Source organism: Nyctereutes procyonoides, unplaced genomic scaffold (assembly GCF_905146905.1).
Source record: "Nyctereutes procyonoides isolate TBG_1078 unplaced genomic scaffold, NYPRO_anot_genome, whole genome shotgun sequence".
Classification (NCBI taxonomy): domain Eukaryota; kingdom Metazoa; phylum Chordata; class Mammalia; order Carnivora; family Canidae; genus Nyctereutes; species Nyctereutes procyonoides.
This window is the reverse complement of record NW_026575146.1, coordinates 73,351,072-73,571,425: the sequence shown is the minus strand read 5'-3', so window position 1 is coordinate 73,571,425 and position 220,354 is coordinate 73,351,072. Positions and strand designations below refer to the sequence as shown.

General features: G+C 50.1%; 14 protein-coding genes, 1 non-coding gene and 1 pseudogene across 30 annotated transcripts; 9 read left to right on the top strand and 7 right to left on the bottom strand.

Annotated features, from left to right (window-relative positions):
• Nucleotides 1-2,979: 2,979 nt before the first annotated feature.
• Nucleotides 2,980-13,151, top strand: DHDH (dihydrodiol dehydrogenase). Its single transcript, XM_055309460.1, has 7 exons — nt 2,980-3,099; nt 3,503-3,614; nt 4,913-5,076; nt 7,226-7,478; nt 11,770-11,894; nt 12,604-12,757; nt 13,004-13,151. The coding sequence occupies exons 1-7, from the start codon at nt 3,010-3,012 to the stop codon at nt 13,111-13,113; spliced, it is 1,008 nt and encodes a 335-aa protein (XP_055165435.1). The 5' UTR covers nt 2,980-3,009; the 3' UTR covers nt 13,114-13,151.
• A 7,301-nt stretch (nt 13,152-20,452) lies between these two features.
• On the top strand, nt 20,453-24,502 carry BAX (BCL2 associated X, apoptosis regulator). 3 transcript variants are annotated; one of them, XM_055312020.1, is made up of 6 exons: nt 20,453-20,899; nt 21,476-21,527; nt 21,618-21,764; nt 22,163-22,298; nt 23,766-23,870; nt 24,313-24,502. In XM_055312020.1, the coding sequence occupies exons 1-6, from the start codon at nt 20,866-20,868 to the stop codon at nt 24,415-24,417; spliced, it is 579 nt and encodes a 192-aa protein (XP_055167995.1). In that variant the 5' UTR covers nt 20,453-20,865; the 3' UTR covers nt 24,418-24,502. The 3 variants fall into 3 exon arrangements, with proteins under 3 accessions (XP_055167995.1, XP_055167996.1, XP_055167994.1); XM_055312021.1 differs by lacking the exon at nt 21,476-21,527 and having other exon boundaries at nt 20,879-20,899; nt 24,313-24,500; XM_055312019.1 differs by lacking the exon at nt 20,453-20,899 and having other exon boundaries at nt 20,932-21,527; nt 24,313-24,500.
• A 2,785-nt stretch (nt 24,503-27,287) lies between these two features.
• On the top strand, nt 27,288-28,775 carry FTL (ferritin light chain). Its single transcript, XM_055309745.1, has 4 exons — nt 27,288-27,608; nt 27,779-27,925; nt 28,208-28,333; nt 28,450-28,775. Exons 1-4 carry the CDS (start codon nt 27,507-27,509, stop codon nt 28,600-28,602), a joined length of 528 nt encoding a protein of 175 aa, XP_055165720.1. The 5' UTR covers nt 27,288-27,506; the 3' UTR covers nt 28,603-28,775.
• A 1,186-nt stretch (nt 28,776-29,961) lies between these two features.
• GYS1 (glycogen synthase 1) lies at nt 29,962-46,229 on the bottom strand. Its single transcript, XM_055309743.1, has 16 exons — nt 45,891-46,229; nt 44,261-44,442; nt 41,888-42,079; nt 40,838-41,023; nt 40,453-40,597; nt 39,489-39,606; nt 39,066-39,186; nt 38,500-38,606; nt 37,099-37,158; nt 36,931-37,009; nt 34,971-35,084; nt 34,366-34,492; nt 32,379-32,474; nt 32,063-32,226; nt 31,589-31,669; nt 29,962-31,438 (listed from the first exon to the last, which is right to left on the bottom strand). The coding sequence occupies exons 1-16, from the start codon at nt 46,006-46,008 to the stop codon at nt 31,115-31,117; spliced, it is 2,214 nt and encodes a 737-aa protein (XP_055165718.1). The 5' UTR covers nt 46,009-46,229; the 3' UTR covers nt 29,962-31,114.
• A 231-nt stretch (nt 46,230-46,460) lies between these two features.
• Nucleotides 46,461-63,408, top strand: RUVBL2 (RuvB like AAA ATPase 2). The gene is made up of 15 exons (XM_055309744.1): nt 46,461-46,804; nt 51,214-51,268; nt 52,919-52,974; nt 53,263-53,404; nt 54,960-55,089; nt 55,254-55,320; nt 58,207-58,313; nt 58,402-58,495; nt 58,882-59,005; nt 59,382-59,476; nt 59,579-59,697; nt 61,997-62,116; nt 62,546-62,675; nt 63,047-63,161; nt 63,294-63,408. The coding sequence occupies exons 1-15, from the start codon at nt 46,793-46,795 to the stop codon at nt 63,317-63,319; spliced, it is 1,392 nt and encodes a 463-aa protein (XP_055165719.1). The 5' UTR covers nt 46,461-46,792; the 3' UTR covers nt 63,320-63,408.
• Nucleotides 63,409-63,717: 309 nt separating this feature from the next.
• Nucleotides 63,718-64,861, bottom strand: LHB (luteinizing hormone subunit beta). The gene is made up of 3 exons (XM_055310236.1): nt 64,847-64,861; nt 64,326-64,532; nt 63,718-64,007 (listed from the first exon to the last, which is right to left on the bottom strand). Exons 1-3 carry the CDS (start codon nt 64,859-64,861, stop codon nt 63,765-63,767), a joined length of 465 nt encoding a protein of 154 aa, XP_055166211.1. The 3' UTR covers nt 63,718-63,764.
• A 748-nt stretch (nt 64,862-65,609) lies between these two features.
• LOC129500393 (uncharacterized) lies at nt 65,610-69,846 on the bottom strand. Its single transcript, XM_055310791.1, has 5 exons — nt 68,217-69,846; nt 67,732-67,932; nt 67,472-67,633; nt 66,591-66,718; nt 65,610-66,083 (listed from the first exon to the last, which is right to left on the bottom strand). The coding sequence occupies exons 1-5, from the start codon at nt 68,343-68,345 to the stop codon at nt 65,738-65,740; spliced, it is 966 nt and encodes a 321-aa protein (XP_055166766.1). The 5' UTR covers nt 68,346-69,846; the 3' UTR covers nt 65,610-65,737.
• An 804-nt stretch (nt 69,847-70,650) lies between these two features.
• NTF4 (neurotrophin 4) lies at nt 70,651-73,270 on the bottom strand. Of its 4 annotated transcripts, none has more exons than XM_055310921.1 (3): nt 73,163-73,270; nt 72,084-72,207; nt 70,651-71,417 (listed from the first exon to the last, which is right to left on the bottom strand). In XM_055310921.1, exon 3 carries the CDS (start codon nt 71,403-71,405, stop codon nt 70,773-70,775), a length of 633 nt encoding a protein of 210 aa, XP_055166896.1. In that variant the 5' UTR covers nt 71,406-71,417; nt 72,084-72,207; nt 73,163-73,270; the 3' UTR covers nt 70,651-70,772. The 4 variants fall into 4 exon arrangements, with proteins under 4 accessions (XP_055166896.1, XP_055166899.1, XP_055166897.1 ...); XM_055310924.1 differs by lacking the exon at nt 73,163-73,270 and adding an exon at nt 73,104-73,122; XM_055310922.1 differs by lacking the exon at nt 73,163-73,270 and adding an exon at nt 72,944-73,048.
• A 4,408-nt stretch (nt 73,271-77,678) lies between these two features.
• On the bottom strand, nt 77,679-80,215 carry KCNA7 (potassium voltage-gated channel subfamily A member 7). Its single transcript, XM_055309555.1, has 2 exons — nt 79,559-80,215; nt 77,679-78,566 (listed from the first exon to the last, which is right to left on the bottom strand). The coding sequence occupies exons 1-2, from the start codon at nt 80,111-80,113 to the stop codon at nt 77,751-77,753; spliced, it is 1,371 nt and encodes a 456-aa protein (XP_055165530.1). The 5' UTR covers nt 80,114-80,215; the 3' UTR covers nt 77,679-77,750.
• Nucleotides 80,216-90,868: 10,653 nt separating this feature from the next.
• On the top strand, nt 90,869-106,734 carry SNRNP70 (small nuclear ribonucleoprotein U1 subunit 70). 2 transcript variants are annotated; one of them, XM_055310566.1, is made up of 10 exons: nt 90,869-91,090; nt 91,780-91,936; nt 93,308-93,370; nt 93,479-93,533; nt 98,147-98,211; nt 98,377-98,439; nt 99,118-99,199; nt 102,451-102,552; nt 105,741-105,828; nt 105,937-106,734. In XM_055310566.1, the coding sequence occupies exons 2-10, from the start codon at nt 91,790-91,792 to the stop codon at nt 106,559-106,561; spliced, it is 1,290 nt and encodes a 429-aa protein (XP_055166541.1). In that variant the 5' UTR covers nt 90,869-91,090; nt 91,780-91,789; the 3' UTR covers nt 106,562-106,734. The 2 variants fall into 2 exon arrangements, with proteins under 2 accessions (XP_055166541.1, XP_055166539.1); XM_055310564.1 differs by having other exon boundaries at nt 105,910-106,734.
• A 4,100-nt stretch (nt 106,735-110,834) lies between these two features.
• On the top strand, nt 110,835-114,305 carry LIN7B (lin-7 homolog B, crumbs cell polarity complex component). 2 transcript variants are annotated; one of them, XM_055309948.1, is made up of 6 exons: nt 110,836-110,945; nt 111,350-111,468; nt 111,726-111,797; nt 112,421-112,630; nt 113,686-113,849; nt 114,196-114,305. In XM_055309948.1, the coding sequence occupies exons 1-6, from the start codon at nt 110,909-110,911 to the stop codon at nt 114,215-114,217; spliced, it is 624 nt and encodes a 207-aa protein (XP_055165923.1). In that variant the 5' UTR covers nt 110,836-110,908; the 3' UTR covers nt 114,218-114,305. The 2 variants fall into 2 exon arrangements, with proteins under 2 accessions (XP_055165922.1, XP_055165923.1); XM_055309947.1 differs by lacking the exon at nt 114,196-114,305 and having other exon boundaries at nt 110,835-110,945; nt 112,421-113,827.
• Nucleotides 114,306-115,359: 1,054 nt separating this feature from the next.
• On the top strand, nt 115,360-137,956 carry PPFIA3 (PTPRF interacting protein alpha 3). 5 transcript variants are annotated; one of them, XM_055309943.1, is made up of 30 exons: nt 115,360-115,538; nt 119,666-119,920; nt 120,191-120,292; nt 120,669-120,833; nt 121,195-121,269; nt 121,578-121,652; nt 121,966-122,187; nt 124,093-124,239; nt 124,331-124,465; nt 124,872-124,955; nt 125,096-125,227; nt 125,972-126,034; nt 126,186-126,265; nt 126,528-126,672; nt 127,237-127,424; nt 128,461-128,683; nt 129,340-129,503; nt 129,632-129,759; nt 130,867-130,960; nt 131,281-131,362; nt 131,977-132,177; nt 133,620-133,682; nt 133,846-133,872; nt 134,951-135,126; nt 135,542-135,639; nt 135,863-136,038; nt 136,123-136,191; nt 136,413-136,584; nt 137,005-137,076; nt 137,162-137,956. In XM_055309943.1, the coding sequence occupies exons 2-29, from the start codon at nt 119,681-119,683 to the stop codon at nt 137,061-137,063; spliced, it is 3,585 nt and encodes a 1,194-aa protein (XP_055165918.1). In that variant the 5' UTR covers nt 115,360-115,538; nt 119,666-119,680; the 3' UTR covers nt 137,064-137,076; nt 137,162-137,956. The 5 variants fall into 5 exon arrangements, with proteins under 5 accessions (XP_055165918.1, XP_055165920.1, XP_055165919.1 ...); XM_055309945.1 differs by having other exon boundaries at nt 115,360-115,542; XM_055309944.1 differs by lacking the exon at nt 115,360-115,538 and adding an exon at nt 115,557-119,063.
• Nucleotides 131,074-131,180, top strand: LOC129501076 (U6 spliceosomal RNA). The gene has a single exon (XR_008662646.1). It is a non-coding gene; the product is annotated as a U6 spliceosomal RNA (small nuclear RNA).
• A 168-nt stretch (nt 137,957-138,124) lies between the features above and the next one.
• HRC (histidine rich calcium binding protein) lies at nt 138,125-142,117 on the bottom strand. Its single transcript, XM_055309946.1, is given in 7 exon segments — nt 138,125-138,268; nt 138,432-138,468; nt 138,924-138,978; nt 139,230-139,298; nt 139,766-139,836; nt 139,911-141,380; nt 141,383-142,117. Coding segments are annotated over 7 exon segments (2,292 nt in total). The 5' UTR covers nt 141,936-142,117; the 3' UTR covers nt 138,125-138,231.
• A 1,231-nt stretch (nt 142,118-143,348) lies between these two features.
• On the top strand, nt 143,349-185,667 carry TRPM4 (transient receptor potential cation channel subfamily M member 4). 5 transcript variants are annotated; one of them, XM_055309994.1, is made up of 25 exons: nt 143,351-143,454; nt 143,775-143,842; nt 149,612-149,786; nt 150,122-150,302; nt 150,489-150,652; nt 150,887-151,070; nt 154,275-154,336; nt 154,477-154,668; nt 154,975-155,074; nt 160,129-160,241; nt 160,523-160,864; nt 161,069-161,203; nt 167,188-167,317; nt 167,526-167,671; nt 168,902-169,014; nt 169,391-169,468; nt 173,388-173,819; nt 178,785-178,917; nt 179,048-179,222; nt 179,500-179,677; nt 184,034-184,227; nt 184,461-184,593; nt 184,782-184,854; nt 184,938-185,043; nt 185,289-185,667. In XM_055309994.1, exons 1-25 carry the CDS (start codon nt 143,431-143,433, stop codon nt 185,291-185,293), a joined length of 3,636 nt encoding a protein of 1,211 aa, XP_055165969.1. In that variant the 5' UTR covers nt 143,351-143,430; the 3' UTR covers nt 185,294-185,667. The 5 variants fall into 5 exon arrangements, 4 of the variants coding, with proteins under 4 accessions (XP_055165973.1, XP_055165972.1, XP_055165969.1 ...); XM_055309995.1 differs by lacking the exons at nt 143,351-143,454; nt 143,775-143,842 and having other exon boundaries at nt 149,728-149,786; nt 150,003-150,302; XM_055309998.1 differs by lacking the exons at nt 184,034-184,227; nt 184,461-184,593; nt 184,782-184,854; nt 184,938-185,043; nt 185,289-185,667 and adding exons at nt 183,579-183,612; nt 183,760-184,027 and having other exon boundaries at nt 143,349-143,454.
• Nucleotides 185,668-204,712: 19,045 nt separating this feature from the next.
• LOC129501113 (small nucleolar RNA U13) lies at nt 204,713-204,803 on the bottom strand (annotated as a pseudogene).
• Nucleotides 204,804-220,354: the final 15,551 nt, after the last annotated feature.

Sequence of the window (220,354 nt, the reverse complement as noted above, 5' to 3'; positions counted from 1 at the left end):
TGCTGCGCCACCCAGGGATCCCAGTTTTTGAGATTCCATGTGTGTACAGTGTGGAGGTAGTTCATCCATTTTTCCTGCTGTGTGGTACCCTGTTAGAACTTGCCACCATTGGGGATCCCCGGATGCCTCAGCGGCTTGGTGCCTGCCTTTGGCACAGGGTGCAATCCTGGAGTCCTGGGTTCGAGTCCCGTGTCGGGCTCCCGGCATGGAGCCTCCTTCTCCCTCCTCCTGTGTCTCTGCCTCTCTCTCTCTCTCTCTCTCTCTCTCTCTCTGTCTATCATAAATAAATAAATATTTTAAATAAATAAATCTTAAAAAACAAAAGAACTTGCCACCATTTGGTCATGGGTTTTTCTACTGATGGCCCTTCCTAATTTTGAGCTATCACACCCAATGTTGCAATAAACGTTCTTACATATGTCCTCTCAGGCCCACATCTGAGAGTTTCTCAAGGCTATGCATCTTCCACCCACAATAAAAATCGCTGGACCACGAGACACTCCTTTTCTATTTTACCGGATATTGCAAAATGATTATTTTCTGGGTACACGAACTCCCTGTCAACAATTTTTTTTTTTCCTGTCAACAATTTTTGAAGTTGGAACATTTCATTCTGAAACTGTTTAAGAAAAAAAAAAAGAAAAGAAAAAAAAGAAACTGTTTAAGAATTTACGAAAATAATACAGAGTGCTCCTTTGTACCCTACAGTGAGCTTCCCCCTAGCCCAACCCCTGATGATATCTTAGGTAAATATACAGTGCTATTGTCAAAACCAGGAATTTACATTACTATGTTATTTAATCAGGTACAGATCTGCTTTGGATTTCACCAATATTTACTTGGATTTACGTTCACTTTAAAAATGTCTGGAGGCACCTGGGTGGCTCAGGGGTTGAGCATCTGCCTTCACCTCAGGTCATGATCCCGGGGTCCTAGGATCAAATCCTGCATCAGGGTCCCCACAGGGAGCCTGCTTCTCCCTCTGCCTATGTCTCTGCCTCTCTGTGTGTCTCTCATGAATAAATAAATAAAATCTTTAAAAAAATTTCTAGTATACAGTTCTATGAAACTTTATCCATTGTGAAGATTCAAGTATCTATTGCCACAAACAGGATACGGAACTGTTTCATCCCTCCACAGAAACTCTGTGTTACACCTTAATAAAAGCAGCTTTTCCCAAACTTTAACTCCTGGACACCGCTGGTCTGTTCTTTATCACTGCTGTTACCAGGCAGAGAACCCGTTCCAAACTCAGATTCTGTTGCTCGCTGCTAGAAAATCAATACTGGGTAGGCTAGCGATGGTGAGAAAGGAAAAGTTGCCTTTTTTTTTTAAAGATTTTATTTATTCAGATAGAGGCAGAGGGAGAAGCAGGTTCCCCAAGGAGGAGCAAGGAACCCAATGTAGGACTTGACCCCAGCACCCCAGGATCACAATCTGAGCTGAAGGCAGATGCTTAACTGACTAAGCCACCCAGATGCCCCAATCCATTAATATTTTTATTCATCAGTTTGTGTGAACTTGGAATCTCTCTGTCTGAGTGAAACTTAGATTTTTTAAAAAGATTTTATTTATTTATTTGAGAGCATGAGCAAGGGGCAGAGGGAGAGATACAAGCAGTCTCCCCCCTGAGCAGAGAGCCTCACACGGGGCTCCATCTGAAGACCTTGGATCATGACCTGAGCCAAAGGCAGATGCTTAACTGACTGAGCCACCCAGGTGCCCCTGACACTCAGATCTTAACAGAATGTCTACAAGGGAGGAGAAGTGGACAGGTTTGTTGTGGGTAAATTTGGCCAGCCCTTTGCCAACTGAGTTAGAGAATAATGATTTGCTATATTTTACATCGCAGACTCTAGAGCTCTCTTAATCCTCTTAAACAGTAGATGCCATTGTGAACTCAGTTTTCCAGAAGAGGTAGGCAAGGCTCTGACAGGGAAACCATGCGTGCAAAGCAGTAGAGCCAGGCAATGGCAAGGAGGGGCTGGGAACCAGTCAGCATGGCTTCAGGGTTTTTAAGAAGCAGAACAGTCGGGTTTCTAAAACTATGGTCTTGGGGGATCCTTGGGTGGTTCAGCAGTTTAGTGCCTGCCTTTGGCCCAGGGTGTAATCCTGGAGTCCCAGGATTGAGTCCTGCATCTGGCTCCCTGCGTGGAGCCTGCTTCTCCCTCTGCCGGTGTCTCTGCCTCTCTCTGTGTGTCTCTCATAAATAAATAAATAAAATATTTTTAAAAATTAAAAAAATAAAACTATGGTCTTTGGAAGGAGCCAATTTGCAGGTCTTCACATTCTGGCTGAGACTTTGAAAAAATGACCCCAGCTCTCTGGGATTATTTCTCCCTCTGTAAACAGGGAGCAATAGAACCTAGTTCCAGATCTGCAGTTAGAAATTAGAAATGAAGAAAGAAAAGCACAGAGCTGGGGGCCTGGCCACAGCAGGCGTTCTGGAAATATTAGTAATTAATGTTTGCTATTACTATGTTGTCCCTCCCTATGGACAATTAATTCCTAAGGGTGTGCGGCTTTCCGAACAAAATAAATGGGGGAAGGAGGCAGGGTGACAGCTCCTAAGGGTCGAAGGTGACAAGAAAGCAATCCTCCCCACCCCTCTTGGGGTGCCAGGATGGCTAAGTCGGTAGAGCTTGCAACTGTTGATCTTCGCTGGGGACTTCAACCTTTACGTTGGGCATAGAGTTTCAAAGAAAAAAAAAAAAACACCCCGCCCCTACGTCACGTGGTTAGACGTCGCCATTGGCAACGAGTGAAGGCTGTCTGGTCCCACCCCCTAGGAGGAGGGGCCAATGGTGCGCTCTTCCAATGGGGATGCTGGGTTAAATTCCCTCCCTCCTTTGCATGGAGACTGGAGGGGCGCGCTGGCCTCGTGACCAATGAGAAGCGGCGTAGGGGCAATGGGGGCGGAGAGGTGACCACGCCCCCTGGTGGGCGGGGCGTCAGGTCTTTAATTTGCAGCCCGAGGTGGCGAGACTTCGGGACCCTAGGTTTTTGGCGATGGCGCTTCGCTGGGGTATTGTGTCAGCCGGCCTTATCTCCAGCGACTTCACGACCGTGCTGGGAACGCTGCCTCGCTCCGAGCACCAGGTCCACCCTCCCCCCGGAATCCCGTGGAAGAGCAGGCCGGGGAGCCGGGACTCCTGGGTCTGCGGGAGGAGGGAGGGAGGGAGGGACCCCCTACTCCTTTCTCCACTTCAGTCCTGTGAACTCGGGTTTCGTCAAGTTTGGGAGGGTTTTGTTCTAAGCTACTGCGAAGAGAAGAAATGTAGTTATTAGGGGATTTAATAATCGCTTCCCCCCAGATCTCTCTTACAGGACCGATGTCCAGCCCCCATCACCTCCTCCCCCAAGACCCCATCCCCCCCGCCTCCGTCCTGGGGGACATAATTTTTCTTGACCTGGGGCCCTCTCCATCAACCTCCCTCCCATCCACCTGTCCCGGGCCAGCACCTGCTTCAGCCCCTCAAGTCTGACCCTAGCTCCCTTCCAGGTAGTGGCTGTAGCGGCCCGCGACCTGAGCCGGGCGAAGGAGTTTGCGAGGAAACATGACATCCCCAAAGCCTACGGGTCCTATGAGGAGTTGGCCAAAGACCCGAATGTGGGTGAGTGGCGAGGGCAGCCGAGGCCATGGCGACACTGTCTCTAAGGCTGCTCCGTAGGATAAGCAAGGCTCCATGGGATGGCCCAACCCTTGTGTGCTTCTAGAAGGCTCTGGGGCTGGGAGGCAGAACTGTAGGATAGGGTTTGGTCTGGGATTAGCAGTCTAGTTTAGGGACAAGGCTTCTGCGGGATGGGGGGGGCCTGAATTTTCGATCCCCTTCAGGTTGTAAGTAAGCTCTGTGGCCAGGGCGTCTGTGTTCTGGGGTGGCCTGGATGGAGGGACAGAACATTACAGGTGGACAACCACCTGATGGGAGTTAGGCTGCCTGAATTGACATTTTTTCTCTTCTGCTTACCCTTCTTAGTTTCCTCAATTGTAAATTGGCAAAATAGTAGTATCTACCTCTCTCTTTTTAAAATATTTTATTCATTCATGAGAGACACACAGAGAGAGGCAGAGACACAGGCAGAGGGAGAAGCAGGCTCCCTGTGGGGAGCCCAGTGTGGGACTAGATCCCAGGACCCCAGGATCACCACCTGAGCCAAAGGTAGATGCTCAACCACTGAGCCACCCAGGCGTCCCAATAGTATCTACTTCTTGATGTTGTTGTGACAAATGACTTAATGATAATTTGGGAAGGCTGGAAATAACCTGAAGAAAGGGGTGCCTGAGTGGCTCAGTTGGTTAAGCATCTGCCTTTGGCTCCAGTCCCGGTCCCAGCGTTCTGGGCTCGAGTCCCACATCTTTGGGCTCCCTGCTCAGGTGGGAGCCTGCTTCTCCTTCTCTCTCTGCTGTTCCTTCTGCTTGTGCTCTGGCTCTCTCTGTTAAACAAATGAAATGAAATGAAATGAAATGAAATGAAATGAAATGAAATGAAATGAAATGAAATAGGGACGCCTGGGTGGCTCAGCGGTTGGGGGTCTGTCTGCCTTTGGCTTAGGGCGTGATCCCAGAGTACGGGAATCGGACTCCCTGCGTGGAGCCTGCTTCTCCCTCTGCCTATGTCTCTGCCTCTTTCTCTGTGTGTCTCTCATGAATAAATAAATAAAATCTTTAACAAAAAAATTAAATAAATAAATAAAAATAATCTGAAGAAAATAAGAATTATAGTAAAGAATGGTTAGCTCCTTCCTAATGGCAGACTGCGGTTTGACCACTGCCCTAGGGCTGAGTCTGTCCTTGGTTGGCGGCCCCCAGTTGGGAGGATGCTGGGGGCGGGGCCTCTACATTGTGGGAGGGTTCCGGAGGCCTGGGGTGGGCGGGGCTTATAATCTCCTGACCTCCTCCCTTCCAATCTAGAGGTGGCCTACATCGGCACTCAGCACCCCCAGCACAAGGCCGCGGTGTTGCTGTTCCTGGCAGCGGGCAAGGCCGTCCTGTGCGAGAAGCCCATGGGTGTGAACGCTGCAGAAGTTCGCGAAATGGTTGCCGAAGCCCGATCCCGAGGCCTCTTTCTTATGGAGGTGAGGGTGGAGGGGACCTTCCAACCTCCGACGTGGTGCTTCTTGCCATTACTTAACATGGTTTCCAGGGGGCTTTTTTTTTTTTTTTTTTTTTTTTTTTGAGGAACACAATGAAAGGGATTGGCCAGAACCAAACCAAGATGGCCACAAAACGAACTGGCGTTGGTGTGTTTTCCAGGATGTAGTTGAGCTATGCCCATGAAATCTCCTAGCAACACTTAGGAGTGAGAGCCATGGCTTTTGGCCCTTAGCAAACGTGGCCGCCTGAAAGATACTTGGTCCGCTTTTCAGAGAAACATGCCAGCAGTAGAGGCGATAGAGAATAGCAATAGGCTGAGTTTGGGTAGATTTCCAAGGAAAGCTGTCAGAAGGACCAGGGCACCCCTACCCTACCAACTCTTAAGATCAGCCTGCCTTTGTTTTTGCCCTTATCAGACATGGCTACCTATAGGGGACCTTTGACAGTTTGCCCAGTGCCAGTAATTAGATGGCTGCCAAATGACCTCTAGAAGTTATTTTCACTTTAAGGGGTATGGTGGTTCTGAAATGCTACCTTGTTGTAGGTGCTGCCAGTAGTAGCAACAGCTGCCTCTTATTTCCCCATGTCCTATCTAGCTGTCTTCTGCCCAATATTGCTCCCAGTCTGCAAAGTTCCCTATGCCAAAGGAGTAGATAGCCAAGATTTAATACTCAGTGCTTCTGGTTCTCACTGTGCTCAGCAGTGCCCACATTCTGAATTTATTGTTTCCTCAGTTCTGTTGGCCCCAATTATGTTCCAGATCCAACCCCGGGAACTGGGGGATTCATAACGTGTAAGACACAGGCTCAGTTTGCAACGAGCCAAGGTACACTACGGTCACAGAAATGGTTGATCCCAATGCACAGTTGCACAGACTTTCATGGATATAGTACTGGGCAGCTGACAGAGCACCAAGGCACCTGCCCAGGGTGGGGGATAATCAAGGAAGTTTCCCTACAGGTAGGGACTGACTCAAGCCTTAAAGGGAAAATAAATTGCACAGGTAAATGGGCCTGAGTGGGGAAAGCAGAGCTAAGATTTAAAGAAAACAAGAATGGACAGATCTCATGTATCTAATGTGAAACTGACCTTGGACAGGCTTTAGAGTTAGAGGACTCTAGACTCCATCTCACCAGTTCCTAGCTCTGTGACCTTGGGCAAGTAATTTGAGACAGGGTGCACTCTAGGAGAAGGAAAGATGCCTCTGGAGCCACATGAAGGGTGGCCTAGAGTGGGGAGGCAGCACATATTAATTTGTTAGGGTTGCCATAACAAAGTACTACCACAGACTGGGTGGCTTAAACAAGAGAGATTTATTTTCTCATATTTCTGAAAGCTGGAAGTCTGAGATCAAGATGTCAGCAGCGCTAGTTTCTCCTAAGGCCTCCCCCTCCTTGGCTTGTAGATGGCGGTTTTCTCCTTCTGTCTTCACATGGTTTTTCTCTGTGTATGTCATTGTCCTCATCTCTTCCTGTTGGATTAGGGCCCACCATAATGACTTCGTTTTAACCTAATTACCTCTTTAAAAAACCCCATCTCCACAGTGGGAGGTACTGGGGGAGGGGGGCAGTTACCACCTCAACATGAATTTGGTGGAGACAAAATTGAGCCCATAACATTGAGAGACTGGGAGAATGGTCTAGATAAGAAAGGACAAGGTCAGAGTTGGGGCCATGGGAATGGAGAGGAGAGGAGAGGGCAGAGACTTAGGAGCAAGACACAACTTGGGGCCCTAGCCTGGCTATGGAAGGGAGGAGAAAGGTCCTTGTTTGGAGAGTCTGGAACAGTGGAGACTCCCTCAAGACTGGGTTCCCAGGGATCCCTGGGTGGTGCAGCGGTTTGGCGCCTGCCTTTGGCCCAGGGCGTGATCCTGGAGACCCGGGATCGAATCCCACATCGGGCTCCCGGTGCATGGAGCCTGCTTCTCCCTCTGCCTGTGTCTCTGCCTCTCTCTCTCTCTCTCTGTGACTATCATAAATAAATAAAAATTAAAAAAAAATCCTTTAAAAAAAAAAAAAAAAAAAAAGACTGGGTTCCCAGAAGGGAGAGGAATTGGTTGGTTAACTCCTGGGTCCTGACATCTTTCCTTCTTTTTCCATCGTCCTGCTTTCTCCCCTCTGTGGTGTGCAGGCCATCTGGACCCGCTTCTTTCCTGCTGTAGAGGCTCTGAGGGCTGCTCTGTCACAGGGAACTCTGGGGGAACTCCGGGTGGCTCGGGCAGAATTTGGGAAGAACTTCACCCACATTCCCCGGTCTGTAGACTGGGCCCAGGCTGGCGGTGGCCTGCTCGACCTTGGCATCTACTGCATCCAGTTCATCTCTATGGTCTTTGGTGGGCAGAAGCCGGAGAAGATTTCAGCCGTGGGAAGGCGCTATGAAACAGGTACAATCTATCCTGGACTATATGATGATGACAAGAGTGATCCTCCCTTACTGGGAGCCCTGACCTGGGGCTAAGTCTCCTAGCCCTTCAAGAATCAGGTAGGGGGATCCCTGGGTGGCGCAGCTGTTTGGCGCCTGCCTTTGGCCCAGGGCGCGATCCTGGAGACCCGGGATCGAATCCCACGTCGGGCTCCCGGTGCATGGAGCCTGCTTCTCCCTCTGCCTGTGTCTCTGCGACTATCATAAATAAAAACTAAAAAAAAAAAAAAAAAAAAAAAAAGAATCAGGTAGGAACTTACTGCCTGAAGCCAAAGAAGATCAGAGTTGAGAGTGTGGGCAGGCTCTGTACTGGGATTTGCTGTGTGATTTTAGCCAAGGGACTCAAATCTCTGAGTCTTGGTTACTGATAAGATGTCAATAATGGGGTCATCATAGGGGTGCCCTGCCAGCTCAGTCCACAGAGCATGTGACACTTTTTTTTTTTTTTTGGTTTGGTTTAGAGATTTTATTTATTTATTCATGAGAGATATATATAGAGAGGCAGAGACATAGGTAGAGGGAGAAGCAGGCTCTATGCAGGGAGCCCAATGTGGGACTCGATCCAGGCATTCCAGGATCACGCTCTGAGCTGAAGGCAGACACCCAACCGCTGAGCCACCCAGGCGTCCTGAGCATGTGATCCTTGATCTCGGTTGTGAGTTCAAGCCCCACATTGGGCGTAGAAAGAAAGAAAGGGGCAATGAGGTTGTCCTGAAGGGTTCATGACTCAACTTCTGAAACTAATACTACACTATATGTTAATGAATTTAATTTTAATTAAAACAAAGTTAATGGAATTAGCCTTTTTTTAAAAAAAAGTTTTTATTTATTCATGAGAGACAGAGAGAGAGAGAGAGAGAGAGAGAGAGAGAGGTAGAGGGAGAAGCAGGAGCCTGAAGCAGGACTTGATCCCAGGACCCCAGGATCACAACCCAAGCCAAAGGCAGACACTCAGCCACTGAGCCACCCAGGTGTCCCTGAAGTCAGTCTTTCTTATCATCTGGCTGGTTTGGCCTCATTCATACCATGGGCTCCGTGCCAGGTGCAACAAAATGCAGGCCCCAGGGTGCAAGGTTTTTCAAACCTTTGCTTCCACCTTGTTTGCTTCTGTTCCATGGCCCAAAGCCAGCTCAGATTTCAGAGGCAGGCAGATAGACTGTACCTCTCTCTCTCTCTCTCTCTCTTTTTTTTTTTTTTTTTAAGATTTTATTTATTTGGGCAGCCCCGGTGGCACAGCGGTTTAGCGCCGCCTGCAGCCCAGGGCGTGATCCTGGGGACCCTGGATTGAGTCCCACATCGGGCTCTCTGCATGGAGCTTGCTTCTCCCTCTGCCTGTGTCTCTGCCTCTCATTCTCTCTCTGTGTTTCTATGAATAAATAAATAACATCTTAAAAAAAAGATTTTATTTATTATAGGGGCCACAAGAATTCTCCTCATTCCCCTGTGAGTGCCCCTCGGTAATATGACTCTTAAAGTTCCTTCAGCCAAGAGGTATTGTCTAGGGACGGCTGAGTGGCTCAGTGGTTGAGCATCTGCCTTTGGCTCAGGGTGTGATCCCGGAGTCCTGGGATGGAGTCCCGCATCAGGCTCCCTGCAGGGAGCCTGCTTCTCCCTCTGCCTGTGTCTCCACCTCTCTGTGGTTTTGTTTTTTTTTTTTAAGATTTTATTTATTTAGGGATCACTGGGTGGCGCAGTGGTTTGGCGCCTGCCTTTGGCCCAGGGCGCGATCCTGGAGACCCGGGATCGAATCCCACGTCGGGCTCCCGGTGCATGGAGCCTGCTTCTCCCTCTGCCTGTGTCTCTGCCTCTCTCTCTCTCTCTCTGTGACTATCATAAATAAATTAAAAAAAAAAGATTTTATTTATTTAAAAAAAAAGATTTTATTTATTTATTCATGAGAGACCCAGAGAGAGAGAGAGAGAGAGAGAGAGAGAGAAAGAGAGACTTATCCAGGCTCACAGAGCAGATAAGAACTTGGCCTTATCTCGGGGCACCTGGGTGGCTCAGTCAGTTGAGCATCTGACTCTTGGTTTTGGCGCAGGTCGGGATATCAAGGTCAAGAGATCCAGCCCTACATTGGGCTCCACACTCAGTGGGGAGTCAGCATGAAGTTTTCTCTCTCTCTGCCTCTCCAGCTCATGCTTGCTCTCTCTTTATTTCTGAAATAAATAAATAAATCTTAAAAACAGAAAAAGAACTTGGGCTTCTCTGAAACCAAAGAGAATTAGGTCAGCAGGTTCTTCCATTGAGGGCATGTATGATGTGTTCCAGATCTAGGCTAGCACTTTACATGCTGTATTTAATTTAATGTTTAACTAATGCTTATATAGCTTATATAGCCCTTATTATAATCCAAATGGCCTTCGAAGTGCTTTGTGCATTTTACATAACTTAGTGTAATACTCTAACAGCTGTATGATACAGTTTCGATTCTCCTCATTTTGGAGCTGAGGAAATGGATTCTCACAAACCGATACAACAGTTTTTTTTTTTTTTAAGATTTTATTTATTCACTCATGAGAGACACACAGAGAGAGAGAGGCAGAGACACAGGCGGAGGGAGAAGCAGGCTCCATGCAGGGAGCCTGATGTGGGACTCGATCCCAGGACCCCAGGATAACACCCCAGGCCAAAGGCAGGCACCAAACCGCTGAGCCACCCAGGCATCCCACAACAGGTTATTTACAGAGGATGAAACAGGCTCTGAGAGGTTAAGTCTCTCTCTCTATTTTTATTTTTTTTAATATTTCTATTTATTTATTAGAGAGAGAGAGAAAGAGAACACGAGCAAGGGGAAGGGCAGAGGGAGAGGGAGAAGCAGTCTCCCAGCTGAGCAGGGCGCCAGACATGAGGCTCAATCCCAGGACCCTGAGACCATCACCTGAGCTGAAGGCAGATGCTTAGCTGGACTGAGCCACCCAGGTGCCCTTCTTTCTCTCTCTCTCTTTAAAGATTTATATACTGGGCAGCCCCAGTGGCTCAGCAGTTTAGCGCCACCTTCAGCCCAGGGCCTGATCCTGGAGACCCGGGATTGAGTCCCACTTCGGGCTCCCTGCATGGAGCTTGCTTCTCCCTTTGCCTGTGTCTCTGCCTCTCTCTGTGTGTGTCTCTCGTGAATAAATAATCTTTTTTTAAAAAAGATTTATATACTTATTTGAGAGAGTGTGTGCATGCATGTGCACGCGCGCGCGCGAGAGAGAGAGAGAGAGAGAGCGGAGCCCGATGCGGGTCTCAACTCCTCCACCCTGAGATCATGACCTGAGCCAAAACCAAGAGTGAGACACATGACTGACTGAGTCACGCAGGTGCCCTTCTTTTTTTTTTTTTTTTTTTTAGTATACATTGTTTATTATTTTGGTAACAGTTTTACTCAGATACAATTCAAATGCCATACAATTTACTCACTTAAAACATATAATTCCATGGCTTTACTGTATTCACAGAGTTGTATGTTTATTATCCTAATCAATTTTAGAATATTTTCATCATTCAAAATAAAACCCCTCAAAAAACCCATACCCACACCCAATTCTCCCATCCCCCTGACCCGGAAGGAAACACATTCATCTACTCTCTGGCTCTGGGGATTTGCCAAAGATGACACACTTCACACAAGTGGAATCCGCCAATATGCAACCTTTTATGTCCAGCTTCTTTCACTTAGCATATGTGTTTTGTTTTTTTCAATATTTTTTTTATTTATTTATTTATTTATTTATTTATTCATTCATTCATTCATTCATTCATGAGAGACATACAGAGAGAGGCAGAGACATAGGCAGAAGGAGAAGCAGACTTGCTGCAAGGAGCCTGATACAGGATTCAATCCCAGGACCCCAGGATCACTCCCTGAGCCAAAGGCAGATGCTCAACCACCCAGGCACCCCAGCATATGTGTTTTTAATTTTAATTTTTAAAAAGATTTATTTATTTATTTTAGAGAGAGAGGAGAGGAGAGAGGACATGCTGGGAGGGGGAAGGGCAGAGGGAGAGGAAGAGGGAGAGAAGTAGACTCCCTGCTGAATTGGGATCCCACTGAGGGCAACTCGGGGCTTGATTTCATGACCCTGAGATCACAACCTAGGCTGAAATCCAGCCAGACACTTAACCAACTGAGTCACCCAGGTACCCCAGCATACATAATTTTAGTGCTTCATTCTTTTTCACTGCTGTGTTAGAGACGAGGTTTCTTGCCCAAGGTTCCATAGGCAGGGTTTGCAATCAGGCCTTCTCCTGTCCTGTACCTTCCCCAGGTGTGGACGACACCGTCACTGTGCTCCTCCAGTACCCAGGAGGGATCCATGGCAGCTTTACCTGCAGCATCTCTGCTCAGCTCTCTAATATGGCCTTTGTGAGCGGTACCAAGGGCATAGGCCAGGTGAGGCATGACTGGCTATGCTGGGAACTGTGGCCCCTAGCAACAGCCAGTTGTGGTTGTTGGAGCTGGCTGTGGCCTGAATTAGTCTGTCCCCACAGCATTGCTAAGGAATCCATCCTTGATCACCAGGACATGGATGGGATGGGTTCAGACCTCCAGGATCCTTCCTGAGGGTGAACTTCCTGGTCTGTCAAAAATCCTTAGGCCTAAAGAGAAACTAGTTCTTATCAACCATGCTTGGAGGGCAGCTGTGGCCTTTAGAATTGCTTCGAGGATTGGATGTAGACATTACCAAAGAGTGGCTTCATTGGGCTTCATGGGTCCTGTTGCTAGAAGGAAATCCTGCTCCTAGCAGAAGAATTCGGACCTTGCCCCAGATTTGAACTGTAGACTTTGGACCTTGCTCCAGTCACATCTCTATTTCCAGTTTGGCTTAGGCTTGGGTATGGCTCTAGGGCCAAAAAAACCCAAGTCTCTTAGTAGATAAGAAGGATCTGGATTGTCTAAGTCTCTTCCTTGCGAAGGGGATTCACAAACATGTGAAGATAAACTGTCTTCATTAGGTCTAAGCACCAGATTAGAGAGGGGTTTGCCCCTGGGGAGACGAGCAGAGAGAGGCCTACCAGCCCCTAGTCACCAGGTGTGTGAGAGAGGCCCTCGAGTATCATTGGGCTGGAGCCCCCAGTAGCCACCTCTTATGTCCCCCCAGATCCTTGACCCTTGCTGGTGCCCAACAGAGCTGGTGTTGAAGGGAGAGCATAAGGAGTTCCCACTGCCCCCGGCCCCAAGCAAGGAGTTCAATTTTACAAATGGAGCAGGCATGGCTTATGAGGCCAAGCATGTCCGGGAGTGCCTGCGAAAGGGTAAGGATGTGGAGGATGGGTGAGAGGGTGGCAGGCGGAGGGGAAACCTGGTAGGGGACGTTGGCTGCTCCCCAACCCTCAGCCACTCTAAGCAGCGGTCTAGAACTATAATTCCCAGGATCCCTGGGGCATCCATCTGCCTGAACCATGTATTATTGTGCCTCACTGGATTCTAGGAATGGTAGTTCTTTTGATCTTTGGGGTCTGAGTAGGAGGAGCCAGTCCCTAACTGTACTCTCCCTGCAGGCCTGAAGGAAAGTCCTGTGATTCCCCTGGCAGAAAGTGAACTCCTGGCTGACATCCTTGAAGAAATAAGGAAGGCCATTGGAGTCACCTTCCCCCAAGACACACGCTAATGCATGCCCTGAGTCAATAAAGACATGGCTCCCACAGAGATCTTGGTGGTCATGGTTTGGTGGGAACTGGAACAAGTCCATTACCAAAGGGATCACTGGAGAATAAATGTGGTAGAAGGATGTGGGGAGGGGGAGGAAGGCAGGGTCAGGACCACATTTCTCACAAGCTCTAGGAGCAGACACCTATGAATAGATCCTTGGTTTGCCATATCCTGTATGACCTCATGCAAGGAATAGTGTGTGGGTAGGAGGTAAATCCCTAACTGCATTCTCCTGAAGCCTGTCTCTCTGTCCCTTTCTCCTCATCAGTAAAGGAGAGACATAGTACTAACTACCGTCTGGTGAGGGTTAAATGAGATAATGTATGTACAGCCTGTAAGGCATGGTAGGTTCTCAGCAAATGTTTACTGATGGCCCTTTGCTTTGAGGTCAGGCCTTTCTCAAACTGGTCTCTAGAAGCTTGAGGCCTCCATTATTAGACAAAAAAGTTATTTCAGCTGGGTTTTTTTTTTTTTTTAAGATTTTATTTATTTTTTCATGAAAGACACAGAGAGAGAGAGAGAGAGAGGCAGAGACACAGGCAGAGGGAGAAGCAGGCTCCATGCAGGGAGCCCGATGCGGGACTCGATCCCTGGTCTCCAGGATCAGGCCCTGAGCTGAAGGTGGCGCTAAACCCCTGAACCACCCGGGCTGCCCCCAACTGAGTTGTTTTTTTTGTTATTGTTATTGATTTTTGCCTTCTGTTTCAATGGCCTTATTGGCAAGGCCTGTAGCAGACTTAGGATGTTCATCCCACTAAAATATTCAAGCAGTTGAAGGGGGGCTATGTGTGGGTGGTTTGCCAGCCAAATAGGGTTAACTTTGGGCTCTAAGCAAGGTCTAACTTTCATATTTTTCTGTAATAGTTTGTGTAGGTTAGATTATGCTGCAGTAACAAACAATCCTCAAACCTCAGCCTAGCATAATAGGTTTATGTCTCACTGGTGCTATGTATTAGCCCAGGGTTCCAGTCTGTATATGTCTGGTAACTTGGCTGACAAAGCCACCATAATCTGGAGTCCTGCTGTTCACTGTGGCCAAGGAAAGAAAGCTCTGGAGGCTTTGATACCAAAATGCCCTAGCACATAAACAATATACACAAGCTCTTGTAATTTGTTGGTAAAAACTAGTCACACGACCTTGATGAGCCAAAGAGAGTCCAGGAAGTTAAATTCTACCAGGTTCTAGAAGATAGAGATGAATAAACCGGGTTGTTTTTTGTTTTTGTTTTGTTTTTAAGATTTTATTTATTTATTCATGAGCCACACAGAGACAGAGACAGAGGGAGAAGCAGGCTCCCTGCGGGGAGCCCCATGTGGGACCCAATCCCGGGACCCCAAGATCATACCCTGGGCTGAAGGCAAGGGCTAAACCGCCGAGCCACCCAGGCTGCCCAATAAACCGGGTTTATACTAATAATTCTTACTTTGACCAAATGAGACTAGACACCAATCAAATGAGTTTTCTATTATTTTCCATTCCAAGTCCTATTATACATCATTCAGCTATCACTACACTGGTTTCAGCCCTCTGCTTGCTTGCTTTCAGTCTTCTGTGTGGCATAGATGGCCACTTACATTGGGAAAGTTTTCACTGGACATGGGCTGCCCAGCAAAACTACATTTCCCAGGCTCCCTTGCAACTAGCTTTTGCCACGTGAACAGGTTCTGACCAATGGAATGTGTATAGCATCTGAGTTCTGGCCTTTTTTAGGCAAAAAGGAAGGTCTCCCTTTCAACCTCTCCCTTCCTGGTACTGGAGTAGAGATGTGATGTTGGACATTGGTGTGTCCATCTTTGTTTTTGTTTTTGTCTTTCATAATATTTTTAAAGATTTTATTTATTCATGAGAGACACACAGAGAGATAGAGACATAGGCAGAGAGAGAAGCAGTCTCCCTGTGGGGGGTCCAATGTGGGACTTGATCCCAGGACCCTGGGATCACGCCCTGAGCCAAAGGCAGATGCTCAACCACTGAGCTATCCAGGCATCCCTGGCATGCCTGTCTTACACCATGAGATGGAAACCATGTTTGCAGAATGTGGAGCCACAAGCTAGAAAGATGGAAGACAGACATGATTATGGAGATAGGCAGGCCCTGAGATCTGTAGGGTGAGTCTGCAAACTAGAGACCCAAAAGAGCCGATGTTTAGTTCCCGTCCCATGTCCAAAGGGCTGAGTACCAGGAGAGCTGATGGTATACTTCTCATCATAAGGCCTGCAGCTTGAGATGCAGGAAGAGCTGATGTTTTAGTGTGTCTGAAGACAGGAAGTAAGCTGACGTCCTATTTCAGAGGCCATCAGGCAGAAATAATTCTTTCTCTCAGGAGGGTCAGCCTTTTTGTTCTATTCGGGCATTTACCTGTGTGGAATGGGCTCACCTGCATGGGGGAACATAGTTTGCTTTACTAAGTCACCAATTTAAATGTTAATCTCACCTAAAACACCCTCACAGAAACATCCAGAAAGGGATGCCTGAGTGGCTCAGTGGTTGAGCGCCTGCTTTTGGCTCGGGGTGTGATCCTGGAGTACCACATGGGGTTCCCTGTGTGAAGGCTGCTTCTCTCTCTGCCTGTGTCTCTGCCTCTCTCTCTGTGTATCTCATGATTAAATAAATACAATATTAAAAAAAAACCACCCAGGAAATATAAGACCAGATTTCTGGACACTCTGGCCCAGCCAAGTTGACATAGAAAGTTAAAGACACAGCCTCTGACACTGGAACTCACTCCCTGTTCCTATCACTTGGGATTGCATATTCTTGGACTTTACATGAGAGGCCTGTAATAATAATAATATAATAAGCTTGACCTGATGTTTCAGCCACTGTTACGTTGGCCTTCACTAAAGCAGCTGAATTGGTGTGCCACTTTACATTTTCCAAAGATGTCTCCTGTCCCCACTCACTTCCCCCATTAAGAGTTGGAACCCCCCCCCCAAAAAAAAAAGAGTTGGAACCCTTCTAGTTCCTCTTCTCCTTAAAGCTGAGTGTGCTCGTGACTCACTCATAGCCACTGCAACATGGCAGAACGTCATGCCCCATGACTTGTGAGGCTGTCAGGAAAGGCAATGTACTTTCTTCCCTGTTCGCTGAAATACTCTTGAACCCTTCAGCCATAATGCCAGTAGTCCAGCTGTCCTGAAGCAGCCAGGCCACAAGGAAATTCGAACTAACCCACACGGAAACCACACAGATAGCCTTGAGACCCCATGAAGATGAATATGCTCAATCAGCAGGTCCTCACCACTATGGACTTGACTGTTCCCGCTCCAGCTGTTTGCCTGAAAACACTGAGTCACCCCAAGCTGGAACTGCCCAGCTAAGCCTTTCCTCAATTCCATTACCCTCAGGCCTATCCAAGATAATAAGATTATTACTGTGGTTTTAAGATGCTAAGCTCTGGGATGATTTGTCACACAGCAATAGCTAACCACAACAACTGCTATCACAGCTTTTACAACATGAGATGGATTCATTTTTAATACGTCTAAGCAAAACTGGAACCCCCCAATCCTACCTATTATTCTCCACCCCAGAGAGTTTCTTAGGTCAGCCAGCAGACCCCCCTGCCCCCCGAATAACTTAGCACCACAACATATGTTATTTCTCTCCTTCACTGCCTTTCCTTGGTGCATGAAGGGTTCCTCCTTTCCTGGCATGATAACTGGTTTCTACTAAAATGCTCCCAACGACCTCTACCATCCAATATTCACATCCTTGTGGCTCCCCTCTCCTGTGAGTGTGCTGGATCTAGTGATCTGCTAAAAGCGGAAGCCATGGGATGTCCATTCTGAGGCGGAATGATGATAGATTGACTTCAGTTCTGCTGGCACCCTTGCTTCCTCACTGTGATGCAGCCAGCTGCTGTGCTGGGAGCTGCCCTATGAAGAGGTCTCATGACAAGGAAGTGAGGATAACCTGCTGTCAACAGCCAGTAAGGAACTGAGGCCCTTGGTCCAACATCTCCCAAGGAACTGAGTCTTCCCAAGTTGAAGATGGGAAGTTGAAAGATGCAAGCTGAAATGGAGCCTTCCCTAGGTGAAACTTTAGATAAGACCAGAACTCCAACTGACACCATTTTTTTTATAGCCTTGGGAGAGAATGTGAGGCAGGAGATCCAGGCCACATCCAGATTCTACCTATAACTTACATCTTGTGATACAAATCTATGACTTTAAAATATCTATAAATCATATTTTTCCTTCTTAGAAGAGTCTTAAAATATCCATTTCTTTCTCTCCTCTTTGGAGGTACTCTAAATAGCAGATACTATTAGTTTCATTGCCTTTTTTTTTTTAAGATTTAATTTATTTATTTGAGAGAGAACAGGAGGGGAGGGGCAGAGGGATAGAGAGAAGCAGACTCCCAACTGAGCAGGGAGCCCTGACTGGGGCTCAACCTGGGATTGATCCCAGGACCCTGAGATCATGACCTGAGCCAAAGGCAGCTGCTGAACCGAGTCACCCAGGCGCCCCAGCTTTATTGTTTTATAATAATGTGTAAGAGAGGGGCGCCTGGGTGGCTCAGTCAGTTACATGGCAAACTAAGTTTTAGCTCAGATCATGATCTCAGGGTCCTGGGATTGAGTCTCTTGTCCAGCTCCCTGCTCAGCAGGGAGTCTGCGTGAAGAATCTCCCACTCCCTCTCCCACCTGTGCTATTTCTCTCTCTCTCAAATAAATAAATAAGTCTTTCAAAAAATATGTATAAGAGATTTTTTTTCATTACTAGTGAGCTACGGGAGGGCTATGAGCCGGGAAGGGCCACAGTCAGCTCTGGGTATAGTAAGACCCCTCAAAGTCCATGTAGGGAACGAGCTAGAGGGGAGGGACTGAAGGCTGGGAGGACATGGAAGAGCCTAGGACCCATGGATCTGAGTAAGAAAGCCCTTGTCCAAACGACACAGCTGTCCAGCTGGATACCTGCCAGCACCTGAGAGAACTCCTGTGTAACTTTGGAAAGTTCAGCTCCCTCTCTGGGCCTCAGTTTCCTCATCTGTAAATAGGCCATCATTATCCTAGATGTCTTAGTTATCTATCACTGTGAAACAAATTGCTCCCAAACTTAGCTTAAAACCGCAGTAAGGGATGCCTGGCTGGCTCAGTGCTTTGGCGCCTGCCTTTGGCCCAGGGCGTGATCCTGGAGTCCCGGGATGGAGTCCTACATTGGGCTCCCTGCAGGGAGCCTGCTTCTCCCTCTGCCTGTGTCTCTGCCTCTTTCTCTCTCTCTCTGTGTCTCTCATGAATAAATAAAATTAAAAAAAAACGCAATAAATATCATCTCACACAATTTCTGAAGATTGGAAATCCACAAGTAGCTGGGTAGTTCTAGCTAAGGGTCTCTCTCATGAGGCTGCAGTCAGGACGTTGGAAGAGGGTGCTGTCATCTGAAGGCTTCCCTAGAGCTGGAGGTCATGTTTACAAAGGTTTATTCACAAGGCTGAAGGACTTGGTTCTTCACCACATGTGTTTCTATGGAAGATGACTGCTTGAGTGTCCTTACAGCATGGTGCCTGGCTCCTGCTAAAGCAAATTTACCTCCCGGTGCATGGAGCCCGCTTTTCCCTCTGCCTATGTCTCTGCCTCTCTCTCTCTCTCTGTGTGACTATTATAAATAAATAAAAATTTTTAAAAAAAGCAAATTTACCCAAGAGAGAGCAAGACAGAAGCTGCAGTAACTCTTAGGACTTAATTTTGGAAGTCACACTCTGTCATTTCCACAGTATCCTATTTTTTAAACAAAGATTTTCTTTGTGTATTCATGAGAGATGCAGAGAAGAGGCTGAGACATAGGCAGAGGGAGAGGGAGAAGCAGGCCCCCCATGGGGAGCTGGATGCAGGACTTAATCCCATGACCCCGGGATCACCACCTGAGCCAAACGCAGATACTCAACCACTGAGCCACCCAGGTGCCCCTCCACAAAATCCTATTGATCACATTAGTCAGCCCTATTCACTGTGGGAGGGGACTACACAGGAGCATGAACACCTGGGGACTAAAATCACCAGGAACCATCTTGGAGGCGGACTTCACACTTTCATCGTGGCATCTTTGTTATTACAAACTGTTCTGACTTCGGAACTCTAAGAAGTCCGCCGTGTCGTGTGTTCCCCCGCGCACCCCCCCCCCCCCCCCCGCTACTGAAGGGCTGTACTGTTTAGAGGTCCATAGCGGCATTAAAAGCCCTTTCTTCTCTTCTCTGTAATTAAGACAAAGGGAGGGCTAATTCATCGGGCTGGAATAATAGACACAGACAAAGCTAGCTTCAAAGTTAATAGGAAACACTCTTTCCCCTAAGGATATGCTTTCTTACTCACAGAGAAACTTTGTTCCCTAAAATCGTGAAGTGTTGGAAATTCTATCAGTAAAAATGAAACATCCCACTCTTGCCTGTAGTCATTGGAAACAGAGTAGCAGCCTCAATTTCCAATCTAGGTGCAGAGATTCACATAAAGGGTTTCTGGACCCAAAACTCTACATCTAGATTATCTAGTAGTTGCCAAGGATACCAGACCCCCTGTTCCTCTTCACAGTCTGCACCTGATGTTGACTCTGCTTTGCTTTCAGTCTCTCATTTAGTTGTCACATAAATTCTTCCCTTTCTGGAAATCCTTTAATAACTCTACCTTTTCCTTTTCAAAATGCTCCATGTTTTCTCATGTGATCTCCATCATCACAATGAGTCAATAAACTTGACTTTGTCAGTCTACGTTCCTGGTGGCATTAGACTGATTTACGAGGACTCCTATGATCTTCTATTGCTATGGCTCCCAGCCACGCTTGGGACATTGATCCCATCTCTTATATGGCCCCACCCTTCCTTATCTAACCCCCGCCTATTTTATAATCTGAGTTTTTTCTTCCTCTTTTCCTTTTTTTTTTTCTTTAAGATTTAATTTATTCATGAGAGACACACAGAGAGGTAGAGAGATAGGCAGAGGGTGAAGCCAACTCCCTGTAAGGAGCCGGATGTGGGACCTGATCCTAGGACCCAGGGATTACGACCTGAGCCAAAGGCCTACGCTCAACCACTGAGCCACCCCGGCGTCCCCCTCTTTTCTTTCTAAAAAGAGATAATTTCCATGCAGTAAAGGGCACATTTCACATGTATAGCTGCATGAGTTTTTCCACATGTGCATACCCAAGTAATCATCACCTAGATGAAGACACGGATCGTTTCATGCACCCAGGGTGCCTGTCTTGGGGCCCCTCCTTGCTCATACCCTGCCAATCTATCACCACAGATTAGTTTTGCCACTTTTTGAACTTCATGTTCCCTTTATTTTCACAAAAACAACTCACAGACTTTCATCATCTGAAACGTCCTGCCTCAGTAAACGATATTTTTGGCCTTCGATGTTCCTTTTGCCCTGGGGAGGGCTCAAAGCCCACCAGAAACTTCCGAAAATACTGCACAAACGAATGAAAGTCACAGCCGCCATCCAACTAGTGGCCGGTAGAACGGCGCCACTACCCGGTTCCTACTAGGAAGGGCGGCTTGGACAGTCAAGTGATAGGGGCCAAGGCTTCCCCAGGCAGGTGAGGCAGGTGCGGTCACGTGACCGGACGGCTCTGCGGGGCGACAGCGCGCAGCCACCATTTTGCGGGGCGATCACGTGAGAGGACGCACGCTCAGCGGGGCGGTCACGTGACGAGGGGCGTGCTGCGGCCGCCCGGGCGGACCCGGCGAGAGGCGGCGGCGGGAGCGGCGGTGATGGACGGGTCCGGGGAGCAACCCAGAGGCGGGGGTGAGGCGGGAGGCAGACGGGCGGGAGGAGGGCGAGCCCCCTCGCCGGCCGGCCCCACGATCGCTCCTGCCGTTCTGGGGCCGTGCGATCTCCAAGCACTCCCGGGCAGAAACTCCCGGATCGGGCGCTGCCAGCTTCCAGCCCCCTCCCTCCCCGGGGGTTCCTGGCTCTCTGGCCTCCGTGCCCCGATTCCTTTTTGCCTGGTGTCCTCGGACCCCCGAGAACCTGGAGACCCCAGAGTCCAAGCCCCCGGGGCAGGCCCGGGCTTGTCGCCGGCACCACTTCCTGGTGGGAGGGGCGGGTCTCTCCTCTGCCCCCTCAGGCCAGGGGTCTGGGATGCATGAAGCGTTCCCTCAGCCTCCTCCGCCGGAAGAACGTAGGATACAGGCCTAGGCTCCCTGCCTTTTTCTCCATCAGGGACTCATGGTCCAGGCCCCTAGCCTCTGTATCTACTAGGAACCCAGAAATACAGGACCCTCTAGTGTTGTCCTCCCTCTGAGATCATGAGCCACCCTAGTTCACTGGGTCCCCTAGGACCCAAGAGTCCAGGCACCTCTTCCCTCCTTTCTCCTCTAGGGCCCACCAGCTCTGAGCAGATCATGAAGACAGGGGCCCTTTTGCTTCAGGGGTGAGTTTGAGGTGTGATTATTGCTGAGTGGATTTTAGGAGTGATGCCCCATTCTGATTCTGCACCCCTCCCACTCCATTCCCACTCTAGTTTCATCCAAGATCGAGCAGGGCGAATGGGGGGAGAGACACCTGAGCTGCCCTTGGAGCAGGTGCCCCAGGATGCATCCACCAAGAAGCTGAGCGAGTGTCTCAAGCGCATCGGAGATGAACTGGACAGTAACATGGAGTTGCAGAGGTGTGGCCCCCCGGGGCCCCAGGAGTCCAGCCATTGGTCCCCTTCTCCCTTAGAACCCTGGAGTTCTGACTCTCAGGCCCCTTTTCCCCTAGGAGCCTGGAGTTCAGACCCACACCCTCCTATTCCCGCAGACCCAATAGTCCAGGTCCCCATCACCTCTACTCAGCACCCTGGACTCAGCCCTTCTGTCTTTCAGAATATTGAAACCTTCCCTTAGGGACTCATTTTCTCCACTTTCCTAAATGTTCATCTTGTCCCTTTCCCCCATGTTGGTCCCTTCTTTTTCATGTCAGCCTGGCTTGGGCCTCAGTTTCCTTGTCTTTGGTACAAGGTGGATGCCAGAGTCTCCACACTGCTTGATCTTCCCTCTACAGCACTGTCTTTCCTCTTTCCTGCAGGATGATCGCAGCTGTGGACACAGACTCTCCCCGCGAGGTCTTCTTCCGAGTGGCAGCTGAGATGTTTTCTGATGGCAACTTCAACTGGGGCCGGGTTGTTGCCCTCTTCTACTTTGCCAGCAAACTGGTGCTCAAGGTGGGCGGCTGCAGGGCAGTGAGCCCAGGGATGCTCCAGTCAGACTTCTGAGGACCTGGGAGTTGTGAGGTCAACCCCTGTGGCAGCCCACTCACCAAAGGGAATGGAGAGAGCCATGGGCTGGTTGTTTGCTCCTTCACTTATTCATGCAGCATACATGGATTGGGCCTACTATGTGCACAACCTGTACTTGACACCCAGGATGCGGCACCAAACAAAGCAGGCTAGGTCCTTGCTCTCATATTGCTCACATTGTCTGATGGGTACTGAGAGAAGTAAACTAGGATGATGTAATTGTGCCAAGTGGCCAGGAATGACTTTTAAGATCAAGGGACATTTAAAGCCAAAGTTGTAGTGATCTGTGAAGATTAGGGGGAGGGGCATCTGGCAGTGGCCACAGAACAACTGCAAAGTACTTGAGGCAGGATCAAGGCTGATGTGTTGGGGGAAGATTGCAAGGGGTCTTGGGAGGGCCCCCTTCCCCACCACAAGTGATGTTAAAGATGTTAACTTTGCCATGAATGAGATGGGAGTGACTGGCTGGTTTTAAACAGGAGAGTGAGGTGACCTGATTTACAAATTTAAAAGATTGTTTGAGCGAGTGAAATGTTAATCGTACAATCTGGGCGGCAGGCATATGGTTGTTTACTATGAAATTCTTTCAGCTTTAAAATATCGGAGGAGCAGAAGCCCAACAATTTTTTCTGGCCATTGTGGGTAGGAAATAACAATTATAGGGCAACGATTGGGAACCTGGGAGGGGTGCACTTATAGTAGTCTTGGTGAATGATGACTGTGGAGGCAGGGAGATTTCTTAATGTGTTTGCTACATTGAGCTGATGGGGCTTGAAGGTTGGAGGTGAGGGGGACAGTGGTCAGAGTGATGGTGGGGGCTGGGGACAACAGGGAGGAAGCAGCCAGTTAAATATAGGGTGGGAAAGGGAAGGAAGTTCAGGGAGTTGGAGAGTCATGGACATGGAGCTATGTCTGGTCCTACCTAGTATGAAGATCAGAAAAGCCCCTTTTCAGAGAAGTGATATTAGATCTAATATGAGAGCTCTGAGGGAGGAGTAAAAATTTGCTTGGTTGCAGCCTGTTTAGGTAGAAGAATCAGCACGTACAAAGGTCCTGAGGCAGGGAAGAGTTGGTGGGAACGAAGATAAGGAAGAAGGTAAAGGAGACACAGAAGAGAAGTAGAAAATTGGAATGCAGTCAAGCAGAGACTTCATACAGGGCCTTATGGGCTGAGACATGCTTTTTGGTATTTACCACGTGGAGAGCCATGGAAGGTGTGTGAGCAGGGCAGTTGACAGTAACAAGATCCAGTTTAGAATTTATGAAGCTCATTCTGACTCAAGAGTGGAAAAAGACTGCAGTGGCGCAGGAGGGGAGGCAGAGTTGAGAAAGGAGGCTTGGCGCCATTGTCCCCAGGCGCTCAGTCCTTAAGGCCAACCCTGCTCTCTGTAGGCCCTGTGTACCAAGGTGCCCGAGCTGATCAGGACCATCATGGGCTGGACACTGGACTTCCTTCGAGAGCGGCTGCTGGGCTGGATCCAGGACCAGGGTGGTTGGGTGAGGCCTGTAACCCCCTCCCCCCAACTCCTCTGAGGTCCCTGGGTCTGAGGCCATCACAGTTTTGCCTTCTCTGATTCTGGATCATCAGTTGGGGGTCTATAATGCATTTCTTCATGTGTCTAATCAATTTCTGATGTGTTTGGGATCCATTGACCTCTGGGTGACCCCTGACCTCCTGGTGACCTCTGACCTCTCGGTGACCCCTGGACTAACTAGTACCTTCTGCCTTTCCTGATGCTTCTACTTCCTCTGGAATCCCTTAAGTTTTTTTGACAACCCTTTGACCCCAGGTCTTTGGTATCCATTAATCTTAGGCTCTTGCCTCCACTCATGCCCTTTGACTTCTCCGAGGCCCCTCTTCCTCTCTGATTCCTTATGTACTGGCCCAGGGGCTGCCCCTTGGCCCAGCTGCTGAAGTAACTGATGTCCCTATCCACAGGACGGCCTCCTCTCCTACTTTGGGACACCCACGTGGCAGACAGTGACCATCTTTGTGGCTGGAGTGCTTACTGCGTCACTCACCATCTGGAAAAAGATGGGCTGAGGCCACCGGCTGCCTTGGACTGTGTCTTTTCTGCATAAATTATGGCATTTTTCTGGGAGGGGTGGGGATTGGGGGTCATGGGCATTTTTCTTACTTTTGTAATTATTGGGGGGGGCACGGGAGGAGTGGTCGAGGGGGGGGGCAATAAACCTCTTTCAGGCCACACTTAAAGAGTCTGAATCACTGAGCCCCACTCCCTGGCTGTCACAGGAGACCAGGCTTTATGTGCTGAAAAATCTTTTTCAAAGGTGCCTGGTGCCCTCTGGGTTGGTGATGAGTTAGGGCTATACTCTGCCTTCTAGGAGCCTGCAGTCCCGAAGGAGCTGAAGACCGCTTGTTTGGAAGCCTACAGGGTTGTGTTGGAGGTAGTGCTGGGCAAGACCAAGCCAGGCAGTGTAGCCCTGGGGCTTTAAGAAAAGAGAACAGGGCAGCAGGCCCTGGAGAACTAGACCTTGGAAGCTTCCACCATATGGGACCAGAGGAAATTGCACACTTACTGAGTTGGAGAATGGGAGGGGGGAAAAGAGGGAGGGGGCCTTGGGAGGACCTTGTGGACCCTGAGAAGGCACTAGAGCCCTGTGGGTTAGCTACTGTAGGCCATATGGCTGGAACCTAGCAGTCCAGGGGAGAGGACAAGCCCTGAGCCTGTGCTGTGTGGTCCCAGAGGAGGGGACAGGGCTGGACACTGGCTTCAGGGGAAGGGGTTGGCCCAGTAGCTGGGTGGGCCCTGGAGGAGAGTAGGCCCTAGTGAAGATGCTGGAAAGCCACCTAATAGATTGGACACAGAAGAGGAAATTGGAGATTGAGATCACTTGGCCATAGGGTCTGTTGTACCTTCCCTCTGGGTCCTTCTGTCCTCTGCCTCTCTGGGTCTCTTGTCTTCTCCCCCATCCCATGATCTCCCCTGCCTCCAAGATCTCAGTCCTTCTTCAGATCATCTTTGTCTCCCCACTTCTCTCCCTCCACCTGCAGCACTCCCAAAACCACCTCTCTGCAGGTGGGCCCTGCTGGAGGCCAAAGGTCTTTGGGCTGAGGTTTGAAATTTGGTGAATGAGTAACTCAGGCCCCATTGTGACTGTATGCCTGGGGCAGTTGCCCCTCCCCCATAGGCTTTCCCCAGAGACACCAAGTCAGGGGAGAGGTGGCAGCTAAAATAGCAATGAGGGGAGACTGAGTTACCCCCCTAGAGAGCGGGGGGACAGTATGACCACAGGCAGAAGCCAGGGAAAACATCAAGGGAACTAAAAAGAGTGTAAGACTCGGAGACAGAGCACACTCACCTCCACATCTTGGGGGAGGGGGCCAGACGTGGTTCCCAGCCAGGCCTAGATCTCAGGGTCCCAGCAGTCTGCCTGCGGACATGAGGTCAGTCAGGGGCCCCACCCCCACCTCTGCCTGAGACCCTTCCTGCTGAGTTCAGCATGACTCAGCACATCTGCTCTCCGGCCACTGGCCCAGGCACCCCTTGAGAACCCCAGATACCAGCCTGATCTAGCATTCCTGTAGTCAGGGGATACCCCCCAGCCTGGGCTGTTTAGAGTGGGGGGGCCTCTGCAAAGCAGGCCTCAGCTCCAGCTCCCCTGTCCAACCCACTGGCTACCTCCAATAGGGCACTGAATATAGGGTCGATCCTGTCTTGGTCTCCTTTCCCTCTAGCCTGGAGACCTCCTTGAGGGCAGAGGTCTGCTTTGAGCCAGCTCTACTTCCCAGACACTAGCCTAGAACTGACATACTGTAAAAATGCACATTGGTTACGGACTCATCCCATGCACAAGTCCCCAGACCCTCCTTGTTTCCCCACGACCCAGGGCTGCTCTTTGTGACCTTCAAGAAAGAAGCAGGTGTCAGGCAAGACAGGGACAACTTCAGAAAGACTGTTTCAGAGCCAAAGAGAATTCCAAGTCTCTGGCTGCCCTCAAAATAGTCTCCAGGAAATGTGGCCTCAGAGGGACCGCTAAAACTTGAGGGTCATTTTACCCTTATGCATGTAAGCTTCCAGAAAAACAACAGACCCTTGAAATAGCCCCAAGGTATTCCAAGTGGCCCAATCTTTCAAAGGCTCCAAAGACATCCTACCTGTTAGAAAAGCCCCTACTAGGCTTCCAGAAACATCCTTGTCCCCCAGTGGGGAGAGGGAGCATGGGAGGACCCAAGGCTCTAAAACTGTCCGTTTAATTTTGAAGATCACTTCCTGAGCCTAAAGACACACACACCACCACCCCTCTCCCAGAGCAAGATTCCAGAAGATAAGGACTTCCATTGTGAGCTCTAGTGCTACATTAGTTCCCAATCTTTGAGTGAACCCCAGGGCTCCATGTCCCCCTTTCAACCCATCTATCAGAGATCCCCAAGATTCCAGAAATATCTCACCACACCGCCTTCCAAACTTCTTAATGATCCGGGGACCCCTTATCTTCCAGAGCAAACCCCAGTCATCTGGAGGTCTCCGCACCTCTGAGAAACCTCCAGGGTGCCACAAAGGTCCATATTCTAAGAGACAACCCCAGAATGCAACCTATTTTCCTGAAACACCCCCAAATCTCCAGTCATAATTTTCCAGGACTCCCAGTGTACCCATCAACCTTCCACCTACCAGAGAGATCTCACAATCCCCTGACTTCCCAGAATCAGCCCCAGGACCCTTGAACCCCGTAACCCCCTCCCCACCCCCACTTCCCCATTTCACAACAGCCTCGCGCTACTGGCGCGTGACTTCCCCCCCACTTCTGGGCGGGGGTCGGGGACGCCTGTCAGCTCGGATTGGTCAATAGCAGGCTCTAAGTCCCGCCTCCCGACACCGCAGATTGGCCGATCGCCCTCCCTGAACGCCCCACCTCCGAGGGCCCGCGCGCTATAAAAGAAGCCGCCCCGGCCATAGCCTCTCGCGGTGCTTTCGGCGGTCCTGCGGATCTGTCTCTTGCTTCAACAGTGTTTGGACGGAACAGACCCAGGGACGCCCCTTCTACCAGCCAACGGCCACCCTCCAACCTTTTTTCCAGTCGCAACCTTCGGAGCCATCTTCCTGGCCATCTTCTGCCACCGGCAGCGAACACCCAAGTTTGAATTTAATTCCTTGTCCAGGATCAACCATGAGCTCCCAGATTCGTCAGAATTATTCTACCGAGGTGGAGGCCGCCGTCAACCGCCTGGTCAACATGCACCTGCGGGCCTCCTACACCTACCTCTCTCTGGTGAGGGTCCCCAGGACGCCCCCAGCCTAAGTTCCCCCACTAGCGCGCACCTCCGGCCGTCTGCGCGTGCGCTGGCCGCCTTTGTCTTGTTGGGTAGTCGGAGGGTGGAGTCCGGCGCCTGGCCGGCCTTTCTTCCCGCTAACCGTTTTTTCGCGCCTGTCTTCCCACAGGGCTTCTATTTCGACCGTGACGATGTGGCTCTGGAGGGTGTGGGCCACTTCTTCCGCGAGTTGGCTGAGGAGAAGCGCGAGGGCGCCGAGCGTTTCTTGAAGATGCAAAACCAGCGCGGCGGCCGCGCCCTCTTCCAGGACGTGCAGGTAAACAGTGTGCGGGCACCGGACTACATGTCCCGGTAGGCCGTGCGCGCGAAGCGCCTTGCCTGCAGTGGCTCAGGCCCCACGTGGGCTTCTGGGTCATTGTGTTCGCTTTTGTGCGGCGCAAAATGGAGGCGCGCGCTTTTCCAACAAGACGTAGCTGTCCACACTGCAGCGCAGTCTCCCGGGCCGGGTGGTTGTAGGAGACTAGGGGTGATCGCTGCAAGCTCTTAGGCGCCTTTGCGGGCTGTGTAGCTAGTCCTGAGCACTCTGTCATCTGTACAGAAACCGTCCCAAGATGAGTGGGGGAAGACCCTGGACGCCATGGAGGCCGCCCTGCTTCTGGAGAAGAGCCTGAACCAGGCCCTTCTGGATCTGCATGCCCTGGGTTCTGCCCGCGCGGATCCCCATGTAAGTACCCCCTTCATCCGAATTTAATCGGGCAGGTTTCCCTTGTAGCCTCGTTTTCCCGTCTGTCACACTGTTAGTGGGAAAGTGGCAATATTTTCTTCTCTTTCATCACCCAGCTCTGTGACTTCCTGGAGAACCACTTCCTAGATGAGGAGGTAAAACTCATCAAGAAGATGGGCGACCACCTGACTAACCTCCGCAGGCTGGCCACCCCCCAGGCTGGGCTGGGCGAGTATCTTTTCGAAAGGCTCACTCTCAAGCACGACTAGGAGCCTCTGCAGACCAGCAGCCTTTGAGGGGCTCCTCTGGCAACCCCCCGGTGCCAGGGCTTGTGCCTGAACCTTTTCCCATGCAGCCACTAGGCAGCTTTTTAACCATTCTGGAGCCCTTTCCCAAAACGTGGACCAAATGGAGACAATAAAGCTTTTTGCAGCAGCTGGTGGTTTTGGGGCATGTTTGTGTTGTGCTTGTATGTATGGTGTGGAAAATGAGATCTATCTATTTTCACAAAGCTTATAGCTGGACTGCCTTGGCAGGGAGACAGGTGTTGGCCCCGCCTCGCATCTTTGTTGTTCTAGAAGGCCTAATCTTTTGGGGGGGGGGGGCAGAGGGTATGGAGTAGGTTAACTGTTCCTCCTACAGAGTAGAACCCAGACTCTCGAGGAGAATCTAGTAAGACCTAGGATTGGTAGCTGGAAGCAGGCACTGTTAGAAATAAACTAACCAGAAGCGGGTTCTGAGTAATGTCAAGCAGCAGGATCACATGATGCTCAAGAGGTGCTGAGCTAGGGGGTTTGGGGCACACAATACAGAAACAAGATGTGAAACAGGGACTCAATCCTCCATCCAAGTGGGAATTGAAGAAGGGTTAGCAGGCATCTGTTGGGTCCAAGCTACAAAACAGCTCTGATCCCTTGCCCCCTCTTGTTGGTAGAATTTAGGGAGGAAGTGGCTCCTGGATACGTGTTCTTTTGTGTACTCAGCACCTGCTGTTGTCCCCACATTTTGGTGGCCACTCCGGATTCTGGCCGGGGAGGGGGGCTTTTTGTCCACCACCACCAGTTAATGGGAAAGATGGTCAAACATGGAAATGCAGTTTCTACTCCCCTGCAACATAATTGGCTTGGAGATGGACTTTAGTGAAGACTAGAACTGAAAACATTTTTCTTCCCGGAAAACAGAGCCACTCGGGACAGTAGGGCTAAAGTCCAGAGGCCAGTGTCCTTGAAACATGTTTTAAGCTAGTGCTGTCCAATAGAATTTTTTGCAATGACGAAAATATCTTATTTGTGCTGCTCAATTGGGTAGCTACAAGCTTCATGTGGTCACAGTGCTTCTTGGCTATCTGTGGATTATTTTTTCCTTTTTCTTTTTTTTTTTTGGTGACACAGCCCCTTTCTGCCAAAGAGCTTGAGCCAAATTTTTGCCACTTGCAAGTCTCAACTAAACCAAGGTGTTTTCCCTTGAGATAAAACTAGAACTCTAGAACAGCAACCCAAGTCTCTCCAACACAGCAGAATGAGACCAGGTATCAGGGACTCAGGTCAGCAGGGGGAAGAATAGAGGAGTAAAGAGGGAGGGGCCAGGAGTGAGGCCCAGCAAGTCCTCACAGTGGACCAAACCCAAGATTCTTAAATATAGATGTATTTTTTTTCATCTCTGGACACAACAATCACACCCATTCTGCCCTCCCTCTCCCAACTGCAAACCAAGTGCATCAGACACAGCACAGCACACATGAAGGGCCCCTCCCTTTCACCAAAGCTGGGGGCAGGGCACAGCTTAAGGACAGAAGAGCCTTGAGGTAAATATGAAAGTTCTAGAACCTAGTGGGTTCAGTTCTAGACCAGGGGCAAAGGACCAGGAAGCAGCACAGTGATAAGGTTCTAGAGTCAGCAACCAGGACTTAGAACCCAGTGGTTTCATGGTGGGCCTAGGGGTTGGGGGTTGTGGCAGAGGAAGATAGCTAGTTCTGTCCCCAGTGAGAAAATACTCTAGAGACAACAGGAATCTCAAGATATGATGAGCTCAGACTCAGAGAAGGAGGAGTAGGGTCTGGTTTAGAAAAGGTCAGAAAGGTATCTAGACCAAGACGGGATGTTCTCTAATAGGAATGAGAAGCCAAGTGGTTCTGCACCACCACCATCACCCCATTGGCCAAAGCACAGAGAGAGGAGAGTAGGGGTGTGGAAAGACCCTCCAGGCAGAGACAGACACCCCAGGAAGCACCAGATCAGACTAAACACACGAGCGACCTGGTCTGGAGTTGAAATGGAGGACCTCTGCATTCAGCTAAGTCCCTGACAGTGCCCCAGCTTTGGACTTGATTGTCCCAATTGTAGGGACACCACATGGTTTCCAGAGCTTGTAACCCCCAGGCCAGGCCTGAGCATGACATATTCTGTGTGCTGCAAACTTAGCAAGCCACAAAGGATCCTAGGAGCCCCTGCCTGGAAGGCAACAGAGCAGGTTTCCTAAAACCTCTGGCACCTTAGCAGGGTAATAATGGCAGATTCCTGGCCCCTGGCACTTAAGCCAGGCCCGGAGGACTCCAGGGCACAGTATGCATTCTGGAACCCAGGAAAGGCACGGCGTTGTGGATTCTGGAGTGTTGGGGGTTCCAAGAGCGGGGCCAGAGGGGCTGGAGTGTATGGCGGAGGGGGTGGGGCTGTGGCCCCCCCAGGAGGGCTCGAGATCCGGAGTGGGGTTTAGGAACAGCGCCATCCTGCATCCACCCTCTGGAGGAGAGGCAGGATGGGTCGGGAGTGAGGGGCCCGGGACTCAGTTGCGCTCCTCGCCCAGGGAGCTGGCAGGGCTGAGGGGCTCACTGGGAGTGCTGAGCGAGCTGGAGGGCGCCGTGTCCACCGAGCTGCGCTTGCTCCCGCCGGTGGAAGAGGTACAGGAGGCGCGGCGCGGCCACTCCGGGGCGCGGATGTTGCGCCGGTCCTTGGCTGCCTCCTCGTCCTCGTCGTAGCGCTCCCCATCTACATCCAGCGGCCCGTCCCGCGGCTCCTCCTCGTCCTCACTCTGGTGCGGACTTGAGTGGCGCGACAGCGAGGGCGATGGTGGCACCGAGGCCGGCCGTGGGTAGCGGTAGCCCTGAGTCTGCGTTCGGGGGTGTGGGCACAAACCGCAGAGTGAGCAGAGACCTCTACGGTTCCCCCCACCGTCGGGGGCCCTCCCACTCCAAGAGGGACGCGCCCCCACCCCAGCCCTGTAGCTCCAGGCCCATCAGAGAGATATGGGTCCACTCACCGCGTCAGCCTCGTGGGGCTCATAGGTGAAGTGTTCTGGAAAGGCCTTGGCCAGCGCCATGTGGCGTGCAGACATATAGTACTTGGGGAAAAGGAAGGGAGGAGACGTCAGGGGACGGGAGCCAGGCCCCGCCCCCGGCAGAGGTGGAAGGGGGCGGGCCCTAGTCACACTCCAGCACCTTCCAGTTGGCCCCTATGCCAATTAACCGTCTCTCTGGACGTCTCTGAGCCACACCTCATTAACAGGGGGCCAGAATTCTTAAGTCGGTTACCCCTTCGGCCACACACTGAAGCAAGTACGGTAACCTCCACCAATGTGGTCTACCTGCAAAAGCTGCTTGATTTCTTAAAGGGAGAACAACTGGTACAGGTGGAAGGACACTGCCTCCTGCGCGAGCCTTGGAGGCAGAGCAATCAGAGACCCAGAGCCGGAAGCGGCCGTTTCACCAGAGGAGGACGTGGAAGGGAGTTATACCCGGCCTAGGTATTTCCAGTCCAGAAGGTCTGAGAGGCGCTCGGTGCGGTTTCGCTGGATGATGCGCTGCCGCCGGCTCTGCTGGCAGAAGCTGTAGAGGAAGGAGGTGAGCTGGGAGCAGGAATCATCCAGACTGCGGAACCGCCGGTCCAGGATGTAGATGCCTGTGGGGGCCAGGACGGGGGCTCAGAAATCAGACTAAGGAAACCATTCTCCCAGGGACTGTGGGGCGCCAGGACCCCTCCTTCCCAGGGACCCAGGAGCCCACCCTTTCCGCCCCAGGATCCAAGAGTCTCGGCTCTGTCTGGGAGCTGACCGTAAGCGGAGGGGTCTGCAATGTGTTCCTCCATGAAGCAGCCGAAGCCAGAGAGGTTGGTGGAGATACTGGGGATGCCCATAACCGTGCACTCAGCTGCAGGAAGGCGGCAGAAGGAAGGTCCACTTAGCTTTCGGATTCTTTGAGACTCAAACGCAAGCCCTAACAGCGCCCTCTACTGACACCTTGCACAATCACTGAGCCCACAAAATCAGACCGTTCCTTAGACTATCATAGTCTCTGTTTCTCGAAAGCTAAGAGGCTTAGAACAGGGAATCCACAAAAAAAAATAGGGGGAATTCACTTGTTTCCAGGCTTCAGGATGACGTGATGACGTAGAGTCTAGAGTTAGGCGATAGGATGCTCAATTATTAAGTTCATACTCTGTGCCAATGTCTACCATTTACTTAATCCTCACAGCCTGTAAGTTATTTTCTTCCTTTTTTTTTTTTTAAGATTTTCTTTTATTTTTTTCAGATTTATTTACTTGGGGGAATCCCTGGGTGGCTCGGCGGTTTGGCGCCTGCCTTCCGCCCAGGGCGTGATCCTGGAGTCCCGGGATCGAGTCCTGCATCGGGCTCCCTGCATGGAGCCTGCTTCTCCCTCTGCCTGTAGCCTGCTTCTCCGTCGGCCTGTGTCTCTGCCTCTCTCTCTCAGTCTGTCTCTCATGAATAATAAGTAAATAAATCTTTTTTTAAGATTTTATTTATTTATTCATGAGAAACACAGAGAGAGAGAGGCAGAGACACAGGCAGACGGAGAAGCAGGCTCCTCGCAGGGAGCCCCATGCTGGACTCGATCCCAGATCCTGGGATCACAACCTGAGGCGAACTAACCACTGAGCCTAACCACTGAGCCACCCAGGCGTCCTAAGATTTTATTTATTTATTTGACAGAGAGCACAAACAGGAAGCAGATTCCCTGCTAAGCAGGGAGCCCTGGTGGGGCTCAATCCCAGGACTCTGGGATCATGACCTGAGCTGAAGGCAGATGCTTAACGGACTGACCCACCCAGGCGCTCCGGTAGGATACTTTCTTGTGCCAGACATAGTGTAATGGTTAATCATAGCTTCAGTCTATTTTTTTTTTAAGATTTATTTGTTTATTTGAGAGAGAGAGAGAGAGAGAAGAGGGGAGGGGCAGAGGGAGACAGAGTCCTAAGCAGACTCTGTGCCAGGCACATAGCCTGATGTGGGGCTCAGTCTCATGACCCCGAGATCAGGGCCTGGGCTGAAGCCAAAGGTCAGTCATTTAACTGACTGAGCCACCTGGGTGCCCCAGCTTCAGTCTATTTTGACAGGAGGTCAGAGAGAGGGGCTCTTATTACTGCCTCCTTTAACACCCTAAACAAGCCTGAGAAATGCTTCAAGCAGTTTATTTATTTTTATTTCTTAAATTTTTAAAAAGTTTTATTGGGACACCTGGGTGGCTCAGCGATTGAGTGTCTGCCTTTGGCTCAGGACATGATCCTGGAATCCTGGGACTGAGTCCTGCATCAGGCTCCCTGCATGGAGCCTGCTTCTCTCTCTGCCTATGTCTCTGCCTCTCTCTGTGTGTCTCTCATGAATAAATAAATAAAATCTTTAAAAAAATCGTATTTATTTATTCATGAGAGACACAGACAGAGAGGCAGGTGCCTGTGGGGAGCCCAATGCGAGACTTGATCCCTGGACCCTGGGATCACAACCTGAGCCAAAGGCAGACACTCAACCACTGAGCCACCCAGGTGCCCCACATTCAGCTGCTGTTATCTCAGGGGCCAAACATCAGCAAACTGTGGGGAATGCCACATGACCTGTGACTGTGATATCAGCCCTCTAATTATGCTTCGTAAACTACTTACTGCGTCACAAAAACACATCCCGTAGCAAAACAGACTGTTGCCATTGTCCTTGTTTTGCCACGGAGAGCTTGGGGCACAGAACAGGCAATGCCTTGATGGATCATGCCTGATCTGACCAGAAGCCCACCAGCATGCTGCACTCACCTGGCGTGTAGCCCCAAGGTTCATAGTAGGAGGGAAAGACCCCAAGGTGGCAGCCACGGACAAATTCTTCATAATCCACGGGGAGTAGGGGGCTCGTGGAGGAGAGAAACTCTGGATGGAAAATAACCTAGCAGTGAAAAAGAAGAGCTCAGCCCAAGCAGCTTATTTAACTACTCCCTGGGACCCCAGAGTGGTCCAGAGAAGATGAAAAACTTGTCTAAAGTCACATAAGTCAGTGGTAGGAAAAAGATTTGAATCTAAGTCTGTCTGCTTGAAGAGCTAAGGTCCTTTCTAAAACACAGCAATCCTTTGATAAACTACGGGAAAGGGGGGGATGAGAGGCCCAGGCTCTCTGTATCCCACCCCACCCCATCATGCCTTTTTTTTTTTTTTAAGATTTTATTTATTTATTCATGAGAGACACAGAGAGAGAGGCAGAGACACAGGCAAAAGGAGAAGCAGCCTCCCCATGGGGAGTCTGATGTGGAACTTAATCCCAGGACCCCAGGATCACAACCTGAGCCAAAGGCAGATGTTCATCCACCGAGCCATCCGGGTGCCCCTCCACCCCATCATGCTTAACCCACCTTGACCATTGCCCTCACCTTGACCCTGTCAGCACTACTATTGAAGAGCCCAATTCGGCGGATGGTGGTCAGGATAGGGTCCGAGGAGTCATCCAGCATGTTGTGGGTGCACACAGGGGGGAAAGATTGTCGCTGTAGGGGCCACATGTAGGATGAGGATCAGAGAAATGGCACAGGGCTCTCTAGTTCCCCATGAGCCATGCTGACCCTGGGGAGACCACAATTCCCACCAGGTTGTAGGAACAAGAAGCCCAAGAGATGAGGAGTTGTGATTGTCTACTTGGCTCTATCTGTAAAGGTCCACTTTTCCCTTTAACTGCCATGAGCTGGGAAACTACAATTCCCAGCTGTCTTTGAGGCAAAGCCTGCCTCTCAGACTATGGGAGTTAGAACTATTCCATTTTGTACTCTTGGCTCTGTCATCAAAGAAACCCAAAGGCACTAAAACTACCCTAACTCAATGAGGCAGAGACTTTGCCAATATGGTAGCAAGCTTCAGGAGCTGCTGGAAGTTGCAGGGGCTTTTTTTGTTTTGGCTTTGTTGAGAGAGAGAGAGCATCTCAAGCAGGCTCCATGACCAGGACAGGGCCCAACGTGGGGCTCAATCCTCTGACCCTGAGATCATACCTGAGCCAAAATCAAGAGCTGGATGCTCAACCAACTGAGCCACCCAGGTGCCCCTTAGTTGTAGTTTTCTTATGAAAATCTTCGCTTGTTTTCTCTCCAAATCACCTTTACTCTCCATCCTGTAATTCCCTTCACCTCCACTCCCAACCGAGGCCCAAAGGAACCAGAATTCCCAAGAATCAGTGAAGTAGGCCAGAGCTAGGAACTCCCACAGGGTGCTGGGATAGATAATTACTTGTACCTCTTCCATCTCACGAAAAAGTTCTACTTTCCTTCAGTCAGCATCTGGGGGCTGCAAGAAACTACAACTCCCAGCAGCCTTAAGGACTATTGGAAATTGTAGTTTGGCCAAAAGCGCATCACATCTTATTTATGCTTCGGCTTATCTTATTTGTGCTTTGGTTTCCATTCCCCAGGGAGTGTTTATCAACCCTGACCACAGGTACCAAAGATTCTGGACACCAGAGAAGGAAAGAACTATACTTCCCAGAAGCCTCTGGGGCTGGGGAAGAATCTGTGGAGCAGGGGCTGCTGGGAGTTGTAGTTCTCATTCTGTTACTGACGTGTACCTCTAAGGTTTCCCATCCACCTAACTGCATTAATCTCAGGAATCTAAAGAAGCTACAATTCCCAGGAATGTTTGGGGACTAAGACACAGCCAGTGGGATAAGAAAAGCAGTGTGGCTGCTGAGAGTTTTCAATGTTCTTCAGGTAATGGCAAGTGTTTTAGCTGCCCTTCTGGCTCTAATGAGTATGCAGCTAGTTTGCATACAGCAAGACCCAGAGACCGCTGGAACTTGTAGTTATTTTGTGGCTGGTTTGGCTTCCTGAAGTTCCCTTTTACCTTTTGTCCATTGACTGCAGGGACTCAATGAAATTGGAACTCAGAAAAAAGAGGAGAGGAGAGGAGGGGAGGGGAGGGGAGGGGAGGAGAGAAAAAGAAAGAAAGGAAAGAAAGAAAGAAAGAAAGAAAGAAAGAAAGAAAGAAAGAAAGAAGAAAAGGAGGGAAGGAGGGGAGGGGAGGGGAGGAGGGAGGGAGGGAGGGAGGAAGGAAGGAAAGAAGGAAGGAAGGAAGGAAGGAAGGAAGGAAGGAAGGAAGGAAGGAAGGAAGGAATTTCAACTCCCAGCAGCCCCTATAGCAGAATAAGCCCTGGGAAAACAGGCTGCCCTCAAGGACCTGAAGTTCTACCAGTCAGCTCACATCCTTCTGTGGACTTGAGAATTGATTCCCTAAAAAGGGCTGCCTGCAAAGTAGAACTTCCAGCAATCTCTGGGGTCAGAGCTGACATGGCAGGCTGCCTATGGGGCTGTGGGGCATTTCCAGCTCTCTGTTCAGGGGTCCAGACCATACCTGCGTGGCAAAGATGGCTCTCTTCATCATAGTGAAGTCCTCCTTGTCCAGCATCTTGTTCATGTCCGGGAGGCTCCCCCTGCAAGGTGAGCAAGGTATGCATCTGGAAATGGGTGATGAGAGGAGTTAGGGCCTAGGAGGATGCAGGGCTGGGGGTGGGACACTCACACCAGCAAGGATTCGTAAAGCTTCCTTCCGAACTTCTCTTTCACTGTGTTGGCTGTATCCCTAGAAGGAACAGGGCCACAACATCACATACACACCGGCTGCCATATATTGTTAGGTTTCTGGGGCAGTTGGAAAACCGAGGTCTGAGCACAGGCCCTGGGGATTCTGGGCTGGAGGATGGGGACCTGGGAAACAGACCCTGGAAGGCTCGAATCCCTTGTGCCTGGCATCAGCTGTGTGGCCAGGAACAGGTGGCCTTCCCTCTCTGCCTTCAGTGACTCATCCATAGGAGAGGGATAAAAATAGAATCAACCTCATAGGTTTGCAGTGAAAACTTGATGAAGTCATGACAAAAAAAGTACACAGTGCCTGGCCCATGGCAAGCCTTCCAGAAATGTCAGCTATTTTTAGGGCTTGCACTAGTCCTGGCAGTGGCAGTGCTAAGCCCCATTTTGTAAAAAGGAAAAATTATGTTCTGAGAGGAAATGAAGTACACAAGTAAAGCTAGCAATTAGTGACATCCTATAGGCTCATTGACATTCCTCTGCTCATAATCCTCTCATAGCTCTGGCCTCATTCTCTACCCCATCTCCCTATAGCACACTGCTCTAGCCCCACTGGTCCCCTGTGGTTTCTTAAACACACCTCAGGGCCTTTGCACTTGCTGTTCTTCTGCCTGAAGTCCTATTCCCCAGATACATAGGGAGGGCTCACTCTCTTTTCTTCTATTGGTCTCTACCCAATGGCATTTTCTCATTGTGGCCTGTCCTGACAACTCCACATCCTGTCTCATATTCCACTTCCTTTTTTTTTTTTTTTTTTTTACTCCTCCACCTCCCTTTTTCCCTGAAAGATTTTATTTTTAAGTAATCTCTACACTCAACATGGGGCTTGAACTTACAACCCTGAGATCAAGAGTCACATGCTCTACTGCCTTAGCCAACCAGGCACCCCAGAACATTTTCTATAGAACTTTCTAGAATGTGAGCTTGGAGGGCAGGAATTTTATCTTTCTCATTCACAGCCTTGTCCCCAGGGCCTGGAGCAAAGTCTGGTACATGGTAGGTGCTCAAGGAATATCTGATGGCTGATGATTGAGTTTTGCATTTGAGGGAGCTGAGGCTTGGAGAGGCAGAATTATTTGCTTAAAGTCACAAAGCTAGGAGGGGGCAGTGGCACAAGTGGGACCTCGCCAGGTTAATGTCAGAGTCCTGGTTGTGCAGTCACACTTGTCCTGCTGGCAATTCCTTCCTGCCCCTGAACTGGGGGCCTCTTAAGCAGGTGACTTCACTAGGAATCTGTTGGGCCAAGTTGCTCATGTTCCAGAGAACAAAACCGAGCCTCCCAAAGAACACAGCTGGGAGTGGGAATGGCAGGGCTCCTGGGCTAGGGGCTGCTGACCAAAGCTGCTTGCGCACAGCTTGGCCCTTGAGGGTTTCCACGTTGAAATTGTTGGTCCGGGCTGGCATGATGAAGAAGGCAACCACCGTCTGCTCGCTGCCATTCACCTGGGCAGAGGAAGAGGCAGGGGGAGGGGGATGGTCAGGATCACCTGGGAGAAGGCTGAGGCCACCTACCCTTTTCTATCCATCAGGACCACTGTGGGGCGCCTGGGTGGCTCAGTGGTTGAGTATCTGCCTTTGGCTCAAGGCATGATCAGGGTTTGAGTCCCAAGTCCCCGCATCAGGCTCCCCACAGGGAGCCTGCTTCTCCCTCTGCCTATGTCCCTGCCTCTCTCTGTGTGTCTCTCATGAATAAATAAAAAAATTCTTAAAAAAAAAAAAAAAAAAGACCACTGTGATCCTGCCATGTCCCTTCCTGTCAAGGAGAATTAAAGTTACCATTCTCACAGCGACTCTGGTCTGCCCCTTCATACATGGATTTCCCTACTCGCACCCCCCCACCCCAATTTATGTCCCAATTCCTTTGTCCTCTTTTTGTGTCCTTCCCGACAGCCCAGGCCTTACTCTGAGCAGATAATTGAGCCGGGCCAAGGCCTCTAGGAAGACATCAGCCCCCTTGTTAGAGAACTCGTAGCGGCCAGCGATAAAGAAATACAGGGTCTTGTCCAAGTTGAAGTCCAGGTGTCTAGAAAAGGCACAAGGCAGGGGGAAGCCAAGGTGAGGACCCTGTAGCCCTGGCCTTGAAACTACAAATCCCAGCAGCTGAAGGGGGCAAAGAACTGCTTAGAGTAGAGGCATCGTGGAGGACTCCTGGGAATTGTAGTTCTTCTCTCCTTAGCTGGGGATCGATCCCTCAATACTCAGCCATTGTTCGGGAGCTCAGAAATTCAAGAGGCTGAGCTACCCCACCTGTCCTGTCTCTCACACTCGGGACGTGGGCTCCCAACCCCCTTCTCTTCTCAAGACCTAGGCATTTGGTCTACGTACCCATAAAAATGGCCCCGCACAAACTCCTGGATTCGAGCCTTGCTCTGAGCATGGAGGTTCTGGAACTCATGCATGGCGGAGAACTTCTTCACATTCAGCCCATTGGGGGTCACGATATCTAGGATTGGAGGAGAAGATCCATGTTTCAAGTCTTCATTTATTCATTCAGATCATTGTGGCTGAATGAATAAATAAAGGAAAGACTCCTTTCTTTTCACAATTTCTGTTTTAGTAGCTCCTCTGGGAGCTTCCTTGGTGACCTGGTTGCCCTGCCACTCAGATGCCTTCTTGCCCAAAGTTGCTTGCTTATGTTCACAAGCATGACTACAAATCCCAGCAGCCCCTGCAAATGGCTGACCACAGGGAAATGATCCACCTTGGGGCCTCTGGGAGTTGTAGTTATTTTCTTGCCCTTCTACCACCCTGCACTGGGAATGATTTAAACATCCCCATCCTGCTTCTCCTAGAATATACCCTCAACCTTCAAGCCTTTTTTTAGGGCCCCTGCCTTTCCTAGCCTCACAGAAATTAAAACATGTCAATGAAAAATTAAAACCTCCACCTGCTCCAGGAGTATAAGGAGCTGACCAGCCAAAGGCCTTCTGGGAATTGTAGTTCTCACAATACACCCACTGAGAATGGGTACCATAACCTGGAAAGAATAACTTGTTCCAACATCGCTCTTCTCACAATCAAAACCCAGTGAAACTCCATTCCCTTTCAGGAGATCAATGTCTACATTAGCCAATAAAATAACTTTACCATTTTGAAATTAACATCAAAGAAATGACATCTCCCATTAGTCTCTAGGGCATATAGACTGGCAGCTTCATATTCAGGTCACCAACTTAGGGTCTTCTGGGAGGTATAGTTCTTTGCTCTCTATAGCTAAAAAAAAAAAGCTGGTATAGGCCTTAGCACAGATGACTTCATTCATGTCTAGGGACTTCTGCCTATTCCCTACCTGGTTTCCTCTTGAGTAGGTGCTGGGCCTCAATGGCGGTGATCTGGGACACAGTAGTAAAGACGTGAGCGCAGTGGGCTGCTGCCCGCTCCATGCAGTAACGGTGATAGATTTGCCTCTCACCTGCTTCCTTGTCCACATTGAACTGGGTAGGAAGGGAGGGGCAGTCAGGGTAGAAGAACTGGGGAGAAGACTAGAGGTCTAGATTCTGGGGTTCTGGGGGTAGTTGTGGCTGGATGTTGAACTCCTGCGTCTTTAGGAAGGAGAGGGCTGAAGATTTGGACTCCTGGGTCATGGGAGAAGAAGCTTGACCCCCTGGGCATCCTGGACAGCTTTGGGCTGTCCTGAAACACTCAGAGCCCCATCCATCACATTCCCAGCTCACATTCTCCAGGTTGTTGTAGAAGTCTACGGCACCCGCACACAGGTATCGTCCCAGGAGTGTGGCGTGGGTGGTGAAGATTGTAGCCACAGGAAGCCGCCGGGCCCGGCACAAGCAGAGTCCAATGCCTGCCAACCACTCATGGAAGTGTGCAACCACATGTGGCTTCTCCTCGTTCTGGGCCAGGAACTATGGGGCAACAGGAATAGGGCCGCTGTGTCTCCATTATGTGTCATGCAGGCAAACGACAATCCCCAAGGTGGACAAGGAAGCAGGGGAGAGCTATCACCACTCCTGCACAGAGTGGGTGTTAGCCCACTGCAATCCCCCTAGAATAAGGAACTATAAATCCTTGAGACAGCCAGACCCGCTGACCCCATCCCTAAAGCCGATGGGAGTAGCAGGAGAGGGATGTTGGCCAACCTTCTAAGTCCCAACAGTGCTGAATTGGAAAGCTTCCCCAGGTCCTGAATGTAACTCCTGGAGACTATCTCAATCAAAAGCCGAACTGTACCCCACACTGGGTGAAGGACTACAACTCCCAGAATGATCTAGGTGTAGTCAGTTCCTAAACTGTTTTCCCTGGGGCATAAGAAGGAAGTTTTTGAGCCTTTTAAAAGCTAAAAGGGGGTCAGAATCAGGATTCCTGGTTTTCATGTAGGCTGGAGATCACCAAACATCCAGGGCCCAGCCACTATCAGATTAAAGAACTACAACTCCCAGAATTCCCTGGTACAAACCCTCCAGCCAGGCCAGTGCCTCCAAATAGCTAATGCCTCCAAAATCCTATACTTGGAAGATTAGAGTGAATGAAGCTGGGTTTGGGAGTTTGAGTCTCTGAGGAAAAAAAAGGGGGGTCTGGGCCCCTGGATGTCCGTTTTCCCAAAGTTCAGAGCTAATGCTTGGAAAAAGACCTACCACTCCCAGAATGCCCTGGGAGAAGCCAGTCACCTCTGGCCCCCACCCAGCCACCCCCTGACCAGGGGCTGATAGCCATTGCAGTTTTGGGTCAGAGTCGGAAGGAACGACATGGGGACCAGCAATGGGGCCTACCTCACCCAGGAACCAGGTGGTGAGGAAGCCAAAAAGGACAGCATCGTTGGCCTCACGGTCGTACCAGGGCACCCCGATGTTGCAGGTGTCCCAGAGCTCCCCCTTCCAGCGCTCCAGGGCCCAGGCTGAGGCCCCCACATCCAGGAGCACCACCAGGGGGCCCCCCTCGATCAGCCAGCGACCGAAGTACACCTGGTGGGAGGGGGGGCATGAGAAGGCTCAGGGCTTTGGCCACACCACTCTGGGCTCAGCTGCCTGGGCTTAGGGCCTCAGTTCTTCCACCCTGTTTCTGTATCTGCTGCTAAATTCTCACCCGCCGCCTTATTTCTCTATGGCTGTTAGTTATTCGCACTACAATCTTTTTGCATCTGTTATATTGATCCCTTGCTTAGTTTCTATCACCACTACCCTGCTCCTACTCACTGCCTCCTTTCTCTACCTATAACCATATTTTTCACATGTCCTGTCCCTGGGCCCCCACTGCCTGGTTTTTCCATACTTATGTCTCCAGCCTGCTGCCTTGTTTCTGTGTTTGCTGCCACTTCTCTCTTGCCAACCTCCGTGTTGCCTTTTCCCTGTTATCTTTTCCTTCTGCTGCTAATTCTTCTCACTGGATGTTTCTTTTACTGTTCTCACTGCCTTATTTCTTCCACCTGCTGCCTTGCTTCTGACTCTTTCACCATAAATCTGTCACCTTCTGCCTCCTGGCTCTGCCCCATTTTGTACCCTGCAGCCACTTTTTTTTTTAAGATTTTATTTATTTATTCATGAGAGAGAGAGAGAGAGAGAGAGAGAGAGAGGCAGAGACACAGGCAGAGGGAGAAGCAGGCTCCATGCAGGGAGCCCGATGTGGGACTCCATCCCGGGACTTAATCCTGGGACTCCAGGATCACACCCTGGGCCAAAGGCAGGTGCTAAACGCTGAGCTACCCAGGCATCCCTGCAGCCACCTTTTTAACACCAGCTGCCCTCTTTCCTCCCCCAGGGGCTGCATTTTTCTATCCACTGCCATGTTTCTAAACCTCACTGTCACATTTCTTTCTGCCTCTGCCCCATTCCTCCAGTCGGCTGCTTTCCTCCTGAGATGAGATGAGGCCCAAAGTTCTGGGCCTACTGCCACTGTCCCTGTGCACGCAGCTAGCAGTCGTATGCCTCCCTGACCTGGCTTTTCCCAGCTGGAGGAGCCTCTCATGCCCCTCCCCTCCCCCTCCCAGCTGTTGTCTGCCCTTTTGCTGGGGGGGGGGGCTATTCTTAGGCCCCCAGCACGTGGGGAGCAGCTGCCATGGGGGAGGGCTGGGCTGTCCTACAGTTCCTTAGGGACAGGGTTGGGTCTGACTGGGCTCCAGACCCCACCCCAAGTCAGAGGCTGTGAATGAATGTAGGAACTACTGTACTTCTCCCTCCTAGACCCCGACCTGTCTGTACTTGAGGCCTGGGACATCTTGATCTTCTCTCTGCATAGCAGCCAGCTCTCTGTGCTCATCCTTCCGTCATCATCCAGGGCCTTGGGACAAGATCTCCCCTCCTATCTTTAATTCCTGGCTCTGCTCCTCTAAATCTCTGCCTTGTGGTCTGCTTGCCTACCTCTCTTCTCTTCATTAGTACTCTATGTTCCTTTCCCTCCTAGGTCCTTCTCCCTGAAATATGGGGCTGCTTTTCTTCTTTATTTCGATTAGCTCTCTCCCTATTGCTCTAGCCCCTGGAGCTATCACCACCTCTTGGGACACTCAATCTCTCTCCATCCGTCTCTCTTCCTTTGTCAGCCTGTCCACCTCACTGCAAGCTCGGCTGCTTATAGTGATGATGATGATGATGGCCATGATCACAATAGCTTATACAGTACCAAATGAAGCTAGGAACTGCACTGAAGACTTTATTAACTGTTAGATTCCCCCCAAAACCCATAGAAATATGCTATTCGCATGTTTATTAGCCAAGGTCACACAGGCAGAGAGTGGAGAAGGTGACTTTGAACTTCAGGCTCCAGAGCCCCTACTCTGGTACTCCTGCCTCACCCCAAGCCCACCTCCCCTCGATCCCATCTGGCTGTCTTTCTGTCTAGCTCTTTTTCTCCCTGTGGGTCTGACAACCTTGGCATCTAGGAACTATTTCTCAGTATATCTTGGACCTGCAGTCTGTCTGTCTGTTTATCCACTTGCCAATTTCTTACAGCTTGGGGTTCACCCACCCATTTCATGGGGTCCTGCATCTGTCTGAGTGTCTGTTTTGATCCATGCCTCTCTCTCCCTCTGGGGCTATCCTCCCTGCCCCATTCCCCACCCCCCGCTCCCTCTTCCCCATCCCTTCTCTATCTGCTGCTCCCACCCTAACTCTGGGCACCCACCTCCCGACCCTTGGCCTGGTCATTCCTACCTTGCAGCCTTTGCTGTTCATGGAGTCCAGTGTCCTCTTCAGAGCTGGGGTTGGGGGCTCGAGCAGTTCCACCTGGGTCCTCACACCCTGCTCTGTGTACGGTCCAACCAGGTAGTAGTTGTCGCCCCACTCATCCCCTGTCACCTTCGCCTTCGTCTGCAGCACGGTGTAGATGCCACCCACTGTGGGCCCAAGTGTGTGAGGGCAGGTCCCAGCCGAGGTCCACAGGTCTGGGACCTGGGACAAGGGTTGGGGGTATGTGTGCAGGGGAGTGCATGGGAGCACATGGGAGGTGCTGGGGCCCTGGATCTCTGGTTTAGAGGGAGGAGGGGACTGGAAGCCCACACTTCTGAGTCAGAGGGAGGATGGGATCAGAGTTCCAGGGCCATACTGGTTTAAGGGAGAATGGGGCTCAGACTAAACTTCTGAGTCTGAGACAGGAGAGTGGTAGGAACCTGGGCTCCTGGGTCTGAGGCAATTAGGGGCTGGGGTCCCAAGGATGACAGAAGCTGACAAAGATTAGCAGGACCCAGGTTCCCGAGTTCCCAGCTCACGAGCTGGGTTTAAATTCTCAGTCAGTCTCTAGGTCACCATAGGGGAGAATCTCTCTTCATGGGCCTATTCAGATTCCCACAGTTGTCCAAGAGAGGGCTGAATTGTCATTCCTTGCCCCCCAGGGGCTCTGCTGATCTGTCCCTCAGTTTCCTCTCCCCATATGAGGATACACATGCGGAGCCCTGCTCCTCCCATGACTCTACTGGGCTCCCAGCCTCCTTACCTCCTGGAGCCTGGGCCCTGGTGATACATGGCTCCCAGTTTGAGGGCTGCTGGCCACGGTGTAAGACCCAGTCCCATTCTCTCCCAAGACTCAGCAAAGCAAAACCCTAGCTCCCTCCAGTCCCAGCTGGTTTTCCAAAACCAGTAGGCCCTTCAGGGCCTGGGACACAGAAATCTAGGCCCCCAGCCACTCCCATTCTAGGGCCCAGCCCCTGACCAATTTAGGACTTCCCCAGCCTTCCCTCATTTCAGTACGCATGTGTCTGAGGCCATAGGCTCCTCTACTCTTAGAAACCTATAGCTCACACCCTCAGAGCCTAGGCATTCAGAACCTAACTCTCTCCCACCCTAAGATCTAAGAATTAGAGTCTGCAGCCCCTCCCATCTTTATTGGCAAGTGGCCAGCTCCTAGATTCTGCCCCCACGAGTCATGCATCCTATCTCCCAGTTGGCTCTCTCCCAAGCCCAGAGTTCTATCCCCAGACTCTTCCCCCAGGGCCACAGGTCTGAAACCCAGCCACTTCATCTCCTTCGCTGTTCAGGACCCAGTTTCTGGTCTCCCAGAAACCTCCTTCCAGGACTTAGGAATCTTTCATTTTAGCTTCCTCTTTCCCAGGACACAGCAACTGGGCTTCCAGACTCCTTCCATTTTAACAAGTGAGGCGACTCATCCCCACCCCGCCAGGGTCCAGGAGACATACCCCGGCCCCTCCCCAAGGACACAGAAGTCATAGGCACCTTGCCCAGAACCCAAGAGTCCTGCCATGTAGTCCCGTCCTCCAATTACTCAAGAGTTCCAGCCCCCATCCCCGACTGCCCTCCTCGTCCGGGACCCACCGCCTGGCGTGCTCACCCTTGTTGGCCACCTCCCAGGCCACCTCGAAGAGCACTGTGTTCTCCAGATCGAATTCATCCTCCCAATCCTCCAGTCCTGGCAGTGAGGACATGGACAAAGTGCGGCTTAGAGGCATGGCCGACGCGTGAAGGGCGCTCTAGGGGCCAGAGGTAGGGGCTCCAGAGGTGCCTGGGGAATGCAAAGGGCAGGGCGCGGAGCCAGGTAGCTGGTGCCCAAGGGGAAGCTTGCAACGCCCTGGGCTTCCTATTGCACGACCGCACCCCCGCCCGGGAGCGCTGAGCCCTAAGCAGGAGGCGGCCGCAGCGTCACTGAGTCCGGTGGGCCCCTGCAGTGAAATCTTGCGGCCACCAGGAGGCGGGGCCCGCCCCCCGACCACAGCCATTGGCCCTTGCCCGGGGGAGGGGGCTGCCGCGTCTCCTCTTGGTGGACAAAGTAGGGTTTGCTCCGCCCCCCACCTTGGCGGCCAATGAGAGCTTCAGGGGGCGTGGCTGATCACCGTGCCAGCCGATTGGCCCTCAACTCTGTCAATCCTAGTCTTGGCCCCAAAATTAGCTGGGAGAGAAGAGGGTGGAATAGGGAGGAGAGGGAGCGTGGGGGACGTGTGGTTGCCCAAAGAAGTCTTAAGAATTTTGCAATCAGCCTCAGCAAGGAGGCCTGGGTAAGGGGAGGGGCCAGGAGGCGTAGCGAACCGACCCAGGAGTTCCGGGAACCCCTTAGCCGGCTCAGTCTCGGCGGAGGAGGGGGACCCAAAAAGTGACGCCACGCCCCCACAAGGAGAGCTTGCATATTTATGAGGAAACGTCGAGCTCTTTGGAGGACCTGGCCGTCTAGAGGGACCAGAACGCCTTCTTCTTACCGCGTTTCCGTTTCCGCTAGGATATTGGCGGTTGCTGAGCATCATGGCAACCGTGGTAAGTGGTGGCGTGGGGAGGGCTGAGGAGCGAACCCGCACCTCTGAGTCTGAACGGGAAGGGTGCTGGGGGCCTGGGCCCCTGGGTCTGAGGGAGGAGAAGGCCTGGGGGCCCGGACCTCTGGGTCTGAGGGAGGGGGGGTGCTGGGGGCCCGGACCCCTGGGTCTGAGGGAGGAGGGAGGGTGCTGGGGGCCCGGACCCCTGGGTCTGAGGGAAAGGGGGGTGCTGGGGGCCCGGACCCCTGGGTCTGAGGGAGGAGGGAGGGTGCTGGGGGCCCGGACCCCTGGGTCTGAGGGAAGGGGGGGTGCTGGGGGCCCGGACCCGAGTCTGAGGGAGGAGAAGGCCTGGCGGCCCGGACCCCTGGGTCCGAGAGAGGAGGGTGCTGGGGCCCGGACTCCTCGGTCTGAGGGAGGAGGGTGCTGGGGCCCGGACTCCTGGGTCTGAGGGAGGAGTAAAGGGGTTGGTATCTTGGAATCAAGTGGATATTCAAGATCTCAGTAATCTGATCTGACTCAGTCATGTTATAGGAGCTCCAGCCTCCAATCCTCTGGGTGCAATTAGCAGCCAGTTCTACAGTCTTTTGCCCTAAAGTGATGAGGGTTGTAGTAACTTAGGCTTCAAGCCATTCAAGGAGTCTTGGGTTACTGATGGCATGAGTGGCACCTGAGTACAGGAGGACGCTCAGGTGGACATCCGTCCAGAGTGTGAAGTTGCTTAGCCTTGAGTCACAAGAGTGTTGAGAACTTGGAGGATGTCCGTGGGCTGGGGGTCCAGAGGCTGGGGATCTTGCAATGAGATTGTTGTGGCCATTTTCATATTTCAGCCCCTTGTACTCAGTGTGGATGCTCAGTAGGTTAACTCTTGAATGTTGGAATGAATGAATGCATGAGCTCACTAAAGGAGAGATCAGGCACACCGGTCCTGGCACTTGCTTAAGCAACATCTGAATGAAGAAGGGATGTGGCCTTAACTTGGGGTTGAACTGGACTTCCAGCTATCTTGGTTCCCATAGTGACCCTGGTGGGGGGTATGGGGGAGGAGTGGGGCGGTAATTACTGGTAGGTGTGGAATTTGAGTCTGTGGCTGCTGTCATGGCAAAGAGGGTGGATAGGGGAGCAGAAGCAGAAGAGGAAAGGTAATGGCCACATTCATAAGACCCAGTTCTCAGGGACATGAATAAAGCATTGGAAGTTTGAGGGGACAGTGGGTGCTGAGGTTTTTTTTTTTTTTTAATTTTTTTATTTTTTTATTTTTTTATTTATTTATGATAGTCACACAGAGAGAGAGAGAGAGGCAGAGACACAGGCAGAGGGAGAAGCAGGCTCCATGCACCGGGAGCCCGACGTGGGATTCGATCCCGGGTCTCCAGGATCGCGCCCTGGGCCAGAGGCAGGCGCCAAACCGCTGCGCCACCCAGGGATCCCCGGGTGCTGAGTTTTAAAATGACCTCTGCTGGGGCACCTGGGCAGCTCATCAGTTATGTATCTGCCTTCGCCTCAGGTCGTGATCTCAGCTCTGGGATGAAGCCCTGCCTACTGGCTCTCTGCTCAGTGGGGAGCCTGCTTTTCCCACTCCTATTCCCTCTGCTTGTGTGCTCAAGTGCAAGCACGCGCGCGCTTTCTCTGTCAAACAATCTTAATAAAATAAAATGGCCTCTGCTACCATGGGTTCAGTGAGTAGCACAGCATAGGAGAGGCTTCTGGTGCAAAGGAAGGCCTTGTAGGAGGCAGGTCTGTTTGTGTGGGATTGCTAAGGGTTAAGATTTCTGGATCCATGCCCATTTATTGCCACAAGTAGGGTCTGGTAGGATGTGTCGTGATATGTGAGGGTGAGTTGAGTCTTTTTTTTTTTTTTTTTTTAAGATTTTATGGGAGGGAGAGAGAGAGAGAGTGAAGCGGGGGTGGGAGGTGGGAGAGGAAGAAGCAGAGTCCCCTCTGAGCAGGAAGCCTGATGCAGGGTTTGATCCCAGGACCTGAGGATCATGACTTGAGCCAAAGGCAGACACTTAACCAACTGAGCCACCCAGACACTCCTGTTCTGATTCTTCTGCTAGTGTTTGGGGCCAGTGTCTGTTGGTCTTGGTTCCAGCCTTCTATGAGGAGAGGGTAGGTGGGAGGGAAGCTTGTGACCATGTGGTGGCCATGGTCTAAGCTCCAGAGACTGGAAGCTTCCAGTGGGTTGGATGTTTACATCTCCTCTCCTGGTGGAAGAGAGACCTGTGGTTGGGGACAGGTGGCCAAGGGACTGGGTCAGCAGGCTGGCTTCTTAGGCTTTCCTTTCCTTACTAGAAAGTGTGAGGGGTGCTTAGTTAAGTCACTGGAGCAGGTGACTCTTAATCTTGGGGTCCTGAGTTCGAGCCCCATGTTGGGTATAGAGATTACTTAAATAAATAAAACTTAGAAAAGAAAGAAATCATCAGGGGATCCCTGGGTGGCGCAGCGGTTTGGCGCCTGCCTTTGGCCCAGGGCGCGATCCTGGAGACCCGGGATCGAATCCCGCGTCGGGATCCCGGTGCATGGAGCCTGCTTCTCCCTCTGCCTGTGTCTCTGCCTCTCTCTCTCTCTCTCTGTGTGACTATCATAAATAAATACAAATTTATAAAAAAAAAAAAAGAAATCATCAGATACTCCAGTGCCAGCAAACAATACAGCCTAGGACCCACCACCCAGATTTTTTTTAAAATTTTTTTAAAAAATATTTAATTTATTTATTCATGAGAGGCACAGAGAGAGAGAGAGAGGCAGAGACACAGGCAGAGGGAGAAGGGAGAGGGAGAAGGGCTCCATGCAGGGAGCCCGATGTGGGACTTGATCCTGGCACTCCAAGATCAGGCCTTGGGCCACAGGCAGGCGCTGAACCGCTGAGCCACCCAGGGATCCCCACACCACCCAGATTTTTAACAGCCTTAGTGAGATATAATTCACATACCATACAATTTACCCATGTATTTATTTATTGTAAAGATTTTATTTATTTATTCATGAAAGACAGACAGGGAGAGACCTAGGCAGGAGAAGCAGGCTGCCTGCAGGGAGCCCAGTGCAGGACTCAATCCCAGGACCCCAGGATCAGGACTTGAGCCAAAGGCAGATGCTCAACCACTGAGCCACCCAGCCACCCTACAATTTACCCATTTAAAGTGTATAGTTCAGCAGCTTTTAGTAGGTTCACAATTGTACACTAACACCTCCAGGACATCTTTATCCTCCTGAGAGGCAAACCCTGTAGCTCTTGGCCATCATCCCCCAGTCCTCTCAGACCCCATGGCCCTAGGTCACCACCAATGTACTTCCAGTCTATGAATTCACTTATCCTGCATGTTTCATATAAGTGAAATCATGCCATATGTGATCTTAAGTGTCTGGCTTCTTTCACTTTGTATGTTTTCAAGGTTCATCCACACTACAGCATATGTTGGAACTTTCTTTTTATGGCTGAACAATATTCCAAGTGTTTACATACCACGTTTGGTTTATCCATTCATTCATTGATGGACATTTTGGGTTTTCCCACCTTCTGGCTCTTGTGAATAATGCCACTGTGAACACTTGTGTGAATCTTTTGGGGATTCTCGAACTGTCCTGGGGGTACTTACTCGTCTCTCTCCCCTATATGAAAAGAGATGGTGGCTGGCTCCTTTTTTCAGAGAGCTGAGAACACCAGAGGGCTCAGTACCTGCTTGTTATATCAGCTCAACACTTCAGTACATCATTCATCCAAACCCTAACATTGAACACCAAGCGAACAAGCAAGATGTGGGCTGTGCCCTTCATGGGACTCACATCCACCAGAGCCGATAATATTGAGCTGATAGTCTCCCTTCTAAATGTGAGATTACACAGGGAGATTGGGCTCCCAAGGGAGACCTTTTGTTCTGTCCTCCAGAGACCCTGGAAGGAGTCAGGCCGGGGCAGTGGTTGGGGGGCCTCCCTTCGTGAGCGTCACTAGATCTGATTCAGTGAGGGAAGTGAGGAGAGCAGGCTGGACTCTGGGACATGGGTGTGCAAGGGCCTAGTGACAGATTCAGGCAGTGCGGTACAAGGGGGCTGGGCAATCAGGGACCAGTTTGCTGCTCTGCATTGGTGTTTGTCCTTCCAGTCATGGGGAGAGCTGCTTCCTTCAGAAATAATTTCTGGGCTCCAAATCATGTGCTAGGCCCTGGGGACAGTGCTGTGAACAAGACAGATACGGTCCTTGTCTTTCTGGGACACTGTTGACTGGGGTCAACCAACCAGCGTTAGTGGTGACAAGCAAGAAGGGTGGGAGTGACAGTTGTTTGGGCTATTGGCCTGCCTGTGGGGAAAAAGAATGGAAAGGACTGCCTCTAGGGACGTGGGCAGGAGGGACAGAGGAGTTGGTGAAAACTGGGATCATAAGGGCTTTTCTGATACGTCTTCCTCTATCCCCAGACGGCCACAACCAAGGTCCCAGAGATCCGAGATGTGACAAGAATTGAGCGTATTGGTGAGTGAGCAGGGCCTAGAGCCTGCCTGCACTCCACAGAGCCAACCAGCCCAGGGGCCATCACATCCCCCTCTGATGGGGGGAGATAGGGCTGAGTGCCAGAGTGGGCTCAGATGGCACATGGAGGACCTTGCTAGGCTGCAACCTGGGATGCAACCCAGGCTGCACTTCTGCTGGCTTGGCTACCCCGGTTAGGCTCCTGGGTGTCCTAGCATTTTGCTTGGAAATCATAAAAGTGTCTGCTTGCTGAGTGCCTGCTGGGCTTGGCCTAGAACTGAATGTCCCATGCCCTCAGCGCACACTGGCATTAGCTCCATGAGGGCAGGGACCAGGTCTGGCCTGTTTCTGGCTGTGTCCCTAGCAGGGGCCCCAGCAGAGCAGGCGCTCAACAGATAACCAGCAAATGCATGAGTTCATGTCCTGCCAGGTTCTCACAGCCATCCCAGCAGATGTGCATTGTGACTGCTCTCCTGTATTTTATTTAATGGAGGAAACTTTGACTCAGAGCAGTCAAGCCACTGGTCCTGGCTCAATGTGCAGAGTAGGCCATAAATCTAGGAGTACAAAGTTGGGGTGTAGTGGGCCAACAGAGTGCAGCCTCCGCAAAGAGCTTTACCTGCATGGAAAAGGAAACTATACTCCTTTGTGCACATTTGTTCACTCTGCCTATAAGGGAGGCCCAGAAGTAAAGAGGCTAGCAACGTGGGTTCTGGAGGCCCGGTGCTGGGGACCACTTCTGCTGCAAGAGGCTAGTTGCTCTCTGCCCTGGAGTCCTTATCTACAAAATGGAGCAAAGGTGTTCACCTCATCAGTATTGATACAAGATTCCATCAGGTCATCGATAAAAAACACTGTTTCAGCTATCAAAAGACCCAGTAGACACGAGCTACTCCCAGTACCAGCCCTCAGGGTGCTTAAAATCTAGTGCTGGGGTCAGTGAATCTTTTCTCAAAGGGCCAGATGGTAAATCTCTTCTGTAGAAAAATCATCAGTTCTCCCATTGCAGTGTGAAAGCAGCCACAGGCAGTAAGTAAGTTAGGGGGTGTGGCTGTGTTCCAATAAAGCTTTATTTACAAAAACAAGCGACTGAGCCACAGGCTATCATTTGCCCAGCCCTAGTCCATTGTGAAACATTGAAATCCCATGTCTTTACCTCTCGCTGGGCTGTGTGGTCTTGGGCAAGGGGCCTGACCTCTCTGGGCTCCCTTCTCGAATTTGTGTTGATGAGGGCCTGAGGAGGTTTTTGAACCCCAGAAGCACTCCTGGGTGGTAATAGCTGGGACTCCTGTTTCTCAGGGTTACGTGGCACAAAATAAGAATCTGTGGGGCCACTTAGTCTATAAACAAATAGTGTTTGTGATTGTTAGTGGTCACGGTTAGATCCTGATCTGATGTGGTTAACCAGATCTGGGTGATTCTGGTCCCCTCTGCTGTATCCTAAGGGCAGCTCCAGCTTATTGAGCATTTACCCCCACTAGCTATTCTCCCAGTAACATAGAGACATGGACCACCCCCCCTCATTTGACCAAGGAGGAAGCCAGGGCTGAGAGAAGCTGCCCCTTTCCTCAGGCCACACATTATCACGAGCTGGCTGGTAAACGTGTCTTCTGGTTCTTCCTCCCCCTCCCCCTCTCTCCCGTCCCCCCACAGGTGCGCACTCCCACATCCGGGGACTGGGACTGGATGATGCCTTGGAGCCACGGCAGGTAGAACTGAGGGCAGTGGGCTGGGAAGGCTGATCCATGGATGTACAGGGTTCCCAGGGTCCCTGGGCATGTTAGGATCTCCCAGACCTTTGGCTACATATCTATAAAATTTAGACACATGTAGAGTTTTATTAGTCCTAAAAATTTGGGGTGGAAAAGGCTTTTTTTGCTTTTCCCAGGTCCTAACCAGCATCGTGCCCTTTCATCTCACTGGTGCGGAGGTGGTAGAAATGGGGGTGGCAGTCCAGTAGGAAGTTACATGGTGTGCTCTCACCTCCCACTCTACAGGCTTCCCAGGGCATGGTGGGGCAGCTGGCAGCCCGGCGGGCAGCTGGTGTTGTGCTGGAGATGATCCGGGAAGGGAAGATCGCTGGGCGGGCCGTGCTCATTGCTGGCCAGCCGGGCACTGGGAAGACGGCTATCGCCATGGGTAAGAGGCCTCTTAGGGCAGGAGCTCTTCTGGTCCCTGCCAGATAATCCTTTCTGTGTAAATCAAGGTTGGGTTCGGCCACATTCAACAGACAGCCCAAAATGGCAGAGACTTAAATGCTTTGCTTCATTCTATCACATAGAAGAATCTGAACATAAGCCACTTAGGGCTTGTTGAGTTGTTCCATCAAGTATTCACCTTTCTACCTCAATATCCTCTGTACTTTTATGGCAGAGTCACCTCATGTTCCAAGAGGGTTGCCTAAGCTTCAGCCTTCCCATCCATTTTTTAGTATATGTGCTGCCGAAGTGAGCATAGGCCTTCCCATCCATACTTCCATGTAGGAGGAAGGAGAAAGAGATCTTGCAGTGAGGGTGTACCTCCCTACCTTTAAAGGTAGCTAGCTCCCATTAAGCAGCTGTCTTGGGACCCCCACATACTTTTTTTTTTTTTTAAGATTATTTATTCATTCATGAGAGACACAGAGAGAGAGAGAGAGAGAGAGAGGCAGAGCCACAGGCAGAGGGAGAAGCAGGCTCCATGCCCATGGGACTTGATCCCAAGTCTCCAGGATCAGGCCCTGGGCTGAAGGTGGCACTAAACTGCTGAGCCATACATTTTCTTATATCTGCCCCATACTTTTTCTTATATCTTATTGACTAGAACTTAATCATATGGTTACATTCTGCTGCGACACTATGGGACATTAACATGACATGAGGGAGCAGGGAGGGATGTGATGGCAGTTGTCAGGAGAGAGACTTCCCAGAGAAGTCAGGCCCTGAGCTAAGACTTGCAGGGTGTCTGGGAGTCTTCTGGACACACAATATGGGACGGGGCTATCCAGGCAAGAGTGTGGCACATGTCTGGAAAGGGGACCAGGAAGAATTTCCACCTCTTACTGGTCAGAAGGGTCCAGTGACTTCCTGTCTGTGAGACTTGACTTGGTGCTTAGAGTGACTGCAAGGTCAGCCCCCATGTCTGCTGGCCAGCCCCAGGCCAGACAGAAGACCTCTCCCTGGGCTGGTTACAGGTCATGTGATGGGTTCATGGTTGAGCACCAGTGCATGCCTGCCACCCCCAGATCGCTTCTCTGCAGGTGTGGTCCCACACCAGCACTTGTTCTGTTGTGGTCCTCATTATACAGAGAGACAAACAGACAAGACTTCTCAGGATCACATGGTGCTAAGCGGTGGAACCGGGATTCGAACCTAGGTGGTCTGGCTCTAGAGCCACCACCCTTAACTACTCTTTCAGTCCTCTTTTGGCCTTGATTCCTGCTCAGTACCCCCAAGCCTAAAAGGCTAAACAACTTCTAGAGCCCTGGCGAGGTTACAGGGTCATGAAATTGACCTCTGGTCAGCATGGGGTTCGAGTCCAGGTCTTCTATGTAGCCCGCCATCCCTGGCTTTCTCCATGTCTCCCTGTCTGCCCCCAACACTGTATTTCACCTACGCTACTTCCTGAGGAGGGAGAAGAGCTGGTTTGACACAGAGTAGGTGTTGGGGACCTGGTGCCAGGCTGTCCCCACTTACCCAGACCACCTCTTCCCCAGGCATGGCACAGGCCCTGGGCCCTGACACCCCGTTCACAGCCATCGCGGGCAGTGAGATCTTCTCGCTGGAGATGAGTAAGACAGAGGCACTGACCCAGGCCTTCAGGCGCTCTATTGGCGTTCGAATCAAGTAAGCACAGGACCTGGTGTGGGGGATGGAATTAGCTTGCAGTGGCCTTGGGATGACCCCTGCCTGCCCTGTCCAGCTTGTCCCATGCCTAAGGGCTCATGGGAGTTAGCCATTTGCAAGGGCCTGGGCCTCGGGCTCTCTGCTCACACCCGTTTTCCGCCTAGGGAGGAGACTGAGATCATTGAAGGGGAAGTGGTGGAGATCCAGATTGACCGTCCAGCCACAGGGACGGTGAGTCTGCTGCTGAGCCTGGGCTACCTCCAGGGCTGGAGGATGGGGTGCCAGAACCCAAGGGATGTTGGATGTTTGAGCTGCAGGTCAGAGCCCTCTACTGCGTACTGTGGGGGTCATTGACAGTTTATCCACTTTTTTTTTTTTTTTAAGATTTTATTTATTTATTCATGAGAGACACAGAGAGAGAGAGAGAGAGGCAGAGACACAGGCAGAGGGAGAAGCAGGCTCCATGCAGGGAGCCCAAAGTGGAATTCGATCCTGGGTCTCCAGGATCATGCCCTGGGCTGAAGGTAGCGCTAAACCACTGAGCCACCCAGGCGCCCCAGTTTATCCACTTGTGAGTGACACCCTGAGCCGTTAAAAGCAAGTGGTGTCATGACAGAGAAGGTCTGGAAGTTCCTCACACTTAAATTTTTTTTTTAACTTTTATTTATTTAAATCATCTCTGCCTACAACATGCGGGGCTCGAACTCATGACCCCAAGATCAAGAGTTGCATGCTGTTCTCACTGAGCCAGCCAGGTGTCCCTCTCACAGTTCGTTCTTTCTTTTTCTTTTTAAAAATTTATCTTAAATAAAATAATTTAAATTCAATTTGCCAACATGTCATGTAAACACCTAGTGTTCATCTCACAGTTAATGGTTAGGCTTAAGAACCCGTTTTGTGAGATTTTATGCAGCTTAGCCCTAAAAGGTGTTTCCTATCCAGCTTACATGGTCATGGTGATTTGCTCCCTTTTTTTTTTCAGCTAAGAATTTTTTTTTCAAACCTTTTTTTTAAATTTTTATTTATTTATCATAGTCATACAGAGAGAGAGAGAGAGAGGCAGAGACATAGGCAGAGGGAGAAGCAGGCTCCATGCACCGGGAGCCTGACGTGGGATTCGATCCCGGGTCTCCAGGATCGCGCCCTGGGCCAAAGGCAGGCGCTAAACCGCTGCACCACCCAGGGTTCCCTCAGCTAAGAATTTTAACTTTTTTTTTTTTTTTTTTTAGATTTATTTATTCATGAGAGACACAGAGAGAGAGGCAGAGACATAGGGAGAGGGAGAAGCAGGCTCCTCACAGGGAACCTGATGCGATACTCGATCCCAGGACCCTGGGATCACGACCTGAGCCAAAGGCAGAGCTCGACCACCGAGCCACCCAAATGCCCCAACATTTTTCTTGTAAATTGCAACAGATGTAAAGAAGCACGTAAAATAAGCGAATGGTCTAGTAAGTTATTATAAAACAAATCTCCTTAGAACTACCACCAAGATAAGAAATTAGAACTTTGAAGGAAAAAAAAAAAGAACTTTGCCAGCTCCCATCCCTACCTCATTGCTCTTTCTACAATGCCCCACATCCTCACAAGGGTGGCTGCCCTTGCCTGTTGTCACTTCTTGGGTGTCATTGGTTTTATCACCCAGCAATGCATTCCCATGCATTTGTCGAGATTGCCCATTTTTAAGATTTCTTTTTTCTTTTTTCTTTTTTTTTTTAATAGAGAGCATAAGTAGGGGCACAGGGAGAGGGAGAGGCAGATTTCCTGCTGAGCAGGGAGCCAGACCTGGGGCTTGATCCCAGGACTCCGGGATTATGACCTGAGCCAGAGTCAGATGCTTAACCAAGTAAGCCACCCGGGTGCCTCTGATGTAAAGATTATGTAAATAAATCGATAAATCTTTAAAATAAAATAAAAATGTAAAACCAAAACCATCTCTTTCTTCCTCCTGAATCCCAGCCCTTTTGTCCTGCCATCTTTCCCTACAAAAAGAACAGCTCACTAGAAATAAGAGACAGGTGGATGTGCTGGAAGACACTGACTGTGCTTATTTTGTGGGGAGAAAGTGTGGTATTTTTGTTTTCTTAGCTGTGTTTAGCTTAGCTCTGTTTTCTGGGTTTGTGACTGATAAAAAAAAAAAAAACAAACACAAGTTACGTGGACATAAAACTAGAATGTTAGAGTGTGGCACACTCCACCTCCCGCATCAGGGCCCTCTAGTCCATGTTGCTGTTCTTAAAGACTTTATCTTTTAGGTAGGTTGTTGTTTGTTATCTTCCTGGGTTTTTAGTAATCAGTTTGTTGAGCAACCAACAAACAATAAGCTGCACACAGTGAAAGTACAGGATGTTGGGGCACCAGGGTGGCTTGGTAGGTTAAGCGTCTGACGCTTGGTTTCTTTCTTTTATTTCTTTTTTTTTTTTTAATAAAGATTTTATTTATTTATTCATGGGAGACACAGAGAGAGAGAGAGAGAGGCAGAGACACAGGCAGAGGGAGAAGCAGACTCCATGCAGGGAGCCCGATGTGGGACTCAATCCCAGGACCCTGGGATCACGACCTGAGCCAAAGGCAAACACTCAACCATTGAGCCACTCAGGCATCCCTGAAGCTTGGTTTCATCTCAGGTCATGATCTCACGATTTCATGGTCATGGGATTGAGTACTGCGTTGGTCTCTGCACTCAGTGCAGTCGTGTCAGATTCTTCCTCGCTCCCTCCCTGCTGCCCCTCTCTCACTCTTTTTTTTTTTTTAAAGATGTTTTAAATTTATTCATGAGAGACACAGAGAGCAAGGCAGAGGCATAGGCAGAGGGAGAAGCAAGTTCCCTGTGGGGAGCCTGATGCAGACTCGATCCCAGGACCTGGGGATCATGACCTGAGCCAAAGGCAGATAGATGCTCAACCACTGAGCCCCACCAGTGCCTCTCCCTCTCTCAAATAAATAAATAAGTAAGTAAGTAAGTAATTTTTAAAGAAGTTTATAGGATGTTAAGTTTTGACATATCCACAGTCCATTGCCTCCTAAAGCATCCCTGTGTCATGCCCATTTCCAAGCTATGTTGGGGAGACAATGGGCCCCCTCTGAACTCCTTGGCTGCCCTGTCACCCATCTCAGGGCTCTAAGGTCGGCAAGCTGACCCTCAAGACCACAGAGATGGAGACTATATACGACCTGGGCACCAAGATGATTGAGTCCCTGACTAAGGACAAGGTCCAGGCTGGGTGAGTGGCAGGGGGCCATGGTAGGTGGTCAGGGTGGGGGAATCTTGAGCCCTTTCATGTCCTCACTCCCACCCTCCTCCACATGCAGGGATGTGATTACCATCGACAAGGCCACCGGCAAGATCTCCAAGCTGGGCCGCTCCTTCACACGCGCTCGAGACTATGATGCCATGGGCTCCCAGGTGGGCCAGGGCTTTGGGGGTCTGCTCACTCCAGGCACCAGGATGTTTGCATCTCCTCTATCACCCCCATGGCCCAGAGGGTCCGGATCCTCCAGCTGCCCCACCCCATGTCCCTTACTCCTGGTTCTTCCCTGAACCCACCAGGACAAGGAGGGCACTTCATCTTTGCAGTTTGCTCATGGTTTCTGAGGTCCTCCAGTAACCTCCGATCCTTCAGTGCTCTCGAGTGCCCTGGTGGTAACTTCCTCTTGGACCTGGGATTTCTGGATTCTCAGCTCTACCCCAGGAAGTCCGATCTCCCCCAACTCTCCACCCAGACAGCCTCTTTGGGCCCCCTTTCATGTTCTTAACTCTTACCTCTCCCTCCCTGCCCCCTGGCCCTATAGACCAAGTTTGTGCAGTGTCCAGACGGAGAGCTCCAGAAACGCAAGGAGGTCGTACACACTGTGTCCCTGCATGAGATTGATGTCATCAACTCCCGCACCCAGGGCTTCCTGGCTCTCTTCTCAGGTGAGGCCCAGCAGGCTGGCTCTGTTCTTGGCACACACCACTCCTCCTACCTCCAGTACAGCCCCCTGGTTCGTCCTACCCACATTGTTGCCCTCATTCCCTCTTGGATAGTCCCAACGGGGGCTTGCATGTCCTACCCTCTCTTCTTCCTGGGTTCTTTGCCTCAGGTCTTCTTCTCTGGGACATTGCAGACCAAATGGGACACTCCTTCTGTCACTTCTTCTCTGGGACACTCCTTCTGTCACTTTGCCACTCCAGTTTTGATCTCTCTTCCCTCTATCCCTGGTGTCCCGTCTTCATCTCTCTCTGTCCACTCTCCGGCGCTCTGTCCCTGTCTCCTCTCCGACACTCCCTGTGTCACCCCCACCTCCCTCAGGCGACACAGGGGAGATCAAGTCAGAAGTCCGAGAGCAGATCAATGCCAAGGTGGCCGAGTGGCGTGAGGAGGGCAAGGCTGAGATCATCCCTGGCGTGAGTACCAGGGTGTGGCCAGGGCAGGCGGCTCACAGTGAGAGCAAATGGGAGGAAAGAGGCTTGGGTGGTAGGTTTGACACATGCCCCAATGGCTCCCAGGTGCTGTTTATCGACGAGGTCCACATGCTGGACATTGAGAGCTTCTCCTTCCTCAATCGGGCCCTGGAGAGTGACATGGCGCCTGTCCTCATCATGGCCACCAACCGAGGCATCACCCGGTGAGCCAGCTGCTGGCCTCCCCAGAGGTCTCTGGGAGAAACAGGGTGCTCCAGGTAGTGGGTATGGGCACAGGGTAAACAGGGAATGTTTGTTGAGTTCCCTGTCAGGAAGGGTATGGACTTAGCTGGTGTCACAAGGCTATCCATGTATGGAAGCCTAGACAAAGTTTGTCTCTTAGCTTCTCCCTAAAACAAAGCAGGCGGGTGCTCAGGGCGGTAGGCAGGCAGTTCTGCTCCATCAGGAAGTTGAGGATCATGTTCTTTCTGTATTTTAGTTCCTGTAGCCCTTGAGGCTCAAGTTCCCAAACTGTGTGCCAAGGCATGCCAGGATGCTGCCGAAAACACATGAGTGCTCTGGGATGTTCTGAGTTTTCTTTTCTTTTCTTTTCTTTCTTTTCTTTCTTTTCTTTCTTCTTTCTTTCTTTTCTTCTTTCTTTTTTTAATGATTTTATTTATTTATTCATGAGAGACACAGAGGCAGAGACACAGGCAGAGGGAGAAGCAGGCTCCATGCAGGGAGCCTGATGTGGGACTCGATCCTTGGCCTCCAGGATCATGCCCTGAGCCGAAGGCAGATGCCAAACCGCTGAGCCACCTAGGCGTCCCATGGTTTGAGTTTCTGAGGGATGCACAGAGATAGATGTGTTGGACACTGCCTGCATCACTACAGTTAGGTCGTTTAGCCCTAACGACCTTATAGAACAAAACTTAATATTGCTTTTGGCCTAAGAATGCCGGGGAAAAATTTTAGAGCCATGGATCTCATCTGGTTCTGGGAATCTGTCCCCTAGGGTGTTGCCAGCACCTCTCGTCCTCTTGTCCCAGCTGGTCGTCTTCTCTGCCTCATCTGTGTTTTGGTGGACAGGGAGAAGGAAGTGGGTAGTAAACAGCTCCCCTGGGAGGCTGGGGCCTGGAGGGTGCACTTAGCACTTCCACCATCACCCACTGCCCAGCACCACCCTGGCTGCTCTGGAAGCTGAGGAATGTCTTCTCCAGTGCTGTGGCCATGTGGCAGCTAAAACTTGTCGGTGGAGGGTGGCCATCATTACAGAGGACAAAGGGGCAGATTTTCTGTGGCTTGTTTCCTGGGTGAATAGCTCTGACCCTTAAAAGAAGTTCAGGAGGTGGATATTGTCTCAGCCCATTACAGAGGAGGATAGCAAGGCCTGGTGACGTGCCTGAGGTTGCATGGAGAAGGTGTCAGAGCCAGAGTTGCCTCTCCTAACGAAGATAGGAAGGGGCCAGCTGAGGGCAAATGTATGGCAGCTGCACGCGGAGCATATCCTGGGCCAGGGCACAAACCCAAGTCGCTCCTCTGTTATCTGCATAAAATGTATTCTTGAGTCTATGTACTCTCACTTAAATTGATTTGTAAGCCCCTCTCCCCTGCCCCCCCCCCCATCAGTGCTGGCAACACTCTGGTGCTCCTGTGTGACTGGGTATGGACCCTCTAATCTAAGGTCCAGCAAGTTGGTGCCCTGCCTGCTTTCTGGTTGCAGCTCACCTGCTGTAAATGAGTGTCCTTTTTTTTTTTTTTTTTTTGAGTGTCCTTTTCATGCCGTGTTATCTGCTTTTTATTGATGATTTGGGATTTAAAAGGGCCCCCTAGGCACAAGGCGAGGATGGATGTGCCTTACAGAGAAAGTGTGTGTGTCAGATGAGCTTAGTTCCAGGCATGATGTAGAGTGCTGTCAGCCATGAGTTCAATGCGAGTGGGTCAGTAGTGTATGCTAAATAAGATGTCTTTAAACAGAAGCACGTAGAACCAGGTTATATATTGGTTGGTTGACAAAAATATTGTGACCAAAGGCTCACAAGAACCTACCACATACATCTCCGAGAAGCAGTGGTTCATCATTTGCTAGTGAGCGCCTGCCTCCCCCCCCCCCCTTAATAGAATGTCACTACCACAAATTACAAGAATCCACTCTCTCCTGGCACTGCCATGTGCCAGGGCCTGCTCTGGGCCAGGTGCAGCACGAATAGCACAGAATAGGACCATCACAGTTTCTTACCTGTGGAGCTGTATGTCACGCAGAGGAGTGAGACCTTGACTCAGTAATCCTGGATATAGATACCTAGCTCAGACCAACCCAGTTTTCTGTGGGCGGGGGTGGTGACACAGCTGGGGGACAGCTGCACAGTTGGTGATGACAGTAGCCATGAGCTGAAGGTTAGGTGATATTTGCCCAGTGAGTGGGCTGTGATGGAGAGGGTGGGTGTGGTATTTTAAGTAGAGGAAATGGAGAGCTGGGTTCTGGGAGCATCACCCTGACCACCCTCCCTTTCTCCTCCCCAGGATCCGGGGTACCAGCTATCAGAGCCCCCATGGCATCCCCATCGACCTACTAGACCGACTGCTCATCGTCTCCACCTCTCCCTACAGTGAGAAGGACACAAAGCAGATCCTCCGCATCCGGTATGGGCAGGGCTGCCTGGGGTTCTGGGGCAGGACCAGGCTACGGGTCTGAGAAGCAGGGCTGGCACCCACCCTTTTTGGCAAGTGGAGGCAGTGAGGTCTGAGGGGGTAGGTCTCTGGGCCTGCAGGAGGTAGGGCTGGGCTGGGCAACCAAGCAATGGCCTCAGATCTGGTGGTAGGCCAGTGGCTGACACTGGGGAAAGAGCCCTGGCTGGAGAGGGTTGGAAGCCCAGGTGACAGGTCCAGCCCATGCCTCAGTGGCCCTTCTTGCTTGCCGTTCTGTGGTTCTGTGAACATAGACTCCACATGTCCCCCAGGACTTCCAACAGCGCCCAGGGGGAAGCGCCAGCCAGGGGTTTGCTGCAGTCAGAGCCCTGGCCCTGGCTGACCACACCCCACCCCACCCCGCCCCGCCCCACCTGCCCACAGGTGTGAAGAGGAAGACGTAGAAATGAGTGAGGATGCCTACACGGTGCTGACGCGCATTGGCCTGGAGACCTCATTACGCTACGCCATCCAGCTTATCACAGCTGCCAGCCTGGTGTGCCGGAAACGCAAGGTCAGCTAGCCCAGTAACCCCTGGGGCCCGCCCAAGTGAATGACCTACTCCTCACTCCAAGGGCTTGGAGGGCGTTGTTGCATTTAGCCCCAGAACATAGGTTTTCAAAGGCTGGGAAGTTGGGTCTGCGGAGTTTATACCTGTATTTCCTTGCCTGACACATAGCAGGTGCTTCATAGATGTCTCTCATCTCAAAGTTAATGCCGTCAAGTCCATCTTACAGATGAAGAAACTAAGGACCGGAGGGGTTGGACCCTCAGCCGGGAGGTGGCCAAAGCAGGATTCAGGCCCAAGCAGTCTGGCCCCAGGGTCTTCACCCTGACCCGCCGCACTGGGAGGGGCCCCACTGAGATCTGGCCTTTCCCTATTAGGGCACGGAAGTACAGGTAGATGACATCAAACGGGTCTACTCGCTCTTTCTGGACGAGTCACGCTCCACGCAGTACATGAAGGAGTACCAGGATGCCTTTCTTTTCAATGAGCTCAGTGAGTGTCCCCTGCTGCACCTGTCCCCAGGGTCACCCACCCCAGGGGGGCAGGCCATATGTAGCCTGGATATCTCAGGCCCTTCCCTCGAGACCACACTGACCACATGGCCCCCCTTCCTTCTCCCCACAGAAGGTGAAACCATGGACACCTCCTGAGCTGATGTCACCTTCACCTCCCCCCCAAGCCCTGTTTTCTACTAGAGTTCTGACGCTGTAACTTTGTATAAAATGGTTCTGAAACTGGACCCATTCTCTCTCTTTTTTTTTTTTAGAGCTTGAGGGAATGGCAGGGGGAGGGCAGAGGGAGAGGGAGAAAGAGAACCCTAGGGAGGCTCCAGGATGCCCAGTGTGAAGCCCAGTGTGGGGCTCGATCCCATGATCCCAAGATCATGAACTGAGCCAAAATCAAGAATCAGATGCCCAACCTACTAAGCCACCCAGATGCCCTGAAAAACCAGACCCATTCTGTGTGTGTGCATCTACATGCGTACATGCATCCTGAGCCTGACAAAGACCACCTGAGTGCAGTTTGAGAAGCCTTTATTGGGAGGGGAGGGAAGGAGCATCTGCTGGCTCCAGGAGTTGGGGCAGGAGGGGGTCCTTAAAGGAACAGGAGGCCCGGGAGCGGGGGGCGGTCACAGGCCAAGGATTGAGCTCTGGGACCCCCACAGTCGGAGTTGCTGAGACGGCAGGGCCCACAGCGACAGCTGAGGGCCACGGGGAAGGAGACCATGGGGTCCACGCCAGGCGGGCATCCAGGGAGCCGGATGGAAGCAAAGTGCAGCTCATGGTAGGTGCACACTGGCTGGGGCACAGGTGGCAGGGCGGCTGGCAGCACTCGTACCTGTAGGCCAGGAGAGGGATGGGGGGGCATGACTACCTGCCTGTGGTCAGGCCCTCCCCTGAGTTCTCCCGCTGCCCCCCACAGGTCTCAAACTCAGGTGTCCAGCAGACCCTCTGTGCTCTCCCTCCCTTCCTCCCACATGCCCAGCTTTGAGTTCCAATTCCCCAGCCCCTGCCCAGGGGGTGGGCCATCCTTCCATCCCAGCTGTCGTTTTACATCTGATGTGCGCCTGGCCCTGAGTAATTCACCCTGAAGCTGAGGTGGCACCCGTCATTCCCAGTCCAGCAGGGCTGGTCCCCACCATCCCCTGAAGCTCACCATGCTGGGGCAGTAGCCGGCACAGATGGTGGTGGTGAAGGTGATACAGACCGGGCAGGCTTCGTTCTCAGCAGCCAGGGTGGCGTTGATGGGCCGGCACAGCGGCCGTAATGGCCCCCTGGATGCCCACACCCCACCCACACTCAGCAGCAGCCACAGCAGCAACCCCTGGGACAAGGCCAGTGTCTCAGGGCCAGACAGACATCTCTACTCTCAGCCCTTACCCTCCCCCCCAGACATTCAGGGACCCAGCTCCCCTGCCTGATATCTTCCATTCAGGACCCATCCCTTCCACTTTGATTCTCTGCCCCTGATACTCAGGAACCCCAGATCCTCCCACACTGCAGAGTCCCACCCTCAGGCCCTGCTCCACCTGCCTAGGGCCCTCCTGGCAGAAAGCCCACTGGCTGTCCACATCCTTCTAGAAGGAAGCCACCTCAATCAGGTTGTAGGACTCTCCCCTCCTTGTGCCAGCTGAGGCCTGGATGGAGTTGCAAAGCACCTGGGGGCCCTAGTCTTACCTGGAGTGTCTCCATTCTCAGTTCCTCCCCTGTGATGTTTACCTGGTCTTATAGTTGCAGGCTGTGGGGGTGGCAAGGCCACTGGGGGTGGCGGTATGATGGGGTAACCTGGACACTAATCTCTCCGGGGGCGAGAACCAGAAAAGGTCAGGGAGGTGTGCAGGAGTGGCTCCGTGGAATGCCCCTTACCCCCACTCCCTGATAGGCACCCAAGGTGAAGCTGACTTCATGACTGGATCCTCTGGGGCCTCAGGTGCTAGCGAAGTCATGCTTGGGCCACAGGAAGCCCTTGACCTTGCCCAAGGTGGTACAGCCTCGCCTCTGCCCATCATGGCGGGAGTCTGCAAGGCTGGATGGAGCGCGCCCCTTCCAAGGTGACTGGCGGAGACCTCAATCCCCCTCCCCTCCACCTGCCATAGACTGGAAGCCATTCCTGTCCCACAGTTTACTCTCTTTGGAAGGGCATGACTTCAAGATTGGATTCTGTGCCCTTAGGCGGGGTTCCACCTGCATGCTGGCGTGCCTTCCTCCCGCATGGAATTCAGCGGCAGCCCCATCTTCCCCACCCTCAGGCCCCCAGAGCAAACCATCCATAGGCGTGGTTTAGGCCGTTTAACGCAGTTGACTAATAAGATAAGCTCCGCCCCTCTGTCGCGGAGGGCCTGTCCCTCCCCCGAACCCACAGCCCCAAGGTACGTTTTCAGCTCAGCGCCCACCTCCCCCCCAGCCCCCAATCCGGTCAACCCTACGGTCCAGTGTGGGATTCGCCGGGCTCACGACCCAGTGGGCGGGGCCTGGCCGCCGCCTCGCTCCCACGTGACGGGCGGGTTTCCAGACCTCGGCTCCGCCCGGCCGCGGGGGCCAGTCCGGGGCGGGGCTGGCGCTGCGGGCTCAGACGGCGGCTGGCTTCATGCTGCCGTAGCTGGAGTTCTCAGTGCGGTAGGCTTGCGGCACGCTGTAGATGCCCGGCACCGGCTGCCAGTGCGGGCCGCCCCAGGGCAGTTCCAGCGGGCAGAAACGGTCGAGCCGGAGGAGTGGGTGCACTGGGGGTCTGTAGGACTCCTGAGCCAGAGACAACGACCCGCGGTGCGGCACGGCTCTCGTCATCGGGCGGACGTGGGGCACGCGGATCCCTGGCGGCCGAGAAGGGCGCGGGTCATGGCCCCAGGCGTGAGGCGTCTTCTGGAAGCTCCAGTAGGTCAGCGAGTCCTTGGGGGGATATCCAGACAACTCCTTCCTGTTGATGGGGAAGGGACAGCTGGATCCTAGGGTCAAGTCTGAGAGGTTCAGACCTCGCGTTCTGAGGACCCTGTAGATCTGCACTCCTGCGTTCCGAGGCAAGGACACGTTTGTAGGAGTCGGGGACCCCTTAGGAAGGATGGGGCCTGAGGACTGCTAACCTGAATTCCTGGATTCGATGTCCTTAAGGGCCTGGAATTTGGAGTTTTTTCGAACCCTTGGAAAGGAGTATCTCGGAACCAAAGTAGACCCCGCCCTAGATCCCTAGGGCCCCGCCCCTGGTCCCCCCTCTTGGACAAGGCGCAGGTTTCAATTTCCTGAGAGCTGACACTAAGAATACTTGGGCGCTAAAAGAGGTAGGGCTGGGGCCTGAACTTCCGGTTCTTGAGTGTGCAGGAACTGAATGAAGGTTGAGGCTACTGAGTCGGACAGGGGAAACTGACACCTAGGGTCGGCATCCCGCCAGCTTATGCTGGGGGCCGTGCGGGGCGAGGACCCAGCTCACTTCGGGTAGGCCCGGAAGTCCTTGGCCGAGGTGGTCAGATAGAGCTGACGACGGTCCAAGATGCCCTGGTCAGATACTGTGAAAAGCCGGCCGGCCAGCTCGGGGTTCTTTGTCCAGGGGATTAAAGCCTGACGAAGATCCGGGGAGGAAGGCATGAATGAGCAAGAGAGAGGTTTCATACCGCATTCCAGGACCTGGGTCCCAGAACTCAGGATCCCTCCTTCGACCCAACAGGTTCTCACATTCGCCTGCAGAATTCTTCCTGACCAATCAAACGCAAGCCAGTGCACTTTAGCTTCGCTACCCAAATCAGAACCCTTATTAGGGATGCTCCAAAATCCTAACATTTGAGGGTCAACACATAGCCCAGCCCCCAGCCACAAAAAAAAAAAAAAAAAAAAATCTTTCCAGGTCCGCCGCAGACTCCCGGCTTCCACCTCCCGCCGCTGGAATTCAAGCCGCACCTCGGGCAACCTTTCCTCTTTGCTCATCCTCTCCAGGAAAGCCTAGCCCCGCCTCCTCCCGACCGCGGCTCGGAAAGTTCAAGGCTCGCCCCCACGTGCCCACCGCCGCTCTGCTCTGACCACAGCCTCGGAACCCCTTCCCGGCCCCGCCCCGGGGATTTACGAGTTGTGGCCCCAGCCTCCCAGCTGGGATTATGGTCTCCAGCCCTCTCCGCCTCCTGACCCTACCTCAAAAGGACGGAGCTCCACCCCAGACTCTGTAACCTGATTCCGTCCCAGACCTTTTGGTTAGGACCCCGGACTCAAAATTGTCCACCCCAGGGTCTCCTCGTCTGGTCCTCAGCTTCAGAGCCCCTCCGCCCCCGCCCCAGGCGCTACAAGCTCTGTCCCACGGTGGCAGCAGGTCTTCTCCGCTACCTGGGAAGGGCCTCCGCGGAGGTGGTCTGCAAATTCCAGGGACTGGGGCCCGACGTGGAAGGTGGCGGGCTGGTCCAGGCCCGGCCAGCCGGTGTACTGAGCTTTCATTTCACTGCACTGGGGCTTCGCGATCAGCGGGAGGCGCCAGCCGCGGTGTCTGAGCTGCGGGAGGGCGACGCAGGGTTCCCACGTGAGGGTGCAAGGCACTCCACTGCGATCCCCAGCCCTGTCCCTGCGGACTCTGCATTCCAGAGCCTTACCTTTTCTGCTAAATCCTTGATCCCCACAGTCCGCGTGGGGTCTGAAGGCTCTGGGGCCCTGGGCTGTGCGTAGGGGCCGCCCTGGGTCTTAGGTATGTAAGCAGAGCCAGAGGTGGTCTCCCATCTGCTGATGACCTCGTCAAAATCCCAGACGTGCAAATCCTGCTTTGCGGCCGCGGGCAGGGGCTCCGCGACCGTGGACTGGGAAGAAGGACTTCAGCTAAAAGAAGTCAAGTCCAGCCTACCAGCCCTGACCTCTCCCAGTCAGTCCCCAAAACTTTCCTCCCTCCAGGTCCAGTCATCCAGGTTTCCCTGGCCCCTCTTCTTTCAGACCCAGGAGTTGGGGACTCTCCTTCAGTCAGAGAGGAGTCTACGCCCCCAATCCCCTTTTCTCTGGGCAGGTGTCTGGATCCCCAGGCCTCTCCTTCAGACACAGGGGTCTGGACCCCAGTTTCCTTCTAGCCTGAGACCTAGGGTCCTCTTACCTGCATGGTGGGCGGGGGAAAGGGCACAGATGGGATAATGTGGTGGGCGACACTAGTGCTGGTGAGATGCCAATTGGGCCAGGACCCAGGCGCCTCCGTCCCAGCGATTGGGGGCCATGGGGGGGCCATAGCGCAGAGCTAGGGTCCGACCCACCATGGGTCCCTCCCCTGCCGGGTAGCCGCGCAGGAGCCGGCTTGTTGTTGCTGTCGCCCCAGGTAACAGAACCCGCCCCCCCCAACCAGCCAATAGAAGGCCTGCAGGTGTGTGGATGGATGGATAGGGTGAGAAAGAGACCCAGGCACAGAGGGACAGGGACTTTGAGGGAGGGGCCCGGAAGCTCAGAGAATTGGGGGAGGGGAGACCTAGAGAGAGGAAAGGGCTGTGAAGGGCAAGTGGGAGGAAGGGGAAATAGAAACTCAGAGTTTTAGGGAACTTTAGAGATGTGAGTTGGGGGAGACAAGAACCCAGAGGGGGAGGAGAACAGAGACCACCCACTGCATCAGGGAATCCATGAGAAACAGCCCTCTTTCTGAAGGGGTCCCAAATCTCTCAGCCCCCTCCTCCTTCTGCCAGGCCTGCCTACCTCTGGGGTAACGATTTCCAGACTTCCCTAGGGCGCTCCCTCCCTCCCTGTGTGTGCTGAAGGAGTCAGCCTGGGGCTTGGGCTTCGTCTGTCCTGCCTGCCTGCCTTTGATTTGGTTGAAAACTTCCACCTGGATATGGGGGGTGGGTGACAAGGGAGAGACCCACAGACAAGTACACAGGGAAATACTTAGCAAAAAGAGAGGGGAGGGAGGGGATATGGAAAGAGCTTTGATGGGAATGAAACACAGAGGAGAATGGGTGAGAGACAGTGAATGAGAAACAGAGATAGAGAGCCCACTGACCCAGAGATGAGACAGAGAGGGAGGTGACCAAAAAAAAAAAAAAAGAGGGTGTGAACCACAGACCTGGAAACTGAGTCAGCCAGGCACCCCACCCCCGCGCCGCCCTGGCATTCCTACCCTTCCCAGGGGCCCCAGTCTGTGTTGGTGGGGGGTGGGGGATGGGGGATGTCTGTGGTCTCTGTCTTTAGCCTAAAGCTGGTTATAAAAGAATGTGTGTGAGGGATGCCTGGGTGGCTCAGCGGTTGAATGTCAGCCTTTGGCTCAGGGCGTGATCCTGGAGTCCTGCGATCAAGTCCCACATCAGGCTCCCTGCATGGAGCCTGCTTCTCTCTCTGCCTGTCTCTGCCTCACGCTCTCATGAGTAAATACATAAAATCTTTAAAAATAAATAAGTAAAATAAAAGAATGTGTGCATGTGTGTGTCACACACACACACACACACACACACACACAGGTAAGATATGGACTGGTGATGCATGAAGGGGTCTCCTGAAGGTGTGAGATCTACCCCTGACTTCCCTTGTCATTTCCTCACTTTAAAGACTTTTTGGTTGGGGCACCTGGGTGGCTCTTTGGTTGAGCATCTGCCTTTGGGGTCCTGGGATCCAGTCTCGCATCAGGCTCCCAATGGGGAGCCTGCTTCTCCCTCTACCTGTGTCTCTGCTTCTGTGCATCTCTCATGAATAAATAAATAAGATCTTTATAAAAATTTTTTAAAAATAAAGACCTTTTGGTCATGACCTCTGCCTCCTTGGCTCCCATTAGCTCATCCACTAACCCATTCTTCAGATGGGGAAAAGTGAGGCTACTTTCTGCAACCTGGCCCGGGTCCCACTGATCCCCTCACTCCAGCCTCTGGGACCACTTCTCCTTTTGGAGTCTCCTGAGTCCACTCAAAGCCTATCACTGCCCATGTGACTTCTGATCCTAGCCAGGAGTCAACTGGTCAGAACCTTATGCCATACTCAAGTTGTACAATTCTAAGGGCTATTTCTTTCCCAATATGGGTAAAAGTTGGGACAGAAAAAGAGGAATCAGACAGAAACCTGATCCAATTCCCCAACAGGGTTAAACTCTCTAGCATCCTGATCACTTATCTCATCCAATCTTGCTTGTGCTCCTACTGTGATGGGTAGCTCACTACCTCAAAAGAGAACATTCTAAGACAACACTTGCTCCATCTGATCAGGTAAGATTTCTCATTCAAACCCCAGCTTCCAGCTAGTTGCTTGTATGTCCCAGTTTTTACACTCCCTCACCCACTTCTTGACACATCACTTCCTTGTCACTCTTTCCAGGGTAGGCAAGATGTCCTCTGAGATCAAGTGGTTTGCAACTTAGAAACCGATGGCCTCCTATGGTTAAATCTACCAGAGTTGGTCTGACAAATTGTGTATTAGCACTGATAAACAGTAGACACTCAGAAAAAATATTGACTGTTATTATCATCACCCTCAAGTTCATCCAGAAGAACTCCTATTCATCCTTCAAAACCCATTTGGTTTCACCACCTGTCTTGCATGGATTGCACTCAAACTCAGAAGGCTGTGATTTTGTGACCATTTTACAAGTTCCCAAAATGAGGTACAGCACACCCAGGCCGCCCCTGAGGTCACTCAACTGCCAGCTGTCTTCTTCCTCTGCCCGCTTAGTTCTTGAGCCTGGGCCTCAGGCCCGACCAGTCCGGCTAAGGAGCGTGCAGACACAGGCAGTGTCAATCCGAATCCATCGCCAGCCTACGCGGCCCTGGGCATCAGCGGTCAATGCCCGCACATAGGACTGCTTGGCCTTACACTCAGATACCCAGTGCCTCCGGTCCACACCCCGGCAGCCCCCTCCACTCGCACCAGGGCTGCTTTCCTCAGCGCTGTCAGCTTTGCAGCGGGTCTCAAAGAAGTACTGGCGAAGGGGGCTGCCACCAGCCGCAGGAACCTCGCCCAGCACCTCCACCTCGCGCCCACGCAGGTCCACGGCTGTCCGGCGGTCTGTCACCCAGCCACTGACTGCATCACACACAGCCAGCTCTCCCCGGCGACTTGCTGGTGCTGTCTCACTCACCCCTCGCCGAGTGCGATTGGCAGGGCTGCCTGCTGGCTCCCCAAAGGCCCCGGCCTCCAGCAGGAACAGCAGAGGGGGCCCGGCAGGGGCGCCCCTGGACAGGACTACTCGGGGGGACAGGAGATCCCACTCAGGCGCTAGAAATGGGGGTAGTGGTAAGGGTGGGGGCTGGGGCTCCATCGGGACACTGGGGAGGAGGAAAAGGAAGAGGATGGGGAGGGAGCAGGAGGCACTGGGGAGCATCTCGCTGAGCACCTGAGGATAGAGACCGAAGCTGGGGTTAGAGATGAGCATAAAAACTAGTGTGGGAGGGGGCCCCCCAATGCCAGAACCATGGGGGAGGCCTTTGTTCTAGAACCTTGGGGGGACCTTATATTCTAGGACTCAGATAACGCCAAAGCTTCTAGGTTAATCATAGTCTACTATGGTTACTGAAAATAGCCAGCAAATCAACAAATGGATAAATACAGGCTCAGAGAGGTGAGGGACTCATATGAGGTCACACAGCCAGCAAATCCCAGAGGTAGGACTTAAGCCCTGTCAGAACAACTGCATTCTGCATCCTACCCCCACAGGGGATGGGGACACTAAGTCCTGCAGCCTAGAGGAGGTTTGGGGTTCCAAAATTCGGAGAAAGGCCACATTCCAGAATCCTCACAAGACCCAAGTTCAGCTCAAAACTGCCAATGAAAGGCAAGACATTTCCTCTCGAGGCACCTGGATGGCTCAGCAGTTGAGTGTCTGCCTTTGGCTCAGGGCGTGAACCCAGGGTCCTGGGATGGAGTCCCATATCCAGCTCCCCGAGGGGAGCCTGCTTCTCCCTCTGCCTATGTCTCTGCCTCTCTGCAATATTCTGGAAGTCTGTGGTTCTGGGAAAGAGCGGTGCAGAGAGAAGTGGGAAGCAGCAGGTGGTTACCAGACCTGTCAGCACCTCCTCCACCTCCAGGCTCCAGGGCTGGGGGCCCCCAGGCTCTGGGGGGCCCCTATGGGGGACACAAGTGGTCCCCTCTTTCCTGACATCTCAGGAGAGGGAAGGGGCAGCCACCTAGGGGAAGAAGGAAACAGGCAGGTTGTACGGGCAAGTGGGGGAGGGGACCTGAACACTCTCCAGTGTTCCTCTTAAAAGTGTAGGGTACCCAAGAGTCAAGGCCAAGGTCCCCCAGACCAGAGTCTCCCCTTCCCAGAGGCCCCTTCCCTGACCAGGTGATGGCTCCTGGCTGGGATGGGAAGCAGATGGGAGAGGTAGGGGAGAGGAGGGGGGAGGGGGAGAGGTGGGGGTGTGGAGAGAAGAGGCTGGAAAAGATTACATCCTCCAGGGCCCATTCATCTCCCAGACAGGGCGGGGGCGGCGCTGGTCTGGACACCCGGGTCCCCAAGGGCCCACACTCAAGAAGCCCTGGGTCCCTGAGGCTGCTTCCTGGAATGTTCTATCCTCACAGGACAGGCCGGGGCCCGTCCAAGACTTCTACCGCACATACCTGGAGTGGCTGCCTGCCTTGGCTCCGAGATGGGGAAATGGAAAGAAGGGTGTGAAGGGACCCGACCATGCTGATTCAACCTCAGACCAGAAGTCCTGGTTCCCGGCTGCCACCTCCCTCAGACCCAAAGTCTCCTCCGTCGGGAGTCCAGATCCCCAGCTCCCTCGCTCCCACGCTGGGGTCCAGGCGCCCAGCGCCCTCCTCCCACAGACCCAGGAGTCCAGACCCCCAGCGCCCTCCTCCCTCAGATCCGGGAGTTCTGGAGTTCAGGACTCTCTCCCCCAGGTATCCAGAACTACGTACTCCCAGAGCCCCTCCGCTCGAGGAAGATTTGGGCTGCGGGTCTGGTCTCCTGAGACCCCGCACACGGTAACGGGCAGCCCGTCTGGGGAGCGCTCCCCTCCTGCCTCAGTTTCCTCCGCCAAGCCCCGCCCCCGCTGGCCCCGCCCCCGTCCCTCCCTACCCGGGGGCAGGGCGACCCGGACGCCGGAATCCCGCGGGAGGAGGCGCGGAGGCTCTTACCTGGGGCGCCCTCTCCGGCTCCTCCGCTGCCCCTGGCGCGGCGCGGCTCCTCCTCCCGCTCGCCGGCTGCAGGGACGCCCGCTCGCCCGCCGGCTCCGCGCTGCACACGCTCGGGAGGGCCCGGGAGGGGGCGGGGGCGGGGCGGCGCCCGACGGCGGAGGAGGGGCCGGGGGATCCCGCCTTGCACGCGCGTGCCGGGACCTCGGAAGCCCGGCCTGGCTCGCTCAGCTCCTGGCCCGCCTCGGCCCCGGGAGGCCAGGCGCCGTCCCCCTGCTCCCACAGACCCGGGGGTCCTCACCCCCAGCACTTCCTCCCTCAGGCCCGGGAGTCCGCGCCCCCCGCCCCCTCCTCCCTCAGACCCAGGGGTCCGGGGCCCCCCGTCCCCTCCTCCCTCAGACCCGGGAGTCCTCACCCCCAGCATCCTTCCTTCCTCAGACCTAGGAATCCTCATCCCCAGCCCCCTCTTCCCTCAGACGCAGGGGTCCGGGCCCCCAGACCCCTCCTCCCTCAGACCCGGGAGTCCTCACCCCCAGCATCCTTTCTCCCTCGGATCCAGGAGTCCTCAACCCCAGCTCCCTCTTCCCTCAGACCCAAGAGTCCTCACCCTCAGCCCCTTCTTCCCTTTTCCTTCAGAACCCAGGAGTCCAGGCCCCCAGCCCCCTCCTGCCTCAGACCCAGAAGTTCTCACCCCCAGCCCCCTCCTCCCTCAGACCCAGGAGTCCTCACCCTCAGCCCCCTCCTCCCTCAGACCCAGGAGTCCGACCAGCAGCTCCCTCTTTCCTTAGAGCCAGGAGTCTGGGCCTGAGATCCCTTTGCGTTCTTTTGCCAATGAAGTGTCAATCCCTGGGCAGATTCCCACCCTCTGCTCTCATCCCCACTTTCCCAGGAGCTCTGGGCCAGACATTAACCAGCTGGACTTGGGCAGCGATAAGGCCCAAGGCCCTGGGAGACAGTGGATATGGGGGGCTCTCCCACAGAGTCCTCTCTGCTGGAATTTCCTGGGTGGGGACTGGGGAGAGGGTCTGTCCTGCGCTCAGATAAGAAATTCAAGGTAATACGGGACTCAGAGATAGACAGGGGTATGATGTGGGAACACGAGGACCTGCTCAGAGGAAAAAAAAAAAAAAGAATAATGACAAAGAAAGATGGGAAAGGCACAGAAACGGACAGAAAGGGGGGGACAGAATTCCAGGAGGGGGGCAGAGACCGCGAGAGGAGAGAGACCCTAGGACAGCCTGAGGTCAGAAGGAGTTAGAGTCCCGGGGCCCCCTCCCCCCTCCCTGACCCAGGGAGCTATTTCAGGAGGAAAGCTGATACCCATCTTGGGAGGGGGGCGCGGGTCATCCCATGCCCCTCCACCAGCCTAAATATAGCATGGCCAAGTGGCAGGAAGGGTGTCCCCGCATTAGGGTGTTTCCCTCTCCTTTTCCCCATCCCAGCCAAGGCGACATAGAAGGCAGTTGTGGTTGTTTATTGAGGGTGGGGGAGGGGCACTTCTGAGTCTTTGAGTGTCGCGTCGTCGGGTAACCTCCCTGACCTCTCCCCACTTCCCCGCCCATCCTTAAGCACTCACAGGTCCCACCTTATACCAGAGAGATTCTATATATAACTTCTAGGCTCTGATGGGGTAGTACAGGTGAGTTTTCAAAGAAAAGTAAACAATCTCGGTACACCCTCCGTTTGGGCTCTGTGCCTCCTCTCTGGGTATCTATCCCCTTATCCCTCTCTGTCTGGGTATCTATCCTCCTCCCTCTGGATCTCTGACCTCTCCCTCTCTGGTTGCCTTCCCAGCTTCTGTGGATCTTGCCCCCTCACCCTCACCCCCATTTCTGACCCCCTCCTAGGTCACTGCCCTCCTGGTCTCCCAACTCCCCTTGGATGCCCTCTCTCGGGGTCTTGGCCCTGCTCTGCCTGCGTCGGTCTCCAATCTGGGTCCCAGACTCTGCCTTGTGTGTTTGCCACTGTGAGGGGAGGGGTCTGTCTCCATTTCTGTCTCCGAATGTGTCTTTCCATTTCAGAGAGGGCACCTAAAGATTCTCTTGTTTTCGATCTTTATCAAACTCTTCTCACACAATTTACCTCCTTCTGTTGCTCTGTATAAACAGGGGTTGGATTAGATCAGGGGTTTCCAAACTGAATTTCTTGGCTACATTCTGAGTTGCCAAGAAGGAGACTCCATAGAGGTATGTGTCCCCCCCCCCCCGCCTTTTTTTAAAGATTCTATCCACTTATTCATGAGAGACACACAGAAAGAGGCCAAGACACAGGCAGAGGGAGAAGCAGGCTCTCCCTATGGGGAGCCCTACACGGGACTCAGTCCCAGGACCCCAGGATCACAACCTGAGCCAAAGGCAGACACTCAACCACTGAGCCACACAGGTGCTCCTGAGGTGTGCGTCCCTTAAACCAGGTCCCCTCTGATGTGCCACATTACATCAAAGTGCATCTAAATGATATTTCATTTGACAAGAAAAGAGGGGGGATAGATGGCTAAAAAGAACAACAACAATACTCCGTAAACCACTGGCTTTAATAAATTAATACAATAAAGTACTTTGAATGATGCTTGGCACATAGGAAGCCCTATATGTGTTAGTGATTGAAGCATCCTGCTCCCCCTCCTCCTCCAAATGCCCTTTTAGTACTGAGAGACCTCTGCAATTATTTGGCTTCATGACCTTGGGTTATGCCCTCCCCTCCGAGACTCAACTTCTCTGTAAGACACGAGGCTGGAGGATTCAGGGGGACCTGTGCCAACCAGCAGGCTGATGGGACAGGTGGGGTCAGGCAGCCTGCCACAAAGTCCTAGACCCTGGGGATGTGCCACGAGACCCTGGGAAGCCACTCTTATGCTCTGAGGCTCTGGTTTCTCCCCCTGGAAAATTGAGTGGGCTCCCCAGTTTGTCCGACATCCTTCCTGAGCTGTGGGAGGATAGCGTGGTGCACCCTGATTTGAGATCTCTATGTGATTCCATGGAAGAGAGACACTGTATCTCTTGGGTTCAGAGGCACTGACTTTTTCTGTGCCTTTTCCTTTTTTGGGTTATCTTTCTCAGGGGCGCTCTGATCTGGCTCCAACTCTGGTGTCTTTCCCTCTCTGGGTGCTTGACAACCCCCCATCTCTATCTCCCACTCTTGGTCTCTGTCTCCCTTTCTCTTTGGACTTTATGACCACCTTCCTCTAGGTCTCCATCTCCCCATCCCTCTGGGTCTTGGTCTTTGTCTCCTTCTCCCTAAATCTCTCTTCCTCTCTCTTTGGGTCTTTCTTTCCTCTTCTCTGGGTTTCTATCTCTTTCTTTGTCTGAGTCTTTATTACTCCCCATGTCTCTGTACCCTCATTTGAGGTTCTGTCCCCCCATCGTGCCTGTACAGAGTAGAGTTTCTCCCCTTCTCCCCTTCCCTTGTGGCTCTGACCTACATATTTGGAAGTAAAACTGTAGGGAGGACAGATAGAGAGGGAGTGAATGGCGAAATGAAGCAGGTGTGGGGTAAATGGAAGGAGCAACTACATCTTCCTAGCTCCCCCGGAGACCCTCTGTGTGAACAACTGAATCAAGAGATCTAGCACCCAGCCCTGCTCCTTAGAGTGACGCTGGGCAAGTCAGTTCAGTTTGTCTTGAAGAGTCCATAACAGCACACTTGCTCCCTGATACATGATTCTTCCCCAGTGTTGTTATTCTTGGGTCCTGGTGCTACCACTAAATGCAAAACAAACCAACATGGCCCTATGGAGCCCATACACAGAGTCCAACTCAACCTAACTAACATTCCTACAGGACTCACAATGACACAACTTGGTGTAACTCAACTCAGCATGGCCCTACAAGACTCACGTGGTTATACAACTCAATCTGATTCACCTCAGTGTAGCCCCCAAAACCTCCAGCTACATTACCCTACACAATTCAACCCAACAGAACCCTGAAAGACTCATACCATCATACATTCCAACCCAACTTAACCTTACATGACCTAGAAAGCTCACATTCAATCATTTGACTCCTTGTATTTCTACATGACTCACAAGTTCACAGAACCTAAAATAATATAGCCCTAGAAGAATCACAAAGCCACACAATTTCCAACATGTCTCAACTCAACTCCACAACACCATGCATGAACACGCACTCAGTCCCAATAATGCTGTGGGTGACCACCTAACTTGATCCAAATTGGCCCTAGGGGGCTCATAAAACCACAGAATCCTGCACAATACAATTGGACAAGACTCACCCTGACTCAACAACACAGCCCAACCCAATGAGGACCTAAAAACAAAATTATGTGATCAAATCTATCTCAACACTTACCACAAAACTCCATATGTCTTGCACAACCCAATGCAACACAAGCCAATGGAGTCTCCCCATCAACTCATTATAACTCATTGCCATTCACCGTCACTTAGGGAAGTGCCCACGGGAGCTACCAAACCACAACTCAAGACCCAACAAGACTTGGTGTTCCCCAACTTGTTACCACTTAACCTAGTTCTTCCTAAGCCCAACCCCCTCCCCCTAACCTTCCCTTCTACCCCTCCCTCCCTCCCTCCAAGGAAATGTGAGGTCCTGCAGACCTCAACTGTTCCTCACACTTCGGTGACCATATGTTTCCCAGGGGGTGCCCAGAGAGGAGGTGGTAGCTCAGGCATCTCTCCATCCACCAACCCCCCATTGACCTTGCCGTTCAGTGGGCCACAGGGATGCGTGTCCACGTGGCTGTACATTCCGGCCTCTTCGCCCTCTGTCTCCCGGTGGTAAAAGTAGCTGAAGTTGGAGACAATGACGGGCACTGGCAGGGAAATGGTCAGCACACCAGCGATGGCACACAGAGAGCCCACTATTTTGCCACCTACAGTGACGGGTGCCATGTCTCCATAGCCAACTGTGGTCATGGTGACCACTGCCCACCAAAAGGACTCAGGGATGCTGGTGAAATGGGAGTCCTCCCGGTCGACCTCGGCAAAGTAGACGGCACTGGAGAAGAGGACCACACCGATGAAGAGGAAGAAGATGAGGAGGCCCAGCTCACGCATGGAGGCCCGTAGTGTCTGGCCCAAGATCTGTAGGCCCTTTGAGTGCCGGGACAGCTTGAAGATTCGGAAGACACGCACTAGTCGGATGACTCGTAGGATGGCCAGTGACATGGCTGGCTGGCCTACACCCCGCTGCCTCGCTAGCTCGGTGCCTAGTGCCACAAAGTAGGGTAGGATGGCCACAAAATCGATGAGGTTCATCACGTTCTTGAAAAAGGCTGCCTTGCTCGGGCAGGTTGCCAGGCGCACCAGTAGCTCAAAGGAGAACCAACAGATGCACAACGTCTCCACGACAAAGAACGGGTCATCGAAGGGCATGCGAGACAGGGGTCCAGGCAATGGGCTGGAGCCATTCAGCCGAGCGGGGAACTGCAGGGAGGAAGGGGTTCAGAGAGGACCACACCAGGGCTGGGCTACACTGGAACAGCCACATTTATGGTTTAAATGTCCAACTACTTCTGTACAAATTGGTCAACAGTCATTGCCCCCAGGCCTCCAGGGACTCAGCTGTCCTAGATTCCTTTCCAGAACCCTAGAGATCATCCCTTCGTGGCTGACTTTATGGTGCCTGATCCTTTACTGGTGAGGCCTCCTGAAATGGTGCCTGACTGGGGCTCAATCTTTCCTTCCCAAAGTCCCACTCCCAGCTTTGATTTTCCAGATGGGGAGGGTCACCACCCTGGTCCCACTTCTCTGTGCTCCGCTCTCCCCAACCCTGGTCTTAACTGCAATGGCTAAGGATCTTCTGTGTATACCAAACCCTGGGGCCCCCCTACTCTCATGGCCCTCAGCCTGACTTTGTGATGGATTCCTCCTACTTCAGCCTTCAGGCCCCACTCCAGTCTCTAGCTCCCTCAAGTCCCAGTCTCACCACCTCCAGCCCATCCTTCTGTTGGTTATTGCCAGCTGCTGCACAGCCCTCGACTTTCCAGTCTATCACCCCTCAGCTTCATTTCTTTACGTACCTATCTTCCTGCTCTCCCTCCCCGGGGCAAGCTGGTTTCTCACCCGTCTCAACCCCTCCCTGTGATAGGGAGGTCCTCAGAGTCGGATCCTCTGGCCCCGCCCCCACTAGGCTATCCGTTCCCCACCCCCAGCCCGGCTTTAAAAGGTAGATCCCCCAGATCAGGTTCTGTCCCTGGGTGGCCCACCTCTGAGCCTCTTACCCCACCTACGTAATGACTGGCGGGTCCCCCAGTAAGCCCCCCGGGCCCCGCCCACCCACAGCCAGGCCCCGCCTTCCGGAGAGGCCCCGCCTCCCATTGCCCCTTACCCCTGCCTCGTAATTGGCCAGATCCCCGCGGACCCCGCTCGGCTCCTCCCAAGCCCCGCCTCTCTCCGCTCAGGCCCCGCCCCCTCACCGGGCCTGCAGCAGCTACCGCAGCGAGCCCCGGGTTGTAGCGGTCGTCGCGGAAGTCGGGTAGGGTCTCGAGGCAGAAGACGACGATGGAGACGAGGATGACGAGCACGGAGACGACGGCGAGCACTCGCGCGGCCTGCGAGCTTTCGGGGAACTCGAAGAGCAGCCAGAGCTGGCGCGCAAAGGCGCGGCGGGGCAGGGGGCGCTCGGGCGGCAGGGGGCAGCCCTCGTCCTCGCGCAGGCGCGCCAGCGCCGCCGTGCCCAGCCCGTAAAAGGCCACCTCCTCCAGGAAGACGTCGAGAGGCACGTGCGCGGGCCGCCGCAGCCGCCCGCCCGACTGGTAGTAGTAGAGCACCGCGTCGAAGCTGGGCCGGTGCCGGTCGAAGAAGTACTCGCGGCGTGCGCCGTCGTAGAAGCGGCCGCGGCGCGCCGGGTCCCCCAGCAGCGTGTCCGGGAAGCGGCCCAGCGTGCGCGCCCGCGTCTCGAAGCGCAGCCCGGCCACGTTGAGCACCAGCCGCTCGCAGCAGCCGCACGGCGGCGGGCACCGCGGCTCCATGGCGCCCGCAGCCCCGGCGACCGGCGGACGGACGTGTGGCCCCGACGCCCGACCCGGCCCGGCCCGGCCCCGCCTCGGCCGCCGCCGCCGCCGCCCCAGCCTGGTGTCCGGTGTCCACGCGTAAAAATAGCCTGGCCGTGCGGCCAGGGCGCGGGGGAGGGGGCGCCTGACCCCGAGGGGCAGAGGGCGGCCGTGCGCCCTCTGCCGGGGCGCCCGCCCTACCCGCCCCACCCCCACCCCCACCCCCGCCAGCCACAGTTCCCCGCGCCCATCCCGCTCTCGGGCCCCTTTCCCTCTGTCTCTCTGTCCCCCGGGATCTCTGTCCCGCGTCTCTCCTGAGTGTCCGCGTGTCTCTTGTCTCTTAAGAATATCCGGACCCCTCTGTTGGAGTCACAAACTTCCACGTTATCTTGTGTGCCTCTGCGTCTGGCTGTGTCTTCATTTTGAGGCTCTGTCAAGGGCTGTATCTGAGTATCTTTATGGGTCAGTTATCTCTGCGTTTTGCCATTCTAGAGGACTCTGTATTTGGGGGCCTCTGTCACATGTCTGTGTCTTGGGCTCGGGATTTCCGCCTCTGACTCTTCTTTCTTAGGGGCGTGTCTCCGTTTATCTCTATCTCCCTTGGTCTCTGTCCCTCCCCTCGGTCGGGATCTCTTCTCATGATCTCATAGCCCTCTATGTCTCTGTCCTTGGGTTAACCTGGGGGCTCCCCTGGGTCTCTTTCCCTGTATTTCTTTTTTTTTTTTAAATTTGTATTTATTTATGATAGTCACAGAGAAAGAGAGAGAGAGAGAGAGAGAGAGAGAGGCAGAGACACAGGCAGAGGGAGAAGCAGGCTCCATGCACCGGGAGCCCGACATGGGATTCCATCCCGGGTCTCCAGGATCGCGCCCTGGGCCAAAGGCAGGCGCTAAACCACTGCGCCACCCAGGGATCCCCTTTCCCTGTATTTCTGACGTACTGATTCAGAGTTTCTGTTTCAGTCTCCGGAGGGCTCGGTTCTTGGAGTCCTATCTCTGAGTCTCTTTCTGATCGTAGGTCAGCTCTGCCACCGCCCTGGTGGTCACCCCGTCCTGGAGATGCTCCAGCAGCTGCAAACCATGAGCATGTGCCCCTACACCCAGTTCCTCCGCCAAGGTCTCCACCTGTATTCTTGGTCAAACATTCGGAGACCCAGTGAAGCCTGAGCTGTAGACATGGAGAGGGCAGAAGGAGGCCGGGCCTGCCAGGAAGGGGTGGGGTGGGGGGGGAATAGATGCCAGAGGGTCACTGAAGGGACCAAAGGACAGACGAGGGCCTTCCAGCCACCGGTGTCCTATGACACTGCGTAAAAATAGCCCCATCTGATGGGCTTGGCGGGGAAGTGGTGAGGATTGGTTACCGGGACTCCAGGGAATGGGGGGGGGGGGGGGGGTTCCGAGCGCCCTCTGCTGGGCGAGTGTAGAGAAACACTAAGGTTATAGGACTCCTGCGAATGCTGGCACTCTCTTCTGTCTTCGATTTCTGGGAAGCTATGTTACCATTCCTCTGGATTTCCTTGTCCCTCTCTCTGGGTTTCTATCCTCCTCCTCTCTGTATCTATGTTTCTGTTACCCTCAGAGACCCACAAAGAGCGTCTCTGAACTCTGTGTGAACTGATCCTTTCTCCCTGCAACCCTGTCCTGCCCCCTCCTACCTGCAATGGGTGCTCCTCCTTGGCCTTGTTTCCAGACTGTTCTTCCTCTTTCAGCTCCTCTGACTTTTTATTTTTGGTTTTTATTATTACTATTATTTTGTAATCTCTATGCCCAATGTGGGGCTTGAACTCAAAGTCCTGAGATCAAGAGTCACATATGCTCTACTGAGCCAGCCAGTTGCTCTGTACCTCAGCTCATTTGGAGCTCAAGCTATCCACAGACACTTCCTATCCTTCCCTACAGAACTTATCCCTTTCTCTCTGGCCACTCCTGCTCTTGCAAGGAAGATTTTATTTTAGTTTTTAAAAAGATTTTATGTATTTATTCATGAGAGACACACAGAGAGGCAGAGACACAGGCAGAGGGAGAAGCAGGCTCCCTGCGGGGAGCCCACTGCAGGACTTGATCTCAGGACCCTGGGATCATGCCCTGGGCCAAAGGCAGATGCTCAATCACTCAGTCACCCAGGCGTCCCACATGGAAGATTGTAGATCCCGGTTCCCTATCCCTCATTCTAAAGCTACTGTCGGGATCCCTGGGTGACGCAGCGGTTTGGTGTCTGCCTTTGGCCCAGGGCGTGATCCTGGAGACCCGGGGTCAGATCCCACATCGGGCTCCCGGTGCATGGAGCCTGCTTCTCCCTCTGCCTGTGTCTCTGCCTCTCTCTCTCTCTGTGACTATCATAAATAAATAAAAAGACTTACAAAAAAAAATAAAGCTACTGTCATAATTCTTAGTAATCTCAATATCCCCACAGATGATCCTACTAAAACCTGACTTGTAACTGGACTGTCTTTTCCCAAAAGGACCCCATTTCATGTCCTGCAAGGTAATCCCAAATTTTGCCACTGCCTATCTCATGGCAATTGGGGTTTTGGGTTTTGGTGACCCCTCAACTAACTGAACATCTCGAAAGGAACACCATGTGATTTCCAAGGTTGGATCATGAAATGCAACTTTTGGCTCCCCTCTTTTCCTTGGGACACACACAGGCCAGAGAGTGAGGTCCATGTGGAAAGGACCCTAGGTCACCAGCCCTTCGCCTTGGCTAAATTCGCAGCTGATCACCAGCATCAACCTTGTGAGTGAGCCATCTGAGGAAGCACATCCTCCTGCCCCACCCAGGCTACCCCTGAGGATGCTCCCAGAGCAGAGTTGGCCCTCCCCCACGTTCCCTCCAATCCCTGCCCAGATTGCAGCTACGGTACCAGAATAAATTATCTTTGTTGTTTTCAGCCATGTGGTCTTTGGGTGGTTTGTTACAAATGCTGTGGCAACAGATAACCAAAACATGGTCTCTTGGTACTCTGAGCTCATCAATCTTGCTCACTGCCCTACCCCAGCCATCTACTTTCTTTCTTTTTTTTAAGTTTTATCAAGCTAAAATTCACATTCACCCATTTAACCTGTATGACACAGCGGGCTTTACGTGTATCCGTAAGAGTTATGCATCCAGGGGCACCTGGGTGGCTCCGTCAGTGAAGTGTCTCCCTTTGGCTCAGGTCATGATCCTGGTGCCTGGGATTGAGCCCCAAATCAGGCTCCCTGCTCTGGGGAGCCTGCTTCTCCTTCTGCCCCTCCCCCTGCTCATGCTCTCTTCTACTCTCTCTCATAAATAAAATCTTAAAAAAAAAGAAATCTTAAAACAAGTTGTGCATCCATCACAACTTGACATTTTCATTAACCCCCAGAGAAACTGCACCCCTTAGCTGTCACCCAATCATGCCACACACTTTCAGGGTCATATCTTTGTCCTTGTCATTCCCAATAATGACATTTCCTCCAAACTGTTTGTTTGTATTATCCTGATCTCTTTTCCCCATGAACTGCATTTAAGAACTTTCGAGCCTGCCAGCACAGACAATGCATTGATCTTGTTGCCTTTTCATTACCTCTGGCTACCCACACCTGTCCTCACTTTCCTCTTTTCTCTCCCTCCACTATTCCATGGGCCTCCAATAAAATCCTTCACTTTCTTGTATCTTAAACTCACTTGACTATGACCCCCAACTAGGGCAAGCATTGTACCAAACTCTAACCCTGGCAAATCCTTCTCTCATCTACTCTGTGCTTCCCAGGATGGGGGCCTCAGGGGGCTGGACCCTATATCCCAGCCCTGCTACATGTCCCTCATTGGTACCTTCTGCCTCCCCCGCACCCTGGGCCTCCTCACCTTCAGTCAGCTGATCCTCTCTCCAAATTCCACTGAAAACATGGAAACTACCAGAACCCCTAAAGATGTCTACCTCCTAATCCTTAGGCACCTTTGAATTTATTACCTTACCTGACACAAGGGACTTCATTTAATCAAATGAAGCCTCCTGAAAAAAAAAAAAAAAAAAGAAGAAGGCTCCTGAGTTGGAGAGATTTTCCTGGATGATCAGGGTGGGCCCAATGTAATCATAAGGGTCTTTATAAGACGAGGATGGGAAGGTCAGATTCATAGAAGATGTGAAGATAGAAGTCGAGGTCAGAGAGGAGAGAAGATACTACAATGCCAACTTTATTTTTTAAAAGATTTTATTCATTTATTCATGAGAGGCGCGCACACACACACACACAGAGGCAGAAACATAGGCAGAGGGAGAGGGAGAAGCAGGCTCCATGCGGGGAGGCAAAGGTGGGACTCGATCCCAGAACTCCAGGATCATGCGCTGAGCCGCTGAGCCGAAGGCAGACACTCAACCACTGAGCCACCCAGGCATCCCGCCGACTTTATTTTTAAAGATTGTATTCGTTTATTCATGAGAGATACACAGAGAGGGACAGACATAGGCATAGGGAGAAGCAGGCTCCCTTTGGGGCAGACGCTCAACCACTGAACCACCAAGGCACCCCTACAATGCCAACTTTAAAGGTGAGGAAGGGAAGGGCTCCCAGCTTGTTCAGTGGAGCATGCAATTCTTGATCTTGCGGTTATGAGTTCGAGCCCCATGTTGGGTGTAGAGATGACTTAAAAATGAAATCATAAAAGAAAAAATAAAGATGGAGAAAAAGATCATGAGGCAAGGAATATAGAGGGCATCTAAGAAGCTGGAAAAGGCAAACAAGGAAACCAGTTATCTCCTGGAGCCTCCAGAAGGAACACAGCCCTGCAGTGGACCTCTGACTACAAGAACAGAATGAGAATAAATATTTGTTGTTTTATTTTTTAAAAAAGATTGATTTACTTATTCATGAGAGACACACAGAGAGAGGCAGAGAGAGAGGCAGAGACAGAAGCAGACTCCATGCAAAGAGCCCGATATGGGACTCGATTCTGGGACTCTGGGATCACACCCTGAGTGGAAGCGAGACGTTCAACTTATGAGCCACCCAGGCAACCCAATATGTGTTGTTTTAAACCACTAAATTTGGGCAGCCTGAGTGGCTCAGCGGTTTAGCGCCTCCTTCAGCCCAGGTCGTGATCCTGGGGACCCAGGATCGAGTCCCACGTCGGCTCCCTGCGTGGAGCCTGCTTCTCCCTCTGCCTGTGTCTCTGCCTCTCTCTCTCAATCCTCTCTGTGTGTTCTCATGAATAAATAAATAAAATCTTTAAAAAAAATAAAATAAACCACTAAATTTGAGTGCCTGGGTGGCTCAGCGGTTAAGCATCTGCCTTCGGCTTGGGTCATGATCCAGGGGTCCTGTGATCGAGTCCTGCATCGGGCTCCGTGCAGGGAGCCTGCTTCTCCCTCTGCCTACGTCTCTGCTTCTCTATGTGTGTGTCTCTTATGAATAAATAAATAAAATCTTATTTATTTATTTATTTTTAAAAAGATTTTTATTTATTTATGAGAGACAGAGAGAGAGAGAGAGAGGCAGAGACACAGGCAGAGGGAGAAACAGGCGCCATTCAGGGAGCCCCACGTGGGACTCGATCCTAGGTCTCCAGGATCACACCCTGAGCTGAAGGTGGCGCTAAACCACTGACCCACCCAGGCTGCCCAATAAAATCTTAATAAATAAATAAATAAATAAATAAATAAATAAATAAATAAATAAAATATTTTTTTAAAAAACCCACTAAATTTGTAGTGATTTGTTATGGCAGCAATAGGAAACAATTTCTCCCATTCCTCCGTTTTATTCCCTTGATTCCCATGTTATAATAACATCTTCGTTACTTTATTTTTTAAGATTTTATTTATTTATTCATGAGAGACACAGAGAGACAGAGACACAGGCAGAGGGAGAAGCAGGCTCCGTGCAGGGAGCTGATGTGGGACTCCATCCCAGGACCCAAGGATCATGACCTGAGCCAAAGGCAGGTGCTCAACCACTGAGCCTCCCAGTTGCTCCATCATCTTTGTTACTTTAAATTTTGAAATATTTTTAGACTTACAGAAGAATCACAAAGATAGCACAGGAGTTCATAAATATCCCTCACCTACCTTCTAATGGTATCTTAATGTCACCATAATATGTTAATGACCTCAACATTTTGAAGAATATTTATGTTGTAGACTATCCCTCCATTTGCTTATCTGGTGATTTATCTTGACTAGATAGAGATTATAGAGGGTTTTTTCTGGGAGGGGGGAGGCTGCCACAGAGATGAAATTCCCTCATCATATCATATTCGAGGCACGTGACCTGTCTTACTGCAGGTAAAGTTAACTTGGATCACTTGGTTAGGGTAGTGTCTGCTGGGTTTCTCCACTGTAAGGTTTTTATTTTCCTTCTGTAGTTAATGAACATTTGGGGGAGCCATCTTTTTTTGTTCCACCCAGTTTATTGAGATTGAGTTGACATACAATAAAATTTACCTTTTATTGTGTACACTTCTGAGTTCCAGCCAACATATACACAGTCATGTAACTGCCAGTACAAATCAAAACATAGGACAGTTCTAGCAATCCTGGAAAGTTGCCTCCCACCCTTTGTAGTCAACCACTTCCCCTACTTCCAGGTCCTGGAAACTACTGCTGTTTTCTCCCCCTACCCCATCCTTGTAGTTTTGCTTCTTCTAGAAGGTCATATAAATGAAATCATACAGTCTGTGGCTTTGGGAATCAAGCTTCTGTCACTTAGCATAATGCATCGAAGATTCATTCCTTGTTGTTTGTTTTAGATTTTATTTCTTTAAGAGAGTGAGCACAAGCAAGGGGAGTGGCAGAGGGAGAAGGAGAAGCAGACTCCCTGCTGAGCAGCCTGATGTGCAGCTCAAGGACCCCAGGATCATGACCTGAGCCTAAGGTAGACACTTAAGCGACCGAGCCACCCAGGCACCTCAAAAATTCATTCCTGTTGTGTTGATCAGTCAGTACTATTCCAAGGCACGGACAGATGCTCATTTGTTTATCCATTCATTTGAGTTCCATTTCATTTTTGGCGATTATAAATAAAGCTGTAGTAAAAATCCATGTACATGGGTTGCATGTGAACATGTTTTCAGGTCTCTTGAATAATTTAGTCAAGAATGGGCTTGCTGGGTTGTATGAAGTGGATGCTTAACATTTTTTTTTCCATCAGGAGACAATTGTGTCATAAGACATTTTTTTATTAAAGATTTTACTTATTTATTCATGAAAGACACACAGAGAGGGAGAGAGGCAGAGACATAGGCAGAAGGAGAAGCAGACTCCATGCAGGGAGCCCGATGTGGGACTTGATCCCGGGTATCCAGGATCACACCCTGGGCCAAAGGCAGGGGCCAAACCACTGAGCCACCCAGGGATCCCCGTCATAAGACTTTCTATCTTAGTATCTTATTTATTTATTATTATTATTTTTGTAGGCTCCACGTCCAATGTAAGGCTTGAACTCATGACCCTGAGATTAAGAGTTGCATGCTCGGGATCCCTGGGTGGCGCAGCGGTTTGGCACCTGCCTTTGGCCCAGGGCGCGATCCTGGAGACCCGGGATCGAATCCCACATCGGGCTCCCGGTGCATGGAGCCTGCTTCTCCCTCTGCCTGTGTCTCTGCCTCTCTCTCTCTCTCTCTCTCTCTCTCTCTCTCTCTGTGACTATCATAAAAAATTAAAAAAAAAGAGTTGCATGCTCTACCCACTGAGCCAGCCAGACGCCCCCACTTTTCTAATTTTTAAAATATTTTATTTATTCATGAGAGACACAGAGAGGCAGAGACATGGGCAGAGGGAGAAGCAGGCTTCTCGCAGGGAGCCCGACATGGGGCTCTATCCCAGGACCCTGGGATCATGCCCTGAGCCAAAGGCAGATACTCATCACTGAGACACCCAGGTATCGCTCAAAAATATTTATTGAAATGAAGCCACTGTTCTTTATGGTGCTATAGTTTCAACCAAATAACAAATAAGCAACTGTTTTTACAGAAGAATATTTTATTTTTTTTAAAGATTTTATTTATTTATTCATGAGAATACACAGAGAGGAGAGAGAGAAGCAGAGACACAAGCAGAGGGAGAAGGAGGCTCCATGCAGGGAGCTTGATGTGGGACTCGATCCTGGGTCTCCAGGATCACACCCTGGGCCGAAGGCGGCGCTAAACCGCTGAGCCACCGGGGCTGCCCCAGAAGAATATTTTAAAAGACAACTTGCTGGGCGCCTGGGTGGCTCAGTAGGTTAAGCATCTGCCTTCAGCTGAAGTAAGTCATGATCCCAGCGTCCTGGGATCGAGCTCCTCATAGAGATCCCTGCTCCGTGGGCAGTCTGCTTCTCCCCCTCCTTCCCGCTCGCACTCTCTTTTACATAAATAAAACCTTAAAATAAGAAAACTATCTTTCTACACGTAGACAAATAGAGCAGAGCTTGAATCTGCAAGTCTGAGCTAGAAAGTTGGAACTACGCCACATTGGAATAGACGTTTTCAAGACAAACATATAGATAAGATAGTAAAGAAAGATGTTGATGAAGTTTCTTCTTTTATAACAACATTTTCTTATTCCAGTTATTGGCAAAGAGTTCTGGCATCAGTTAATGGCAGTACCATAGCAGCACAGTGAGTATCTGCATTGTGCTGAGATAGATTGGGACTTAATCCTTGGATTTAATACCAAATAAATGTTAACATCTTCTTTAAACTTAGCATTTTGAACTAACTTCAGACTTTCAGAAAAGTTGCAAATATAGTGCAGAGTTTCCATATATTGTTCATCCAGCTTCTGCCAAAGTCTTCTTCCGTAACCATGGTACAATTATTTGCTAGGAAATTAATGTCGATATAATACTATTAATCAATAATTTCACAGATTTTCTTTGAATTTCACCACTTTTCCACGAATGTCCTTTTTTCTGGTTCGTCATGTAATTCAGGATTTCATTTTGCATTTATTTGTCCCCTTAATCTCTTTTAGTTTTTATTTTTGTTTTCTTTTGTTTTTTAAGTAAGCTCAAATCCAGAATGTGGGACATTCTACTGGAACCTGGTCCAGACTTGGAAAAACCAACATCATAACCAGAAAAAAAAGTGTCTATTTAATACTAAAGGGGCCAATGCAACCAAATGCAATGTGCGAACCTCAACTGGCTCCTGGTTTGGGTTAAAACAAAATATTTGTGGGTCAACTGGGAAAATCTGAATATCGGCTGGATAAACTTTCCTAGGGAATAAAATAACTTTGTGAGTATGTAGGAGAAGGTCCTTACTCTCATGCTGAAGCATTTAGAGGTGAAGGGCCATAGTAATTACTTTCTAATGGTACAGGAAAAATACATTATTAAAGCTGTTTTCACTTCATCTGTTTAAACTTTTTGTTTCAAAATAATTTTAGAATTACAGAAAAGATTCAAAAAATAGTGCAGAGTTCCACCCACATACAGAAAATGAACACGTCAAAATACTTTTAAAGTATGTGCTTTCAAAAAAAAAGTATGTGCTTTCATATTACATGTTTCTTGAACCATGAAATTTAAATTTTGCAATAACTGCCGTGATTATTATTAAACAGGCCATTGAATCTATCCAAAAAACTTACAACACTTAACTCCTTACAGGTCTACAGGGCCCTAAGAAACATGTCTGCCAGCTCTCAGATCTCATGGCCAGCAACGTGGGATTCCTGCCACCCGTCCTAAACCAGGGCCTTTGCACTTGCTGTTAACTTCGCCCACATCTCCCTTCCACGGAGATCAGCTTTCAGTGGGATCCGATTTCAACTCTTCTTTATTCTCTTTCTAAAATAACCCCACTTTCACTGCCCAAGCCCTTTATTATGTCCTGTTTTTCTCAAGTAGGCTCCACCCCGACCTGGGGCTTAAACTCCAGTTATGTGCTCAGTCAACCAGGTGCCCCTGCCCTATTCTCAACTTTGCTGGCCATTGTCCAAAATTTATTTTTTAAAATATTTTATTGATTTATTCATGAGAGACACACAGAGAGAGGCAGAGACACAGGCAGAGGGAGAAGCAGGCTCCTTGCTCGGAGCCCGATGTGGGACTCAATCCCTGAGCCAAAGGCAGACGCTCAACCGCTGAGCCGCCCATGAGTCCCCAAAATTAATTAATTAATTAATTAATTACGAGAAAGAGAGAGGCAGAGACACAGGAATAAGGAGAAGCAGGCTCCATGCCGGGAGCCTGACACGGGACTCGATCCCGGGACTCCAGGATCGCGCCCTGGGCCAAAGGCAGGAGCCAAACCGCCGAGCCACCCAGGGATCCCCCAAAATATATTCTTTTAAAATGCCTTCATCATCTCCTCCCATACAATGTAAGCTGCAAGAAGAAAAAGACTTTGCCTTCCTCAAGTACTGTATCTTCAGAGTTCAAACAGCGTCTAGCACACATTAGCCGCCGGATGAACAGTTACTGATTTAACAGGCTAGACGTCAACGTAATGACACCACTCACGTAGGGACTCTTTGCCAGGCGGCGGAGGGGTATTTTATCATACACGACATCACACGCATGCGTACAGGATCCGGGAAGTGTGTTGAGGCGGAGCATCGAGGAGTCTCGCGCTTAGAGGCAGTTGGACTCAGGAGCGCAAGGTGGAAAGGGTTACTGCTTGGTGCGGTACCCGCGTGCGCACTGCGGCCTGCCGGCGGCTGCAATAAAGAAGTTTAAGGTGCCCGGGGCGGGGAAATGACCTGGCGCGTGCGCAGTACCCGCGTCGGCGCCAGGTCCCTGTGTATGGGTTGGACTTAATCGCGCGGCGCGTGCGCAGCGCGGCTGGCGGAGGGATTTGGGGCTGGTCCCACCCCTTGCCCCTGTCGCGAGCCGAGGCCGCGCGGGCTCGTGAGCAGCGGTCTGGTCCGCGCGCTGGGCGGGCGACGGAGGTAGACGGACGCAGACGCCGCCAGAGTCGAAGTCAGAGCAGGAGCCTCTGCTGCTGAGGGGCCGCCGCAGCCGCCGCGAGCCCCCGGACCGTCGCCAGGCCGAGGAGGGCGCCGCGCGGCGGGTAAGTGTGACTGGCCTTACCGGGTGCGGAGCCGCTACCCATAATCCCCTGCGGCGGGCTCCAGTCTTTTCCCCGCGGCCGGGCCCCCTTCCCGCGCCACCGCACCTCTCTGCACCCTTACCCAGAGTCCTCTGGGAACCTAGGCCCTCTTCCCGCAGCTCTCCCGCGGTCCCTTTCCCACAGGCCTTTGCGGCATGTTGCCTTTTTCTCCTCGCCTCCGCTCTGGCCTGGACCCTTACCCACAATTCTTTTCGCCGGTGGGGGGGCCTGGATCTATTACCCACAAGCCCCTGGCTCGAGGGGCTTGTTGCTTTTGAGCCTCTTCCCTTGATTGGAGACTTCCTGCCACTCCCGCCCCCGTAACCTGTTTTTCAGGGGTGCGAGACCCCCAGCCGCCTTTGCTTTGGACCTCTCTCGTAAGAATCGAGTTCCCCGCAGGCTCCCAAGGAACCTCTAAGCACCCCCGCGGCCCTCCCCCGCCCCAGGTCTTCTTGCTCGGGACTTTGAGACTTAACTAATGAGGAACTTTTTCAGTCTTTGTTTTCTTTACAATCCATTCATGCTCTTACAGAATCTGTTTGCATGCTGAGATCTTGCTCCTCTTTCTCTTTCTTGGGAGTCAAGGGATTATAGAGGCCTCATCTCTACCCAGTCACCCTAACATAAGGCTGTCCTGCTTCTGCTCTCAGACTTGGCAAGATGACCCAGTTCCTGCCGCCCAACCTTCTGGCCCTCTTTGCTCCCCGTGATCCTATCCCATACCTGCCTCCCTTGGAGAAACTGCCACATGAAAAACACCACAATCAACCTTACTGTGGCATTGCACCCTACATCCGAGAATTTGAGGTGAGTTCACTGAGCAGACGTGTGGTTTGGGTTCTGGGGGCCGGGGAGCTGGATTTGGGAGTCCAGTTTCTAGACTTTTTCTAACTGTGCAATTTAGTTAGGGGACTTTTTTGATCCTCTGTTTTAAATGGGGTTGGTAATGCATTCTTCCTAGGGTTTTTGTGGAAATTGAGTAACTAGCAGTTGAGGATTCAGGCTCTGGAGACAGGCAGTCCTTGGCACAAACCATTTATCAGCTGTGTGACTTTGGGCAAGTGGTGTATGCTCTTAGTGGATTTCTTCATCTTTGCAAGGGATTAATAGTATTTTCCTCATAACATTGGCAGGGAATTAATTAACTGCAAAACTCGGCACAGGGCTTGGCACCAAGTAGTCGCAATTGTCAATGTTACCATGTTTACCGGTTTTGTTATTAATAGGATGGTGTTTGTATGGGCTTGAAGATTTCAGCTTTGCAATTGCAGGGTAAACACAAATATGTGACTATGGCTTCTGGGCCTCAGTCTTTTCATTTGTAAAATGGGGAAAACTGCATCAGAGGTGCATCAGAGTGATCGCTTCAGCAACACATATACTAAAAAAGGAGGTGCATCAGAGCACACCTGAGAAATGCTGGCACACAGCCAGAAGTCAGAAGGGAAAGTTCCGGTGTCAAATAAGGGCAGCTGAAGGTGGAGGAAGCTGCAGAGCAGAAGTTAGTGGAGAGATAACAGAAGACTGATGGATTCTTTAGTAGGATTTGCCACCCTTGGTGAACCGGTCCTTAGGAAATGTTATTAGCTAATTAAACTAATTTAATGGCTACAGGCCCGTGGCACCCTTGATGATGCAGGTCATGTGGTAGTTACAGTTTAATGAGCGGTTGGTGAGCCCTTCGAGAACTGTCCTGGTCCTCAGAAGGTGTCCAGTTACTGCTTCTGAACTGTTCTGTCAGCTCCTTTGGCTTCAGCCCTGGTCCCAATCTCCACCTGTGATAAAGGATTAATCTTTTGCAGAGTGATGATGTTGATAAATACAAAGTTATTTTGACTCTTAGTATCCTTAAAAATTATAGAATAAAGAATTAGATTTTTATTAAGTTTAGCAGGTATAAAGCTATTTTATTTGGTTGCTATAGAAGTTTCTGAGTTCTTATTTCTGTACCTCTTTTGTCACAGACCAGCAACAGTTTGAGGACAGCATTGGTTCATGGATCGTGCTTTTGATCTTTGCTATTCCCCCAGGTCCATTGGTCTGGGAGGTGTCCCATGTTTGCTTGTGTGTGGTGGGTGGGGAGGGGGAGGTGAGTGGCTGAGGTGCTTAATGTTTTCTGGATGGGTGTCCCTTGCAACTCTCTGTCTCTCCCCACCTGTCACCTCTTCTTTTTCCTAGGACCCTCGAGATGCCCCTCCCCCGACACGAGCAGAAACCCGGGAGGAACGCATGGAGAGGAAGGTATAATTTGCACCTCTTGGCCCCACATCTTTTTTGCCACTTTCTAGCATGTTTCCTGACATCAGGGCACTTCCATCTGCATTCAGTTGTCCACTTTTCTCCTGACAGAGACGAGAAAAGATTGAACGGCGACAGCAGGAAGTGGAGACAGAGCTAAAAATGTGTAAGTTTCTCTTCCTCTCCCATCTCTTCCTCAGACCCTTTTGCTTTTCTTTCCCACTGATCCACCCCAGGTCTCTAATTTGGGAAGGTGGGATGGTTCACTTTTTTGAGTTTACAAAGTTGGCCAAACACTGTGTTTGGTTGAGGCATTTAAGGAGTACAGCATGGGGTCTGGGTTGGTGAGAGGGAGCCTTAGGACCTAGGACCTGTGTCCTACAGGAGAGAACACTCAGAGGGGCCATCACAACCCAGTTTAGTGTCATGGGCTGAAGCAGTGAAGCAGTTACGGCTCCACTTTCACTCCTTGACCTTTGTGCTAGGGATTTTCCATCCCTTGCAGGTACAGGAAGGATTGAAACACGGGACCAAACACATTATAGCCATTAGCCAGACTTCACAAGAGGGTCACATCAATCTCAGGTAGTCCTTTTTTGTTAGAGCAAGGCCTTTATAATCAGAAGACTTGGGCTTTCCTAAACTACACCTGTGAGACTGGTGAATCCTGTCTCTTTGAACCTTATTCCCTGGAGTGGCATGTTTCCTCAGGGCAATTATGCAGATGCTTCATATCATCTTCATCTTCTTTTTCTTCTTTTTCTTTTTTAAATATTTAATCTGAGAGAGTTTACATTTGACTAGGAGGAGGGGCAGAGGGAGAGGATTGCAAGCAGACTCCCAGCCTACACGATGCAAGACCCCCAGATGCCTAACATCTAAAGACTTGAATACCTAGCTGACAGCCGCCTGAGTACTGACTCACTACAATTGCTTTCCTGCCTGTTCTTGGAGGCATCTCAGACTCAGTGTCCAAACCACATTCAGAATTTCCTCCTCCTACTACCTTGGCCTCCTTGGATGTTTTCTTCAGTGGAACATAGCCATGCACTCTTGCAAGTCATGATTTTTATTGTTGGCCACCCAGTTTATTTTTAACACTTTTTCCCCCTTCTTTTCCCCAGTCTGTCATCATGACCTGTCCCTGTTACTCTCTGAATGTTCCAAATCTGACCCTTCTCTCCATGTTCACCACTACCCAAGTCCCCTCCTGCCTGCATACACAGTAATAGACCAACTGGTTTATCTACATCTATGTCTCTGTCAAGTTCTTTGGGTCTTTTTTTTAAGTACAACTCTACCTTTTTATGCTAACAGTTTGCTTTTGTTCTAGGCATAAAGTCCAAAGTCTCTTTTCTGCCCACGCTTCCAGACATGTTGCACACCATGCTCCCCTCCCACTCTAGCCATAGCTGCCACCTCTTATGCTTCGTTCTTGTTGGATGGTCTCCTGTCATTGGGCTTTTGCCCAGGCTGTTCCCCCATCTGTGACGATACCTTGGTTTATGTGCAGCAGCCCTTCATATCCCCGTTCAGCTGTCACTTTCCAAGGAAGCCTTTCATGACTTGTTGCTCAGGTTAAGTCCCCTTGTTTGCTGAAAACTCTTGAGTCGTCCTGCAGGTTGGTCACTTCAGTCCGCTTCAGGGATTTGAAGATAATATCTCTTCACTGCAGGGTCACGGTTGCTCCCAAGAGAGCAGGATTCAGATAGGATTTTCTTACGATTATGGTCCCTGCCCCTGTAGGACCTGGCACACAGAATTGTCGGCAGCAGTTAGTCTGGGAAGTCTTTTCACTCCATTACTAGGGCACAGGCCTTATGGTCTGACCGATGTGTGTTTTTAACCCCAGTTCTGCCACTTGCAGCCTGATGGCCTTGGGTAAATCACTTGTCCCCTTGGAAGTTATTTTCCACTCTTTAAGAATTCGGGTCTTGATATATTAACACCACAAAGGTGCAGTCAACCAAATTCAGAGTGTGGGAAGTTGCATGAAACAAACTTGTAACTCAAGTTTTACAAGTTTTCTTTAACCAACAAATGATAACGGGAAAAGGGCACAGGGAGTGGACTGTATGGATTAAAGAATCAAAAGCTCTGTCAACTACATGATACGTGTGGAGCTTGTTTGGGTCCAGATTTAAATGAGCTGACTCTAAAAATCCAGTTTTGAAACAATTGGTATTTGAACACCAGGTCCCAGGTAAAGGAACTGACGTTAATATATTCAGGTGCAGTAGTAGTAAAGTGATTCTGGTTCCTTAAAAAGTCTCTGTGAGATGGAAATGGCATATCTGGGGTCTGATTTAATTATTTTGGCAGGATGGGGGTATAGATGAAATGAATGTGGCCAAGTGTTGATAATTGAAGCTGGATACTAGGGACTTCTATTGTTCTCTACTTCCTTGAGTGTGTGGACTTTGGTGTAATAGGAAAGAAAAGTATGGATCAGGTACGTTAAGGATTTTATGTCCTGAGAGCCTCTCTCCCCAACTACGGAAGCTTACTGTGCCTAGTTGCAGTTAATGGCAACCCTTCGAGGGGACCTTGTCCCTTGCAAAGCAGTTGGTGTGCTTCACATCACTGATTTCTTCTAGCTTCCAAGCCTGGCAGGGGTCATTACTCCTAATTAGAAGACGAGGAAAATCAAGACTTGTTGAGGCCTAGTATGCTTACTGAGAGAGTTCTGAGGTGCTTTCCCCACCATCCCAAGTGTCTCACGAGGTTCCCTCTTCCTCTGCCCCCGCCCAGTATAGTTCTTTGAGTCCTCACTCTGGGTTGCTATCTCGATGATCCTTTTAGCCAAAGATTTCTTGAAAGTTGAGTTGCCTGCACAGTGGAGTGCCATGAGGGTGTGTATTTAATGGCGCCAACCCGTGAGCTGCTGGCCACCTGTAGTTTTCTGCCACCGTCATTGTGCTGATGTGTTCTTTTCAGATAAAGGGTACCCTTGACTCAGTTGCAGTAGCTTTTACCTTTAGTCACACCTGTGGGCCCCTTGGGTGAGCAGGAACTGGATTCTCAACGCCTTGTCCCTGGTGCTGCCAGGTGCCCCCATGCTGCCCACCAGGAAGCTCAGGGCCCTGCTGTTTGGCCTTCGTCCTTTTCCCAGGCAGCAAACCCGTAGAACTCCTGCTGCCTGCTGTTGGCAGATGTGTTTCTTGTTGTTCCTGTGAGACTTTGAGGTCTTGGGTCAAACGTCCTTATACCAGTGAGGCGTTTCCTGACCTTCCCTTTACAGCTCTTCTGCCTGGGACTGTCATCATCTGAGAGAACTAGACGGTCCCCTTACCTTGTTCATGGTCAGCCTCCCTGCATTTGTGTCTGTTCTCTGAGAGGGCAGGGATCTTTTTTTGTCTGGCTCATTCTTGAATCCCTGACACCTTATGACAGTTCCAGGTGCTTGCTAGTACTTAACAGGTACCTGTTGGGTGAATAGATGAGAGCCGCCAGGTGTAGGCTGAAATACTGGGGCACAGAAAATCACAGCACAGGGGGATGAAGTAGGGTGAACAACCAGAGGGGCAGGCTCAAAGACAGCGTCATCATCAAAGGCTACCATCAGTTTCCAGGTAGTTATTCTTTTAGATGTGGGCTCCATCCTCTGCTTTTTAGTAAATTCTCTAAAATCACCTTGTACTTCATTTAGGTTTGCGGTGTCACCCTCTCACAGAAAACAGACCTGTAGTTTTATTTCTCTGGCTTCTGGTAATATCTAGAATGTCTTCTTAAGGAGCTAGCTAGGGCCTAAGTATTCATCATGGAGCCCCTGGCCCATGAGGCCAGGCTGGGCTATAGAGTGGGGCTTGGCCTCTTTGCTGATCTGATGCTTTTTCTTCTTTCATGCATCAGGGGCTAGTTTTGTTTCCATTTGCAAAATGATGGACTCTCCACATCTAGCACAGTGCCTGGTTTAAGCACGTGGGCAATACATTATTAATATTTCTTTTCTCATATTCTCCACAATATGGCAGGTCATTCTAAGGTGACACTGTGTCACGGAAGAAATGCCTCCACTGAGCGGTGGTCAGGGTGCCACTGGGGCCCTGGCAGGAGTCAAGGGCCATTGTATGTGACTGGGTCGCCATAGTCTGTGAAAAGGACTTCTTCCCAGGCCTGAGCCATAAGAATCACTTCTGGAATTGGTTTTGTAATAGATCTCGGCTTCTGTCTGTGGAGACAGTTATTCCTCAGTGGCCTTGCGGGAGTAAGAATCTGATCAGCATCTTGTGCCCTTGGTTTCTTCCTGAGGCACAGAGGCCATAGTACAAAGGGAAGAAAGCAAGGCTGGAGGCTGGGGCACTCCTGGCTTCCCTCCAGGCCCTCCCTCAGCTTTTATCTAAGGTTTCTCTGTGAGCTGTAGTTGCACGCTATGCCAACGGGTGGCAGTGTGGCCCTGCAGGTGAGGGAGGAAACTGGGCACCTGGAGTGATTAGGCTGCCTCTGCAGAGATGCCCAGTCTTCCCCTAGAAGGGACTGGAGCTGTAGCATGTATAGGTCTGAAATTGTGTTCAGAAAAAAAAAAAATGAAATTGTGTTTTCAGGCCAGCCCTATCCAGTGAGCTTGAGGTTGCCTAGCCCCTTTCCCCATCAGGCTGAATTGGCTACTCACATAAAGGCCACTGTGCTCTAGGGAAACTGGAGAGAGGAGCATGCCCGAGGTCTCTAGGTCACAATGGTTTTCTTCTAGCAAATGGGCCTCCACCCATTTTCTGTGTCTGTCTTGCCAAATGAGACTGTTGACACCTTGTACTTAGCCATTCTGTTCTTCCTGCACAGGGGACCCTCACAATGATCCCAATGCTCAGGGTGATGCCTTCAAGACTCTCTTTGTGGCTAGAGTGGTGAGTCCCCAGCTCCCCACCCCTGGAGCCCCAGAGGATCCTAGAACCCGGGGCTGGTGAAAGTTTGGGTTTGGGACAATGGACAGTAGGCTAAGTTCTGGAACGTTCTGAGGGCTTTGGGACAGCTTGTTTCTCCCACTTAACTTTGTATCTGTCTCCTGGTAGAACTATGACACAACAGAATCTAAGCTCCGGAGAGAGTTCGAAGTATATGGACCCATCAAAAGAGTGAGTGGACTGGGGTCTGGGCTGCTTGAATTGGAACAGGGTGCAGGGAGGGAGAAGGCTGGCTCTTGGCCCTGAGGATGCATCCCATCATGTTGGGGCTTCAGAAGCCGTGGCCTGCATTTACAAATTGACTACATTTCTGTGCAGCAGACCTTGGGTAGCAGGAGTAAAATTAGGAAGTAACAGCTGCTTTTTTGTTGATTTAGGGTATGGGTCAGCAAACTACAAACTATTTGTAAATAAAGGTTTATTGGTAACCAGTCAAGCCCATTTGTTCACTATCGTCTGTGGCTGCTGTTGGTGTAAGGCAGTCTGGTAATTGGACAGATTGTAAGGCCCTCTGAGTTGAAAATATCTGTTGTCTGGCCCTTTAGAGACAAAGTATAAATGTGTGTGCTGATTCTCATTTTAGAGCAAGGCTTTATGTTTAACTGACATGTCTTGAATTCAGTGAATTGAAGTCACTGGAGTGCTCTGGGCAGTAGTGATGGCTGGAGATCATTGTGCACAAACAATGCTGATGAGAGCATTAGTCACTCTGGGCTCTTGAGGACAGGGAGAGGGGTCTGAGACATCTGTCGCTGGCAGGAGCTAGCCCAGGGCCTGGCACGCAGGCTCTGCGATTGAGTGGGTGGGATTTCCTTGCCTGAGAACTAATCTTTGCCCACCTCCCCCCAGATACACATGGTCTACAGTAAGCGGTCAGGAAAGCCCCGCGGCTATGCCTTCATCGAGTATGAACATGAGCGAGACATGCATTGTGAGTACCTCCGGCCTGAGCCCTGCCCTCTGACCCTCTCTCTCTATGCTGCCCAGCCCCTTCCCGTCGTCTGTCCCCACCCCCCACCCTGCCAAACCTGACATTAGCGATGTCTCTTCTCCTCCTCCCTCTGTTTCTGATATATCTTTTTTTTTTTATATATACATGTTTTTTAAAAAACAAAAACCAAAACCCCCCACAACGTGTGTGTGTGTGTGAACCTGGGGAGGTAAGTGTCACACGTTGAACCTCAGGGGCAAGGAGGGAACTGGGTGGGGGCTGGGGCCAGCTGGAGGTGGGGGGAAGGGGTCGGATGTTCGGGGAGCCTCTCCCCATTCCCCCTACCAGAATTGGGGGCGTCCAGGTTGGAATGAGGACTGGCCTTTGAACCTGCCCTCTCTTCCCCCCCAGCAAAGCTGGGGCTGGGCCACCCGACCCTCTGCCTCCCCACCCCTGGCCCCCCACCCTGTTCCTCATCGGGCAGTGGGTTGGTAGGCGTGTTCAGCGCCTGCCCCCCCATCTCCAAAGCCCCCTTTGAGGCTGCGGCGGCGTCCACATGGGCAGGGATGGGTGGGTGGGGGCGGGCAGGGCTGCGGCGTGTCCAGGGGCCGCCGTATTAATTGACTGTTCTTATTGTCACTGCAGCCACCACGCAGCTGGCTTGCAGCTGATGCTTACGCTCCCCTTACAACACCTCAGTGTATGGTTGGTATAAGGGTTTGTATCATGGGTAAGATCACTCAGCACCGCACACCAGCCCAGCTTAGCCAGGCAGCTCAGGAGCAGTGAGGCGTCCCTCTTCCCATCCCCAGTCGCCCCCTCAGCCTTCCCGCACCCACAGCCCTTTCCTGGTTTGGGTGCCCCTTGTCCCTTCTGCCACCCCTTCCCCCCAATCCACATATGCTCTCTGATAATCTTGCTGATCCCAGGAAGGAAAGGATGAACCCTGATGGGAAAGGCTGCTGGCCTCTCCAACTGGGCTCTGCCCCACCCCTGACTTACCTGGCTTCACGATGTCAGCGGCAAGGTTACAGGAATACTGAAACAGGATGCACGAGGGTGAGGGCTTCGTGTGGAACCCTTCAACCCTTTGCTGCCTGCCCCCATGCTTCTGTGGGGCTGTCACTGTGGTGGCCCTGGAGAATCTTTTTGGTTGCTAGACTCGGGTTGCTGTGCCCATTTTCTGTCTGCCTTATCATGGTTGAGGCCTACCAAGAGGGCTGTGGTGCCCAGCGGCTCTGCAGAGTGCATGGAATTGGGGATTGGGGTGAGGGAGGGATTGAGTGACAGGCTGCAAATAGCTGACGGGGTTGTAGATTTTACTTAGGACCCTTCCACTGTCTAGAGACCTAAGAGAGGGAGAGAAAGAGAAGCCTAGAAGTACACATGTCACATGATTTCTTTGTTGGTACTCCTGGGTTGGGCCTCTTCTGGGGTTTGGGACATTGAACCAGAGCAGGGTTCCTTTGCTTGACTGTGCTCCCGGTCCTTAAATCCCTTTCCCCCAATACCCTCCTCTGGGTTTGGGGGGCCAAGTGGCCCCTCCTCCAGATCATGGGCAGCACTCCATCTCCTGGACCCCCCACCCCCAGGCTGTCCCTTATGTGCCAGCCTTTGAGTGGCAGGTGGTGGGAGGGAGTGTGGAATCCAAAGTGGAGAAGTCCTTCCACATGCTGCGAGGAGGGTGGGGCGTGTGCCTAGTTCAGTGTGGACTTTACTGGGAAAGGTGACGGCCGACAGTTTTGCTAAGGCCTCCCCAGCTTTCTTTTTAAATTCAACAAGCTAGTCCCAGGGCATTACCAGCTTCTAGACTTGATGTTAATCCTTGTCTCCCCCTCTTTCAAGGCCTCCGTGAGGTTTCTTTGGGGTCCACCACTGCCTCTGCCTGTCTCCAGGTGGTGCAGGAGATGTGGTTCCTCTCCCTCTCTGTGGCTCCCTAGAACCCCCCCATTTCCCTTCCCTGTAGCTTTAGCTGACCCTATGGTGGTGGGTGTGGGGTCTGTGCGCGTGCTCAGGTAAGCTTGGGGGCTCCAGGTAAGCGGTCCCGTGTCCCCCCCCGGGAAGCCCGCCTCCTCGCCAGGCCCCCAGGAGTTGCCGAGCCCCCCCCATCCCGCTCGGTTTGGACACCCGCAAGGCCGGCATCGGTAAATGGCACCTTTTTCTCTTCCTCTGGTTGTTATTTGGGGGGGAGAGGGCTGGGGCGGGGCAGGGTATTGTGGTTGGTTGAGGACAACCCCCTAGGCCAGGGCTGGGGGTGGGAAACGGACTTTTTTTGCCCTCCTGATGCCCCATGGGAGACAGGCCTGGGATCGGGCCTGCCCATCGCTGTGCCCTGCCCAAGAGCAGGAATATGCCTCTTCCTGAATCTCCCCCTCTACTCCTCACCCTTCCCAAGAGGCTCCGGCTGGGGTTGGCCTCCCAGCCCAGCTTGTGTTGAGCTGGGGGTGTGGAGGGAGAGATGGAATGGGGGCTGGGATTGGGTGGCAGTCAGTCGGCTCAGGTAAGGCAGGAATTGTCAGTAGCACCGCACGCCTCCCATACCTTCCTCCACTTTCCCTCTGCCCTAGCTGCTGTAGGGGGGCCCCTCCAGGCCCCCTGGGAGCACCATAACCCACCCTTCTGCTCCCTGTCATCTCCTAAAGATTTCTCCCACCCTTTTCTGGTTCATTTTCTGTTCTGATGTCTGTTCTCCCCACGCTCACCCCGCCCCCCCCCCAAAAAAAAAACAAAAAACAAAAAGCAAAAAGGAAAACCGGTGTGAACTGGGGTGCAGAGCGGCCCAGCTGGGCCTCCTTCCCCAGCATGATGTTTTAGGGTGCATGCCTGGGGTTGTGGAGGAGCCCTCCCCCACAGCAGAGTCCAGCCTTAAGTTAACCTCCAGTTTCTTTGCAGCAACTTTGGCCGCCTGGGCAGGAGGGGGCTGCTCCGTCGAATGGGAGTAGGGAAGGGCCTGGGAGCCCAGGAGAGGGTGGTTGGGTCGTCTTGCTCCCCACAACCGTGATTGGGGGATGATACACAGGTGCCGAGATGGAGCAGGCCCCTCCTGGTTTGGGAGAGGGTTGGTCTGGCTATCAGTTTTGACTGGCTGGCTGGTGTGCGTGTGTGTGTGTGTGTGCGCGCGTGCACGCACAGTTTGTGTGCACAGTGTTGATGGGGACGTGAGGGTGGGGATGCTGCAGAGCTGGGCACTGTCCTGACTAGAGGACCCTCTGGGGACTCCTCCCCCTTCCCCCTCCCCGCATCTGTTGCAGCCGCTTACAAGCACGCAGACGGCAAGAAGATTGATGGCCGGAGAGTCCTTGTGGACGTGGAGAGGGGCCGAACTGTGAAGGGCTGGCGGCCCCGGCGGCTAGGTGAGCACTTCCTGCCCAGGCTGAGCCTTGGTGGGCCTGTACTCTCTTATGCATCCTCTGCTGCTTGCTGTCTTCCCTTCTCCTTTTTGCTTGCCTGGCCGCTCATCACGTCCTCCCTTGCTCCCTCCAGCTCCTCTTCTCTTGTCACCATCATTATCGTTCCTGGTGGCTGACTTCTCATTCTGGTTTACTGATTAGGAGTGGGAGCACTGTCTGGAGAGGCGAGTGTGGGATCAAATGTCAGCCTGTGTACTTACTAGTTAGTGGATTTCCCTGCTTCATTTTCCTTATCGTAGAAATTGGGGCTAACCTCAAGAGTTCACTGAGCTCAGCATACCAAATGCCTAGATGCCTAGCTTGGCATGTGACGGGGCTTGTAAATGTCACTCTCTCATCTACTTATTTTTGACTCTTGCTCATTTGTTTTTGTTTTTGTTTTTTTTTTTTTAAGATTTTTATTTATTCATGAGACACACAGAGAGGCAGAGACACAGGCAGAGGGAGAAGCAGGCTCCATGCAGGGAGCCCGATGTGGGACTCGGTCCCCAGACTCCAGGATCATGCCCTGGGCCAAAGGCAGGCGCTAAACCACTGAGCCACCCAGGGATCCCCTCATTTGTTTATTCTTTGATTACCAGCTATGTACCACATTTTTAGTCAGGAGCAAGACGGATGGCCTGTGTCTCTCTCTGATTGTTACTGTGTCAAAATCAGTTTGGTTGTAAATATCGGAAATACATTTGAGGTTTTTAAAACATAAAGGGGGATCCCTGGGTGGCGCAGCGGTTTGGCGCCTGCCTTTGGCCCAGGGCGCGATCCTGGAGACCCGGGATCGAATCCCACGTCGGGCTCCCGGTGCATGGAGCCTGCTTCTCCCTCTGCCTGTGTCTCTGCCCCCCCCCCCCCCCCGTCTCTCTCTGTGACTATCATAAATAAATAATAAAATAAAAAAAAAAATAAAACATAAAGGGAGCCTTATTGATAGATAATCCTGGAGGTCCTTTGGAGGCCAGAGATGTGTGATGCCAGTGGGCCTCGAGGACCTGGTAGCTAGATCTTAAGCCTGTCAGGAGCCACCTTTGGCATCGCAGCAGCTTGCTTCCACCTTGTCTGCTATCTGTGCAGACTGGTCTCTTCTGTGTTTCCTTGCACTGATCCCATGAGTGCTACACCTAGTCTTGGTGAGTCTCTATACTTCCGGGGGGTTGGATCTGAGTGGCTCTTCATTGGGCCTGGACCTGGGGCTGCTGTCCTGCCATCTAAACATGCATGTTAAGGACCTACTCCTGCAGGGGTGAGTGACAGTTCTCCAAGAAAGATGGTCACCCTGGACTTGCCTGTGCAGCGTAAACCACACAGTCACCTGCCGAGTCTTGGAACAGTAATAGGTTCTTATCGCCCTCATTTCTTGAGGGTGGAGTGAGTTTTTCATAGTCTGCTATTTTCTGTTGTAGAATCCTGGAATCCCAGAATCTTGTAGTTCATTTGGCATTCAGACTTTGGCATAGCAGTACTCACTACATCCTGACCCAGTATATATCTGTGGAAAAGTATCCAAAACAGAAGTTTTATGAATAGTAATTATCTTTCCTACGGGCAGTGTATACTAGTATTTTACTTTTTTTTTTTTTAATGTGTTGGTTCCAACCCATCAAATTGAAGATGGGTTCCATAGTTGGATCATGACCTGAATGTTGAAGACATGGTCTGTTTGCCATACGTGTAATGTTCCAGATGCCTGATCAGTTGCCTGTCCTGGTTAGAATGTCTGCTCTCCAAGCAGCCTTTCTCCTTTTTCACCAGCACTACGAAAAGTCATTTCCTTATATGGAACTCGGGCCTGCCTCACTGAAGCTTTCTTCTGGTTAGTGTGGTGCAGAAGGGTGCACGAAAGGGCCAAGTTCTGGAGTCAGCCGGCAGTCCTATTCCAGTTCTGCACCTTCGTTGCCAAGTCTCTGTGGATAAGCGACTGTCTTTGTTTTCTCATCTGAAGAAGGAAGGAGTCCTTTGTTTCCTCTTATAGTTGTTCAGTCAGTTATTTGATGACAGTACATAGACTTTTATATTCTGGGTGCTATACCACACGCTGGTTACAGCGAGCAGAGCCAGATGTAGTCCGACTTTGACAGTGCGTCACAGGCTGCTGGGAGAGGCAGGCATTGCTCAACTCACACAGATGTAGGAAATGTGAAGCTCCCCCTTAAAGGTTCAGGAAGGAAATGTATGTGGGCTGTGAGTATATAGTGGAGAACAGCTTAATCTGGTAGGTCAGGGAAGGCTTCCTGAAGAAGTGATGTAGGGGTCCCTGGGTGGTGCAGTGGTTTGGCGCCTGTCTTTGGCCCGGGGCGCGATCCTGGAGACATGGGATCGAATCCCATGTCGGGCTCCCGGTGCATGGAGCCTGCTTCTCCCTCTGCCTGTGTCTTTGCCTCTCTCTCTCTCTCTCTGTGACTGTCATAAATAAATAAAAAATTAAAAAAAAAAGTGATGTATGGGCTGACACATAAAGGATGAACAAGTTCACTCCACAGGAAGGTAAGATTCTAGAGAAAGAGATAAATGATCCCCCAAACTAGGGCGGAAAAGAGATTGAGAATAGCCCAGAATGTAAAGAACCAGAGGCTCCTGGTTTGAAAGGTGAGCATTGGGAAACCATTGGAGGTTTTGAGGCAGATCACATTTTCTGTTAGAAAGTTTATTGGCTTGGCGTGCCTGGGTGGCACAGTCAGGAGTCAGCCTTCGGCTCAGGTCATGATCTCTGTGTCCTGGAGTTGAGCTCCCTGCTCAGTGGGGAGTCTGCTTGTCCCCATCTTTTGCCCCTCCACACACTCCCACCCCTCATGCTGGCTCTGTCTCAAAGTCTTAAAAAAAAAAGGTCAGTGGCTTTGGTTGGTGGCAGGAGGCAGCTGAGGGGAAAGGGTTTGGGCCACTCTGTGGTACCTAGCAGTTAGGGATCTGCGCTTTGTAGTGCAAGTTCAAGTGTGAACTTGCAGGTGTTTCCCATTGGGCGCTTGGTGACGGTCTTCATGTGTCTTTGAAGCACGGTTGTCCTGTTAAAAGTGCACCTCGCAGAGGTGGTTGCAGTCCTTTCCTTTGCTGTTTGGTGCCCCTCGTTTCCCTTCCCTAAGCGCTTCCCTTCTCTAAGCCAGCTACCCCGACTGACCCTCTCTCGCCTGCCCCCACCCCAGGTGGCGGCCTAGGCGGAACCAGAAGAGGCGGGGCTGACGTGAACATCCGGCATTCAGGCCGGGACGATACTTCCCGCTACGATGAGAGGTAAGATTAGGCAGCTGGTTTCCTGGGCTGGGGGTGGTCACATGGGGAACCCTGCCGCAAACCTCTGCCCACCTCATCCAGGCCCGGCCCCTCCCCGCTTCCCCACAGGGACCGGGACCGGGACCGTGAGCGGGAGCGCAGGGAACGAAGCCGCGAGCGAGACAAGGAGCGAGAACGGCGACGCTCCCGCTCTCGGGACCGGCGGCGGCGCTCACGGAGTCGCGACAAGGAGGAGCGGAGGCGCTCCAGGGAGCGGAGCAAGGACAAGGACCGGGAACGGAAGCGGCGAAGTAGCCGGAGCCGAGAACGGGCACGACGGGAGCGCGAGCGCAAGGAGGAGCTGCGTGGCGGCGGCGGTGGCGGTGACATGGCGGAGCCCTCTGAGGCCGGTGATGCGCCCCCTGACGATGGGCCTCCTGGGGAGCTGGGTCCTGATGGCCCTGATGGTCCAGAGGAGAAGGGTCGGGATCGTGACCGGGAACGACGTCGGAGCCACCGGAGCGAGCGAGAGCGGCGTCGGGACCGCGATCGAGACCGGGATCGCGAGCACAAGCGGGGGGAGCGGGGTGGTGAACGGGGCAGGGATGAGGCCCGAGGTGGGGGTGGTGGTGGCCAGGACAACGGGCTGGAGGGTCTGGGCAACGAAAGCCGAGACATGTACATGGAGTCTGAGGGAGGTGATGGGTATCTTGCTCCAGAGAACGGGTATTTGATGGAGGCTGCACCAGAGTGAAGAGGGCCTCCCCCACTGTTTTATTTGGACGTGTTCCTACCCACCCATTTGCTGTCATCCTCTCCCCCAATCTTCTTGGCCACCACCTAAGTTTGCCAGCCAAGGGTAGGAGTCTCCTTATTTGTTCTGGCCCCTTGGATTTAAAAATAAAATTAATTTCCTGTTGATAATGAGCACCTTGGTTTCTTTTTCACTGCTCTTTGCCTTCCTCAGAAGGTCATCACCTGACTGTTGATAGCTCTACTTTGGTTGTGTCCTGGGCCTGCTGAGAACTTGGGCTTTGTGACCTAAGGCTGGGGCTACCCGGACTATGCCAGACGTTAAAATGGAATAAGGAGGTGCTCTGAGGGTTCCTTCTGTTAGGGTTTTTGATCCTTTTGTGATTTTTTTTTTTTTTAAACATCTTCCATACATTCCCTGGGGCGCCATCCCTACTCAGGTCTTGGTGGCTGGATAGGGCTCTAGACACTTGATTGGTGGAAGCTGCAAGTTTGTTTGAAAGGGAAGCTGAGTTGTAGAGTGGGGAAAGGGCTGAGGAGATGAAGTAGGAGCACAGGCTGCAGAACATCTGCAGGAGGGGCAAAGGGCCTGCGATTCATGATAGGAAGTTGACCGTGAGTATCTTCATACTTGCCAGTGACAGTGGAAGATTAACAAGAAATAGGAGAGGTTCTGTCAGCAGAGGAGATGGCAGCCATTTACAGACGATCAGATAAGGTGATGGTGACAACCCTTAAGTGTGGTGGCTGCTTGAGAAGGAAGCCAGTCAGCTTTGCAGAACCCCAGGGGGGCTCGAGACAACTGCAAGTACAATAAACGTAGCTGACTCCACAATCTGCCCGGAACAGTTGCCCTGCATTTCAGCACTCAGGATGCCTAGGAATTGGGCATTTTCAGCCTAGGCAATTTTGGGACCTATTTTTGTCTTTGAGAAGTTTCTAAGTCTAAAGGCAAACTTCGCCTGATAACCCAAAGACAGCCTGTCTATTAAATCTAGCCCAAGGATGATGCTTTTTAACTGCCTCAGTCTTCATAAACATACAAAGATGACAGCCAATTGAGAAAATTCGGCAGCAGGAGACCACAAGCTAGATGGACACCTGGTCCTGGAAGGAAGAACTTTGGGAGTAAAAAAGAAGTTGATACCTCTAGTATATCGTCATAGGTACCAGGATACTGCACCTGAACTTCCGTAATTGTGAATAAGTGTTTTGGACTAGTGTGGCACAGGCTATTTACATAAAGACTAGACAAAATCTGTAAAAGCAGCTTGTTGAAGACACTGGATAGCTTGGCTTGAGGGTGTCTGATGCCTAAGAAAAGGAGAGCACACAGGTGAAATTCATATATACTGCCCCTTTTTCCTTGAGGGCATTTGCTAGTTTAGTGTTGGGGGGATGGACTCAAAAGTGGCAGTCCACTGGGCTGAATTCACACAGGATGGACTGCATAGCTTGGACTTGAGGGCAGAATTTCCAGATGGGCACCAAGCCCCCAGATGTATGTGCAATTTTCCTTCAAGGCATTTGCCAGCTGCTACCTTGCTTGTCCGTGCAAGGCCCTCCAAAGGACTCATCAGAAAGCAGTAGCCAGAGACTACTGAGGTGGCAGCAGCCTTGCAGTTCTGGGGGAAGCAGGTTGGGGTTCACACCCTGTAGGGGTAGTGGCCATGCTGGAGATCCCCAGAGTTCCACCATATTGGAGGAAGGCCACAAGTGAAACAGACTGAGCTCCTGGGATGGCTCAGCATCTATTCAAAAATCCTTAGGCATTCTAGAAAGAAAACTTGAATTGATGAAAGCCAAGGGAAAACTAGCCAAGAGAGCTGGACATTCTGATATGGGGAGTTATTAGTGAAATAACTATACATTCACAAACGAGGAAAGGATGGAGAGCTTTACCAGGTCTGCAATCTTTAAAAGTAAAAATCAAATGGAAACTTTAGAACTGAAAACAAGAAAAAGAATGTAGGTGCATTTTGCAGTTAATCACATACTACATAACCCAAAACGTCCCTGTTATAACACATAAGAGGTGCTGGGGTGGGGTTGGAGGGGGAGACAAAACTTTTTTTTTTAAAGATTTTATTTATTTATTCATGAGAGAGAGAGAGGGAGAGAGGTAGAGACATAGGCAGAGGGAGAAGCGGGCTCCATGCAGGAAGCCCAATGTGGGACTGGATCCTGGATCCCAGGATCACGCCCTGAGCCAAAGGCAGATGCTCAACCACTGAGCCATCCAGGTGTCCCAAGGGACAAAACATTCTTGAAAGTAAGAAATCTCACAATCCTTTAAGGAAGTTAACAGGATATATGTCACCAAAACAAGGGATTTATTATCTATTTATTTATGATTTTATTTATTCATGAGAGACATAGGGAGAGGGAGAAGCAGGCTCCCTGCAGGGAGCCCAATGCCGGACTTGATCCCAGGACTCTGGATCATGACCTGAGCCAAAGGCAGATGCTCAACCACTCAGCCACTCAGGTGCCCCCAAAACAGATTTAAAGGAGAGGAAACTGGATCTAATTCAGAGCAGTGGAGGAAAGTCCCAGGATGGCAGTTTCTGGAGAGGACTTGGTCCAGGCTGGAGTCAGAGGGCAAGTTTCCAAGGAGTTTCAGGATAAAAAAGGTTTAGTCACTGAACTGATGGCATTCATCATTTCACAATATACATAAATCTTCATGCTGTATGCACACCTTAGACTTCTACAGTGATGCATGTCAATTATTTCTCAGTAAACCTGGCTAAAAAAGACGTATAATGTGTTGTGACGGAAAGTTTGAAAAATTGAGAATATCGTGAAAGAAAAGCAGATTGACATCACAGGAGAAAACAGAAGGGGCTCAGGAAAGGCAATGTAATCACAGAACACTGCTTGGGCTCTTTTAGTAAGCAGTAAGTACTTAGACTTAATGGGAGCACTTTATTGATTGCCCTAAAAACTGGTAGCATAAAACTACCATGGGAAGACAGTGGAAAGGTGGTAAGAGCAGAAAATCAATATGTAATGCATTACTAACATCTAAAATTGATAAATTGAGAAATAGGTTCCTTAGATACACAAACAACTAGCAGGACTAAACATCTGTAAGTTGTTGCCTCTTGCAGTGGGGAGAATTAGGACAGGGGCTGGTGCTTCTCAGTATTAGCCCTCTGTGTTACTTGATTTTGTTTTCACTTTAAACTTATTTTTGTTGTTAAAATGAGAGAAAAAAATACTATGAAGGAGAAGGATAGACAAACCTGCTCCAGTCCTCTCAGCAAAATTCCTTTTCAGAATTCCATATCCCCAGCCAGCTGATTGTGCGGATGGATGGGCAGCAGACTTCTCTATAGTTTTGTGTACATTTCCTGCATTTCTTTGGTATCTGATACCACTGGCTACTTTTTTTTTTTTTAACCGCACTCTCTTAACGGTTCTCCCAACCTGGCCATTCTTTGTCTTCTTCCCAACTTTGAAATGTGAGTTTTTGGGACCCAGTTCTGGGTCCTTTTGGTAGTAGGTTATCTTGCCTCCAACTAATGAACACGGCTACTCACCAAGCAGGTCCAGGTATTTCCAAATCTGTCCACCTATCCTCCTGACCGCCCATCCTGGCCCAAGCCATCCCAGGATTGCTGGGAGAGTCTCATGACTGGTCCCCATGCTTCCATTGTTGATGCCCTCCAATCCAGTCCCCACAGCGGGGCTACATGGATCTTAAAATACGTATTTGAGTATCACATTTTACTTTTAGGAGTTAACATGAAGGCCAAAATCATGCATATGCCAACACACAAGGCCGTGCATAAACTATCCTGCCTACCTTTTCACCATCATGAACTATTCTAGTTTTTACTCCGTGGGCTCTTTCTGCCTGGAATATGATCCACGCCCCACCTCCCGATAATCTTCCTTCCAAGGACTCTGTGCCAGCGTCCCTCCTAGAACACCACCTCCTCACTCCCAATATCTTAACCAGCGGTAGTTGGTTGTCTACTTCCCCTGCCCCAAAGACTCAAGTTCGCTGAAGGCAGTGGGCTTGTCTGCCCTGCTCACCATGGTGTCCAGATGTTTAACATGTTTGTCCAATGAACGTGGAAAAAAGGAAGAGACAGGTATGGCGTCAAGGCAGGGAAGCTGCAAGAGTCGGGGTAGGAAACCGGACAGCCCGTGGGCGGCTGTGCGCGGGGAAGCCAGACAGGCGTGGCAGCAGGTGGGGCGGCCGCGGCGCCGGGAGCGGAGCGCACGTCTGGTCGCGCCCCCGCAGGGGCGCCCGCCGTCCGGGGCGTGGCCTCGCGCAGCCCCGCCCTCCTCGCGGAGACCCGGCAGGCGGGCGGCTAGCGGCGGCGGCGGCGCAGACATGGCTGCGCTGGTGGAGCCGCTGGGGCTGGAGCGGGGTAAGCGCGCCAGGGGGCCCTGCCCACCGGCCGCGGCCCGCGTCCGGGACCCCGGTCCCCGCCCCTTCCCGGCCAGGCCCCGGCGTGGGCGGGCAGATCGAGCGGGGGTGGGCGGGGCGGGGCGCCGCGGTTTGTGGGTGTGGGAGGGCCCGTGGGCTTAGCTGGCCCAGGAGGGGCGCCTACTGCACCGCCCTGCGTGTGTGCCTATGGGGATCCTGGGGCGCAGGGTGCGTGGCCGGCCGCAGGCCCTCCTGCTGCCGGCAACTCTGCGGGTGTCCGACTGGGATTCGGCTGCCTTTCCCGGGATCTGTGAGCGCTCGCCCTTACTCGGTTTCTGGCCGCATCTCTCCGTGCTTCTCCGCGTCTCTGACTCTGTGTCTGTGCGCCCCGCCCCCGCCCCGCAGACGTGTCCCGGGCGGTGGAGCTCCTCGAGCGGCTCCAGCGCAGCGGGGAGCTGCCCCCGCAGAAGCTGCAGGCCCTCCAGCGAGTCCTGCAGAGCCGCTTCTGCTCGGCCATCCGGGAGGTGAGAGCGGCGCGGCGCCAGGGCACAAGCGGGCGGCCGCCGTCCAGGGAGCCCAGGGACTACGCCTCCCAGCAGCGCCGGGGGCGGCCCGCCTTGGGGGGCCCGCGCTTCAGCTCCGGGGTTCTCCGGGAGTTGTAGTTTCCTCGGGCTCCGGGGGGCGGGGCCAGCCCTTGGATGGGAGGGTCTGCGGGCCTGAACTCTGGTGTGGAAGGGAGGAGGGGGCTGGTGGTTCCCTGATGCTGCTGCGTCTTCACCAGGTGTATGAGCAGCTCTACGACACGCTGGACATCACCGGCAGTGCTGAGGTCCGGGCCCACGCCACAGCCAAGGTAGGCGCCCCCCACCCCGTCACTCGTATCCACTGAACTGCGTGGTCTTAGCTTAGTAACTTCCTAAAGTCACTCATGCCTGTTTCTTCCTTCATGATTTTTGCCAAATCTGTGTACCACCGTTGCTCTTATTTACTGATATTTTAAATAATCTCATATGTTGTACTTAGATGTCATATAAAGGCATCTTTAGCAACTTCAAATGGAAACTAGTACCGAAGCCTGACAAGAAGATACCTTTTAATTATCACTTATACAATGAAATAGTATGGAACACCGAAATCTTATTAAACTATAAGTTGTATGCTGTTTCTTGCTGCTTCCTAGAGGCTCTTGGCTCTTTCCAGGCTTTGTTTTTCTCTACTAAACATCGAGATTGGCAAGTGTTGAATATTCAACACACTCACACCAAATGGAGACATTCTCTTTGACATGTCTGAAATTTCCAAAGGGAATTCAGAGAGACTTGTTACAGTGTGAGCTTGCATTGAACTGTGGCAAGTGTCGCCTGTGTGGGGAAAGTAGTCCCCCAATCGCTGGCTCTCTCTGTCCCAGATCCTCCCCTCTTCCCCACCTGCCCACCATGGAGGGGCCCTCACCTGTCAGTGCCTTCTCTCTTGCAGGCCACAGTGGCAGCCTTCACAGCCAGTGAGGGCCATGCACATCCCAGGGTAGTGGAGCTGCCCAAGACCGATGAGGGCCTGGGCTTTAACATCATGGGGGGCAAGGAGCAGAACTCCCCCATCTACATCTCCCGCGTCATCCCTGGAGGCGTGGCTGACCGCCATGGAGGCCTGAAACGTGGGGACCAGCTGCTGTCAGTGAATGGTGTGGTGAGTGGGGCCTGGGGCTGGGCTCACAGTGTATTCAAGGTAGCACAGTCCCTGCTTTTGACATTCATTCAACATTCAACCATTGAGTACTGCCTCTTTGTCTGGCCTTGTGCTGGGCACTGCTACAGACCTGGAGAGAAGTTGGCCTCAGCTGCTGTATTCAAAGACTCCCTTTTTGGTGAAGGAGATTGACTGGAATAGTCCTAATCTGGGGAGATAATAATGAGGCACAAAGCACTGTGGGAGACACATTTGGGCCCAGACCAGTATAGATCAGGGGAGTTTTTGCAGAGAAAGGAACATTTGAGTTGGGTTTTGAAGGATGAGGAGGAGTTCTCCAGGCAAATAAGATAGAGTATTACCAGCTAAGGATGTTGCAGGTAGGGACTGTGACTCTATATTCCTCCCAGCTGAACAGAAAGGGCTTAGTCTGGGGGAAGGACTGGAGCACATAGTTAATTAAAATCACTGTAGTTTAGAAATAGATGAAAGCACAACTGGATCAGTAGTTGGGGCCTCAGTCACAGCCTGAGAAGCTTGGACTTTGTCTCAAGGGTTGGGGATTGGGGAGTGATGTGGAGGCCATGAATAGGAGAAGGATAGGCTCCGCTTGGAAGTATAGAAGGATCGCTTTGGGACTCTCTAGGGGATGGACTGAAGGCAGAGACTGGAAGCCAGAAGTTCTAGGGCGGAGGCGAAGTGAAAGTCCACCGGAGAAAGGATGAGGTCTAAGCTGGGATCAGGATGGTGAGGACAGGGTAGGGAGTCAGTAAGAGGAAAGGGGCTGAGGATTAGCAGGCTTTGGGGACAGAGCGGGTAAACATGGACCTGGAGGTCTGTCTTAGAGAGGGCAGTTAGGGCTTGTCCCTACCATGAAGAATGTGGAAGGTTTTGAGGGAGGACACTGAGCCAAGAATTAACGACTCTCCCATGAGGACACGAGGCCTTGACAACTCAGGCTGGTACCAGACTCACCAACAGTAGGTCCCATTTCCAGGGTTGGGCTGGGTGTGGGTGTAGGCCCCAGGCCCAGGTGTCTGTGCACTGCCCCACAGAGTGTGGAGGGTGAGCAGCACGAGAAGGCAGTGGAGCTGCTGAAGGCAGCCCAAGGCTCGGTGAAGCTGGTGGTGCGTTACACACCCCGCGTGCTAGAGGAGATGGAGGCCCGCTTTGAGAAGATGCGCTCTGCCCGCCGGCGCCAGCAGCACCAGAGCTACTCGTGAGCCCTTTGCGACCATGCCCTGGGGCCTCCATTTCCTCTCTTATCCCCAGAGTCCCAAACTGGGCCAGTGATTTCTGGGACCTCGATGGCCACCCCCTGCCCTAGCTCCTCTCCCTGGGGTTCTGCCCATTGAACCCTGACCCAGGTTCTCACAAGCCAGTCTGGCTAAATCCCCTGGGGACTCCTAGCTCACCGTCATCCCAAGATCTGCAACCTCCTCTCTGGAATCCCTCAGTCCACTTCCCTGGGCCCTTGGCTCTGAAACCCCAGTCCTAGCTCTCTCCCATGCTTCCCCAGGCCCCCTCCCCTGAGCTTGGCTCCCTTCTCTTCACCCTCTTTGCAGGTCCTTGGAGTCTCGAGGCTGAAACCACAGATCTGGACCCTCACCCTCACCCCCTCCCCTGTACAGTATTTATTGTCACCGGCTCCTTATTTAAAGATCTTTGACCCTCACTGATTGTCTGCGTGTCTGTCCTGCATTCTGGGGTTAGAGTGTCTTGAGCTGTGGGGGAGGGAGAGAAGCTGAAGTCTAGAACAGGCCCGGAAGAAACCCTTTTGAGTCTGGGAGCAAAGGTAGAGACTTCCCCTCAAGATCTGACGGTGGAGGCTGGCCGGCTTCCGAAGCATAAGTCAAGGCGGAGGCTGGGACCTTCTCTGGGTCCGAGGGCGAGGTCATAACCGGAGACAACGCCCCCTGCCCTTAAGAGAGACTGAGGGCGAAGGCCAAGCCCCTTCTGTGGTTGGTCTGACGGAGGAGACCTGAGAAGCTGCAGAGCCGGTGGGCGGCCTCTGTGTGGGCGGGGTGGAGCGAACCATTAGCTTCGTTCGCCAGGGGAGCCCTGCAGGCCCTACTATCATCAGCGTGGGGGGTGGGAGTGCCGCGTGCAGTTCCTGAGGTGGGCGCAGGGGGTGCAGAACAAGGTGCACTCGTAGACCCGGCATTCACCCCACCTTCCAACCTGAGCGCGTGCCTCCGGGAGCCGCCCCCGCCTTACTCCCACCTCATCGCTGGTCCAGCCCTCGCGTCCCGTGCGGCGCTAGGGCCGGCGCGCGCCACCTCCGGGATCCGGGGTCGCAACTCGCATTCCACGCCGCGCGCCACTAGCTCCAGGTGACATCATCCCCCTGCCGGGCTCCGCCTCCCGCCCCAGCCGCCGCACGCCGCGCGCTTATTGGCCGGCGCGCCTCGAGCCCCGCCTTCCGCTCTCCGCCCGCGCGACCCCTCCCGGTCCGTGCGGAGGCGGGGTTTAGCCACCGGCCGGCTCCGACGACGCCTCCCATTGGCCACTCGGAGCCGTCTGTCAGTCTCCTGTTAAAGGGGCCACAACCGCACGGGAGCTGGTGGGGGGGGAGGGAGGAGGAATTTTTTTGGGGGGGAGGTGGGATTTGGGGGGCGCTGGTGGGCACCCCTGGATCTGGCGGCTGCGGCCTCGCGGGGGGAGACTGAACGGTGATAGGGGCAGGGGGTTATTTTAGGGGGTAGAGGGCTGTGAGACTGTGAGGGGGAGGGGGGGTCCCCAGCGCCCAAGCCGAAGCCAGAGACGCGGAGCCCGCGCGAGCAGCGGAGACAGGGCTCCGGAGCCACAGATCCGGGCCCCGGCCGCCGCCAGGGGCCCCGCCCGGTCCCCCCACCCCACCCCACGTCCCTCCTGCAGCCCAGCTCCGCCCGCAGCCGCCGCGGACCAGGTAGGTAAGAGCCCGGCCCAGCCCGCTTGGCAGCGCCCACCCCGGGGACCCCTCGCCGAGCCTTCCTCGCTTTCCCAAGATCCTGGACTCCCTTCTTTATCCCCGGGGGCTCCGGAGCCCAGATTTCACAGCCCAACCCCAGAGACTCAGGCGTGCCCCTCCCGGCTCTCAGAGTCCCCAACCGAACCCTAGAATCCCAGGCGTACTGCTGCCTTGCGCCTCGTCCAGGGCCCAGGAGCCTGGATTTCCCAGTTCAGCCCCGGCAGCCCCCTCTGTACCTACATCCTCCTCCTCGGCCCAGCCCGGAGCTCCTAATACCTGCCGTGGCCGTGTCAGACCCCCAGCTAGGGCCAGCTGCCCCCCGTCGGGTGTGCATAGTCGCCTATTCGTGCACCCGGCGTGCCCATCTCCAGCCTCCGGCTTGAACAGCCAGCCTCGTCCCTCGGTCCAGGCCGGCTCGGCAGCCGCCCTGGACACAGGCCCGCTCCGGAGCTGTCCATGGTCAGCGCACTCGGCAGCTTCACCTCCCCCACCTCCCGCGGCCGCTGCCGCTGGGAAGGGGGCGCCTGCGGCGCGGGGAATACCCCCCGCCGCGCCTTTGACCCGGAGATACCCGGGCCCTTTCCGACCTGGGCGCCTGGGCCTCAGGGTTCCGCTGGTGAGCCTCTGGCCAGTGCTCAGTACCCCAGGTTTCTGGGATCCCAGCTGCTTCTCGAGGAGTCAGGGCTTCTGAATGTTCCTGCCTGGTCCACCCTAGGGATCTTAGCATCCAGGGAATCCAGGGATCCAGTTCCCACCTGGCTCTGGAAGCCCTGTCAGTGCTCACTCCGTCTGGCTGAGGCCCCAACTGGTAACCCCCACCCGCTCAGGACCTAGGAATCCAGTTTCCCAGCTTTCACCCCCTTTAGAGACCCAGCTCAACAGTCCCCTGTGCCCCCGAGACAAATATACCCAGCCTCCTGGCATCTCAACATCTGCCTGCTTAGGGATTCAGTCACCATGACTCTCTTGGAATGTAATTCTTAATGCAATTCTCTGGCTTCTGCCCACCTTCCCTCTTGCAGACCTAGATGCTTTGTCCCTGGTCCTGCATCCCCTCAGGGTCCCAGGAGTTCAGACCCCGACTTCTGTATTACCCACCAAAGCTGCTGCAACTCTCATTCCCAACAAGGACTCAGGCTCCCAGCTTCCATCCCTTGTCCTTTATCTCCACAACGATTCAGGAGTCCAGCCCCCCACCAACTATCTAGCCCATTAGCTCTTGCTCTTAGGAATCCAGGTCCCCCCAGCCTTACAACCCCCATCAACTTGACATCTCTAGTGGCCTTAACAACTAACAACCTGCCTCATCCCCATATCATCTCAGGCACTGGGCTCTCTGGGAGCTGTCTTCTCTTCTTCTCTACTCTGTTCCCTGAGACCTACCTTCTTGAGATGTTTCCAGCACCCTATCATGATGTTTCTATGTCATGATGTTCCATCCTCTGAGTACACCTTCTCAAGATGATGGGCCAAACATACACCCCTTCCTCTAGATGTATTCTGTGACCTAGGTTCATTAGATGATCTAGAACCTACCCACTATCTTCCATATTCCCAGTTAAACTGTGCCCTTACATGCTCTAGAATCCTTCTAAATCTTAGAGCACTCTCAGCCAATATCTCTGTTCTGTTTGCACCCACGGTATATTCTCAATTCTAGGTTAAATACTAAATTCTAGGCATGTGTTTCCTCAGGGGAATTTAAACGTCTTGATAATGCCCCAAACCAAATTCTGATCCCACCTCCTCCTCACACATGTTCCAAATTTTTAGAAACTAGCACTTGCTTATTCTCTGCTAAATTTTATTTTAGGTGTGTTCTAGGTTCCAGCCACATCCTTGGCATTGTTCTAGATTCTGTTATCTTCCCAGGGGCATTCTATATTCTAGAATATGTGTGTTCCAATTATGTGCTCTAGCCTTTCTCCACATTCTGCTATCAGTTTTAAAATGTACTTTCCTATTTTAGGTCTATCCAGTTCTACAGTCTTAAATCTAAAAGATTCTTCCTGAAGTATTGTGCATCTTCCTTTTTCAGGTACTAGGTTCTAGGCTCATCCATTCCCACCTTTTCGGTCCATCTTTTCCCTAATGTGACCTTTGTTTAGAACTTATCTCCTGGAGGATTGTGGGCTTCCTCCTCCATCTGTCACTTTAGCATTCTAAGCATGCTCTAGGCTCATCTCCTCTTTTGGAGTCTTCAGCTAGAAATGTCCTCATTTCCAGAACATCTCTCCCCCCCTTCCTTTGCCAGCTCAGTCCTTATGCCAGTGAATTCTCAATTCCCAGCATGCTTCTGAATCTTCCCCCAGGCACTTCTAAGTTCCAGGCAAACTCCTTGCTACTTTCTAGGGTTTTCCCCCCCAACTCCAGGGCATGTTCTGAATTCTAGAGCCTATTTTCTGCCTTCTGTCTATCATCTAGACACATGATAACACCAAGAGTGTGACCCCTGATACAGTCTTTGTTATACCTGTATTCTTGGTAGGTTCTGAGTTCTAGGTGTTTCCTGACTAGGTTTATTTATGCAATACATTAGGTATGTTCTTAGATATCATTATGTTCCCCTCTGTGTTTGAGGTTCTTGGGTGACCCAGACCATTCTTTAATTTATTGGATTGCTTAGTTCAAGTTTCCAGACCTGGGTTCTAGAATATGACCCTCTACTTGGCCCTATGTGATGATTTTATCCCAAGCACACTGTACATGTGGAAACATATGTCCTTTCTGCAGTCTGTACTGTATTCATACCAGTGACTTTCTAGATTCTACACCCAGCTTTACTAAATTTTATTTCCTTCTCAGTTAATTTGAAGTTCTAGAGCAGCTTCTCTGGAACATCCAGTGTTGCATTTTCACATAAGTTCTGGACTTTAGATGCTGTGTTGGTTTTGACCTGTCTTATAAATATTGTCTCTGAATACTGGCATGCAGGTGTCTAGATTCCCAGGTACACCTCTTCAAAGACACAAGGGTACAGGCATCTTGCTATCTTCACTCCCACATTCCAGGACCCTCCATCCCTTCTTCTTCTCATTGGAATCCAAGACCCCAGTTCCATGTTTTGGACATAGTCTGCACATTGGGTGGGGCTGGGAATTATCCACTGTCAGAACCGGTTATGCTGCTGCCTGGAGGGAGAGAAGGAAAGGAAGGAACAGAGTGAAAGTCCCTCCTGCTTTCGACCAGGCCAGCTGGACCCGTCTGACCTGATGTGTGTGGAAGGAGTGGCTCAGCAGACTTCCCTTCATCTCCGCCTACAGCTCATGCACCCAGATCCTGAGTCCTGGGGGCCTGAACTCCTTGGTTCTGGGGCAAGAGGGGTCTGAAGGCTGAGATTTCTGGGTCCAAGGTTGGAGGTTGAAAGCTCAGATTCTTGTGTCCCTGTCTGACCTCAGGATTGGGGAAGAGGCGGCTGGAGGCTCAGACTCCTGGGTCTAGGGGAGAGAAGGGAATTGGGGACTCAGCCTCCTGTGACCTGAGGTAGGAGGGAGCTGGATCTTGGGACTCCTGGGTTGTGGGAGATGGCTAGCAAGTGGAGTAGTTTTTAGATGGAGCTGGGGTCCAGGTATCTGGGAAATTGTGGGCAGGATTTGGGCTGGAGAGTTGAGGGCCATCCCTGTGACCGTGTACTTGTACCACTGATAGTGGCCCCAGTTCTTCGACCTCCTGAAGGCATGGTTCTTAGCCAGGCTTATCCTCTTACTCACACAGTGGGTTAAGGTGTTTTCCCAGCAGGGTCAGAATAGGTAGACACTGGTTTTCCCACATTGACTCAGGCGATGGGTCACCTGGCTTCGGTTCTCCTCACTAGGCTGGTCTTAGATTTGCTGCCAGTGCCTGATGGAGTCTGGCCTCAGTTTCCCCAAATGCTCTCACTCAGGTAGCTAGCCCTGATTTCCCAGGAGCAATGGGCTTCAGTTGATCCCGTGACATGATCAGAATGGATGGGCCATAGTTTCATCTGTAGAATGCCTGGGTCGCCCCACCTCGGTTTCCACTATCCCAGAGGCCGTGCCTCAGTTTCTCTGCCAGTGCCTCGACGAGTCCGTTCTCTGTTCCCTGCCCCCTCCCCGCTCCCGCAGGCCAGCACCGCCGCCATGATGTGCGAGGTGATGCCCACCATCAGCGAGGATGGCCGGCGGGGCTCGGCGCTGGGCCCGGACGAGGCGGGCGGCGAGCTGGAGCGCCTTATGGTCACGATGCTCACGGAGCGCGAGCGCCTGCTAGAGACGCTGCGCGAGGCGCAGGACGGGCTGGCTACGGCGCAGTTGCGGCTGCGCGAGCTGGGCCACGAGAAGGACTCGCTGCAGCGCCAGCTCAGCATCGCTCTGCCCCAGGTCTGGGCGGAACCGGGGCGGGGCCTGCGGGAGGCGGGACCTCGACCACCGAAGGCGTGGAGAGGGCGGTCCGGAAGGGGCAGGACTTGGCTCTTGGGAGGGAGGAGTGCATTGCGGGGGTGTGGCTTGCAGGTGATGGGCGGGGCCTGGGCCGCTGGAAGGGGCGGGATTTCGCGAGGAGGGGCGGGGCCATCAAACCCAGTCCTGTGTAATGAGGGACATCGGGAAAGGATTGACCCGATTGTCCGGATCCTGCTCACATCTGGACAGGAGTTTGCGGCTCTGACGAAAGAGCTGAACTTATGTCGGGAGCAGCTACTGGAGCGGGAGGAAGAGATTGCGGAGCTGAAGGCGGAGCGGAACAACACAAGGGTGAGGGCTGTGGGGGCGGGGCATAGGTGGGGTGGGCAGGACCACGGGGTGTGGCAGCCTGACCCATCTTCTTTACCCATCTTGCCTTCCTGTTTTCTCTTCCCTACTCTCACTTCCTGGCTGGTCTTCTCTGGTCGCCTCTTTCCTTCACATCTCCTCCCTTCTCTCCATATTTTTTCTTTTCCTACACCTCGTTCCTTGACCATGCCCCTACCTCTGATACCCCTCTCTCTTTTCCTGACCTCTCTCCTTACTCCTTTGCTTGACTCCACCACTTCCTCCATGTGCCCGCCCCACCTGTCTGAACCACCCTTGTCCTCGACGCTGCCTCTCTTCCCTTGCCTCTGTTCCTTGGCCCGATGACCTAACCCTGTAGCTTCTCCTTGAACACCTGGAATGCCTGGTGTCCAGGCACGAGAGGTCACTGCGCATGACCGTGGTAAAGCGCCAGGCCCAGTCCCCGGGTGGAGTCTCTTCCGAGGTGGAGGTGCTCAAGGCTCTAAAATCCCTCTTCGAGCACCACAAGGCCCTGGATGAGAAGGTATGAGAATCAGAAAAGCCTGGATGCCTAAGCCTGTGGCTGGCTGGAGCTGTCCTGGATAGGAGAGATTCTGGCTGTGGTTGATTGGGGATGTCCTAAGTGGGAAGAATGTTGACTGAGATTGATTGGGACAGGCTACTCAGACTGGGACCTGCCTGGTTAATAATAGGAAAATGAATTTCGGTGGGGAGCTACCAGTGGGTGAGGATGCCTTTGTAACTCGTTGGAGTTGCACATCTATTATAGGTGGAGGAATGCTAATGTTGCCCTATCAGGCCGTTCCAGGGGTGTTCGGCCTCATAGTCGACTGTCCTAGATTAGGTGTGATCTCCATCTCACTCTACCCTGTCCCCATCCCCAGGTCCGGGAGCGGTTGCGGATGGCGCTGGAGCGGGTGGCGGTGCTAGAGGAGGAGTTGGAGCTGAGCAATCAGGAGGTGGGGGCGTGGCTAAGAAGGAGGAGGGATCAGGGAGCTGATTGGGTGGGTTGGGGCTAAGAGAAAGAACTGATTATGGAGGAAGTGGTTCTTTGGGGAAAATTGGGGCTCTAGAGGACACCAACGCAAGAAGGCTAGGGGGAAGAGTAAGGGTGAGTTCCTTCATGCCGGGCAGCTAAAGAGAGATAAAATGAAAACACAGGGTTTAAGAATAGACTGTGCGATGGGGTGGCCCCGACAAGACCAATGGATGTAGAGTTGGGGGCTCTAGGACTCCCTCTGTCCTGATCTCCGTTTCCCGTTCCCAGACCCTGAACCTTCGAGAACAGCTGTCTAGGCGCCGGTCGGGGCTGGAGGAGCCCGGCAAGGATGGGGACGGGCAGGTGAGAGGTGGAAGGCTTTCCCTCCCCTTGCTCTTCAAGAATCCCCATCCCTGTGACCTCCACTCAGCCCCTAACTTTGTGATGGCCCTTTTAATGTTTGGTATGAGCCTCACTGACTCTGTGACATCTGAAGTCCTACGACCCTTAGTGGCCTTTGACCTCTAATTCAAGTCAACTAGCTAACTCCTGTGACCTCCAGGACTGATCTTTGAACCAACCCCCTCCCCCCAGTCAACTGTCTCCTGTATTCTCTCTATGTCTGTGTTTCCCACTCTGGATTCTGTCCTTTCTTGTCTCACTGTTCCCACTCCAGCCCCTTGCCAATGGCCTTGGTCCTGGCGGGGATTCGAACCGGCGCACAGCTGAGCTGGAGGAGGCCCTGGAGCGGCAGCGTGCGGAGGTGTGCCAGCTGCGGGAGCGCCTGGCGGTGTTGTGCCGCCAGATGAGCCAGCTGGAGGAGGAGCTGGGCACCGCCCACCGCGAGCTGGGTAAGGCCGAGGAAGCTAACGCCAAGCTCCAGCGCGACCTCAAGGAGGTGAGGCCGGAGCCCCTGGTGGGCTGCCCTCTGTCCCTCCCTCTCCCTAGCCTTCCCCGGTCCCCCTTTGCCCAAAGTCACAGAACTCATGAATGGTGGAACCTGGATTTGGTCCACGAGCAGTTGACTCTCCTCTCTGAGCCTTAGTTTGCTCACCTGTAGAATGGGACTTATGACTCTTGCCAGAGAGTTGGTATATGACACATATATGGTAGGCGGTCAATAACTGGGGCGGGCAAGGAAGGGCAAAGGGAGAGGGAGGAGCAGGCTCCCCACTGAGCAGAGAGCCCTACACATGGCTCGATCCCAGTACCCCAAGATCAGGACCTTCGCAGAAGGCAGATGCTTAACCAGCTGAGCCATCCAGGCATCTCACTCTTGTGCTTCTAAATTGAGTTCCTTTGTCTGCATTTCTTTTTCTTTCTTTCTTTCTTTCTTTCTTTCTTTCTTTCTTTCTTTCTTTCTTTTTTTTTTTTTTTTGCATTTTAAAAAATATTTTATTTATTTTTTCATGAGAGACAGAGAGAGAGAGAGAGAGAGAGGCAGAGAGGCAGAGACACAGGCAGAGGGAGAAGTAGGCTCCATGCAGGGAGCCTGACTTGGGACTCGATCCCAGGTCTCCAGGATCACACCCTGGGACGAAGGCAGCGCTAAACCGCTGAGCCACCCGGGCTGCCCCCTTTGTCTGCATTTCACCACATCCTGGCTTAGGCCCCTTGGTCCTAACTCCTATGCTCTGGGACTGCTGGGAAATGTAGAGTATGGATTCTGGAAGTTACTGGATGAGAAAGAAGAGCAAGAACTTTGTTTTTCATCATCCTTTGGGACTTTCACCTCAGATTTTTTTTAAAAGATTTAATTTATTTATTCATGAGAGACAGAGAGAGAGAGAGGCAGAGACACAGGCAGAGGTAGAAGCAGGCTCCACATGAGCAGCCTGACGTGGGACTCAATCCTGGGACTCCAGGATCATGCCCTGGGTGGAAGGCAGGTGCTAAACCGCTGAACCACCCAGGGATCCCCTCACCTCAGATTTTAAGCCTGGATGGCTCTGGGGCCTGTTAGGAAGAAGTGTAGTCCCACCTCACAGGCTCCCAGACAGAAGTCCATCTTCCATGAAACCCTGGAGCCCTGTCTTGGATTTTCTGAGCCTGTGCTACCTTGGGGCTCTTGGGAGATGTTGCCTCCCACGTGGAAGGGACTTTTGTTTTTCATGAGACCCTAGGGCACTTGCTCTGTGATTCTAAGCCTGGGCTGTGCTAGAAGTTGCTGAAAGATCTAAGACCTGGATTTTTAAAAAAATATTTATTTATTTATTTATTTATTTATTTATCTATCTATCTATCTATCTATCTATCTATCATCTATCTATTTATTTATTTATTTCCTTCTTAAATTAGTTTAAGAGATAGAATTTAGTGATTCATCAGCTGCATATAACTGGATTTTTTTTTCTTAAAGGTGATTTGTTATTATTTTTAAGTAAACTCTACCCCCAAGTTGGGGCTTGAACTCATGATCCCAAGATCTAGAGTCGCATACTGTACGGACTAGGCCAGCCAGGGGCCCCTAAGGCCTGGATTTTTGAAGGAAGAGGGCCAGGGAGAATGGAAACTTTCCATCCCATGGGCTTTAGGTCATCCATAAGGGGAGGGTCTAAGACAGACGTCCTAGAGGCTTATGGGAGGTGTGGTACTACCCTTTTAACTCTGGGGTTGTCGAGGTCCTGAGGTTCGCTATTCCTGGGAGTTCTTGGCAAGTGTGGTTCTGCCATTCTGACTCCCACATAGTCGGAGACTTCATTTCCCAGGATACCCTGGGGTACCTGATCTGGGATTCTAAGCCTGCGTACCCCCGGGGCTTACTGGGAGCTATAGTCCACGTGACTTTTTGCCACCTCTGCAGGCGCTTGCGCAGCGGGAGGATATGGAGGAGCGAATCACGACCCTGGAGAAGCGCTACCTCAGTGCCCAGCGTGAGGCCACGTCGCTGCACGATGCCAATGACAAGCTGGAGAATGAGTTGGCCAGCAAGGAGTCGCTGTACCGGCAGGTGGGGGCAAGGCCATGGCCTGTGTTACCTAACTCCTCTCATTCCTGGTCCACCCCGCGGCCCCATCTCTGTCCTCCCCCCACCCCCCCAGAGTGAAGAGAAGAGCCGTCAGCTGGCAGAGTGGTTGGATGACGCCAAGCAGAAGCTGCAGCAGACGCTGCAGAAGGCAGAGACCTTGCCCGAGATTGAAGCACAATTGGCCCAGCGCGTGGCAGCGCTCAACAAAGTGAGGAGAGGCCCGGGGCGGGAGTGTGGGGGTATGGGGTATAGGGATGAGGCCAGGCCTTCAGTCTGGAGGGGTAGGACACTTGTAGCTGTGATGCTGGGACAGTGGGGGGTGGGGGTCGGGGGTGTGGAGAAGGTCTAGGAAAGTGGGAGAACTTGGAATGGGGGCAGGGCCCGGAGGCTGTTGGACGCGTTTACTAGTCTGGACTGACAGGATGGCCTAGAACGCAAAAAAAGGAACAGACCCTGAGGATGGGATGGGGCGGTAATCGTAGTGCAGGGTCTGTAGCCTCTTCGCCAAGGAGCCTGGAGCTCGGGGGTGGGGCTTGAACCTTGGAAGAGGCGGGGTCTGAGCCTCACTGGGTCCTACTGTGGCAAAGTCACCAGCTCTGGCTTCTGTCCACTAGGCTGAGGAACGTCATGGGAATTTTGAGGAGCGACTTCGGCAGCTGGAGGCCCAGTTGGAGGAGAAAAACCAAGAACTGCAGCGGGTGAGGGGGGAGGACGGTGGCAGAGGGGGTGGGGCTTTGAAGCCATCCGGGCAGGAGCTTTTAGATGAGGGGGTGAAGTTGGGGGCCGTACTCTGGGCAAGGTGGGCTTGAGTATTCCTGTCCTGCTGTCCTTTGGGCAGGCCCGGCAGCGGGAGAAGATGAACGATGACCACAATAAGCGGCTGTCGGAGACAGTGGACAAATTGCTGAGCGAGTCCAATGAACGGTTACAGCTGCACCTCAAGGAGCGCATGGGGGCGCTGGAGGAGAAGGTGTGCCCCAACCCAGGATGTCAGCAAACTGGAATCCTATACCACCTCTTGCCAGGATCCCGGGGCCCCAGACCTTTCCCCAGACTGTTAGTTGAGATCTCAAATCTGGTTATCCGGAATTCGAAGTCAACACACTTACCTAGTCTGTTGCTGGGGCCATTCTTTCACCTGGTCTAAACACCCTAAGAGCTAAATTCTGGGGGCACCCACACCCTGCCTGAGTTCTTGCCTTTTCCCCAAGCCCCTGATTCTTTGGACCCTCACACTTTGAAGATTATCTATCTATCTATCTATCTATCTATCTATCTATTTATTTATTTATTTATGAGAGTACAAGCAGGACGAGGGGCAGAGGGGGAGGAAGAGGTAGAGAATCTGAAGCAGACTCCCTGCTGATCTCAGAGCCCCATGGAGGGGTGGGGGCTTGATTTCATAACCCTGAGATCATGACCCCAGGCTAAACCAAGAACCGGATGCTCAATGGACTGAACCACCTAGACACCCCTGGACCTTCCAACTTTGAATCTTTGTGCTGGATTTTGGGGCTCCCGGGCATTCCCCTCCCTAGATGCATCTTTGACCCCACAAGCCCCCTCCTCACTCCCCACCCCTTGTATCCTCTAGCTCACCAACCATACCCACCTCATTCCCCTGGGGTTGCCTTCAGCCAGTCTCTGGATGCTTCCAGCCCCAGGACGTGCCCATTCCAGGCACCACCCCTCATTGCACCCCTGTCTTCCCCAGAATTCACTGAGTGAGGAGATTGCCAATATGAAGAAGCTTCAGGATGAACTGCTACTCAACAAGGTAAAGAGAGGTCTGGAGAAGAGGGCGTGGGGAGCTAGGACCAGGGACATGGAGCAGGCATTGCTGGGGATGCAGTCAGCCAGGCTGGGAGGGGCTGTTGCTTAGGGACAGGGCATATTCTGACCTGACACCTCCAACTTCCTCCCACCAGGAGCAGCTCTTGGCAGAGATGGAGCGGATGCAGATGGAGATTGATCAGCTGCGGGGGAGGCCACCATCCTCCTACTCCAGGTGACAGTAATCCTAATGCCTCACCTCTGCCCACAGGAACTGCCTTAGCCAAGCTCATCCTTTCTGATCTCCAGGTCTTCCACACCCCCACTCCCTGTCCTCCAAAGGCTTCCACTGATTCCTGTTATTTTGGACACCTGGCTTCATGCCCTCTGACCTCGACCTCTGACTTCCGATCCCTCTTCTAATCCTCTGACCCCATACCTCTCTTCCCTTTTCCTGACCCCTTGGTCTCCGACTGCTACCCTCTCCATGCCCACAGGTCTCTCCCTGGCAGTGCCCTGGAGCTCCGTTACTCCCAGGCACCTACATTACCTTCTGGTGCCCACTTGGACCCCTATGGGGCTGGCAGTGGCCGGGCAGGCAAGAGAGGCCGCTGGTCAGGGGTCAAGGACGAGCCCTCCAAGGTCAGCAGCCACTTTTGGGGCCCTGGACTGAGCAGGGGATGGATGGGCAACAGTAGAAGTAGAGTTTAATATGTGGGGCTCTCTAGAAGGGGGCTGGGATGAGAAACAGGGTCTCCTGGACCCATGTTGTCTTTTTTTCCTCCCGTAACTCCATCATCCCCACTTGCTTGACGTCTCTTTGTGCGGATATCCTGCTCCCTGGTAAGAACCTTAGTGGAATGATGAGGTGGGGAGAGGGTGGTGTCTGGGGGATGGGCACTGTGTAGAATCCTAGAATGGGGGTGCAAGGTAAAGAAAGGAAGTGGTTTGGGTCAAGGGAAATGGTAGAATCAGGAGATGGGGTAGAGGTCCTGGATGGGGCATTCGGTCAAGGAAAGGGACTTGTCAAGAGGCAAGGCTTGGCTGGGAAAAGTGTGTGGGCTGGATCACGTGGTGAGGCCACTCATTGTCAGGGGACATGGGAAGGCTCATGGAGGGTGGACAAGGTCAGTAGAGGTGAGGTAGGCCCCAGCACCTCCCTTGACCCCCACCCACCTGATATCCTTTGTCCCCATACAGAGACAGGAGTGGGAGCGGTCAGCCCCCGCGGGGTCCATGCCACCCCCATTCCCTGGGGAGCTGGATGGCTCAGATGAGGAGGAGGCCGAGGGGATGTTTGGGGCTGAGCTGCTCTCCCCCAGCGGACAGGCTGATGTGCAGACGCTGGCCATCATGCTTCAGGAGCAGCTGGAAGCCATCAACAAGGAGATCAAGTGAGTGCTGGCCTATTCCTCCTCCACCTTGCCTGAGCTGACCTCATAGCCCCTCTTGCTTTGGAGACTGATCTGAAGGCCTGAGAACATCTCCTCTCTTACTATCCTCAAGGAACTCCCCCAGCCCAACACTCCCTCTGGTAACTAGGAATCCCTCAGGATACACCCAGAAGTCTCTGTGCTTGCTTGCTTTCTATCTATTCCCTATCCAGTATTCACAATTTCCCAATACACCGAAGACTGCATTCCCAAATACCAAAGTTCTCAAGCCAGTACACCAGGAATCCTCCAGTACACCATGGATGTCATGGCTTCTCATAGCTAGTACCCAGAGTCTCCCAGTACCCCAAGAATCTCAACACAAGGTCCCCAATCCCAAACACCAAGAGTCTCACCCTAATACTTCAAGAATCTCAACTCAAGAGACCAAGAATTTCTACTTAATATAATAAGAATCCTTGATTTATTATGAATCCCCCATTGACATAAAGTCTCTCCTGATTTCCCAGAAATTGCCCTATTTGGCATTCTTTAACAACAAACCCTCCATGGGCCCCAGCAAATACACCAACATGACCACTACTTTCCATCCAAAGTCATTCTGAGTTGAGGCATTGATTCACATGCCAAATGTCTCCATGAATTTCCCAGATCCTCAGTTGACCTCAGAGTCCCTGATCTCACCCTGATCTTATTATGATCTTGCTTTTCTGTCCTTGGAATTTGACCTTTCCCATAGTGATCTTTTTTATAATTTTATAGAACTATGTGGTTATCATCATGGAAGCCTTGATGCAGACCCTGATCTTCCTGTTGTCTCTCATCCTTCCATGACCTCTTGGGCCTGTTATGACCCTTTGACACCCCTTGAACCTGTGAGGCCATGATGAATCCACCAATACCTTCTAACCTCATTATGCTTCCCCCAGAATTCTTTTTGCCTCACCGAGCCTTCCTGGCCCTTTAGGATCCCCAGACTCTATCCCCCATGGCTTGCCTGCGCTCTCTCACAGTCTCCCCCTTTTTTCCTCCTTAGGCTTATCCAAGAGGAGAAGGAGACAACAGAACAAAGGGCAGAGGAGCTGGAGAGCCGGGTGTCTGGCTCTGGCCTAGACTCACTGGGCCGCTACCGTAGTAGCTGCTCACTGCCCCCCTCCCTCACTACCTCTACCCTTGCCAGCCCCTCCCCTCCCAGCTCTGGCCACTCAACGCCCCGTCTGGCTCCCCCTAGCCCTGCCCGTGAGGGCACCGATAAAGCTGTGAGTGTTCTGGAGTCTCCTTATTTTGGTGGGGTGGCCAGGTTGAGACAGGGATCCCCAACCAACAGCAACAATAACTCTTCACACCAGTGATTTTCAAAAGCAATCTTAGCTTTCCCTAGAAGTTCCAACTTAAAGGCATAAGGGAGGCCGAGCCACTGGTTTGATGAACCCTAACTTGTGTTTTAGTAAGGTCGGATCTGTTTTTACCTGTTTTATGCACTAAATTTCTTCATAGGGTGGTTTTTTTTGTTTTGTTTTGTTGGTTTTTTTTTTTTTAAGGTTTCTGTGAGTAAAGATTTGAGAGCTAATATTAGATCCTCAGAACTGATCTTTGAGGAGGAATAAGACATATTAGCCCATTTTATTGCCTTGGACTCAGTGTTTCGGCTTCCAAAATGTATAACTCATTCACTTTCCTTAAGTCTGAGCAGATCCCACTCCTGACACCAGAAGCTAGGCTACATAAAACTGGCTGGTCAAGCTCGTTGCCTTTATGTTTCTGCAACACCCCCTACCTAGTCTAGGCTACTTTCAGAAATGGTACCCCAGACCAGGGGCATCCTAGCCATCTCCTAGTAGACATCTCAACTAATGAAGACACCCCAACATGACCCCTACAATTCATTTTAGCATCTCTGCCTTTCTGTCCCCAGAATCATGTCCCCAAGGAGGAAGCTGGGGCTCCACGAGGAGAGGGGCCTGCCATTCCAGGAGACACTCCACCTCCTACTCCCCGCTCTGCCCGCCTTGAGAGAATGACACAGGCCTTGGCACTCCAGGCAGGATCCCTGGAAGATGGGGGGACTTCACGGGGAAGGTCAGCACGGGCAGTGGATGGGATGGGGAGGGGCTTGCTTGGGAGGATGTGTCAGGGAATGGTCAAGGACTTGGGGGAAGAGGAGGTATCCCAGATGGAGCTGCCCTCACTTCGTCCTGTTCACCCAGTGAAGGCACCCCAGATTCCCTGCACAAAGCCCCCAAGAAGAAGAGCATCAAGTCATCCATAGGCCGTCTCTTTGGCAAGAAGGAGAAGGGGCGAATGGGACCACCAGGCCGGGACAGCTCTTCTCTGGGTGAGTACCCTGATGGCAACCCTATCTCCCTTCCTCTCTCCCTTCTTTCCTTCCTCTCTTCCTTCTTTTTTCCCAAATTCAATTGACAGTCATCTGAGTCTTCATCCATTTGGTAATTCATAGGCTGTGAAGGGGGCAGGACTCGATAGAGATAGGGGGATAGAAAAGGGACCCTTGAAAAGGGCATTCTGTGAAAAGGGCACTCTGAGGCCTGCCCAGATGACCAGAGGAGGGGAGCTAAAATTTTGTTTACCTATTTTTTAAAAATATTTTATTTATTTATTCATGAGAGACACACAGAGAGAGGCAGAGATACAGGAAGAGGGAGGAGAAGCAGGCTCCATGCAGAGAGCCCGATGTGGGACTTGATCCTGGGACTCCAGAATCACACCGTGAGCCAAAGGCGGACGCTCAACTCCTGAACCAGTCAGGCATCCCCGTTTACCTATTCATTTTATTTTTAAAGATTTTACTTATTTATCATGAGAGATATACACAGAGAGGCAGAGACATAGGTAGAGGGAGAAGGAAGCTCCCTGCTGGGAGCCTGATGCAGGACTTGATCCCAGGACCCTGGGATCATGACCTGAGCCAAAGGCAGATGCCCAACCACTGAGCCACCTAGGTGCCCCCTATTTTTTAAATAGAGAAAGAGAGTGGACCACCTAAAGGCAGGGCATATGGTGTGCTAGAGCTTGCTGGTACTGGCTTGTGGAAGTCTATAGTTAAGTATTTATGAGTTTTGTGAGCTGCTTGACATTACATTGGTAGCCTGGAATTGGTGGGATTCTTCACACCATGAACATTGGCAAACACTACAAATCAGGGGATACTCTCTCCCTCCTGGGGAGCCAGTTGTTAAATATTTACCAGCATATGATTGTCATCTTACAGAGGCTAACCCAGTGAATCCATCCCTATTTTGGGGATGTCTCCATTTGGGAGGTGAAATTTGTTCCTATGTGGCTTTATCACTCCCTCTGTGTGGCCTCATTCACTACTGTCTTGAAGCGTCTGCTTCTCTGGCCTCCTTCTCAGCAACCCCCACATCAAAGGGTCTCCTTCCAACTTGAGAGCCTCCAAATTCTGGCCCCTCTCTACCTTCAGCAGGAACACCCTCCGATGAGACATTGGCCACGGACCCTCTGGGGCTAGCCAAGCTGACAGGCCCAGGAGACAAGGACCGAAGGAACAAGAGGAAGTGAGTGTGTATAGGGAGGAGGGGGGTGGGCGATGGGAAGACCACTCGCAGAGATTCATTTTTTTTTTTTTAACCTTCATCCAAGTTTTCTACCTTCATAAAAACTGCTTTGGGTACTCCCTTTGGCAGCACGTATACTAACATTGGAATGATACAGAGAAGATTAGCATGTCCTCTGTGCAACAATGCCATGCAAATTCCTGAAGTGTTCCATTGAAAAACAAAACATGTTTTGGAGGGGGTGTGTGGTAAAGGGGCCCATCCCGGAGGGCTGGGTGTCTCTACCTTTGAGAGCTCCTGCCCTAGGCCTCTGTCCCCAGGCACGAACTTCTGGAAGAGGCCTGCCGCCAGGGCCTGCCCTTTGCTGCTTGGGATGGGCCTACCGTGGTCTCCTGGCTGGAGGTACTGGGGCCCAGAAATGCTCGGACTCTTGATCCCTAACTCCTGTGAGAGCCCCACCACTAGGTGGCCACCCCGGGCCACCCAGCCTCATCCTGGCCCATGGGGGTGGTTGAGGGGGGTGAGAGGTCAGCCTTTCTGTTGATCTTTAAACAGCTTTCTTTCCCTGTCCTCCCACCCCTGCCATTCTGGTCATGCCTACTTCGGTCCTGCTGGCCTGTTGTTTCTCCCTCACTGTATGGGATTCTCTGTGTCTGTTGTTTTGCCTCTCTTCCCATGTCTGTGTTTTTGTCATTCCTCATGTCTCTTCCCACGTTTCTGGGTCTCCCTATGTCTCTCCCCCAATGTCTTTTGCTTCTTTCTCTCCCCACATCTTTCTCATTTCTGTCTCTCCCCCTCCCTCTCTCCCTTGTGACTCTGACTCTCCCCCTTTTATTCCATGTGTCTCTCTTGGACTCCCTCTTGTCTGTTTGCCTTGCCCCATCTTGGTTGCTTTTCACCACTAACTTTCCTACCTCTCTGTCTCCCTCCTGTCTCTCCACTTTCTCCTCCAACATTGTCTCTGTCTCTGTGTATGTCTCTTCCTTCCCTCTCCCCGCTTCCCTCCCTCTGTGCAGCTGTGGGTAGGCATGCCTGCATGGTATGTGGCCGCCTGCCGGGCCAATGTCAAGAGCGGTGCCATCATGGCCAACCTGTCAGACACGGAGATCCAGCGGGAGATTGGCATCAGCAACCCACTGCACCGGCTCAAACTACGCCTCGCCATCCAGGAGATGGTCTCACTCACCTCGCCCTCAGCGCCCGCCTCCTCCCGCACGGTGAGCGTCCGGATGCCAATGGCAACCCTGGCCACCTTAGGGCCCCGCCTCTTGCCCTCAAACTAGCCAATCCTGAGCTCGCTTACCCCAGCTCTGTCTCGCAGATCCTCTTCCCTCAGTGTCTCACCTAGATTATCTCAGAGGCATTGGAGGAGAGTAGGGGTGGAGGTCCCTTCTCAGGTCTCCCTGCCTCCCCTCTACCTCAGTCTGTCTTAGACAGGACCCCAATGGGGAGAAAAAAATCCAAATTCATATGGTCCCTTATAAAGCCTTTGATGAGGGGGCTCCTTTTCTTCCCCCAACACACCCCACTCTGCCCCTACTCTGGTTCTTAGCTAGTGCAGCTCCCTTTCCTCAGAACACTACTTGCCCCATCTCTAAATTAGTGACTAAATTAGTCATTCGCCCCATCACCCCAGCACATGAACACCTAATTTTTCCCCCAGGAGTGTTTACGGCCTTCTAATATTTTATCCTTTTGTTCCCCGCCGAAACTTCTGTGTGCCATGCCCAATTCAACACTTGTTAACTCCTTGCCCTACTTGCTGTTTGCATTTGTATACCTGAGGCCCTCAAATATAATTTGTGGAGATCATTAGTGGTTAGCCTGAAAAATTACTTCATCAGGGCATCTTTTCTTCTTTAAAATTTTTATTTATTTGACACACAGAGAGAAAGCACACAAGCAGGGAGAGTGGCAGGCAAAGGGAGAGGGATGTGGGGCTGTATCCCAGGACCCTGAGATCATGACCTGAGCGGAAGGCAGAGGCTTAACCAACTGAACCATCCAGGTGCCCCATTATCAGGGCATATTCTAACAATAAGAACATTCTTCTTGAACAACGCAACCACTGTGCCCTTTTACCTAAGAATGTTACTATTATTGTCAATTTCATCCATTCAGTCTATTTTTCAAATTTCCCCTGGTGTGTCCCAGACCCTACAACTGTGCCTGGCACTCATGAGGAGCTACATAAGTGAATCAATGTATGAAGTCCTAACTCGTGGGGTCATTGGGAGCATTGGGAGCAGGTGCTCAGTAAATGTGAATACACCCCCTCCCCCCAAACTTTTGTCCCACAGCTGTATCTGTTACCTTATTCTGAACCTTCACTCTGTACCTACATCCGTGTGAAGTCAGAGAGGTGATGTTGTGCCCAGGGCCACACAGCAAAATACCCAGCAGGGCTCCAATTCAAACCTGAACTTGCCCCATCCCCAAAGCCCATGGTTTTTGTTTTTTTTGCCTGGTACACAGCAGGTGCTCAATAAATGATCATTCGTTTTCTCTTTCACTGCCTGGTCCAGAGCAGTGACTGGCCTTTCTGAGGCAGAAAGCAGAATATATAAATGGACTGGCCTGGGCCTCTAAGGAACACCACCTTCTTCCGCTCCCCTATCCAAAAGCCCTCTTAACCTCCTTAACACCTCTTGCCCCTCAGTCCACAGGAAACGTGTGGATGACACACGAGGAGATGGAGTCCCTCACGGCCACAACCAAGCCTGTGAGTGACCCCTACCGGCGGCCTTGGGGGTGGCACTAACTCTCCCTCGGGAGGGGTGGGGGGGCGAATCTCTGGATGTTCGTCCGTCTGTTCGTCTCTCCTGCCCTCCTCCGCCTGCCCCTTAACCCACCCCTTCTCTCCCCTTTTCCCACTAACGGGTCAGGAGACCAAGGAGATCAGCTGGGAGCAGGTAGGGGGCGCGGGGCGGGGCGTGGGCGCATGAACAGGCTGTGCACGCTGCATGCACGCCCCTCCTTCCCCAAGCCCCGCCCCCACCCTCGCCGGAGCGTTCCATCATCACCGCGGGAGGCGCTGCGTGGAGCGGGGCTCCGGACTGTCTCATTGTGGCTTGGTGGGGGTTGGTGGAAGAGCCCGGACTATTCCATTGTTAGCGTGGGGGCATGGGCCATTCCATTATCGTGGGTTGCGGGGGTTCCAGGGGCTGTTCCACTGCTGTAACTAAAGGGAGACCTTTTCTCTATATTGAGGAGTGGGACTGTTCCAGTGTGCTGAGGCAAAGGGGGGAGGCATTTTGAGGAGGGGCAGCAGGTCAGGCTGAGAAGTTGGGGGGAAGGAGGAGCTACACTTTTTTCTCAGGAAGGGAGAGGCATGAACTCCCCCCAGGTAGCGAACTAGCGAACTAGCGGTGGACTGGGGTCTTCGTTTCTAGCCAGGGGGAGGTGTTGTTTCCTTATGCTAAAGGGAGTGAAGGACTTTGGGCTGACCCAGAATATTGTCCTGAGTCAATACTGTCCAGATATAGCATTAGATTAGTATTTTTGGATAGTGCAAAAGTGATGGCTGGATCCATTATCGTTTGTTGTGGGGGATAACTACACTGGAAGAATCCGGGGTCCTGACTTGGGGGAGTAATGATGTTGGACCCATCCATTGTTCTGAGTTAGGACAATGCTAGGCTAGTGCTTCTCACACCTTACTGTTCAGGTAACCTGAGGATCTGGTGAGAATGCAGATTCTGATTCAGTGCCTGGGGTGGGGTCTGAGATTCCACAGTTCCAGCAGGTGTACAGGTGATGGCTATGCTGCAGGTCCAAGGACCACACTTTGAGCAGACAAGGGTGTATGCTGTTATGAAGGAGTAGGAGACAGCTGGATTGGTCCATTGTCCTGAGCAGAGATTGACCATTGTCCTAATGCAGGGTGGAAATAGAACAACCTTGGGTCAGGGGGTTGGAGTGTACCCTTTCATACATACATGGGAAGGGGTCAGAGGGCCTGACCCCTCCCCCACCTGCCCATGGCCCCAGATCCTGGCATATGGTGACATGAACCACGAGTGGGTGGGAAACGACTGGCTGCCCAGCCTGGGGCTGCCCCAATACCGCAGCTACTTCATGGAGTCGCTGGTGGATGCCCGCATGTTAGATCATCTTAACAAGAAGGAGCTCCGGGGCCAACTCAAGATGGTGGACAGCTTCCACAGGTGGGGGCTGCCTGGCCAATGGGGACAGTCCAAGGGGAAGCCTCACTCCTAGAGAGTCTTTGGCCAATGGGACTGGTGATGGGAAAGTCCTCGGACTATCTTTGGTCCTTTAGCCTGGATTCTCAGGAAATCCTGAAATTCTGTGCCCCTTCCAACCAATAAGATGGTCCATCAGGAAAAGTCCAAATCCTCAGACAGCTTGGCTAGTTGACCCCATACCCTGTCCAGGTTAACCAATAGGAACTGCCTGTTGAAAATACCCCAAGTCCTGGGAAGGTCAGCATTCCCTAAAACTGACCCAGTGGAACAACTCCCCGACCTTTCCCAGAAGACCACAGCCAATGGGGAGGGAAGCAGCAGCAGCCATTGGAGTTGTGAAGATTCATCTGTGACCCCACTTTCCCCTACTGCTCAGGGTGAGTCTGCATTATGGGATCATGTGCCTGAAACGGCTCAATTATGACCGGAAGGACTTGGAGCGGAGGCGGGAAGAGAGCCAGACCCAAATCCGAGGTGAGTAGGAGTGTAAGAGTCCCCCTGGGGAGCCAGGTGGAGGAGTTTGGAGCAGGTGGGGAGGGGGTAGTATTGGGGCGGGGAGCAAAGGTCCTTTGCGAGGGGCGTGGAGCAATCACAGGGGGCGGAACCACCACAGGGGGCGTGGCCAGGTTAGAGGATTGGGAGGTGCCGTGTGGGCTGCATTGAACCCGCTGGCAGCTGAGAAGCCCTTCTGTCCCAGACGTGATGGTGTGGTCCAATGAGCGGGTCATGGGTTGGGTGTCCGGGCTGGGACTGAAGGAATTCGCCACGAACCTCACGGAGAGCGGGGTGCACGGGGCGCTGCTCGCCCTGGACGAGACCTTCGACTACTCCGATCTGGCCTTGCTCCTGCAGATCCCCACGCAGAATGCGCAGGTGAGCCGCCGCTTGGCCCGGGGCATACTGGGCAACCCCACCTCGCAGACTGCACGCTACCACCCTTCCACCTCTCGTCCCCAGGCCCGGCAGCTCCTGGAGAAGGAATTCAGTAACCTCATCTCCTTGGGCACAGACAGGAGGCTGGACGAGGTGGGCGCAGCGGCAGCCCTGGAGGCTCAGCTCCTAGCGGCTCCTGTAGGGTGCCGAAGCGCGGTGGCGTGACTTTGCCAGCTGGAGGCGGTTGGGGGCGGGACCAGGACGGGGGCGGGGCTAAAGGGGGAGATGCAGCCCGACAGGGGTGGAGCCAGAGGAAGCGGCTGAGTCAGAACCCCGCCCTAGTCCCTCACTGTCCGCCTGGCCCCTATACCTAGGACAGCGCCAAGTCGTTCAGCCGCTCCCCATCCTGGCGGAAGATGTTCCGAGAGAAGGACCTTCGAGGCGTAACCCCCGACTCAGCTGAGATGTTACCCCCCAACTTTCGTTCGGCCGCAGCAGGGGCCCTGGGCTCTCCAGGGCTCCCTCTTCGCAAGCTGCAGCCCGAAGGTGGGCGGCTCCCAACTATGACAGCACCCCCACTTTCTTGGGGTTGGAAAAGGACCAACCCTACTTTCCGGAAGCCCCCCTCCGGGTTCTGAATTGGCCTAGTCCTTTCTCCCCCGCTCATGACAAATGGGTTGCTCAGTATCCCAACTCCCTCCTTCGGGTGTGGAATGGAGTGGTCCCGCAACCCCTTTCCAAAGTGGGGAATGAGTTCGCCCACTGCCACCTGGGGCACCTTAGATGTTTCCCAGGCTGCGGGAGAGGGAGGGAGACCGGCGTGGAGCCAGGCGTTCTCTATCATTTCGGGAGGAGAGAATCCAAGAGAGGACGCTTGGGGTTGAGGATAAGAGAAACCTTGCTCTGTGTGTGTGTGTGAGTGAGACACGCGCGCACTTACTAAACCACTGCTCGCCCCCCCTCTAGGCCAGACTTCTGGGAGTTCTCGGGCAGACGGCGTTTCGGTCCGGACCTATTCCTGCTAGTGTAGGCCTCCAGGTGAGGACTGTGCGGGGCAATCCGGGGGTCCAGGGCGGCACAGTGGATCTTCACTGCCCCACGTACTGCCCCGGCGTCAATGCAGGTGACCTCACTCGGACAGAAGAATCTTCCAGAGGCTGGGCTGTTCCCCCTTCTGCCCAGAGTATGGTCTCGCCGGGGAGCGCGGGCGGGGGAACTCGCGCCGCGGACTGGACCATCTGTACAGACGAGCGGGGAGTGCGCGTCCCCGCCTCACAAAAGGACTGGGCCTGGACCAAACCACACGAACTGGACTGAGAGGGGGAACGAAGAGGGCAGGAAGAAATCCCGCCCCAAACTTCCGCCTCCCTTTTCTCTACTTTGTAATTTATTGATCAGTTTCCGATGGGAGATGGGTGCCCTTTCCCCGCGGGAAGGGAGCGGGGCTTCCCTCCCGGGCCGCATGCTAGGAGAGGCTGCCCGCTCCCCTTTCTTCTCCCCAGTCGCGGGGCCCAAGTCTTCCTTCTTCGTCCGAAAGGAGGGGAGGGGGGACTCGCTGCTACAAGCCTCGCCCCACGTGCCACTCATCCCCGCCCCGCCGCCGCATCAGGTCGCCGGTGCCTGGGGTCAGCTGCGGGTGGACCCCTCTTCCTCCCCAGTGTCTCGTCCCCGGGGCCTCTCCGCCCCCCCCGTGCTGTGGCCGTGTCCGTGCCCCGGGGACAAGGGGTGCAGAACTGCGCTCCCGGTTCCCCTCCGGCTCCGGGGTTTGCATGGGAGAATCCTCTTTCCACGATGCCACTGGGCGACGTGGCGTGGGGGGAGGGAGGACGGTGGGGGAGCCCTCGCCCGAGACTCTTGGTCGGCCTCCCTGCCCCAGGCGTCACTCAGTGATCACGGGTAAAGAGAACTGTTTCAAAAAGCTCCCGTGTTGACTGATTTATTTGTCAGGACCTCCAGAAACCGACCTCCTGGAGAACCCAGGGGGCCAGACCACTCCTCCCCCAGACCTACGAGTCTGAGTCTCCCGTCCCCACCCGCGCATTCCGCGGCGCCCTGAGAATCCAGACCCCACTCCCTGACAATGAGGTTTCGGGGGAGCATGTTTATTCATAATTCAATTCAATAAATATGGCTCGTGGAAAGGGGTTGGAAGGCCAGGGAGGGGCGTCTGCGCCGCAGCCGCGCCCCCGGGGGTTAGGGTTCCGGAGTTTCCAGCATATCCGCCAGGGCTCTGGAGAGGAGGACGCGGAGGTTAGACAGCTCACCCCAAGGCTCTTAGAGATGTTAACCTGCCCATTTTACCGACAAGGAAATGGAGTCCCGGTCGTCCAATCACTCAGCGGGCCTGCGCCTTTCTAGACAGGGCCCTTAAACTGCCCCCTCCGCACACTTACTGGTACAGGGAGGAGGAGAAATAGTCGACGTAGCTTCCTGTGGGAGAAGAGAGAAGAGGCTTGAGGGGTACGCCGCAGGTGAAATTAGGCGGCCACTGATTTCACCGAATCCGGAATCAGGACTAGGCTCCGCCTCTCTTTTTCCTAATTCCTTCCCTAAATTGAATTCCTCCATCTGGGACTCCTTTCAAGATCTTGCCCCTCCCTCCTAGCTCAGGGTGTTTCGGTCCTCCGGAAGCCCCCATCCTTCCAAGGCTACCTGCTTTGGCCCCGCCCCTCAACTCCACCCCCCGCCTACTGGGTAGGCCTCAGCACCTGGCCCCACCTCTCTCTCGGCCCAGGCTCCGCCCCCCGCAGCCCGGCTCCACCCTCAGACTCCCAGCCTTGGCCCCGCCCCCGCGCCTGGCCCCGCCCCGCGGCTTCTCGGGCCCGCCTGTCAGATTTGGCTCCGCCTCCGCGGAGCTTGCCCCGCCGGGCTCCGCCCACGCTCACCTGGAGTGCAGATCGTTTCGCAGACCAGCGGGCAGAGGTAGCAGAACTGGCAGTGCTGGGGGTGGGGATGGGGAGGGACAGAAGTGTAAGACAGGGTCGGGGCCGAGCCAGGATGGGGCGGGTACCGCACAGGGGCCCGAGTCCAAGGTTAAGGTCAGAGGTGGGATCGAGTGTGGAGTCAAGGCTGCACCGGGGTAGAGGCTTGGGTCAGTCTGAAGGCAGAGGCCAGGATTTGGGACTGGGTGCCCAGCGGGTCCCCGGCCTCCCTGGGGGCCTGGTGGAACCTGGGTCCGGGGAAAGTGTCACCTGACACTGGTCGCAGTGCTCTCCCATGTTCTCCTCATCGCAGTGACAGTTCTCACATTCAGTGCATCTCTGGGAACGGGAGGGTTCTGGTTTGGGTATATCATTTGGGAGCCATTCTCCAGTCCTCCACCCTGCCCACGATCATCCTCCCCCCCACCCCAGTGAGTTCAGCAGCTTCCCCCTTGTTTCCCTCTTGCAGGGTGACAGCCTGTCTCTGTGGGCTGGACCTGTAGATGTTCTCTTCATGCCTTGTCCTTATTCTCCCCACAGCCTGCCAGGCCCCAGCCCCATTCCACCTGCCCTCTGTCCCCATACTTGCAGGTACAGCTCAGGCCTCACTCCCTCCTGGCCCATTGCCCTAGCCTCCTCCCCAGCTTCCTGGCCTCCAGTCTGTCCCCTACATGGCCCCAGAAGTGTCTTTCTTCAACTGGCACTGCCCCTGCCCCTCCTTTGCTCAGAGCAGGCCCAAAGCACCTTAGAGCCCCGGGACAAATTCCAGGGACAGCCTGGAGGATGGACCTGGGCGGGGCACTCACATTGCAGAAAGAGCAGTAGCCACACAGGGACCCAGGCTGGTAGTTCCCGTACTCCTGGGCACCCTGCAGATCTGTGGGGACAGGAGAGCAGCCGTGAAGCGGCCTGCTCTGCTCCTCCCTGCCCCCACCTGGCCAGATCACTTACCCGTGTCCTCGCCACTCTGCTCCTCACTGGAACCACCTCCAGGCACCTCCCTCCTGGCCATTGGGTCAGGGATGATGGTGAAGGGGAGCTCTTCTTCCTCCAGCCCCTCCTCCTCCTCTTCCCCCTCCCGGTGCTCCTGGTTCAGTAGGGCCCTCTCTTCCCTACTCTCCTCCTCTTCTTCCTCTTCCTCCTGGCTCAGACTGAGGCCGTGACCTTCCTCCTCATCTTCTTCATCCTTGTGGTCCAGGCTGCCATGGCGGGTGCCACCTTCTCCCCGTTCCGAACTTTCATCATCTTCCTCGTGGGAGCCCTGGTCCTCTTCCTCCTCTTCCTCCTCAGAATCTCTCTCCCTCAAATGGCTTCTATCCTTGACCCTCATGTGTTCTGGGGGCTGGTGGCTAATCTCATCTTTGCTGGACCCTCTGTGGCCAGTACCTTCATCTTGGTGGCCTTGTTGCCTGTGGCTGGGAGCTTGGTGGCCAAGCCTGTCAGAGATGTCCTCTTCCTCAGGGACTCTGTGGCGGTGACGGTCAGGGACTGCTGACTTGTATTCATCTGAGAAGTCCTCCTCCTCAGTGTTCTTGGTGCCTGGGGGTTGGGAGCTTGCAACGTGGTGGCTGAACTTGGCTGAGATCTCCTCCTCCTCCTCATCTCCAAGGCCGTGAGTGTGTCTGGGAATCTGGTGCCAATGTTCAGTGGACACAACCTCATCCTCATCTTCTTTGTCTCTGTGGCCTTGGTGTCCGTGGCCAGGGATATGATGATGGTTTTCATCTGAGATATCTTCATCCTCTTCCTTCCCATGGCCTAGGTGCCTGTGGGCATGGTGTCCGTACTCAGTGGACATAGCATCATCATCATCATCATCATCATCATCATCATCTTCTTCTTCTTCGTGGCTTCGGTGTCCGTGGCTGGGGACATGATGAGGATATTCATCTGAGACGTCTTCATCCTCTTCCCTCCCGTGGCCATGGTAACTGTGGGGCTGGTGTCCATACTCTGTGGAGACATCCTCATCATCTTCTTCTTCTCCATGGCCTTGGTGTCCATGGCTGGGGACATGATGGGGATGTTCATCTGAGACGTCTTCACCCTCTTCCCTCCCGTGTCCATGGTACCTGTGGGTCTGGTGTCCATACTCTGTGGAGACATCCTCATCATCTTCTTCTCCTCCATGGCCTTGGTGTCCATGGCTGGGGACATGATGAGGATATTCATCTGAGACGTCTTCATCCTCTTCCCTCCTGTGGCCATGGTACCTGTGGGGCCTATGTCCATACTCTGTGGAGACATCCTCATCATCTTCTTCTTCTTCATGGCCTTGGTGTCCATGGCTGGGGACATCATGGGGATGTTCATCTGAGACATCCTCATCCTCTTCCTTCCTGTGGCCTCCATGCCTGTGGGCCTGGTGTCCATACTCAGTGGAGACAACCTCTTCTTCCTCATCTTCGTCGTCTCTTCTCTGTGGCCTCCACGTCCATGCCTGATGATATGATGGCGATACTCGCTGGACACAACTTCATCCTTGTCCTTGTCCTGTTGGCTGTGGCTTCTGTGGTTGGGGAAGTGGTGCCCGTGCTCATGTGAGTCACCCACAGGTTCATTGTCATGGCCTCCGTGCCCATGGGCCTCCCGAACATGCTCTGTGAAGACCTCCTCATGGAGGACATTCTCGTCTCTGACCTCATGGTCTTGGTACCTGTGGTCTTGGGGTCCGTGGCTGTATTCCCCAGAGACATCTCCATTCTCTTCTCTGTGGTCTCTGTGGCTCCAGAACTGATGTTCATTCTCTGTAGAAACATCCTTGTTCTCATCCCCACGGCCTCTGTGGCTGTGGATGGGATGGCCAGAGTTGCCTACCATGTCCTCCGGGGGCCCCACGACTCCCGCATTGTTGTGCCAGTGGCTGGGGCCCGGCCCGGCCCCTCTCAGCTGCTGGGTCATGGCTGGGGGGAGGAGCAGGCTGGCCACGGCAGCCCAGAGGAGAGTAGTGTGCAGCCATGACCCATGGTGGCCCATGGGGACGGACAAGCAGCAGAGCTTCTCCCAGGGGCCCTCTGCAGCTATGTGGATGAGTGTTGGGGTCCTTGTCCCTTTTGGGGCCCTTCTGGTTCTTTCTGCCTGTGTCTTTGCTGTGTCTCTCACTGCCTTTGTGGGTCTGCCTTCCTCTGGCCCTCGCTGCTGGACACCCCTCCAGGGCAGTCTCCTGAGCCCCCTAACCCCCCTCTCTGGCCCTCCCTCCCCACCTCCCAACCAATAGGGTCTCTCTCCTCCCCCCTCTGTGGCTAAATTTACTTTCAGCCCTGAGTTATTCTGGGTCAGTCCCCGCCTGCCCTCCCCTCTTTCTTCCTCCTCCCAGCTGGGGAAGGGGTAGGTGAAGGGGGTCTCTCCTTAACCAGGAGTGGGGCCAAGGACTTGACTTTGTATCGCCAAAAAGTTCATGTTTGGCAGCTGCAAAGAGGGTGGATAGAATTTGAGTGGGCCAAGTTGGGGGCAGGAGGGACCCCTCCGAGAGGAGAGACCCCTGCCATGGAAGGATTGGGGATTAGATTGCGGGGAGTTTCTGGCCAGAGTGGGACCCTTCGCTGAGAGAGGGAGTGACAGCATGGAGGCTCCGGACAGGGGAGGAAGGAACTTGCTCCAGCGCTCACACCTATGACCTCCTGTCCCTGGGACTCAGAGCCAAGGGCAGGAGAGCAGGCCAGGCCAGGGCTATAAATACAGCAAGGCGGTGGGGGGTGGGGGGGCTCAGGTTACCCAGCAGCTGTCCTTGTCAGAGCTGGCCCAAGACACGTGGCTCTGCCTGTCACTATCTCCCACTCCTCACCCTGCCACAATCATCACAGTAGCTCTTCGGGTTCCCAGCACTCTTTACAGGCCTCCGGCTCTGTCTCTCATTTCTGTCACTCAGTGTTCCCCAGCCATAAGAGTCTATCTTCCTGTTGCTCTGAGCGTCTGCTCTTCACCCAACTCTTTGGGTCTCTCTCTCTCTCTCTCTCTCTCTCTCTCTCACTCTCACTCTCTTTCTCTCTATAAGACAAGGCACCCCCCAAATCTCTGTTCACCCCCTTTCTGATTCTCTGCCTCCTACCTAAGTTTTTGTGTCCCCTCCGTGGATTAATGTCCCCCCTCTCTATCTCTGGCATTCCATATTGGGTCCCTGTCCCCCTCTCTCTGGATCTCTGTCCTCTCTCTCTGGTCTCTAATACCTTAGTTTTGGGTTTCTCTTCCTGCCCCCCCGAATCTCTGTCTCCCTCTCTCTGGGTCTCTGTCCCCCCCCCTCTGGATCTCTGTCCTCCTCTGGGTCTCCGTCAGGCCGGCCCATCTGGCCCTTGGCCCCGCCTCTCCCTCGACGCATCCACGAGACTCCCCGCCCCCCCCAGACCTTGCCCCGCCCCAGGCTGAGCTGGGAAGTGGTGGATCCGGTTTGTCCTGGGCGGGTCTGGAATCGGGGTTGGTGGAGCGAGTGTTGGGGAGCTGGATAGCTTGCGGAGGCTGCGGCGGCTGCGGCAGCATGGTGGGTCCGGAGAAGGAGCAGGTACTGCGGCCGGATTCTCGGGTCTGAAGGAACAAGGAGCCGGGGGCTTGGCCTCCTGGTTCCCAGGGAGGAGGGCGCTGGAGACCCAGATTCTGGGGTCAGACGAAGGAGGGGGCCTGGCGGGGGGAGGCTCCGGAGGTTGGGGGGCTCCGGACCCCTGGGTCCTTTGGGGATAGATAGGAGGGGGGCTAAGGGAGTCCTGAGGCCGGGGAAGGAAGGCACTGGGGTCCCGAACTCCTGGGCCCCGAGGTGCGGGGTGGGTGACTCCGTGTCTGATAGGACTCAGCTGGAGCCCTCCCACCCCTTGTTCCTGTCCCCAGAGCTGGATCCCTAAGATCTTCAAGAAGAAGACGTGCACGACTTTCATCGTTGACCTTACAGATGCGGGGTGAGGATTCGCCCCTGGGACAGACCCCCGGAGCGTCCCCCCAGCGTCCCGGGCCCGCTGCCCCCCCCCCGCCCCCGTCCCCCCCCTCCTGGCACTGCGGACACTCCCAAGGGCGTGCCCTGGTGGCGCTCTCCCTCCGGGTAGGATTTGGGTCCGGCAGACTCTTCCAATTTCCCTTCTCCGGGCAGGGTATGTGTTAGAGCCCCAGGGCTCCGTTCTGTTTCTTTCATTCCCTGCGTCTCTGTGTCTTCTTGCTTCACATTCTTTGTCTTTCTCTTTTGGCTTTCTGTTTCACTCATTTGTTCATTCATTCATTCATTCATTCATCCAAGAAGCCTTCCTTCTGTGCTCCAAGGGAGCATAATTATCAGGAGCACAGCCCCTGCCAAGGTTCAGATGTTACCTGGGACTGGTGCTGTGTGACGTTGGGTAAATCATTTCACCTCTCTGGGCCTCGTCTCAGCTGGACATAAAAGAGGCCCTACCTACTGAGTGGGCATGTATTGGGAGGATTTAAACAAGTTCCTGCTTGTGATATTTCTTGAATGGTGCCTGGCACATGGTTTGCACCAGAGAATGCCTGCAATTATCACCGGAAGGTAGTAGTTTCTACCTTTTGCAGGCCCTGTGCTTGGGCTCGGTGGCCAGGGGCACTTGCATGAGTCCCCTGGGGTGTTTGCCTACCTTGAGGAGCTCCTGGCATTCTGGGAAGGTCTCTCCAGTGGACTCTGGCTTTGAAGTTGTTTTCAAGACAATCTTTGGGGTGTGGGAAATGTCAACATTACTAACCTAGTGTGTGTATGCCATATTAGTGGGGGTTAGCTTACAATGATGTATAAAATAAACATTTACAGATAAAGACCTACATTATTGGGGGTGAGTGCCCGAAACCTCTTTACTGATGGGGAGTGTGGCCAAGACAGTTTAAAGATCTCTGATCTGGCTGGAAGAGGACCAGAAGGCAGGGAGCTGGGAGCTCTGAAAAACATGCAGCTGGGGTTCCACGGGAGCCCTCGAGGAGGGTCTGGCTAAGGCCAGGGAGGGGACCCAGGGTGTCACTGGTGACTTCTGGTGGAGGGGAGCCAGTGAGGTGGCATTTGAAGGATGAGTTGGAATTTGACAGTTGAAGACAGTATGGAGAGAAGAGCGCGGATTCAAAGCCATGGGAAGGGCATGTGCAAACTGCCCCCCATCGACCGTGACAGTGCCCGTTGGAATTGAGAATGGTGCAAAGTTCAAGGAGCAGGAGGCCTCCGAGGAAGAGGGCAGGGCCAGACTTCACTGCCCTCAGGGCCAGGACCTTGGCCTGGGGTGCTGGGGAGTGGGAGGGGCAGGAGTGTCTCTGGGTGTGGAAGGAGCCTCCAGGGGCTGGGTGAGGATGTCACGGGGAAAATTTCACCTACTTTCACAGTTCCAGTCACCATCTACAACTAAGTTGTTTTTTACAACTAAGTTACAACTAAGATCTCTTGAATGCTGGACAGAAGTCCCAGACCCAGGTCTGCGGCGTCCCCTAGTCCTCTGACACTTGAGGGCCCGCATTGAGCTTGGCGACGTTCCCCAGACTCGTTTGTCCTCTTGGATTCCCCATCTTGGGGACAATACCACAGTTCAGGGAGCCGAGGAAGAGGCTGGCGAGGGTCTGAGTGAGCCGGGAAGAGACCTGAGTCAGGCCACCACTGTGGGGACACAGTGTGGGGACAGGGATGCGAGCTTGGGGACTGATGGATTTGAGGAGTAAGAGGGGAGTGGATGGGGGGAGGATGGCTCCCAGACCTCTGGTCCAGGACCTGGCAGACCGTGGGATTGTCCCCAAGATGGGGAATCCAAGAGGACAAACAAGTCTAGGGAATGTCGCCAAGCTCAGTGTGGGCCCTCAAGTGTCAGGGAACTAGGGGACACTGCAGACCTGGGTCTGGGACTTCTGTCCAACATTCAAGAGATCTTAGTTGTAACTTAGTTGTTAAAAAACAAAAAACTTAGTTGTAGATGGTGACTGGAACTGTGAAAGTAGGCGAAATGTCACGGGGGAAAATGTGTAAAGAAGTTGGGGAAGGGGCATGGGCAATTCGATGACTTTTTTTTTTTTTTTGGATGGAAGAGTTTTTTTTTTTAAGATTTTAGTTATTTATTCATGAGACACACACACACACACACAGAGGCAGAGACATAGGCAGAGGGAGAAGCAGGCTCCATGCAGGGAGCCTGATGTGGGACTCGATCCTCAGACTCCAGGATCACGCCCTGGGCCAAAGGCAAGCGCTAAACTGCAGAGCCACCCAGGTGTCCCGAGTTTTTTTTTTTTTTTTTAAACATTTTTTTATTTATTTATGATAGTCACAGAGAGAGAGAGAGGGGCAGAGACACAGGCAGAGGGAGAAGCAGGCTCCATGCAACGGGAGCCCGACGTGGGATTTGATCCTGGGTCTCCAGGATCGCGCCCTGGGCCAAAGGCAGGCGCCAAACCGCTCCACCACCCAGGGATCCCCCTTTTTTTTTTTTTAAAGATTTATTTATTTATTTGAGAAAGAGACAGAGAGAGCTCTCACATGAGCAGTGGGGAGAGGCAGAGGAAGAAGGAGAAGCAGGGCTCTGAGGGAGCCTGATGCAGGGCTTGATCCCAGGACCCTAAGATCATGACCTGACATCATCACCTGAGCCACCTAAGGCAGACGCTTAACCTACTGAGCCACCTAGGCACCCCTGGAAGAGTATTTCTGAAAAAACCTACCACCTCAAGTAACCATAGCCTCCAGCAGCACATTCACTTGTTTTCCACCTGAAGCTGCTTTTTCGTTTTCTTTCTTTCTTTTTTTTTTTTTTTAAAGATTTTATTTGGGGATCCCTGGGTGGTGCAGCGGTTTGGCGCCTGCCTTTGGCCCAGGGCGCGATCCTGGAGACCCTGGATCGAATCCCACGTCGGGCTCCCGGTGCATGGAGCCTGCTTCTTCTTCTGCCTGTGTCTCTGCCTCTCTCTCTCTGTGTGTGTGTGACTATCATAAATAAATAAAAATTTAAAAAAAAGCAGAAAAAAATTTATTTATTTACTTGAGAGAGAGAGAGAGAGAGAGAGAGAGAGAAAACACATTGGAGGGTAGGCAGAGGGAGAGGGGGAAGCAGGCTGCACGCTGAGCAGGGAGCTGGACACATGGGGGCTGGATCCCAGGACCCTGAGATCATGACCTGAGCCCAAGGCAGCTGCTTAACAGACTGAGTCACCCAGTTCTCCTCCACCTGATGGTTCTTTCCCCTAAATTATTTGCTTGGCCCCTGTGGCATTAAGTTTGAGACCCACATGGGGTAGCCATGTGGCCCCAGGGCTCTGGGAACACCTACACTCAAGGGAGGCTACAGAAAGAAAGCCACAGATGAGGCGGGGACTAGGCAGCCAGAGGAGCCTGTGCCCTGCCAAGGGAAGGAGAGGAACTTTAGAACCTGGGACCGATGCCATTCTGTGATAGACACAAGAGACCTGAATAGAGGCCATTATATTTGGGGTTATAGGGGTAATTGCTGATCTTATCAGGAACGTTTCAGCTTTAGTGGTCACGAAGAGGAAGGGAGGTAGGAGGTGAGAAGTGCAGGGTGGGGAATCTGCCAGTTCTGTCCACCAGAACTTTCTGCAATGGGGAAAATGTTCTATGTCCATATCCAATATGGCAGCCACTGGCCGCATATGGCTCCCAGAGCAGTTGAAATGTGGCCAGAAAAAAAAACCAACACAAAAATGAAATGTGGCCAGCATGATCTAGGAACTGAATTTTTAATTGTATTCAATTTTAATTTATTTAAATGTAAAGAGCCACATATGGCTATGGTCTACTATATTAGAAGACAGCTTAGATTCTGGAACATTCCATGAAGTTCTGTCTATAAGGACTAGTGTGAAGTAGATGGAAGGTAATGAGGGGGTCCAGGGATGGGGTTGAGATAGGTGAAAGGATCCAGAGGGTAAACTGAGGCATGTTGGGTCGCTGAAGGTGGACTCAGGAATGAGGAAGGATGTGTTTGTCTTTCACTCTCCCTGTCTCTGGAGCTGGACTGAGTGGATTCTGTTCATCCTGTGTGTGGATTGATGGCCATTCTTTCAGCGTCTTTATAACTTTTAACAAATCCGTGTATCCCCAGTGGTGTTCTTTCATAAAATTGGTCCTTAAGGGGCACCTGGGTGGCTCCGTGGTTGAGTGCCTGAGGCTCAGGGCATGATGATCCCCAAGTCCCAGGATCCAGTCCCACAATAGAGTCCCACATCGGGCTCCCTGCAGGGAGCCTGCTTCTCTCTTTGCATGTGTCTCTGCCTCTGAATGTGTCTCTCATGAATAAATAAAATCTTTAAAAAAAATTGATCCTTAGTCAAGGCTCACTCTGCTTTTTTAATTTAATTTTATTTATTCATTTGAAAGAGAGAGAGAAAGAGAGCATGAGTGGGGGGAGGGGCGGGGGGAGGGAGAAGCAGACTCCCCGTTGAGCAGGGAGCCCGATGAAGACGTGGGGCTCTACCCCAGGACCTAGAGATCACAACCTGAGCCGAAGGCAGACACCCAACCATCTGAGCCACCCATTCGCCCCAAGGCTCACTCTGCTTGTGTAAATTTGGGTGTCCTCCACTATCTGAATCCCTTCTGGAACCAGGGACCAATGAGATTTAGATACATTTTCAAGTAAAGTCTTCATTCCCCAAACCCATGTTATTTGTTCTTTAAAAAGCAGGTGCCAATCATCAGTACATTTATTTAAGGGGTGCAAGGGATACTTGAACATTTAAGGGAAAAAAGGTTTCATCCATGACTATCATAAATGAAAAAACCTCCATTTGCCACACAGAGAAAGAAACCAGCCGGAAAAGACCATCACAGTGAGAAGCAAACGAAGATATTTACCTTCTAGCTGGATGCTGTTGGCAGCCCAATTTTCTGAGCCCAAGGCTGACTTCTCTCTGTTTAAAAAAAAAAAAAAAAAAGGAGGAGCAGGGCTCCTGGCTGTCTCAGTCTGTGTGAGCATGTGGTTCTAGATCTCTGGGCCGTGGGTTCGAGCCCTACCTTGGGTGTAGAGATTACTTAAATAAATGAGGGGGGAAAAAAAAGAGTAGCAAAAGGTTAGGGCCTTAAAGATATTCTAGCACCCAGCTAAACCTCTCTCTTTGTCAGTCATCAGGAATGACTAGAAAAGGAATGACTTTCTGGCCGTGTTATTCAGTGTTATTCGAGGCTATTTAAAGCTCCGGGTGGCCTTCCCCTGGAGTGGGTTCTCCGCCTGAGTCTGGAATGCAGCCCTCATTTCAGAAAACACTGTGTGATTTCACTGACGCTGCCCCATAGTTCCACGAAGCAGGCTGTGTGACCATTGTCTTGATCCAAAGAGGATATGTGGGCTCAGGGAGGTGAGGCCCAAAGTCACACAGGTGCCCCACCCTCTGAGCGCCCTCTAAGCACTCTGGATTTTCCTTTCCGGGTGGAGTATCATCTGTTTGGACTGGGGGCACCCAGGCCGGCCCCTGCTGGCTGCTGGCACTTCTCCACACAGGCCCCGGGCCTGGCAGGTCGCAGGGAGGGTGGGACCCTGGAGACCTTCCCTCCAGCCTCCCTGAACCACTACGGCTTCCTGCTGGTGGACCAGTTGGCTCTGGATGGTCTTACACCCCAGGAAGGGGCAGTGCCAGGGTCAGCATGGACAGTGTGGCTACTTCAGGGGGTGCTTTGATGGGATCCTTAGGGTGTGGAGGGGGCGCCACCCCTGGGGTTCATGCTCTCCCTACCCTCCCCTTCCCAGAGGAACTTTGTGCCAGTGTGGGCGTCCCCGGAGCACCCACCCATCAGTAGCTGTGGAGGATGCCTTTGGGGCGGCCATGGTGACTGTGTGGGACAGTGATTTGCACACCACCGAGAAGCCCACCGATGCCTATGGGGACCTGGATTTCTTGGGCGCGGGCCGCAAGCCCAGCAATGTGAGACCTGCATGTCTGGGCAGGGTTGGGGTCCGCGAGGGGGACTGCATGCCTCAGGGGCTCCCGGAGTCGGTCTTGGGGTGCCACAGCTGAGTGCTGTCTCCCTGTTTGCCCAACCCTGTCTTCACCTCTCCCTGCATCTCTCTCCCTCGACCCCTGTCTTTCTAAGTCTGTTCCCCTCTCTCTGGGTCTCTGTCCCTTCCTCCTGGGTTACAGTCCTCCCACCCTTCTCCATCTGGATCTCTGTTCTCTGTGTCTCTGTCCCTTTGTCTCTGTCTCCCTCTCTCTGGGTCACTGTCCCCTGCCCCATGTCCCCTCCTCCTGTGTGTCCACAGTTCCTCCGGCTCTCTGACCGCACGGATCCAGCTGCAGTTTATAATCTGGTCACGCGGACGTGGGGCTTCCGGGCCCCAAACCTGGTGGTGTCAGTGTTGGGGGGATCTGGGGGTCCCATCCTCCAGACATGGCTGCAGGACCTGCTGCGACGTGGGCTGGTGCGGGCTGCCCAGAGCACAGGTGACTGAGGTCAGGGGGCTGGCCGTGCCTCCCAAGCCCGGGCCACTGCCCATCTCTCCCACTTCTCTGGCATGCAGTCTCCCCCCAGCTCTCAAGGGGTTTTGGTCTCACTCTCTCCTCTCTCTCTCTCTGTCTCTCCACATCCATGTCTCTGACCTCACCGTCACTCCCTGTGTCTCTGTATAGGGGCCTGGATTGTCACCGGGGGGCTGCACAGAGGCATTGGCCGGCATGTTGGTGTGGCTGTGCGGGACCACCAAACGGCCAGCACCGGGGGCACCAAGGTGGTGGCCATGGGCATGGCCCCCTGGGGTGTGGTCCGGAATAGAGAAACCCTCACCAACCCCAAGGTGGGACCCAGAAGTCTTGGAAAAGGAGGGGGCTGGGAATCTTGAGTCTGAGGGAAGAAGGGCTGGGATCAGGATTCCTGGGTCTGAGGGAGGAGGAGGCTGGGGGCCTGGACTCTTGGGTCTGAGGGTGGAGGAGGCTGGGGACCCCGACCCTGGGTCTGAGGGAGGAGGGGCTGGTCCTGCTGGTCCTGCTGGCCCTGCTGGGAAAACACTGGTCTGGTGGCATGTCCCCAGGGCTCCTTCCCCGCGAGGTACCCATGGCGCGGTGAGCCCGAGGACAGGGTCCAGTTTCCGCTCGACTACAACTACTCGGCCTTCTTCCTGGTGGACGACGGCACCCACGGCCGCCTGGGCGGTGAGAACCGCTTCCGCTTGCGCTTTGAGTCCTACGTGGCCCAGCAGAAGACAGGCGTGGGAGGTGAGTGGCCTCCTCCAGTAGGGATGGGGGCGCAAGGCTTGGGTCCGTGGTCCGATCAGCTTGAGGTTTGGGGACCAAAGGACGGAGGAGCTCCCCCAGTCAAGCACCATCTCCCATTATTTGTTCTCTTTTAAAAAAATCTTTATCTCAAAATCTAAACTACAATAAAGTGAATGGCTTGGTGAGATTTTATGAAACTGAACCCATGTGCCAAACAAAGCAGCACCCACATCTCAAAACACTTCACCAGCCCCCAGGAACCTTCTCCATCCTGCACCCCAGGGTTGCCCCAGTGGTGCCTGGAGCCTGGGCAGTGATTCTGGCTGCACCTGGGCTTCATGGGAACAGAATCCTACACAGTCTGCATGTTCTTGAATCTGGCCGGTTATATTCCACATTATTTCTGTGAGGTTCATCCATATCGTTGCACAAGTTGTAGTCTATAAGTAACTCATGGGTCAAAGAAGAAAAAAAAAAGACAAAATATTTTGAACTGGATGGTAAGGAATATATGACATACCAGCACTTTTGGGGTGCAGCTAAATTGGTATCTAGAGAGAAACTTATAGACTTAAATGCATGTATCCAAAAAAGGAAGAAAGGCTGAAAATCAGGGATTTAAGCCTTCAGGAAAAGAAACAACAACAACAACAACAACAACAACAACAACTAGAAGAGCTCTGGCCAGCTCAGTCAGTAGAGCATACAACTCTTGATCTTGGGACCGTGAGTTCAAGTCCTACCTTGGATGTAGAGATAACTTAAAAATAAAATGTGGAAAAAAAATTTTTTTAAAGATTTTATTCATTCATTCATGAGAGACATGGAGAGAGAAAGAGAGAAAGAGAGAGAGAGAGAGAGGCAGAGACACAGGCAGAGGAAGAAGCAGGCTACATACAGGGAGCCTGACGTGGGACTTGATCCCTGGTCTCCAGGATCAGGCCCTGGGCTGAAGGTGGCGCTAAACCGCTCAGCCACCCGGGGCTGCCCTGGGAAAAAATTAAATTAAAAACATCCTAGGAAAAGAACAGCAAGTGAAAATTAGGAAAAGTATAAACAAGGAGATAATAAAGACAAGGGCAGAAAGCCAACAAAATAGAAACAAATGCACAGTGGAGAAACTTAAACCAAAAGCTGTTTGTTTGTTTGTTTGTTTGTTTGTTTGTTTGTTTGTGAGAGACACAGAGAGATGCAGAGACATAAGCAGAGGGAGAAGCAGGACCCTGGGATCACGACCTGAGCTGAAGGCAGATGCTCAACCACTGAGTTACCCAGGTGTCCTGTCTATTCATATTCTTTGCACATATATGAATTGGGTTATTTTTTTTCTTATCTTTTTGAGGGAATTCTTTGTATCCTGTCAATAGCCATGCCTTGTTAAAAATAAAAAGACTTTCGGGACGACTGGGTGACTCAGTGGTTAAGCATCTACTTTCAGCTCAGGGCATGATCCTGGGGTCCTGGGATTGAGTTCCGCATGGGGTCCCTGCAGGGAACCTACTTCTCCCTCTGCTCATGTCTTCGCCTCTCTCTCTGTATGTCTCTCATGAATAAATAAATAAATCTTAAAAAAAAAGATTTTTATTATGGTGTTTATTTCTATAAAAATTCTATTGTTTTTATGTAGTTGGATATATTGTTGTTTCTTTTCTTTTCTTACTATTTTTTAAGAAGTATATTTATTTAAGTCCTCTCTACACCAAAGGTGGGGCTTGAACTCATGGCCCTGAGATCAAGAGTCCCATGCTCTTCTAACCAAGCCAGTCAGGAGCCCCTTTGTTTCTTTTATGGCTAATTGGTTTCCTGTGTTTTTTTTTTTTAATTTTTATTTATTTATTTATGATAGTCACACAGAGAGAGAGAGAGGCAGAGACACAGGCAGGGGGAGAAGCAGGCTCTATGCACCGTGAGCCCGATGTGGGATTCGATCCCGGGTCTCCAGGATCGCGCCCCGGGCCAAAGGCAGGCGCTAAACCACTGCGCCACCCAGGAATCCCGGTTTCCTGTGTTTTAAGAAAGGAAAACCATCTCACACGAATGCTATACAAATATTCTCTGTATGTTTTCTTTTTAGTAGCTTATATTTAAGCCTTTAATCCATCTGGAAATGATTTTTACATGTTTTGAGGAAGGGAGTCTACATTTCTTTTCTTCCAAATGGGAAGCCATGTTGTCTTCACGATCACTTCATAAACAGACACCTCCAAACTCCTCCTACCCCCCTCTTTCCGAGAAGCTGCACTGAATTTATGTGTCGCTTTCTGATAGGTTAACGTGATACTTGTTTTTCCATTTATTCAAGCCTGTCCTTAAGTAAGGATTGTTAATTTCCTCATAAAAATTTCATCCTTTTCAGGATGAATTAATTCCTGGATATTTAACATTTTTATGAAAACAGGGTTAGGAGACATTACTAGTTTGGAGAAAAGTTTTTTGTTTTTGTGTATATTTTTCTGTATCAATCCTCTTACATTCTCTTATTAATATTTATTTATTTTGAGTGGACTCTTTCTAATTTCTAAGAATCTAAATCATGTTTTCTTCCCATAGATACCTTTGTCTCTTCCAGCTTAAAAAGAAATACTAGTTTGCATTCCAACTTTACTTTCTTGCATGACTGCATTAGCTCAAAGCTCCTGGATGGCTGTGGATAGAAGTAATGTTTTCTTGTTTGTTATTTTACTGGGAATTAGTAGAAAACTATCTTACATGATTTTGCTGTTAGGCTTTGGGAAATGTCTTTATTGTATTTAGATAGTTCTTTCTTTCTTTGATTTTATTTTTAAGTAGTCTCTGCACCCACCATGAGATTCAAACTCAAAACCCCAACCCAAGAGTCACATGCTCTACCAACTAAGCCAGCCAGGACCCCTAGAAAGTCCTTATTCCCTGCATTTCTGTTTGACCTTCCATCCTTTCCTCCCCCCTGGGTGGAAATTACAGGAGTGACTCATGTAGTAAATACCTGCCTCATTTGGGAGTCCAGGCCCTCAGCCCCTGCTCCCCTGGGAAGTCAAGTATTACTGTCTTCAAAATCTGGTCCCTTTCAACATGCTCGAAAATGTGACAACTCCCGTGAGCCTCAGGACACAGGATTAAGCAGAAGCTAAGTTTGTCCCAGAGACTCATGGGAAATGTGGTTCTTTCCTGTCCCAGGCAAAGGCTGATGGGAGGTGACCAAGCTCCCATCTCTCTTTTCCTCAGGGACTGGAATTGACATCCCTGTGCTCCTCCTCTTGATCGATGGTGATGAGAAGATGTTGAAGGTAAAGGGTCTAAGTGAGGAGGTGGCTGGAGGCCCTGATTCCTGGCACCTGAATCTTAGGAGAGGAGAGGGCTGGGGATCTGGGCTCTAGGTGGGATGAACACCTGCCTTCCCTGACCTGACTGCCCCTCTAACCTGTAGCAAATAGAGAATGCCACTGAGGCTCAGCTCCCCTGCCTCCTGGTGGCTGGGTCTGGGGGAGCTGCAGATTGCCTGGCGGAGATCCTGGAAGACACTCTGGCTCCGGGGAGAGGAGGGAGCCTGCAAGGGGAAGCCCGGAGTCGGATTAGGCGTTTCTTTCCCAAAGGTGACCCTGAGGTCCTGCAGGCCCAGGTATGACACTGGGAGCTCAACTCTGAATCCTGATATGGGAGGGAGCTGGGGACCTGGGTCCCTCAGTGTTGAGAGATGAGGATGCTGAGGACTTGGAGTCCTGGATCTCAGCAAAGAGGGGATTGGAGGCCCAGACTCATGGATTTGAGAGAGGAGAGGCTCGGGGGGCCCAGATTCCCAGGTTCTGGGAGCAGAGCATGCTGGGCATCTATACCACTAGGTCCTGGAGGGAATGGTCTCCTGTGACTCTGTGGACACAGCCCCAGTGGAGTTGGGCTGGGGTTTGCAGGATGTGGCATTCTGCAGGTGGAGAGGATCATGACCCGGAAGGAGCTGTTGACTGTCTATTCAACTGAGGATGGCCCTGAGGAGTTTGAGACCATTGTTCTGAAGGCCCTTGTCAAGGGTAAGCCTTGGACCCCTGAATTCTTCTCCACTCTCAGCTCAACTTTGGACACCTTTCCCAGCCTGGGCACTTTAGCCATACTCTCTCTAACCTAAAGTTAGGTTCCTTTTTTATCTCTTTCCTTTTTATTATTCCCTTGGCAAGTGGTTCTTGGGGGTTTGCATGGGGCTATTTGGACAGTTTCCCAAGATATTTTCATTATGTATCAACATTACTTTCTGTTAGATACATGCTTTCATCCATCCATCTATATACATTGATCTTTCCATCTACTCATTATTCCATCCATCCTTCATTCTTTTATCCATCCAATCATCCATCCATCATGCCTTCCACCCATCCTTCTACCTGGCCATCCACATATCCATTGACAGTTCCATCCAGTTATTATTCTTCTATTCGTCTATCTATCCATCCATGCATCCAGCCAGCCAGCCATTCATCCATCTTTGATTCATCCATCCATCCATCCATCCATCTATCTACCTACTCACTGTTTCTTCCTTTCCTACATGGCTCCAATATGTTTTAAGCACTGGGGAGTAGGGGAGTCAGATAAACCAGAGCATTGGTGGCCATTGAGGAACTCCTGATATTTTACTACAGGAATGGATGATGAAAGCCAAGGTAGAGAACATAATGGCCATCTGGTAGAGGCTGGGGATGGGGATATTCATTCCAGAAACATCATCCCAGGCTCCAAAGACTAAAGCAGACCCATTTCTTGCTCCGAAGGACCACAGATCCTACCAGAGTTTTTTTTTTAACACAACCTTATGTAAAATTGAAGACCAAAACGTGGAGGGGGAGACCACTGTCAGTAAAGAGACAAGGAGGAGGTGCTATTTATTTATTTATTTATTAAATATTTCATTTATTTATTCATGAAAGACACAGAGACCTAGGCAGAGGGAGAAGCGGGCTCCCATGGGGAGCCCGATGCAAGACTTGATTCCAGGACCTCGGGATCATGCTCTGAACTAAAGGCAGTTGCTCAACCACTGAACCATCCCAGGTGCCCTGGTGTCAGAGTTTAACAGGGAAAACACCCACTTAGATAAAAACTCCCAAGAGGAGGCATTGTGTCAATTTATAATTTGCTCTTGATCCCAGGTCCCCACCCCAGCTGTGTCCATCATGCTCTGTGGTGTGGCAGAAAGAGCAGTAACTTTTTCTTTAAGATTTTATTTATTCATAAGAGACACACACACACACACACACACACACAGAGGCAGAGACACAGGCAGAGGGAGAAGCAGGCTCCATGCAGGGAGCCTGATGTGGGAGTCGATCCTGGGACTCCAGGATCACGCCCTGGGCCAAAGGCAGGCACTAAACCACTGAACCGCTGAGCCACCCAGGGATCCCCAAGAGCAGTAATTTTTGACTTTGGAGTCAGATGAAGCTGAATTGGAATACCAGTTTGGCCCCTCCCTTTCTGCATGACCTTGAGAGAGAAAGAGACTTCCCTTCTCTGGGCCTTACTTAGTTTCTTTCTCTGAAAAGTGGAGATGATATCTTGCAGGAGTGTTGTGAGCCTCAGGGACAGCTTATGAAGTGCCTAGTCTCCAGGGATGGGCCAATAAATGAAAGCTCTCTCTCTCTCTCTCTCTCTCTCTCTCTCTCTCTCTCTCTAAGTAGGCTCCCCAGCGTGGAGCCCAACACGGGGGCCTGAACTCACAATCCTGAGATCAAGACCTGAGTTGAGCTCAAGGGTCGGGTGTTTAACTGATTGAGCCACCCAGGTGCCCAGGGAGCTCTTCTTAATAAAATTCCATTTCCCATGGGGACACATTTTGTAAATAGCGAATGGAAGTCAGCGAACAAATCTGATTCATTTCACAGAAGTTAACTCACAAGCCTCTGGGGAGAAAACAGGGAGACTCTGTAAGAGGTGGTTTGCAGGGATAGTTTTGTCAGTCTGTTACCTGCAGATGTGGAAGGGATCCCACTCTGCTGAGGAAATTGGAGATGGCTGGGCGGGTTCAGTGATAGCAGAGATGAAAGGATGGGGTTTCTGACAGGTGAGGAAGGAAGGAGGAGGCGATTCATGTTCCTTAAGAGCATGTGCACTGGGGCAGCCCGGGTGGCTCAGCGGTTTGGCGGTTTAGTGCCGCCTTTGGCCCAGGGCGTGATCCTGGAGACCCGGGATCGAGTCCCACGTCAGACTCCCTGCATGGAGCCTGCTTCTCCCTCTGCCTGTGTCTCTGCCTCTCTCTCTGTGTCTCTCATGAATAAATAAAATAAAAAAAAGAAAGTTCTAAGAGCATGTGCACTGTGCTGAGCAGTTGGTGTGTATTTGCCCATGATCCTCCAATCCTGCTTGCAGGGGGATGTGGGGCTGGGCAGAGAGAGTCAGGGGGCTAGACGGATGGGATTTGGGGACTGATGAGCTGGAGGATGGTGAAGGACTGGAGGAGCAGGAACAGCACAGAGCAGAGGAATGTGCCTCATTGACTTGGGTCGACAAAGGGGCTGTCCCTGAGATGCAGAACCCAGGGAGGGTGGATTCTGGGGTTAGACGCTGAGCTCCGTATGGGACACAGTGAACGTGAAGGGTGGGGGGGAGATCTAGGTGATAATTGGGGAGACATATTAAGGCAAAATATAAAGCAGGATATTATAAACCTTCTTTTCCCCCTCCTCTTGAAACAATGAGGAAAGTCGGAGAGATTTATAGAATCTTAGAAAATCCCACTGTGAATTTGCTTCTGGGATTTGAAAAGAAATATAGGGTAGGGGCGCCTGGGAGGCTCAGTTGATTAAGCCTCCAACTCTTTTTTTTTTAAGATTTTATTTATTTATTCATGAGAGACACATACAGAGAGAAAGGCAGAGACACAAGCAGAGGGAGAAGCAGGCCCCATGCGGGGAGCCCAATGCGGGACTCAATCCCGGGTCTCTGGGATCACACCCTGAGCTGAAGGTGGTGCTAAACTGCTGAGCCACCCGGGCTGCCCTAAGCCTCCAACTCTTGATCTCTCAGCTCAGGTCTTGATCTCAGGGTCATGAGTTCAAGCCCTGGTTTGGGTTCCATGCCCAGCTTGGAGCCTATATATATTATAATATGTGTGGCCCTAGACATGTGACTGCATCTCTCTGGACCTGTTTGCTCAAGCACTGGCCTTAGCGGTTTCACTGGTCCAGTCACAGAGTCCTCTCTGTTTGCAACTTCATCCCGCAGTTATTACTGAGAACAGTGCTACAGTGTGGGTACCATTATTATTCCCATTTTATAGATGAGGGAACCAAGGCTCCCAAGGTCCAGCAGCTTACCTGAAGACCATCAGTTGGTATTGGTGGAACTGGGATTAGATCCGAGGTCCGCCTGCCTCAGAGCCCATTGTTCATCTGCACTCCACTGGATTGCCTAGTTGCAGTTTTTGAAACAACCAAAATGTGATGAAAGTCCCTCCTTTGTTTTGGAAATTGATGTAGAGCCAGTGGAGGCAGAAGGAAAAACTAACTCCATGGCACAAGTGCGCTGAGAGCTGTCTAGACTTTGCTTGACTTCTTGGAGCCACTGGGGGGTTCAGATTTTTCAGGCTCCTTGTTAACCATAGATGTTTGAATCTGTTGATTTTTGGGTTAAAGTTTTTTTTTTTTTTTAAGATTTTATTTATTCATGAGAGACACACATACACACAGAGAGAGGCAGAGACACAGGCAGAGGGAGAAGCAGGCTCCACATAGGGAGCCCGACGTGGGACTCGATCCGGGGTCTCCAGGATCATGCCCTGGGCCGAAGGCAGGCGCCAAACCGCTGAGCCACCCGGGCTGCCCAAGGGTCAGTTTTTTTTTTTTTTTCCAAGGGTCAAAGTTTTTTTTATTTTATTTTTTTTTTATTTATTTATGATAGTTACAGAGAGAGAGAGAGAGAGATGCAGAGACATAGGCAGAGGGAGAAGCAGGCTCCATGCACCGGGAGCCTGATGTGGGATTCGATCCTGGGTCTCCAGGATCGCGCCCCCGGGCCAAAGGCAGGTGCCAAACCGCTGCGCCACCCAGGGATCCCTCCAAGGGTCAAAGTTTTAAAGGCCTTTTGTTCTTCCTAATTTTTTTTTTTTTGACCTCCAGGATCTTTTTTTTTTTTTTTTTTAAGATTTTATTTATTCGGGATCCCTGTGACTATCATGAATAAATAAAATTTAAAAAAAAGATTTTATTTATTCATGAGAGAGAGAGAGAGAGGCAGAGATATAGGCAGAGGGAAAAGCAGGCTCCATGCAGGGAGCCTGATGTGGGATTCGATCCCGGGTCTCCAGGATCGCGCCCTGGGCAGAAGGCAGGTGCTAAACCACTGAGCCACCCAGGGATCCCCAGGACCTCCAGGGTCTTCCAGAGCCCCTCTGATGTTCGGATTTTTTCCAATCTCATCTTCTGCTGCTCATTTTTCTTTTCTCTCTTCTCACAAATACCCTATGTTTCCAGGAAATCAGAGTGACTCACATTTGCCATCACATCTCATATTTTCTTGCACCCAGACCTTGGCTCAGGCCGCTCCTGTTGCCTTGAAGTTTCTTTTCTCATCTAAGATGCACACCTCCAAATCCTGCCCATCTTTCAAAAGCCCCACCTCAATGCCCATCCTCTAGGAGGCCCCGTGGATCACTCCACACCTCTGTAAGTGTAGCCTCCCCTGGGTCCTTATCCATTTTGTGCCCACCTCCAAGGGCATTAGTCCCTTTGAGGGTAGTTATGTGGTTCCTGGACACATATCTCTGGAATGATCTCCTTCAGGGCAGGAACTGTATCCAGTTTTTCTCCATCCCTCCCATTGGCTGGTCCATAATCTACCTCAATAAACATTAAATGGATAATTGATTCCCCCATTCTTCTTGAGGACTCTAGACTGCTGGTCTGTCCTCTGCCCTGAATTTTAATGACCCTATGCTTGCAATAGCCCGACTTCTTAATGACCCCAGACACCCCCCAACAACGCCCACTATATATGGGGTTTAAATGTCAGGTATCTCACATTGAAACAAAACATTCATCCAAAGTTCCCCTGCCCCCGCCCCCGACTCCTTACTCCTTTTCTCTCTAACTTTCAGCTTGTGGGAGCTCTGAAGCTTCAGCTTACCTGGACGAGTTGCGTTTGGCTGTGGCTTGGAACCGTGTGGACATTGCGCAGAGTGAACTCTTCCGGGGGGACATTGAATGGCGGGTGAGGGGGCAGGCCCGTGGGGCTGTGGATCCCGACAAGGGGGATGCACTCTCCTCCCTCCCTGACTTCTTCCACATCTGGCGCGGTCTTCCATTATGGCCTGTCCAGCCTTCTCTTAATTGTCCATCTGTTCCTATTTTGTTTCCACTCTCCCCATCCAGCCAGCCACCCACCCACCTATCCAGTAGCTCTGCACTCCACCTCTTGTCCTTAACATCTGACCTCACCGGGCCTTCTATCTATGTGCTCATCTCTTCCCCCATCCATCCTGCCCCTGCCAGTCCATCCACCTGGAAGCCTCCCTCATGGATGCCCTCCTGAACGACCGGCCCGAGTTCGTGCGCTTGCTTGTCTCCCATGGCCTTAGCGTGGGCCACTTCCTGACCCCGATGCGCCTGACCCAGCTTTACAGTGCAGCACCCCCCAACTCACTCATCCGTAGCCTTTTGGACCAGGCATCCCACCACTCAGGGACCAAGACCCCAGCCCTTAAACCCTCTGCAGAGCCCCGACCCCCTGACGTGGGGCAGGTGCTGCGGATGCTGCTGGGGGAGACATGTGCGCCAAGGTACAGCGCTGGGGGCGCCAGGGATCCCTACCAGGGCCAAGGCTGCAGGGAGAGCGTAAGGAGAGCCTGCATGGTGGTGGTGGTGGTGGTGGTGGTGGTGGTGGTAATGGTGGTGGTGGTGGTGGGGAGAGGCAGGGGAGGCACAGAAGGAGACCTGGGGGTGGGCCAGGAGGGACGTGTGTGCCTGGACTGGGTGGAGCTGGTGGTTGGGGGGCAGTCAGGTAGGGGCCAGTCCTCACCACGCCTCCTTCTCCTGCAGTTGTGTCTGCTCTCAGATAGGGCCGCCTCTGATCTCGCGCTGGACGCTATCCTTGGGCAGGCCCCCTGGAGTGACCTGCTCCTCTGGGCGCTGTTACTGAACAGGGCTCAGATGGCCCTGTACTTCTGGGAGATGGTGAGTGCTGATCTGATCTCTGATTCTGCTTTCTTCTACATCCCTGTCCTTTATTCCTACTGGACCCCAGTGCCTGAGCTTTAAGGTTCCCTGACCTCCAATGTCACTCGGACCCCCACCCCGTCCTTCATTCCTGATCTATGACTCCAACTGCTGCTCCCCATCACCACCACCGGCACCCCCCTCCCCCCACCGATATCATGCAGTTCTCATAACTTGTTTTTTCTTTAGCAATATGTATTGGGCATTTCTGGTTGTTCATGCATGAGAATTGATCTCATTCTCTCAGAATGATTACCTGTATGAAGAAGTGAGATGTTATCTTGCAGCTGATAGGGAGTCATTTAAACATAGTTACACTTGCAATGGAGATGCGTCATTGTAGTTGTAATGTAGAAGGGGACAAAACTAGAAGCAAGGACACCAGCTAGGAAGGTAGATCTGGAAGGTAGCCTGGGTAGCTCAGTGGTTGAGCATCTGCCTTTGGCTCAGAGTGTGATCCCAGGGTTCTGGGATCGAGTCCCACACTGGGCTCCCTACAGGGAGCCTGCTTCTCCCTCTGCCTATGACTCTGCCTCTCTCTGTGTCTCTCATGAATAAATAAAAAAATCTTTTTCAAAAAAAGGATCTAAGATAGCACCTATTAATGCCATAGAAATATCTTGCCAGGACTTCTTTAGCCTTGGGTTGTTTTCAGCCCAAGTCATGGGTTAAATAGTGATTATTTTTCATTGAGATAAAATTCATAGGGATGCCTGGGTGGCTCAGTGGTTGAGCATCTGCCTTTGGCTCAGGGAGTGATCCTGGAATCTCGGGATTGAGTCCCACATCAAGCTCCCTGCATGGAGTCTGCTTCTCCCTCTGCCTATGTCTCTGCCTCTCTCTCTCTCTGTGTGTGTTTTTCATGAAAAATAAAATATTTTTAAAAAGGGATAAAATTCGTATAACATAAAATTCACCATTTAAACCACCTTAAATTGTACAATTCAGTAGTTGCCTTTAGCACACTCACTAACGGTATTGAGCAACCTCTGTCTAGTTCCAGAACATTTTCATCATCCTAAAAAGAAACCTCATACTGATTTAGCACTGACTCTCCATCCTCCCTCCCCAGCTCCTGGCAATGACTGATCTGCTCCCCGCCACTATGGACTTGCCTATTCTGGATGTCTTATAGAAACAGAATCATCTTATATGTGGCCCTTTGCACTGAATTTCTTACACTTAGCATAGTGTTTTCGTGGGGCATCCAAATTGTAGCATGAATCCGTGCTTCCTTCCATTTTGCTACCGAATAATGTTCTGTAGTATTGATAAATCCACTACGTTTTGTTTATGTATCTTCATCTCTTGATAGTTATATGGGTTGTTTTGACTTTTTGGCTATTGTGAATAATAGTGCTATGAACATTGGAGTACAAATATCTGTTCAAGTCCCTGCTTTGAGGCTCTGAATACATATCGAGGTATGCAACTGCTAGATCATATAACTATTCTAGGTTTAAGTTGTGGAAGAACTGCCATACTGTTTTCCATAGCGGCTGCACCATTTTACGTTCCCACCAGGGATGCACAAGGGTTCCAATTTCTCCACGTCTCCACCAGCACTTGTTATTTTCTGTTTGTTTGTTTGTTTTATAATTGCCATCCCAGTATGGTTTTTATTTGTGTTTCCTTAAGGATTGGTGACATGGAGCATCTTTGCATGTGCTTATTGACCATCTTTATATCTTTTGAGAAATGGCTAAATTCTTTGACCTTTTTTTTTTTAAGAGAGAGAGAGAGCATGAGAGTAAGAGTAAGTGGGGAGGAGTAGAGGAAAAGGGAGAGAATCTTTTTTTTTTTTAAAAAAAAGATTATTTATTTATTTATTCATGAGAGACACACACACACACAGAGGCAGAGACACAGGCAGAGGGAGAAGCAGGCTCCATGAAGGGATCAATGCAGGACTCAATCCTGGGTCTCCAGGACCACACCCTGGGCTGAAGGCGACACTACACCACTGAGCCACTCCGGCTGCCCAAAGGGAGAGAATCTTAAGCAGGCTCCATGCCCAGCATGAAGCCCAGTGTGGGGCTTGATCTCATGACTCTGAGGTCATGACCTGACCTGAAATCAAAAGTTAGATGTGACCCAACCTAAATGACTGAACCACGCAGGTGCCCCAAAACTTGTTTTTTTTTTTTTTTTTTTAAGATTTTATTCATTCATTCATGAGAGACACAGAAAGAGGGAGAGAGGCAAAGACACAGGTAGAGGGAGACTCAGGCCCTACGCAGGGAGCCTGATGTGGGACTTGATCCTGGGACTCCAGGATCATGCCCTGGGCCAAAGACAGATGCTTAGACCACTGAGCCACACAGGGATCCCCTGTTTTTGTTTTTGTTTTAAGACAGGGAAGTAGGGAGGGGCAGAGGGAGAGGGAGAGAGAATCCCAAGCAGGCTTCATGCCCAGCACAGAGCCAGATGCGGGGCTTGATCTCACAACCCTGAGATCATGACCTGAGCAGAAATCAAGAGTCAGATGCTTAACTGACTGAGCCACCCAAGTGCCCCTCTTTGTCCATTTTTAAATTTGGTTTGTTTGTCTTGTTTTTTTTGTGGTTGAATTGTATGAGTTCTTTATATGCTCTGGGTATTAATCCCTTATCAGGTATATAATTTGCAGATATATTCTCCTTTGCCTTGGGTTGTCTTTTCATTCAGTTCATAGCATCCTTTGATTCATCAATAGTTTTAAATTTTGATCAAGTCCAATTTGTGTTTTTCTTTGTTTTTGCTTTTGATGTCATATCTAAGTAACTGTTGCCAAATCCAAGGTCATCAAGTTTTATCCCTATGTTATCTTCTGAGGATTTTATAGTTTTATAATTATACATATAATTATTTAATCCTATGTGTTAATCTTATTGAGATTCCTTATGTGTGAAGAGTCACTTCTCTTTTGCTGATTTTGAGATTCTCTTTGTTTTTGCCTTTCAACAATTTGATTATGATATATTTTTAAAAGATTTTATTTAGGGCAGCCCTGGTGGCGCAGCGGTTTAGCGCCGCCTGCAGCCCGGGGCGGGATCCTGGGGACCCTGGATCGAGTCCCACATCGGGCTCGCTGTATGATGCCTGCTTCTCCCTCTGCCTGTGTCTCTGCCTCTCTCTCTCTGTCTCTATGAATAAATAAATAAAATCTTTAAAAAAAAAAAAAAAAAAGATTTTATTTATTTATTTGAGAGAGAGAGAGAGATAGTGAGAGACAGCATGAGCAGGGAGGAGAGGGAGAAGCAGGCCCCTGAAGCAGGGCTTGATTATAGGACCCCAAGATCATGTCCTGAGTCGAAGGCAGATGCTTAACTGACTGAGCCACCCAGGCGCTCCTGATTATAATATTATTCAATGTGAGTCTCTTTGAACTTATCTTGCTTTGATTTCTTTGCTGTTGGGTGTGTAGATTCATGTCTTTCATCAAAATTTAGGGAGTTTCAGTTCCCCAAACTGAAAATATTCTTTATATATATCTTGAAATATTCTTTATATCTCTAAATATTTTTTCTAGCCCTTTCTCACTGTCTCCCTTTGGGACTCCCATTATGCATAAATTGGTATGGTTGATAGTACCCTGTAGATTGAGAGAGAGCAAGAGCAAGAGTGAGAGAGCATAAGTAGGGTGAGGGGCAGAGGAAGAAGCAGGCTCCCTGCTGAGCAGGGACCCAATGTGGGTCTTGATCTCAGGATTCCTGAGATCATGACCTGAGCTGAAGGCAGATGCTTAACTGACTGAGCCATCCAGGCATCCCTATTCTTAGTTCTTTCTGCACCCCAAACTGGATAATCTCAATTGATCTGTCTTCAAGTTCATGCATTCTTTCTTCTGCCTCCTCAAAACTGCTGTTGAGCCTTCTAGTGAATTTTTCATTTCACTTTTTAGCCCCAGAATTTCTTTTTTTTTAAGATTTTATTTATTAAAAAAAAAGATTTTATTTATTTATTCATGAGAGACACAGAGAGAGAGGCAGAGACATAGGCAGAGGGAGAAGCAGGCTCCATACAGGGAGCCCAATGTGGGACTCGATCCACGACTCTGGGATTACACCCTGAGCTGAAGGCAGATGCTCAACTGCTGAGCCACCCAGGTGTCCCAAACCCCAGAATTTCTACTTGTTTCCTTTTTGATAATTTCTGTCTCTTTATTTTTATTCTTTGTTTGGTAAGACATCCTTCTGGCTTTCTTTCATTTTTGTCCACAATTTCCTTTAGCTTTTTGAGCATATTTAAAGCAATCTATTTGAAGTTTTTGTGTAGTAAGTCCAATGTCTGAGCTTCCACAGAGATAGTTCCTATTGATCTTTTTTTCTTTTCTTTTCTTTCTTTTTCTTCCTGGGAATGTGCCATACTTTCCTGTTTTTTCGCATGCCTCATAGTTTTTCGTTGAAAACTGGACATTTTGAGTATTATAATGTGGCAACTCTAGAAACCAGCTTACTCCCTTCCTTCAGGGTTGTTGCTTGTTGCAGATTATTGGTAATGGTGTTTGTTTAGTGATTTTTCTAAGCTATTCACGTGAGGTCTGTATTCCTTGTCATGTATGGCCACTAAAGTCCCTGTTCTGTTAGCTCATTCTCTGACTCATCAGAGAATTCCTTAAATGCCCAGGCTGGGAGGGAGGGGGAGCAAAATGCTTTGGTTTGCAGATTGGCTCTATCTTGGGGCTTTATTTCAATACTTAGGCAGGCTGTTTACAGTTTGCCTTAGCCTTCACTTCCTGCTTTTACTGAGGCAAAAGGTCAGCAAGATGTGAAAGCTTAGGATTTTCTCTGGTGTTTTCTTCTCTTCTTTTTTTTTTTTTCCTCTGGTGTTTTCTGAGTGTACACCCAGCATTGGTCATGTGTGTAGCCTTCTAGTTTCCCTAATAGACATAGGAGTTTTTCAAGCCCCTTATTCCTTGGAATATCTCCTTCCCCAGCCACTTCCCTCTCCAGCTGTCCAGTTTTTGCTTGACTTGTCTGTTATTCTTTGCTTTGGGCAGCTGAGGCTAATACAGCTTGCCCTTAAATGATTTATATGCTTTCCCACCACCTGGGAAGCCATTTCTGCTTGGAGGAAACCCCAAGAACAGTGAGACAAAGGCAAGCCCTTGAGCTGTTCCTTCAAGGACAGCTAAGTCCACACATAGAACCACAATTATTTAAGAGTGAGATCTGAGGGCAGCCCCAGTGGTGCATCGGTTTATTTAGCGCTGCTTGCAGCCTAGGGCGTGATCCTGGAGACCCTGGATCAAAGTCAGGCTCTCTGCATGGTGCCTGCTTCTCCCTCAGCCTGTGTCTCTGCCTCTCTCTCTCTGTCTCTATGAATAATAATAATAAAAAAATCTTAAAAAAAAAAAGGAGTGATATCTGAGTTGCCCCCTTGGGGAGCAACAGTTTGCACCAGGAATGGGGGCTGTCACCTTCTGGGCTGTTGCCTTCCAGGCTGCCCTTGAGCTGGGAAGTTGACAGTGGGAGTTAAAATGTCATGATGCTCTTTTACTGAAACTTGGTGTTTTCTTTCTTCCTTGAGCTTTCTCCTGTTCATTGTAAGTTTTATATTCAGTTCTGGAATTCTGGGAAAGTTGACTCTGACAGTTTTTGCCAGCTTATCTGTTGCTTTTATGGAAAGACAGAATTTTGAAATTCTCTACTCTGCCATTTTAGGGGACATCTCCTGCTGCTTCTTGACCTGTCTGTAGCCTCTGATGTCATTCTAACTCTGTCCCAGCCCTTGGTCCCTGAACTACCTGACTTTTGACACTTTTCACCTGATGACCAGCTTCTTCCAGATTCATCTACACACATTGCCTCATCCTTGACTTCTAATGAACCTGGTTAACTTATGACTTCTGGTTCTGTCCCTCTGTCCCTTTGCCTTGACCCCCACCTCTCCTCCTTCCCCCCGCCCCCCTGTGAAGCTCACTCTAAACTCTATCTGTCACTCTGTCTCTGTCTCCCCAGGGCTCCAATGCTGTGGCCTCAGCTCTTGGGGCCTGTATGCTGCTCCGAGTGCTGGCACGCCTGGAGTCTGAAGCTGAGGAGGCAGCACGGAGGAAGGACCTGGCAGCCAAGTTTGAGGGTCTGGGTGTTGGTGCGTAAGGCTTGGGTGCGTGGGGGTGGGGACAGGAGCTGCCAGGCAGGGGGTTGTGCATCTCCCCACTTTTCCTCCCGAAACCCTGTGTCTTCACCTTCCCCTCCTCATCTTTCCCCTCACACCATCTCCTCACTCCCTTTCTTTCTTTCTTTTTTTTTTTTCCTCACTCCCTTTCTTTTCTCTCACATAAATCTCCTGTCCCCAGACCTTTTCGGTGAGTGCTACCGCAGCAGCGAGGAACGGGCTGCCCGCCTGCTACTCCGACGCTGCCCACTCTGGGGGGATGCCACCTGCCTCCAGCTTGCCATGCAGGCTGATGCTCGTGCCTTCTTTGCCCAGGATGGGGTACAGGTGAGCATCTGAGGTGCCAACATCCCACACAGTTCCCACCTGGACTTTGGGAAGTATGGAGAATAAGCCCCTGCCATTGTGGGCAGTGAATGGTCTTAATCAGCCCCCCTCCCCCTCGGAGACCACTGGAGGTCCAGAAATTCTCTCCCAGAAGGGCTACCTTTCCCCTAAGGAGCCCCACCCCCTCCCACAAGGAAGCCAACCTTCCCACAGCAAAGCCCACCCTCCTGAAAAGTTCTATTCCTAAACAGAAATTCCTGGTGACTTCAGGAAGTCCCATCTGTCACACAGGAATTGCTCCCAACTCCCACAGGAAATACCACTTCTCCCAAAGGAAGTCCTGCGTCATCCATAGGAAGGCCTGCATCATCCATAGGAAGTCCTTTCCATTTCCTTCAAAGGTCCTCAGTTCCAGATGTCAACAATTACAATGACCTCACTGAACAATTACCTCATGTTTGGGGCATAGACTAACTCTGGTTTAGTAATCCCACCCTTCCCAGAGGAAATCCTCTCCTTGGGGAAGCCCTGCTTGCCCCACAGTCTCTCCCACAGTGTCCATCCTGACATCTGAAAACTTTTCTCAATATCCTTAGTGTAAATCTGACAAGGGTGTGGCACCTGGCTGGCTTAGTTGGTTACAGCACATGACTCTTAATCGCAGGGTCATGAGTTCAAGCCCCACCTTGGGGTGTAAAGCTTGGTTAAAAAAATAAAAAAATAAAAATCTGACAGCAGGTGCTCAGAGAGTACCACCCTCAGTACAGGAAATCTGCTTACCCCAAAAGGAAGTCCCATCTTCACATGTCAGAATGGTTTGGCTGGCATTTCAAGTAATTACCCAGAGTCCATTGCTTTGAATGGTGGTTCAACTCATGGATTCCAGCTTGGGCCTCTTCCTTGACCTCCTGCTGCCCCATCTGTGAAAAAGGAGAAAACATTCTTCCCTGTCCTGGGGGTGTGGTGGGGATTAAGTGGGCTGATCTGTGTGAAGTGCTTAGCTCGGGATCTGGCACGTTGTGTTCATAAATGTTGGCTGTTTAACTATACCAGATAAAACCTGGGACAGGTCATCCTCACCTTTGACCCCCTGCCCCCCACCCCCAGTAGTTACAGTTGGCATATTGGGCACTTGCTCTGTGTGCTCCTGCTGTGGCCCAGTTTTTACCTGGGGTCTTTAGAGAGGGCTGTGGGGCGATTCAGGCTCCTAATCCTCATCACACCCCACAGTCTCTGCTGACACAGAAGTGGTGGGGGGAGATGGACAGCACCACTCCCATCTGGGCCTTGGTTCTCACCTTCTTTTGCCCCCCACTCATCTACACCAACCTCATCACCTTCAGGTCAGTTCCCTTGGGTTAGATGGGCAGGAGGGGGATGCTCAGTTTCTCCTTCCTGCTCACTTCGGGCTGCCTTCCTACTTGGTCTTTCCAGTGCTTCCCCTCCCTGTTTGCTCTCTTTCTGTCCTCCAGGCTGGGGGCATGTCTGGGAGGTGAGCTTTGCAGCAGTAGAGGGCGGGGGTGTCTCTGCAGTGTCTTTGGGGAGCATTCCTCTGCCCTCTGGCCATGGCTGTGGGGGAAGATTTCTTTTGGGGTGACTGGAAAGCACCTCACTGTCTCCCTGCCATGTCTCTGGATGAAGAAGTTTGGGTCTCTCTTTGGAGAATTCTTCCCCTCGCCCCTGCTCCTGTTCTTCACTCTGTGCTTTCCTTCATGCCAGGAAGTCAGAAGAGGAGTCCATCCAGAAGGACCTGGAATTTGACGAGGATCGGGGCATCAATGGAGAAGGCCCTGTTGGGTGAGTGAAGCCCCAGCACCCTGTGAGGTAGGGCATCTGAGGCAGCTTCATAAACACCAGGTGCTGGGAACAAAGCCAGAGGGGAGAAGTGGAGTTTCAGGGGGTGACGGCTTCGTGAAGCCACTGAAGATCCCGAGGAAGCAGCCCCAGGCTCGAGGCTTGGGTTTTGGTTCTGCCACTGAGGAGGTCCTCCCTGGAAACCAGTTTACTTTATGCTATACATACTTCCATCTTGAAGTGGAATCTTCCCTCTTGCAAAAGGAATCAGGTGGATTTGGCCCATTTAGGGATTTTTCATCTTTTTTTTTTCTGATTCCAGGACCTTTGCTCTTAATCTCTATGCTGAGGTACCCGGACCTAAGCAGATAGTCTCTCAGACTTCTGATAATGCCACAGAGTGGAGGTGCTGAGGGACTTGGGTGTGAGCCGAACAGATCTGGGTTCAAATCTTAACTTTGACCTTAGAAATGACTTCACCTTGAGCCTCAGTTTTCTTTTCTATAAAACGAATATGCATTGAAGGTTGTGCCTGTGGCAGGTTAGGTTGGGCAGTGCTGCATCTAGGGGTGCCTGGGTGGTGCCGTCAGATGAGCTCCTGACTCTTGGTTTCAGCTCAGGTCGTGACCTCAAGGTTATGAGATAGAGCACAGCATCAGGCTCTGCATAGAGTCTGCTTGCGATTCTCTCTCCCTCTCCCTCTGCCTCTCCCACTGTGCATTTGCTCTCTCTGTGTCTCAAATAGGTAAATAAATCTTAAAAAAAAAAATCTTACATGCTCAGTGACTGTCAACAACGAAGCCTTACTTCTCATGCTCCATTTTTGGGCTGTCTGTGTCTCGGCTCCAGTATGGATTCCACTTTGGAATGAGTGAGCCCCTCCTAGCTGAGATGTTGCTGGTCTCATAGCAGAGGAAAAGGAGAAATGATGAACCAGGTACTGGCTCTTAAAGCCTCCACGTGGAAGAGAGACACATGTCACTTGTGCCTATATTTCCTTGGCAAGCGTGAGGCATATGGTAATTCCTTAGCTCTTGATCCTCCCACTGAGAGGGAACCAAAATATTTGGTGCAGCGTAATACAGTGTGCCCCAGTGCCTGATGGGGCAGTTGGGGGGACATGTGGAGATAATGTGTAAAATGCATCATAGTGTCCAGCACATAGTAAGTAGTCAAGCAGTGGAGTTTATTATTGCCACTGCTGTTATCGATGCATTTCTCATTTATTTTGTTGAATGGTGTGTAGGTATCAGGGTCTAAGTCTCTGGTAATAGAAGAAGAGAGGAAGACTCACACATTTATGCTTATCTTTCTACCTTCCATTTCTACTTTAGCCACTTAGGTGAGAAAAGGGAGGAATCCCGGCCCCCAATATCCCAGAAGAAAAAATGTTTCTGGTAACTGTTAGAAACATGATCAGAAGCCAGATATCTGTAAAACCTACTATATACCTCAAGGAGCAAATAGAAATATATCTATGCAGACTTATTTTTCTGAGACAATACACAATGAATACAGTGTATTTGTCAAGATAGAAGAGAAAACTAAGAAAAAAAAAACTGAAACCACTGGAAAAGGTTGGAGAGAAGTCCCCAGTGTCAGGATCAGTAACGATGTCCTTGCCTAGTGAGTTCCCAACTTTAGCACCATGACAGTGATGAAGGAAGGTGACAATAGCCACTTACAGAGGGTAGCCAGTGTACTAAATCCTTTTTAAAATCAATTTATTGGGCAGCCCCGGTAGTGCAGCAGTTTAGTGCCGCCTGCAGCCCGGGGTGTGATCCTAAGGACCTCGGATCGAGTCCCATGTCGGGCTCCCTGCGTGGAGCCTGCTTCTCCCTCTGCCTGTGTCTCTGCCTCTCTCTCTGTGTCTCTATGAATAAATAAATAAAATCTTAAAAAAAATAAAATAAAATCAATTTATTTAATTTTCTCAACAACCCTATGCAATAGGGTGTATTATTATCCCCGTTTCACAGATGAAATCACCAAGGCACTACTCAGATCATGTGATTGCTAAGTATGTAGAACTGGGGTTTGAACCCAGATCTTCTTGTGCCTGAAGCTGTGCTCTTAGCCACTATGGAGAATCAGCTCCATGGCGAGCTTTGTAAAAGGATGGATTCCTTGATGCTCCCCCAAGGAGGCTTGGGATGAGTCCAGGAATCTGTGTGGCCTGGTGGTGCCTGATTCAAGATAGAAATGGCGGGGAGCATTCTGACCACATGTTCTTGTTCCCTGGACCCCACAGAAGGGGAAATGCAAAATACCGGGTCTGTTTTCCCTTAACTTTAGGGAAATTTCTGTCCTCTCTGCATCTCACTTTTCTTTCACTTTTATAATTCTTTCCTTTTTTTTTTTTAAGATTTTATTTATTTATTCATGAGAGACAGAGAGAGTGAGAGAGGCAGAGACACAGGCAGAGGGAGAAGCAGGCTCCATGCAGGGAGCCCGATGTGGGACTCGATCCCAGGACTCCAGGATCACGCCCTCGGCTGAAGGCAGGCTCTAAACCGCTGAGCCACCCAGGGATCCCTAATCCTTTCCTTTTCTTGAGAACCACTTTACTGAGATAAAATCCACATATCGATCAACTCACCCATCTAAGGTGTTATAATTAGTTTTTAGTATATTCACAGAATTGTGCAGTTGTCACCACAGTCAATCTTAAAACGTTTTTGTCACCACAGGAAGAAACTCTGTACCCCTTTAACAATCACTCCTTACTGCACTCTCCCCCCAACCCTTCACAGCCAATAATTTTCTTCCTCAATGAATTTCCCTATTCCTGACATTTTTTTTAAAGATTTTACTTATTTATTCATGAGACACACACACACACACAGAGGCAGAGACACAGGCAGAGGGAGAAGCAGGCTCCCTGCGGGGAGCCTGATGTGGAACTTGATACCAGGAACCCGGGTCACGACCTGAGACAAAGGCAGACGCCCAACTGCTGAGCCACCCAGGTGTCCCTGTTCCTGATGTTTTGTACGAATGAAGTCATACACTATGTGGTCTTCTAAGATTGGCTTCATTAACTTAGCATCATGTTTTCAAGATTTCTCCATGTTGTAGCACTCATCCTACGTTCTCCATTCGTAATGTAATCTCACATTCTCCACTCATAATGTTCTCCATTCCTTTTTAGCATTAAATAATATCCTGTTGTATGGATAGACCATGGATCAGTTGATGGACATTTGGGTTGTTTCTGCTTTGGAGTTATTATCCTCCTGCTTGGTGTATAAAAAGAAGATGCCTCACCAGACCAGTTTATCTTTCCTGTTAGCTTGTTGGGTTTATTATTATTTGTATTATTCATTTTGGCATTTCTGATTTGAAGTCAGAAGGAAGCGTCAGGATGAAATTGGGACAGAGGGTCAGAACTGGGACGAGAATGGTCAGAGATAGGAGTAGAACAAGGTCAGAATTCAGAAGCCACATATGGCTGTATGGTCCAAGGTCAGATACGGGAAACACTGGGCTAGACAATCTGACATGAGAATTTGTGGGTCAGAAGTTAATATTCAGGTACACAGGTGTCAACCCTGGGGAACCGAGGTCATGAAAGTGAGGGGATCAGAGGTCAGATAGATGGTCTGAGGTCAGACATATGTCAGAGGTTATAAAGATGAAAGAAGAGGGATTTGGAGTCAGACCAGGGTCAGAGGTCATCACAGGAGCCAGAGGTCAGATGGTGGAGAAGGTCAGAGATGGAAGGTCAGCAGGCTTGACGGTAGATTTCAGAGGTCAGAGGTCAGGTACAGGGATCAAAAATCAAGGAGATGACAGACAGGGACTTGGTTTCAGGTCAGGCAAGGTTAGAGGTCAGATGTGAAAGGTGAGAGGTCTTGATGATGGTGACCAGGGGCTCGGAGGTCAGGCTGAGCCCTTCTCTTTCCCTCCCTCTCACCCCCAGGCCGACGGAGCCCCCCGAGAAGACAGCTGTGCGGGTGCTGGGGCAGCGCAGGCCCAGGGGCTGCTGCAGGAGGTGCCCCCCGCGCCTACGCCGCTGGCCTCAGTTCTGGGGAGCGCCAGTGACCGCTTTCATGGGCAACGTGGTCAGCTACCTCCTCTTCCTGCTGCTTTTCGCCCATGTGCTGCTCATGGACTTCCAGCCCAAGGCGCCCGGAGCCCTGGAGCTGCTGCTTTACTTCTGGGCCTTCACGCTGCTCTGCGAGGAGTTCCGGCAGGGTCTGGGTGGCGGCTGGGGCAGCCTGACCACCCGGGGGCCCGGGCCTAGCCCCCAGCACACCCCGCTGCGCCGCCGCCTCAGCCTCTACCTCTCAGACACCTGGAACCAGTGCGACCTGGTGGCCCTCGCCTGCTTCCTCCTGGGCGTGGGCTGCCGGTGAGTGTCCCCGCCACCTGCCTCCGATCCTCCCTGCTGGGCTCCAGTCCCCTGTGATTCTTCCTTCTTGATCGAAAGCACCACATCAGGATGGCCCTAATGGGTCGCTCGCCCCTGGGCATCTGGTTTTAGGGACAGTGGGATGGGATTAGGGATTAGAGCTGGGACCTCATTGCCCTGGCTGCTGTTTCTCTAGATCTACAGGTTGGCGGGCTGCTCTCTGGTCCCTGGTCTTGGCCCTACTGCTGAGTGCAGTCCTCCCCCAGGCACCAGGCCAGGCAGGGGCGCCCCCTCTCCCTCCCCTCTGCTTCCCCAACCTGCCCCCTCACCCCAGCCTCCTGGACTCCCCTCTTTCCTCCAGCCTATCCCCCCACAAGGGTCTTTCTACTCCCAGATCTGCCCTGCTTGCTTCCCGGGGCTGCCCAGTGCACCCCGGGCCTGGTACTGGGGGTGCTGCTTGGTGCTGGCCGGCCCATCTCTTTCTCTTTTCTTCATCCAGACTCTAGCTCGAGCAGCTTGCAACTCCTACCTCACAGTGACAGGGGCTCTGACCTCCATCCTAAATACTTTGTGTAATTTTAACAGTGAAATGAGAATATTACCTGTACCCATGAGCTCTCTGTCTCTCTCTTTTTTAAAGATTTTATTTATTTATTCATGGGAGACACATACACACAGAGGCAGAGAAATAGGCAGAGGGAGAAGTAGGCTCCCTGCGGGGAGTCTGATGAGGGACTTGATCCCAGGACCCTGGGATCATCACGGAGCGGAAGGCAGACGCTCAACCACTGAGCCACCCAGGTGGCCCTACCGATGAACTCTTATCAGGGAAGTGTGTTACAGGTTCTGCAAACTTCCTTGATCAGTTATACGCAGGGCAGTTACACTCCTTTTAGCCATTTTCATTTTCAGTTTCTGAAATTATTTTGACTTTGTGAATTATTATTTGGGTTAAGTTGTACAAGTATTTGGCTCATCATTGGTGTTGTCTGTATCAAATTTTGCCAAAATCTAGGTCTGTGTTTGTCAATATTACTTTGTGGCTTTTATGTCATTTGTGCCCACTCTTCCTGGGTCAAATTTGATAGATTCACTTTTTTTTTTTAAAGATTGAAAAATTTTTTTAAGTCATCTCTACACACAACGTGGGGTTCAAACTCCCATTATCTGAGACCAAGAGTCCCATGCCCCTTAGGACTGAGCCAGCTAGGCACCCCTACAGATTCATGCCTTACCAGGGAAGATTGAATGTCTGTTGCCTGTTTCTTCTTATCTCTTACCTAATTTATATTTTTTTAAAAATTGTCAGGAATTCACCTCAAACATTTTCTGTTGTGGCTATGTCATGTTAGTTCATTTTTTCCATGCCTTCCAGATCATACTGTGTGGCTCCCAGAGAGAGGGCAAAGGGTGCCTCAAAACATGCTTGGGGACAGATTGTCTTGTCTTTGCGTCTTGGCACGTGCTGTTCCCCTTCTTGAAACACTTTTCTGTCTTCTCCTTGGCCAAGCCAACGCCTACACTTCCTGTAGGCCTCTGCTTTGCTGCTTCGTCTCTGGAAGTCTTCCTTTACCCTTGCCAGACTCTGGGTCCCTCCCAAACAGAGCTCTCAGCATGGCTTGTGTGGTCATTCTCCTCACCCAAGGTTCTAAACTCCTCAAGACACATCCATCGCATCTCCCGTAAGCTTATCTTTGAAACACAGCCTATTACCAAAGACATGCAGAAATGTGTCTGCAGTGAACACGATTAAACAAATGAAGGCCATACAACAGAAACCAAGTCTTTCCAAAACTCCTGCTCTCTTCTCTGTGTCTCCGAGTTTGGTGCATGCTCCGCTTGTTCTTTCTATGCTTTTTTTTTTCTTTCTATGCTTTTACATGGACAGATGCACATACTTTTATAAACCAATGACATTCTATTTCATATATTCTTCTGCAACCTTTTCTCTTTCCTTTTTAAGACATCCTGACATGCTTTCCATGTCAGTATTTGCAAATAGACCCTAGTCGTTGAAAATGTGGCACCAGATTCCAGAAGAAGGGGTTTCTGCCGTCATTGGCTACAGATCAGACAAGACAGACTCCTCCTCACCACAATGTGAGGAATGAATGAGTTCTTTTCATAAGGCCGTGAGACAAAAATTCTAAAACCTCAAGAGGTAGAAATTAAGCCAAAAGTCTGGCCACAAAGTCTCATTTTCTACTCAAGGTAACATGAAGTTATAATCAGATATTGGCTAATGAGGTTTCTTTTCTTTTTCTAGTGAAAAAAGCAATTAGGATACCCTCCTTTTGAGGAGAGCAGACAAAAAGCTTTGTGGACACAACCTAGTGACTATTTCCAAGGACTGAAGGGTCCTGACACCCGGTTTATAATCTGGATTGTTGACAGCAGTGATTCCCAACTCTCCGTTGACACAGAGGCTTGCTTCCTCTGTGCTGTGTTCGAAATACTACAGAGTAATTCAGCATGAATAATTTATTCCAATAGCAAAATAAGAGAGTTTTGCAGGACACTATGCTTCTGTTTCTCTCTTGTATTTTGATTAAAGTATCTTTTGAGATGAAAGGGTCATGTGCTTTAGGAATACTGGTGATATTTTAGACATTTTGTCAAGCTCACTGTTTTCTAGGTGAGGGAAGAATTATTGCATATTTTTATTGCATAAAAAAATATCTGAAGCTCTCTGTTTATAAAGGAGAAATTCCTGATGATCTCCAGAACTGAATGGATAAGTCATTTTATTTTGCCCCAGCCCCTTTCAGATGGACATTTTGGTTGTTTCTAGTTTTTTTGTTTTTGTTTTTTTTTTTTTATTCATGAGAGACAGAGACACAGACAGAGGGAGAAGCAGGCTCCATGCAGGGAGCCTGACGTGAGACTCAATCCTGGGTCTCTAGGATCAGGCCCTGGGCTGAAGGCAGCGCTAAACCGCTGAGCCACCCCGGCTTCCCGGGTACATATATTCTTGACGTGGATAGATTTCCTTGTAAAATAGCTTCACCTGCATACACGCCCATCTTCAGGGTAAGAGGGACTCCCTTGAGGACATGCCTGACAATACCAGGTATTTTCAATCTTTAAAACCTTGTAGTTCTCAATTTAACCTTCAGATTCTTTTGTTTCCTATTCTGATGGGTAAAAATGACTTCTCTTTTTAAAATTTATGCGTCCCTGACTACTAGTTAGCTTGGGCATCTGTTCATAGCAAATGGCCACTTGTACTTTCGTCAATGTCTTTTCATAGCCTTGCTGCCATTTTAGAAAATACACGCTCGTTTATGTTTGTTGATCTCTTGTATATGTGTATGGGTAGGTGCTCTTCTAAGCCTTGGTGTTTTTGTTTTTTTTCAGATTTTATTTTTATTTATTTATTTAAAAAATATCTTTATTTATTTATTTGAGAGAGAGAGAGAGAGAGAGCACAAGCAGGGGGTGGGGCTTGATCCCAGGACTCTGGGATCATGACCTGAGCTGAAGGCAGATGTTTAAACAACTGAGCCACCCAGGCACCCCAATATGTTATTTTTAAATTATGTCTACACCCAACATGGGGCTTGAACTCACAACCCCAAGATCAGGAATCACATGCTCTGCCAACTGAACCAGCCAGGTGCCCGTAACTCTTGGTGGTTTTGTTCTAAATAACTCCTGTCTGCAGCTTGTCTTTTTACTTTTGTGTATTACGTTAAACATTCTTTTATTTTTTAAGTTTGCACCCTGAAATAACCTAAGACTTATTAAAAAAATGTGGCAAAAACACCACAAAGCATTCCTCCAACACCTTTCACCCAGATCCCAAGATGGCAACATCTTTCATTATTCAAACCAGATCTTACTTCACTGATTTTCCCACTGGTATCCTTCTTCTGTCCCAGGAGCCAATCTGGTTCTGCAATCCTTGTTTGGCTTTTATGATCTTTATACTTTTGAACAGTCCAGGCCAGTTATTTTGTAGGATTTGCCTCCATCTGAGTTTGTCTCAGGTTCCCTTGTGATCCAATTTAGGCCATGCACTTTTGGCAGATATTTTTGCCTTTTTCCATTTATCATATTTATGTTACCTTTAGATGCATGGAAGTTTTATATTTCAGAGTAAATTCATCAGTCTTTTCCTAAATTGTGATTTTATACATATTACTTCTAGAAGGCTTTTGTTTTGTGATATCCTATCAAGCTCATGAAGAAATTCTTCTATATTTTCTTCATATTTTAATGTTTTGCTCTTTACTCTAGTTTTTTTTAAGTACTTTTATTTTTTTTTATAAAGATAAAAGGGAGGGGCAGTAGGAGGGAGAATCTTTTTATTTATTTATCTGTTTGTTTGTTTATTTATTTATTTGGAGGGGAGAGAGAATCTTAAGCAGGTGCCACACTCTGCACAGGAGCCTGATGTGGGGGACTTGATCTCATGACCCTGAGATCATGACCTGAGCCAAAAATCAAGGGTGGAGGCTTAACGAACCACCTAGTGTCCTTTGCCTTTTACTTTAGGTTTTTAATCTGTTCAGAGTTCAAGGAGGTGATGGGATATACTTTTTTATTTTCTCCATAGGAATTGCTGATGTTATTGGCCATTTCACCTTCCTCTGTGAATGTGTGTTCTCTTTATCCACTCTCCTGTAAGGTCATTTGTCTTCTGCTTAATCGTTTGCTGGAACTCTTCTATATTTGCCTTTTATAGGTTGGAGAAATATTCTAGCAGTTTTTCCAACTTGATTGTTACAGGACCCTGCCAAATTTTTGCCAAGGCTGTGATTTATGCAGCCATTTTTAAATGGGTGCCAGCGCCTTGCGCAGCTCAGCCTGGCGTTGTGAAATCGGAGTAAACCCCGGGTGAATCGGAGTGTCCTGGCTGTGGCCCCTCCAGGGCCACCCCAAGCCTGGTGTTGGGAAGACCTGGGTTTTCCTTTGCACCTTGTGTCCCCTGAATGACCCCTACCGCATCTCCCCGCACCCCAGGCTGACCCCTGGCCTGTTTGACCTGGGCCGCACCGTCCTCTGCCTCGACTTCATGGTCTTCACGCTACGTCTGCTGCACATCTTCACAGTCAACAAACAGCTGGGGCCCAAGATCGTCATCGTGAACAAGATGGTGAGGGGGCGGGGCCGGGTGGGCGGGGCCAGAGGGGGAAGGGGCGGGGTGTGCGTGCGCAGGCAGGGTGGAGGCGGGGCTTCGCCAGGTGGGGCGGGGCCAAGCCCGGTCACCTCTTCCTCCCCCACAGATGAAGGACGTGTTCTTCTTCCTCTTCTTCCTCGGCGTGTGGCTGGTTGCCTACGGGGTGGCCACGGAGGGGCTCCTTAGGCCCCGGGATCGTGACCTCCCGAATGTCCTGCGCCGCGTCTTCTACCGGCCCTACCTGCAGATCTTTGGGCAGATCCCCCAGGAGGACATGGATGGTATGGAGGGATGAGGGCTTGAGGCCCTCACTCGGAGCCCCTGTCCCTGGGTCTCTGTACCCCTCCCTTTTAAGTCTCTGTCTGTGAGTACCCCTGCTCCCCTTCATCTCTGTGGGCCTCTGTCCACCTCTCTCTCCGAGTCTCCGTCCCCTGCCTCTGGGTCTCTGCCCCTCCTCTGTCTCTTTAGGTTTCTGACCCTCGCTCTCTCCCTGGGATTGTCTCCCTCTCTCTGGGTATCTGCCTCCCTGGCCCCATCTCTGAGTGTCTCCCTTTACAGTGGCCCTCATGGAGCATGCCAACTGCTCAGCAGAGCAGGGCTTCTGGGCACGGCCGGCGGGGGTCCTGGCAGGCTCGTGTATCTCGCTCTATGCCAACTGGCTGGTGGTTCTCCTCCTCATCATTTTCCTGCTCGTGGCCAACATCCTGCTGCTCAATTTGCTCATCGCCATGTTCAGGTGAGGCCTGATCCCACCTCACCCAGCATGACCCTTGACCCCATAATGATTCTTTTTTTTTTTTTTTTGAGGATTTTATTTATGTATTCATGAGAGACTCACAAAAAGAGAGAGGCAGAGATACAGGCAGAGGGAGAAGCAGGCTCCAGGCAGGGAACCCGATGTGGGACTCGATCCCTGGACTTCAGGATCAGAGAAGGCAGGCGCTAAACCACTGAGCCACCCAGGGATCCCCTCCACAATGATTCCTGATCCCAGCCTAATCAATTCTTTCTTTAGTCCCAGAATTCAGACTCTGCTCCTGACCTGGACTGTGGACTCCCTATCTTCTCCCCGAGCCCAGGCTCAACATTACAAAAAATTTTATTGTGGCAAAATATATAGAACATAAAATTTGCCATTTTTAAGTGTACAGATTCAAAGGTGTTAAGTTCATGATGTTTTACAACCATTACCACTATGTATTTCCAAAAATTTTTATCACGAACTTATACGAACACAGTGTGTATCCATTAAGCAAGCACTAACTTCCCATTCTCCACTATCCCCAGCTCCTGGTAACCTTGAATTTACTTGCTATCTTTAGGAATTTGCTGTCTAGAGGTTTCATAGAAGTGGAATCATACAATATTTAAAATTTTCTGTCTGACTTATTTCACCTAACATAATGTTTTCAGTGTTCACTCGTGTTGTAGTATGGACTGTGCTCTATTTTTTTATGGCTGAATAATATTCCATTGTATCAGCCAATCACATCCATTCATCTGTTCATGGAAACTCGGGTCATTTCCATCCCTTGGCTTTTGTGACTAATGCTGCAATGAACATTAGGTCTCATGGACCTGCTTGGGTCTCCGTTTTTATTTCTTCTGGATTTACATCTAAAGTAGAAGCTGGGTATGCTGCAATAATTGTTTAGCCTTTTGAAACCAAACTCTTTTCTACAGTAGCCACACCATTTTCTGTTCTTGTTAACGATGTATGAGAGTTCCAATTTCTCAACAGCCTTTTCCAAGAGTTGGTTTTTTTTTCCTTTTCAAAAAATTGTAGCCATTCTAGTTAGGGAGTATGAACTGGTATTTCATTGTGGTTTTGATTTGCATTTCCCTAATGACTAATGGTGTTGAGCATCTTTCCATGTGTTTATTGGCCATTTGCACATCTTTGGAGAAATGTTTATTCAGGTCTTTTGCCTGTCTTTAAACTGGGTTGTTTGTCTCTTTGTTATAGCAGTTCTTTATATATTTTGGATATTAAACTCCTATCAGATATATGATTTGCAAATATTTTCTCCCATTCTGTTGGTTATCTTTTCCTGTTCTTGAAAATCTTCTTTGATGTACAAAAGTTTTAAATTTTTAAATATTTGTAGTATTGGTGTTATATCTAAGGACCCATCACCAAATTCAAGGTCATAAAGATTTACTCCTGTGTTTTATAGTTTTAGCTCTTTTTTTTAAAATTTATTTTTAAAAATTATTATTTTTTTAGGTTTAGCTCTTACATTCAAGTTGTTGTCTGTTTTGAATTAATTTTTTAAAAGATTTTATTTATTTATTCATGAGACAGAGAGACAGAGAGAGAGAGAGAGAGGCAGAGACATAGGCAGAGAGAGAAGCAGGCTCCATGCAGGGAGCCTGATGTGGGACTCGATCCCGGAACTCCAGGATCACACTCTGGTCTGAAGGCAGGCATTAAACCCCTGAGCGACCCAGGTGTCCCTTGACTTACTTTTGTATATGGTGTGAGGTAGGGGTCCAACTTCATTCTTTTTGCATGTAGAGATCCATTTGTTCCAGGTCTTTGCATTTAAGATATTTTTGCCCCATTTGAATGGACTTGTCACCCTTGTTAAAAATCAGTTGGACATTGTATTAATTTCCTGGGGCTTCTCTAACAAAGTACCAACAATTGAGTGGTTTTAAATAACAAGAAAACTTTCCACAACAGTTCTGGATGCTGTAAGTTCAAAATCAAGGTATGGATAAGGTTGGTTCCTTCTAAGGGCTGTGAAGGAGCGTCTGTTCACTGACTCTCTCCTACCTTCTGGTGGATTGCTGGCAGTCTTTGGCTTAAAGATGTAGCATTGCAATCTCTGCCTTCATCTTCCTATGATGTTCTCTCTGTGTGCATGTCTGTGTCCAAATTTCCCCTTTTCATAAGAACACCAGCCATGTTAGATTAGGGACCAGACCTAATGACCTCATTTTAACTTACCTTTGTAAAGACTCCACTTCCAAATAAGTCACGTTCTTAGATCTAGGCATTAGGATATCAACATATCTCGTGTAGTGGAAAGGGGACACAGTATAACCCAAAATACTTATAGATATATAGGTTTATTTCTGGACTCATTTCTATTCCATTGGTCGATATGTCTATCATATGCCAGTACCACACAGTTTTGATTTTGTAGCAAATTTTCAAATTAGGAAGTGTGAGTCTTCCAACTTTGTTCTTTTTCAAGGTTGCTTTAGCTATTCAGAGCCTCTTGCAATCACATATGAATTTGAGGATTGGCTTTACTTTTCTGCAAAAAAGGCTGTTGGAATTTTGATAAGAATTATGTTGAATTTGTAGATTGCTTTGGGTAGTTTTGTGATATCAAATATCAAATCTTTGTACTCATGAACGCATGTTGTCTTTCCACTTATTTAGGTGCTATTTTATTTTATTTATTTTTAAAAAGATTTTATTTATTCATGTGAGACACAGAGACAGAGGCAGAGACACAGGCAGAGAGAGAAGCAGGCTCCATGCAGGGATCCCGATGTTGAACTCGATCCCGGGACTCCAGGATCACGCCCAGGGCTGAAGGGAGGCACTCAACTCCTGAGCCACCCAGGCATCCCTTAGGTGCTGTTTTAAATTTCTTTCAGTATTGTTTTGTAATTTTCAGTGTGAAAGTCTTCCACCTTGGTTAAATTTATTCCCAGATGCTTTATACTTTTAGATTCTATTGTAAATGAAATTGCTTCCTTAATTTCCTTTTTGGATTGTTCATTGCAAGTATATAGAAACACAGCTGATGTTTAGTTGGTGATCCTCTACCCTGTAACTTTGCTGAATTTGCCTATTAGCTCTAGTAGCTTTCTTGTGATTCTCTGAGATTTTTGATATATAGGATCATGTCATTTGTGAATGGAAATAGTTTTATATCTTCCTTTCCAATTTGGATGCCTTTTATTTATTTTTCTTGTTTAACTGCTCTGGCTATAACTTTCAGTACGATGAGGAGTAGCTGTGGTGAGAGTGGGCATCCTTGTCATGTTCCTTATTTTAGCAAGAAGATGTCAATCTTTCTTCATTGAGTATGATGTTAGCTGTAGGTTTTTCATAAGTACTCATTACCATGTAGAGGAATTTTCCTTTTAATCTTATTTTTCTGAGTTAAAAAAAAAATTTACCATGAAAGGATGTTGTACTTTGTCAAATCCCTTCTGTGTCTCTGTCACTTGATCTGATCATGTGGGTTTTTTCCCTTTCTTCTATTAAGGTGATGTATTATATTGATTTTTGTATGTTAAATCATCTTTGCAGTATTGGGATAAATCCCACTTGATCATGGTGTATAATCCTTTTAATATGCTGCTGAATTAGGTTTGTTAGTATTTTGTTGAGGATATTTGCAGGTATATTCATAAAAAATATTGGTCTGTAATTTTGTTTCCTTGTGATATCTTTATCAAGGTTGGGAATGCTGCTGGCTTCATAGAATGAGTACTCTGTACAGAGTACTCTGTACTCTCTTCTCTTCTTCAGTTTTTTTTTTTTTTTTTTTTTGAGAAAGATTTTTTTTTTTTTAATATTTCATAAAATTCCCCAGCAAAAACTTCTGGACCTGAGCTTTTTGTTGTTGGGACATCTTTGATGAGTGATTCGATCTCTTTGCTTGTTATAGGTCTTTTGAGATTTTCTGTATCTTCTTGAGTCAGGTAATTTGTGTGTTTCTAGGAAATTTGTCCATTTATTTCATTTAGGTTATCTAATTTGTTGGCATACAATTGTAGTGGTGTCTTTTATAATCCTTTTTATTTCTGTAAAATTGGTAGTAATGTCTCCATTTTCATTTCTGATTTTAGCTATTTGTGTTCAGCTGATTTTTGAATCTGTCTACAACCTTCACCCTAATTGGTGACACCATCCCCAACTTGACCTCTGACACCTATCTTCCTAACCCAGCCTCTAAGTGTATGTTATATGTAATATATACCTGTAATACCTAATACCTGTAATACTGCTGACTTTATTGATACTGACCTCTGCCTGCTGCCTTAGACTTCAAACGTGTTGTTTAATATCTAACCTTGATCTGCCCTCGATGACCTCTGATGACCCTTGACTTCTCCACGCCAGCTACACCTTCGGCAAAGTACAGGGAAACAGTGACCTCTACTGGAAGGCACAGCGCTACAGCCTCATCCGGGAATTTCACTCTCGGCCTGCACTGGCCCCGCCCCTTATCATCATCTCGCACGTGCGCCTCCTCATCCGGCAACTACGCAGGCGCCGGTCCCGCTTGCCGCCCTCCCCTGTCTTCGAACATTTTCGTGAGAGCGGGGTTTGATGCAACAGGGAAAAGCACAGGGGACCGTGGCAGAAAGAAAAGGATGGACAGGCTGGGGGTGATGTGCAGGAGCACCAGTGGGCAGAGGTTAGGCGGTCGGGGGGCGGGTGTGAAGCGAAGGGGCGTGGCCAGGGAGGGCTGGCGCCGCAGGCTTTTCGTGGGGAGGCTGAGTGGAGGAGGGGCGACTTTTGACTCTGTCCTGACCCTGCCCGCCAGGGGTCTACCTCACGAAGGAAGCAGAGCGGAGGTTGCTGACCTGGGAATCGGTGCAGAAGGAGAATTTCCTGCTGGCGCGCGCGCGGGACAAGCGGGAGAGCGACTCGGAACGCCTGAAGCGCACCTCGCAAAAGTGAGGGCGGGGCCTGGCTGGGGGCGGGGCTTCCGGCCTGGAGCGTATCCCGTTGGAGCCTGAGTGGGAGGGGCCCGGGGGGCTGGGGAGGAAGGTGGGCCTCCAGGGGGCGGGGCTTCCGAAGGGGGCGGGGCCAACAGGTCTGGACCGGGCCTGACGCCCCGGTTGCCGGTTGCGGTGGGTTGCAGGGTGGACACAGCCCTGAAGCAGTTAAGACAGATCCGCGAGTATGAGCAGCGTCTGAAAGGGCTGGAGCAGGAGGTGAGGACTCCCAGACTGGGCTGGGGCAGTGTGGCCGGGTGGGGTTCCGGTCTCCTGTCCTTACGCCGCCCCCTGCTCCCCAGGTCCAGCACTGTAGCCAGGTCCTAGGCTGGGTGGCCGACGCCCTGAGCCGCTCAGCGCTGCTGCCCCCAGGGGGCCCGCCGCCTCCAGCCCCGTCTGGGCCCAAAGGTCAGTATTGTGGGGTCCACCTCTGTCTCTCCCTGGCCTCTGTCACCACCACCCTAAGTTCTGGGCCCTCTGTTCCTCTCTTTCTGAGTGCTTTTCTCTCTTTTGCCGCACTTCCAGTGTCCCTGGGTCACTGACTCCGTTTTCTTTGGGCTTTTCATGTTTCCTTCTCCTTCTGTCTGCAGGTCTTCCATTTTTTCTATTCTCTCCATCCCCGCCACTTGTTCTCTCTTCTCTCTTCCCCCTAGACTGAGCCCTGCTGGCGGTCTTCACGGAGTAGCCCCCATAGGGAGATTTTGCTCCCAAAGTCCTTGCAGGTCCTTGGCCCTTGCACCTCGTGGCCTTGTCTTTCACATGGGCCCCATGCTCATGGAGGACACCTGGGCCGCCAACAGGACCACTTCATGGAGTGTCGTCCATGCGAACCACTTGCAGGCCCATCCCCTCCCCCCCGGTAACCAGTCCCCACTCTGGGAGGATCAGCCTCTGGAGCCGGATTTGCCCTTCTGAGGGCCTTGCCACAGCCCGCTGGGCGGGAGAAGGCTGCAGAGTTCCCGGATATAGGGATCACAGATCCCACTTGCAGCTCCCCACACTGGGGAAATAAAGCCATTTGAGAGGAATGGAGTCCAATGCTTGATTCTTGGGGAAATGGTAGATCCAGATCTTTTTGAGATGGGGGGGCTGGGTCTGGGTACGGGGTCATTGATCTGCTTGTTACCGTATTTGAGATAATCTCCAGGTCTGTTCCCCACTCCCCGGCCCCCGCTGCCTGTCTCACTCAGGCCCAACATCTCTTGTGTGCACTATTTTGATGGTTCTCACTTCAGTGGGACAGAAACCCCAACTGTCTGCAACCCCCCACCCTAGTTTCTACTTTCCGGTGGAGAAAGAACTCAGTAATAATAAGCAAATTATTTCCTGGAGTGGGGGTGGTTGGGAGCTATGTACATCTGCTTTGGCAAGAGGGGAACAGATGATGCAAATTTGAGTAGATAACTGCAGAAATGTCTTTAAAGAGTCTAATTAGTGGGAAATTGCAGGCCACGCGCACATGGAATTGAGGCAAATATGCATCATTATACATGCAGTTTAACTAAACAACCCATAACAAAGTAAACTGGTAATGACAAGACTGAACTGACAGCAGTTATTAGTTAAATAGCAGGAAAACCACCAACAACCATCACATCCAAAAATCAAAACCAAAACATCCTTCCTCCAAATTGGAGGAATTCCAACTATCTGCCATTTTGGGTGCGGAGTAGCTTTGAAATATTGCCAAGTGTTGTGTGGCAACCAGATTTCTCTGGAAGATGCTGAATTAATTCTCCCCAAACCAAGTCGTAATATCAATGACAGTGGTAATATTAATACAATACTGCTTGACATTTAGAAATTTCTAATTTCTTACTGCTAGAATACAGAAATATTGCTGATTTGTTTATTGACATATTCTGTGACTTTGCTAAACTTTCTTAGTTGTAGTTTAATTTTTGCAGTCTTTGGGATTTTCCCTGGATATAGTCAAGCTGTTTGTAAGTAGAGGCAATTTTATTTTATTTCCAATTTGGTTTTTTTCTTCTTTTATCATGGTTAAATAAATAATACAAAATTTACCATTTTAATCTGTTTGAAGCATGCAACTCAGTAGCACTTAGTACTTTGACAAAGTTGTGAGTGATTACCACTATCTCAGTCCAGAAATGCTCATCACTCCAAACAGAAACCTTGTACCATTAAGAACTCACTGAGCATTCTTCTCTTCCCCCAGCCCTGGCCACCACCATTCTGCTCTCGAACTCTATGGATTTCCCTATTCTGGATATTTCCTATAAATGGAATCATCACACATCTGGTCCCTTGTGTTTTGACTTCTTTCACTTAGCACAATGTTTTCAAGTTTTCTCCATGTTGAAGCAGAGCTTCATTCCTGCCTGCGGCTGAATAATAGAAGTATGCATATATCACTTTTGTTTTATCCATCCATCTGTTGATGGACGTTTGTGTGGCTTTCCTGTAATTGTGAATAATGCTATGAACGTTCATGTACAAGTTTTTATTTGAACACGATTTTCAGTTCTTTTGGGTTTAGACCTAGAGTGGAATTTGATATTTCTATGATTAACTTTTTGGGGAACTGTCAAACTGATTTTCATAATGGCTGCAACATTTCATATTCCCCGCAGCGACGCAGGAGTTTCCAGTTTCTTTAACACCAACCCTTGTTACTTCGCATTCTCTTTGGTTATCGATATCCTGGTGGGTGTAAAGTTGTGTGCCTGTCGGTTTGATTTACATTTCCCTAATGACTGAAGACATTGAGCTGCTTTTCTTGTGCTTGTCGGCCATTTGTATATCTTGGGAAGGAATGCTGTGTTAGCAATGACCTCCACTCAATCACATCTAACTAGGGATGAGTGGGCCTTGAATGAAGACAAAAATGAAGGCCCTGCTGCCCAAGTCATCATCTGAGGACTACCTGGGCTCAAATAGACATCTCAGAGTTTAGAAAAAACAAATGGTTGTCCTGAAGCTTCTAACTATTAAGGAAGTAGATCCAATAAGGATCAGCCTTTATGGCTCTTGTATATCTCACAGGTGGGAAATTTTGCTGCAGCTGATGCGTCATGACTCACATATGTTAGACTCCTTGGTCTGTGTTCTCCAAGTAGGAAAACGCACCTGAATTCAACTGATAAAGCACACAGTGGGGAAAAGGAAGCCGAAGTGACCCCGTTGGGTAGGGGGCCTAGGGCCAACTCAACGGGCTGTTTTGGCTTCTACTATTAAAGGTATAATTGCCGTTTTGTATGTCCATACTGTGACTGTCCCATAAGTGTCAGAGGGTTCTCCTGTCCAGACACGGGCATGTGTGGTCATCTCCAGGAGACAGAAACGACAGAATCCCAAAAAGAAAGGGGAAATCACAGTTTTAGAGACTTCAGGGCTGCAGCAGCCCCAGGGAGGCCATTTCTCAGTACAACGGCGCCACCTGCTGACACAACCGCCATGAACACACCTTTTAAGAAAAGGCAGCTATTAATTTGCTGTTAAGTTCTTGAAAGAGGAGGCCCCACCCATGGAGGCATCCTGATCCTCTAGCCTTACATTTTCATTTTGGGCTAAGTCAAGTTGAACTTGACAACCAGCAAGGTTTGAAATGGTTAAATATAAATGATATATTCAAAAGCACAGCGACACTGGTACTGTTGGCAGTAACCTCACTGGCAGGAACTACCCCTCCACCACCTGAAGCAAAGCCACTGGCTTCATGGGCCCTCAATTTACAAAGGTTCCCATAAGCGCCTGGGCCTCGTTCGCTGCTGGGTGGGCTAAGTTAAAGGCTTGTGGTATCCACTGTGGTGCGGCAGCCACCCAACCCCAAAGCCAACCCTGAAAGACAGATCGAAGTTTATAGTTAAGGTATTGGATGGGACTCTGTTTCCCCTACTCTCCATCTGGTATTACTGATTGTCGGAACAGTTCCCTTAAAAATCCATTCGGAATATATTTCTGACTACCTTTCTCATGTCATGGTCCACACATCTTAGGCACGTGGTTTGGTCATTGAATGTGGGTATCCCAGAGAGGCTTCATCTCTTCCAGGCCTCCTGGATAATGACTGAGGCCAAAGGGGTGAGGGATTTGTTTCATTTGTTTTGAAAATGAAGGATTCTAGCCCCTGGTCATTCTTGGGTCATTTTTCTTTCTTTCTGCTGGACTGCCTGGAGTTTACACTCCCTTGGGTGGCAGCCTCACCCAAAGTGGGCCAACTAGGGAGTTCAAACAAAATTCTGCTTTAGCCACCAGGATTTTCTTGTTGGCCTGAGATGGCCCTAGATCAGGGGTTGCCAAATTATGACCTGTGGGATATTCTGGCCCTTGAGCTAAGAATTATTTTTACATCTTTAAAGAGCTATAAAGAAAACAAATAACAAAAAAAAAAGGAAAAAAGAAAAAAAGCAAATAACAAAGAATATACAATAGAGACCATATGTCCTGCAAAGCCAAAAATATTTACTATCTGGTCCTTTAAAGGAAAAGTTTGCTGACTCCTGTCTAAGCTGCAATACTTGCTAATACTACCCATGTGGCTTAACTAAGCCAATGTGATGGCCAACCAGATCAAAGCTAACAACAAAACCCCTCACCATGCTGCAGGACCTCATTGCAGGGGGGCTAGAGTCTTCCACTCCACATTCACCAAAACCACCAACCTCCCTACACATAGGTCACATCAAATGTCCTTGCTTCCGCCCCCACCCCATAAGGTTGTGGAAGCAACTTAGATCGGGGAACATAGGACATGCCAAGATCCTGACCTCAGGGGTCAAGAAATGGATACCTTGGTATGGAAATGAAAAAGCAAAGGATCCCAGACTAGGAACCAGAAGACCTCAATTCTGTTTCCACCTTGGTCCCTGAGTGGTTATTTGCTCTCAGAGCAGTTCTGTCTTTCCTCAGAGCCTCCTGCAGTATCCACTCCCTGGAAGAAGAGGTGGGCGAAGGAGCCCAGGAAAGGGTCTGTCTGTTGCCTTGCCTAAGTGTTAACAAAAGCATGGGGGCTTCTTATGGCACCTGAGACAGGGTCCTCCCTGCCAGGACTCCCCATCCCCCAACCTCACACACACACAGAATGACCTTGGAGCTAGAGCCCTATGTGATTTAAGATGTATCATCTCCACTGGTTTTTAGCTGACCCCACCAGACTCTTGGCATACCCAGTTTGTAGTGGCCCATCCTGACTCTGTGAGGGGGAAGAGACACAGAAGTGAGGGTGAGGATGGGAGGTGGGGCCAGGGCTTCTCCCTGCAGCTCGTTTCCTGAGCCATGTCATCCCAGATCCAGGGTCCCTGGAGAGCAAGGTGGAGGCAGGAAGCCAGGAGGTGGGAAAGCCCTGTGAGTTTCTGCCTCTGCCCTTTTTAGGGCTCTCCAGATTGGGTTGTAGAAACCGTTACACTGGGGATACAGGATGAAAAATTTAGAATTTCTACTTATATTTACTTTTTTAACTGAAATAAGCAAAACAAATTAAGCTTTCCCAATATTAAATCTATAGAACGACATTAGTTCACAAGTAGATTTTCTACATATGTTGGGAATATTTTCTCAAAGAATTGTCACTGATAAGGGAGTGTGATAAGGAATGCTTAGAGACCTCTGAGGTAAATAAAAGGTATGAATGGGCAGGCAGAGATATCTGAGAGGTGATTTGGAAACAGAGTGGGGTAGTGATGGGAACTGGCATTGAACCTCATGGTCCTGATCTTTGGATATGGGGAGTTGCCCAGAAGGCCACTAAGAAGTGTGGCATTTAGAAGGTGCCTCCACCTCCTGAGTTGCCTTAACTCCATTTGATGTTTGAAGAGGCAGGGTGGTGTTACCTATTCACACAGACAGTGCTAAGTTCTCTAAGACTCCTTGGTCCTGACCCCATAGAAACCAAGTAACCTACTCCCAATGCCCAAGTGGGTGATCAACTCTACGCCAAGTAGGAATTAAGCATGATGGCTAGAGAGGACCTACCTGCCAGGTGCTGTCCGAGGCACACTCCCCTCTTGGTAGGAGTAGTGAGATAATTATGAGACATTTAGTTTGGTCACCAAACCAAGTTCTATTTAAGGGTTAACACACTTTCTAGATTGAGTAATACTTATTGCTGCAAAGTTCCCCAATTTGCTTGGCTTAACTTCAGAACAAAGAGGAATGTAGAAGGTCCGTATCTGTATCCCAAAGGGAGATGGAGGTTGGAGTCAACAGACTGGACACTCAGTTCACCAGACGTTGGTGACTTGGAGGGTATGTGTGTAGACAGAGGCGGACGGAAAGAACGCTGTGGCCACAGCCTGTACATGGGGTCTAAGTGGATCGATTTATTGACTCAGCATTATTATCCCAGCCCATTCTGAGAGGGTAGCCCTGAAGAAGTCAGCCATCCTAGTGATCCAGTTTGGTGGTGGAATTTGGGGTTTGGAGTGAACACTGTATCTCCATGATAACTGGGAAGGCTGGGTCCTAGAAATTGCTATGAAGCTCGTTCCATGTTACCAATATGGTACTCCCTCCTCACAAGGAGAAAGGAGGTACTAGGTCCGGCCCTGTAAATGGCTAAGTGGATTTCTTCATCTGAATTCTCCAATCTCAGAGCAGAGTGTTCCACTCAGCAGAATTGGTACTATTCCAGGAGATAAAGAGCTCCTGAGTTGTCCATTTCCTTCCAAGGCCAAATGAGCGGTTGCTAGGCAGAATTTCCATGTGCCCACCCCCCTCCTATCCAGCTGAACCAATTATTTCTGTAGCAAAATGGACACTAATGCCACCAGTTATTAGAGAGGTTTGGTGCCTTGGAAAAAATGGGTAGTTTCACCAGTTACTGAACAGAGTTCTCATCCTGCTTCTCTTCTTTGGTCTCTGTGTGCAGCTCACTGTTGTCTACGGCTACCGAGGCGGGGCTCACCTGTCTTGAAATTGGCAGGCTGACACTCCTTCCGGAGAATGACGATGTCAGGGATGTAATGACAGGCAGGCTCAACCAGGAAGAGCTCTGACTGCTCCTACTCAGAGGCAGGCTGCACTGCCATGGGGGGAGGTTCAGGTTCAGCCCCCTATCCAGGAGCAGGTTGAGCTGCTTGGATGAGCTTTCACTGTTTCTCTCCTGGGACTTCCCCAGGTGGTGCTTAGGCCACTGTAAGGGCTTGGGAGGCACCGAAGGCATCTTTTTGGACTGTAGTTTTTCAAAGGGATCAGAAGCAATGTGGTCCTGGAGGTACCACCAGTGGTAAAGTGGGTGGACTGGGATCGGCAGCAAGGTGAGGATGCTGAGGAAGGTGACCCAGCCCAGGGTGCTCTGCAGGTAGGGCTGTTTTACCTCCTGGCTCTGGAGGCAGAGAAGGGAGCAGGGTGGGAGGAAGAGGTGACAGGTGAGGTGCTTTCAATCTGTGCGATGCAGGGGATTAGGTTCCCCAGGGACTGGGAAGCTGGCTAAAGGGTCTCTGGGGGCAGAGAGAGCCCAGACCTAAGGTCCTGTGGAATGGGAGATCAGAACGAGGGTTGACCAGAGTGGGAGGCCAGGTAGGGGCATCTCACCATACTGCTGTTCCAGGCAATGTAGTAAGGGGGCACCATCTGGTAGAGCTGCATGATGTAGATGGTGGTCAGGGCCAGCAGCCCGGGCAGGGTCACGTAGCACCACAGGAGAGTGAAGAAGGACCACAGCAGGCGGCCCAGATCACTAAATATTTCTTCCCTGACCCTGAGGTGGGGGCAATGGGCATAAATGTCTGGAAGGAGCCCTCCTCTGGCAACCAGGGTCTGAAGGTGCACCTCTTGGGAGGGTGCGCCTGCCAGACCTCTGGTTCTCTCACCAGTTCTCAACTCTTAGTGGCTACCAAGTCCTTCTGGGCCTTCCCTGAGGCTGGGCCCTGCATCTATTCTTCTCATGGGAGCCTCCTGATCCAGGGGGAGTGCAGTGCTCCAGCCCTCTGCCTTCGGACTATCCCATGGGGCCCATGGTAAGGGAACCCGAGTCTCCTGATTTCTGACTATTCTTTCTGTCAGGACCCACCTGGTTGCCCTCAGATCACTCCCTCCTGCACACCCATGCTATAAGCTAGACCCCCTGCTGCGGGAGGGACAGAGGGTGCAGATCATGTGCCCCCTCTCCTCGGAGACCTGGAATGGGTCTCTGGCTGGGCAGACCCCGGGGCTTGGACATCACCTCCTAGCTCCGTAGATGCAGGCCAGGGCCACATTCTGGAAGGTCACAATGATGACGAGGGTCAGCGGGATCAGGTAGTCATCAAACAAGGACATTATGTAGTTGCCAGCGTGACTGGTGAAGATGAGGCTGCCCAGAAAACCTCCCAAGCAGATGAGCACTGTGGCAAAGGCAGGTTTGGCCACACTGAGGCCTACGTGTAGGGCTGGGCCAGGGGTCAAAGTGAGCCCTGGAGACTGGGGTGGTCTAGGGAGAAGGAGCAGTAGGGCAGGGTTTTTGCTGGGGTGAGCATCCACAGTACCTGAGAGCAGCTTAGGATACCTCCTGAAGGTAGAGATGGAGTTCTGGAGGGGAGAGACAATGCCTTCCAAGATCTGTATCGAGGTGCTCAGCCCCATGATGACCAGGGCCAAGAAGAAGAGGATGGCCCAGAAAGAGGCACCAGGGAACAACGAGATGACTTGGGAGAAGGCTACGAATGCCAGGCCAGGGCCCTCCATGAACTGTGGGTGAGAAGGGCTCTCAGGCAGTGGTGGGTCTGGATGAGGACAATGGAGCAGTGATTGATCAGTAATGTCTTTGTCAGACAGAGGAAAGAGGCACAGAATGGTGGGCTGGGTGGAGGGCAGAATGCTGTTTGCCCTACTTGGTTTCTGGAACTGTGTGAGCTTCAACTCTTGGAGCCTCCTCTAACGAACTGGGATCCTGGGGTTGATGCGAGAATTAAAGTCAAGTGACAACTTAGCAAAGACCCTGGTGTATGCACAGTGGTGGTGGTGATGTGACTGTAACTGTTGCCTGCCTCAGATGATGTGTGGGGTGTCTCCCAGTGTCCTCTGGGGCCTTTGGGAAGCACTCTTCTGCCCCCACAAACACACCTTTTCCTTCTGCATCTTGATGCTGCAGGATGGAGAGAAGTGGATGACCTGGTATTGGAGGTATTGAGGGAGTTTGCTGATCCAGTCCAAGTAGTCCAAGGTGGTGAGGTATAGCATGTCTTCTGGAGGCTTGGCATCCTGAGGCAGCATACCCTTTTTTATCAGATTCTTCAGCTTCAGGATGCTTCTGAATGGGAATCAGAGGCAAGGAGAGGTGGTGACCTGGCTGGCCCCTCTGCCATCTGCGAACCAGAGCAGCCGGGGACTGCAAGGTGAGTGGGCTGAGATGAGTGCAGCAGAGTCGGGGTGGGGTGTGTGTGTGACTGGATGGGGCCTGGAAGCTAATCACATGAACTTGGGGTGAGTTGCCCTGGGAATTCCACCTAAGGGGCAGAAGACTCTATATTTGCAGTAGCTAGGATTCCTCGGTTTAGGGGTTGAAATCTCCCCTGCACCCCACCCCTGCAAAATTCATATGTTCAGGTCCTTAATCCCCTGCTACCTCAGAATGTGAACCCTATTTTGAAATAGGGTTGTTACAGAGGTAATTAAAGATGAGGTCCTATTGGAGCAGGGTGGCCTCTGATCCAATATGACTGGTGTCCATATAAAAAGGGGAAATTTGGACACACACACACACACACACACACACTCACTCACACTCACACACAGGGAGAACCCCATGTGAGGATGAAGGCAGACACCGACAAGCCAGGGAACACCAAAAATTGCCAGCAAATCACCAGAAGAGGCATGAGACAGATTTTTCCCCTTCATCCTCAGAAAGAATCAACCCTGCCAAAACATTGATCTCAGACTTCTGCCTCAGACTGCGAGAGGATAGATTTTTGCTTTGGCCATGCAGTCTGTTGGACTTTGTGATGGCAGCCCTGGAGAACTAATGCACTCAGAATCGTCTCTCTTTTTGTTTGTTTGTTTGTTTTAAGATTTTATTTATTTATTCATGAGAGAGAGAGAGAGAGAGAGAGAGGCAGAGACACAGGCAGAGGGAGAAGCAGGCTCCATGCAGGGAGGCTGACGTGGGACTAGATCCTGGGGCTTCAGGATCAGGCCCTGGGCTGAAGGTAGCGCTAAGTTGCTGAGCCACCTGGGCTGCCCCTGTCTCTCTTTTTGGATCTCAGATTTGAACTGCTGTGATAATCAAACCCGTTCACGATACAGCCTCCTCAACCGGTAGAGCAAAGTCTGTTTAAACTTTTCCCTCCTTCAAGTCTAAATTTCACGCTTTCCTTCACACCTACAGTTACTCACTTTCATGTGCTTGACTAATAACATTAAATACAGGTATTTCTTTGTAATAAAAGAGAAATATATGTTTTGTGTGTTGTCACTTGCGTGTCACTGTGTTGATTTTTTATTTCTTACTTTTCTTCCGTTTTTTTGGCAATAAATCTACATTGTTGAATGTATGTCTGGCTTGTTGTTCCTGACTGCTGCCCCCTGCTGCATTAGTAACCCACATTTTATACTCTATTTCCCAAATAATAACCCCACTACCTGTGATTACAAACAATGCCAAAATAACCATCCATTAGCAGGGCTTGTATGAGGATTTCTCTAGGATACACACTTGGGAATAGGGATCACTGGGCCATAAATGCTGTACTTGTTTAATTTAAGGAAATGCTAACAGATCCTCAGGTGTCTTCTGTTCTCCTGATTAGAAATCTTCTCTGATAATCCATACCTCCACATGTCCTTACCTAAAGAGAGAGTAACCTATAGCTTTGCTACTCTATGTGGAAGCTTCATGGAGGGGCAACATCACTTGGGAACTTGTTAGAAGTGCAGAATCTTGGGTGCATCCCAGATTTACTGATTAAGCTAATGCCAATTCATAATGCCCACTGCAGTTTGAGAAGCTCTATATAATGGAGGGCAAGGGGCTCATGTGGCAGTTCTTTTAGGGCCACCACTAATATGATACCCAGTAGACACATATGGCCGTGTCATCTAAAATTAATTAACACAATATAAAATGAAAAATTAAGTTCCTTGGTCACATTTGCCATATTTGGCCACATTTACCACATCTCAAGTACTTAATAGCTACTTGTGGCTGGTGTCTATGATAGTGGATAGTGCAGGTATAGAATGTTTCTGGCATCACAAAAAGTTCTACTGGATAGCTCTGCTCTAGAAGATAATGGTTCTCACTGGAATCAACCAAGAACCTTTTAAAAAACAAACTCAAGGGCATCTGGGTGGCTCAGGGGTTGAGCATCTACCTTTGGCTCAGGTCATGATCCTGGGGTCCTGGGATCAAGTCTTGCATGAGGTTCCCCGCAGGGAGCCTGCTTCTCCATCTGCCTATGTCTCTGCCTTTCTGTGTCTCTCATGAATAAATAACATCTTAAAAAATAAAAAATTAAAAAACTCAGTTTTTATTATGCTATAACTTAGAGACAATAAAGGCACAGATATTAAATGTACACTTCAGTGAGTATTAACAAATGACTCAAGATATGGAGTATTTCCATCACTCCACAGAATTACTTTGGGCCCCTATCCAGTGCACTCTCTCCATTCCAGAGGCAACTAGGGATTTCCATCATGACACATTTATTTAGCCTATTCTCAGATTTCATATAGATTCATATAGTGTGTATAGTCTTTTAGGTCTGGCTTGTTACATTCAATATAATGTCTGAAGTTCATGTTGGTGCACATATCAATAGTTCATTCATTTTTATTGGTAAATAGTATTCCATTGGTTGTATGAATACAACAACACATGGAGATTTGTTATCTGTTCACCTCCTGACAGACATTTGGGTTACTTGGAGTTTTGGCCATTATAAATAAAGCCCAAGGGCAAGGATTCCTGCTCCAGTTCTCTCTCCTCTTCTGCAACTCCAATTATACATCCATTAGTCCTCTAGGTCACTGAGGTCTTCTCCAGTCTTTCTCATTCTTTTTTTTTCTATGCTTCACTTTGTAGAACTTTTATTTACCTGTTCTCAAATTAACTGATCCTTTATTCTCTGGTTCCAATCTAAACTAAGTACATCCAGTGAAACTTTGTTTTCATCTATTTTTTGAGTTCTTGAATTTCCATGTGGTCCTTTTTTAGATTTTCCATATCTTCCCTAAAATATCTCCATGGATTCTATTTTATTCATCTTTCCTCATAAATCCCTTAACATATTTGTAATGGTTATTTTAACATTCTTGTCTGCTAATTCTAATGTCTGGATGACCTTTGGGTCTTCTTTTTTCTCTTGGCTATGGATTATATTTTCCTGGGTTTTGGAATGTCGTGAGGGTTTTTAATTCCATGTTGGATGTCGTATAGAGAACAACAAAGGAGAAAGGCATGTTATTTATTTTGTGTAGTCTCAATAAATTTTAGCCTGTATTCCAACAGGCAGCTAGAGCAAGGGCTATCTATTTGGAGTTTTCAAAGCACTGAGGAGATCTGGGGTGGATGGTAATTTTAATTAGTTGACTCTTTTCTCTGCCTTCAAATGGGATTAAAGAGGGCTCACTTTGCCTTTGAACCATGTCCCCAACTTTCTGCACAACACCCTCACCCCGGGCGAGGACTGATTTCTTTTATTTATTTATTTATTTATTTATTTATTTATTTATTTATTTATTTATTTATGATAGGCACACAGTGAGAGAGAGAGAGGCAGAGACACAGGCAGAGGGAGAAGCAGGCTCCATGCACCGAGAGCCCGACGTGGGATTCGATCCCGGGTCTCCAGGATCGCGCTCTGGGCCAAAGGCAGGCGCCAAACCGCTGCGCCACCCAGGGATCCCCAGGACTGATTTCTTTGATGTCATTATTTAGGTTGAAGTGGCTGTAGATGTTTTTGGTTTATCTTTGTATTCAGCTCCAGTGGAGCCACACATCTGAGCACAATGACCATCCATAGCTCCTCTGCTAGCTCTGTCTTTGTTGCAGTTTCTGCCACTTCTCCAAAACAATTCCTGGGAATAGAGAGGAAAGCTGTTGTGTTGAGCAGTTTATTTCTTTGTTGGGGCTTGTTGTGATTCCAACACCTACTGGCAGCCCATTCTGTTATTAAATGCTTGCATAGTTTCTTCTTATCTGTGCAAAGTCCTCCATCCATGACAGGCCTGTACCTCCAGCCACATGTACCTGAGTCAGGCGCTTACCCCCAGTATAAAGGCATTCATGGCTCTTGGCTCACATATGATGAAGTCATCACACTCCAGGATTTAGTTCATTAGGGCTCCTCTGTGTCCACTGCTCTTCAGTAATGATACAGGAAAATATTATTTTTATTTTTTCCATTCTTAAAATTGCTGCTACCAAGGAAGCATGCACTTTTGCGGCCTTCACATCTCAACTGGAAGAAAAAGTCCATCTTGAAGATTAAAAACAAACAAACAAACAACAACAACAAAAAAAAAAACCCCAATGCCTGAATGCACCCCAGATCAACTAAATAAGAATTTCTGGAAGTGAGATTCAAGTGTCTAAGTGTTTTCTAAGGCTCCCCAAATGATTCCAACATGCAGCCTACACCAGTAACCATCAATTGTGGCTCAGAATGCTGTAACAACCTCCTTTGTGAGTTCAATAATTGATTTTGAAATCTTTTTTACACCATTTGGAATTGATGGAAACCTTTAGTTTTTTGTTTTGTTTTGTTTTTTTAATTTTATTTATTTATGATAGTCACAGAGAGAGAGAGGCAGAGACACAGGCAGAGGGAGAAGCAGGCTCCATGTACCGGGAGCCTGACGTGGGATTCGATCCCGGGTCTCCAGGATTGTGCCCTGGGCCAAAGGCAGGCGCTAAACCGCTGCGCCACCCAGGGATCCCAATGGAAACCTTTAGTATTGTCTCTGGGACTACTTTCTTATCTATAAAGTGATGGATATAAGATTATAATTTGGCAGCTTTCTCTGAGAAGGTGATATTACTACGACTATTATTATTGTTGTTGTTCTTATCATTATTATCTTTGGAGAGGTTTGAAGGCCCATAAAGCTGGGGGATTGCTAAGATCCAGGGAAGGAGACCTCTTGCTGGGCCTGCAAGGCTGTGATTACTCACTTCTCAACACAGGTATGGCCACTGGTGCTGGTCCAGAACCCCAGCACTATAAAGATGATGGATGTGGCCAGCAGTGAAGTCACCAGGTTGACCAGGGCCACCAAGGAGGCCACCTGGATATAGTTGTCTTCTCCAATCTTGTAGGAGGAGAAGTTGATGGTGATGCCCATGCCCAGGCCCAAGGAATAGAGTACATGGCCTCCTGCCTGACGCCACAGGTCCAGTGAGGCCCAAGATGAGAACTGTGAATGGAGATGAGAGAGACATTTGAGGGTCAGTTTGAGAGTGGACCCACTGGTTAGCTGGAAGAGGGTGAGCTGGGGTGGATAGCAGAGGGTGAGGGGCAGGCTGGATGCAGAAAGAAAGATGTCTGTGAAGGAGAGTCAGAGAAGGCCTGTGGAGTTGGGGGAGGGAGAAGTTTTGGAGTCCCCAGCCTCACCTCTGTGGTCACCATATGTCTGAGGCTGGCAGTTGCACCCTCCAAGAAGAGACCTCGGATGAGGAAGCAGAAGAGGAGGATGTAGGGGAGGAATACCGTGAAAATCAGCATCTGGCCAGGTGAGTCAGGAAAGAAACCAGGAGTCAGGAGAAGTTCAGAGGAAGGGGAGGCAGAGGCAAGCATTAACAGGGAACAAAGTTCAGCAGGAGTAGAGAGATAGGGATGAGCCGGGTGAAGGTGGTCTGGGTGGAATATGAGGGAGTTGTCGGAGGATTATTCTAGGTAGACAACAGTGTTGTTTGGAGTGGGGCAGCTGCGGGGGGTGGGGGGGTGGGCGGAATCTACCAATAAGCTGCTCAGGGGTGAGGGGTGAGATCACAAGTAAACATTTTTTTAAAAAAATACTTTATTTATTCATGAGAGAGAGCGAGAGCGAGAGAGAGAGAGAGAGAAAGAGAGAGAGAGGGGGGCAGAGACACAGGCAGAGGGAGAAACAGGCTCTATGCGGGGAGCCCAACGTGGGACTCGATCCCGGATCTCCAGGATCACACCCTGGGCTGAAGGCAGCACTAAACCACTGAGCAACCCGGGCTGCCCAAGATGGTTTTTAAATGGTAGGGCCGTTGGACATTATTAACTCATAAGGCTGGGTTTTATGGTCCATGCATGAGTTAAGGCTGCAGGTCATAGGCAAAGGGTGAGGAAAAGCAACTGAAAAGACTTTGGGAGGAAATAACATGGTCAATAGGAATTTTAAAGTATTTTTGGTTCTTTTTGCTCTGGGGTAGGAGGGTACACCCCCTCTCTGTGTGCCCCTACTAAGTCTTTAATAAAATCTGCTTTTGAGGCACCTGGGTGGCTCAGTGGTTGAGCATCTGCCTTTGGCTCAGGGTGTGATCCCGGGGTCCTGGGATCGAGTCTCACATCAGTCTCCCCGTGGGGACGAGCCTGCTTCTCCCTCTGCCTGTGTCTCTGCCTCTCTCTGTGTGTCTTTCATGAATAAATAAGTATTTTTAAAAATCTTCTTTTGTGTGAGTAGTTTATCTTGCAGGCTGTGGAGAGACAGTGAGGTGAGCCTCCAGGGATGCATGAATATATGCAGGGGCCAGAAGCTGCAGGTAAAGTTAACCAAAATGACCTGATACATATCCTGAAATAAATTGTCCATGTAAGGAGAATATGATCCAGGTGCCAGGGACACGGACTGGAAGTATGGATTGGAATAAAATAAATGGGAAACTCTAGAGAGGAGCCAGTGGCTATCAGCTCTTTTAGGGATTAACAGACACTGTCAACATGCAGGCAGGTGCAGAATGCAAGGCTGGGGTTGGTGGAGAGAAGCTATGGTCTACTCTAAAATGTCATCACTGCTGTGTCTTGGGGGTGAGAGATGGTGAAGAGGGAGTCAGGTCAGTACAAGGCCCTTGTTCCTTACATGAATGAGAGAGGAGCGGCTCTTGGTGAGAGGAGTGGTTGACGCCAACATCACCTGGGGAGATTATAGCATTCTCCTCAGGACACCGGGATGGTGGAGCCTGTCCTCTAGGAGTGTAGGAGGGTCAGGAGGATTAGAGAAGAGTGGTCAACAAGAAGGAGTTAGATGTGTCTGGGTGGGAAGCCTGAGAATATTTTGATTTATGAACGTGAAGGGGTAGTGGGACTGGTGGTCAGGTTGGCTTACCGGTATTGGAATCTTTAGCCCTGTGATCATGGTTAAGAAAAGGAGGCACCAGGCTGCGAAGATGCCCAGGGTGAGGTGCACGACCAGGGACTCGACCCCTTCCTCAATGTGGCCCGAGGCACTCAGCGTGGTGTGGTACCAGAAGTACTGGTGGGACACAGTCTGAAGGCAAGAGAGGTCTGGGGGAACGCAGGCGTTTAGGAACCACCTTACTTGGTGTCTGCTCCTGCTCTTTGCTTCCTCCCCTTGGGCTCTCACTCCCTGTCTCTTGCTCCTTGGTGCCCTTGCCTCCCTTGGCCATGCTGGCCTTCTCTCTCCCTCTCCTCACCAGTAACATTGATGGTCTTCACCAGTGGGCACTGGTTCCAGGGCAAGGAATTATCAAAGGAGTTGCCCAGGTAGGAAATGCTCCAGGTGATGATGATGCTATTATACAAGCTTATCAAGATGCACACCTAGGGGTGGACAGAGTGGGCCTGAGGGGCAGGATGGACAGAGATGGGGGATCTGGACACTGCAAGGGGTGAGTTGGGATGCCTCTTGGCTGGGCCCCTCATTCACCAATATGCTAGCGTATCCTATGCCGCCCAGCCAGGGGACGAGCTGCTTCCAGACCCGGATGTTGTCCATATGCAGCCAATGCCCCATGATCATCTCCAAGTACAAGAGGGGGATCCCGAACAAGAGGAGCATGAAGAAGTACATCAGGATAAAGTTGCCTGAAGAAGGGAGCCAGGAGCTGTGCTCAGGCAGCCAGCAGTCCTGGCCCCCCTCCTCTCATCCCCTTGAAGTCCAGGTAGACCTCCACTTCTGCCCTCCCCCAGGACCCAGGAGTCCGGGCTCCAAGCCTTGAAACTCCTTCCTTAAACTCAGGATCTAGGCCCCTGGCCTTACCTCCTCCGTTCCGATGACACAGGTAAGGGAAGCGCCATATGCTGCCTAGCCCAATGGAGAAGGCAACCTGCATCAAGGTGTTCTTTGTTTTTTTAGTCTGAGCAAAGTAGTTTTGGGTCTTGGTAGCCAGAATCTCCTTGACTGTGAGCTTCCTGGGAAGGGATGAGGAAGTTTTGGTTTCTTTGGGAGCCTCTTCCTCTGACAGTTCTTCAAGGGACTCCATGTCCTTCTTCTCACAGGCCAACTAACTCCTGAGAGAAGCATGGGGTAACCAAGAATAATAGACTGTAAGGGCTATGTCTCAGGTAGCATCCTATAAAAATTCATGGTGGCAGGGTTTTAAAGCAAAAAAGGGCCATGGGGATCCCTGGGTGGCGCAGCGGTTTGGAGCCTGCCTTTGGCCCAGGGCGTGATCCTGGAGACCCGGGATCGAATCCCACATCGGGCTCCCGGTGCATGGAGCCTGCTTCTCCCTCTGCCTGTGTCTCTGCCTCTCTCTCTCTCTCTGTGTGTGACTATCATAAATAAATAAAAATTAAAAAAAAAAAAAAAGGGCCAGAATTTAACTCTTGACCCTTCTCACTGGTTGACTTTGAGCAAATAACTTCATCTCTCTGAGACTCAGGTTAGTTTTTCTTTTTTTCCTCCCTCATCTTACAAGTACAGATGAATTTCGAAATATTTAATAACTGTTACAGTGTGTGCACCAATCAGAATGAATGCCAGCCATAATCGCTGGAGTGTCAGTTTAACATCAGCCCAGGCTGATAGGATTAAAATGACGTAATGGGAGTGCCAAGGACACAGCAAACACTCCAGCACTCAGGTTCCTTTCCTTCCTCCTTCTGGTCCACTTGGCCCAGCTCTGGGCCAGCGGTTCTCAAACCTGCCTATCACAATCATGAGCTTTCAAAACACAGATTCCTGCCTTTCAATCTGCTAGCTCCATTCTTCCAGACTCTGACTCAGTAGATTTAAGGTGGAGTTTAGAGGATTGGCAGAATTAAAATGTTTCCTTGGGGTTCCACTTCTGGAAAGGCAGCACGAGGGCTCTGTGGACACATTCCCTAACGAAACAAGCACAACATGTTGCAAAGAAACATTTAAAGTCTCTAGAAATTGTCCTAAGGGCATGTCGAAAATGAAATATTTATTCAAGAAAATCTAGTAAAACTAAGAACACTTAGAGTCGGTGGCATTGGACTCCACAGCCTGCTCTCTCCCTCCTCACTCCCAGCCTAGTGCTATGGAAACGGCACAGGGTTCCCTCTCTCCCTAGATCCCACACAGAGTCAGAGTCGATGGCATCTTCCCAGGAGGGGCAGACCACCAGCATTTCGCATTCCTTTTTGGTGACATGTTGCAGATACTCAATTCCAGACAAGTGTGGTATGAGTAAACGTCAGGAGCCCCCTTCTTCCACTCAGCCCTCATTTGTGGTATGGCATACTGGGAAGACCAGGGCCCTGGTTTCCCCCGATCCCAGCTCATTGGTGAGGGGAGGTTCTGAGCTAGGAGGGGTAAGTCAGTAAGACCAGAGGCTAATGCTCCACATAGTACCCTGCTCCAAAAGCACTCAGAGAGAAGCACACCACTGTTCCCATCCAGGTCTGGAGATCTTGCCCTGGGAGAGAGAGAGAGACACAGGCCTTCCGAACAAATGGGCCCAGAAGCTCTCCCCAGAAGAACTGACTTTATTGGAAACAGAATGTGAGGAGTTTGAAGCCCCAGGGGCACAAAGTCAGTGGAGGTTTTGGCATTAGCAATTCAGAGGAAGCTGGTAACTTTATGAAGATATAAGGTAAACTGCAGGCTGGTAATACACTTGCCAAACCAAGGAAAGAGACAGCTAACAAGATCCTTCCCGGGGTCAGAACAAACTTCAAGCATTGAGTTAAAAAACTACTCCCCAAAAGGAGCCCGAATTTAATTAGATTGTGCACCAGACCATTGTCAAAAACACCAAAGCAATTGGCTAGAAATTAGTGGGTTGAAAAATGATAAAGAGCTTTGTCACTAGAAGCCCTGTACCGCAGGAAATATTAATGCAGATTCCTCTGAGAGGGGAAATGATTTTAGATGGAAGGTCAGACATGCAGAAAGGAATCAAGAGTAATGACAATGTAAATCTGTGGATAAGACCAAGACTGCACAAGAACAGTAACAGCAACATCTTATTTGGTCTTAATAAGTGAGGAATAAGAATTACATGACATCAGAGATTAGGAGGGCAGCAAATGGAGAATTCCTTTATATAAGTACTCCCTGCTCAGCAAGGAGGAGGATAAAAGTACAGAAAGCAGGGGACAGGAGCCCTCACAGAATCCCCTCTCAACTTAGCTCCTAGCTGCTTCTGACTAGTCATGGAGCCCTTAGGTACTGTTAAAGAAACTTATAAAATTGCCTCAGGAAAGAGCATCAAGTGGTCCCCCCCACTCCTACCCCAGAAGTCTGTGGGATGTTGTTCTACCTAAGATAACAGATCTAAGTGCGCTGCGGTGTTTGCAAGAAAACACAATAATTTGCAGCTCAGCAGTAGTCACAGGATGTAGAACTTCCGCCTTTATACTCTAGAGATGACGTCACTAATGCAATCTGCGGAGAGTGGTTTCCAGTTCCCGGTCCCCCTGAAGCAGAGCGGCCGCTGCAGTATGGTCACATCGAAACCAGACAAGAACATGCCAGAAGGGATGGATTGGATGGTCAAGAAAGGAAATACAGCTGACTTAATCTTTAATTAATCACCATGATCCCAGACTCATGAGACCCTTACCCTGAATTTTCACCCCTTTTTCTTTCTTATTTCTTTCTTTCTTCTTTCTTTCTTTCTTTCTTTCTTTCTTTCTTTCTTTCTTTCTTTCTTTCTTTCTTTCTTTCTTTCTTTCTTTCTTTCTTTCTTTCTTCTTTCTTTCTTTCTTTCTTTCTTTCTTTCTTTTTCTTTCTTCTTTCTTCTTTCCTCTTTCTTTTCTTTCTTTCTTTTTTTCTTTCTTCTTTCTTTTTTTTTTCACATCAGACGGGTAATGTGCTTTGGTGGTAACAAGGTTTGAGGGGTTTGGGTTTGAGCACCCAATCATCATGCTCATGAACTACAAAAGGATCCAAATTTTCACCCTTTAAAAGCCCCTATTTGCAAGTCATCAGGGAACTCAAGACTTTTTGACATTAGCTCCTGGTTCTCCTGGGTATCACCGGATGGTAAATCTTTCCTCACTGCAAAAGCTTGGTGCCAGTTTTTATTGGCTTGCTGAGTATCAAGTGGATGAATTCTTGTTAGGTTTGCTTACAGTACCAATAAACATCATTTGATAAAACATATTTATATTTAATATCTAGGGGAACCATTAAAAGAATAAAAGTAAAGTATAACTTCTAAGCTGTAAGAAAAAATAGACTAATAAAAAACAAGCAAGGCACAAAGAATGCAAGAAGAGGAGAAAAAGTAATATAGAGTAAATAGGACAGGTACAAAATGCCTCATTAAGTGGTATATTTAAACATAAACAGGGCAGCCTGGGTGGCTCAGCAGCGGTTTTAGCCCCGCCTTCACCCCAGGGTGTGATCCTGGAGACCGGGGTTTGAGTCCCATGTCAAGTTCCCTGCATGGAGCCTGCTTCTCCCTCTGCCTGTGTCTCTGCCTCCTCTCTCTCTCTCTCTCTCCTCTCTCTCTGTGTGTCTCTCATGAATGAATGAATAAAATTTAAAAAAAAATCAGGCTAAACTGGCCTCTATTTAAAAAAACAAAAACATAAACATAAGAGGATTTATGTTAAATGTATATGGACTGAATGTTCCAATTAAAAGATAAGTTTTCAGACTTTATAAAATCAGACTAAATGCTGTTTACAAGGGACATCTAAAATATAAGAATTTGGAAGAGTTAAAAGTAAAGAGCATGGAAAAAAAGTAAAGAGCATGGAAAATAGTATTCCATGAAAACCCTACCCCCAAAAAGCTTGTATAGCTTTATTAATATATGATTTTTACACATTAAACTATAATATTAATGTCTATATATATACTTAATATTTATAAATATATTAACATGTATTTAATATGTAAGGTAAAGTTTCCAGAGATAAAGAGGGAAATTTATTATTATTATTATTTTTAAATATTTTATTTATTTATTCATGAGAGGCACAGAGGGAGAGGCAGAGACATAGGCAGAGGGAAAAGCAGGCTTCCTGCAGGTAGCCCGTTGTGGGACTCCACCATGGCACTCTGGGATCACGCCCTGAGCCAAAGACAGAGGCTCAACCACTGAGCCACCCAGGCTTCCCAAGAGGGAAATTTAATAATAGGATAAAAAGTTCCATTCACTGGAAGACCTATGAATTCTAAAATGTTATTCATCTCTTCATATGGCCTCAAAATGTAGGAAACTGAGAATCCAGTTATCTGTGGCATAACAGATAAAAAGCAAAAATTCATTAAGGATATAGATCTGAGCAACTTAATTAGTACATTTGACCTAATGAATATATATGTATATCCACACATATACAACTATATTAAAAAACTGCAGAATACATATTTTGAAGAACACGCTAAACAGGTGCACCTGGGTGGCTCAGGTGATGACCTGAGTCCTGGGATCGAGTTCCACATTGGGCTCCCGACTCAGCGAAGAGTCTGCTCTTCCCTTTCCTTCTGCCCCTCCCCCTGCTCATGCTCTCTCTCTCTCTCTCTCAAAGAAATAAAATCTTTTCTAAAAAAGATTTTATTTATTCATAGAGACAGAGAGAAAGAGAGAGAGGCAGAGACACAGGCAGAGGGAGAAGCAGGCTCCACGGAGGGAGCCCGACGTGAGACTCGATTCCAGGTCTCCAGGATCTCGCCCTGGACTGAAGGCGGCGCTAAACCGCTGAGCCATCCAGGCTGCCCAAGAAATAAAATCTTAAAAAAAGAACACACTAAACAATTACAATTACAAAATATCAACCATATTTCCCATAAAACAGATCTCAACAATATCAAAGAATTACAGTCACACACAGTACACCTCACTACATGCAGTTAAACTAGAAATTAATAATACAAATTAGTTTTAAAATTCCTATGTTTGGATATTAAAAACTACACTTTAAAATAACCAATGGTTGAAGAATTGATTATAATGGACATCAGAAAATATTTTGAAAAGAATGATAATGAAAATACAACATATCAAAACATGAGGTGGGGCGGCACCTGGCTGGCTCAGTCAGTGGAGTGAGCGACTCTTGATTTGGGGTTGTGAATTTGAGTCCCACATTGGGTGTAGAGATTGCTAAAAAGAAAAAGTAAATAAACTTTAAAAAATGGGATGCAGCTAAAGCCAAATATTAGAAAATGTAAAAACATGAAAATTAATAAGCTAAAACTCCATCCCTGAGAAATTAGAAAATAAGAGCAAAATAAACCCAAAAAAGAAGGTAGGAAATGATAAAGTTAACAGGAGAAATTAATAAGGTGGAAAACAACATACAATAGAGAAGATCAACAAAATCAAAGGTGGGTTCTTTATTTTTTAATTTTTTTAGTTGGTTCTTTAGAGACAAATTTGATAAAAATCTCTAATAAGACTTGACAAGAAATAAAGAAAGAAAGGACAATCAGTGTCAGAATAAAAAAGCATCATTATAAATCCTGTAGTTATTAAAAATATAATCCAACACTACAATAAAGAATTTTATTCCTGCAAGTTTTGGGGAAAATAATACTTAATAAAACTTATGCAAGAAGAAATAGAAACTTTGAATTGTTCTATAAATTACATTTTTAATTTTTATTTTAAAAATATTTATTTATTTAAATAATCTCTCTGACCAATGTGGGGTTCGAAATCACAACCCCAAGATCAAGAGTTGTGTGTTCCTCCCACTCAGCTAGGCACCCCTGTTCTATAAATTTTTAATAAATTACTTCTGTAATTAGTTATTTTGCTCCAAAGAAAATTTCAGGGCTGAATGATTTCACTGGTGGATTGTACTAAACATTTAAGAAATAAATACTACTGGGGCTCCTGGGTGGCTCAGCAGTTGAGTGTCCGCCTTTGGCTCAGGTCGTGATCCTGGGGTCCTGGTATTGAGTCCCACTTTGGGCTCCCTGCAGGTAGCCTGCTTCTCCCTCCGCCTATGTCTCTGCCTTCCTTTGTGTCTCTCATGAATAAATACATAAATTCTTTAAAAAGAAAAAAAAAAGAAATACCACTAATATTGCATAAAATCTTCCAGATTAGAAAAAGTGGCAAGACCAGTGTAACCTTAATACCAAAATCTGGCAAAGGAATAATGAAGAAGAAAATCACATATCAGTGTCAATCATGAACAATGATGCAAATGCCTTCAACAAAATACTGGCAAATCAAATCCATTAATGTATAAAAACAGTATTACATCACAACTGTGTTGAGTTTATTCTAGTCATATAGGGAGGTTTAGAAGTAAAGATTAGGGGATCCCTGGGTGGCGCAGTAGTTTGGCGCCTGCCTTTGGCCCAGGGCGTGATCCTGGAGACCTCGGATCGAATCCCACATCAGGCTTCCGGTGCATGGAGCCTGCTTCTGCCTCTCTCTCTGTGACTATCATAAATAAATAAAAATTTGAAAAAAAATTTAGAAGTAAAGATTAATCAATGATAACATAATGTAGGATAGAAATAATACAATCATCTCAATATTTGAGGAAATATTTTATAAAACCCAATAACCACTTATTAAAAAAAAAACAACTTTTTAAAAAAATTTTTTTTACTTATTTATGATAGTCACAGAGAGAGAGGCAGAGACACACAGGCAGAGGGAGAAGCAGGGTCCATGCACCGGGAGCCTGACGTGGGATTCGATCCCGGGTCTCCAGGATCGCGCCCTGGGCCAAAGGCAGGCGCTAAACCGCTGCGCCACCCAGGGATCCCTAGAAGGAACATTCTTAATTTTATAGAGGTTATTTACAAAGAAGCTTATAGCACACACTGTACTTAATGATAAAGTGTTCAAGGCTTTTCCTTTTTTTTTTTTTTTTAAAGATTTTATTTATTTATTCATAGAGATGCAGAGAGAGAGGCAGAGACACAAGCAGGCTCCATGCAGAGAGCCTGACGTGGGACTCGATTCAGGGTCTCCAGATCACGCCACGGGCTGCAGGCGGCGCTAAACCGCTGCAGCACCCGGGCTGCCCTTGAAGGCTTTTCCTTTGGAGTTTGGGAATAAGACAAGGATGCCTACTTCAGTCCCTTTTAGTCAAAGTAGATTTAAAGTTTAGGTTGATGATAGCATCCATGGTTCCAACTCTTCAAATGTTTTCTCTATATACCCCCTTTGCAATGTGATTCTGCAGTTCCTTTTACGAATGAGGCCATAATCTACTCTCCTACACCTTGAATCAGGACTGGTGTGCCCATTCAGAGCCTAGATTGCAAAAGACCTTTGTTTCTGCTTCCTCTCTTACACTCTTGCTATCACCATGAGGACGTATCTAGGCTAATTTGCTGGAAAATGAGATGTAAATCTGAGCTGAGCTGAATCATTCCAGTGGTCCCAGCACAAGCTGGCCTAGATCAGTCAATAGCCAACCAGACTCTTAGCTGAGTCCAGCCTAATGACTCATGAGATATAATAATAAATTCCTGTTGTTTTAAGGCACTGAATTTTGAGGTGGCTTGTTATGCAGCATTTTGGTGGCAATAGATAATTGGTACAAGATCTTAGCAAGTGCAATAAGATTTTTAAAGTGTAAACTTTGGAAAAGAAGAAATTAAAATGTCATTATTTACAGATACAATTGTATATATAAAAAATAAAACAGAATCTATAAATACATTATTAAGACTAATAAGTGAATTTAGCAAGGTGGCTGGATACAGTGTTAATGGAATACAATTAATAGAATTTCTAGATACCAGCAAGAAATAAATAAGTAATGAAAAAATTAAAGGTAACATTTATAATAACATTGAGATATTTCAAGTACTTAGGAATAATCTAACAAAAGAAAGATGAGACTTCTATACCAAAACCTATAAAGGATTATTAAGAGAAGTAAAAGTATTTTGTTTTGTTTAAGAGAAGTAAAAGTTTTAAATTGAATTTAAAATAAAATTTAAAAAATTAAAAAGAGAGAAGTAAAAGTTTTAAATAAATGGAGAGATATTTCATGTCAACTCACAGTACTGTAAATGACAGGGTTAAATAATTAGGATGGGAAAATGTGGAATAATTAGGATGGGAAACAATGAAATTTGATCATTATCTCAGATTGTACAAAAATTAATCCATGAGATTTAAAAAAGAAAGGCATAGGGATGCCTGGGTGGTTCAGCATTTTAGTGTCTGCCTTTGGCTCAGGTTGTGATCCTGGGGTCCTGGGATCGAGTCCCACATTGGGCTCCCTACATGGAGCCTGCTTCTCCCTCTGCCCATGTCTCTGCCTCTCTCTCTGTATCTCTCATGAATAAATAAAATCTTAAAAAAAAAGAAAAGCACATTCATAAGTCTTCTAAAGAGTTTAATATGAGGGAGTAGCTTCATGATCTGCAGGTTAAGAAAGATTTCAAAAATAGGACTTAAAAAACACTAACAAAAAGGGAAATAATAGGTAAATTTGAGTTCATTAGAATTCAGAGCGTCTGTTCATCAAGAGGCAGCATTAAAAATGTCAAAAGCCATAGGGTAGAAAAAATTTGCCACACATATAGCTGATAGAGGTTTTTTGTTTGTTTGTTTGTTTGTTTGTTTGTTTTGTTTTTGTTTTTGTTTTTAAGGCCAGAACCTGGGACGGCTCAGGTCATGATCCCAGGATCTGGAATCGGGTCTCACATTGAGCTCCTGTGGAGAACCTGCTTCTCCCTCTGCCTGTGTCTCTGCCTCTCTCTCTCTCTCTCTCTCTCTGTGTGTGTGTGTGTGTGTGTGTGTGTCTCATGAATAAATAAATAAATCTTAAAAAAAAAGAATACCCATCATTTGCTTTAACGTGGATAGAACTGGAGGATATTATGCTGAGTGAGGTAAGTCAATCGGAGAAGGACAAACATTATATGGTTTCTTTCATACAGGGAATATAAAAAATAGTGAAAGGGATTAAAGGGGAAAGGAGAGAAAATGAGTGGGAAATATCAGAGCGGGTAACAGAACATGAGAACTCCTAACTCTGGGAAATGAACAAGGGGTAGTGGAAGGGGAGTTGGGCAGGTAGACAGGGGAATGGGGTGACTGGGTGACGGGCACTGAGGGGGGCACTTGATGGAAAGAGCACTGGGTGTTATACTATATGTTGGCAAATTGAACTCCAATAAAAAATATACAAAAAATCCAGAACATATAAAAGCTCCCAGAAATTGATAAGAAAAACATAAATAACCCAGTAGAAAAATGCTCAGGAAACACAAAGATGCTTTTCACCAAAGTGGTTTGTCAAATGGCCAGTGAAGATATGAAATGGTTCAAGCTATTTAAACAGACGAGAAATGGTGATTAAAATCACTTTGAAGGGCCACACTACACCAGTCAGATTGGCTAGAATGAAAAGGCCAAGAACAAATATTGACAAGAAAGAGGAGCCATGGGGAATGTCATACACTGCTGCTGGGGATGGAAACTGACAAAAATATTTTGAGAGATGGATTGGCCATTATCTATTAAGAATGAAGGTATACATATCCCATGAACAGCAATTTAACTCTCTGGTATAATTGCAACAAAAATGTGTGTTCATGTGTAACAAAGCATACATACAGGAATTTCTTTAACAGCACTGTTTGGAACAACCTCAAAAGAAAACAATCCAAAGTCCAACACAGTAGCATATATAGTGATATAACCAATACAAAAGAATACTACACAGCAAAGGGGGAAAAATGTTCTACAGCTACACTTAACAACATGGATGAATCCCCAAAACTTAACATTCAGCCAAAGAAGCTATATCCCAAGGAATACATGTCATAGGACTCTGTTTATAACAAAGTAAAAAACAAAACAAAACAAAACAAAAAACAAAACCCAGGCAAAACCACAGTGTTTAGGTTCACACACTGAGATGGTAAAGCCATAAATAAAAGCAAGGAAGTGATGATCCTAAGTGTCAGAACGGCGATTCCCACTTGACGTGAAGGAGGGATACAGGAAATGTTGTTTCTGACCAGGATGGTTGGCATATTTGCCTTATAATAAGTCATTGAGCTGAACATTTCAGTTTTGTATACTTTTGTGAACATTTATAGTATTTCATAATGAAAAAGGAGTATATAGGTTTGTAAGAACAAAGTCTGCAAAGCCCATTTCTAGGTGAAGTCACAGAATGTATGTATGATACCTTTATGTAAAAAAAATCCATATAAAGAAACTATACATTTCCAAGTGTTCATACATATGCATGCAAATACATAGAAAACTCTCTCTAGCTGCTTTTTCTCACAGGACACACTCCCTTCTTCGCCTACCCATCCTCCCTCATCCAGATAACTTCAACTCATCGCTGGTGTCTCTTCTCAGATCTAACTTCCTCCAGGAAGTTAACCTTGATCACCTTTGCCACTTCCCTGCTTGCCCGCTATGCAGTTGGAATTCCTCAGAGGTGTCTTGAGATTTTAATACACTTTACACATAAACATCCTTTTTGTCTATTCCAAAACCCCCAGTAACCCCTTCTAGAAATGTCTTGATTAAAATGCTTCCACAGACTGCTGAAATCTGGAATTTTGCTATTTAGATCCCATCTCCCAGGCTTTTTCTCTCACTAGACCAGCCTTTGTCGGGTACCCAGTTTCCGATTATGGGTTAGGAACTTAAACCCATTCAAGAGCCCAATGCACAGACTCCAGCCAGAGGGGCAGTCAGTTACCCTGCCCTGCAAATGCCTTTCAGCTCCTGCGTGGGCAGTACTGGCACCACTATCAGCTTCTGTACCAAAGGAGCACACAATCCAGCTCAGTTCACCTGGTGACTTGAAAAGATGGCTCAGGGTTGATGCTATTTGTAAGGTAGGCCATTTGGCCTCTTGTTTAAGTTTGAGGTTTGATTTTTTTAAAAGATTTATTCATGAGAGAGAGAGAGACAGGCAGAGAGAGAAGCAGGCTCTATGCAGGGAGTCCAACGTGGGACTGAATCCTGGGTCTCCAGGATCACGCCCTGGGCTGAAGGCGGTGCTAATCCACTGAGCTACCCAGGCTGCCCAAGTTTGAGGTTTTAGTTGCAAATCTAGAGGCAAAGTCTACACAATCTTAAAAGACACCATAATTTAAAATGTTCGCTCTCTTTAGCCTGCCTTCCTTCCTCTCTCTTTCTCTCTCTCTTTGCTGGGATTCCCTCTAGGTTTTGGAAGGAGACACAGCCAATTTTATAAATTGGGTATTATCATAGTACGTGTATATGTGAATATTTTATACATGTGTATTTCTTACAAACTGGATATTACTAATACATATTAAGTATCGGATAATGTTAAATGCAGCATATACTATATAAATATATATTAATATATACTCTATGATCATATCTGTATTATTTACAAACTGCAGATAATATTGGAGATTATATATATATCCACTGTGTCAAGAGTGTTTTCCTATGTGATATTCTTTAAAACTATGCTTTTTAATGGACACTTAATATTTCAGCATCATTGTATAAAGCTGACCAAGTCTATCATTTTTTCAAATCTTCCTGAGAGGACTCAGCCCTGTTTAGGTTTCCAGCCAGGGCCCTTCCTCAAGAGCAGCTGCTTCCTGCTCCTCCCAAGTCCCACCTGGCCTGCAGCTGCAGCCACCCCCTTGTCGCCCCATCAAGGCTTCATACCTGCAACTCACTCTGCTGCCAATGCTCCTTCTGCCTTCACCCCTCAGAGGTGTCAGCCCAGGTAGCACTTGCCTGGGATTAATTGTCTCTGTCACCAGTCCAGCCCCGCCTGGATATGTGCATTCAGTCTTTCTCCACTTCTGGGCTCCCTGCTCTCTCTACTCTCTGCTGGGCTCTCAGAGAATCAAAGGAGTGACAATATGTTTGAAGACCAGCTAAGAAACTCTTTGATTCAGATGGGAGAGTCCCAGGAGTCCACCTCCGAGCCAGTCAGTGAAGGCTGCGCCTACAGCATCCCAACCCCATAGACTCAGCCCAGGTGACCTGCTAGGGAAAGTTGGTGTCTCCAGGGGGGCCCATAGACGACCTAAGTAGGGAGAGAAAGGGGGAGGAAAGGGGAGGTGAGATGGGAAGTGAGGAAGGGGCAAGATGTACCACCAGACTTGGGCTCTACCAGTTGGTGTTTACTACTCTGACCCTCCCCTCCCAGGCTCAGGGCATCTTGGATCCCTAAATTCCCAGAAAGAAAGGGAGATAGGGTTGGGGGAGGCTCGGTGGTGTAGGTCCAGAGGCCGAGGGGGGAGGGGGATAGCTGGGGGCGGAACAGACGCCTGGCTCCCCGCACCCCCTGTCCTTTACCCGCCACTGACACGCGAGTCTGGAGAAGACCGGTCGCTTGTGCGGGGCGTTGCGAGGGGAGCGGCCTGGGCGCGTGACGAGGGTGAGGGTCTGAGGGTCTGTGAGAACCACCACTATTGGGGCCAGAGGCGATTTTTATATTTCGTTGTAGTCAGAAGGCGATTTAGGGAATTCACCCTAGAGATGCTGCACCTGAGCCCAGCCCCTAGGCGTGCCTTTGTTGATCCATTCGTCTGGGCTGCGGACCCACAGCCCATAAACCGCCCGCATCTTGGCCCTATCTTCTGCAGGGTGGCTCCCGCTGAGGTTCCCGAGCTCAGAAACCCGACGATCTGCGTGTTTAAGTGTGAAGCAAGCACCGTTCAGTTCTCTCCACCCCACCCTCACCCCTCCCTCCTTGGAGCATCTTCTCTCCAAGTATATTCTTCCGGGAAGGTCCCAGGGGTCACGGGCTACCTGCCACATTGGGCCTTGCAATGGGCCCCGTGAGGTCACCCGTTGCCAAGCAGATTTGGTCTGGCTGGTACTCTTCATGGTTAACACATTTTGTGGACTGAGGTAAGGGGAAAGCCAAGATGGGAATGCATAGGCTTGTTTCAGAGTCCATGCTCTTAGCCACTGTGCTATAAAGACTCAACATAGTGTAAAAACTTCAGTATCTAAAACAAGGTGGTTCTCAAGCAGATTTGCAAGTAACTTAATGGAATAGAATACAAAGTCTGGAGGATCTGGATACTGATGGAAATCAGGATGTGATAAGTGGGATTTCAGGGACACTTGGATGGCTCAGTGGTTAAGCCTCTCTCTTCCACTCAGGTCGTGATCCTGGGGGTCCTGAGATGGACTCCCATGTCAGGCTCCCCACAGGGAGCCTACTTCTCTCTCTGCCTATGTCTCTTCTTTTCTCTCTCTCTTTCTGTATCTTTTTTGAACAAATACATAAAATCTTTTTTTTTTAAGTGGGATTTCAAATTGATGGACAAAACATCAATTATTCAGTAATTGGGTTGAAACAGTTGGCACTTGGGAAAGATTATGCTCCTTACAGCACAATACATTTCAAGGATTAAGGCCAAGGATCACCATGTAAAAAATGGAAACAAAATTCACTAGGAATCAAGATGGGTGAACATTTCTATAATCTTGGCACAGGGAAGGGTTTTCAAAGAATAACATAAAAACAAGAATTCATAAAGGAAAAATATGACAAGTTCAACTATATAAAAACAAAATCTTTGGAAGACAAGATAATAAGAAAATAAAACAAGTTAAAAGGCATCAAACTCATAAAAAATTCACTTATAATAAAGGGCTTAATTTCCCTAATATGCCAAGAATTTTTTATTTTTTATTTTATTTTTCTTTTAAATATTTTATTTATTTATTCATGACAGAGAGAGAGAGAGAGAGATAGGCATAGGGAGAAGCAGGCTCCATGCAGGGAGCCCGATGTGGGACTCGATCCCGGGTCTCTAGGACCATGCCCTGGGCCGAAGGCAGGTGCAAAACCACTGAGCCACCCTGGGATCCCCCACCAAGAATTTTTAAAATTACACAAAAGGATCAACAACCCAATAGACAAATGGGCTACAAAATGAAGAGTTCAAAAATAAAGTACAAACTATCTTATGATTCAGAAACCCACCTCTGGGCATATATCCAAGGGACTGAAATCACTATCTCAAAGAGATACCTGTACTCCTATGGTCATTGCAGCATTATTTACAATAGCCAAGATATGGAGGCAACTTAAGTATGCATCTATGGATAAGTGAATAAAGAAAATATTATATGTAAAATAATGGAATATTATTCAACCATGAGAAAGAAGGAAATCTAGCCATTTGTGATAGCATAGATGTACCTTGAGGGTGTTATGCTAAGTGAAATAAGTCAGAGAAAGATAAATATTCTATCTCACTTATATGTGGAATCTAAAAAAAGTTGAACTTCTAGAAACAGAGTAGGATGGTGGTTGCCAGGAGCTAGGGAGTAGAGTAAATAGCAAGATGTTGGTAAAGAGGCACAAACTTCCATTGTACAACACAGTGACTATAGTTAATAATCCTACTGTACTTGAAAGTTGCTAAGAGAGTAGATCTTAAATGTTCTCACCACATAAAAAAGGTAATTATGTGAGGTAATAAAAAGTGTTAACTAACCCTATTGTGGTAATTATTTTGCAATAGATATATCTAACCATCACATTATACACCTTAAACTTACACAATGTTACAGGCCAATTATACCTCGAAAAAGCTGAAAAAATAAAGAACTGGCATATGAATAACAGTGGACCCCAAGGTAAAGAGCATAGATGGAGAAGAGGCAATAAGCAAACTAATACTAGAAGTTAGGATCCTCCATTAGAGAAAAAACCATTTTTACAAATTTAAAGTCTTCACCAGTTTCCAGGCATTTTGTCAAGGAAAAAATATATATCTGGGCAAATCCTGGTGAAACCTGTGAACTCCAGAAATTCAGAGAAAATCTTACAGGCATCTAGACAGAAAAAACAAGTTACAAAGTAAAAAGGATCAGATTACCATTGGACTTCTCAGCTTTATCACAAGAAGCCAGAAGGGTATGAGAGGGTATCTACAGCGATAAAAGAAATTGCAACCCCAGAATCCTTTATTCAGCCATGATGTCATGAACTGTCTGGGGTGGGCAGGAGCGGGAATCTTTTTTTTTTTTTTTAAGAAGTGTTGGCCTAAATTACAGAAAAGGATGGAGAGCTTCTTATTTTACTTTATTTTTTAAAAGATTTTATTTACTTGTTCATGAGAGACAGAGAAAGAGGCAGAGATATAGGCAGAGGGAGAAGCGGGCTCCTCTCAGGGAGCTGGAATTGGGACTCTATCCCAGGACCCCAGCATCACGACTGGAGCCAAAGTCCGATGCCCAACCACTGAGCCACACAGGCGTCCCTTATTTTACTTTATGACATAAAGAATCACTTTAATACTAAAATCTAAAAAAGATAGTAGGGGGGCAGCCCAGGTGGCTCAGCGGTTTAGTGCCGCCTTCAGCCCAGGGTGTGATCCTGGAGACCCAGGATCGAGTCCCACATCGGGCTCCCTGCATGGAGCCTGCTTCTCCTTCTGCCTGCGTCTCTGCCTCTCTCTGTGTGTGTGTCTCTCGTGAATAAATAAATAAAATCTTAAAAAAAATAGGGAAAAAATAATCTACAATGGCTAGATGAACAAAGTAAATATTAGAATTCAGCAATTTATCAAAAGGATAACACATTATGACTAATGTATTATCAAATCAATATCAAAGAAAATCTATCAACAAGGTGAAAATACATTTGGTAAAATTCAGCAGCTCTATGAATACACTAAAAAACATTGAATGTGGGATGCCTGGGTGGCTCAGCGATTGAGCGTCTGCCTTCAGCTCAGGGCATGATCCCTGGGGTCCAGGAATTGAGTCCAGCATGGGACTCCTTGTGGGGAGCCTACTTCTCCCTCTGCCTATGTCTCTGTCTCTCTCTGTCTCTGTGTCTCTCATGAATAAGTAAAATCTTAAAAAACAACAACAACAACAACATTGAATTGTAATTCACCTCACATAGGTGGCACTGTGCAAAAACAGGTGAACTGTATGGTGTTCGTATTATAGCTCAATAAAGCAGTTATAGAAGAAAGTTTTAGGTCTCTGAACAAAAAGAAGCTTGGGAGGCAAGGTAGAAAGCTGACAGAATTAATGATACGATTTTGGGTACTCTATGGAGAGAGGTCTGACCAAAGAGACTGGAGCCTCTGCCTCCTAATTCACTTAAGGGCTCTACCTCTAGGGAAGGAAGCCAGGAGGCTAAAGGACAGAGCCAAGCCAGAAAAGAAGTCCCATGGCTACCAAGTGGAACCACATTCTCAAAGTGGGCAACAATCTTTAACTCCTCTGTAATTAACCGCCTTTTGTCAGCAAGGAAATCCAGAGAAAATGGCCCCTTAGACAACAGTTCTTTTCTGATGAACCGCCCCAAACTTCAAATTCCAACCCCCACCTCATGACTCTCTCAAGAGAAACCCACTCAGAATTATTAGGCAATCAGAAATCCCACATCTCCATGCAGTAGCTATCACTTCCATATTTTGTATGACTTTGTTTATTCAGAATTTTCAAGGCAGAAAGTTGTTCATTCAATTCTCTTATTAACTTTTTGGAATCTCTGCTGCATTTGTAAAAAACAGATTTTTATTTGTTAAGACTCAGCTTTTACCTTTGATTCTATTTTCTTTTTTTTTTTCCAGGGTAGGAGGGACTGTTGGTGCTAAAATCCAGGAAGGAAGATTGTATTTTCTATATCAGTATTTCTATATCAGTAATTTCTGCTGCTAATTTTCTTCCTTCTAAATTTAGATTTATTGGGGATCCCTGGGTGACTCAGTGGTTTAGCACCTGCCTTCATCCCAGGGCATAATCCTGGCGACCTGGAATCAAGTCCCATGTCAGGCTCCTCATATGGAGCCTGCTTCTCCCTCTCCCTGTGTCTCTACCTCTCTCTCTCTCTCTGTGTCTTTCATGAATAAATAAATAAAATCTTAAATAAATAAATAAATATAGATTTATTCAGTTTTTTTTCTACCTTCTTAAGTTGGATATTTCAATTAATCAATTTTCAACCTTTTTTTCTAATAATTTAAAATTAATTTACCAATTTAGTGCATCTGCTCCTCCCACCAAGATTCACACAATGCAGATTTCTCCTAAGTAGAAAATAGGTTTTAACGCAGGACAGACCAAATATATACACACAGTTAACCAATTTAGCTCTTTCCTATCATTTTGAAATGCAGTACTTATTGCTTACTTTTATGTAGTTTCTTATTTTTATATGATGTAGTCCTTGACCCATTAATTTTTTAATGTGATTTTTTTAAAGATTTATTTATTTATTTATTTATTTATTTATTTATTTATTTATTTATTCATGATAGACCTGGAGAGAGAGAGTCCGAGACACAGGCAGAGGGAGAAACAGGCTCCATGTTGGGAGCCAGACATGGGACTCGATCCCGGGACTCCAGGATCGTGCCCTGGGCCAAAGGCAGGTGCTAAACCGCTGAGCCACCAAGGGATCCCCTTTAATGTGATTTTTAAAACAGATTTGAGAGACAGTGAGAGAACGAGCATGAGTGGGGGAGGGGCAGAGGATGAAGCAAACTCCCCACCTGTCAGAGAGCCAGATGTGGGACTTCATCCCAGGACCTTGGGATCATAACATGAACCAAAGGCAGATGCTTAACTTATTGAGCCACCCAGGAGCCCCTTTAATGTGATTTTTTTTAAATGTCTAGTTATATGACTTTATTTTCATTGTTCAGATCTGCTTTAGTTGCATTGTGGTTATAGAACTTGGTCTGTTATCATTTGAAATTTGTTGAGGCTTGTGCTATAGATTACTGTGTGATCAATTTTATATTCTGTGTGCTTCAGAAGATATGTGTTCTGTAATTATTGAATACAGAGTTCAACATATGTACATTATGTCAAACTTGCTGTGTTCAAAGGTACATACTGTTTTTCTGCTTATCTATGGATTCCTGATAAAATTGTGTTAATTTTCCACAAAAAAAATGTTGTCAATTTCTCCATATAGTTCCATCAGTTTTATACTTTTGAAGCTATATTATTAGGTCCCTGCAATTTGTAATCTTTGCATCTTTCTCATAAATGTAACCTTTTAATTTCTTTATCTCAAAAAATATTTTATTGCCATAATGATTTTGTCTTTTAGTTAGTATTTGGCAGATATAGCTTCCTCCTTCCTTTCACTCAATTTTCCTGTGTCTTTGTGTTATAGACACATCTCATGTAAATGGCAGAGAGCTAGATTTAAAACAGTTCAGTCTGGGATGCCTGGGTGGCTCAGTGGTTGAGCCCCTGCCTTCAGCCTAGGGCATGATCCTGGAGTCCCTCGCCTGTGTTTCTGCCTCTCTCTGTCTCTCATGAATAAATAAAATCTTTAAAAAATAAAACAGTCTTCAATATTAATTTTTTTTAAAAAAGATTTTATTACGAGAGACACACACACAGAGAGAGAGAGAGAGAGAGAGAGAGAGAGAGAGAGGCAGAGACACAGGCAGAGGGAGAAGCAGGCTCCATGCAGGGAGCCTGATGTGGGACTTGATCCTGGGACTCCAGGATCACGCCCTAAGCCGAAGGCAGACACTTAACCACTGAGCCACCCAGACGTCCCAATATTTACCTTTTAACTAGTATATTTAGTTC

Excerpts from the sequence above, each read along its gene's own strand:
- LHB (XM_055310236.1), bottom strand. Across the intron at positions 64,008-64,325 it reads CCGGCTACTGCCCCAGCATG|GTACGAGTGCTGCCAGCCGC; the intron begins GTGAGCTTCAGG and ends CCTGGCCTACAG.
- NTF4 (XM_055310921.1), bottom strand. The coding sequence starts at position 71,405 with ATGCTCCCCAGTGCCTCCTGCTCCCTCCCCATCCTCTTCCTTTTCCTC.
- GYS1 (XM_055309743.1), bottom strand. The coding sequence starts at position 46,008 with ATGCCTCTAAGCCGCACTTTGTCCATGTCCTCACTGCCAGGACTGGAG. Across the intron at positions 32,227-32,378 it reads TGCAGACCCCTCCGCTTACG|GCATCTACATCCTGGACCGG; the intron begins GTCAGCTCCCAG and ends TGGCCCCCACAG. Across the intron at positions 31,670-32,062 it reads ACTGGAAATACCTAGGCCGG|TACTATATGTCTGCACGCCA; the intron begins GTATAACTCCCT and ends CTTTTCCCCAAG.
- SNRNP70 (XM_055310564.1), top strand. The coding sequence starts at position 91,790 with ATGACCCAGTTCCTGCCGCCCAACCTTCTGGCCCTCTTTGCTCCCCGT. Across the intron at positions 98,440-99,117 it reads TATATGGACCCATCAAAAGA|ATACACATGGTCTACAGTAA; the intron begins GTGAGTGGACTG and ends ACCTCCCCCCAG. Across the intron at positions 99,200-102,450 it reads ACATGAGCGAGACATGCATT|CCGCTTACAAGCACGCAGAC; the intron begins GTGAGTACCTCC and ends CATCTGTTGCAG.
- LOC129500393 (XM_055310791.1), bottom strand. The coding sequence starts at position 68,345 with ATGGCCCCCCCATGGCCCCCAATCGCTGGGACGGAGGCGCCTGGGTCC. Across the intron at positions 67,634-67,731 it reads TCAAGGATTTAGCAGAAAAG|CTCAGACACCGCGGCTGGCG; the intron begins GTAAGGCTCTGG and ends GCCCTCCCGCAG. Across the intron at positions 66,084-66,590 it reads GACTTCCGGGCCTACCCGAA|GAAGGAGTTGTCTGGATATC; the intron begins GTGAGCTGGGTC and ends CCCCATCAACAG.
- FTL (XM_055309745.1), top strand. The coding sequence starts at position 27,507 with ATGAGCTCCCAGATTCGTCAGAATTATTCTACCGAGGTGGAGGCCGCC. Across the intron at positions 27,609-27,778 it reads CCTACACCTACCTCTCTCTG|GGCTTCTATTTCGACCGTGA; the intron begins GTGAGGGTCCCC and ends GTCTTCCCACAG. Across the intron at positions 27,926-28,207 it reads CCCTCTTCCAGGACGTGCAG|AAACCGTCCCAAGATGAGTG; the intron begins GTAAACAGTGTG and ends TCATCTGTACAG.
- TRPM4 (XM_055309994.1), top strand. The coding sequence starts at position 143,431 with ATGGTGGGTCCGGAGAAGGAGCAG. Across the intron at positions 154,337-154,476 it reads GTGATGAGAAGATGTTGAAG|CAAATAGAGAATGCCACTGA; the intron begins GTAAAGGGTCTA and ends TCTAACCTGTAG. Across the intron at positions 184,855-184,937 it reads TGAAAGGGCTGGAGCAGGAG|GTCCAGCACTGTAGCCAGGT; the intron begins GTGAGGACTCCC and ends CCTGCTCCCCAG.
- KCNA7 (XM_055309555.1), bottom strand. The coding sequence starts at position 80,113 with ATGGAGCCGCGGTGCCCGCCGCCGTGCGGCTGCTGCGAGCGGCTGGTG. Across the intron at positions 78,567-79,558 it reads CGGTAGCTGCTGCAGGCCCG|TTCCCCGCTCGGCTGAATGG; the intron begins GTGAGGGGGCGG and ends TCCTCCCTGCAG.
- LIN7B (XM_055309947.1), top strand. The coding sequence starts at position 110,909 with ATGGCTGCGCTGGTGGAGCCGCTGGGGCTGGAGCGGG. Across the intron at positions 111,469-111,725 it reads TCTGCTCGGCCATCCGGGAG|GTGTATGAGCAGCTCTACGA; the intron begins GTGAGAGCGGCG and ends CGTCTTCACCAG. Across the intron at positions 111,798-112,420 it reads GGGCCCACGCCACAGCCAAG|GCCACAGTGGCAGCCTTCAC; the intron begins GTAGGCGCCCCC and ends TCTCTCTTGCAG.
- BAX (XM_055312019.1), top strand. The coding sequence starts at position 21,403 with ATGAGCCACCCTAGTTCACTGGGTCCCCTAGGACCCAAGAGTCCAGGC. Across the intron at positions 21,765-22,162 it reads AGTAACATGGAGTTGCAGAG|GATGATCGCAGCTGTGGACA; the intron begins GTGTGGCCCCCC and ends TCTTTCCTGCAG. Across the intron at positions 23,871-24,312 it reads TCCAGGACCAGGGTGGTTGG|GACGGCCTCCTCTCCTACTT; the intron begins GTGAGGCCTGTA and ends CCCTATCCACAG.
- DHDH (XM_055309460.1), top strand. The coding sequence starts at position 3,010 with ATGGCGCTTCGCTGGGGTATTGTGTCAGCCGGCCTTATCTCCAGCGAC. Across the intron at positions 5,077-7,225 it reads GAGGCCTCTTTCTTATGGAG|GCCATCTGGACCCGCTTCTT; the intron begins GTGAGGGTGGAG and ends TGTGGTGTGCAG. Across the intron at positions 7,479-11,769 it reads GGGAAGGCGCTATGAAACAG|GTGTGGACGACACCGTCACT; the intron begins GTACAATCTATC and ends TACCTTCCCCAG.
- PPFIA3 (XM_055309941.1), top strand. The coding sequence starts at position 119,528 with ATGGGCCATAGTTTCATCTGTAGAATGCCTGGGTCGCCCCACCTCGGT. Across the intron at positions 125,228-125,971 it reads TGGGGGCGCTGGAGGAGAAG|AATTCACTGAGTGAGGAGAT; the intron begins GTGTGCCCCAAC and ends TGTCTTCCCCAG. Across the intron at positions 127,425-128,460 it reads GCCATCAACAAGGAGATCAA|GCTTATCCAAGAGGAGAAGG; the intron begins GTGAGTGCTGGC and ends TTTCCTCCTTAG.
- RUVBL2 (XM_055309744.1), top strand. Across the intron at positions 52,975-53,262 it reads ATGCCTTGGAGCCACGGCAG|GCTTCCCAGGGCATGGTGGG; the intron begins GTAGAACTGAGG and ends CCCACTCTACAG. Across the intron at positions 59,477-59,578 it reads AGGCTGAGATCATCCCTGGC|GTGCTGTTTATCGACGAGGT; the intron begins GTGAGTACCAGG and ends AATGGCTCCCAG.